The 288,358-nt window shown below is 40.9% G+C and overlaps 1 protein-coding gene and 1 pseudogene across 2 annotated transcripts; one reads left to right on the plus strand and one right to left on the minus strand.

The window, feature by feature from the left end:
- Positions 1-18,565: 18,565 nt before the first annotated feature.
- MRTFB (myocardin related transcription factor B) lies at positions 18,566-228,354 on the minus strand. Of its 2 annotated transcripts, XM_068967980.1 has the most exons (17): positions 228,298-228,354; positions 217,166-217,230; positions 148,680-148,896; positions 67,458-67,523; positions 61,281-61,336; positions 60,059-60,134; positions 56,517-56,678; positions 55,464-55,642; positions 39,898-40,032; positions 37,725-37,972; positions 32,653-32,785; positions 30,995-31,987; positions 29,485-29,622; positions 27,050-27,208; positions 26,653-26,790; positions 21,416-21,476; positions 18,566-19,101 (listed from the first exon to the last, which is right to left on the minus strand). In XM_068967980.1, exons 3-17 carry the CDS (start codon positions 148,831-148,833, stop codon positions 18,566-18,568), a joined length of 3,234 nt encoding a protein of 1,077 aa, XP_068824081.1. In that variant the 5' UTR covers positions 148,834-148,896; positions 217,166-217,230; positions 228,298-228,354. The 2 variants fall into 2 exon arrangements, with proteins under 2 accessions (XP_068824081.1, XP_068824082.1); XM_068967981.1 differs by lacking the exons at positions 148,680-148,896; positions 217,166-217,230; positions 228,298-228,354 and adding an exon at positions 86,454-86,574.
- Positions 228,355-239,213: 10,859 nt separating this feature from the next.
- LOC138077110 (splicing factor 3B subunit 4 pseudogene) lies at positions 239,214-240,476 on the plus strand (annotated as a pseudogene).
- The last annotated feature ends 47,882 nt before the right edge of the window (positions 240,477-288,358 follow it).

The following is a 288,358-nucleotide window of genomic DNA, read 5'->3' on the forward strand; positions in this document are numbered from 1 at the left end:
CATAAACATTTGGGATTCTTTTGACTTCTTCATGAATTTGTCATTATGAAATGATCTCCTTTTTTAAATTTATTTTTTAATTGAAGGATAATTGCTTTACAGAATTTTGTTGTTTTCTGTCAAACATCAACATGAATCAGCCATAGGTGTACATATGTCTCCTCCCTCCTGAACCTCCCACCTAGCTCCCTGTCCATCCCACCCCTCTAGGTTGATACCGAGCCCCTGTTTGAGTTTCCTGAGACATACAGCAAAGTTCCATTGGCTGTCTATTTTACATGTGGTAAGGTAAGTTTCCATGTTATTCTCTGCATACATCTCACCCTCTACCCACTCTTGCCATGCCCATACATCTGTTCTCTATGTCTGTTTCTCCATTGCTGCCTTGCAAATAAATTCATCAGTACCATCTTCCTAGATTCCATATCTATGCGTTAATATACAATATTTATCTTTCTCTTTCTGACTTACTTCACTCTGTATAATAGGCTCTAGGTTCATCCACCTCACTAGAACTGACTCAAATGCATTCCTTTTTATGGGTGAGTAATATTCTGTCGTGTATATGTATATAAGTTCTTTATCCATTCATCTGTTGATGGACATCTAAGTTGCTTCCATGTTCTAGCTATTATAAATAGTGCTGCAATGAACATTGGGGTACATGTATCTTTTTCAATTTTGATTCTTCAGGGTATATGCCTAGGGGTGGGACTGCTGGGTCATATGGAAGTTTTATTCCTAGTTTTTTAAGGAATCTTCATACTGTCTTCTATAGTGGCTGTATCAATTTACATTCCCACCAACAGTGCAAGAGCGTTCCCTTTTCTCCACACCTTCCCTTTTCTCCAAACTCAGCATTTATTGTTTGTGGACTTTTTGATGACGGCTATTCTGACTGGTGTGCGGTGATATCTCACTGTAGTTTTCATTTGCATTTCTTTAATACTGAGCTGTGTTGAGTGTCCTTTCATGTGTTTGTTAGCCATCTGTATATCTTTGGAGAAATGTCTGTTGAGGTCTTTTTTCCAGTTTTTGATTGGGTTGTTTTTCTCGTATTGAGTTATACGAGCTGCTTGAATATTTTGGGAATTAATCATTTGTCAGTTGTTTCATTTGCTATTATTTTCTCTCATTCTGAAGGCTGTCTTTTTACCTTGTTTATTTATAGTTTCCTTTGCTGTGCAAAAGCTTTTAGTTTTAACTAGGTCCCACTTGTTCACTTTTGTTTTTATTTCCATTAATCTAGGAGGTGGGTTGAAATGACCTCCTTTATCTCTGATAATATTCCTTGCTCTGGAATCTCTGAAATTTTGTCTTATATAAATATAGCCATTCCAATAATTGATTAGTATTAGCATGGGATACCTTTCCTATATGCTTCTTTTTAATCTTTATCTGTGTCTTTATATTTGAAGTGTTTCTTATAGGCCGCACAGAGTTTGGTTTTGCTTTTTTAGGCATTCTGAAAATCTGTCTTTTAACTGAAATATTTAGACCATTTAAATTTAATGAGACAGTTGATATGAGTAAGTTTAATTTATCATCTTACTATTTGCTTTCTATTTGTCCCATCTGTTTTTTCCTTCCCTTTTCTCTTTTTATACATTTTTGATTTTGTTAGATTTTATAGTTGCATTAATACCTTTGTTTGACTTATTACTTTTTTTTAAGTTTAGTGTTTGCTATAGGGCTTCCCTAGTGGCTCAGATGGTAAAGAATCTGCCTGCAACTGAGTCCTGGGTTCAATCCCTGGGTTGGAAAGAACCTCTAGAGAAGGGAATGGCTACCCAGTTCAGCATTCTTGCCTGGGGAATTCCATGGACAGAGGAGCCTGGCGAGCTACAGTCCATGGGGTGACAAAGACAGGACTGAGTGACTTTCATAGCATTCATAATATCTTTAACTTATTAGTGTCCACCATTAAGTGATACTATACCACTTAATATATAATGTATTTTACAATAATATGCTCCCATATCTCTTTCTGACCTTTATGTTATTGTTTTCACGTATTTCACTTTTACATATATTGTAAAGCCCATTTTATTGTTAATTTTGTTTAAATAGTTAACCATTAGGAGATTTTAGGAGACACATACACGGTGTATGTATACAGTGGTTTACTCAGTTGTGTCCAACTCCCTGTGACCCCATGGACTGCAGCATGCCAGGCTTCCCTGTCCATCACCAACTCCTGGAGCTTACTCAAACTCATGTCCATCGAGTAGGTGATGCCATCCAACCATCTCATCCTTGTTGTCCCCTTCTGCTCCTGCCTTCAGTCTTTCCTAGCATCAGGATCTTTTCCAATTAGTCAGTTCTTTGCATCAGTCCTTCCAATGAATATTCAGGACTGATTTCCTTTAGGATTGACTGGTTTGATCTCCTTGCAGTCCAAGGGACTCTTAAGAGTCTTCTCTAACACTACAGTTCAAAAGCATCAATTCTTCTGCACTCAGCTTTCTTTATGGTCCAACTCTCATATCCATACATGACTACTGGAAAAATCATAGCTTTGACTAGACGGACCTTTGTTGACAAAGTAATGTCTCTGTTTTTTAATACGATGTCTAGGTTGGTCATAGCTTTCTTCCACGGAGCAAGCATCTTTTAATTTCATGGCTGCATTCACCATCTGCAGTGATTTTGGAGCCCCGCAAAATAAAGTCTTTCACTGGTTCCATTGTTTCCCCATCATTCTGCTATAAAATGATGGGACCAGATGTCATGATCTTAGTTTTTTGAATGTTGAGTTTTAAGCCAACTCTTTTACTCTCCTCTCTCACTTTCATCAGGAGGTTCTTTAGTTCTTCACAGCTATAAAAAAAGAATATGTTGCCATTTGCAACAACATGGATGGATTAAGTTAAATAAGTGAAGCATCCTTTGAGAAGGATAGGTGTTAACTTTTCTCTAAATGGTAGAATTCACCTATGAACCATCTGGTCCTGGACTTTTATTGGGAGTTTTTAAATTACTGATTTGTTTTCATTACTGGTAATTGATCTGTTCACATTTTCTATTTCTTCCTAATTCAGTCTTGAGAGATAGTATATTTCTAGGTTGTCCATTTTATTGGCATATAACTGTTTGTAGTAGTCTCTTATGACTTATTATAGTTCTATGATATTGGTCATAACTTTTTTCACTTCTGATTTTATTGATTTGGGCCCTCTCTCTTTCTTGATGAGTCTGGCTAAAGATTTATCAATTTTGTTTCTTTTCAAAGAACCAGTTCTTAGTGTCATTGAGCTTTTCTATTGTTTTTAGTCTCTATCTCTGCTCATTATGATTTCTTTCCTTTTATTAACTTTGGGTTTTGTTTGCTCTTCTTTTTCTAGTTCCTTTAGGTGTGGGTTCAGTTAACTTCAGTTCAGTCACTCAGTCGTGTCCGACTCTTTGCGACCTCATGAATCGCAGCACGCCAGCCCTCCCTGTCCATCACCAACTGCCGGAGTTCACTCAGACTCGTGTCCATCGAGTCAGTGATGCCATCCAGCCATCTCATCCTCGGTGGTCCCCTTCTCCTCCTGCCCCCAATCCCTCCCAGCATCAGAGTCTTTCCCAATAAGTCAACTCTTCGCATGAGGTGGCCAAAGTACTGGAGTTTCAGCTTCAGCATCATTCCTTCCAAAGAAATCCCAGGGTTGATCTCCTTCAGAATGGACTGGTTGGATCTCCTTGCAGTCCCTTGGACTCTCAAGAGTCTTCTTCAACACCACAGTTCAAAAGCATCAATTCTTTGGCACTCAGCTTTCTTCACAGTCCAACTCTCACATCCATACATGACCACTGGAAAAACCATAGCCTTGACTAGACAGACCTTTGTTGGCAAAGTAATGTCTCTGCTTTTCAATATGCTATCTAGGTTGGTCTTAACTTTCCTTCCAAGGAGTAAGCATCTTTTAATTTCATGGCTGCAGTCACCATCTGCAGTGATTTTGGAGCCCCCCAAAATAAAGTCTGACACTGTTTCCCCATCTATTTCCCATGAAGTGATGGGACCAGATGCCATGATCTTTGTTTTCTGAATGTTGAGCTTTAAGCCAATTTTTTCACTCTCCTCTGTGTATTTGATATTTTTTTGTTTCCTGGAGTAAGCTTGTATCATGAATTTCCCTCTTAGGACTGCTTTTGCTGCATCCCGTGGAGTTTGGATTGTTATGTTTTCATTTCTGTTTGTCCCGAGGTATGTTTAAATTTGTTCTTAGATCTCTGCAGTGACCCATTGATTGTTTACTTGTATATTGTTTAGCCTCCACATGTTAGTGTGGTTGTTGTTGTTTTTTTTTTTTTTTCATTTTTCCCCTTGTAGTTGATTTCTAGTTTCATAGTGTTGTGGTCAGAAAGGATGTTAAACATGATTTCAGTTTTCTTAAAATTACCAAGGCTTGTTTTGTGTCCTAGTATGTGATCTATCCTGGAGAATGTACCATTTGTTGGAATTATATTTGTCTTTTTTGACTGGCTTATTTCACTTAATATAAGATCCTCAATGTTCATCCATGTACAGGGCACTGGAATTTCCTTTTTAAAGGGCTGAATATGAATAATATTCCATGGTATGTGTATGGTTTTGTTTATCTGCTCATTTATCAATGAACACTTGGGTTGCTGCCACCTATTGGCTATTGTGAATAATTCTGCTAAGCACAGGTGTGTATAATTATTTCTTTAGGATGTTGCTTTCAATTCTTTTTGGTATATACCCAGAGTGGAACTGCTGGATCACGTGTAATCTATGTTTAATTTGTTTTGAAAGGACTGCCATATTGTTTTACACAGCAGCTGCACCATTTTTCATTCCCATGAATGACTGCACAAGGATCCCAATTTCTTTTCCAAATCTTCACCAGTACCTGTTATTCTGTTTTTCTGAAAGAGTACCCATCCTAGTGGGTGTAAGGTGATTTCTCATTTGATTTTGCATTTGATTTTGATTTGATTTGTATTCCTAATGACTAATGATGGAAGAGGATGAGATGGTTGGATGGCATCACTGACTCAATGGACATGAGTTTGAGTAAACTCCAGGAGCTGGCCATGGACAGGGAAGCTTGGAGTGCTGCAGTCCATGGGGTGGAGTCAGACATGACAGAGCGACTGAACTGAACCGACTGAATGATTAATGATGTTGAGCATCTTTCCATGTGTTTACTGACCATTAATATACCTTCTTTGGAGAAATGCCTATTTCAGTTGTTTGTCCATCTTTAAATTCGGCTGTTTTTGTCTTTTGTTATTGAATTGCAGAAATTCTTGATATATCCTGTAAATGTTTGCTTTATATATTTATAGTTTGTGATTTTTGCATGTTTGTAATCATTATATTCTTGGTGAATTGATCCTTTCATCAATATATAAAGTCCTTGTTTATCTGTTGCAGTAGTTTTTCTTTAAAAATTTAAAGTCTGTTGCGTTTGATATTAGTGTCGCTACTCCTGTTCTCTTGTGGTTACTATTTGCATGGAATAACTTTTTCCATCCTTTCACTTTAAATCTGTGCATTTCCTTAGCTCGAAAGTCTCTCATAGGCAGCATCAAGTTGGATTCTCTTTTTAAATCCATCCTGGCAATCTGTGTTTTTTAATTGGGGGAATTTACTTACATTTAATTATTGATAGGGAATTGCCATTTTATTTGCCTTCTGCATGTTTTAAACCTTTTTGTCCCTCCCTTCCATATTGCCTTCCTTTGTGTCTACACAATTTTTTTTCAGCAGTGACATGTTTTGACTCCCTTCTCATTTTCCTTTGTGTATATTCTCCATGTATTTTCTTTGTGTTGTACACACTGTGATTACGTTTAACATTCTAAGGTGATAAAAATAGTGATTACATTTAACATCCTAAAAGGTTATGATAATCCATTTAAACTGAGAACTATTAAACTTTTCTCACATACAAAATTCTACTTCTTGACAGCTCCTCTATACCCACCTTTGTTGCTGATATCACAAATTAACATCCTTATTTGTTATGTACCCACTAATACAGGGAGAAGGCAATGGTGACCCACTTCAGTACTCTCGCCTGGAAAATCCCACGGGCGGAGGAGCCTGGAAGGCTGCAGTCCATGGGGTCACTAATAGTCGGACACGACCGAGTGACTTCACTTTCACTTTTCACTTTCACACATTGGAGAAGGAAATGGCAGTCCACTCCAGTGTTCTTGCCTGGAGAATCCCAGGGGCGGGGAAGTCTGGTGGGCTGCCGTCTATGGGGCCACACAGAGTCGGACACGACTGAAGTGACTTGGCAGCGGCGGCGGCAGCAGCAGCAGCACTAATATAGACTTAGAGTCAATATTATGCTTTTCTCTTTTAAATCTTATTATGAATGAATAAAAATTGGAGTTAAGATCTAAATGATAATATTACAGGTTTTTACTTGTCCATATATCAATATTTACCTTTACTAGAGAATCTTATTTTTCATAGGACTTTGAGTTACTGTCCATCATCCTTTCATTTCAACTTGAAGGAGTCCTTTAAGCATTTCTTGTAAGGCTGGGCTAGTGGTGATAGCTCTTTTAGTTTCTGTTTATCTGGGAATGTCTTAATTTCTTCCTCATTTTTGATGGACACTTTGTTGTATACAGAATTTTCAGTTGACTTTTTTTTTCTTTCAGCACTTTTTCATTTTCTCCCCAGCTTTACTGAGGTATAATCAACTGTATATATGTACAGTATATTTGATACATCTACACAGCTTGAAAGGATAATCCTAGTCAAGCTAATTAACATATTCATTATCTCACATACTGACCATTTTTTTTGAAATGTGATGAAAATATTTAAGATCTACTCTTTTAGCAAATTTCAATACAGTAGAGTATTGTTAATGGTTTTCCCCCTGTCCTACATTAGATCCCCAGAACTTCTTCATCTTATACTTGCAAGTCTGTTCTTTTGATCAATGTCTTGCCATTCCTCCCCCACTCCTGTACCTGATGGTCATCACTACTCTCTGTTTCTGTGAGGCTGGCCTTAATATCACATATTAAGGGATACCATCTACAGTGTTTGTCTTTTTCTGTCTGACTTCTTTCACTTAGTGTAATGCTCTCACGTTTTATCCATTTTCTTGCAGGAGACAGGATTTCCATCTTTCATAAGAGTGAATAATATTCCTGTGTGTGTGTATCACATTTTCTTTATCTGTTCCTATGTCGATGGACAGGTAGGTTGTTTCTGTATCTTGGCTACTGTAAATAATACTTCAATGAACATGAAAGTGAAGATATCTCTTTTGAGATACTGATTTCATTTCCTCTGGATATGCACCAAGAAGTGGGATGACCATATCATATGGTAGTTCTGTTTTTAAGCTTTTGAGGAACCTCCCTGCTGTTTTCCATGAAGACTGTACTAATTTACATTTCCACTAACAGTTCACAATAGTTCCCTTTTCTCCACATCCTCATCAACACTTGTTGTCTTTTGTCTTTTTTTTTTTTTTAATTTGTTTTTTTAATCTTTGGCTGCACTTAATGGCATGTTGGATCTTGCTTCCCCAACCAGGGATCCAACCTGCATCCCCTGCATTGGCAGCACAGAGTCTTAACCATTGGACCACCAGGGAATTCTCTCTCTTGTCTTTTTGATGACAGTTATCCTAATAGGTGTGAGTTAATATCCCACCGTAGTTTTAATTTGCGTTTCCCTGATGATTAGTGATGTTGAGCATCTTTTCATATACCTGTTGGCCATTTGTACAGGTATACCTCAGAGATACCGCAGGTTCAGTTGCAAACCACTTCTAAGTAAGTAGAGTACATCACATGGATTTTTTAGTTTCCCAGTGCATATAAAAGTTATGTTTATGCTATACTGTAGTCTGTGTACAATAGCATTATGTTTAAAAACCAATGTACATTAAACTTTAAAAATACTTATTGCCAAAAAATGCTAATCATTGAGCCTTCAGCAAGTCATAGTATAAATTCAAAGATCACAAATAATAATAATGAAAAAGTTTATTATTTTGAGAGTTACCAAAATGTGACATACAGACTCAAAAATAGTAAATGCTGTTGGGAAAATGGCACTCAATAGACTTGCTTGACAAAGGGTTGCCACAAATATTCATTTGTAAAAAAAAAAAAAATGCAGTATCTGTGAAGTGCAATAAAGCAAAGCACAGTAAAACAAAGTCTGCTTATATGTCTTTTTTGGAAAAAATGTCTGTTCATATCCTTTGCCCATTATTAGATGGGTTATTTGTTTTTGATTTTGCTGTTGAGTTGTATGATTTGTATATTAATTTATCAGATATATAGTTTGTGAATATTTCCTGGTCTGTTGTGTTGCCTTTTTATGTTTTTTGTTTCCTTTGCGGTGCAGAAACTCTTTAGTTTGATAGAGTTCCACTTTTTCCTTTTTTGATTTTGTTGTTGTGCTTTTGGTATATGTAAATTGCCAAGACCCATGTTAAGGAGATTTTCCTCTACGTATTCTTGGGGTTGTATTGTTTCAAGACTTACATTTAAGGCTGTAATCCATTTTGAATTAATTTGTGTGTGGTGTCAGATGAGGTGAGGGTCCAGTTTCATTCTTTTGCATGTGGATGTTGAGTTTTCCCAGCACCACTTATTGAAGAGACTCTCTTTTCCCCATTGTATACTTTTGGCTCATTCGTTGACCATATGTGCGTGGGTTTATTTCTGGGCCTTCTATTCTGTTCCATTGATCTATGTGTTTCTGTGGGTTCTTTTTTTCTTGCTGTGTCATGCAGCTGTGGGATCTCAGTCCCTTGACTGGGGATGTAACCCAGGCTGCAGCAGTGAAAGCCCATTATCCTAACCATTAGGCCACCAGGGAACTCCCTTATGTGTCTGTTTTTATGCCAATACCATACTGTTTGGATTATTATAGCTTTAGAGTATAGTTTGAAAATAGGGAATGTGATAACATTTTGGCTTTGTTCTTCTCTCTCAAAATTGTTTTGGCTATTTGGGGGTCTTTTGTAGTTCCATACAAATTTTAGGATTGTTTTATTTCTGTGAAAAAATGTCATTGGAATTTTGATAGGAATTGTATCTGTAGATTGCTTTGGGTAGTATAGACATTTTAACAATGTTAATTCTTCCAGTCCATGAACATGGAATATATTTCCATTTAGTGGTGTCTTCAGTTTCTTTCATCAGTGTCTTACAGCTTTCAGTAAACAAGTCTCTCACTTCCTTGGTTAAGCTTATACTGAAGTATTTTATTGTTTTTGATGCAATTCTAAACATTATTTCCTGAATTTCTCTTTCTCATAGTTCATTACTGTTGTACAAAAATCCAACTTATTTTTGTCTATTAATTTTATATCCTGCAACTTTACTGAATTTAACAGTTTTTTGGTGGAGTCTTGAGGGTTTTTCTATATAACATGTCATCTTCAAATCGTGATAGCTGTACTTCTTCCTTTCTGATTCAGATGACTTTTATTTCTTCTTGCCTAATTGCTCTGGCTAGGATTTCCAATGCTATGTTGAACAAGTGGCAAGAGTGGGCAACTTCTTGCTTTGGTTTTTTTTGACATGTGCATACTGTTATATTTATTAATGGCTGTTCTGGCCTTTGTTGCTGCACACGGGTCTAGCTGCATAGCATGGGGGCTGCTCTCTAGTTGCGTCATAGGGGCTTCTCACGGTGGTGGCTCGTCTTGCTGTGAAGCACAGGTTCTAGGTCCACACGCTTGAGCAGTTGCAGCACATGGGCTCAGTAGTTTCGACTTGGGCTCTAGGGTGCGCGGGCTTCTGTAGCTGTGGCGCAGGCGCTCGTTAGTGGTGGCGTGAGGGTCCGAGAGCCTGCAGGCTTCAGTAGCTGTGGTGCATGGGCTTCGTTGCTCTAACGCATGTGGGATCTTCCTGGGTCAGGGACTGAATCTGTGTTCCTTGCATTGGCACCGAGCCGCTAGGGAAGTCCTTGTTCCTCATTTTAAAGGAAAGGCTTTCAGTTTTTCTTTCTTGTTGAGTCAATTTTTGGTAGTTGGTATCTTTCAAGGAATTTGTCTATTTTATCTAAGTTAACTGGCATGCAGTTTTTCATGGGATTCCTGTGTAATTCTTTTCTTTTTAAGCTTATCTTTTTCCAACTCATAGTAAAGAATAAGGGCAAATAAAGAAATCAAGTATCAGTAAATAAGTGTTAATATTACTTTGCCAACAAAGGTCCATCTAGTCAAGGCTATGGTTTTTCCAGTGGTCATGTATGGATGTGAGAGTTGGACTGTGAAGAAAGCTGAGCACCGAAGAATTGACGCTTTTGAACTGTGGTGTTGGAGAAGCCTCTTGAGTCCTTGGACTGCAAGGAGATCTAACCCGTCCATTCTGAAGGAGATCAGCCTGGGATTTCTTTGGAGGGAATGATGCTGAAGCTGAAACTCCAGTACTTTGGCCACCTCATGCGAAGAGTTGACTCATTGGAAAAGACTCTGATGCTGGGAGGGATTGGGGGCAGGAGGAGAAGGGGATGACAGAGGATGAGGTGGCTGGATGGCATCATTGACTCGATGGACGTGAGTCTGAGTGAACTCCAGGAGTTGGTGATGGACAGGGAGGCCTGGCATGCTGCGATTCATGGGGTCACAAAGAGTTGGACACGACTGAGCAACTGAACTGAACTGATTTTTCTATATGGCTATAGAATTACTAAAGAAATAAAATATAGAAAAAATTAAAACATTCAATATTAATTGAAACCTACTTTACATTATTTGCAGTCTTACTCCTCTCTTCTGGAAGTATCTTGAATCTTGGTATTGACATAAATCCATATTTTTATACTTTATACAAAAAAGTGAACAGCATTGTTGATTTAAAATGTTACTTGAATTATGTAGGCTTCATTTTGCACTCATCTTCAGCACCTTGAGATTCTTTCATGTTGATACATTAGATATAGTTCATTTATGTAAATTGCTATGTTTAAATATTTGCAAAATGAAAGACATACAAGTTGTTTTCAATGTTTGCTTTGTAAAGGATGCTTTCATGTTAATTCTTGCATGTGATTGCCTGTGTGCATGATTCTCAAGGATGAGTATCAAACAGTTGAGCTGCTGAGTCACAGGGTTTGTATCTTCAACTTTACTAGATATCATAAAATCATTCTATAGCTCCTAGGTTTTTGGATATGCTCAAGTGGCTCCACCCAAGTGGCACAGTGGTAAAAAATCCTGCCTGCCAATGCAGGAGACAGACACACCTTTGATCCCTGGGTTGGGAAGATCCCCTGGAGGAGCAAATGGCAACCCACTCCAGTATTCTTGTCTGGAAAATCCATGGACAGAGGAGCCTTGCAGGCTAGTCTATGGGGTTGCAGAGTCTGACATGATTGAGTGACGAGCACACACGCATGTGTGCAGGTGGCTCCAGAAGTCCCTGTCCAGGTGGGCAGTTTTGTGAGTCATTGGGCGTGGCCCCACCGTGGGCTTCACTTAAGATACCTGTCACTTAAGATAACCCATGTTCTGATTGGAGCTTACCTAGTACAAGCTGTTAACCATCCATGTGAGTAGATAGCTACTTTGTAAAATGTGTGAAATTGAGGAGACTTGAGAGACACCCAGTTGGGGTGAAACTGACATTAGCTAAATCTGCTATCATCAACTGATTTTGTCATGTATCTGAACAAAGATGTTGGATTGTGTGTACTGAGTGTACAGAAATGGCCTGGGTTCTGGGATGTTAGAAGCTTGGTCTCAAATCCACATTCTGCTTTCTAACTCCAGGCAAGACATTTCCCTTCTGTCTTGAATTGCTAGGTCTGTTAAATGGGGACAGTAAGAGTTCCTCACTCTTAGGCTTATGGTTAAACGAGGTTATACACAAAGAGTTTGGCACAGGGCCTGGCATCTAGCTGCATTTAATACATTTGCTGCTATTTCTACTAACCTGTCTCTCAATTGCATTCCTGTGCCCTGGCGCTGTGTACCAGGGCGTGGGGAGAAGGGTGAGTACATTTATTGGGGTTAGAGGACATAGGGCCATTGTCAGCAGTGTCCTCCTTGAATGATCTGTCACATAGCCGTAGCCACGAGGGCAGTCAGATAGCTGCCGAGTGGCCTTGCTTTTTGTCTAAGTGTACACTATATGTTTAATTTTAATAAACTGTCATAAAAATCACCAGAAAAGACAGCCAGGATGTCCAGATGAGTTTCTTTCTGAATCCATCAGAAAGGGAAGCTATTTGTGGAAGGAGGAATGAAGGAATGGTCGTTAGGTGACTTGGGATTATGTGACACAGAAAGTTGTTGGTGACATGTAGTTTGCATTTTCCTGAAACTGGTCTTCCCTGGACTCAGTGGAGGAGCTGTCATTCCTCTCCAGCCATCACGTGTGTGGGTGTGTCTGTGTACAAAGGCCTGGGTAGTCGCCTTGATTCGAGAGCAAGTGTGCTGCAGAGGATTGTAGAGATGCTAAATAGTGACTCTGTTCACACTCTGCAAGGCTTCTGGAGGCCTGTACTTCCCAAAGAAAACAGTGTAATCTCCAGAAGAGTCTTTAGCCCTTTGGGGTCTGGGAGCCTTAGATGCCCAGCTGTTGACCCTTCCAGACTTTCTCAGCACTAGGTTTGTCCCCACTCCCTTGATGACCCCCTCAGCATTTCTTGACCAGACTCTGTCCTGCAGCCATACTTTGGTAGCCAGCCCTCCACCTGGCACAGAGCGGGGCCTCAGCCAAAATCCCTTAACTCTGACCTCGCCCGAGTAGTCTTCTCTGCTGGACTGTCCTTTACATGTCCTAACTTATCTCTTCCCTAAAGCTCCCAGCTCTGTCCCTTGCTCACTCCTGGGAATGCCTGGGGCACTTTCTGTCCCCACAGACATCATTTTCTCTCCCTGAGGGCAGGATCCTGGCTGGCAACATGGGATGTTACAAGCGTCTTAGTCCCTTGGAAGCATCATCTATTAACTGGGCCATTGAGGTGGATCTCTTGGTCCCTAAAAGGTCACAGATAGTGAAATTTCATTGTATGCAGGTGACTAGTGATCTTTCTTTTTTCCCTCTCTGAGGGTGGTAAAATACCTGCTTTCATAGTAAGATACTAATATGAAAGTTTTGGCTGTCAATGAAGTTTTCCCATTACCGTTTTATTTCATCAAAGAGGAAAATATAAAACTGTTCTCAAAACTATATTTTAACCATAGGTTTCTGGGTTGAAAAATGACATCTTTCTCGAAGAAATTGAATTCTAAAGACCATTTCTTTTGGCCTATAAAAATACCTCATATAAATGCTTTTGAAACGAGGCTGAACTGAAGGATTACCCGGGTCTTTCAGGAATCCTGTCGGTGGCTCATTTATTAGTGTCAAAGTGAGAGCCAGTTTTCTGCAGGCATGTGTGTGTGCATTCATCCTTGCACACCATGGCCTTTGCCAGAGCCCTCACTTGGGATTTCCTCATGACTGGGAGAATGAACAGTTTTGGTGTAAATCTTGTTATGGTCAAGTTCAGCTGCTGCCTGTCTGTTTGGACCCAGGGCAAGGGTGCACTGCCTGTGTGATTCACCGAGGCTGCCTCAGCATGCCTGCTGGTCGTGTCTGGTGACTTGGCTGTAAAGCTTGTTCTGGACGAGGGGTCTCCTCCTGGCCTCCCTGCCCCCACCCTGCAGCTCCCTTGACCCACAGCACCTGGTCTTTCCTCTGCACAGCAAAAGTCATAGTAAATCAAAAATTTTTTTTTATTTGAGACACAAAAATGCAAAATTGCTGAGATATCAAACATTTCCCGATCAGCTACAATACGGCCACTATGTACAAAAGATCAGATGATCAGTGTGCACACATATAAAAATACAGTATGCATTACCTATGTACAGTACATGTGCAAAATGTATGGCATTCAAACATGATATGGAATTGATTTCAGGGGTGCAAACAGCAAATACAAAGGCATCATGGTTTTTCTTTTAAAAAACAACATAAAGGCAATACATGAATGGACCCCCGATTGCCATCATTTTTTGTTTGTTAAACTAGTGCTTTGATAAGCAGGGCTCTGTAGATTGGTATCTTTCTCCTTTTTTTTCATAGAGTGAGATGCTAAGACATAATGTGACAATGAAAATAAGAAGAGAAACACCTATCTCATTGCATTTCTATTGCAAGCAAGAAAACAAGAAAATGAATTTGTATGTAGAAAGGAAAAAACTGTATTACTGCTAAATATGTATTATTCTTAACCCAACAAAACAAATCTATACTATTTTACATGAAAACAAGAGGAATATCTACATCTTTGTGAAAATTATAACCTTAAATGGACAATACCTTTTTGGGACTGATTTTTGAGAGCTCATTAGTCTCAAATTTTAAATAAAAAGTGCCTTCTTTTGGCAAATACTTGGCAATGCCTTTGGTTCCTTTAAAGCAAGTTTGCATTACTAGTAGTTACTCGAGGTTAAGTACTTTTGGTAGCAACTAAACCCTTTCCTAAATGCTTCCTCCTCCTAAGCCAGCAAGTTTCTTTACAGCATGATGTGGAGAGGTAATCGTTACGAGTCTCGGTGATTCTAGAACTTGGTTAAAGCTTTGTCTTAGTGGTTGGCACAGAGCTCTGTTAAAACCTGACAGCTGCGTTGAGATCGCCAATGACATGATGTGTTTGATACCAGACAGCACCTTGCAGATCTGAGATTGCCACCCTGTTATCACAGGGTCGTGACATTTTCTGATGTGATTCGCAGAGCAGCATATTTGCGTGGAGGGGAAGAGCTCGTTTGTAAACATGTGCAGCTTTCTGAATTACAGGCCTCGAATCTGAGAGTTCAGGTAGAGACCCTTTGTAATGATGCATTTCCTCAAATACTGCAAGAAAGGGCAAATGGGGACAGATGGAGACCTGCTTATTGCCATGCAGTCACTTCACAAATAAAAACGTAGCCCAGAAAGATCACTGAAGGAGCAAGTTATCAAAGGTTTGAACTGAGAAAAAGAATGACTACATCTTCGTTGTCATTTTCCAGTTTTGACGGAAACCACATACAAGATGGGCGGAAATGCAGTGAGGCTGCTCTCCAGACACACACGTCCGCATGTGTGAGCTGTTTCCTGGTGACCCTGACCTTCCAGTTAGCGTTCTCTGAGTGTGGGCTGGTTGTGTGGCCTCCAGGTGGGGGTCACTTTGCCTGGTGTCCTGCTCTGGTGCCAGCGGTCAGGACTGACGCTTGTAGTGACGGGTGGTGACCTGTGGGGCTCTACTTGGGGACCTAGCTGTGTGGCCCCAGTGTCTCTGCTGATGGATGCTGACAGTCAGTCGATGGGAAGTTCTTGAAACAGCCCCTGGTGCCGCTGCACACCCTCCAGCTGACTCATGGCGGGAGCCACTGGACGCGCCCGGACATGCGTGTGAGTGAGGGGTGTGAACCCAGCCAAAGGCTGGTTGTGGACAGTAACGAGATGGTCCGGCCCTGGCGGGGACAGCTCTTTTGCCAGCTGTGGTGGGATCTCAGCCTGAGATCCTGAAAGGGACTCTGGAGAAAGCTTGTATGGCTAGAATGATCTGGGGTGGAGGAAGCCTGAGTCAGCTTTGGTGACCAAATAGGTGACACACTTTTCATCAGCTGTCACTTGGCGTCCACTGACCTCACAGCTCGTGATGGCGCCTCTACGGGCGGCAGCTGGGGGGACCACACCATGTTGCCTTCACCACGATTCTGAGAATGCACATCCACGGGTCACAGAACCGTGAAGTTTGTAAAAAGGAAATTTAAATAAGATCTCTTTAGTGCCATAAAAATATTCATATAAAACACAAACAGTATCTGAGCATGAAGTTGCATGAACTCAGACTGCATCTATGTACAAATACGTGGCAGATACTATACAGTAGATTGCACATTTCAGGAAAAACACTAGGATGTAAAGCCCGCAGTGTCCTGTGAGATTTTCTAGTACATGCTTTGCTGAAATGTACAAGATGACCACATATGCCTGGACTTGCCAAGGCTCTGCAGCATCTTCGATGTAACTTTCTGTTCCTCCCATCCTTAATGACACGACCTGGCACCTATATACACTAGTAAGGTAAGCTCGATACTACTGTGTTTCAGGAATATTTAGGAAATAAGACTGGATGTGAGATAATGTTTCTAGGAGGTGGCTGTCTGCTGGGCAGTATGGTACTTTGCAGAGTGGTACACAACAATACCACCCCCTCCCCCCAACTGCACACACGCCAGGACTGGAGGGCAGGCGGCAGCCGCGAGCATCAGTAACTGGACGCTCCTTGCCGCCTTCAGGGGAGATGCTGCTGCGTGAAGGTGAAGTGGGCACTCAGCGATTCATCATCAGGAGAGAGCAGGCTGTATATAAGATGGCATTCTGTGCACTGCAGTGTGTGTTTTTGGAGAGCAACCTTCCTGTGGCATGTTTCAAACCTATCTTAGCCAAGCAATAAGGGGAGCTGAGGGCTAAAGAACAATCTATATACACAGTGCAGGATGACAGAGATAGAAAGTTAAGTCGACAAGAGCCAATACCACTAGCTGTTCAGTTGCCTCCTACAGTCCCACTGATATCTGCTGCTAATAACATATTTCAATCTGAATGAATACAATGCTCAGAGTCTTAAGTGTGGGCCAGACAAGCCCTGGACAAAAACTCAGGGCCCAGACCTCCCCTAAGAAGAGCACATTCCCCAGTCAGGAGCCCCAGCCCTGGAGACAGGCCCTCTGAGAGGAACCTACTCACGCCCAGGATGCTGACCATCCTGCTGGGCTTGGTCAGAAGGTGGCGCTCTGCTCAATGGTTACGATTTCCCACCTGTTGGATGACCAATCTCTAAGCACTCAAAATACCTACTCCAGACCACGCTGCACCTGACCACCTCTGCCCGAACCATCCAGAAGCACTTTCCAGTTGGGAGGGCTTTCAACTGAGGGCTCCAGGGTGCCGGGCAACTGAACACTGGGAAAATGGACTTTTCTTACAGAGTAAAATTCACAAACTGAGATAAAAATATAAAGTAAGATCAGTTCTTAGGCAAAACACAAAACCTGGAAATGATTCACAGACTCTTTCCAAGTAATGGGTCAGGCTGCCCGTCACTGTGGGAACATTCACCATTTACAGACCCACAGAAAGCCTGACTAGGGTTTACCCAAGGTGAGGTTAGAGCACAATGCTCTTATTTAGTAAAAAGTCTCCACACTTTTAAGTAGATTTCAGGTGGGTTTTTTTTTTTTTTTCAGTTATTTTATATTTTGTCATATACTTAAATGACTAGCAATTGACTGAAATAATTTTGGAAATCCTGTGATAGTTGGCATTTTAGAAAACTCTGAAACTATCCTACTCAACAAATATGACTTTTTCAATATAAAAAACTACTAATAATACCTCCAGTTTCTCAACCTTCAGCCTGATGATACAGTGAGAGCTCAGGTATGACATCCAGTTGCAAGTCTGGAAAACGGTAACCAGGGATCGGTGACCGAGAAGAGGAAGGCCAGGGCTGGGTCCGCCGGCCGACCTGGTGCCACCACGCCACCTGAACCGTTCTGGGAATGTCCTAGGGGGACGACAGACTGCTGCCTTGCCTTCTCTTGGCAGCTCATCAGCTCAGAAAGATATTTCACGCCAAAGCCTTTTCTTGGTTCTTTGAGATGGGCCTGGTTACCTGAAAGTCAGCAATTCCTTAAATATGGAAATACACGTGGCTCAAGTACTCTAGAAATATTCGAGTTATTAAAACAAGTAGGACCACTGGGTATCCAATTCCTTACTCCAACATAGGCTGTACAAATCACAATGTCAGAGTATACATACAAGTGTCTAATATACACATTAAAATCAATGTAATCAACCCAGAGGGCTGCTAATAGACTTTTCAGTGTTATCAATACACCTGGCCTTCTTAGAGTGGATTGTTTACGACAGTATTTTGTCGACATTGTCTGGTAATGGTGAAAGATCTCCCATTTCAATTTAAATCTGGAGATCTAAAGTAAGATTCCCCCAAATCACAAAATAAACTAAAACACACAAAAAAATTACATCGGTTTCTGAATGGAACCAAAAGTCTTCAGCGGGAAGCTGTCACTGAACTGGCTGGTGCTGGCCACTGCCCTTGACCCTGGCTGCATCTTGGGCCGGGCTCAGGCCATTTCTAGGAGATACCCTGTGCAGTGATCGCTCACCTCCCTTCTCTTTCAGTGGAGCTGTCTGCCTTTTATGTAAGGTCTTAAAATGACCACAGAGGTTTAACTGTAGCTGATGACCAGAGGCCCTCGTGTTGCCACCCTGCACACCTTACTCTTCAGGTTTTTAATCTAAAGGTACCTTTCGTTCTTTACTGAAGTCTGGAGAAACAGATGAGTCTTCTTGGAGTAGTGTTTTTTTTCAGAAGGCTCTGTGCTATATCAAATCACAGGCATATTCACTGCTGGATGCAATGAAATGTTTTCAAACTTGGTTTCCAGCCTCTGACCATCCGTCCCATCTTTCTGTGACAACATACGGTAAACTGCAATGATGCAACTCTGGATCTGTCTCTAAAATCTGACCTTTTTGAAACATCGTCGTCGTCTTCAAACCTCATAAACTCTGAGACGAGAAATCTGTGCTGTTAGTCCCATGGCAGCGGCAGGTCCTGTGGGTCTAGGAAGTCGGCAGAGAACATGCTGGGAGTGGTGGTGCTGAGCGGTGTGAGTCCCGATGACGTGCCGGGCATGGTAATGTCTAACCACTCCATGTTGTCCAAGTTCGAGTCAGAGAGGTCAAGGGACAGACAGGGCGTACTTGCAGCAAACTGGGCCTCGGCCATTTCCATGGGTGAGTGCGAGGGGTCCAGCACGCCTGAGTGGCTCAGCAGGTCGTTCTGGAGGTCCTCGATCAGGGAGAAGGGCTCTCTGTCCTCGCTGCTGCTTTGCAGGGGAGCGATTTCATTAGCTGAAGGTAGAGTTCCATCCAGGAAGGCTTCGAGTTGGTTCTCTAAGCTGGCAGATAGACTGCTCATAGGTTCTAAGGATATGGGTGGTGCCATTTGGACCTGGGGTGGTGGCCGGGACACCACGGTGCTGACCGGCATTGTGGTGATGCTGGCTGTCACTGGTCTCATTTTGGAAATAGGAGAAGGTTCTTCTTTTATAGGGAGGGAAATCTCTGTGTAAAATAATTCAAGTAATTAGCAGTGATTTCGTACTATTTCAACATTTCTATTCATTAGGGCACTATCTTCTCTGTGCAGTGACTTACACACGGTCCATTTTAGAGTAAGGAAGAGGTTGCTACTGGTCAGGTGCGGCCCTTGATAAATGTTAAGGTGATAATGGTGATAGATAATGTCGTTAAATATATAAACATGTAAGTTGATAGCATTCTGGTGTGCTTTCAATTCTTTACGGTAAGAGTAAGCATTAACTGCAGTCTCTACTGGCAAGTAGGAGTTGATGGTTTTCAATTATTTGATTTCTGGGTCTTTATTCTCAGTCACTGCAGGCTGAAGACAGCCTCCTGTCTCCCCCTATAGCTTGAGTCAGCTATCAGCAGATACCACCCTTATAGTGAATGTCAAAATGGATACCCCAAGTTTGTGCAGGCATGATGTACAGCCTTCCTGTTATGAAAGATCTAATTATATTCTTTTCTCTTTTTTATTATAGTTGTATGCCCAATTTAGCCATTGACATTCTATACAAAGTTGTTAAAAGATACAATGTTCTTTTATGTCATTTCTGAGTTAAAGCAAACACGTCATCTCCAAGAGACTGTGGATTACTTATTTTTTCTTTATTGTTTTCTCAGTTTTACTAAATCCTTAAGATTTTATACAGTGTCTTAGGAAGCACTAGTTACGTGTCATTCCTTGTCAGATCAAGTAGCAAATTAATGGACCTTCTGCTCTGATACCAGTGCTCACTTGGCTATATACACTTAAATGAAGGATCTTTTCTTTTATTTTCTTATGAGTATTTGATTGGTTTCATTTATATGCAGGTACACGAGGAAACATGGATTAATAATCACTCTTACAATTAAATGACTGGGATGGGTAAACGAGAGAAAGAACTTATAGTTTGATTCCTGAGTGAACTGTCAACTGTGTGTATTGTGTATGTTTTTAGGATAGTTTGTTGTCAGCTCTGGAATTGTTTTGAAAGCTGGAAGTGCAACCTAAATAATTAGTTTTACCATCAATGATTTAAATCTCTGTCCTCATTATCACTACTATTAATATATAATAACATAAAATAATATACTCATTGATACTTTGTCATAAAAATTATCTCTTTTAGAAAATAACTGTTAGTATGACTGTCATACTTTAGTTTCCAAGTTTAGACTGCAAACATTATTCTTTTTAATCATTCCAAGAAATCTTTATTTTAACCAGATTTGGCAAAAAGCATTTCATTATTTTTTTAACCTTAAATTCAGTTATGGAGTGTCTTTTTAAAAATTTTTATCATGAATTAATTATTTTGCAAGGCCAAAAAAAAAAAAATGCTATCTGCACATACAGACCTGTATGTAGTCAAATATCAAGAATTTTCTGTTATGTCAAACATTATGACAAAATCATTAACCTCAAAATTAAACAGAACCTCCTATGAATGGAGAAATTTTTATCACAATTTTAAAATCTGAATAAAACTCCTTCATCAAAGTAATTTGAGAATACTTTAGAAATATTCCAAAATAACACTTCAAGTTTTAAAATACTGACTTTATACTTATTTTTAGATATATGTAAGTTTAGGCAGAGAGATCCTTGAATTTTTTTTCTTTTTTTTTGTAGTTAACATTCCCTTATTCCTATTTAAGATGACAAGACTGTAAAAAATCTAAGATGTTCAATCATATGTAGAAAGTGCTTTGCCTTTGAATTTTAATTGGAGGCTGATTACTTTACAATATTGTGGTGGTTTTTGCCATACATTGACGTGAATCAGCCATGGGCATATATGTGTCCCACCATCCTGAACCCCCCTCCCACCTCCCTTCCCACCCCGTCCCTCTGGGTTTTCCCAGAGCACCAGCTCTGAGTGCCCTGCTTCATGCATCGAACTGGCATTAGTCATCTGTTTTACAGGTTAATACACGTTTCAAGGTGACTTGGTTTTTGCGAAATAACACATAAATTGGAATGTTTTTATCCCATCACAACAATACACACTTGGAGCAAGTTTTGAAGTTTTTAGTATGGAATTTAAATATGGTTCTAGTGTGCTGTTTTGAGATGGCCTATCTTTTTCAACAGGCCATCTATTGTTAAATCTATTATATTACTGTGTTATACTGAAAGAATGGATTCTACATCTTAACAGACTAAATTGAACAGATTTAAAAGAATAAGGTGAGGTAGAATTAGGATAATGTTTCTCAGTACTTAAGAGATGTGTGGTGGGCTCTAGAGGAAAACTGCCATAGACTCGTTAATAAGACTCTCTAGGGATCTAATGTGATCTTGACCTACCTCCACTTTTAATGAGGATGTCAAAGAGGTCGTCCATCTGCTGACTGTGTGCACTGGAAATCTACAACAAAGGAGAATATATGTTAGCTTTCTTTTGTACCCTGGGAGCATTAGACAACTGGGAGCACTAGCAACCTTACAGAACATCCCATCTAACCTATCCTTCGATAATTTTGAAATTCTGAGGTCTCCTGAGACGTGAAACCCCACCCTATGTGGCATAGTTGGTTACTTAATAGAGCGAGAATGGGGTGAACACCCAGTTCAGATGACTACTTACAGTCTATCACTGTTTGCATTTTGAGAGGCTTCTAACACTTTCTTCTAAAAATGTCTTCATTCATTTGTATTTACGTAAAAATATGTTGAAAGGTTTCCAGCCTTATTGAGAGTTACCTGACATACAATAAACTACACTCACATAAAGTTGACAATTAGATAAGTTCTGACATATGTATACATCCACAAAACTATCAACTCAATCAAGGTAATGAACATACCCATTTCGCCTGAAGTTTCCTCATGCCCTTTTGCAATACTCCTTTCAGCCCCAGGCAACCCAATGATCTGCTTTCCTTGAATACAGAAGAGTTTACATTTTCTAGAGTTTTATATAAATGGAGTCATACAGTTTGTACTTTTTGGCAGAGGGGTAGAGGAGGTTTCTTTCACTTGGCACAATGAATTTGAGATTTATCCATGTTGTAGAGTACAGCAGGAAAAGTTCATTCCTTTTTATTGCTGAGAGTATCCCACTGTATGGAAATATCAGTTTGTTTGGATTGTCGGCACTCTTTGGGTATTACAAATAAAGTTGCTGTGAACATCTGTGTACAAATCTTTGTATAGACATGTTTTCCTTTTTCTCTTGGGTAAATACTGAGGAGTAGAATGGCAGAATCATAGAGTAGGTGTATGTTCAACTTTCTAAGAGATGGCTGTTTTCCAAAATTATGTTGTTTTTACATTTCCACAGCAATGGATGTTTCTAGCTGTTCTCCATTCTCGGCAACACTTGGTATGGGCAGTCATTTTAGACATTTGGCAGTTAGTAGTGGCACTGCGTTGTTGTTTTAATGTGCATTTCCCTAATGACTAAGGATGTTGAGCATCTTTTCATGTGCTTATCTGCCACCTGTGTATTTTCTATGGTGAAATGTCTGTCCCAGTCTCTGGCCAGAACTTCTTATGCATACTGTTTGCATGGTACCTTTTTCCAATCATTTCTTTCAACCTTTGTCTTCGTATTTGAAGTATGCCCCTTGTATGCGCATTTAGTAGTTATCTACTGCAGTATTACAAATCGGTGCAAAAAACTTGGTGGCTTAAAACACTAAGTTTCTAAGAGTCAGGAATTTAGGAATGGTTTAGGTGGGTAGTTCTAGTGTGGGTTCTTACATGATGCTGTAGCCAATATTCTGGCCAGGGTACAGCCATCTCACAGCTGACGAATGTCCCTGTAAAGGTAACTGACTTCATGAGGACAAGGTGGTTGATGGAAGGCCTCGGTTTCTCTTTATGTGGGCCTCTGCAGGGTGCTGCTGGACTGTCCATGCGGCGTAAGAGCTGGCTCTCTCCAAAGCCAGAGGTCTAAGACAGTGCAAGCTGGGTGGCTTTATGACCTAGTTTCAGAAGCCACAGACCATCTTTCCTGCCAGTTCTATTTGTTAGAAGCAAGTCACTAAGTCCAAGTACACAACATACATTTGGGTCTAGTTTTCCATCTATTCTGATAATTTCTGCATTTTAACTATTATTTATTCTACTAGTATGTTTTATGCAGTCATTGATATGGTTAAGTTTGGGTTTATCATTTTCATATTTGTTTCTATAATATTTGTCCTGTTTCTTGTTCCTCTTTGCTTGGCCTTTAAAAATAGTGATCTTTTGGAATTCTAGCTTAATTTTTCTATTTTTAAAAAGCAATAATTAAGTTGTTACTGTAGATATACAATATATACCCTTAATTTTCCATAGGCTACTTAATGTACCATTTCATATAAAATATAAAACCCCAGTAAACATAAAGATCATTGATTTCCTCCATCCTTTATTAGTTATTTTTAAGTATCATAGCTATATATTTTATAAACCTCTCAAGATAGTGTAATATCTTATAATACAGGTTTTGTAGTGATGAATTCTTAATTTTTCCTTGTCTGCACTCTAAGAAGGAAAGTGAACTAAAGGATATTTTTACTTGACAGGGAATACTGTGTCGACAGTGTTCTCCTCCTGCTCCCCCACCCCTCCGCCCAAGAACTTTAAAGATGCTGTTCCATTCTTTTCATGCTTCCATAGTTTCTGATGGAAAGTCAACTGTAAATCAAATACAGCTGACCCCTGAACACCACAGCGGTCAGGGGAACTGCGCTCCTCCCTCGAGCAGTCGAAAATCCACGTATTATAGAACTGGCTCTCCATATCCATGACTCTGCATCCACGGTTCCAACCAACCAGACTGTACAGTACTGTACTATGTATTTACTGAAATCTATATATAATGGATCTGTGCGGTTCTAACTTGTGGTGCTCAAGGGCCAATAGCAGCTGTTACCTGTGTATATTGTATTGCTGTGCTCTTGATGCTTTCAAGATCTGCTCTTTAAATCTGGCTTTCAGTAATTTAACCATGATATGACTAGGCCATCTATTTATCCTGCTGGTGTTCACTGAGCATCCTAAAGCTATAAACTTGTTTTTTATCATATTCATAAAAACTCTGATCAGTATTTCTTAAAATATTTACCTGCCTCATTCTTTCTGTCCTCTCCTGGGACTACCATCCATAGCCATTTAGACTGTTTGATATGAAATAATAGGTCTCTGAGACTCTGCTCACCTTTTCCTTAATCTTTTTTTCTGTTATCCAGACTGGATAAGTTCTACTGATTTTTCTTCAAGTTCACTTTTTTTTTTTAACCTCTGCCACCTCCATTCTGCTAAGACGATCTATAATTTTTTTCATTTTAGACTCTGTAATTTTGTTTTAGAATTTCCATTTCATTAAAAAAATCTTTTCTATATCTACTTAACAGTCTTTCTCTTTTTTCCTACAAGTAGATTTTCTTTTATATTATTGAGGATAGTTATAATAGTTGTGCAGATTCTGTGACTCAAATCAGCTGGGTGTTAGTCTTAGCTGATTGCCTTTTTCCCTTGAGAAAAGGTCACATTTTCCTGATTCTTTGTATACTGCCGTGTTGTGAATGGCTGTCATGGATACCAAGTTGTGGAGACTGCATTCTGTTATTTTTCTCAGATGAGTGGTTTCTTTTATTTTAGTAGGCAGTTAACTCGGGTTGGACCTGAACCGTAAAACGTCTCTTGGGCAGAAGTTCCAATCTCAGGTCAGGCCTTCTGTCTTTGGCTGATCTGCTGTGACTCCAGTCCATGCCTATGTGGTTTAGGGGTCACCCAGAGATGTGGGCAGACAGAATTTGGGGATCTCCTCTCTCAGCTGAGAGCAACCCAGAAGGGGAAGAACCAGTCTTCTGGATTCCCAAGGCATAAAGGCTCTGGTTTTTCTACCAGTAACCTCACCACTTAGCTTGACCCCAGAGTGAAAACAGAGCACTCATGCTATGGAACTCCCCTAAGTGCAGACTTCTCCCAAGAATGTGACTCTGTCTGTTCACTCTTCAGTGACTTGACTATGACCAGGCTTTACAGCTCTTATTTGTGGGAAGCTGAACTGGTAGGAATTGGAAGTCTAAGTAAATGTATTTTAAAAACCTCATAATCCCTGGCTTAATGCTCAGTGGTGTATAGAGAATTACAGATAGCTACTCATCCAAACAGAACCTGACTCCCTTAGTCTATATGCATGAGCCAGAGACAGACAGAGGGCAGGGGTTAAAATCAGCTCTTAGGTTAAGGTGTGAGGGTGAGTCTGTGTTGTTACACTGATAACTAAATGGTATGTAGCAACCTGTATGTGAGAACCAGGTTTGGAAGGATTTTCTTGAAAATATGTTCCTTCCAGATGGACCAAGGGGATCACAGTCTAGTCCAGCATCATTTGTTTCAATTCTTTTTGTGATATCTAAACCAAGTTCTGAAATTCAGCTTTCCCCTCACAAATAAACGCCCCTGCTGAGTCTGGAACTAGAGGAACATCTTACAACTAGAAAAGTTATCTTCCTTTGGTACTAAGTGAATATGAAGAAGCCCTGGAAACTGTTTGCTTCCTTGAGTAGGCAGTCTGCCCTGGGTACCCTGCTCGCCATCTGTGAGTGTGCCAAAGTGGGCCCTGTTGCTGGTACTGAGCAGTGTCTGCAGCTACTTGCTGGGGCAACCAAGTAGGTCAAGATGGCCATGGTGTGGGTGCTGCTCGCTGGAGAATGCTGAACCCTTGGCCCCACACACCCCCAACTGTACGTGAAGGCCCCACGGAGTCACACATGGACTGTGGGGGTGAGGAGAGCGGCATGACCCTGCAGGCGTGTCTGCTGTGTCTGTGCGAGCAGACGGTCTAGCTCTGATCAGCACACCTCCTCGTTCACTGTCAGCATCCATGCAGTGGGATCAAGTCCATTCCCTGCAGCCTCTTATGAGGCCGGGGTTCTTCCTTGACAGTGAGTTGAGTTTTAAGCTGAGACAGGCAGTAAGCCCAGGCGTGTTCAGGGTAAGGTCTGACGTGGCTTTTGTCATCAGGTGCCCACCTGAGGCCAGATGCTTTTTACAGACAGGAACTCTGCCTTTTCCCATCTCTGGGATAGATACAGTAGGCCAGGAGGGCCTCGGTCTGTCCTTCTAAAGTGTGTCTGCTCAATACACGAGCAGAGCTGCTCATGAGGGCTGGCCTGCTGGGGGTGAGGCACTGGTGATGAGGGACAGAGTGGATGCAGGTGCTGGGTGGTCTAGAAGCCCATCCAGCGGGGAACAGGTCAGTTTGATGCTGGCCTGACAGATGGTGGCTTTAGAAAACGGATCTGTATAACACACGTGCCCTGGTCACACATATACACATCTATCCTTCACACAACCTGCCTCTGGCTCTGGGGGGAAGTTAAAGACAAATACTGAAACTGAGTAAGTGGGAACTGCAGGTTATGTGGCCGCTGAAAATCACCCTTGGGAGTCTTCGATGTGAATGATATTTTGATTTCAAATAGCCATTTGAAAGGCAAGCAAGGCTCCCAGTCATGAAACTTATGTCTCTTGGGAGGCAAGTCCATCTAGACCAGGGCTTCAAGCTCAGGAGGACCTACCACGTTGGAGCGTGGCCTTCTCACCTCTGGAAGGGAAGACTGGGCGCTGCGTGTCTGCTTGATGGCTTCCTCATAGCGGGGAGGGTCTTTTGTCTTGGGGACTGGACTCCCAAACAGAGAGTGCTGGACCACAAACTGCTGGGGCGGAGGGGGCGAGCCGGGCTGCGGCAGACAGAGGAGGAACCAGTTAGCTGGGCTCGGGCAGTAGGTCTGTCCCCAACTGGGGGTGTCGGCAGGCGGGGCCACCTTCACTGTGCTGACCGCTAAGCTGCCCTGGAGTAAGTACACCCCGGCACTTTGGTCTCCCCCGCCACCCTGCCACCCCGTTAATGCCGACACTCAGCCGTACAGGCCCGAAGGCCTGGGCTCTGGATGAACCTGTGCCCTGTGTGCACTGTCGCTGCCCAGGGGGCTGGGTTACCTTGTTGGGAGGGCTGGGGCCGTTCTGCAGGGAGGGCAGCGGGGTGCTTCGGGGCTGAAGGACACTGTTGTTCGCCTTGTTGATAAAGGGCTGCTGCACCGCTGGAGCAGGTGCTCTCTGATAGGGCAGAACTGTACTGGATGCCGAGCTGGTGAAAACCTGTCATGAATAAATATTTGTTCATCAGTTTGTCCTTTTGCTTTACCTAATAAAACCATGTTTTAGAACAAGACTTAGCAAATCTTTTCTGTGTAAGCCACAAATGGTACAGTTTAGGGTTTGGGGGGCTGTGTGGCCCACATCATAACTGCTTTGCCCTGGCCTGCGGCCCAAATGCAGCCTGGATGAGACATGAAACGGGGAGGGGGCTCAGGACAGCTCGCCCACAGACAGAGGTGGGCTGGACGCGGCCCACCGGCCCCGGTTCCTCGGCATCTGTGGTCCGTCTTGGACGGCAGCGTGCTGCGGATATGATTTTCCTCATCTCCTCTCGTGGCTCTTTCGCTCGTAACCACCAGGCCCACGTCTCCCAATCATGCTCCCAGGTGCCAAAGCCACACTTGTCACATTTATACACATACATATGGAACATCTTGAATTTAATATGTTCCAAATTAAACTTTCCCCCTCTTCCCACTACCCCCAGCCTCTGAGGGAAAGTAATTCTTGGTCTTGCCTTTAATTTTGACACTTAATGGAGGTAAATGGAGCCGTCAGTCTGCTCTGCTTTCTGCCCTCAGCACTCACACATCTCAGACACGCCTCCTGGGCTGGGCCCTGTGGTCTGCTGTCCTGAACCAGGTCCTCACTGTCCATCACTAGAAAACTGCCTCTGTGGTCCAGCTGTGCCTCCTTGCCTGCCAACCCACCTCGGCGACAACAGTCTCAACACACACGCACACGCGCCCGCGATCGTGTCCCTCCTGCACTCACTGGCCCTCCTGCCCTTGGGTAAAATCTAATCTTCGGCTGGTGGGCTGCCCTTCTTGCTCCCAGGCCCCCTTTCCTTCCTAACGGAAAGGCCATACTCGGTTTTTCACGTTTCTTGAACATTTCTCCAAGTCACTGCAAAGCCCCATTTAAAGTCTGCCCCCTTCTGAGCAGCTCTCTTCTGCTCAGTTAGGCAGAGGTGCAAATTTCTTCCTGTGGAATTACAAAGTTTGTTGTCTGACTCCTCATCAAAAGCCAGAGGTTTTAGGGCCTTTTGCAAATGTATGGCCAAAATGTTATTTTGTAGTTGTATTTCACAGAACAACTGGTTTGCTCATAAATATACTTTATACTGCTGGTGTTCTGAGAGAGAAAAACTTATCCTCTATATTTGTATTTCTTGGGGCTTCCCTAATGGCTCAGACTGTAAAGAATCCACCTGTGTGAGTGTGTATCCTTCTAAGTAGTACAGCTTTTCTGGGTGATAAGGTCAATAGCTATACTTTCTTATCTGTCTGTATACTCTTTTTCTCTCTCTTCCTTAAGAGAAAACTTTAGTCTTACCATCTGAACATTTGCTAAGCTTCTCACTGCACTAGACAGTTATTTGGGCCCACTTCTAACTCCTTGCTCACTGCACTCCTCAGAGGATATTCAAGAGAGCAGGTGTGTTAACATGACAGTCGCTGTCCCAAGAGGTCACTCCTGTCTGTTCCTCCAGTTGACTTAGCCCAGAGAGTCCACAGCACTCTGGGCACATCACAGGTACACCTAATTATCTAGGCTCTTTTATGCTAAAGATTAAAACTCTGAGACTAATTGTTCTCCAGGTTTAAAGTAGTAAGACCGATTTTTGAGGACTTAATATTTTTCTGGCAAGGAGATGTGCACATAGCTCCACCTACTGGATAAGAGGGAGTCTGGGTGACACTTGGGACTGTTCAGCAGAACTCTTGGAGAATTCCTGTACAGGACACTGACACAGGTCAGCAGCGTCACTTTAAAGATGGGGAACCAATAAAGAGTCCTGCATAAGGCACAGCACAGAGGAAGTGGTGAGCTAGAATGGCAGCCAGACATAGGCTGCGGGGGGGCTCTTACTCTCTGAGAAGGCAGACTCTTAAAGATACATAAAGATCTTGCTCAAGATAAACATTTCAAAAACAGTCTTTTTCATCTTCAAATATCTTTTCCCAGGACACTTTTCCCCCTACAAAATGATTATTTTGAGAAAAACCTTGAAAACCTTAGAAAATTCTATATATGAGGATTGAAAAAATAGTTTGGAAACTTGGAAGAGGAGCTTAACTGCTAAGATGAGCGATTTTTCACATAGCAGCCTAATGCCATCTGACCTGAGGCTCACCCGGTGGGAGATGCATCACAGAAAAGAACAAACGGGCTTCTCACGGAGGAGGCGCCTATGAAGATGCTCACTAGATGCTGAGCGGATGGTAATATTCAGTACAAGCCGGCAGCAGCCTGTTGCTGTCGGCATCACCCACCTTTCTGGCCTGCTGAGGCTGACTGAGCGCGCGTGCTGGGAAAGCATCTTGCTTCTGAGGCACAGCCTGGGCCAGGCCCGAGGATAGAGTGGCGGCTGCTATCTGAGGCTGCGTTTGGAGTCCTGTTTGTGGTGGAGTCTAGGAGGAAAGAAAAACCAACTCAATTGTCCAAATCAAGGCTAGAATGAAGAGTTTAGATGTGGAGTAACTGGTCATGTGGGCCTCACATCTGGAAAAATAAAAAGGTAAAATGTTTATACACACTTCAATTCATTGGTATGTAAACTTGAACCCTAACTCGAACACCAGGCCAGTTACTTTCATGCTCTTACTGTTTCATAAGTGCTAAATTTTCATTTTAAAGTTTGTAGAAAGTCAAAAGAACTGACAGCAGTTCCATACATAATAGGTCAGGTGTAGTAATTTTAGCAGCAGCAAGGAAATCTGTGAGGCCAGACTGTCCAAATTCCTACTTCTGAGCTGCAGCGTCTGTGCTCCCCAGGGGGACAGCCAGCCACGTGCTGGGTGCTCAGAGGCCCAGAATAAAACGCAGTTCCTGTTCCTCAAACATCACCTCTCATGGAAGATTTGGACAGGAAAACAAATGCTTAGAAAAGCTGTATTATACAGCGGACTTTCAGTTTCACAGACACTCTTGAACAGGGGAGCCAGAATTTCAGCACAGGCCCAGGGCCTTTGGGTCATGCCTTCTCACCCTGGGATGGGGGACCAGACTGCTCCTCTCTGGGCGGTCAGGGTAGGGGAGCAGGACTCCAGATGGTTTCTGTGGATTGCGGCCCACCTTTTGTTGAAAAAACCTTGCAAAGTCAAGTTGCACACAATGGCTTCAGGTAATGGTTGGCCTCAAAGGAAACTTCATGCTCACCAGTGTTTTATCCTCTGTCCATACCAGCCTCAACCCTGAGTCTGTGCTCATATTCTCCTTAGTTTCAGCATCTTCACCTTAGTGGTGCCTTTCAGGAACTACACTTAGGAGGCAGAGTGGAGGTGAGAGCAGGCACCCTGCAGTCAGAAGGCCTCGACCGCCAGCTCTGACCTGGGACAACTTATTCCATCTTTCAGGGCCTCACTTTCCTTTCTAGAAGGGGGCTTTCTCACTTGGGTCTTCTAGGGAAAGGGAGGATTAAATGAAGCATACCAGCTAAGTGTTACACTTGGTGCTGTGCCTTGAACACAAGAAGTACCCAGTGATAGTCGCTGCCATCATTATGAGAATGGCACTGCTATTTAAACATGTCTCCACATGCAATACTGTGTTCATTAAGGGTGAAAGGCAGCAGGAAGGAAAAGCACCCCTGTTTGATTTTACTCTGAAAACAGTGCCAGCTGTCCACATCTGCGAACAACCCCCGAAACATGCACGCGGTTCCTGCCACCTGGCAGCCTGACTGGGATGCATGTATGAAGCAGCTCGGGTCTGTGCTCACCACGAGCCGTTTCTGGGTCAGGCAGGCTGCAAGGCAAGGAGTTAGAAGACAACGCTTCACACCTGGAGTTGGAGGCTGCCTACAGGGAGCTGCACTGAGGTCACACCGGAGCCCTGGATGGACACAGGGAGCAGCAGCTGTGCAGTTTGCGTGGTCAGTAAAGCCTGCGGCTGAGCGACCCCGGCAGGCGGCTGGCCCTGGGAACTCACATAAAACTGTGGGACGAGGCTCGGTGGCTCAGCCGGGGCCACAGGCACCTCTTGCTTGATCACTACGGCCTTTTTGGCAACAAGGGTCTGGCCAGCCACTGGGCCAGGGCCGTCGGGGAGTGGAGCCTCCTCTTTGGTGGTGGAAGCGGTGGGGCCCCGTGTCTGGTCGGCCTTGGAGACCGAAGGGGCCAGGGCGCTGGCCGGGGGTGGGGGCTCCAGGGGCCGCTGCTGCTGCCCTCGCTTCTCCACCTCCAGCTGCATCTTCAGAACTTCCACGAGCTTCTGCTCCTGCTCCAGTTTCCGTTTCAGCTCCTCGATCTGCTTCTCCTTCTCCTGGAGCTTGCGGTCCTTCTCGGCCGCATCCAGCTCCAGGGTGGACAGCGTGCTGCTGGTGGGGCTGAGGCTGTCCTCGGTGCTGGCTGCCCGCAGGGGCGACGAGCACAGGAACTGCGATGGGGACATCATGGTCATGATCTCCGTGAACGTGTCGGCCATGCTCGTGTCCTCAGCACTGAGGCTGGACTGTTCGGAAGGCGCGGGTGAGATGGGCAGCGGGGAGCTACCGCTGTCCACGTGGGCCGCGCTGCTGCTGCCAGCGGGGGGCAGCTCTGCCTTGAAAGTGGAGCCTGAGCTGGTCACAGGGTTCTGTAGTGTTGTCACTGGCAGGGCCACGGTGACTTCGGGGTTGCTGGGGACGACGGCGGGTGTGGGCACGGCTGTGATGCCACCGGCAGCAGGGCTGCCACTGTTCACTTCCTGGTAGGGTTTCAGGCGTTCAATGAGGTCCAGTTTGGTACCTGACACGGGGAGACCCCTTAACTTCAGCTCTGTCTTCAGCTCCGATACCTGGAAGTACAAATCAATCAGATCGCTTTTTTGGTGTTACGACCTTCTGACAAATCTATAGCACACCTGTGTGCTGGAAAAGGTGCCTACATCTGTCAGACAGCTCTGTATGACTGCATGTAAGTGTGACAGTTTCCTTTTTTTAAACACACAAAAACACAGAATTATAGACATAAAGGACCTGAAAGGCCAGTGATAAAGCAAGGGTTATTAGAGGCTAATTCCTTTGCTACCTCAAAAGATTTACTACCAGAAATGATAACAGTTACATTTACTGTGTAATTGCCATGGGCCAGACACCGCCAGAAGTGCTTTACTCTTTACGTTAACCTTCACATGAGGGGTAGGTATTATTATTCCCGTTTTACAGATGGGGAGAGAGGGTATGTCACTGGTCCAAGCTATCACAGCTAACAGAAGGCTGTGTAGGGGTGGAACCCGGTAAAGAGGGCCCTGGAGATCATGTTCTTAACTGTTACATCTTCCTCTTCTCCCAAATAAAGGAAACTTAATGGATGTAAAAAGAAAGCACTTCTACAATGGCTATCCTATTGCTGGTAGAGTTGAAGGCCTACTAGAAACTGCCTACATCTGCTGGACAGGTCTGGCATAGTTTACAGTTTTGTGGTCCTTACGGGTGAATAAACCCCACTTGCAATGATCACCTTTAAGTCATCCAAGCTCGATGGCAGAGGTCCTGGCTTTCTCACAGGAGCAGGTGTATTCTGTCTTGGTGTGTTAGATGTGGTAGTGTTCAAAGCTGGATTCCCACTGTTGTTGTTCTTGTCATTGAGTGGCCTTCAAAAGAAAAAGAAAATTAGCTTTTCTAATAAAATGATTTCTGGGGTTGACACTGCTCCTGTTAACAATCTGTGAACTTACAAAGAGAAAACTACCTGGTCATGGGTTGGCTGACTCAATATGGTAGAGATGTCAGTCAAATTAGACCCTAATCAAAATCTCTGCAGGTTTTGTCTGTTTGCTTGCTTGGTAAAAATTTAGAAGATGATTCAAAGCTTTATACAGAAATGCAAAGGACCAAAAACGACCACGGCATCTTTAAAGAAGAAAAGCAAAGCTGGAAGCATCATACTACCAGACAGCAACATTTATTACAGAGCCAGTTATGAAGATGATGCTGATGCAAGGACAAGACAACAAACGGGAGATCAGAAAATCCAGAAACAGACGCCGCATACAGGGACAAAGGTGACATGGCGTTGTAGTGGGAAAGGGTGGTCCTTCCATCAGTGGTAATGGGCCAAACGGGACAGTCAGTCACATGAGAAGAACAGGGCTCTTGATCAACCCCTAGCCTCACAGCATCCCCAAACCTAAATGTGAACTGGAAAACAAACTTTGAGAAGAAAACTTAGGATAGTATCTTCATAGCTTTTGATAAACAAAGATTTCTTAGGATACAAAAAGCACCTAGATATCTTTCAAAGGGTTAAAAATCAAGCCCCAGGAGATGTTTATAATAACATACTTCTGACAAATGCCTCATCTAGAACACACACAGAAGTCTTGCAAATTATTGACAGTAAGAAAAAGAAAAACCTAATGGGAAAATCGTGAACAAACATAGCACAAATGGTCAATAAAGATATGAACGAATGCTTAACCTCATCAGGTATGAGGAAAATGAAAACCACAGCAAAACAGCACTGCACACCCAGCAAAGCTGCCGCTGTAATATGTAAGACTGACACCACCAAGTACTTGGAACCACCACAACCCTCATACACAACTGGCAGAAGCAGAGTCAGTGCAACTGCTTTGGACCACGGTTTCACAGTATCTACTAAAGAAACACCATACCCATCCGATCCAACAACTCCATTTCTAGATCAACACCTGACAAAGACACACGTATGTGAACCAAGAGATGCAGGTCAGGAGATTTACTATGGCATTATTCATCAGAGCCCCAGCTGGAAGCAGCCAGCTGTCCCATCGAGAGGATGCTGGGTGGATGAACTATGAAGTAGACAACAGTAAGAATGAACTGCTGCTGTGTGCATGAATAAAGATATGACTCACAAACATGCTGAGCAGAACTAAGCCATGGATTCAATCCGGGAAGTCACTAAGCGGGGATGTGAGCCAATGACAATGGAGCTGACAGTGTTCCTCTTCTTGAGGTAAACACTGCACTTTGGCTTCGGTTTTCACTTATAATTTATGGACTTCTCTAACTTATACTACATTTTTAAAAGCTTATTTAAAAAGTGTTGGTGAATCTGTTGTACTTTTGTACTAATTCCCCTAAACTTTTCATGTTGAAGCCAGGTCCTTCCGATGCCTTCTGGCTGTGATACGCTTGGCAACAATGGCATTTTCTTTTCTGGCTGGTTGATAACTCATTAGAGAAAGGTGCATGTGGTCATTGACACTGTACAACCAATTCCATTGCAGCCTCAGGCTTAACTGTCAGTATAAGCTTTCGTACTGAAGCTTGGTACCAAAGAGACGTTGAATTCCGTGTCCTGAAACAGGAATCTGTGGTGACGGTGCCTCTGGGGTGAGGTCCACGGCTGGATGAACTTTCTCAAGTGGGTTTTAAGAAGCCTGTGTTTGAAGCCAGTGCTGGCCTTGTCAACAGCTAACTCTTGACTTGCATGTGAGGTTTTTTAAACCTGCCTGAATTATGATGAAATTAAGTACCTGAAGTATTTGAAATGAACTATTTTGAAGTTTGGATGAAATGACAAATATTTAAAAATATATCACTATTCTTTCAAAGAGTCAACTTTTAAAAACCATATTTTCGAGTTATGAAATCATTTAAATCACTGTTTCTCAGCCTTATGTTCATTACTGTTCCCAAGAAAAGCTCTTTAGATAACTTTTCTAATCACTCTCTCTGAAATTTTAATACCATAGATGTACTACATTCTCGTTCATGTACATAGGTCTGTGCTTTATTACATAAAAACTGTAAAACTGCCTCCAACTTTTGCTCCTTCGTGAATGATGTCTTCTCCTTGAGAATGCATAATTTAAATTTTTAAAAATTAATTTATCTTTGGCTGTGCTGGGTCTTCACTGATGCACGTGTGCTTCCTTTAGTTGAAAGTGGGGGCTACTTTCTAGTTGCAGAGTGGGGGCTTCTCCCTGAGGTAGCTTTTCTTGTTGCAGAGCACAAGCTCTAAAGCAAGTGGGCTCAGTAGTTGTGGCGCACAGGCTAGTTGCCCCACGGCATGTGACATCGCAATTCCCAGACAGGGATCGAACCTGCGTCCCCTGCACTGGCAGGTGGATTCTTAACCACTGGACCACTGGGGAAGTCCCCATGGTTTAATTATTTTATTCATGCTGAGATTCTATAATACTCATTAATATGATTAACAGTATAGTGTTTAATTCAATTTTTAAAATAACAAAAATAAATTGTGTTTTTTTCCCCAAATCAAGAGGGGGAAAAGAGAGAGGAGAGGGGTGGATACCTGATGAATGTAATGTCTGGATCCTGAGGTCCAGACACCTGCTGGGACCCTTCCCTTCTGTCATTAAGTGGCCACGTGGGAACTAAAGCCCCATGTCTCCAGGCTCCTGCTCCTCCCAAGATACCGAAGGGCTTTGTTATCAGTAAAGTTCCACCACTGTGGGCCCTACACAACTCCCACATTTGGTTTCTTATATTGAATTTTGGTAAAAGGAAACAATGTGTTTGAAAACAACATCTCCATTCTTAGGATCTGGAGATTACACAAAGCTGGTGTTCCATTTCCGCCCGTGAAATAAACACAGAAATGACAGCTCCTTCCTCCTGAGTTCTTGGGTCTTTCTGGATGACGCTTTCTTGGGGCAGGTGGCTTGGTGACTTCAGTGGCAGGAGTGTTTGAGGAGGGGGGAACTAAAGCCTTCATGGAAAGACAAAGAACTTTTGCGTTTGGGTGCCCCCCAACCCCCACCAGACGTTTTCTTCCCATCTGCAAAGCTGGCCCCACACAATTTCTTACATTACAGAAAGGATTATTTCATGGCTAGACACCCCCTTTTGCTGGCTCCTCAGTTACCAGTTTCCTCATCAGGGCTCAGGGGCAGTCCTGTCGGCCCCTGTGAGAGTCGCTGTGAGGAGGGTGCTCCTGAGCACGCGGCCGGGGCACCGAGAGCACCCCTGCTGTCCTCCTCCCTCATGGGGTCCTGCGGCGGCGGGGCGGGGGCCGCCTCCCCGGGCCTGGATGAAGCTGTAAAGCAGCAGTGCTTTTTATCTTTGATGCTCGTCCAGTTCTCTGGCCTTCCCTGGGTCCCTTCCAATGTCAACAGCTCTCTCGGGCCTGCCTCCTCTTAAAATAAAAACATGCTACAAACACTCTTTTCTTCCCTCATCTCTGTTGCCCTGATGTTTCAGATTTAAGCACTTCACAGGAAGGTCTGAATGACTAATAGGTCTAATCTTCCTCAAGATATTTGGGTCTTCAAAGAAAAAAGTGAATTGATAATTCTTAGCATATGAGGAGATTATTTCTTACAGAGAAGCTTTTTAGCAAGCCTTAATCCTTTTCTACTCCTAGAAATTACAGGCTCTCCATGGAGGAAGGCTTAGCCTACGTGTAGAAAACATAGGCTTCTATAGATCACGTGATCATAAATTGAGTGGTTGGATCAAAGTATAATTTTTTCCTTGTCATGAGATTTTGGATCTTCTTTTAGAATTTCTTTTCTCGAGTTGACTGTAAATAATTCCTTTTTTCTGAAAAGTGAATGAAATGAAGGACAGAGACTTTGTATTTTTATCTGTTTTCCAGAACAGTGTTCTGAAGATATGTAACTGTGATTTCCTCTAGTACATAATCAAAATTAGCTGTGGGTGTCCTGCTGTGAGAATTCAGTTTCAGGAATCATCAGAACTCACTCCCTCTGTCCTTCCTGCTTGAGCTCAAACTCTGGACACATGTTCCTTTTTCATAGTTGTTGGTCATTGAGACCTTTTATCATCTTTTGGGACTCCTGCCACCTGTTCCTGCCTTCCCATTCTCAGTGTCCCTTCTGATTCTTGTATCTGGTTTATTGCCAAGCTTCTAACTGGCTTTCCTACTTCCAGACTCCCCTCCAACACTGGCGTCAGACTTTTCCTTCTTGCATTTTGATTTTGTCACCATGGTCCTCTGAAACATCCACCATATCAAGATTAAAGTCTTCCCAACTTCACGTTTCTCTAGACATTGGCTCTACTCAAATCTGTCTTCTGCTTTAAAAATTAGTCATATTCTTTACTCAGGCCATTTTTCTCACCATGCAATATAAACAGGCATTGTTTGCTCTAACTTCCTCTGTATTTGTACTCAGATCATTCCTCTTGGTTTGGAAGGGTCCTTCCCAAGTTTCAGGCCCTTCCCCTCCTGCCTTTTCCATAAAACTTTCCTCGGCCGCTCCAGCATTTATGCTCAACTGTCTCTTTTTTTAAATTTAAAGTGCTTATAGCAGGTTTACACTTCTTTTGCTTTTCTCATAGCATCTAATATTATTCAAGTAAATAAACAGGCAAATCTTCCCTGGATGAGTAACTGTGAAAAGTTGTTTCTAACTTGAAAAGTTCAGAACCTGTTACGGAGGACAAAAAGTGAACTGGAATGCAGACTTTTCTCACTGTGTGGACTTCTGACACTATGAGCTTTGATGACAAGAGAATGAAAACAATCGCTGAGCACAAATAAATCATAGCACTCCACCTTCAGACACTAAGGGTTGCTCATAAAAACCACAGTAAACCCAGTTTACGAAGCCGTACTTGAGTGGCGCAGGCAGGATGGTCTGGTAGTTGTAGTGCTGCTGCTGCTGGCTCAGGATCTGCAGCTGCAGGAAGAGCTGCTGCTGCTGGAGCAGCCGGGCGTAGTTGGAGTCCATCTGCGGCTCATTCCTCTCCCCCTTCTGATCTGGTGGAATGTACTGGTGGTACTTCAGCTTCTTCACCCGGGGCTTGGGGTCTTTGCACTTTTTGCTACGGTGTTTGTCATTTGGATTCTTGGGATGGCTTTGCTAATTTCGAGAAAAAGACAGAACATTTTAAGACAAAGCAGTCTATTCTACTGTGTGCATATCTGATTTGAAAAGAAAAAGTAACGCACCTTGAAAATTGGGATCGCCTCTCTGGAAAGCAATACACTAAACACATTTCAGGAGCTGTGAGAACGTTTGTGTGCTCCCTGTGACCAAAAATCTTGCTCCTAAGAACTTACTACTTCTGCTGCATTATTCCCTTAGACTAAGGGCAAGATGCTCAGTTCAGCATCATCTAAGCAAGTTCAACAAACATTTACTTTGGGTCCTATGTAGACACTGCCGAGTGCTTACATATTACTATCTCCTTGTGAGAAAATAGGCTTCACGCTAAACATACAATAGGGAAATGAGTAAGTGTATTTCACTTAATCACAAATAACTTAAATCTTTTATATTCTGCAAATATTTTACGATCATTAAAATCTATGGTGAACATATAAAAGCAGAAAAATGCTTCTAATTGAGAATAAAGCAGAATATTAAGCTATGAATTTCTATGGAAAATACACACAAAAAATGCTGAGTGATGTGAATATGAATTTAAAACCTTTTTTCTAAAATATTACATTTTTATTTTGAAAAATGGGGTGTGAGACCCTGTCTTATGGTTAAGAATCAGATGTCTCTTCTGGGTTTTCATCTCCTTCATTTATAAGTTATCAGATCAGTTTCTACTTTTTAATGTTCATATTGTAAGATAAATTCATCTTTTAAAAAAATGGTCCACAACAACACAAAACAGCAAGGTACAGGAAACTGTTTCTAAGATGCTTTAGGTATAAAGACACTATGGGAATTGTGGGACAAGGATGGAAGAGCTGATTTTACTGGCACAGTTGCACAGACACTCTCTGGAATTTGTGGCTCCAATACTAAGTGATGGAATAGGGTGAAATCTACTGATCTGTGCCCTGAAGGCACGGACACCTGGCCACACTGATGAACCAGCCTGGAGTAGCAACAGCCTTCTCTCCAGGAAGGTAGTGAAGGACAAACACAGGTGCTGGGGACAGAGGGGAGTGAGGAACACGCCCAGGCTAACTACCTCCAAGGAGGAGCACTGCGGCTAAGTAAGAAGGAAGGACAAAGGCCAGACAGGGATTCAGAGACAGGGTCCTGACTTTGTTATAGCCTCCTTTCTTTGGGCCTTGGTATCCTCACCTGAAAGGTGCTGAGAGGCTTAGCTAGCTCTCTGAGGTCCTTTTTTAGTTCTAAAAGTTTGGGATCTGTGTTCTGCTTGTTTTGGCAAAAGCCACATCTGAAATGATTAAACTATTCCTCAGGTTATAAGTCCTCCTCCTTTATCTAGCAGTTCTAAATCCACATTAAAAAACTATTTTGACCAAGTAAAATGCAAGGAACAGTGCCATAAATCCGCAGCTTCTCTGAAGAACAAACTGAGCTGTATCAGGCCAAATCTACTAAACAAACAAAAAAACCAACGTATTTTCTTCTTGAAAACCTTTAACCTGTCACATACTCTATCTCCAATACTGCTGAATTTGACTTTGTGTATAAAAGTTCGAAATCACATTACCATTATAGACATTTGTGTGTGAGATTCATGAATCCCAAGTGCTAAAGTCTCTCTCTCTCTTTCTTCCCCATGAGTTACTGGCCTGGGTGGAAGCTGAACTGGGAACTGTTGATGAAATGATTTCTAAACTCTTTCTGCGCTGCTGCAGTCGTTTTATACAGACTGAATTTTGTGCTGTTCTTCTGTGACCATCAAACGAGAGGTCATTTGTTGAACGTGGTGGTTTCAGTTATGACGGCTGGGGTAAGCAAGTCCTTCTGAGGTTTTGTTTTCAAGGCTTGACTAAAAGGCAGGCTGTGCTCAGGGCTAGAGACCAAAGTTGAAGGTAAAGTCACTGAGGGTTGCATGCATGTAGGGTACCTACCTTCACCAGTGCTGGCCCGGGCTTTGCTGAAGACGTGGTGCTTGGGGGGAGGACGGGTGCTGTGGACCGTGGTGGGGGCTGATCTGCAGTAGGAGTTTTCAAGAATTCAGGAACTGCTGGGGACACTGGAGTAAACTGGTGGAAAAGGCAGAAAGGAGACAAGTCTGTGAAATCATTAACAGTGAAAACAGAAAATCTAGAAAAGAAACAGAAGAAAAATATGGTATTATGTCTGAGACCTAGACGGTGGAATAACTTGCTTTACACCCACTGAGCCAACGATTTAGTCTTTGCCCTGACGGCAACGAAAAGCTAAAGCTAAATAAGGCTGGATTCACAAAACTCTAGCGTTTTCTCAGAACTATGGTCAGAACCGCCCTTTTTTGGCAGAAAGAAAGTCCAAGACTCATAAAAATGATCAAAACAGGACACAGTACTCAAAAGGCTTTTTTGCCCTATAGATCACACTCATCTGGGCTAATTCAGACTGGCCCATGACTCCCCTCGATCTCACCCCAGGTCCACTGTCAGGCAGCCTCTGGTAAGAAAGCTTCCGCTTCCGGTAGGTCAGATCCATGCACGTGTCCATAAAGGTGCTCCACAGCTTCTGTTCCCATTTCCAAACCTGATTAGTGCTCTTGTTAACCACCGCCCCGCAGTTCTTGCAACAGAAGAAAGTCTGAAGAATATATTCTAATAGGACTGACCTGTGCATTGACAGTCCCCTCACACTTAGAACAAGAAGTGAATTTGTTGACTAGGCCAAATTCAGCAATTACTGAATCTCAATTTGGGGTCATATATTAATAAAGGAAGCATCAACAGCCCCCCAAAACTATTCCCACTAGCAATCTTCTGTAAGTACAGTGTAAGTATTCATTCACTGGAAAGAGAGAGTACTGTTATAATAAATCAGTTAAATGTTGCATATTGATTACTACTTGGACCTTGCCTTATCTTAAGAGAAAAATGTCTTTATCATTTCTATTTCCCCAAACAACTCTCAAATTCATTACAATAATCAAAATCAGTTCTCTTGTTGAAGTATTTGGGTTTAAAAATAGCAAACTGTATTTTCCCTCCTTAAAATAAATGACCTGAAAACTCAGAGGGCTATTAGCTGCAAGAAATATGAAGTTTCACACATACTGTCTCATCTGGTCTGAAGTTGCTCAGTCATGTCTGACTCTTTGCAGTCCCATGGACTGTGTAGCCCGCTAGGCTCTTCTGTCCATGGAATTCTCTAGACAGCAATACTAGAGTGGGTTGCCGTTCCCTTCTTCAGGGGATCTTCCCAACCCAGGGATCACACCCAAGTCTCCTGCGTCTTCTGCACTGCAGGCAGATTCTTTACTGTCTGGTACATACTAGTTACTCAATATTATTTGTTTAATGGGTGAATGGAAATTCCTGGTGGCGTTACCCATGCTGGGTCACTCCAGGCCCGATGAGCCTGGGAGATGTGGGTGGGTGCAGTCAGGTGTCCATGCCCATGTTACTTCTCTCCCTGAACTGTGTTTTCACTCTGTCATTGATTTATGTTTTTAAGTAACTATTAGTTAACAGTAAATGTTGATGATACAAAAGACTTGACTTTTTAAAGGGGGCCACACTCAATTTCATTTTCAAACAGAAATGAAGGGACCCCTCCATGAGTCTTGACACCTATGTTCCAGGGTGACTTCTGTCCCCAAAGAGCCCTGAGACGGCTGGCTCCTCAGTGAACCTCTGACGTGCAGTGAATGATGATGACCTGCTGATCCCTGCTTTAAAGGGTGTGGCTTTATGTCACCTATTTCTCTGTCACGTACTTTTTTGTTATTTTGGAAACATGAATACTTATCTGTGGGTCAGTTTTCACATAGGGGAAGAACATTTTTTGGGTATTAAATAATTGGCATATGAAGCAGAACCAGATATTTGAATTTTGAAATATATATATATTTCCTTGCAGATAAATTGTACTAACCTAGCAAGCTATTTTACCAGTCTAGCCCCTATTGACTGATATGATAGTAATGATTTATTAGAGAGCAGTCTTAATAAATGTGGTATCAACTGTAATATTAATGAAAATGTATGGCCTCTATTTCTAGACCTTGTCTGATTGACTTCCGCCTTAATGCTCCCATCTTTTGGCTTTTTTGGCATTTTAGTTTGATTCTGCTATCTAGAAAACCACAGACTCCCTCCTGCATAACTCAACTGAGATAAACTGATTGTTAATTTTACCTAATGGGAAGATAAATTCTGGTTAAAAATGGAGAAATATCTAAATGCTTCTTTACACATTGCTGGTCTTTTTTATGTGCCTTAGGAAGGAAACCTCCACCCCCCCCTACTCTTCCATCATATATCTAGATGTTGAAATTCCAGTGGCTAGAATTACCCCAAAAGTCTCAATATTATTATTTTTGAAATGAAAGTGTTCCAAAAAGGACTAAAACAATATCCAAGGCATAGAGGATGCCACACTTATTTTGTTCCACAGTAAATTGAGCAATATGTTAAAATCTTAATGCTTCATCGACATCAAGATCTAAATTCACCTTATAGACTATTAAAAATTTAATCTCAAAATGATTGAGAATCTTTTCTCCAAAAAAAAAGTTGCAAACTTTGCTTTGTTTTACTGGATCTGATACATTGTTCTTTTAACAACTTCTGGTCTCATGACAATGCTGGTCATTTTGACATGAAATATCAGGAAAACATTTATTTTTTAATGATGGATTTTTACACTTTACATAAAACTGAAAAGAAAGCACTTCAAATATTAAAGACTAGAGAAAGAAATGGCAACCCACTCCAGTATTCTTGCCTGGAAAATCCCATGGACGGAGAAGCCTGGTGGGCTACAGTCCATGGGGTCGCAAAGAGTTGGACACGACTGAGCGATTTCACTTTCTTTCTCATATTAGAAATCACTATAGAAAAGTTTGCTACAAAAGAAAAAAGTAAGTTCAGAGCAAGTGTTTAAGCTGATTAGAGTCTTATAATGTTTCAGGTATCTGCAGGTATCTGCACTGGCTCATTCTGAAAAGACGATACACTTGCCAAAGACCAATCCTTCATCTCTGTTGAGTTCCTTTTTCATTAGAATTTCCTTATATAATCTCGAGGGATAGAAACTAGATATTTAAAAATAAAAGCATTTTGTACTGTAGACTTTAAATCTACAATAAATGTGTTTTCAACTTAGGATGTAGCAGAGATCTTAAGATGGCAATATGCAAATAAGAGATTCAAGATGCAATTATTCTTTAAATATTTCCATATTCCAAGCCTCAGATAAAATGAGTCGAATACAAATAAAAAATAAATGCTTTGTATATTTACCAGATGGATAGTTTATGTAAAATTCCAGCTTTGTTAAGACAGATCACCTAACAGTGACCCCTTGTTTCTGTATTACATAGCTGTAAGTTTAAGCATGTCATTTATAGAAAAAATAGCTCAACATTAAAGTCCACTGGCATGGTAGCTAGAGGACGTTCGGCTGGTGCTTGAACACCTGATGGTAGTGAGGACTGACATGCGTCACTCCTTTAAAAAAATCTATTATTTTTAAAAATGATGGTAAAATACATGTAAGATAAAATTTACCAATTAAACCATTTTAAAGTATATAACTGTATGTCATTAAATACATCCACATTGTTCTGCAACCATCACTACTATTCATTTTCAGAACTTTTTCATCATCCCTAACTGAAACTCTGTGCTCATTAAACAACAATATTCTATTCTCCCCTCTCCCGAGCAACCACCATCTACTTTCTATATGTATAAATTTAACTACATTTAGAGTGGAATCACACATCTCTTTTCGTGGATGGCTTATTTCACTTAGTATAGTGTCCTCAAGGTTAATCAATTTTGTAGCTTGTGTCAGAATTTCCTTCTTCTTTTTTAAAAATTTATTTATTTAATTGGAGGCTAATTACTTTACAATTTTGTAGTGGTTCTTGCCATACATTGACATGAATCAGCCATGGAGAATTTCCTTCTTTTTAAGGCTAATACTCCACTGTATGTACACCACATTTTGTTTATCCATTCATTTGTTGATGGACACATGGGTTACTTTTAATGCTGCTAGGAGCATGGGTGTACAAACTGATGTTCAAATCACTGCTTTAGTTCTTTTGGCAATATACCCATAAATGAAATTGCTGATAAGCTAATTCTATGTTTAACTTTTTGAGGAACTGCCATACCATTTTCTATACCAGTTTGCACCATTTATTTCACAATTCCACCAACAGTGAACAAGGGTTCTAATTTTTCCACATCCTTGCTGACAACCTGTTAATTTTTGTTCATTTTGATATTTGCTATTCTAATGGTATGAGGTGATATCTCATTGTGGTTTTGATTTGCATCTCTAGTGATCAGTGTTGTTGAATATCATTTCATTTGTTTGTTGGTCTTTATATATCCTCTTGGAAGAAATGTTTATGCCACGTCCTTTGCCCATTTAAAAATCAGTTTTTTTTTTCCTGTTATTTGTGAGAGTTCTTTATATATTCTGAATATTAGCCCCTTACTGGATACCTGATTTGCAGATTTTTTTTTTCTCTCATGCTGTGGGTTGCTTTTCACTTGTTAATAGTGTGCTTTGATGCAGGTTTTAATTTTGATGAAGCCTAATTATCTATTTTTTCTTTTGTTGCCTGGTGTCATATCTAAGAAATCATTGCCAAATTCAGTGTCATGAGGCTTTCCCCTATTTCCGCCCCCTCCTCAGAGATTTTAACAGTTCTAGCTCTTATGTTCAGGTCTTTGATCATTTTGAGTTAATCTTCATATATGGTGTTAGGTAAGGATCCAACTTCATTCTTTTGCATGTGGATATCCAGTTTTCTTAGCACTGTTTGTTGAAAAGACTGTCCTGTTTCCTTGAGACTGGGTGACCTTGACACTTCATCTTAAAATCATTTGACCATATGTGAAGACTTATTTCTGGGTTTTCGATTCTGTTCCATTGCTTGGTCTATGTGTCTCTCTATGCCTAAACCACACTGTTCTGTGATTGAGATTTTGATAGGAATTGTACTGAATCCATAGATTGCTTTTTGGTAGTATTGACATCAGCACAATGTTAAATTTTCTAATCCATGAGCGTGTCTTTACACTTGTGTGTTTGGTTGACTTTTTGCAGTGATTCTTTTCTCATTTCCTATAGATATACATCCTATAGATATTTCTTTTGTTGTTACCATGTGAATTACACATAACATCCTAAAGCTATGACATCTAACTTATATTGATACCAATTTCAGTTATATACAAGAACTACTTTTATAGCCATACCTCCCCACTTTATATTATTACTGTCACAAATTACATCATTATATATTATGCAGTTATTAACAGATTTATAATTTTTTGTGCATCTGTTGCTTAAATTGCTTAAATCCCATAGAAAATAAAAAGTGGAGTTATATACAGAAATTATAATAATACCATTCCTTATATTTGTCCATGTATTTACTTTTTACCAGAGAACTTAGTGTTTCTGAATGGCTTTGAGTTAACTGTCTCGCATCTGTTCATTTCAACTTAAGGACTCTCTAGCATTTCTTATAGGGCAAGTCTAATGATAATGAACTCCTTTGATATTTGTCTTGCTTTGTTGTTTTAATTCCTTACTCAGTTATGAAGGACAGTTTGGCTGATATAGAGTTCTTGGTTGACAAATTTTGTTTCAGCACTTAAATATATCATCCAAATATGTCTTCTGGCCTGCAGTCTTCTTCTGAGAAATCCACTTATATTTTTATTGGGGAATTTCCTCTTCTATGTGATAAGTGATTCTTCTTGCTGCTTTTAAGATTCTGCCTTTGACTTTTGATAGTTTGATTATATAATGTGTCTCAGTATGAATCTCTTTGGGTTTATTCTCTTTGGAGTTCATTGAGCTTCTTGGGTTCATATGTCCATTTCTTGCCTCAAATTTGCAGTTGTGGGCCACCATTCTTAAATTAATTTCTCTGCCCCTTTTCTCTCTTCTCTTCTGGAACTCCCATAATGCCCCAACTGATTAGCTTGATGGTATCTCACATGTCCCTTAGGCTCTGTTTACTTTTTTCATTCTCTTTATCCTTAGACTCCATAATTCCAAGTGATCTGTCTTCAAGTTTGCTGTCTGAGTCTGCTGTTGAACCCCTTTGATGAACTTTTCAGCTCCATGATTTTTTAAAACCAATTTTTGTTGATATTCTCATTTTGTTTATATATTGTTTCCCTGATTTCTTCCAGTTTATTGGTTGTGTTTTCCTTTAGCTTTTTGAGCATGTTTAAGACAGTTATTTAGTCTTTGTTTAGAAAGTCTGACATGTTTCTTCAGGGATAGTTTCTAGAGATTATTTTGTTGCTTTGAATGGGCTGTATTTCCCTGTTGCTTTGTATGCCTGTTTTTTTTTCTTTTGGTTGTATCTTTGGTTTAAAATTGGGCATGTGAGAAAACATCCACCTCTCCCAGTCTTCCCAGACTGTTGTTGAAGACCTTCACTAATTTTATGGGCCTTGCATGTCTTCATTTCCTAGAGTCTCATCATGACTTCTCTGGACATTAAGAGTTCTATTGTATTCCCTCGGTTGGGAAGATCCCCTGGAGAAGGAAATGGCAACTCACTCCAGTATTTTTGCCTGGGAAATTACAAGGACAGAGGAGCCTATTGTGTCCATGGGATCACAAAGAGTCTGGCAAGACTGAGCAGCTAACACTTTCACTGCACTCTCTGATTTGTGACCTGCCGCCTCCGGTGTCTGTGGGCCTGCGGTCCCTCTACGGTCTGATCTGTGACCTGCCGCCTCTGGTGTCTGTGGGCCTGCGGTCCCTCTACAGTTGTCACGTGACAGTGGCTCCTGCCAGCCTGAGATCCAGACTACAAACTCACCCAGTCTGGGTCAAACAAGTCAGAAACTGGTCCCTCAGCTAGCCCACAACAGGCGAGAACACTGCCAGCAAGTTCGGCTCTCCTCCTTCCATCCTGAGGGAGGGAACTGGGTATTGGGCCACTTCCTTTGTGCCATGCTAAGACTGGGAAAGGATGAGTGGAAACGCCATGGCAGGTCCTATGGTTTGAATGTGGCTTTTTCTTAACAGGGTTTTGGTTGATGTAGATCTGACTGGTTTCCAGAGCTCTATAAAATTATTTCAGCCTGAGGTTTACTTACTGCTTCTGTGAGAGAATGAGGGCCTGAACCTTCCTCTGTTGATGTGCATTATCTTTCATAGTGAGACAGTGGTAAGTATGCAAATACGTGTGTAATAATCTCAATGTGCATCTATTCATTTAGTATTTCTGATTTTTTATACTTCAATTATAATTAATACTATTAATGATTATAAAGTAAAACCACAAGGCAGAAGAGTGATTAGTCAGAGGACCAACCATTCTAATCATTAATGAATTTGTTACTTTTGGTGGTAACTTCATAACAATTTCATATACTTTAGGATCAACTTTGGAAAACCTAGAGCCAATGTCCACTTTTTAAAAATACAGTCCTCTTTATAAAGTTGTCACATATTATTTATTATATTCTACAGAATCATGTGGAATGTCTATTACAAGTACTACTTTGAATTTGAAAATGAACACAGATCCTATCAGATCATACTTACAGTTAAACATCTCGGTGTTTATAATAAATGATTATTTAAATGATTTAAGAAATCACTGAGAGAAAAAAAGTCCTCCAATTAAAAGGACCAGGGTCACAGCTCCTGGTACACACGTGTGGCTTGCTGTTCTTAATTTTCTACAGCTTTCCATTGTTCAAGAGTTGCCTCAGCGTAAAATAGAGCTCTGGTATGTGATGTGTCATTTATTAATATTTTGGCAAATTCCTTTCCAGATGTACTTTGATCAGAATTAAAAAGACAAAAGTCGAAGGAAAAGCAGTTTTAGTCTCTTTACAGACCACATAGAAATACATATTTCAAAGAATTTACATTTTGAAGGAAGGATGTAGTAGTATATTGTTCACATTTGTGAGGTCATTAGCTTTTTAGCACTGGGATTGTAAAAGTGCCTGAAAAATGTTTTTTGTCTAGATGTTATGTGTTAAAAAATTTTTTTGGAGGAAATATTTCTTTTATTTGAATACTTTTCCTGTAGGACTTAAACTTCTGGTATCTATCTGTGTGTTCTGAAAAAGAATTAAGGAGACTATATGTCATGAGACATTTTGCAATAAAGCAAGGCATATAGAAATCTTGAGCCTAATTTTCTCTCAACTAATTATCCATAAGTATAACTTTTAAAGAACCTTAAGGAAACTCCCTGAATAAGTCTTGGATTTTATATGAAGCCAAGTAAGAAAACAATTGAACAGGAAAATTAGAAAAATGTGTTTAAGCCACAGAATTAAATGTGTAGCATAAAATGATGGTCAATCACCATATGAAAAAAACCTGGTTCATTGGTAAACAAGTGAAATCTATGTCAGAGCCACTTAAAAGTATGGTCTGAGGACCTCAGTTACCTGCCAGTGACAAGGACAGAAGTCTTAGGAAAGCTGATGTCACTACACTTTTACTTTATATTACAAAAGGATTAGTCCACAATACATTGGAAATTAAACTATATAAAAAAACAAACATATTATCCCTTCACTACAGGCAATTTGAGGACCACTGGTCTATAGTAACTAAATTCACCATCAAACTCCTATACTGAATTTCCTTTTTCTGAATTTCCATTTTAAAGATTAAAACCTCAGAATCTCAAAGAACATCCCAAACAAAATGAGGGCCTATCCCTGCTCTCTGGAAACTTGATAATGAGAAGCAATGTTCTCAGGTATTGGTCTGCATGCATGCAAAACTGCTTCAGTCGTGTCTGACTCTGCGACCCTAAGGACTGTAGCCTGAGAGGCTCCTCTGTGCATGAGATTCTCTAGGTAAAAATACTGGAATGGGTTGCCATTTCCTCCTACAGGGGATCTTCCTGACCCATGGATCAAACCCACACCTCTTATGTTGCAGATGTGGCAGGCGGGTTCTTTACCATTAGTGCCACCTGGGAAGTCCCTCAGGTATTGATACTTTCCCTTAAATTATAAATGTGAAAGTAATTATATTTAGGAAGATTAATACATTTTACTTATATATCAAGTGAGATATTTAGACAAATTTTAAAAACAAACATGAGATAACAGTGAAAATAAAGTACAGAATTTCCCAAAGTAAAACATAATTATCACTTCTAGACACAAAAACCACAGACTTTACAGGCATCATAAAACTGCCCTCTGTAGTTGATTAAAAAGACAAAAACAAATATCTACAACATACTTACAATCCTACTTAAGGATTATCTCTCTCTGACATCAGTATAGTACAGTTAACATGGAGATGCTTATTTAATTACATGAATAAGAATAAAGTGTATAATATTAAGAATCTTTGTCAGATTCCTTACTTATAAATAGTAAAATACTGAAAGGGAATTTTATAAAGGACACACAATTTAAGAAGGTTTCAAGGTATACAGTATAGGAATTATGTAATGGGAAAGGTGCCGTAAGCCAGCCCTGATTCTAGGCTCTTTTACTTGAATGTATAAGTAGGAAACGTACCATTCTCTAAAGTGGGTCTTTTCCCAAAGGCACTAGTGACAAATAAAAAGCAGACAGAAGTGGCATTGGAGCAACACTAAAGAGTGTTATGAAAATTAAGTTCATGAATGGCCTCAGGCTTCATGTGTGCTGCCCTGGCAATAAATAGGCTGTATTTATTCTTCAAGAACCACAGTTGTTCTCCCTTCTGGTTTTCCTTCAAGGAATTCTGGAATGTCAGCCCACTGGTGGGACTGCCTCTGATCGAAGTTTCTCACTTATAAACTTACAGTTTCTTACAGGTGGAACCGTCAGGAAGCTGTTACCAGGCAGACAGCTGAGGTGACAGCAATTCTCTGTTACTAAAAGCTAAGACCATGCTAATAGCTGTCTGATGTCCTGACCTACTCAGACAGAAACAGAGAACAAACCACCCAAATGGGTAAGTAGAACTGTTTTCTAATGGTATTAACTTGCATATTTGACATTCTTTTTAGCCCTATTTTTAAAGCTCAAAACCAGGGTGCAGCCAGTATGTAAGAACAGTAGAGGCTGGTCACTGACCCTCATCTTTCTTCCAGGTCAGGTTCCAGTGAAGCTGAGGGGCCAGTCATACTTGTCCTGTAAACTCTGACAAGAGAGTATAAAGTGTAGCTCCTCCGACTATCTCTGATGGTTCCAAGTGGGAGACAAGCTAGCATCACGGGATGCAGTATGGGAGTCATACTGCTTCTACAAGCTGGCATCAGTCAGTGCTCATGGTGCTGAATTCAACTAAGCACTCTTTCTGTACCAGGCCCTGTGCTAGGTGTTAAAGATACACACCTCTATTTCAGGTAATAGGGATAAATGCAGTAAAGAAGATAATGTTGAAACACACAGTCCCTAACAAATAGATATTCATGAATGAGAAGAAATGCTGTTAAGAAAATAGCCAAACATTTTTAATCCCCAAACTTCCGTACTGCTCTGAACCGAGGCCTCCCCTGGTGAAAGGGTGAGGGCAGATAATTGCTAAATTCCTGTACAATTCAAAAATTCTATGATGCTTGATTTTAGTAAGAACATTTTCTACTGAACTTGACCCATCACATTAAGTAGTTCAACAGTCTTGACTTTAAAAATAACTAAATCCTATTAAAATTTCAGTAAGGGAAAAACATAATAAAGAAGAAAAACAAATTATGTGCATCATCAGAGTTCTTATAAAACCAAAAGAAACACAAACACTCACTGAGGAAATAAGAAATGTGAATTTCCAATGCAATTATTAAAAAATATTAGATTCTTTTGCATGCACTAGATTCAATACTCATATATAACCTGATGCATAGTAGGTGCTTGGTAAGTATTTGTTGAATAAATTCAGTATAACCAAAATCAAGCGGCCAAATAAAACATTCCAATCTCCAATGTGCAGAGTTTTAAGTAATGATATTACCTATTTGTGGTAAAGACATAGTCACCGTGGAACTGTTTCTTGGAAGGCAGTTGAAGAGCCTACCTTTTGCCTAACATAAGGTTTCAAATTCATTTAGTATCTAGTAATTATTCAAAGAGATAATCAGACAAGTGCCCACTATGCATGTATTAAAAAACCAGGGTATAGTGAAAAACAGGAAGCAACTCTAGGACTTCCCAGCTCAGTTGGTAAAGAATGTGCCTGCAGTGCAGGAGACTGGGGTTTGATCCCTGGGTTGGGATGACCCCTGGAGAAGGGGATGCAACCCACTCTAGTATTCTTGCCTGGAAAATCCCATGGACAGAGGAGCCTGATGGGCTATAGTCCATGAGATCCCACCAGTCAGGCATGAATTGGTGACTAAAACACCACTAACCAACAATAAGGAATTGGTTAATAGAGATACAGTGTATCAGTGCAGTTAAATACTAAGGTATACAAGCAAGGTACACATAAGGTTACCATGCTGCTGCTGCTGCTGCTGCTAAGTCGCTTCAGTCATGTCCGACTTTGTGAGACCCCACAGACAGCAGCCCACCAGGCTTCCCTGTCCCTGGGATTCTCCAGGCAAGAACACTGGAGTGGGTTGCCATTTCCTTCTCCAATGTGTGAAAGTGAAGATGCTCAGTCACGTCCGGCTCTTAATGACCCCATGGACTGCAGCCTACCAGGCTCCTCCATCCATGGGATTTTCCAGGCAAGAGTACTATGCCACAGCAGTTCCACTCCAAGGTATATACCCAAGAGAAGTGAAAACATGTCCACATAAAAACTTGTCTACAAGTGTTCACAGCATCATTATTCATAATAGCAAATGTCCACTAACTGATGAATAAACAAAATGTGGTATATCAACACAATGGAATATCACTCAGCCACAACAAGGGATGATATACTGATACATGCTACAACATGGATGAACCTTAAAAACATTACACCTAAGCGAAAGAAGCCAATCACAAAAGATGATATATTGTATGATTCCAGAATTTATTAAAAAAAAATGTCTGGAATAGGTAAATCCAGACAGAAAGTATATTGATGGTGGCTTAGGGCCAAGTGGAGTGACTGCTGATATGTACGAGCTTCTTTTGGGAAAGATGAAAGTGTTCTGGAATCAGATAGATTTGTGCAACTCTCACACTGTGAATATACTAGTAAGCACGGAATTATACACTTTAAAAGGTTTAAAGTGTATAAGTCCCAGTGCCTTTTTTTTTTAACAGAAATAGAAAAATTCATCCTAACATTAACACGGAATATCAAGGGACCCCAAGTAGCCAAAACCATCTTGAAAAAGAAGAATAAAATTTGAAGATCTCACACTTTCTGATTTCAAAATTCACTGCGAAGCTCTAGTAATCAAAATAGTGTGATACTGACATAATGACAGAGATACAGGCCAATGCAAAAGAATAGAAAGCATGTAAATACGTTGTCTTATATATGACCAAATGATCTTTGACGACAGTGCCAAGACCATTTGGTGGGGATGGAACAATCTTTTCAACAAATGGTGTTGGGGAAAACTGGATATCCAGATGCAAAAGAATGAAGTTGGATCTTTATCTTATATACAAAAATGAAAATCGATTAAAGATCTAAATATAAGACCCCCAAACTATGAAAATCTTAGAAGAAAACAGGATCCAATCAATCCAAAACAATCTAATTTATGACACCAAATTCTGGCAATTATTTCTTAGTCTGACACCAAAGACACAGGTCACATAACCAAAAATACACAAAGAGGACTAGATCAAACTTATAAACGTCTGTTCATTAAAGGTTACTGTCAACAGCGTGAAAAGACGGGAGAAAGTATTTGCAAATCATATATCTGATAAGGGGTTAATATTGAGAACATATAAAGAACTCCTACAACTCAACAACAGAAAAGCAACCTGATTTTAAAGAGAACAAAGGATTTGAAAAGGGATTTCTCCAAAGATGATATACAAATGAGCAAAGGCATATGAAAAGATGCTCAACATCACTAATAGCTGCTGCTGCTGCTGCTGCTAAGTCGCTTCAGTCGTGTCCGACTCGGTGCGACCCCAGAGGTGGCAGCCCATCAGGCTCCCCCATCCCTGGGATTCTCTAGCCAAGAACACTGGAGTGGGTTGCCATTTCTTTCTCCAATGCATGAAAGTGAAAAGTGAAAGTGAAGTTGCTCAGTCATGTCCAACCCTCAGTGACCCCATGGACTGCAGCCCACCAGGCTCCTCCGTCCATGGGAGTTTCCAGGCAAGAGTACTGGAGTGGGTTAGAGAAATGCAAATCAAAACCACAGTGAGACATCACAATCAATGGGCAGAAGACCTAAATAGACATTTCTCCAAAGATGACATACAGATGGCCAACAAATACATTAAAAGAGACTCAACATCACTAATGATGGGAGAAAAGCAAATCAAAACTAGAGTGAGGCTATTGCCTCACACGAGTCAGAATGGCCACTGTCAAAAAAATTTACAAATGATAAATGCTGAAGAGGATGTGGAGAAAGAGAACCCTCCTACACTGTTACTGATGCAGCCAATATGGAGAACAGTATGGAGGTTCCTTAAAAAACTAAAAATAGAACTATCATATGACCCAGCAGTACCACTCCTGGGCATATACCCAGAGAAAACCATAATTCAAAAAGCTATATGCACCCCAGTGTTCACTGCAGCAGTATTTACAATAGCCAGGACATGGAAGTCCCTAAATGTCCATCAGCAGAGAAATGGATAAAGATGTGGTACATATATACAACGGACATTAGTCAGCCATAAAAAGTCGCTCAGTCGTGTCCGACTCTTTGCGACCTCATGGACTGTAGCCTATCAGGCTCCTCCGTCCGTGGGATTTTCCAGGCAACAGGGCTGGAGTGGATTGCCATTTCCTTCTCCAGAGGGTCTTCCCAACCCAGGAATCGAACCTGGGTCTCCTGAATTGCAGGCAGATGCTTTACCATCTGAGCCACCAGGGAAGCCTTATTTATTAGTCAGCCATAAAAAGGAACGAAATTGTGCCATTTGCAGAGACATGGATGAATCTAGAGGCTGTCATAAAGAGTGAAGCCAGAAAAACAAGTATCTTATATTAACACATATGCATAGAATCAAGAAAAAATGGTAGAGATGATTTGCAAAGTAGAAACAGAGACGAATGTATAGATACCGAGGGGGGTGGGGGGTTGGGATGAACTTGGAGGTTGGGACTGACATATGTACACTACTGTGCATAAAACAGATAACTAATGAGAACCTACTGCCCAGGGAACTCTGCTTGGTGCTCTGTGGAGAGGGGATCTATGTGTACGTATGGCTGAATCACAGCAGTGTAAACCAACTATACTCCAATTGAAAAAAAGAAAACAGTGAATATACTCAATATCTTGTAATACTATAATGGAAAAGAATCTGAAAAAATATATATATACATATATAACAACCATTTTGCTGTCCACTTGAAACTAACACAAAATTGTAAATTAACTATTCTTCAATAAAAACAAACACAGTGAGATCACTTCATTCCACTGAAATAGCTACTATCAAAAAAACAGAAATTAACAAGTGTTGGTGAGGATGTGGAGAAATACGAACACGTGTGCGCTGGTGGTTGTTTAGCCTCTCAGTTGTGGCCGATTCTGTGCAACACTATGGACTGTAGCCAGGTTCCTCTGTGACACATGGGATTCTCCAGGCAAGAATACTGGAGTGGGTTGCCATTTCCTCTTCCACTGGTGGTGGGAGTGTGAAATGCTGCAGCCAGTATGGGGGTTCCTTAAAAATTAAAAATAGAACTACCACATGATCCAACAATCCCACTTCTGGGTATATGCCCAAAAGAACTAAAAGCAAGGTCTCAAAGAGAGATTTTCACACTCATGTACTCATCATTATTCACAACAGCCAAGAGATGGAAGCAACCCCATGTTCACTAATGAATGGATAAACAAAATGTGGTATATCCATAAAATGGAATATTATGCAGCCTAACAACTGAGAGAGATCTTGTCACATTCTACAACATAAATGAACCCTGAGGACACTGTTAAATAATATAAGCCATATGAGATATTCAAAGTAGTCAAATTCATTGAGATTGAAGTAAAGTACTTACCAGGTCTGGGGGGATGGGGAGTTGATGTTTAATGGATTTAGCTTCAGTTTTGTAAGACAAAAAACTTCTGGAGATCTGCTGCACAACAATGTGAATACAGACTACAGGCCTGTACACTTAAAGACGATTAAGATGGTTAAAAAGAAAAAAGGGTGAATTTTATGATGTGTGAGTTGTAACTCAAAAAAAGTTACATGAAAAAATTGAGTTACAAAACTGTAAAGTAAAAATGTGTACATAGAACAGAAAGAAAATGTAAGAATCTACTGAAAATGTGAATAGCTGGATTACATGGGGAAAATCTATGCTTTTCTGCACTTTCAGACTTTTTTTTCTGATGAAAATACATTACCTAGATACATAAAAAAACAAGGCACTTTCTTGGTTTAGGGGTTAAAAACAAGAAAAGCAATACCTGGGCTGGAGTGTTTGTAGTCACAGGAGATGGCGATTCACTAACTTTTGGCTCACTTGGGGATGCGGCTGACCCCTGCGACTCCTGGCTGGCTGGCTGGTCCGGAGACAAAGCATCACTGCTGTCTTCGTCAAATGAGAAATCACCCTGAGTTTGGGGATAGTCCTCTTTCCCAACGCCTAAAGAAAGAAGTGATTCTTAATTGATCTTGGCCTTGGAATACTAAGGTTAAAATGAAAAAGGAGAAATACTATTCATTATAAGGACTAAAGAAAGCTGTTTAAAAACAAAGTTGGACGTAATGTACTTCTCAATGGAAGAAATACACAACTACCTATGATGAATACCTGGGGGAAAATACCAAACCTGAATCAGATCAAGCCTTTGGGTCGGACTACTAATGACAGGAATACAGGAGACAAGAAATTTTTAAAATGGACCTAGGGATGCAAATGCATTCAGAAAAATCTAGAGTGTGGGAGCGCTAAAGGACAAAATAAGTTCATTCATCAGCAAATAAAAAGGAAAGAAAGGAGGAAGATCTGCGCAGGATACTGACTGAAGAGATATATCAGATAAAGACAATGTGCAGAGCTTGCTTGGATCCAACTGTTGAAAAACATTATGAGGCCAAATAGGGCTCTGACTGGGGTATGTGTTGATAAGTCCCACCTCATGGAGCAGCGCTGCTGTACTGACACCTTACCTTTTGGGGCCCATTTCTTTGGAATTGAATGGAATCATAGAATGACTGAATACAGACTGCCTAAGATTTAAACTCATACTAATGCAAAATACAAAGTTCCTATAAGTCATGGTAACTTAAACCTTTTGTTAGAGGAATATCTTTGTTAACTGGTACTAATCCTATAATACATAGTATTAATAATAACAATAATAATACTATGGAGATAAGTACAAATGTTAATTTCTAAATCACCCAGAAAACAATAATCATGATTGGTGCTGGCTTTAAATAAAATTAGATTTTTCTTATCTAAAACTTCCAAGTTTCTTTGTCTCCCAGAAAACAGTAAAATTTTAGAGTCTTGCCTATAATTGCTTCCTTAACACTGGAGTCTACAGGAAGGATGTTTTTCTCTACCAGCTCCATAGGACCAGGTCTCTGAGCAATCTTTTCATTCAGATCATCAGCTAGTCGAGCTCTTTTCAACTTCATCTGAGTAGCCTGCAGGGACGGCTCTGCAAATGTTTCTAAAAGAGGAAACACAGGTTTAATCATTACTTGAATTACTGTCTCTATTCCATAATGTTATTTCAGGCCAACTAATTTAAACTGATGTAAACTTATTTATGGAGAGACAACGACTGCTTGAGAATGCTCCCATCTGCAATTTACATTTCTAGTCCTGGAAAGCTTTATACTGTCTACACAATGTGGATGTCCTTGGACTCAAATTAATATGAACTCAAGCCAAAACTGAGGTGCTGCTATTGCTTATTTATGACAGGAGGGTCAAATTCACATCTATTAGGTATTGGGATACAGAGGATGAACAGAGGAGAGAGATGCGGTCCATGCTCAGGAAGTTTGCAGTTTTAGATTTGGCTTCACTGGAAAGTCATTTCTTCAAAGGGGTGACGCTGTATCTCAGAATATAAGCTTTTCAGCAGGAGTTGGTGGGAAGAGCTACAAATCATATTCCTGTGCATCTCAGAGTCCTTCATAATAATTAAAATTTGGATTTATTTCTGAATAAATAACCTTGAGACATTCAATTACATAGTAATTAACTGTCATATAGAAGCATCAACTCATGTACCCACAAATGCATAAAGTTGTATAATAGATGTGAAACTAAATATCATAACTCATAAACAGCATAACTTTGCATAATTCCTGTGTTTCTGGTAATGCTCATTAACATTTTATTAAATTGTTCTAAATAATATTTAGTCTGACTGACTACTGGTGCTAACTCAATATTACGTTGAGAGTTGCTTGTTCCTTAAATTATTCAGTAGAAGGTCTTTTAATGAAACCCCCTGTAAGCAACCTCAGGATTGTCTGATGTTTTTCATTCTGTAGGTCAGATGTCCTAGCTGAGGCCCAAAGCACACTGAGACCCCACGGCCAATAAACTACCCTTCAGCACAGCTGAGCACGTCTCTTTTCCCCTTATGTGCTTACCAAAAATTAATCTCAGCTGTCCACAAAACAGCACATCACTATTGTGACTGCCATCGTCACTCATAACTTAACTAAATGCTATGGGGAAATCATAAACTTCAAAAATAAAATGATTATTTCTTGGAAAGCTGAGTTAAATGCTTTGGCATGACATGATAAAAGCAAGTCATTGAAAAAAAATCACTGTCACATCATCAGGACAACTAACAATTATAAAAGATTTGGGGAAAAAATGATAAAATTTAAGATTTTTAAATAGACTGCTTTTCAAGTATCTTTACATTTTGATCCACCATGAATGGAAAATGCAGATGATTCCTCCCATGGGAAGTTTTTAGTCCTAAGTCGGCATATTGGTAAATAAATGCATGTTTCTGTAACTTAAAATAATACCTGTCCTCATCTCATTTTTATAATTTTCCTGTATAAAACAACTCTGGCCCCAGTCTTAGTAGATAAAACCCCTCTAACTGCACAGGAAGACGATAAGTGGGCGAAGTAGATCATGCAAATCATTCTGAAGATGCTTTTGTTAAGATGTAGGCAGGACAGTCTCCTGCCTTTGCCTCCCTTCCACTGACACTATCCAAGTGATATCAGGAATGTTTGGGAAGAAGATATTCCAAAAGTGAGTAAGTAAAGGCTGGCATTTCAGTATGCTTCTATTCTGGTCTAACCGCATCTTCATCTCCATGAGATGGAGCTAAAACTTCAGGAAATAATTTAGACTTCTGCCTGCCAAACATCCAATTCAATCAAAACTGGGATGATGGCAAAATAAGTTGCTGGTGGTTTTAAGGTATTTTTAAAATTATAGATGAGACATTCTTTCTTTCTTCAAAAATCTCAACTTTAGAATAGATGTCCTGAAGACATCACTTATGGCTTATTCCTATATATAATTAGGCTTTTAAATGCTGAAGAGTCTGTTTTTAGAAAAAGCAAATATGATTTTATTAATAGTTAAATGCATTTGCCTTAGTTTTAATTATGTTAATAAAGCCTGTTACGGTCAGATGACAAGTTGAAACAGGCAGTGTCATTTCTACAAAAATGTCTCTTACAGGTCAAGATATTTTCAGGCACAGAAGGAGTCATTTACTAAGTTACTTACCAGCAAACTTGCTTCTCTGAAGATTCACTTATCCCTGACAGCTGGTGGCTGCTCCTACCCTATCACTGGAGTTCTGGAAAAGCTTTTTTAAGTCCAGTTGAAGTAGAGAAAGGCATAGACTTCTTGCCTCCCATCCCAGACACGAAGATAGTTACCTAGTCATAGATTATCTGGATTAGAAGAGACTCTACTTGGGGTTTTAGGGACCAGCCTGATACTTGGAACTGCCTTACAACATTCTTTACACGGTGTCAGTCTGTCTTTATTCCCTGTAGGGCACGTTTCACAATCTGTAATTGACTTGTTTTGCCTGCGTATAATCTCTCTGCCCCTAGAATGTAATAAGCTCCATGAAGGGGGAAATCTGACTGGTGCTTAGCTTGCTGGCCAGCAAACCAACACCTCTAGTAAGGACAACCATGTCACTTCCTGAAGATTTTATTTGGAGACACCTGACTGACCTTTACGCTGAGCTAAAATCGAATACTCTGTAATATCAACCTAATTCTAACTCTATCATTAGGCCAGAGAAAAGAAATCTAATCTTCCTCCTGCCTAATAACTGTCTCTAAATGTTTGAGAAGTTGCTGTATCTTCTCAAGGTTTCACACTCTCAAGGCTATCACAAGGTCAGGCTCCTTGTCTTGCTCAACAAATTAAGTCAGTGAAGCAAAACAATGGAAGAAAATGTATGTCGGGACTTTATGGTAGAAGTACCACCTTCCAAGAATGCTTTATCTTTAGAGAGAAAAAGCCACAACCTGAGCCACATGCCTCACCAAAGATGGAATGGAACTGTCCTTACCAGCTTTGTAAAAGATGAGGCTCAGGCATGCAGAAAATGTGGTGGGCTGAGGGGAGTTTGTTTGTGATAATGGTCAGATCAAGCGGATTGTTGTGGGTAAGCAGCAACAAAGAAAAATGTTAGGTATGGGCTTGCCCCAGGTAGACACAACAGGGTCCAAGTAGTTTAAAATCTAGGGTTAGACTTGTGTCTATCATACCCTTTATGATGAGTGGGCACACATCACCCACTGGTGAAGAAATCTGGACGGAAAATGTTTTTCCAGAACAGTATGGCAGAGACACCTATAAGCACCCTCAGTAGGCAGGGAAGACTCAGTTCATCAACTGGTTATTTGGAGAAGTGGCCCTTCCCTGTGTATCTAACATAACACTTTAGCTTGGGGTCTTCATGCTGCTATCCAATTGACAGGATGTCAGCCTGTGGGGTAAAAAGTTATTAAAATCCGAATAAACAGAAATGGTGGACGTCTCACTTGTTTTCTTGAGAAAATGTTGCAAGATAAGGAGAAACAGAACTTTTACCTTCTAAAATGTGCATCCTGACAAGTTCAGAACGATCTGGTCGACTCCGAATCTTGTGCTTCAAAAAGTTTTCGGTCTTTTAGATAAGAGAAAGAGAAAGTCTTACCATAAATTGTTTATGATTTATTGTGGTTTTATATATATATTTTTTTTCCTCAAGGTAACTCTATTTAAATAAACTGTATATGCTTTTGGTCATGATTTTGAGAGAGAGAAAAGAGTAGAAATTAAGGGCTGTGAAAAACTGTTATCTAATACAGGACTTAAATTGTAGCCTTCAAAATTGTACAGGGATTTGAAGTCTATGTTGATATAAAGTAGGCACTTTATAGACTTTTATTTTAAAACTTGGAAAAGCAGAGGCTCATAATTTTAAAGATGACTTTTGAACAGAGGATTTGAACATGTAAGTATCTTAAAAAAAAAACAAAAACTACACTTCAGGTCAAGTAAAAATTCACCTAGATAACACATTTCCTAAAAATTCCAATGTACTGTCTTTGATGAATTCATGTCTTTAATCATATTTTCTTATTCAGAACTGTACTCAATTCTAAACAATATGGCTTTAAAATGAATTTTGTAGTTTATATGACTCTAAGAGATCCTTATTGCATCCTGGGAAAACTCAAGGAATTTGTACATGTTTGTTCTTATATTGCATGATGGAAGTTTCCTATAAAATGAAAAGAACAAATAGTGGCCCTTTAAAGAAAAATAATAAACATCACTTTAATGTAACTATGATGGAGTCATCTCAAAGAATAAAACAGAGCTGAATACGGCAACATTGCTCCTTCAGTCAAATTCCCCCAGTCTTGGTCAAATGTCCCACTAACACAAACCTGGGAGGGAAACCACCCAAGGAAGGATCTGGGGTAAATCCCTCCCTCAGGTTAATCCATCTGCAGGGCTAACAATTGGCAGAGATGTTCCATCATTATTCTAAAAACTTGTTATGCCCAAAGCAAGAAAGAAGTGTGATTTTTCCTTTACGTACAAAGCTAGGTTACTAGCTTTAAAGAACAAAATTTGAATGTCCTATATTTTCTACAAACCTTCAAGATAAAACGACCCCAGGATACACTGCTCCATATACCATGTATCTTGAAAATACACTCTATTTTCTCTATTGACATATGTAGGAGTACAATTATTACTTGTCCACAGGTATTTTAACACAAAAGAAAGAGGCAGAACATTTTAAATGAAAATTTCTTACTCTGGCTCGTTCCAAGCTTTTTATCTGCTCATGGAATGCCGCGGGGCTCTTCAGAGCTGTGAGAGGAAAAGAAATCATTTCCGTGGTATAAATAGATGAGTTAATACTTCAGTTAAATGCTACAGTATTATCATGGTGATATTTCCTCTTAATCTTATTAGTGTGCCTCTACAGTTCCATTTATTTCCTAGTTCCTTTAGGACAGCTGCAAAACTGAAACCTTAAATATTTCAGAATTAAAATTATATGTTTCACAAATAAAACAAGTGAACATTTAAAACAGAGTTATAAACATAATGACAGCACATCTATCAGGTCAGACTAGTTCCAGCCTGTAGTTGGGGCAGATTGCCATTACCAAGGGAACTGTTTGATGGCTCCTTAACAGGTCTTTGCTATTATGGTCATACAAGCTACTGGAAAAAGTCCACAGGTCCTCAGGGCATTTAACGTTGGAGTGCTCTAGCCTTGAACACAAGAACACTCTGCAGTCCATGTCTAAGAGATTGGAGTTACCCCTTAGCGAGAACCTACAATGCACTTAGTCCCATGCTCTGTGGCCCATCTTACAGTTATATTGCTGCTGATCATCACAACAGCCTTGTGAGGTTCGTATTAGCCCCAGTACAGATGAAAGGCTCAAAGAGGTTCAGTGAATTTTTGAAGTTATACAGCTATATGGTCATCTAAGTGGAATTTAAACCTAGAAATCTGAATTTGGCAGGTTCATGCTCTTCCTACCATACCACAATGCAACTCACTCTAAAGACACAGTGATTCCTTAATCTGTTAACTGCTAGTACATTAAATATTCCAGAGTCCCAGAGACTGAGGCAGTACTTATTAAAAGTATTACCTACTACAGTATTTCTATCAATAATCATAACCTTTGAAAAATCATTAGTGTTTATATCCATCACTGTCTGACCACACCCTGCAGTCATCACTGTGGGTTGTCAGGGGACGGGGATGGGATACAGGACTAGGCTTACCTGGGCTGTCACCTCTTAGAATTGAGCAATCAGTTCTTGGTAACATTCAACTCTGGTACTTAATGCACAGCAAAGGATCACAGAAGTCCAGCCCAGAGAGATTTGGCTAGGGACCAGCTCCTAAAAGCAGACTGTGGCTGGCTTGGCAGTGATGTTTAAAGCACCATACTTTGATCCTGTTTGACTGGCTCATATCAGGTATGTAGTGGTGAGAAAATCTGGCAGATTATCAAACCAGTTTCTTTAAAATATTCTTTTATAACCTCTGGCTTTTTGTTTTTTTGGCTTTTCTAATTCATTTATTTTAATTGGAGGATAATTACTTTACAACATTGTGATGGTTTCTGCCATACATCAACATGAATCCTCTGCCTTAAAAAAAAAAAAATTACTTTGGCTGTGCTGAGTCTTCATTGCTGCATATGGGCTTTCTCTAGTTGCAGTGAGTGGGGGCTACTCTTCGTTGCAGTGCTCAGGTTTCTCATTGCTGTGGCTTCTCTTGTTGCGGCTCAAGGGCTCTAGAGCACAAACTCAGTTGCCACACAGCTTGTGAGATGTTCCTGGACCAAGGATCAAACTCATGTCCCATGCACTGGCAGGCAGATTCTTAACCACTGGACCACCAGGGAAGTCCCTATCAAACCAGTTTCTGATACCTGGTTTTACCAAAACACAAGATTTAAAATATGTAGATAATTAATAGTAGTTCAGAAAAAAAGGAGACCCTGGTTAGATTCTTGGGTCAAGAAGATCCACTGGAGAAGGGACAGGCTACCCACTCCAGTATTCTTGGGATTCTCTGGTGGCTGACACGGTAAAGAGTATGTTGGCAATGCGGGAGACCTGGGCTCAATCCCTGGGTTAGGAAGACCCCTGGAGAAGGGAATGGCTACCCACTTCAGTATTCTGGCCTGGAGAATTCTGTGGACTGTATAGTCCATGGGGTCACAGAGTCAGACATGACTGAACGACTTTCATTTTCACTTTAGAATAAAAAGTTTTCACTGGGAAAGACATCTTATCACACAGAAAAATCTATGTAACCCTTATCACAAACTAGAAAAAGCCAACAGCAATGATTGTGAAGACTGGAGAGCATAAGTGCATTCTGTAATTTCTTTCTAGTTTTTTGAGCCAAATGAATTACTTCTTAGAGAAAATCAATTTTTAGACTAAGGCCCCCAAATAATCCTAACAGCCTACACAAAACAACCGCTCTTCACTAAAATATAAAATCACCTCCAAATTCGGTGATTATGTCAGTTAATTTCAGTCGCTCAGTCATGTCCAACTCTGCAACCCCATGGACTGCAGCATGCCAGGGTTCCCTGTACATCACCAACTCCCAGAGCTTACTCAAACTCATGTCCATAGAGAAGGTGATGCCATCCAGCCATCTCATCCTCTGTCATCCCCTTCTCCTCCTGCCTTCAATCTTTCCCAGCATCAGGGTCTTTTCCAGTGAGTCAACTCTTCTCATCAGGTGGCCAAAGGATTAGAGTTTCAGCTTCAGAATCAGTCCTTGCAATGAATATTCAGGACTGATTTCTTTTAGGATTGACTGGTTGGATATCCTTGCAGTCCAAGGGATTTTCAAGAGTCTTCTTCAACACCACAGTTCAAAAGCATGAATTCTTTGGTGCTCAGCTTTCTTTATAGTCCAACTCTCACATCCATACATGACTACTGGATAAACCATAGCTTTGACTAGACAGACCTTTGTTGGCAAAGTACTGTCTCTGCTTTTGTATATGCTGTCTAGGTTTGGCACAGCTTTTCTTCCAAGGAGCAAGTGACTTGTAATTGCATGGCTACAGTCACCATCTGCAGTATTTTTGGAGCCCAAGAAAATAAAGTCTGTCACTGTTTCCATTGTTTCCCCATCTATTTGCCATCAAGTGATGGGACTGGATACCATGATCTTTGTTTTCTGAATGTTGAGTTTTAAGCCAACTTTTTCACTCTCCTCTTTCACTTTCATCAACAGGCTCTTTAGTTCTTTGCTGTCTGCCATAAGGGTGGTATCATCTGCATATCTGAGGTTATTGATATTTCTCCCAGCAATCTTTGATTCTAGCTTGTGCTTCCTCCAGCCCAGCATTTTGCATGATGTATTCTGCATATAAGTTAAATAAGCAGGGTGACAATATACAGCCGTGACGTACTCCTTTCCTGATTTGGAACCAGTCTGTTGTTCCATATCCAGTTCTAACTGTTGTTTCTTGACCTGTATACAGATTTCTCAGGAGGCAGGTAAGACAGTCTAGTATTCTCATCTCTTTAAGAATTTTCCACAGTTTGTTGTGATCTGCACAGTCAAAGGCTTTGGTGTAATCAATAAAGCAGAAGTAGATGTTTTTCTGGAACTTTCTTCCTTTTTTGATGATCCAACTGATGTTGACAATTTGATCTCTGGTTCCTCTGGCTTTTCTAAATCCAGTCTGAACATCTGGAAGCTCATAGTTCACATACTGTTGAAGCCTGGCTTGGAGAATTTTGAGCATTACTTTGCTAGCATGTGAGATGAGTGCAATTGTGCAGTAATTTGAACATTCTTTGGCATTGCCTTTCTTTGGGACTGGAATGAAAACTGACCTTTTTCCAAATTTTTCCAAAGTTTTCCAAATTTGTTGGCCTATTGAGTGCAACACTTTCACAGCACATCTTTTAGGATTTGAAATAGCTCAACTGGAATTCTATCACCTCCACCAGCTTTGTTTGTAGTGATGCTTCTTAAGGCCAACTTGATTTTGCATTCCAGAATGTCTGGCTCTAGGTGAGTGATCACAACAGCACTGTGATCATGGTTATCTTCTTGCCACCTCTTCTTAATATCATCTGCTTCTGGTAGGTCCATATCATTTCTGTCCTTTGCTGTTCCCATCTTTGCATGAAATGTTCCCTTGGTATCTCTAATTTTCTTGAAAAGACCTCTAATCTTTCCCATTCTGTTATTTTCCTCTATTTCTCTGCATTTATCACTAAGGAAGGCTTTCTTATCTCTCCTTGCTATTCTTTGGAACTCTGCATTCAAATGGGTATAACTTTCCTTTTCTCCTTTGCCTTTCGCTTCTCTTCTTTTCTCAGCTATTTGTAAGGCCTCCTCAGACAACCATTTTGCCTTTTTGCATTTCTTTTTCTTGGGGATGGTCTTGATCACTGCCTCCTGTACAATACCACGAACCTTTGTCCACAGTTCTTCAGGTACTCTATCAGATCTAATCCCTTGACTCTGTTTTGTCACTTCCACTGTATAATCATAAGGGATTTGATTTAGGTCATACCTGAATGGTCTAGTGGTTTCCCTACTTTCTTCAATTTAAGCCTGAATTTGGCAATAAGAAGTTCATGATTTCTGCCGCAGTCAGTTTCCAGTCTTGTTTTTGCTGACTGTATAGAGCTTCTCCATCTTTGGCTACAAAGAATATAATCAATCTGATTTCGGTACTGACCATTTGGCGATATCCATGTGTAGAGTCCTCTCTTGTGTTGTTGGAAGAGGGGTGTTTGCTTTGACCAGTGCGTTCTCTAGGCAAAACTCTGTTAGTCTCTGCCTTGCTTCATTTTGTACTCCAAGGCCAAATTTGCCTGTTACCCCAGGTATCTCCAGACTTCCTACTTTTGCATTCCAATCCCCTATAATGAAAAGGACATCTTTTTTTGGGTGTTAGTTCTAGAAGGTCTTGTAGGTCTTCATAGAACCGTTCAACTTCAGCTTTTTCAGCATTACTGATAGGGGCATAGACTTGGATTACTGTGATACTGAATGGTTTGCCTTGGAAATGAACAGAGATCATTGTGTCATTTTTGAGATTGCATCCAAGTACTGCATTTTGGACTCCTGTTGACTATAAGGGCCACTCCATTTCTTCTAAGGGATTCTTGGCCACAGTAGTAGATATAATGGTCATCTGAGTTAAATTCACCCATTCTAGTCCATTTTAGTTCACTGATTCCTAAAATGTCAGTGTTCAGTCTTACCATCTCCTGTTTGATCACTTCCAATTTACTCTGATTCATGGACCTAACATTCCAGGTTCCTATACAATATTACTCTTTACAGCAACATACTTTACTTCCATCACCAGTCACATCCACAACTGGGTGAAGTTTTTGCTTTGGCTCTGTCTCTTCATTCTTTCTGGAGTTATTTCTCCACTGTTCTCCAGTAACATATTGGGCACCTACCGACCTGGGGAGTTCCTCTTTCAGTATCCTATCTTTTTGCCTTTTCATACTGTTCATGGAGTTCTCAAGGCAAGAATACTGAAGTGGTTTGCCATTCTCTTCTCCAGTGGACCACATTCCATCAGACCTCTCCACCATGACCCACCCATCTTGGGTCGTCCTACACATCATGGCTCATAGTTTCATGGAGTTAGACAAGGCTATGGTCCATGTGATCAGTTTGATTAGTTTTCTGTGATTGTGGTTTTCATTCTGTCTGCCCTCTGATGGATAAGGATAAGAGGCTTATGGAAGCTTCCTGATGGGAGAGACTGACTGAGGGGGCAACTGAGTCTTGTTCTGATGGGCAAGGCCCTGCTCAGTACATCTTGAATCCAATTTTCTGTTGATGGGTGGTGCTGTGTTTCGTGATTAAAGGGAAAGAATCACCTTGGACAAATATTCTAAAATTAATCAACTCAAAAATGAAGGGATGAAGCTTAAAGCTATTTGGGAAAATATCTTTACTGGCGCAAGGAAGATTTTATTAATTATAAATAGAATGTTCATTCATCCTGTAATTGAGATGCATAATTATACAGATCATCATCTAGCAAAGATAATTAATTTGAATTAAATAAATAAGGTTTTGAATTAATTTATTATGCTACTTTTGCAAGTATCTTTGAATTCACTTAGATCTAGAGTAATTATTTCAGTTATTTTAAAACTCTGGCTGGAATTTGAAGAACTGGTATTTGCCTAATTACAGAAATTTAAAGGTGCTTTTTGATAATATAAAATCCAAGTCCATCTTTTAAGTTGCATCTGGTATCCAGAATGTACTTTAAATGATTCCGTCAGCAATGCTGATGCCTGGTTTTTCCTTGTAAATTCATTGAATAATTGTATATGGATTAAATGGATAACACTGAAAGTAGAGTGTGATGCAGCCTCTTCTTATACATGCCCATATTGTTACATCACATTAGAAATGACAAGGATGTGTCAGTCTTACGTGGCATGATGCCCTGGTCCACTAGTTGCTCTCTCGTCCTCCTTTGTTGCAGCCTCAGCTGGAGCACTGTAAAAAGGAAATAATCACCATTGGAGTTTACATGCAACTGTAGGGTCCAGAGGAGGTATAATTAAGCTTAATCTTCTATTTCATAATTGAATAGGGATACTACCTGGCACCATTCAACCTGTCAGAAAAAAAAAAACAACCCCGTTTGTGATTTCTGCCTGTTGGGTGAACTCTGAAGTTCTTTCAGCATATTTTTTGCTTAGTCAGTTAATAATTTTAAGTTAATGATTAAAGCTAGTATTATTTTTAATAAATAAAATCACATTATACTTAGCAAATAAACAAAAATAGTTGGCTTACACATTGTCTTGTTAGTAAGATTCCTTAGTTTTTTTAAAAATAAGTTAATAGCAAAAATGTATTTTAAGGAAAGATTAATGTATCTGGAGGAACTTACTCCATCTGGAATAAATCTTAAATAGCTTTAAAGAAGGCCAACTTCATAATAAAAATTAGACTTATGAGATACTATTAATGACCCAAGGGAAAATTTCTGAATTGAGACCTTAAAGTTTAATAATTTGTGTACAAACATAACAGTGTATCTCATTCTAGAAGTTCTAAGAAAGCCATAAATCAACTGATATGTAATCATTTTAATTAAAAGAGTAAATGAATCACGAAACGTGTAGAAAACAAGGTACATATCACAAAATGGGGAAATCCTGTTGGCCAAATTTAATTTTATATATATATATATATATATATATATATATATATATATATATATATATATATCCCTGAGATTTCTCAGGCAGATTCTTTTCATAGCATCTCTATGTTTCTATCTGGAAAGTGAACTGATTTCAAAAAAGAGTAACAAATGAAGTAACTATGAAAAACATTTTCCTTGGTTTACCCTACATTCAATTTCAAGTTTCCATGTTTAATTTTTATTTCAGACCATGGATGAAAACCAAGGTTAGGATTATTAAGGGCACGCTTTAGGGGTGTAAATATGCAAAAAAAGAAAAAAATTACCTGCGTGTATTTCTTAAATGGTAGGGAAGGAAGACTTTTTTTTTTTTTAAGCAAGTGTGTGATGAGCTTGTTTGGACCAGGCTCAAATGCAATGCCCATAATGGTTCCGACTTCCAGTTAACCCCAAGGCCTGATCTGTGGGACCTGCGGCGCTCACGTCACAGCCTTGCTTTTTGCTTGTGCTGAACTGCAGAGCAGAGCCCCCACTCTTAGATATACTTCAAAAAGAGATCTGACTGTAAAATGGCTTTTAAATATATTTTCATATTCATTGCTAAATATAAATGTCATTCTTTACTCAATACCAAAAAAAATTTTTATCTTTACTTCTTTTGGGGGCCGTAGGACCACAAAACTTCACTGACATCTCATTTAGAACTGAAGTAATTGAGATAAGATTCTATTACACACAGCAAAGAAAAAATTAATGAGTCAAAAATTATATGCACATGGTTCTCATATTAGAATGTTTTGTGATTCTCTGAATCAATTATGCTCTAACATGAAGATCTTTTCCCTGATAACTTACAGTTTATTGAGAATAGTATGTTCCCACTGTACCTCACTAGGAACAAAAATAACCAGAGAGATGACCTGTGGATCTGAAAGCACCCGAATGTTTGCATACTCTGACATTCTTTCGTGAATGCCGAAGTTAATGCTTGTCTGAAATCAAGGTGGTCATATTCAAGAGGCAGAATCCCAAGAAAAGAATACTGAGAAGAGAAAAGGGTCAGAACAATCTCTAGTTCAAAGGCTGACACTTCTGGAACATGGTGGTCCATGTCTGTTGGAGAGTCCCCAGCAGCAGTATTTTTCCTTCCTCCTGAGGGAGTCTTCAAAGAAAGGAGTAAAACAGAAAGGGTAAAGAAAACATCAACAGCCCCCTTGTTTGGTTTAAAACAAACAGACAAACAAAGCATCATACTAGGGAGACAAATGTGTCAAACACGATACAGATTTTTAGGCAAGTGGCATCTTGGAATGAGGGTGGACATGCATACTTTATTAAATATATCCTTATTATTGATCACATAGGTTGTTTCCAATTTTTGCAACTCCTATAACTAATGCTATGGTGGATTTTTTTTGTGTATAAAGTTTATTCCTTATTTCCAGTTATTTCCTTAATTCCTAAAAGGAGGAATATCCTTATGTGGTCCATATAAGGCATGGCCGTAAAGTAAGGAGACTTTTGCAAATCATCATCTCTGAAATTATAGGAGATGTGTGAAAACATGAATATAGACTACTTTACATCTGCTGCATTTAGAGAAAATTCTTCTAATTAATTTTTGAATTTTTCTAAGATGATGTGAGTTATTACCTCTTAGGGTTCACATTCATGGTTTCCTACTACCTTTCAACAAAGAGAAAAATGCATATAATTTTGAAAATTCTTGGTGTTATTCCTTGTTACAACAGACAAAAAACAATACCGTGTCAATATATGTGGTTTTTGTTTGTTTATTTTAGCTGTGCTGGGTCTTTGTTGCGGCTGGTGGGCTTTATTGCCTAATAGCACACGGGATCTTAGTTCTCTGGCCAGGGATTAAACCCGCATTCCCTGCGTTGAAAGGTGGATTCTCAACCACTGGACCACCATGGAAGTCCCAACATAAATGTTGTGAACTTGCTCTTTTTTATATACAAGAAAAGTAAAAACTTTATTTTAACCACCATTCTGAAAAATGAAAGCAAAGAGGAAATGTCATTCTTCTTCACCATCAGAAGTAGCTCAGATAGTAACAAGTATCATCTTTTAGTTCCTTTCTCCTGAATCTTAAATGGATTAAAGCACTTCTAGAACAAGACTTTAAGATTAGTTTCCAATATTTAAAAACAAAAACAGAAAAAACCCTTAGAATAATGTCTTTCATATAATATTTATACCCCCTTCAAATGTTTAGCTGCTTTCTGAGCCAAGATGATTATGTCTATTCTGTTTCTATAAATAGAATGTTTGAAATGTTTCCATAATATGACATAATTAAAGTGCCTTTTCACTCTAAAGAAAAAAACTCTTATTAGCAGCATTTTAAACAACATACAGCAGTTTAGCATGAGTTGAATGAGCCAAAACAAAGCACAGTTTTTGCCCAGGGGACTTGCAAGGGGGCATCTGAGGACTGTATATTACAAAAACAAGGCAGAAATGACACTTTCTGGGAAGCAGTATAGCAGGCAGCCATGGTCTTAGAAATTCTTTACAAACAGCTAGTTTCAGTTATGGGGCATGAAGGAGGGTGGGATGAATGGGTGTAGTGGAAGATGAGTGTTTGTCTACAAGGCAGAGAGAAGATCTGATGTATGTTATTTAATCACAAGACACAGGACAGAATAAACTGCCGAATTATGAGGGGAGAAAAAACACAGGCAAACCCTGAGCCAGTCAAATGAAGGCTGGGTAAATCAATGGCAAAAGCAAAGAAGGGAAACTAAAGAATACTCTAGTATTGACTCTGAAGATAATATTAGGTAAAAAAACAGACCCTGGTTCCAGTTTTTTTTTAACTATTTTTTAAGATGTTTGAGCAGTTAAGAGAATGAAGTAGTTGGACTTTGGCAAAAATGTATTATGCATTGTTAAATGTATTTAGGTGCCTGGTCCTAGAATAACAAAACAATTTAGAAAAACTACATCTTCATATTATCTTTTGAACTTAGATACAGGAGGGGTTAACTGGCCTCTAAATAAGACCCTGGAGGAGGAAATGGCAACCCACCTCAATTCTTGCCTGGGAAATCCCATGGACAGAGGAGGCTGGCGGGCTACAGTCCATGAGGTTAATTCTGTAAAGATTCCCATATTTTTAGTGCTTTACTGTGAATGGGTATTTTGTAGTCACAGAGTAAGCAGTCACATCTTGAATGCTTTCCTTCTAAGCCTGGGATTCAGAAATGTATCAATATATATACCAATAATTTCTCTATTTAAAAACTCATGTTTGTAAGAATATTTCTATTAAAATAAAAATGAAACATGCACATAAAAAAGGGCATTAAAAAAAGTAAAAGATATCTTCTCAGATCAGTCTCTGTAGGCAAAAGAAGCAAAAGCTTTTTCACAGCAAAGGAAATCATAAACAAAATGAAAACCCAATCTACTGCACTGGCAGAAAGTATTTGCAAATGACACTACTGACAATACCCAAAATTTACAAACAGATCATACTGTAGCTGAATATAAAAAGAAAAAAAAAACCAAACACCCCAATCAGAAAATGGGCAGGAGACCGAAATAGACATTTCTTCAGAGAAGATATACAGATGGCCAAGAGGTACATGAAAAAGAGGTTCAATACTGCTAGTTATTAGAAAAATGAAAATCAAAACCACAATGGCCTCACACTGATCAGAATGGCCATCACCAAAAAGTTTACAAATAATAAATGTTGGAGAAGGTATAGAGAGAAGGCAACACTTGTACACTGTTTGTTAGAATGTAAATTGGTGCAGTTGCTATGGAAAACAGTATTCCAGAGGTTTCTTAAAAAGCCAAAAACAGAGTTACCATATAATCCAGCAATCCCAGTCCTGCGTATGTATCCAGAAAAAATGAAAACACTATTTCAAAAAGATCCATGGACTCCAGTGCTTACTATTTACAACAGCCAAGACATGGAAACAACCCAAGTGACAATCAAGATGACTGATTTAAGAAAATGTGGTGTATATATAAGATTAACAGATACAAACTACTATAAGAAACACATAAGCAATAAAGATTTACTGTATAGCACAGGCAACTACATTCAATGTCTTGTAATAACTTTTAATGGAAAATAATCTAAAGATATGACTTATTTTGCCATATACCTGAAACTAACACAATATTGTAAGTCAACCATACTTCAATTAAAAAAAAAAAGTGAAAGCCAGTCCATCCTACCAGAGACCTCCAGTCCTCCTCCACAAAGGTAACCACTGTTAAATTTCTATGGTTCTAGAGACTGTTTTGTGAATATTCTGGCAATGTTAAATATAGACTATGCAAAGGAAATACATGGGATGGGATCATGCCATTCACATAGTTTGATTCAGTTCAGTTCAGTTCAGTCGCTCAGTCGTGTCCAACTCTTTGCGACCCCATGAATTGCAGCACGCCAGGCCTCCCTGTCCATCACCATCTCCTGGAGTTCACTCAGACTCCAGTCCATTGAGTCCGTGATGCCATCCAGCCATCTCATACTGGGTTGTCCCTTTCTCCTCCTGCCCCCAATCTCTTCTAGCATCAGAGTCTTTTCCAATGAGTCAACTCTTCGCATGAGGGGGCCAAAGTACTGGAGCTTCAGCTTTAGCATCATTCCTTCCAAAGAAATCCCAGGGTTGATCTCCTGCAGAATGGACTGGTTGGATCTCCTTGCAGTCCAAGGGACTCTCAAGAGTCTTCTCCAACACCACAGTTCAAACACATCAATTCTTCGGTGCTCAGCCTTCTTCACAGTCCAACTCTCACATCCATACATGACCACTGGAAAAACCATAGCCTTGACTAGACGGACCTTAGTCGGCAAAGTAATCTCTCTGCTTTGAATATGCTATCTAGGTTGGTCATAACTTTTCTTCCAAGGAGTAAGCGTCTTTTAATTTCATGGCTGCAATCACCATCTGCTGTGATTTTGGAGCCCCAAAAAATAAAGTCTGACACTGTTTCTACTGTTTCCCCATCTATTTCCCATGAAGTGATAGGACCAGATGCCATGATCTTCATTTTCTGAATGTTGAGTTTTAAGCCAACTTTTTCACTCTCCTCTTTCACTTTCATCAGGAGGCTTTTTGGCTCCTCTTCACCTTCTGCCATAAGAGTGGTGTCATCTGCATATCTGAGGTTATTGATATTTCTCCCGGCAATCTTGATTCCAGCCTGTGTTTCTTCCAGTCCAGCGTTTCTCATGATGTGCTCTGCATAGAAGTTAAATAAGCAGGGTGACAATATACAGCCTCGATGTACTCCTTTTCCTATTTGGAACCAGTCTGTTGTTCCATGTCCAGTTCTAACTGTTGTTTCCTGACCTGCATACAGATTTCTCAAGAGGCAGGTCAGGTGGTCTGGTATTCCCATCTCTTTCAGAATTTTCCACAGTTTATTGTGATCCACACAGTCAAAGGCTTTGGCATAGTCAATAAAGCAGAAATAGATGTTTTTCTGGAACTCTCTTGCTTTTTCCATGATCCAGCGGATGTTGGCAATTTGATCTCTGGTTCCTCTGCCTTTTCTAAAACCAGCTTGAACATAGTTTGATTATTTACTTAAAAAAAAAACAAACATGGACTCTAGGTCATTCTTCTTACTGGCTATAGCTAACATATAGATGTATCAATCGTACACTCTTAAGTTCCCAGATTTCCTGCTGTTATTAACAGTGCTGCAATGATTTTCTTCATTTTGTGGCATACGTTTGTGCTTGTGTATAAACATTTAAATACAAATACACACATCTGAAATTTTGATAGAGTCTCTTTGCAATCCAAATGGTTGCACCAATCTATTTCTCCATTTACAAGATAAAAGAGGACCTTTCTGTTCATCCCTTCCCCACAATATACATCAGGCCGTAAAGGAATTTTTAAATTCAGAAACAAAGATCACTTACTCTTAGCCACAACTACCAACAATATCATGCCAAAGTAACAGTAAAATTTGATATAACTAATGAACAGTAAGGGAACAAGAGCAATCAAAAGAATCAGTGAGGGGGATGGGGCTGGTTTTTGACTGAATGCAGAGATATTTATAGTGGGTGTCAGAAGAACTGGTTAAGTTCTCTCTTGTCAACCAGATATTGATTTATAAATTTGGTAGAATTTTTCTCATATTCCAGGATAGAAACCTAGTAAGCATAAGGCTTCTCATTCTTTTTTCTTTAACTCCAACACAGCTGAGAGACGTAATGGAGAGATTTGATACATATACAGAACAAAATCAACACTATGTGGTAAAGGACTGGATGTTGTGTTTGAAGGAGAAAAGATAAAGATGGTGCCTGGGATTCTGGCTTAAGAACCTGGATAGATCATTAACTGAGATAAAAAACACATGACGGCCATTTAGGGAGCTCAGTCTTGGATATGCCTGAATTAGAAGTGGAGATGGCAAAGTGACAATTGGTTCCACGGTTCCAGATTTCGAAGGTAGGTCTTGGCAGGAGACTAAAATTTGGAAGTTGTCACTTATGTAGTAGTTGAAGCCATGGGAGTTTGCCAAGGTAGAGAATATAGAAACAGGAAGCAAGAAGCAAGCTGCTAGGAAATGCAACTTGAAGCCCACTTTTATAGGTCAGATGGGGGTGAAAGTCCAAAAAAGGAAACAAGCAGAAGATGCCCAAGGAAGAGGAGGAGCCTGGAGAGTGTGTGTAAAAGTGTTTCCAGAAGGGACTCATGACCAACTGGGCCCAATGCTGCTGTTGCAGAACATGGAGGAGCTGGTCTGTGGAGTGATGAATGGAAATGGGACTCAAAGAGGTCAGGGAGGAAGGAGGGGTGACTGTGAGAATGACAGTAATGGAAGAAATGCTTTCAAGATTTGCGCAGCAAGGTAGGAGAGAAGTGAAGGCTTGAGGGGTGTGGAACTTAAGGTTGGAACATACCTGAACAGGTTTATAAGTGATAAAGAGCAAGAGGGGAAGGGGGTGGGGTTGGGGAGGGAGAGAGCGGAAATGAATGAATATGAATGAGAATAAAAGAGAGAGTAAGAGGCAGTAGGGTTCCTGAAGTGGGGTGGGATTCAGAGGAAACAAGAAAGGCACAGAGAACTGCGTGTGGCTGCAGGTGGGCTTACAGATTTGGGCTGGCATGTCCAGCAAAGTTTCGAATGATGGCTTTTAATTTCTCAGAGGAGGAGGAGGAAAGATCATCTGTTCAAAGTGAGATGCATATGAAGGAAAAGTCAGTTTGAGGCCAGTGAAGAAGGTCTGAAATACTCATTGCAGACTGTGAAGAACAAGTTGGAAAAGAAAAACATGTTTATTTTTCCCAAAAATGCTCCAACTCATAATGTAACAGCTTAGGGGAGAAAAGTCAGTCCAAAAACAAGCAAGTCACTCAATGGTTCTGAACTATATCATTTTTTATCAGAGAAAAAGACCACAAGATACAAAATTAGAACATTTGGCAGTTCTTTCTCAAGCTCATCACATAAAATTTTTAAGTTAAGAACAGCTGCAGTCCAGCAATTCCACTTCTAGGTGAACTGAAAACAGGTTCTCAAACACACACATTCATGTTCATAGCAGGACTAGTCACAACAGCCAAAAGGTGGGTACAGTCCTGATGTCATCAACACATGAACGGACGAGCAAATTCTAGTCTATCCATACAGTGGAATATTATTCAGCTATAAAAGAAGTGAAGCACTGTATGTGTGACAACATGGATGAATTTGAAAAATATTACACTAAGTAAAAGAAGCCAGATGGCAATAGGTTGAATATTGTATGATTTCATGCTGCTGCTGCTGCTGCTAAGTCACTTCAGTCGTGTCTGACTCTGTGTGACCCCATAGACAACAGCCCACCAGGCTCCCCTGTCCCTGGGATTCTCCAGGCAAGAACACTGGAGTGGGTTGCCATTTCCTTCTCCAATGCATGAAAGTGAAAACTGAAGTCGCTCAGTCATGTCCAACTCTTAGCAACCCCATGGACTGCAGCCTACTAGGCTCCTCCGTCCATGGGATTTTCCAGGCAAGAGTACTGGAGTGGGTTGCAATTGCCTTCTCCATAGATGTGAAATATCCAGAACTGGTAAATACAAAGAGACAGCTACTCTGGTGGCTGCCTGAAACTGGCGGGGAGTAACTGCTTCATGACCACAAGGTGTTCCCTTGGACTAATGAAAACATTTTGGAACTAGATAGAGGTGTACTCGCACAAACCTGTGAATACGTTAAATGCCCCTGAAATCATTCACTTTAAAATAGTTATGTTTATGTTAAGTAAATTTTATCTCAACAGAAAAAATGGAACAGTTGGCAGAACAGTAGACCTTAAGAAACCAATTTCTCAATAATCAAATTTCCTAATTCCCACCCATGGCTGGCTAGCCCCGCTCACCGTCATAATTCCATTAACCACCAATGGGGACTTTGTCTTCTAATGATTTGATGACTACAATAACAACTATATATTACACTGCATTCCCTGCCATACCAAATGCTAGGTTTTGTTGTTCTGGGTGGGGCCTCTAATCCTCCTTCTAGACTTTGTCCTTATATCTATAGCACCTTTTACAATGCTCGCCATATAGAAACTTCAATAAATAAATGTGTTTTACTTAATGTTGCACGGTATACTTACAGCATATAACTGAGTTACTATTTTCTAAGCAAAGAGAATTCTAGCCAAATTTAAGAATAAAAACCAAGAGGATTTTGTATGTGGCAAGTGATTATCATGGGACAGAACTAATACTTGTCTTGCTTAGTTGTATGAATTTGAGGCTTCAGACATTTTGGGATTGATGTTTGTGACATCTAATTATATTTAAATCTAATTATATTGTTTTGAAGGTAAAAGAAGACTGAAAAGGAGAAGGCTAAGGGCAAAGGAGTAAAGAAGAGCATGGAAAACTGATAGACAGTAAATTCAGCTTGTATTAGAGAAGTGTAAAAGTCAATCCTAAAGGAAAGCAGCTTTGAATATTCACTGGACGTCCTGGTACTGAAGCTGAAGCTCCAATACTTTGGCCACCTGAAGCTCCAATACTTTGGCCACTTGAAGAGACCCTGATGCTGGGAAAGACTGAGGGCAAGAGGAGAAGGGGGTGACAGAGGATAAGATGGTTGCATGGCATCACTGACTCAAACTCAAGAGAGATAGTGAAGGACAGGGAAGCCTGGCATGCTGCAGTTGTAAGAGTCAGACACGACTTAGCAGCTGAACAGTAACAACAAAAAGCACTTAAGTACTCTCATAGATGGTAAAAAGAAGCAACCAAAGATTACAGACCTTTTGTTGTATTTTCATGGGTCTAATTTGCCAATTATAAAATAAAGTTCTTCAAGTTGTTTAAAATAAAGGAATACAAAGAGGCTAGAAATAAAATGGTGGTTTGTCTTGTAAGAGTCATGCTATCTGCACTGATTAAGCAAACTCCAACCACCACCTCCTGTCTGAAGCAAAATTAGAGTGACAGTATACACATAAATCTAAACCTCTGATACTACCAAGTACAAACAGCATTTTGAGCAGGAATTTTTATATTATGTTATTTTCTATTTAGAAAAAGGAGAGACAACATTGTTAATTAAAAACAAAAAAAACAAAAACGTGCAAGTAAGTGTTTGAAAGTTAACCTTAGGATTTCTCTGGTGGTCCAGTGTTAAGAATCTGCCTGCCAATGAAGAGGACATGGGTTTGATCCCTGGACCAGGAAGATCCCACATGCCTCAGAGCAACTAAGCCCTGTGCCACAACTACTGAGCCTGTGCTCCAGAGAACGAGCCCTGAATACTGAACCAGTGTGCTGCAGCTACTGAAGCCTGTGCTCCCTGGAGCCCATGCTCTGCAAGAAGAGAAGCCCCTGCAATGAGAAGCCTGCACATCGCAACTACAGAGCAGCCTGTGCTCGAATGCAACTAAAGAAAGCCCACGCACAGCAATGAAGACCTAGTACGGCCAAAACAAACAAACAAATAAAAAAGAAAGTTAGCCTTAGACTGCCTCGGATAGAAATACAGCCTTTCATCCAGAAAGTCTACTGCACCCTTACAAAGTCCACTGAGGGTGAGGGGTGTGGGAGAAGAGGCAGGTGGTACAAACTGTGGAATTCTAAACTACTACCCCTTGCTGGTAGGGAGGTCACAGTCAAGAATGCAGCCTTTACTCTCTATTAGAAATGAAAGAGCAAAGATGGAAGTAAAAACTAAACATGCAAGCAGTCCAGGCTGACGCATTGTAGGTTTCCCGCATTAATCTGCAGCATGAGGTCAGGAAGACAATGTTTTCAACACTCAGCCTTGGAAATTTACAGGCACTTTGATAACTCTGTGGCTGGCTGCTGCTTCTGTTTCCATGGAAACAGGCTGCTAAAAATGGGGCATGTTTCTTTAAACTGATCATACCTTCACACAAATTCCCCTCTCCTTTTTGTCAAAAGTTGGAATAAATTTAAAGTATGCTTCTCCTGCTATGACAACGGGATGTCAAGGCAGGGAACCTGGTACAGAATGGCAGGGACAACATTAGCCTGTGGCAGACATACAGAAAGATATTATATGTACCTATGTGCATTTAAAGAAATCTCACTTGGTTAAAAAGTGGAAATAAAGGACACAGTGGGAAAGTGGAAATATACCACAAATAAAAGGCACTTCCAAAGTAAAATCATCTGCTTAATTGGTTATCATCAGCACTGTAAAGAGGCTTAAAAAAACTTGATTTTCCAGACAATTTTTAACCTGTGGGACCATGCTCGTTCTGCACCCATTATATGCCTAGATAAGATTCTTAACCTTCCATGGTTCCAAAAGAAAATGATGTTTATTTTTCTTATTTTGGGGATAATCAAAGATTCTATGTTTCCCTGCTACATTAGACTCTCAGTGTGCAGCTCTAGGCAGAGGTGCTGACAGCTGAGAGCTCTTTCCTAATCCCTCTAAAATGGGAAAATGTATGCTGTACAAAAGATTCTGAAATGTCTCAGTGTAAACTCCTTAGGCAGCCTCTCTGAATAAAAAGACAATTAACAACAAAACAGGAGAACAGTAGGATATTATTTACCTCCAGTTTTTCCCAGAATAGTAAGCACACGCTACTCTCTTGATCCTGGCTCAATATCTTGGTTTTTATTCCCATTTTGTGGATTCAGGAATGGGACACAAACAGAAATCACACACAGCTGAACAACGCTTGGACAACATGGGTTTGAACTGTACAGGTCCATTTATGTGTGTTTTTTTTCAATAAATATAGTACTTGTATTTTCATTTTACAGATGTTTAGTTAACTAAGTGGTGGAGGGGGGTGTCTGTGTTCAATCAGAGATCACGATATGTGGAATCAAAAGAATCAGGGACTGAGCCCTGCCTCTGCCTAAACTGTTTCAGTTCCTGCTCTTGGTTGACTCATTTATCAACTCCATTGTTTCTGAGGCAGAGATAGCAGAACTCTCATTTTCGACTGGGTGCAGTGGGGGGCCTCGCCATTCCTAACTCCCATGCTGTTCAAGGGTATACCTACCTGCCTACGCACACACGCAGGCCAATCTGCCCACAACAGCAGGAGGGGAGCAGAGAATGACACGAGGTGAGTGTGACCCTGATGCCACAGCAACTGCACGTGCTGATGCAGGCCAAAGGACGAGCTGCAGGTGTTCAGGCCAACGGGGTGGGCTGGGGTGGGCGAGGCCTTCTGGGAGAGAACAGCTGTGGAGGAGGGAGGAGTAAGACAGAGGCTGGGCTCCACTTGCTGAAGGGACCGGCATATGGGTGGAGATAGCGGGGCGGCTCTCTCTCTACTTGAGCAAAGATTCCTGTTAAGATTCTGTTTGAGGAAAGGGACTTGGACAAGGGTGGGGGCTGCGGTGAAACACAGCTGTTGACAAACGAAGTATTTTTGAGGCAGGACTGACAGGTTCAGCAAGCAGATCTGGTGACAGGCTGTGAGGAGGAGGTCAAGGAACGTGTCAGAGATCCCTCCTATCCGTAAGCTGATGTGGGGACAGGGGCGCTGTCTGAGACAGGAGACCCTGGAGGAAATGAGCCTCGGGAATGTTGATGAGTGAAGGCCCAAAGCACAAAGAGATGGAGTCTTCGATCCTCGCTCGTTCAGACCTAAACACACAGAGGTTTCTTCTGCTCGTGTGTGTGTGTGTGTGTGTGTGTGTGTGTGTTTTAACTTCTATGTTATCACTCAGTTTCCTGTGTGTGTGTGTGTCTGTGTGTGCGTGTGTATTTTAACTTCTATGTTATCACTCAGTTTCCTGTGTGTGTGTGTCTGTGTGTGCGTGTGTATTTTAACTTCTATGTTATCACTCAGTTTCCTGTGTGTGTGTGTCTGTGTGTGCGTGTGTATTTTAACTTCTATGTTATCACTCAGCATCCTGCCTTCCAGGCTCTGAGCTCCTCGAACACCATAGCTTATAGAGCTTTATAACCTCTGGCATGATGCTGTGAAGAAGCAGTCAAATTTCTGCTAAATGATTTCCAATAAAAAGTTAAATTATATAATTTAATTTCACAGGTAGCATATACCCATTTTAAAAAGACGGTGAATTACATCTGGGAAGAGGAATCTCACTTTTTCCCTCCATACCTGTATATTATTTGAATTTAAGAACCTACCTTACAGTTCAAATTTAGTAAAAAAAAAAACAATTAATTTAGTGATATCTCACTTGTACAACACTTTTAATTATGTAGAACACCGGCAGAAAATGAAGAAAGAAGAAATTCCCCAAGAAGCAAAAATAGATGTTACGAAGTTCATATGCTTTATTTCTAGAAGGCGGCTAGCTAGCATGCTCTATTTCACTTCCTATTTGTCCGCTTCTCCTACTATGACAATAAATTGTAGTTGCATTAACAACAGAATCAGGATTCCACTATTACCTCTTATATTTGTTGCTTACTTTTCAAGATTGGGCTTCCCTGGTGGCTCAGAGGTTAAAGCGTTTGCCTGCAATGAAGACCTGGGTTCGATTCCTGGGTCGGGAAGATCCCCTGGAGAGGGAAGTGGCAACCCACTCCAGTATTCTTGCCTGGAGAATCCCATGGGCGGAGGAGCCTGGTGGGCTACAGTCCACGGGGTAGCAAAGAGTTGGACACGACTGAACGACTTCACTTCACTTTCAAGATTACAAGCAGCAAATCAAAAAGGCAGAATGTGGCAGATGACAAAGATCAAATAATATATAATGATTCGATGAATCTAGCAATGATCCAGAGATCATTCTCTGTGTAGGCAAATGGTTTATACACCTCACCAATGACTTAAGGCCCCAATGCCTTACGTTCTGGGGTAGCCGTTAATTTATAACTGAATTTTAAATTATATCTGAAGGTAATAATTCAAACGATTATATTGTTTAAGAAGGCAGGGAGGGATATAATATTCTCCAAATACTTAATGCATAATAGTAATATATCTATGAGAGGCAGGAGACTGGAGGTGAGGTATAAAAATTATTCAAACAATGACACTATCTCAAAGAAACAGTATGGTCTAACAGTGAAGACAGTGCAGACACCTGTCACAGTAGCAAAAGGTGACATGCCATAAACAGATGCAGAACCAGTCACTGGGAGGATATGACAGAGAAGAAATTAATTTTAGGTGACGGGTTCAGGTGACTTTCTTTAGGCAATGGCACAGGGATTGGGTTTTAAGACACTGTGAACCTGCAAAGCTGGGATGAGCAGTTTCCCAACAGAATCTCCAGCAGTGATGGAAATGGTTTATAAGCTGCACGGTTGTTAACCACAAGCGGCAACTGAGTAGTTGAAATGTGGATAATGATTTCACTTCATTTTTAATGATTTTAAATTTAAATGAGGCTAATATAGAGTGCAGGTACAGTATGTATAACTCCTGTCACTCAGAAGAGTTCTGGTGCTTTGGTAAAGGTGTTTATTTAATCTGTTTTTCCTAGGCTGAACTACTCAGAACATCTCACATATGCTTCTTTCTTCACACACAGATCTCCTATGGCCATGTCCCAGCACACCATGTTAACCCATTTCCCTGTCTACGATGCAGTTTTCCACAAACTCCACACACTTTATCCCAACTGCTATTGGATCCCTAAACCTATAACTCCTCCCCTCAACATCCACAGCTGAGCCACACAATGAAAGCAGTCCAGATCCCTGAGTTACTTCTTAGAGGACCACTGACTAGGAGAGCTGCCTAACCCACCTAGGACTAGGTTTCAAGCAAAAAATGCACTTTCGTTAGTTAAAACACTGAGTTTGGGGGCTGTTTGTCAGAGCATGTAGTTTAGTCAAAGTAAGTAATATACAAGTCAGTTTTCTTTTTTGGTTATTTTATTTTCACCATTAGAAAGCTCTGCATGTTGAACATCAATTTTTCCTCTTTCAATTAATTTAATATCATTTTGTCTTTGATAAATATGGGATATTACTAGCTGGTAGCACTGGCATAATGATTCACTATCTCGATAATGCTTCATATTAAGCCACTTATCTGAATTAAATCATCTCAATTTATTTGAATTTCCCTCAAGTTTTGTGATTATTAATTTGTAAGTTGTCAAGTCAGTGATTTGTAACATCCTTTAGTTGTTAGAACCAGAAATTAAATTAAATCTCATCTACGTTGAGCACTATTAGAAAATGTTCTGAACCTTTCACAGATAAATCAAAAGATGATATTCCTTACTGCTGCTTTGAGAAAAGAAACTAGTCTAAGGAAAATGTCCTATTTTGAATCTGATAAGAATTTATGACATTTATTGCTATTTCTCACCTAAAGCAGAAAATAATTAGATTCTCCAACTACACCCATGTGTGAGTCACTCAGTCATGTCTGACTCTTTGTGACCCCATGGACTATAGCCCACCAGGCTCCTCCATCCATGGGATTCTCCAGGCAAGAATACTGGAGTGGGTTGCCATTTCCTTCTCTAGGGGATCTTCCCAACCCAGGGATCAAACCCGGGTCTCCTGCACGGCAGGCCAACCCTTTACCATCTGAGCCACCAGGGAAGCCCCATAGGTAGGTATATATCAAAAAAGTTTATGTAAGCATTAACAAAACTGTGAGGAGATGTGCTTTATAATCCAAACAATTCCCTGATATGTGGTGACAACTATTCACAGACAGTTGACACTTGGAACATTTTTCTCATAAAGTTTCAACAGGTATTACTAAATTTTCTTGTTAATGTGTCACATAAACTTTGAAACCCATGATTACCGGCTTTCCCCCTTAAAATAATTTCAGCTAATTAGCACTGTCAACAACAACAGGAATTCTAATATGTCCCCAAATAAGTAAGAGCTAGAGCAACTGCTTGAGCAGCAGAGCCGATTGCCCACCCCTTGCAGCAGACACTGTCAACCCAGCTGTGGCTAGATGATTAGAGCTGAATGGATCAAAGTCTATCCTTCCTTCATTACCTGAAAACTTTTGATTCAGACATTTTAAAAAATGTATGGCAAAACCAATACAGTATTGTAAAGTAAAATAAAGTAAAAATAAAAATTAAAAAAAAAATCCCAGAGGTTGTTCTTTCAAATACAAAACCAAACTTTGCCAAAAATGAACATGAACACCAAATACGGTTCATGTGAAAGATAATAAATATTTCAAATTAGTATCCCTCAACATGAGGCATAAAGCATAGACATGACTGATGGTCCAAAATTTGTCTTTTGACAAGAGGGCATTGGACCTGGTTAGCCTCCAGGGCATTTTAGTGTTTGAACATTGCTGCCACATCAGTCAACTTTCATGGATTCATAAAACTGACACGTGGCCCAGGACCTAGAACTAGATGAAACTCAGCAGTGGCCTGTCACCCTAGTCTGACAAGCTGACTGGTGATGCTCATCTGCAGACAGTGACTGTGACAAACAATTCCAGGGGTTCAAACCTGCATAGGAATCTAGCCATTTTCATACAAAGCCAGGTAAACAGAAGCTTTCTGCGTAATTCCTCCTAGTTTTTTCTGTTCTACTTAAATTCAGGTCTAATCCTCTTTTGGTATCACTACCTTTGAGGTAACAGATCACCTTTGATATCTAATTTTTTTTGTTTGGTTATTTTTGCCCTCCGCCCTATCTCTAGCAAAAAATCAGCAGAAGTACAGTCTGTTAAGATAGAAAGCAAAGCATAGTCAGTGCAGCTATGGTGAGACAGATTCATTTTATCATGCAATCGTTTCTGTGGAGTGTTTAAAAGCATGAAAGTTCTCTTCCCCTATACCTCTTTAAACCGATGAATTTGCATGAAAGTAATAGACTGGTGCGCTGCAGTCCATGGGGTCGCAAAGAGTTGGATGTGACTGCGCAACTGAACAACAACAGATATAAACACTTCTCTACTTTGTCAATATATACAGGATTTTAAAAATTAAATTTTAAGTAGAAGAGAAAGGCAACAAAGGGTGAAAAAATAAGAAGAGGGATGGTTACACTGGCATTAAACTGGGCATCTCATAAAAACACTACCAAGTAGGTACTGTTTATCCTCATTGTACAAAGGTGGAAACTAAGGCTCAGAGCAGTGAACTTGTCCAGGGTCACAGAGCTAGAAAATGGGATTTGCTCCCAAGTATATCTCACTTTAGGGTCTGTGCTCTCGCTCTGTGACATTATACTGTGGTACATGTATAAATTTGTATAAACTCAAAGCATGGTCACAGTGGTTAGGGAAAGAATTAATACATCTCAAGGCAATTTTGTTGTTCCTGTTGATAATTCTCCTACCCTGTTTTTATATTTTTAATTCTTTCTCTCTATGCTCCTTATCATACTGCTATTGTGACATCTTTTTATTTCTCCAATTCCATTTTCCTCTACTTCCCCAGTTTTTCAAGTAGCATAAAAACAGTTAAAAATGAATGGTGCTAACAGGAGCTTAACACTAGAACTTGACTTATACGATACATAAATAATTCCTTTTTTAAGTTAATGATTTTAAAAATGTAGGTTCCCCTCAGTGAGACACTAGAACGTGTCCTATAAACTCCACTGGTATCGATTTTATGAGAAATCTACAAGACGATTTCCAGCCAGGAGCAGAGGCAACCCCATTGTCTGGCTCCTGGCAACAGCTATTTATACTTCATTGTGTGTCGTCTGTTTCTATCTAGATGTTTTTTTTTTCCTACCAGTACCCAAAAGAAGTTCAACTCCAATAAGAAACGACCACTGTTTCTTATTATCTTTTAAATATGCAACAATCTATCATCATATTCTCATAGTTCTAAATGTATGAGAAAAAGAAAGGAGGAATATCATTTTGAAAGCAGCTCAAACTGCAGCTGGGGAAGATAACTACATTTACTGTTTGGGTCTCCAGAAGATGAGGAAGAGCCAGTGGAGAGGTGAGAGGGTGGCTGATGGCAGAAGCTGAAGGCAGATAAAATGAAGAGAGGTTATTGTGGGTTTTTTTTCCTCCTGAAGAATACTAGAAACAAATTTCAAATTAAGCAAGCACTGAGGGTGGTGATTTTCAAATCTCAAACTCAGGACAAACTTATTCTCAGAATATTCTGATCTCTTACTCCATGGCCCTCGGTCTCCAGCTGCCGAGAGTAAAGCACACTGGGCACTGGCCTGGCCACGCTGGGGCCAGGACACAGGACAGCAGTGCCCAGGCCTTTGGACATTTTCTTAATCAGGGAGGTACCTGTCAGCAGCCACTGACAATAACTGACAGCATTCATAAGCGTATTCTATGCTTTGTTAAAAAAAACCACAAGATTACGCACTGTGCTTAAAAAAAAAAAAAAGATGCAATGTGCATTATAACCAAATAAACTAATCATTTAAAGATATAACTAAGAAAGAGTTAGCTACTTTCCTGGTTTTAAACAATAAAAGTCATACCATGTTAATTGGGGAAAAAAACCAAAACCATTTTCCTGGAATTATGTGTTTTGTCAACCTAAAAGGAGCAGGGTTCTGAGTAAGACTGAAAAGGAAATGGCCTCTCCTAAAGTGGGGGTGAGGGGCACAGAAAAATGGGAGAACATGAGAAAACAGACAAAATGAACCTGGAAGCATCTTACTGAAATGAGGACTGGCTTCTTAAGTCCCCTTACTTTATTACTGCCAAATCCCTAGAGTTCCATCAGTTAACGAATCTTCAGAAAGAGCTACCGAGAACAGCATTACGCTTTCATTTCAAAGAACTTAGAGCATATAAGGTACATGAGTGGACGGAGGGCAGACACACGGCGTGGGAAGGAGACACACACGCTCAGCCTGGTTCACAGGAGGGTAAATGTGGCCGTTTTGCCCCTGTCCACAGACAGACTGACCTTCCTTGAGACTTTTCTGGTGGCTCCCTTCAAGGCATTCCTTTTCTTTGAGTGGCTCGAAATTGCCAGCAGTTAAAATCTCCGGGAAGCCCTGTTGCTGCTTCTTGGAGCTATCGATCATGGTGAGAGGCTCCTGGAGACAGGCAGCATCCAGCAGAGGAAAAGCTCAATCTGTCGACCAGCAGAGGCCGGCAGTGGGAATCCTCTGGTCCCCGCTGGGTGCCGGCCGCAGGCCACCTCCTCACAATACCCCGATCCCTGGGCAGTTATATCTTTAAGCAGCTGAAGGCAGCCGTTACCCTTTCGTTCCCAGCTTGACCTGCAAATCCACTCCTGCTGCTGGAAGCCCGAAACTCTCTCCCACGTTGGGAGGCAGAGCTACGGAGGCACGATGCTGAAATCCCACCCCTTTTCCCAGCCAGCCCCCTTTCCCTTGCCATTCCAGCCTCCCCCGCACCCAGGACTTCAATCTGCAGTTTGATGGTCCGCATCATCTGACAAACACTGACTCAAGCAGTTAAAAATAAATCCCCTAGTTGTTAAAAGAGAAGACTTTGCTGATACCTAAGAAGACAAATTGCTGCCTGTGGTCTCTCTCCGGCTCTCTATAAACACAGCCATAGGCTGTGGAAATACTTTCTATCAGCCAGCCAAGCACATCCATTACTCATTAAGTTCTCCAGCTAAACAAACGGTGGTCTAGGGCATCCGAAGGAAGAGGGTCTTATCGCAGCAGAGGCACCACAGTGAATAAACATGCTTCTAGCATATCTGGATAAAAACAGAGGCATGTCACCACCAACTGCTCTCGTGGGGCGCTTTTTCCGTGTCCGGCTCTCCCGGCACAGCCACTGCCGGTGCTCCCTGTCACAGGAAAATGCCCGTAACTGCAGCTTTCTGCCTTCGCCAATGCAGACCTAGGCGGCAGTTTTCCTTTGTGCCACTAGTCGGCTGAGAGAGTTAACATCGCCATGATTGTGGGAAGGAAAAATCTCCTCCCCTGTATTGAAGGCAGACATGGAGACCTTCTAGTTCAAAACGTATTCCACCAGCAACCAGCCAAGTTTAATTTCACACGAGCTATCAACAATGAGTACCTCTCCCCCGGGTCACTGGCTTCCACTAGGCACAGGGATGCTGCCTGAAGGAAATTTGCAGGTAAGGCAACTCTAGGCAAAGTCAAAATGCCTGCTTTTACACACACCAAACACCTATCTATCCAGAGCTGGAGCCAAAAGAAGCTCATTTTCACAGTCAGCTCTTAGGAAAAGAGCTCCCATAAAACCCATCAGAAATTTTAAGAGCAGGAGACTGAGTCCTCTTCCATGAGCAATCTGTTTTTGTTTTGTTCACTTTTTAAGTAATCAACATCTAACAGTGCCTGGAATAGCAGGAGGGAGTTCTCAACAAATACTTGTTGCATGACTGAGTGAATGAATGAAAGCAGAAAATCATATTCAGAGCTCTTCTGGTGAAACTCAGAGTTCTGAAGAAGTCCTAGATCAGTGACTAAGAATCACTAATTTCTAGATGAACAACTACATGCTCTTTAAAGGAAGCACATCTTCTCTTGAAAAGAAACCACATACATGCACTTTGTGCATATGACAGGACCCCTTTCTGGCAAAAAGAAAGGCTTACATTTTTACAGCCTGGAAAAATCAATATTCTCTTCCTCATTTAACAGAGATGGCGACTGGATCAAGATTCTTTCCTTTGTCCCTGGTTCCAAGGCTCGCGTGCCCTAAATCCGTGCTGTTCTAGAAAGATAGCTATCTATCCTTCTTCAGCGTCTCTCGAGAATGGGATTACACAACACATGGCATGCTTCTTGTCAACTGAAATTCCTTCTGAGGCAATTTAAGCCCATCGCTGGTAGTCTAAACCCCTGCAGGAACAAACAGGGATGAACTTAACACACTTCTCAAAAATGCCCTCAAATGCACTGCCACTATTTCTGATGCTAAGGCCTCCATTTTTCTAAATTAACTGTTCCTACACCTTTAAAGGAGTCAGGAAAAAAAACCACATTTTTTGCAAACATTCTTTGGGCCAGTTCAGAGAAGGTTTTGCAAAGATTATCTCATTTAATCCCCAATAGTCCTTTGCAATCACTATGATTATTTGTACATTCTAGACATTTTATAGACCAAGACCAAAGTCTTGTAAGCTTGTAAGCAGCCAATCTGAAATTTAGCCAACACTGGCACTACAGTATCTGCTGTCTTCTAAAACATGCTCCGTTTCTAGGCTTTAGTTGGATCTTGGGACAAGTTTAACAGCAGAGACCATTACTGGTTATTGCCTTCGAGTAACTCTACTCCTGGTGAGGGAGAAGGAAGGCAACATAATCATACTAGAGTGCTTTGATGAATCAATTTAACTTCTGAAATAATAAAAGCAGCCAACTTGGTTGAGTGCTTACAATGAGCCACAGTCTCAGTGCTTGTCATATATTATCGTCTTCATTCTGTTGATTTCAATGTTGGTATCCTAATTTATAGGCTTTCCAGGTGGCTCAGTGGTAAAGAACCTGTCTGCCAGTGCAGGGGACAGAGATATGAGCCCTGGGTCAGGAAGATCCCCTGAGAAGAAAATGGCAACTCACTCCAGTATTCTTGCCTGGAGAATCCCATGGACAGAGGAGCCTGGTGGGCTACAGTCCATGGGGTTGCAAAGAGTCAGACACAACTGAATGTGCATGCATATATATTGATCCTAATTTACAGGTGTGAAAACTGAGGCCTAGAAAAATCAAATATTTTGTCAGAGTCACGTATCTTGTAAGTGATGGCCACGGTTCCAAATAGGCAGCTTTGCAGGGTTCACATTCTTAACTGCACTGCCAAAGGAACAATGAAAACAATAAACCCCAACACTCTCTTTTTTCAGAGACGCTACTTTTAAAATTGTACTCAACTGTTTTTTTGGCTCCAGGTTTAGAAGCCTGAGTATATTCAAAGCTCCATCAGCCATTTAAAAATTCTTTATTGGCCATGTTTTTGTACGTATTAAGTATGTTAAAACGGAAAACAGTCTTAAGGATCCTCTGCAAGCTTTTTTTTTAATCTGATAAATATAAAAGATCTCAGAATAAGGAAATACTTTCTGGCTGTAGATTTGTATTAAAAGTCTGCCTCTGTAGTTTTGAAAGGTAATAATAATTTCTCTAGTGGTGAATAGGCCTGAAAGGACATTTATTTTGCTATTTTAAAAACTCTGAAATAATTTCAAGTTCAAAGAGCTCTACTTCCATGAACCATCTGCGAAGAGGCTCTGACATAACACCTCTTTACCCTACGTGCTCTGGTTTGTTAATTCCTACAAAGCTAATTCTCCAACGGAACCACAATATGACCATCAATATCAGGAAATTAACGCCGACGTATCACTGCCACCTACAGACTCCATTCACATTCTGCTGACTATCAGGACATCCTTTATAGTAGAAGGACCCAAACACCCAAACCAGGATTACGTATGGCACAGAGTCTGAGTCTCTTTAGTTTTCTTCCATCTTGAACAGTTCTTCAATCTTTCTCAATGTTTCTTTGCTTGACTTTTGAAGATTACAGGGTGGTTACTTGGTAGAGTTACTCTCAGTTCTTTCGATGTATCTTCAAGATTAGATACAAGTTAAAACAGGAGTATTTTTGGCAGGAATACCATAGAAGCAGTGTGTTCTTTCCATCCCATTAGGTGGTAGGGGACAAATTCAGTTTCTCTCATAGCTGATGGTGTTTATCTTGACTGAGTTGTTAAAGTGGCAATGGCCAGCTTTCTTCACTGCAAAATAAAATTTTCTCTTGGTAATTAATTATTTCATGGGGCTGAGTTATTTATTACTAGCATGACTGCCAAATGATGGTTTTGAAAATTCTATCATTCCTTCTACATTTATTAGTGGTACATCCTATTGTATGAAAAAATTCTCTTTATTCAGTTTATGTTATCTATTTATAACAGTAAGGACTCAGCTATTCAAATTTCATTCAATGGGTTATAAAATGTTCCAATCATTCCTTATTTTGATGCTCAAATAATTTCAGATTTGGCCCATGGGAATCCCCTTGAGCTGGCTTCAGTTTCTTACTCTTCTGATCTCATCGTTCTTTGAGCACTTTCTTACTTTTTGGCATTAAGACGTTCCAAGCGCACCTTTTACTCTTCCTGCTCCATTGAGAAACCAAGGTGTGAATTCTGGGTGTGCTCCATGCTATCTGGGTGTCACTATTCCCAGGCCTTTTCTGAGTCAGACGTAGGATATATGTCTGAGTTTATGTCTATCTGTGTGTGTAAGTACATATGTATTTATGTGTCTCACTATTAACAGATGTAAATATAGACCTATATTTAAGTAAACACATCTATATTTATTTATATATATTGAAAACCATGAGTTCACCCCCAATGCCTCCACTTCCAATCCAACCCCACCGGGTCAGGCTCAGTTTCCTTTTCTCTATCTGTAGGGTCCTCCTCCTATAGTGAGAATCTTGTCCCATGGGTCTCTGCCACCCCACTCATGGATACCCCATTCACCCCATTACTCTCATGGCTGTGGCCAAACCTTAGGGAGGTATGTCTCCCCGCCCACAGGCTCTGAAGCCCTGCACTGGACCTCTGCCCCCACTCCCACAGGGCAGCTGCCTTGCTCAGCCCCACTTAATGTCTTTCCGATTGAGTCAGGGCTGGTGAGGGGAAGGAGACTGGCTTTCCCGCCCGGTAAGAAGAGCCCACAGTTGTCACGTGGACTGCTTTCCAATACATCTGCCCTGTTCTTTACTAAATGTGCTGTATCATCAGCATGTGGCACTTGGCTCTGTTGTCACAAGTGGCATTTAACTTCAAATGATAAGTGACTTAATTCACTTTGGTTATGATAAATCTGCTTCCACAGTGTTTGTGTCTATACTCGAAAGAGTTGTTTTAGTATGAAAGAGAATACCATAAATCAAGTCAATTTTCCCACTACCCCAAGCATAGATATTTAATAAGCGTGAGAAAAGCTGTATGGCTTGAGACTAGGAACAATCCAAGAAAGGCTTCCGGGAATCAGAACAGAAACAAACGTGGCTCAAGGGACCTACACAAAAACTTGGCAGAGTCAACATACGCTTATAAAACTGCTGACGAAAAAGACCATCAGTGTGATGATGCTATGCTTCAACAAGGAAAAACCTGAGGATGTTAATGTTCCACCAACGTAAAACACATTCAAAAGTAATGAGTAAAGTAATTAGCAGCAGACTGCAAGGAGACCGCTATAGACTGCGTGTACTTCTGCAGCATTCTGGGCCCCGGGATTGAGGAGGATGCTCTTGTCTTCCGTCTTCCACCTCTTGGTGCTTCGGAACAGGTACGCAGGGAGCCATTCACTGGACCAAATGCGGGCACTCTGGGGCTTCTTTCGCACAGTCTGAGTACAGTATCATGACATTTGTAGAGGCATAATCAGTCAGGTTGGAACCATTTTGGAAGGAAAAGTTTCAGTCCAGATGACACCTAAGTTTTTTTCCCTCAAGATGCCATATTTTCAGTGAGATGCATATATGATCCCTAATTTTCTTTTTTAACATTATAAATACCACAATAAAATATCACATTTTAGATGATTATTAAATGGTAAATCCCAATGATTTCATAATTATTAAGCCCAAGTAGATAATCCTGATAACTTAAAGTATTTTTCGTAAACAAGGATAGTTAGAGTGCTGTCTGTGAAATCAGGCAACATATCTTAAAAGTCATTCATTTTTACCACTGTTCAAATCCATGGACATTGTATCCACTGCATATACAAAGAGATTATAGAAATGACTGTTCACAAGGATACGTTTTTCTGACATTTCCAAGATAATAAGATTTTGAAAGAATATCAGTGATTTGAAGAACTAAGTATTGTAGCATAACTGAACACTGCAAAAGGGCCAAAAAGTGAAGTCACTCAGTTGTGTCCGACTCTTTGCGACCCCTTAGACTGTAGCCTACCAGGCTCTTCTGTCCATAGGGATTTTCCAGGCAACAGTACTGGAGTGGTTTGCCATTTCCTTCTCCAAGGGATCTTCCCAACCCAGGGCTCAAACCCGAGTCTCCCGCATTGTAGACAGATGCTTTCCTGTCTGAGCCACCAGGGGCCAAACAGCCTAATAATCACTGGGTTTGTAATCTGTGCCTATCATACTCTTCGATCCTAGAATGCAGCCTGGACTGGCACGAATGGCACTTCCCTCCTATGCTTGCTTTATCCTCTCTGAAGATGTGGCCAGGTTTGTTAGGACTGGAACTGTATCAGTAACACTTTGCTGACTAACATCTGCTTAAGCTGAGGGGAGAGAACTTCCTGTGGGGCAAGGCAACCGGCAGGGAGAAGGGGCTTCCTCGCTCTTTTCAGGCAAGTCCTCACGAGACAGTGGCACCACCCTATGGCAGTATTCTGACTGCATCTCAGAGACTGGGGCCCTTTGCCTCCTCCTGCCCAAATCCTTCAGAGGGATAATCAAGAGAGGACAGGATATACTTTATCAGATTTAAGAAAGTCATCCAAATCCTTTCTCTACTTCTAAGCCTGAGAATTACTTTATAGACATACAATCAGACAACTGGCTGAAGATTTGCAACCAAGAGCATTCCTTAGGTTGTATTTCTTCAAAGCAGACTTCCTTAAATTCTGAGTTATGGAATATAAGGGAGAATGAAATGAAGACAGCTTTGAAGGTTTAGCAGAGATGGAAGGGAGGAGTGAGAACTTAAGAGGATCAAGTCCCAGTGAAGACTGGATGGCATGTCACCCAGTTATGACCTGTGTGAAGCCGACGTCAGCGCCTGTAACAAAGAAACTGATTATCATAGTGTTTCTTGATCTTTTCTACATTTTAGCTCCTGACCCTTTTAATTTTTCCTAATCACTTTTCCTTGAAATTTCAATACCACAGATTCACTGTATATATTTATGTGCTCTATGTGTATCTGTACATTAGTGAAAATTGCTTAGTCATGTCCAATTCTTTGTGATGCCATGGCCTACCCACTTTATGGAATACTCTAGGCCAGAATACTGGAGTGGGTAGCTTTTCCCTTCTCTAGGGGATCTTCCCAACCCAGGGGTTTAACCCAAGTCTCCCACATTGCCAGCAGATTCTTTAGCAGCTGAGCCACAAGAATATTGGAGTGGGTAACCTATCCCTTTTCTAACGGATCTTCCCAACCCAGGAATCAAACTGGGGTCTCCTGCACTGCAGGTAGGTTCTTTACCAACTGAGCTATCAGGGAAGCCCCTGTACATTATACATTATCTGTACATTATATATTAAAAAATGCTTTTTTTTGCCCATCTTCCAAGAACCATTTTTCACTTCTGTTGAGAATGCTTAATGTACAAGAAGGAAAGCCAGTATTTCCTTTTTGTTGAGGGGAAAAAAACAAGTAATAAGAATAACAATAAGAATGAACTGTGTGCAGGAAACCCTCAATGAGAAAATAACAAATGTTCACCATCTGTGATAATGGTTTTTAGATCACAAGTAAATTTAGCAGGACTTTGAGGGTCTTTATGACCCTCAGCAGCTCTGATGGAGACACATACTGATATTTGGTTTATCAAAAAAAAGTGCAGTTCAGCTATGAAATGATGTGTTTTCAAGTTATATCCTTAATGCTGGTTTCCTCACTCCAACATTCTTTTTTACCAAAAGTGAAAGCTTGTGGGTTTTTTCTTTTTACTAAATTTACGTGTGATTTTTCAGAGCCATGTATTAAGAAAACCTGGTAATTTGATCTCAGGAAGAGGATAAGATCAAAGATGGATTTTATGAAGGTTAGAGGCAGGATGGTTTTGGGGAAGGAACATGACTTCAGGGTTAAACAAAATTCGGCTGTTGAAATCTGCGAGATCTTGGAAAAGTGGTGACATCATTGTGCTGGGGCTGCCTCATCTATAGAAGTGCATTAACGATGATAACAGCAGCAGCTGTTTTCTGTGATTATAAAAATCAGGGGGAAAATGCATATAAAATTCCTAGGACAGGCACGATAGGCACTTGCCAAACGGTGGAGTCTTTTGGGGCTCACTTTTGGAATGATCTCCTTTGTCTGCTTCCCCCATGGCTCCCTGTCTGCTAAGTGTGGGGTTTCTCCAGCAAAAACTCACACTCACACACACACACCCCAGCAAACCACCCCGCCCCCGCCCCCCACACACCCCAGCAACCACCACACCACATTCTGTTTTCCAATTCCACCCTCTGAGGCTGCAGCAGGGTGCAGATAAAAGTTCATCATTTTTTGGTTTGGCACTTAATACCTTCTGGTGTCCTTCCACTACTTGAGATTTCATGTATTAGATTAAATTTGAAAGGTTTTTATACACACAGCGAACACTGATGATACTTTTCCACTTAACTGGAATAATGAAATAAAAAACCCACTCCAGGTGATTGCTCACCAAGTCGTGAGCCATGGGCTCTGAGAAGTGGGTAGAACAAACCCAAGGACATACTTTTAGGAATCCACGTTGTCTTCTTGGATGAGTCCTTTGTGGAAAATGTAAAACTTTCGTGTTTTCATTTTGTTAACCCTGAGAAAAGAATCAAGTGTTGCCATGTAAGAATGAAAAGTAGAGAGAGCTGGACCTTGTGGTGATGACATGGTCAGGCCTAGAAACGGCAAAACGGTGGCAGCCTGCAGTGGTCTAAACAGAGGAGCGGGCGGAGAAGCGGGTTGCTGTGGGAGCAGGCAGTGCAGGCTCCCAGCTCCTGCCAGGGTGCTGGCGCGGTCACATGTCCAGCAGCGGTCACATTTATGCAAAAATGCATGCGTCACAGTAAATTAACACCGCATTTGAATTTCATTAGCTTTGCAGATTTCTGTAAATAACATACAGAAGTGTTCTTGTTTTGTAGCTGTGCAAGTGCTACTAAGCACAAGGAGTTTTATACTTCTTTTACAGTTGTACCTAATTCTGCAACACTACACTAGTAAAAATTAAGTCATCTACTAACTGTTCTTAAAGGGCCAGTACATTTCTTAAGTTTGTGAACCGCTGCTTCACCATGTAACTCAAATGGGGAGAAGGGGCCCGCGTTCTCTGTGGCTTGGCTTCCATAGCATTATCCTGAGGTGAGAATGAAGCATTTGTCTTTGTTTACCTAACCTGAATGGGGATCCTATTTTGCCATCTTGGGAATCATGATAAAAGGCGGTGATGACACCAAGAAGGGCTTGAGAAATTAAGGAAGCAGGAGGACTCTCCAAATTCAATATAAAACCATGCCATGCTCTCACACCTGCTCCAAGATGTTATCTCTTATTGACTGAATTGTCTGCACCACTGTTCTAGAGCATCTCCACTTTCCTTAAGGCCACGCTACCTAACTACCCTTACAGCTTTGTCAGCAAGTAACTTGGGCTACAAGATTTATGAATATTATGGGCTTCAGATATATGCTGCACTCCACCTTACCACTCCCATCCCACCTCCTGTCTTTGAGGAAAAAGCAATCTTTTTTTCTAGCAGAGGAGAAACCAGACAATTTAGGATTTCATTTCTCTCCCACCTACTTGCAAAACTGTGATCAGTGAATGGAACTTCTCCTTGACGATCTGTTGTGCCCACGGAGACTGCACTGGCATCACCCATCAATGCTAAACACCCACCACTGCATGAGGAATACACATACCCTATCTCGGATTTAGGCAATTCTTGCTTTCTAAACGGCAGATCCTAAATGAGTTTTCCTTCGGCAGCTAAAACACCCTTGATGTTAAGATTATATGCTATACTCAGGATGAAATCATCTCTAATTTTATAAGATAGGCTTTTCTGGAAAAACAAAGTTTTTTTTTTTTTAAGACAAGCAATGGGCTTAGCCTAGACCTCACGTAAGTCTAGCTCCAAACAATGCACTTAAAAACTTAAAAACCCACATCCATCCAGGCCTCTCCCTACCAACCTAATTCAGCCTCCACGTCTTAGCTTGGCATTCAAAGCCATCACTGCTTTGTTTCTCACTTTCCTAAGTAGCATCATTAACCCTGAACACGCTCCTATGCTTCAGCTAAATCAAACTGCTTATACCCCGACAGGCTCTGGGTTTTCCTTGTCTTTGCTCAAGCTTTTCCGTCTGAGATTCTCTTTCTGACATCTGCCCATGGACACTGTACCCGAGCAGGAACTAACTCCAGTGTTAATCTCTTTCAGAAGCTTTTCAGGATGTCTCTCAACACCACCAGAGTCGTATCTGAAGACTCATGATACCTGTCATGGGAGGACTCAGCCTTCGTGAATAAAAAAGATGATGATGTAGGTCACTCTTGAATGTGTGTCATTTACTGTGCACCGAAGCACTGCATTTCCACACGGTGCTAAGCACTTCATATACCCCCACTCAGTGTACTCTTTCCAGTAACTCTGGCTACTACTGTCTCTTTTTTATACTGGAGCATGGAGAGGTGAAGTAACTTGTCCAGCTACAAAGCTTGTAAGGAGTAGAGGAGAGATCTGTAACCTAGGCAGTACATATGCAGACTACTAGTTTTCTCAGTGAGGTCTGCAAGAGAATTAAGCCCTAATGCACAAAGGCATCCACTGTATGAAACTAACTTCTCTCCTACTGTCTAAAATGGTATGAGCTATGTCATCCTTGGGATAACTGAGGAAAGATTCACTCTAATCACATCTGTAGGGATTAATTTTCTCACATAAACTTGGCTGAAAACAAATTTTTTTAAGCCAAAAAATTTTTTAATTAGAAAAGTAAAAACTGTTCCACAGGTCTTAATCCTTGACAGTCAAGTGTATTCATGAACAGCAAGTATCTCCACGTAAACAGTTCTGGTTGGAAGAGCCAGAGGGAACTCCTCTGGGGGAGTGGGTGCTCCTCCGTGCTTTCTCTCAGCATGTCTGGATGCTCTTCCCATTCTTGATACCCCTTGCCCCATTTAAGTAAACTTTACCGTCTTTAAAAGCTGCAACTGGATCTCATTCATCTTTTTGTTTCCTATGAGATCTATCCCAGTGTTTAAACCATGTTCACATGGTCACATTTCTCTTTAATCTTACACTTAGTAGTCCAGGCTAGTTGACAAGCATCTTCCTTACAGGACACTAACAACTGAAACTACCTATTATATGTTTTTGGTTGTGTCCGACAGAAATTTAAAAATCAAGATTACTGAGGTATAAAGACAGTAAGATACATCCAATGAAAGTGTTTAATTTGGTGAGTTTTTATAGAGATGAAACCATGCTCCCATTTGAGGTACAGAACATTGTCATCATTTCCAAACATTTCTTCTTGCACCTCTGCAGTACATCCTTCTGCTTCAGGTAATCACTGATCTGCTTTCTATCACTATGGGATAGTTCGTATTTCTAGAATTGCAAGAAAATGAAATCTTATACCATGTGATCTCCTGTGTTTGAGTTCTTACACTAAGCATAACAATTCTGAGCGTCTTCATGGTGCTGCATATATCAGCAGTTGGTTCCTTTCCATTACAGAGCACTAATTTACTGTATGGATAGACTACATTTTGTTTATCCATTCATCTGTCAGTGGACATCTGGGTAGTTTTCAGCTTTGAGATACTATGAATAATTCTGTCATGAACATTTTTTAATAAACCTTTGTGTAGGTAACTATTCTCCTTTCATTGAATAAAGGCTTGGCCATATAGTAGGTGTATGCTTAGCTTTCAAAACTATGGTTTCTGCAACAGAACTTTATTCATAGCTTTATCTGTAATAGTTAGAAATTGCAAATAACCATCAATACATAGGTAAATGAATAAGTAAATTTTGGTGTATCCATACAATGGAATACTAACCATCAATAAAAAAGAGTAACAACAATATGGATAAATCTCAAAATTACTAGGCTGAAGGAAAGAAGACAGACAAAAAAAAGAACACATGTATACATGATTCCATTAAAAAAAAAATTCTAGAAAATGCAAACTAATCTACAGAGGCAAAAAAGCAGATCAGTGGTTGCCTGAAGACTGTGGTGGAAAGAAGAAAGATTACAAAGTGGCAGGAGGAAGTTTTTAAGGGTGATGAAAATGCTGTCCTGATTACAGTGAAATGAAAATTTTTCAAGTTGAATACTTTAAATCTGTGCAATTTATTGTATTTAGTTAGACTTCAATAAGTTTGTTGTTGTTATTTTATAAAGGCAATGGCACTTGTGAAAACAGATGAATTCCTTTATGTAACATAATAATTCTGAAACAGTCTCTCTACTATTTACAAAATTTTAATGCAATAGAAGATTATTTACCTGGGTGTCTGAACTCTGAAAACAACTGAACAGCAGAATTACCCTAGAGAATCTTAAAACAAAAACAAAAAAACCAACAAACCAATGAAATAAATAAGTCTCATGTATAATAGCTGCATGATACCTCACACATGTGGTGCTGGTGTGACCTGGTGCACTGTGATGGGCCCACACGATTTTGGTGGACTGAGGTGTGTTACAGATGAAGATGGTGAAGTGGGAATGATCCTGAACATAGAAAATAAAAAACTCAAGTAAAAAATGTTTTATTTGACAAAGGACATCTTTTAATGCTAAAAGCCATGATCAACAATGAGACGATAATCACTGTGACTATGTATAATACAAAACAAACATTTACTGTTATAAAACAAAAAGGACAGGAGATGCAACGTGACACAGACTTAGTAAAAGACAGATTAGGCAGACAAAAAATAAGTAAGGATATGTAAGGCCAAACAGCATAATCAGTAAGATCTCACTGCTATGTAGTGAACCTCACACCCCGATGACAAGCGAAGACACCTTCACAGAACACATGGACTGTTCAAAAACAATCACATATCAGGTCACAAAAAAACTTCTGTGACTTCCCTAACATGAAAACACTATAAACAACATTCTGATGTCAATGTAATAATGCTAAAAATTATTCATAAAGTAGAAAACTAAAAAGGCTTATCTACCTGGAAATTAATAACATCTAATTAGTTCACAGAAAAGAGGAAAACCACAAAATGAAAGTTCTTTTAAAAAGGATAGTTCTTTGGGTATAGTCAGAAACTATGGCAAATATTTAAAGCAGTGAGCAGAAAAAATTTCAAATCCATAAATCATACTATTAATACAAATTAAAGAATGAAAATAAATTATGTGCCTTAGAGAAAAAAAAAAAAGACTAAAGGAAACAAAGAACAGGAACCCTAGTGACCCATGAGATGATATCATAAGGTTATGTGCAGCTGGAGTTTCAGTAGGGCAGAGATAGAATAATGAGGCATAAAATAAATAAATTTAAATTAAAAAAACATAACTGCAAATATAATGCTTGAAAATTTCCCAAATCTGATGAAATACATAAATTTACAGATTTAAGAAACTTGGCAAACTCCAAGTAGGGTGAATTCAAACACGTACAGAAATCAATAGCCTTCAGATATATAAACAAGTGGTTAGACACCATAATAGTAGAGAAAACTTCATTAATAATAGCAAAAAGACAAAAACTCTGAAGTTAGCTTAATAAGCAATTTGCAAAAATTAGAAAAAACCTATAAGTAGGCTTGAACACATAGACAGTCCTTGTTCATGGATAAGATAATACCACATTGTAAAAATGTTTGCTTTCACTAAGTAAATTTACACATAAATTTCAATGAAAATATCAAAAGGCTCTTTAATGGAGCTAGACAAGTTGATACTTAAGTACATCTGGAAAAAAGTAAAAACATCCAAGGTGAACTGGGAAAACACACACACAAAAATGCCACATAGAGGAGCGAGAAAGAATCTGATTAGATAAAAATAAACTCCAAGAAGATCAGGAATGAAAATGCTAAAAAAAAAAAAAAAAAACAACCCCTGAGCACTTTAAATATTGATGACCCTTGGACATAATGAAAAGTTTTCTATGATCTTGTATCCAAACGCAATAAAAAGAAAAGTGACAAATTTTGGCCATGTGCAAAACAAAACAAAAAAATACTGAAGACGAAGGGCTCATTGCTTCAATACATAGCTCTTTAAAAATTAAAAAGTTTAAAAACCTGACAGAGAAATGAACAGAAAATTCACATTCTTCTAAAAAAAAAAAAAAGATTGTGAAATGGCTGTTACACATATGAAAAGATGTTCAGACTTACTTATAGAGAAATGCAATTAAAATTACATCAAAATACCAGATGGCAAAAAAGTATGACAACACATTCTGTAGGTGTGGCTGCGGGGAAATAAACATTCTCACACATTGTTAACTGGAATGGAAACTGGTACAGCCCTTTGAAAGAGGAATTTAGCAATATCTAACAAAACTACAAAACCATTTACCTTTGACTCAGCAATTCCATATCTAGGAATTTACCTTAATTATATACCTCCAACATTATAAAATGGTAGCTGAGGGTCCATGTTATTTATTTGAAATATAGTTGAGCGCATTTATTGTGTTTGTATTCAAATTTGGGTGTTCCTCATCCTTGTAGATTTCATTCTTTTGAGTATATGATATAATAACAAGGTTCTGAAAGTCAAAACTATACCAAAAGCAATGTTCTCAGAAATGTGCTGCTGCCTGCTTCTCTCTTGCACCCCACTGTCATCCCCTAAATCTTAGCCATGAAAGGTGATTAATCTCTTTAGGTTCTAGTTTACCCTTCCTTTCATTTTTTTCTCTCCTGAATCAGCTATAAGTATGCTGCTGCTGCTGCTAAGTCGCTTTAGTCGTGTCCGACTCTGTGTGACCCCATAGACTGCAGCCCACCAGGCTCCTCCGTCCCTGGGATTCTCCAGGCAAGAATACTGGAGTGGGTTGCCATTTCCTTCTCCAAAGCATGCGTGCATGCTAAGTCGCTTCAGGTATGCTAAGTCGCTTCAGTCGTGTCCGACTCTGTGCGACCCCATAGACGGCAGCCAACCAGGCTCCTCTGTGCACTGGATTTTCCAGGCAAGAATACTGGAGTGGGTTGCCATTTCCTTCTCCAGAGCTATAAGTATACATTTTATTATTTTCCCTTCTCTTTTAAATAAGAAGTAACACTGATACTGTTTCACTGTTTGCTTTCTCCCACCACTTAACAAACTCTGAAGATCTCCTGGTATCAGTTCATGGAGTTCTTCCTTGGTCCTTTTTACAGCTGTGTTGTATTCATGGTGTGGATGTACCACAGTTTATTCAGCCATTCTCCTGTGTGTGGACATTTGTTTCCAGTCTTAAGCAGTTACAAACAAATTAGTAAATAACTTCTGGCATACGGGCTTCCCTGATGGCTCAGTTGGTAGAGAATCCACCTGAAATGTGGGAGACCTGGGTTCAATCCCTGGGTTTGAAGGAAAATCCCCTGGAGAAGGAAATGGCTATCCACTCCAGTATTCTGGCCTGGAGAATTCCATGGACTGTATAGTCCATGGGGTCACATAGTTTTGACTTTACTTCAGTTGCTCAGTCGTGTCTGACTCTTTGTGACCACATGGACTCCACAGCATGCCAGGCCTCCCTGTCCATCACCAACTCCTGGAGTTTACTCAAACTCATGTCCATTGAGTCAGTGATGCCATCCAACCATCCCATCCTCTATCGTCCCCTTCTCCTCCCACCTTCAATCTTTCCCAGCATCAGGGTCTTTTCAAATGAGTCAGCTCTTTGCATCAGGTGGCCAAGTGTTAGGAGTTTCAGCTTCAATATTAGTCCTTCCAATGAATATTCAGGACTGATCTCCTTTAGGATGGACTGGTTGGATCTCCTTGCAGTCCAAGGGACTCTCAAGAGTCTTCTCCAACACCACAGTTCAAAAGCATCAGTTCTTTGGTGCTCAGCTTTCTTTATTGTCCAACGCTCACATCCATACATGACTACTGCAAAAACCATAGCCTTGATTAGATGGACCTTTGTTGGCAAAGTAATGTCTCTGCTTTTCAATATGCTATCTAGGTTGGTCATAACTTTTCTTCCAAGGAGTAAGTGTCTTTTAATTTCATGGCTGCCATCACCATGTGCAGTGATTTTGGAGCTCAAAAAAATAAAGTCTGACACTGTTTCCACTGTTTCTCCATCTATTTGCCATCAAGTGATGGGACCAGATGCCATGATGTTCGTTTTCTGAATGTTGAGCTTTAAGCCAACTTTTTCACTCTCCTCTTTCACTTTCATCAACAGGCTCTTTAGTTCTTCTTCACTTTCTGCCGTAAAGGTGGTGTCATCTGCGTATCTGAGGTTATTGATATTTCTCCTGGCAATCTTGATTCCAGCTTGTGCTTCCTCCAGCCCAGCGTTTCTCATGATGCACTCTGCATAGAAGTTAAATAAGCAGGGTGACAATATACAGCCTTGACATCCTCCTTTTCCTATTTGGAACCAGTCTGTTGTTCCATGTCCAGTTCTAACTGTTGTTTCCTGACCTGCATACAGGTTTCTCAAGAAGCATGTCGGGTGGTCTGGTATTCCCATCTCTTTCAGAATTTTCCACAGTTTATTGTGATCCACACAGTCAAAGGCTTTGGCATAGTCAATGAAGCAGAAATAGATGTTTTTCTGTTTGTTAATATATCACATACTCAAAAAATAAATTAATGAAATCTACAAGGATGAAGGAACACCCAAATTTGAATACAAATACAATAAATGCGCTTCACTAGATTTTGAATAAATAACATGGGCCCTTAGCTCACCTCCTCCCATGGGCACAACAAAATTACAAACAAAATTACTATTTACAAATTACAACTGTTTAGAGTTATCTATCCATGACAATGACCTAAAGAAGCAAAAAGATCTTCAACAACTAAAGATACAAAGAAGGAAACACAACATAAGTAGGAGAGGTGGCGATGAGGTATAGTCAAGACTCATACCCCTGGGGAGGTGACCCACAAACAAGAGGATAATCACAAGGCAGAGGTTCTCTGCAAGGAGTAATGGGTCTGTGCTGTTTCCCAGCCTGGGGTCCTGCATTGCGAAGAAGAGACCCCAGAACATTTGGCTTTGAAGGAAACAGTGACTTTACTCTCAAAGAGTGCACACAAAATCTCACACACTCCAAGATCCAGGGCAGAAACAGGAACTTGAAAAGAGCTTGAGTCAGACCTACTTGCTGATCCTAGAAAGCCCCCCAGACAGGCACGAGGCAACGGGGCTCATCCTAGGGGTACAGACACAACAACAGATGTTTTGGGGAATTCATTCTTCCCTGAGGACACGGGTGCTGGTAAGCACCATTCTGGAGTCTTCCCTGTAGATTATTACACTGGGACCTGGCTGTGGCCACCAGGAGGACCAATTCCAGGACCTCCAGGCTCCATAACCAGAGACCCCAGGATCTTGGCCTACCAGTGAGCCAGTACTAGCTCTAGGACCTGGCCTTGCCTATCAGTGGGTTGGCACAAGCTTCTGGGCCCAGCCTCACCCATGAGTGGGGTGGGCACCAGCCCTAGGAACCTCCTGGGCACTGGTTCTGCCCACCAGCCTATGCCAGCAGCTATGGGACACCTTGGGCCTTTCAACTAGCTGCCTTGGGATTCAGCCCCATCTCCAGCACTAGCCCTGGGCCCAGGCTGCCCACTAGCAGATGACACCACATCCAGGAAGCCTAGACTCTGCAGCCAGCCACCTTGTGACCCAGGCCTGCCCACCAGCACCAGGGCTCCTTGGTGTGTGCATCCAGCCATGTCAGGACGCAGTCCCATTTATCAGTGCCTGGTAGCCTCCATACCCGGCAAGGCCAGACAACCGACCAGGTCAGGGGCCAATCACCTCTACCATCATGCCTGTACTGTTTGACTAGCACCACAGAAGGGCCCATGAAGCCCACACAGAGGGTCTTAAGGCATGCAGCTGTAAAGGATATCTCTTACTTAAGGTCACTTCTCCAAGATCAGAAAATGTAACCAACCTACCAAACACAGAAATAAATAACAAAATTAGACCAAAAGAGGCAACAGAGGAATGTGCTACAAATAAAGGAACAATACAAAACTCCAGAAGAACTAAGCAAGATTGAGACAAACAATCTATCTGATAGGCAGTAAAGGGTAATGCTCATAAAGATGCTCAAGAAACTTGAGAGAAAAATGGATGAACACAATGAGAAGTTTAACAGAGAGTTGGAAATTATAAAGAACAAAGTAGAGATGAAGAATATAATAACTGAAATAAAAAAATACTCTAGAAGGAATCCACAGATTAGAAGGAATCCACACTCAAGAAGGAATGCCACAGAGGAATGGATCAACAAGCTAGAAGACTGAATAGTAGAAATCATGCAAGCTGAAGAAAGTGGGGAAAAATGAGTTCAGTCTGAGAGACCTCTGAGACATATCAAATGTTCTGACATTCACATTATAGGGGTACCAGAAAGAGAAGACAGAAAAAAAGGGGCAGAGAACACACTTGAAGACATAACAGCTGAAAACTTCTGTAATCTGATAAAAGAAATAGATGTCTACATCCAAAATGCACAAACAATCCCAAATAAGATCAGTCAATTCAAAGACACACTGTAATTAAAATGGCAAAAATTAAATAAGAGAGAATATTAAACATAGAACATGTTACTTGCCACTTGTTATCTACAAGAGAACTCCCAAAATGCTAACAGCTGACTTCTCAGCAGAAACTCTATAGGCAAGAAGGGAGTGGCATGATATGTTTAAAGTGGTGAAAGGGAAATACCCACAACCAAGAATACTCCACCTGGCATAGCTATCAAAAGCCAAGTTCAGCACCATGAAACTGGCTCTGCAAGAAAGGGACTTATCTAAGCAGAAAAGGCCACAACTGGAAATATGAAAATTACAAAAGAAAAAAATTTCACTGGTAAAGGCATATATACAGTAAAGGCAGAAGATCAGTCACTTTATAAAGTTAGCTGGAAGGTTAAGACAAAAGTTGTGAAATCATCTATATCCACAATACGCAGTTAAGAGACATATGAGGCAAAAAGATGTAAAATACGAGGTAAAAACACTAAGTGTTGGGGGTTGGTGGTGGGGAATAAAAATGAAGGGTTGTTAAAATGAGTTTGAACTTAAAAGATAAGCAACAACAACAACAACAACAAAAGAGATAAGCAGCTTAAAATAATTATGTGTGTGTATATACATATACAACTTCACGGTAAGCACAAATTAAAAACACAAAACAGAGAAGAACCTGAACATAATGCTGAGCAGTCATCACACCACAAAAGAACAAAGGAACCAAAAAGGAACTACAAAAAAGACCACAACCCCCAAAACAGTTAACACAATGGCACAAAGTATATACATCAATAATTACTTTAAATGTAAATGGGCTAAATGCTCCAATCAAAAGACACAGAACACTGAATGGCTAAAAAAACAAGACACACATACACACATAAACTGCCTACAAGAGACTTCAGATCTAAAGACAATCACAGAGAGAAGTGAGGGAATGGGGAAAGGTATTCCATGGAAGTAAAAACAAAAAGATAGCAGGGATAGTGATATTTGTATCAGAAAAAAAACAGACTTTAAAACAAAGACTGTAAGAAGAGACAAAAAAGGATGTTACATTTGATCAAGAGATCAATCCAAGAAGAGCTTATAAAAATTGTAAAAATATCGCACCCAAAATAGGAGAACCTATTCATGAGGCAAATATTAACAGACATAAAGGGAGAAAATGACAGTAAAACAATAGTAGGGGACTTTAGCACTCCCATTTACCTCAATAGACAGATCATAATAACAGAATATCAATAAGGAAACACTTGCCTAAAACACACATTAATAACCAAATGTACTTAGCATTTGGTCATTAATAGAACACTGGGTGGTATAGGACATTCCGCCCAAAAGCAGCAGAATATACATTCATTTCATGTGCACATGGGCCACTCTTCAGGTTGTATCATATGCTGAGCCACAAAACAAGCATTGGCAAATTTAAGAAAACTGAAATCATAGTAAGCATCTTTTCTGACCACAAATACTATGAGACTAGAAATCAATTACGAGAAAAAACTGCAAAAACACAACAAACACACACACATACTAACACGTGGAGGCTAAACAATAAGCCACTAAACCACCAAAATGGATCACTGAAGAAATCAAAGAGGAATTTAAAAATATCTCGGAGACAAAGGGAAACAGAAACGTAACAGTCCAAAATCTACAGGATGAGAAAAGCAGTTCTAAGAAGGACATTTATAGCAATACCAGCCTACCTCAGAAGAACAAGAAAAATCTCAAACATACCATCTTAACCTCACACCTAACTAGAAAAACACAAACAAAACCCAAAGTTAGCAGAAGACAAGAAATAAATGAAAGACAAAACAGCCCAAACGAAAAATAGAAAAGATCAATGCAACTAAAAGCCAGTTCTTTAAGATAAACAAAATTTTCATCCAGTCTCATAAAGAAAAAAAAAAAAAGAGAGGAGACCTAAATCAATAAAATCAAACAAAAAAGGAGAAATTATGATCAACATCACAAATATAAAAAGGGTCATATGAAATGACTATGAAGAATTACATGCCAATAAAATGAACAACCTAGAAAAAATATATGTACAAACTCCTAGAAATACACCATCTCCCAAGAAGGAATATAGAAGAAAAAGAAAGTATGCAGATTGATTACCAGGAGAGAAAATAAATCAGTAATAATAAAACTCCTAACAAATAAAAGTTCAGGACCAGACAGTTTCACAGGTGAATTCTACCAAACATTTAAAGAAGAGTTAATACCTACTCTCCTGAAATTATTCTAAAAATACTGCAAAGGAAGGATTGCTTCTGAACTCATTTTACCAGGCCAGAATCACCTCAATACCAAAAGTAGATGAATGTAACACACATATTATAGGCCAACATCACTCATGATCACAGATGTAAAACTCAACAAAATATTACCAAACTGAATTTAACAATACATTAAAAAGGACCATACCATGATTAAGTGGAATTTATTCCAGGGATGTAAGGCTGGTTTAGTATCACAAATCAATCAATGAGATACACCACATTAACAAACTGAAGAATAAAAATCGTGATCTTCTCAACAGATGCAGAAAAACCTACTGACAAAATTCAACATCCATTCATGGTAAAAACTCAACAGAGTGGGTACAAAGGGAACATAACTAAACATCATAAAAGCTATATTTGATAAGCCCACAGCTAACCTTATACTCAATGGTGAAAAGCTGAAAGCCTTTCTTGTAAGATCAAGAATAAGACAAGGATGCCCACTCTCACTACTTTTATTCAACACAGTATTGAAAAAGTTCAACCCACAGCAATCAGATAAGGGGAAAAAAATAAAAGAAATCCAAATTGGAAAGGAAAAAGTAAAACCATCACTGTTTGCAGATGACATGATACTATACACAGGAAATCCTAGAAATGTCATCAGAAAACCACTAGAGCTCCATCAATGAATTTAGTAAAGTTGCAAGATATAAAATTAATACAAATAAGTTTGATGAATTTCTATACACTAACAACAAGCTATCAGAAAGAAATAAAGAAAACAATCCCATACCTAGGAATAAACCGAAGGAGGTAAAAGACCTGTACTCAGAAAATGATAAAGAAACTGAAAGAAATTGAAGACAACACAAATCAATGGCAAGATATACTGTGCTCATGAATTAGAGAAATCAGTATTGTTAAAATGACCATACTACCCAAGGCAATCTACAGATTTGATGAAATTCCTATCATTTTTCACAGAACTAGGACAACTACTTCTAAAAATCTGTATGGAAACACAAAAAAACCCTGAATAGCCAAAACAATCTAAAGAAAGAACAAAACTGGAGGTATATTCCCTATTCAAACTATACTACAGAGATGCAGTAATCAAAAGATTACAGTATTGGCACAAAAACAAACACACAGATCAATGGAACAGAACAGACAGCCCAGAAATGAACTCACATTTATATGGTCAATTAAACTACCACAAGGAGGCTAGAATATAGAAAGGGGAAAAGACAGTCTCTTCAATGAATGGTGTTGGGGAAACTGGACAGCTGCATGCAGAAGAATCAACCTGGACTGCTTTCTTACACTATATACAAAAATAAATTCAAAACAGACTAAAGATTTAAATGTTAGACCTGAAACTATAAAATTAGAAGAAAATATATCCAGTCTGCTCTTTGACACGGGTCTTGGTAATATTATTGGACATGTCTCCTTAGCAAGGGCAACAGGAGCAAAAGTAAATAAGAGGGGTTAACATCAAGCGAAAAGGCTTTCACACAACAAAGGGAACTTTCAACAAAATAAAAATTCTGCCTATGGCATGGGAGAAGATACTTGCAAATGATGTATCTGATTAGGGGTTAATATCCAAAATATGCAAAGAATTCATACAATTCAACATTAAAAAATAACCCAGGGACTGCCCTGACAGTCCAGTGGTTCCAATGCAGAGGGCACAGGTTTGACTCCTGGTTGAGAAGATACTACATGTCACACAGCATGGCAAAAAGATAAAACAACAACAACAACAACAACAAAATAACCCAAGAAAAACATGGACAGAGGACCTGAATATACATTTTTTTCCAAAGAACATATGCAGTGGCCAATAGACACATGAAAAGATACTCAACACTCCTTATCAGGAGGGAAATGGAAATCAAAGCCACAATGAGATAGCACCACCCATTTGTCCAGAATGGCTATTATCAAAAAAACAACAAACAATAAGTGTTGGTGAGGATGTGGAAAAAAAGCAACTCAAGTACTCTACACTGATAGTGGGAATGTAAGCTGGTGTTGCCACTGCAGAAAACAGCATGGAGTTCTTCAAAAAATTAAAAACAGAACTACCATATGATCCAACAATTCCATTCCTGTGTATTTACCCAAAGAAAATGAAAACACTAATTCAAAAAGTGATATGAACTCCTATGGTCATTGCAGCATTATTTACGTAACTGAGATATAGAAGCAACTTAAGTGCCCATTAAAAAAATGACTGTATAAAGAAGATATAGTACACGCACACACAGGAATATTATTGTCACAAAAAAATAAAACACTGCCGTTTGTGGCAATATGGATGAACTTACAGGGTATTATGCACAGTGAAATGAATCAGAGAAACACAAATACTCTGAGATTTCATTACATGTGGAATCTAAAAAACAAAACAAATGAACGAAACACAACAAAAGGGAAACACAGTCACACAGAGAACACTCAGGTGGTTGTCAGAGGGTAAATGGTGGGGGACGAGAGAAACAGTAGGTAAGGGAGACCAAGAGGCACTAACTCCCCATTACAAAATGAATGAGCCACAGGTGTGGAACGTAAAGGGTAGGGAATGGAGTCAATAATTATGTAACATTTTGTATGGTGGCAAATGGTTAGTACACCTTGTACGGTGATCACTCTGAAACATACGGAAATACTGAATTACTATATTGTGCACCAGGAACTAACCTAGTGGTGTAGGTCAATTATACTTCAAAAAAACTCATAGAAAAAGAGACCAGATTTGTGATTAACAGAGGTCAGGGTAGGGGAAGAGGCACTGGATGAAGGCAGTCTAAAGGTACAAACTTCGACTTGTGAGATAAATAAGAACTAGCGATGTAATGTGCAACATGATAAATATAATTAGCACTGCTCTATGTTATACATGGAACTTAAGAGAGTAATTCCTAAGAGTTCTCATCAAGAGGAAAAAATTTTTTTCTATTTCTCTCATTTTGTATCTATATGGGATGATGGATGTTTACTAAACTTATTGTGGTTATACATTTCATGAAGTATGTAATTCAAATCATCATGCTGAACAGCTTAAACTTACACTGTGAATTTATTTTTTACAGTGGTATCAGTTAGTGATTTTGAAACGATGTGAATTTAAGAATTAAGTATATAAGAAAACATACTGTAGATGACGGGAGGAGGGTCTCACTGTTGGAGAATGGTGTAACAATATGGAAAGGGGGGATCTCTGGTGGTGCAGTGGATAGGAATCTGTCTGCCAACGCAGGGGGCACAGGTTTGACCCTAGTCTGGGAAGATCCTACACGCTGTGGGGCAGCTGGGCCCACGCACCACAACTACTGAGCCCGCATGCTCTGGAGCCCACGCACATCAACTACTGAGCCCGCATGCTCTGGAGCCCACACACCGCAACTACTGAGCCCGCATGCTCTGGAGCCCACGCACATCAACTACTGAGCCCGCATGCTCTGGAGCCCACGCACCGCAACTACTGAGCCCGCATGCTCTGGAGCCCACGCACCGCAACTACTGAGCCCGCATGCTCTGGAGCCCACGCACCGCAACTACTGAGCCCGCATGCTCTGGAGCCCACACACCGCAACTACTGAGCCCGCATGCTCTGGAGCCCACGCACATCAACTACTGAGCCCGCATGCTCTGGAGCCCACGCACCGCAACTACTGAGCCCGCATGCTCTGGAGCCCACGCACCGCAACTACTGAGCCCGCATGCTCTGAAGCCCACGCACCGCAACTACTGAGTCCGCATGCTCTGGAGCCCACGCACCGCAACTACTGAGCCCGCATGCTCTGGAGCCCACGCACCGCAACTACTGAGCCCGCATGCTCTGGAGCCCACGCACCGCAACTAGTAAAGCCCGTGCACCTACAGCCTGTGCTCTGCAACAGAGAGGCCACCTCGGTGGGAAGCCTGCGCACTGCCGCTAGGGAGTAGCCCCCATTTGCCACAACCAAAGAGAAAGCCCGCACCGAAGCAAAGACCCAGCACAGCCAAAAATAAACGAAATTTTTAATAAAAGTTCTTAAAAAAAGGAAAGGGGGAAGACTAAACTGAACCTGTGATGCTGGTGGGAATGCAGACAGCCGTGGGGATGCCTAATTTTTAATATATACAGTGACAGACAAGGTGGGACTTAGGTTGGCGCAAATGTAACTGTGGCTTTGGACCGTGAATTTTAAATCATTATAACTAGGCTTAAACACATCTTTATTAATCAAAACAGGAACCATTACAATCAACACATTTTTGCCAATGAGAAATAAGTTTGCTTATTCTTGTAGTGTAAAAATTCATGTTTTAGGATTTGACAAACTCTTAAAAAGCATTTTCTGCCTTCTGTTGTTTGTGGAACAATTTCCCTGCGAAAAGTTGTTGAGATGCTTGAAGAAGTGGTAGTTGGTTGGTGAGAGATCAGGTGAATCTGGCGGATGAGGCAAAACTTCGTAGTCCAATTTGTTTGACTTTTGCATTGTGTGGTGGTGAAATGTGTGATCTGGCATTGTGGAGAACTGGGTCCTTTCTGTTGACCAATGGTGGTTGCAGGCATTGCAGTTCCTGGCACATCTCATGGATTTGCTGAGCATACTTCTCAAAGGTAATGGATTCCCCAGGATTCAGAAAGCTGTAGTGGATACGACAGGCAGCAGACCTCCAAGCAGTGACCGTGACCTTTTTTGGTTCAAGTTTGGCTGTAGGAAGTGCTTTGGAGCATCATCTTAGTCCAACCACTGAGCTGGTCGTCACGATTGTCATGTAAAATCCACATTTTGTTGCATATCACAATCTGATCAAGAAATGGCTTGCTGTTGTTGCACAGAATAACAGAAGACCACACTTCAAAATGATTCTTCTAAACTGCAGTCATCTCATGAGGCACTCACTTATCCAGCTTTCTCACCTTTCCAATTTGCTTCAAGTGCCAAATGACCATAGAATGGTCAACACTGAGTTCTTTGGCAACTTCTCATGTAGTTGTAAGAGGATCACCTTCAATGATCCTCTCAATTGGTCACTATCAACTTCTGATGGCAGGCCACTGTGCTCCTCCATCTTCAGGGTTCTGGTCTCCTTTACAAAACTTCTAGAACACCGCTGAACTGTATATTCGTTAACAGTTTCTGGGGCAAATGCATTACTGACGTTTCAAGTTGTCTCCGCCGCTTTATGACCCATTTTGAATTCAAATAAGAAAATTTCTTGAAACTGCTTTTTGCCTAACATCATTTCCCTAGTCTAAAATAAATATAAAATAAGCAGTAAGTAATAAGTCATTAACAAAAAAACATAAAGCGAGAAATGTGTATTAAAATGATGCATAACATAACCACATATTTAAAAATGTACTCAGGTATTAAATGGCAATCTCAATAATGCAAAAGCCACAATTACTTTTGCACCAGCTTAATATTAATTACAAAATTACAAAGAGAAAGCTGAGAAGACAGAGCATCATTTCTGCGATCTTCCTGACAAAGGGGAACAACCTGGTCTAATCATGAGGAGACAAGAGATGAACCCAGATGGAGTGTCATTCCACAAAATAATTGACCTGTATTCTTCAAAAATTTTATAAAAGACAAAAAAAGAAAAAGTACAGGGCTACAGAAAAGATTCCATTTTAAAGGAGACTAAGAGACCAGACAACTAAATGCAACATGTGATCCTGGACTGTATTGTGAAACAGGGAAAATTCACCGTATTTCTTTTGCTACAAAGGATACCATTGGAATGACTGGCTTGATTTGAATAAGGTCTGGGATTGGTCAATAGCGCTGTATCAATGTTAATTTCTGATTTAAATAATTGTACTTCATTTAAATGAGAATATCTTTACTTTTAGGAAACACATACCTAAGTGTTTACAGGTAAAAGAGCAACACATCTGCAACCTACTCTCACATGTTCAGGGAAACACATTACGCATAGATATGGAAAGAGAATGAAAAAGCAAGTTTAATTAAGACATTAACAGTTGAGGAATCTGGATGGAGGGTATAAAGGGTATTATTTTTTGTAACTTTAAGTCAGAAATTATTTCAAAATAAAGTTTAAAACCAGCCCACTTTACATATTAAGGCTGTGCATTTCAGTGTATGCAACACAAAACATGACTCAACTTTAAAAAATTTTAATGACAAAAATTTTTCAAATAGATAAAATGCTGTGAATACTGTCAAACACTGCCAATAAAAGTATAAATTGGTATCATGTTTCTAGAGAGTCCCTGGAAACATGTTAAGAAGCCAGAAAGAGATCTAAATTCTTTGGCCCTGTAATTCAATATTTATGACTCTATTCTAAAGAAATATTCTGGAATAAATATAGAAGTAAAATGACTTATGTGCAGTGCTATTCATCTTACCATTAACTATAGCAGCAAAGCCCAGGACATGATCTTAAAAGTTAATCAATAAGGAGTGATTAAATTATGGCAAGTATATAATGATATATTGTAGAGCCACTGAAATAATGGCTTCAAAATAAAAAAAAATAGTTACTGGATGTTTACAGTGAGCCAACACTGAGTCGGACACAACACAGAATTGGACACGACTGAGCGATAAACACTAACACACACTACAGTGAGCCAAAGAAGTAAAAATGTTGATTTCATTTCAGTGGAATATTTAATATCATGGAAGAATGTATACTATGAAGATGAGGGGAGAAAAGGGGGCCATAAAAATGGATACTCAGTATGGTCTCCATTTTGTTTTTTCTAAAAATTCTATGAGTGAAAAAAAAAGTTTAGGAGAAAATACTGAGCGATAGGACTTACTAATTTTATTAATACATGCTATGTTTTTTATCCTCCCAAATTTTAAAAGTGGTCTAAAATGATTATGCATTATATTTATGATGGAAAAAAATAAGCCTTATTAATAAAATATCTTTTATATTAAAATATGTTGAATTGGTTATCCAAGCTGCTTCCTCATAATAGCAGTTTCTATGTAATTCACTTAAATTTTAAGGTACTGTAATTCTAGATAATAGAGACTTCTATAAAAAGGAGCAAGACAACCACTGAAAAAATACTTATTACAGTTATAAAGAATTTCTACAGATTCTAAATGGGAAAGAAATGAGTATTTTATTTCATCAGACCTGTCAGCAAATCATTGTATTCTGACTCTTTGCAAAATAGGTATTTCCTTACCTCATATAATTCTGATATTGTTTTAGGAAATGACTCATATATTAAACACTATCGTCATTCTCTATGAGTTTGGCAAATAAATTATGCCTGATATTTCTTTAAAAACATTAAAAATGAATCCACTTGAAAAGAATTAACAAGATTTAAAAAAAATGCTTCCATTATACATTATGGAGGATTGTACCCAGCTTGAGTGTCTGAGGGGCAGATGACACACCTACCACCAACCCCATAGCCACAATTCAGTAAAGCAGTCTAGTAATGCTAATTAGAGCAAATATCTTAATGAGAAGGCTGGAATATAAGAACAAGCATCCCAGAATTTTGAGCTACAAAATTAACTTACGATAAGAGAACTTTTACCATTTCACAAATTGAAACTCTCTTGTTTACAGTGTAAACATATTTTGACCAACTACTCAGAGAGAAGATGACATTTTAGGCATACTATATTTGTTGTTGTTCTTCAGTCTTTAAGTCATGTCTGACTCTGTGACCCCACAGACTATAGCATGTCAAGCTCCCCTGTCCTTCACTATCTCCCAGGGTTTGCTCGAATTCATGTCTATTGAGTAGGTGATGCTATCTAACCATCTCATCCTCTGCTGCCGCCTTCTCCTTTTGCCTTCAATCTTTCCCAACATCAAAGTCTTTTCCAATGAGTTGGCTCTTTCCATCAGGTGGTCAAAGTATTGGAGCTTCACCTTCAGCATCAGTCCTTCCAATGAATATTCAGGGTTGATTTCCTTTAGGATGGACTGGTTTGATTTCCCTGCAGCCCAATGGACTCTACAGAGTCTTCTCCAGCACCACAATTCGAAAGCATCAATTCTTCAGTGTTCAGCCTTTTTTATGGTCCAACTCTCACATCTGTACATGACTACTGGAAAAACCATAGCTTTAACTGTACAGACCTTTGCTGGCAAAGTGATATCTCTGCTTTTCAATACACTGTCTTGGTTGGTCATGGCTTTTCTTCCAAGGACCAAGAGTCTTTTAGTTTTGTGGCTGCAGTCACCATCCACAGTGGTTTTGGAGCCCAAGAAAATAAAATCTGTCACTGTTTCCACTTTTTCCCATCTGTTTGCCATGAAGCAATGGGACTAGATGCATGATCTTCGTTTTTGAATGTTGGATTATAAGCCAGTTTTTTCACTCTGCTCTTTGACCTTCAACAAGAGGCTTTTTATTTTATCTTCACTTTCTGCCATTAGGATGGTATTATCTGCATATACGAAGCTGTTGATATTTTTCCTAGAAATCTTGATCCTAGCTTGGGATTCATCCAGTCTGGCATTTCTCATGATGTACTCTAAATATAGGTGCCCAATATGCTACTGGCAAGAGTGGAGAGCAATTACTAATAGCTCCAGAAAGAATGAACAGGCTGGGCCAAAGCAGAAATGACGCTCAGCTGTGGATGTGTCTGATGGTGAAAGTAGTCTTATGCTGTAAAGAACAATAAATACTGCATAGAAACATGGCAAGTTAGGTCCATGAATCAAGTTAAATTAGAGGTGGTCAAGCAGGAGATGGCAAGAGTGAACACCAACATCTTAGGAATCAGTGAACTAAAATGGATGGGAATGGGTGAATTTAATTCAGATGACCAGTATATCTACTACTGCAGGCAAGAATTCCTTAGGAGAAATGGAGTGGCCCTTATATTCAACAAAAAGAGTCCGAAATGCAACACCTGGGTGCCATCTCAAAAACAAGAGAATGATCTCAGTTCATTTCCAAGGCAAACCACTCAACATCACAGTAATTCAAGTCTATACCCCAACCACTAATGCCGAAGCAGCTGAAGTTGACCAGTTCTATGAAGACGCACAAGACCTTCTACAACTAATACCAAAAGATGTCCTTTTCATCATACAGGGCATAATATATAAATGAGACTAAATCTCACTCTAATGCCTTTATTCCTGTAAACAGAAACAATTCAATAATAATAATTATTACAGACATTTATTGAAGACTGACTGTATGTTAAGACACTATGGGGCTTCCTCCTTCCTTGGTGGCTCAGTGGTAAAGAATCCTCTTGCCAATGTAGGAAACCTTCATCCAGGAAGATCCTACATGCCACAGAGTAACAAAGCCCATGTGCAACAACTACTGAATCTGCGCTCTAAAGCCCTGGAACTGCAACTGCTGAGCTCATGTGCTGTAACTACTGAAGCCTGCACACCCTAAAGCCTGTGCTCCACAACTACAGAAGTCACTGCAATGAGAAGCCGATGCACAGCAACTAGACAGTAGCCCCTGCTCTCCACAAGTAGAGAAAAGAACGAAGCAACGAAGACCCAGCACAACCAAAAATAAATAAATAAATAAATAATTTCAGAAAGACATAAAGCTAAGAACTCCATTTCATTTCATTCCCTCAAACCACCACAACAGATAATGATATTTATGTTACTTCTATCCCAACTTATAGATGAAGAAACCAAAACAGTGATAAGGTAATTGGCTGGGATTCTTAAACTCAGAGCTGTCTGCACCCAAATTCCCTGGTCTCAGCCAGGATACATCTGAAAACTTTAAATGCTGCTGCTGCTAAGTCGCTTCAGTCATGTCCGACTCTGTGCGAACCCATAGACGGAAGCCCACCAGGCTCCCCAGTCTCTGGGATTCTCCAGGTAAAAACACTGGAGTGGGTTGCCATTTCCTTCTCCAATGCATCAAAGTGAAAAGTCAAAGTGAAATCGCTCAGTCGTGTCCAACTCTTTGCGATCCCATGGACTGCAGCCTACCAGGCTCCTCCATCCATGGGATTTTCCAGGCAAAAGTACTAGAGTGGGGTGCCACTGCCTTCTCCGAAGACTTTACATGATCTAACTAATTAAGGAATACATTAACAAATGGAGTTAAAATGTATTTTAACCATTTTAAATGTCTAAGAGTGAGGATCTGGTTAACTTAACTATATCTGATACAATTATTTGACAGGATATGCAATGATTAAACTGATGTTTATAAAATAAAATATTAACAAAAAAGTATGAAAACAAACAAACCGAGGAAACAAATTTATATAAATGACACCAGATTTTAAGACCAAACTAGCCGACACAGAAAAGATTAAGGAGATAATAAAAAATTTAACTGTGCTACCTGAGTACCTTTGAGTATTTAACAAGTGGTATCTGAGTGGGAATACATATTAACTTGTTTCTCCTCTTCTTTCTCATCAATTTGCCATAGTATATACCACTGCCATTTTTTATAATGAATCAGTTCAGTTCAGTCGCTCAGTCGTGTCTGACTCTTTGTGACCCCATGAATTGCAGCACACCAGGCCTCCCTGTCCATCAACAACTCCCGGAGTTCACTCAAACTCATGTCCATCGAGTTGGTGATGCCATCCAACCATCTCAACCTCTGTCGTCCCCTTCTCCTCCTGTCCCCAATCACTCCCAGCATCAGAGTCTTTTCCAATGAGTCAACTCTTCGCATGAGGTGGCCAAAGTATTGCAGTTTCAGCTTTAGCATCAGTCATTCCAAAGAACACTCAGGACTGATCTTCTTTAGAATGGACTGGTTGGATCTCCTTGCAGTCCAAGGGACTCTCAAGAGTCTTCTCCAACACCACAGTTCAAAAGCATCAATTCTTCAGTGCTCAGCTTTCTTCACAGTCCGACTCTCACATCCATACATGACCACTGGAAAAAACACAGCCTTGACTAGATGGGCCTTAGTCGGCAAAGTAATCTCTCTGCTTTTCAATATGCTATCTAGGTTGGTTATAACTTCTCTTCCAAGGAGTAAGCGTCTTTTGATTTCATGCACTCACCATCTGCAGTGATTCTGGAGCCCCCCAAAATAAAGTCTGACACTGTTTCCACCATTGCCCCATCTATTTGCCATGAAGTGATGGGACTGGATGCCATGATCTTCGTTTTCTGAATGTTGAGCTTTAAGCCAACTTTGTCACTCTCCTCTTTTACTTTCATCAAGAGGCTTTTTAGTTCCTCTTCACTTTCTGCCATAAGGGTGGTGTCATCTGCATATCTGAGGTTATTGATATTTCTCCCAGCAATCTTGATTCCAGCTTGTGCTTCTTCCAGCCCAGCGTTTCTCATGATGTACTCTGCATAGAAGTTAAATAACCAGGGTGACAATATACAGCCTTGACGGACTCCTTTTCCTATTTGGAACCAGTCTGTTGTTCCATGTCCAGTTCTAACTGTTGCCCCCTGACCTGAATACAGGTTTCTCAAGAGGCAGGTCAGGTGGTCTGCCATTCCCATCTCTTTCAGAATTTTCCACAGTTTATTGTGATCCACAAAGTCAAAAGCTTTGGCATAATCAATAAAGCAGAAATAGATGTTTTTCTGGAACTCTCTTGCTTTTTCCATGATCCAGCGGATGTCGGCAATTTGATCTCTGGTTCCTCTGCCTTTTCTAAAACCAGCTTGAACTTCTGGAAGTTCACAGTTCACATATTGCTGAAGCCTGGCTTGGAGAATTTTGAGCATCACTTTACTAGCATGTGAGATGAGTGCAATTGTGCGGTAGTTTGAGCATTCTTTGGCATTGCCTTTCTTTGGAATTGGAATGGAAACTGACCTTTTGCAGTCCTGTGGCCACTGCTGAGTTTTCCAAATTTGCTGGCATATTGAGTGCAGCACTTTCACAGCATCATCTTTCAGTATTTGAAACAGCTCAACTGGAACTCCATCACCTCCACTAGCTTTGTTCGTAGTGATGCTTTCCAAGGCCCACTTGACTTCACATTCCAGGATGTCTGGCTCTAGATGAGTGATCACACCATCATGATTATCTGGGTCGTGAAGATCTTTTTTGTACAGTTCTTCTGTGCATTCTTGCCACCTCTTCTTAATATCTTCTGCTTCTGTTAGGTGCATACCATTTCTGTCCTTTATCGAGCCCATCTTTGCATGAAATGTTCCCTTGGTATTTCTAATTTTCTTGAAGAGATCTCTAGTCTTTCCCATTCTGTTCTTTTCCTCTATTTCTTTGCATTGATCACTGAAGAAGGCTTTCTTATCTCTTCTTGCTATTCTCTAGAACTCTGCATTCAGATGCTTTCCTTTTCTCCTTTGCTTTTCACTTCTCTTCTTTTCACAGGTATTTGTAAGGCCTCCCCAGACAGCCCTTTTGCTTTTTTGCATTTCTTTTCCATGGGGATGGTCTTGATCCCTGTCTCCTGTACAATGTCACGAACCTCCGTCCATAGTTTATCAGGCACTCTATCAGATCTAGGCCCTTAAATCTATTTCTCACTACCACTGTATAATCATAAGGGATTTGACTTAGGTCATACCTGAATGGTCTAGTGGTTTTCCCTACTTTCTTCAATTTAAGTCTGAATTTGGCAATAAGGAGTTCATGATCTGAGCCACAGTCAGCTCCTGGTCTTGTTTTTGCTGACTGTATAGAGCCTCTCCATCTTTGGCTGCAAAGAATATAATCAGTCTGATTTTGGTGTTGACCATCTGGTGATATCCATGTGTAGAGTCTTCTCTTGTGTTGTTGGAAGAGGGTGTTTGCTATGACCAGTGCATTTTCTTGGCAAAACTCTATTAGTCTTTCCCCTGCTTCATTCCGCATTCCAAGGCCAAATTTGCCTGTTACTCCAGGTTTTTCTTGACTTCCTACTTTTGCATTCCAGTCCCCTATAACGAAAAGGACATTTTTTTGCGTGTTAGCTCCAAAAGGTCTTGTAGGTCTTCATAGAACCATTCAACTTCAGCTTCTTCAGCATTACTGGCTGGGGCATAGACTTGGATTACTGTGATACTGAATGGTTTGCCTTGGAAACGAACAGAGATCATTCTGTCGTTTTTGAGATTGCATCCAAGTACTGCATTTCGGACTCTTTTGTTGACCATGATGGCTACTCCATTTCTTCTAAGGGATTCCTGCCCACGGTAGTAAATATAATGGTCATCTGAGTTAAATTCACCCATTCCAGTCCATTTCAGTTCGCTGATTCCTAGAATGTTGACGTTCACTCTTGCCATCTCCTGTTTGACCACTTCCAATTTGCCTTGATTCATGGACCTAACATCCAAGTTCCTATGCAATATTGCTCTTTACAGCTTCGGACCTTGCTTCTATCATCAGTCACATCCACAACTGGGTATTGTTTTTGCTTTGGCTCCATCCCTTCATTCTTTCTGGAGTTTTTCTCCACTGACCTCCAGTAGCATTTGGGCACCTACCGACCTGGGGAGTTCCTCTTTCAGTATCCTATCATTTTGATTTTTCATACTGTTCATGGGGTTCTCAAGGCAAGAATACTGAAGTGATATTATAATGAATAGTCAAATTATTTTGAAAAGTGCTAATAAGTAGCCAAGCAGTGTGCATGTGCACATGCACACACACACGCACACACGCACACACACACACACACACAAACCAAAGAAAATGCAAAACCAAGAATGAGAAGTGCAAACAATGACTGACAATAAAAACACTTCTCTTAAAAACTGATACCGGCTTTTTAGTTATGGATGGTCACAATGGTTTCTTTTCCAGTGTTGTGTTTGTTGTGCTTTGAATTTTCCCCCTAGATACTATTTTTAGAAACATGAAGTAGTTCTTTTAAAAAAAAACAAAAAACCTTAGAGAACACTACTTACATGTGAACTTAAGAAGAGTTAGGAAATTTCAAAGAGAAGGGTGAGAACTTCTGACAAAGAAAAGACAAACGGGAAAGAAAATAGGAAATAGGGCAAATTTACCAAAGGCACTGTCAAGCAGAAACATTTTCTTAAGTCACAATGTTAGAGACTATACACAGAATACAAATATAAACAAAAAAATTAGGAGGAAAATAAGAAGTGGGAGTACTAGATGTACTATGAACATTTTACACATACACATAAGCATAAATTTAATAAGGAAGGATAAGAAACCTTGGGAAACACCATGACAAAGTACATCTCTGTTTTTATTAGACTATGCACGATTTTCAAATGAACCAATATAAAAAGACTGGGAAAAAGGAATATTCTAGAAAAAAATCTTAAAATAACAGGGCAAATTCTTGAACACAAAGATCTGTAAAGCATTAAATTGTATATAATTAAATACATACAGCTCAGAATGATATTAATGTTCCCAGTAATGAACAATTTTTCAAAATGAGGCTCTTAACCACTTCACCACATTCATAATAGCATAGAACTTCATGAGCATCCCACAATCTGAATAGATGAATATACTCTAGGGCTCAAGTGGGAACTTTTCATTCCCAGAGTTTGGAGCTAGTGCTGTGAGCCAGAGTGGGGAAAAAAGTAGGTTTCTTAAAGTATGTGCTAGCTCAGTGACAGAAATTTTCAGTCACAAATGGCAATATATATATACACTTAAGCACTTAAACAAATTAAAGATAACATTATACTGCTTAGCAATAACACAGAAGCCCTCTTTTTAGCATTTTGAAAATAATATTTTCAAAAATATATGATGAAAATTAAGCCAACTTTCTTCGGTGTTTTCATATTTGGTTGATCTGTTTCCATAGCAAACACAACCCCAATGACACTTACCAATGGCTGTGGAATGAACTACACTCAAGCATCACTTCTCTCCCCCTTGGTAACCCTGGCATTTAGCACATCATCCCACACTTAATAAATCTGCCTCATCAATAAACAACAATCATGAAACCAATCAGGTCAGAATGCATCCACTGACAAGATGGTAATGTAACAGCAATCTATTCTTTTTTCTTTAAGATATCCATATACACTTAAGTGGCTATAACATACAGGCACAAATAAACTCATTCTTAGAGGCTTCTAGCAGTTTCAACAAAATACATCTTAATCTGAATTGATGCACAATGAATTGTCTTTCAAAGGGGTTTTCAACTTATGCTTGACATAAACATAAATTAAAACATAACTTTCCACCTCAGTGACAACTAATTAAGAAAGGGTTATCAGAAGTCTACAAAATCATAGCAAAGCAGAATAGAAAGCAGCATTTAGGTCATAAGTCGGAGTACAAACAAAATGAAATTTGAGGACTATTTCACTGGGAACATTGTTAGAAATAAATTTATGCATAAGATCTTTACAATAAAAACTAGAAAACTTTTCTGAGAGAAATGAAGGAACAACTATGTAAGTGGAGAGCTACTATACTGATGGACTAGAATTAAGCCCAAATTAATCTATAGATTCAACACAATCTCAATCATATTCCTGCTAGATACATTTTTTTCTTTTAAAACACGCTGATTCTAAAACAGAAATGGAATGTAAAGGAACTAGGACATCCAGAGCAATATTATAAGAGGAGAACAAAGTAGGAGCAGTTATCCTACCTGATTTCATGACTGACTGTAAAGCTACAGTCATCAGGAAAGGACTGGCAAAAGGGTTAAGAAATAGATCAATGGCACTGAATGAAGCACTCACAGATCCACATTTAAATGATCACTGGATTCTAAACAAAGATGCCAAAGCATCCCCATTAGGAATGGAAGACTTCTCAACAGGCATTGCTGAAACAACCTGAAATCTACTGGGAAAAGATAAGTCTCGACCCCGGCCTCATACTGGACATCAAAGTCCATGTGAAGTGCACCGTGGACATAAACATAAAATCAAAAATGATAAAACTTGTAGAAGAGCATAAAGGAAAATACTTCCATGGCTTGGGGGTAGGCAAAGGTTTCTGAGGACAGAGAAAACAATCATCATAAAAAACTGAAAAATTAGACTTCATCAAAAATAAAGCCTTTTGCTCATCAAAACACATTTTAAGAAAATGAAAAAGTAAGCCACAGACTGGGAGAACATACTTGCAAAACACATATTTCAAACATATTAAGCATATATAAAGAATTCCAACAATCTCATAATAAAAAGGCAAACAACCAGGTTAAAAATGGACAGATGTGCTTCAGGCAATACTATGGTGTTTTAAGTCATATTTAGAATCAGGCCTAAGCAGGGCTGACTCATCTCAGAGCACACCTGGGCTAAGAGACAGGCAGTGCAATGCGGTGAAAGTGGGAAGGAGAGGCATGAACAATTTGTTCTCAAAACAAGGACATTTTAAACAGATTCTGAGCTCCAAGTTTATATGCACAGATGCCTCCAACTTATTTTGAAACATGTGAAAAAAAAGACTGATGGCTGGAAGAAGACAGATGAGTACACAAGAGATAAAACAGGCACAGAGAAATACTAATGGTAGCACTTGGGTGGTGTACATATGAGTACACTATAAAATTCTTAGAAAAATGCACAAAAGGTGTGGAGAAAACCTTTCACACAAACAGCCAATAAGTACATTGAAAACTGCTCAATATCATTGGCTATCATAAAACTGCAAATTAACACCACCATGAGATACCACTGCATTCTCACTGGAATGGTTAAAAAGACTAACTCTGCCATATGTTGGTGAGGATGTGGCCCAACTAGAACTCTCATACATTTTTGGGGGTGCAAAATGTACAGCCACTTTTGAAAAAGGTATACTTTTTTATAAGATGTAATAAATATCCAGCAATTTTCTCCCATATATATAAAGAAATAAATATTTATACAAGAATATTCATAGCAGCTTTATTCATTAACAGCCCCAAACTGGAAACAGCTCAGGTGTCCATTAAAAGGAAAACGGACAAACGAATTTTGTGGCACAGACTGGAACATTACTAAGCAATAAAAAAGAACGAAGTACTGATACATACTGTGAATCCCAAGTGCAAAAAGTCTGGAAAAGAGTACCTATTTTATGATTTCATTTATATAAAATGCCCCAAAAGACAAACTTCATCTGTGGTGAACAAAACCAGAACAGTGATTGTCTCTGAGGGGCTGGGATGAAGACTGACTGGGAAGAGGCATGAAGAAACTTTCTGGGGTGATGGCAACACTCTGTATCCTGACTAGGAAGGGTCTAAGATACTACGTGTATGAAAAAACTCACCTAATCATGTACTTTGCTGCTGTTGTTTGGTCACTAAGCTGTGTCTAACTCTCTTTGACCCCATGGACTGCAGCCTGCCAGGTTCATGGAATTTCCCAGGCAAGAATACTGGAGTGGGTTGTCTTATCCTTCTCTAGGAGATCTTTCTGACCCAGGGATCAAACCCATGTCTCCTGCTTGACAGGCAGATTCTTTATCACTGAGCCATAATGGTGTACTTTAGAATTGTGCATTTCATCACACCCATGTATAAATATGCATTTTGTATTAGAAAATGTAAATCACTACTGAACTTTTCATAATGATGCTCATTCTGAAGTGTTTAGAGTTGAAGTGTATTAACATCCACAATTATTTTTGAAGTACATGAAAAATGTGATAGGATTGGTAAATGAACAGAGAATATACAGAAAAATGTTAATATAGAATTCAGGTATTTGTTATATTTCGTATATAATTCTTTCAGCTTTTCAGGATTATTGAATTTTTTCAAAATAAAGTGTTGGCAAACAACCAAATAAAAACCTTAGGGTATCTTTTAATTTACAGAATCAGAGAATAATATGCCATCCTATGCTTGTTAATTTTTGACATGCACAATTGGAAACAGCTGCTCTGTTTTGCACAGAAAGCAAATATCACAATTTCTTCCTTCAAAGTTATTATGTTCTACTTCTTACCTTCAACTACGGGGAAGGAGAATTAGAAACAAATGGCTCTAACTGTAGAAAAACTAAGCCTCTTGTCAATTAAAAGCAAAACATTCAAAGAAGGTTAAATTACAAAATAGTACCTAAAGACACAGTTAACACTGAGTATTTTATATAACAAAGTATACCAGAACTGAGAATACTCACAAACTTAGGTTTAATACTCAAGGCAGAGACTGCTAACCATTTCATGGTTTAGAATGACCAACAGCAGTTGACTCTGAGTCATCTAGTTGGATGAAAGTTGTTTTATGGTGCAGGACAAGAAGTAGGAGTGTTAGAACATGGTGCCACACAAACAAGGCTGTGCAGTCGAGAGGGGAGAACATGTACAAGAAGGCAGACAAAACAACCTGCACAACAACAAAGAGTCCCAAGAGTGACACACAAGGTACAGGAGGGAGCCAGAGGCTCAGCAGAGCCTAGAGGGCAGCGTATAGGGGGCACAAGAGAAGGTGGGGTGGCTGGGCAAGGTTTGGGCCATAAAAGGACTTGAGAGTCCATAAGCTGTCTGGGATTTATCCTAAAGACAATGTGGAGTCACTTCACAGTGGGCAAGGGTGTCACACCTGTGTGTGGAAAGATGGTCTGGCAGCTATGAGGCAGGGAGGAGGAACAGACACCTAGCAGCTAACTGCAAGCTCTCCAAGGCAGCAAAGATGGAAGAGGAGGATCAGATCACAAGTCATTTTCCTGTGGTTTTCCTCTACTGACCACGTGATCTATCCTCAAATGGTGGTGGCGATTAGACTTTAGGGTACTACCTCAAGCAATTAGATTACCTAAACTGACAACTTACTCATACTAGATACATCCTTAACTTAAAGGAGACTCAGTTTGGGACAAAAGATCAGCAGTTACCATAAAAACTGTATTTTCAGCCAAGGGAGCAATAGTCTGATCTTTCTTAGACTGGAAAAAAGTGCTAAAATCTCAAACCTGAAACTTGAAAAGAAAAGAAGACTTCAAAATCTTATTTTTGTCTTCAGTTTTCTTCTTTTCCATACAGAAATCAATCCTAAACTTCAATGGACATGAATTTGAGCAAACTCTGGGAAATAGTGAAGGAAAAAAGCTTGGCGTGCTACATGGGGTCACAAAGAGTCAGACACAACTTAGCAACAGAGCAACAACTCTAAAAATAGGAAAGATGCCCATAACTAAGTCCCATAACTAATTCATTGAAGTCATCAAGATCTGGGTTGAGACAAATCTCAACCTGCCACTTCCAAGCATTTAACTTTGGGTAATTTCCAAATATTAATAAGGTAATAGTAAGGTAGAAAGTGGAACAACATGGAACAACAGACTGGTTCCAAATAGGAAAAGGAGTCCGTCAAGGCTGTATATTGTCACCCTGCTTATTTAACTTACATGCAGAGTACATCATGAGAAATGCTGGACTGGAGGAAACACAAGCTGAAATCAAGATTGCCAGGAGAAATATCAATAACCTCAGATATGCAGATGACACCACCCTTATGGCAGAAAGTGAAGAGGAACTAAAAAGCCTCTTGATGAAAGTGAAAGAGGAGAGTGACAAAGTTGGCTTAAAGCTCAACATTCAGAAAACGAAGATCATGGCATCCAGTCCCATCACTTCATGGCAAATAGATGGGGAAACAGTGGAAACAGTGTCAGACTTTACTTTTTGGGCTCCAAAATCACTGCAGATGGTGACTGCAGCCATGAAATTAAAAGATGCTTACTCCTTGGAAAAAAAGTTATGACCAACCTAGATAGCATGTTGAAAAGCAGAGATATTGCTTTGCCGACTAAGGCCCGTCTAGTCAAGGCTATGGTTTTTCCAGTAGTCATGTATGGATATGAGAGTTGGACTGTGAAGAAAGCTGAGCACTGAAGAATTGATGCTTTTGAACTGTGGTGTTGGAGAAGACTCTTGAGAGTCTCTTGGACTGCAAGGGGATCCAACCAGTCCATTCTAAAGGAGATCAGTCCTGGGTGTTCATTGGAAGGGCTGATGCTAAAGCTGAAACTCCAATACGTTGGCCACCTCATGCGAAGAGCTGACTCACTGGAAAAACTCTGATGCTGGGAGGGATTGGGGGCAGGAGAAGGGGACGACAGAGGATGAGATGGCTGGATGGCATCACTGACTCGATGGATGTGAGTCTGAGTGAACTCCGGGAGTTGGTGATGGACAAGGAGGCCTGGCGTGCTGCACTTCATGGAGTTGCAAAGAGTCGGACACGACTGAGCGACTGAACTGAACTGAACTGAAGGCAGAAAGTGAAGAGGAACTAAAGAGACTTTTGATGAAGGTGAAGGAGAGAGTGAAAGAGCTGGCTTAAGACTAAGTATTAAAAAGAACTAAGATCATGGCATCTGGCTCCATTACTGCATGGCAAACAGAAGGGGAAAACGAAGTAGTGACAGATTTCCTTTTCCTTCTTCCAAAATCACTGCGGACGGTGACTGCAGCCATGAACTCAGAAGGCGACTGCTTCTTGGCAGGAAAGCGATGACAAACCTAGACAGTGTGTTGAAAAGCAGAGACACGACTCTGCCAACAAAGGTCTGTATAGTCAAGGCTACAGTCTTCCCAGTGGTCACATATGGTTGTTGAGAGCTGGACCATAGAGAAGGCAGAATGCCGAAGAATTGATGCCTTCGAACCGTGGTGCTGGAGAAAGCTCCTGAAAGTCCCTTGGACAACAAGGAGATCAAACCAGTCAATCTTAAGGGAGATCAACCCCGAATATTCACTAGAAGGACTGATGCTGAACCTGAAGCTCCAGTATTTTGGTCATTTGATGCACCCAGACGACTCACTGGAAAAGTCCTTGATGCTGGCAAAGATTGAGGGAAGAAGAAGAAGAAGGTGTTAGAGGATGAGATGGCATCACCAATGGAAAGAACATGAATTTGGGCAAACTCCCGGAGATGGTGAGGGACAGGGAAGCCTGGCGTGATGCAGTCCATGGGGTCACAGGCCACAAAGAGTCAGACATGACTGGGCAACTGAACAACAACAACAGTAAGGTAAGTTCCTTATCTGTAAAATAGGAGAGCTAACTCTTACCTCTCTAGCACAACTGCAGGGAGGATTTAATGAAGTAATGCAAGTATAACACCCAGTACAGTGCCCCCATTATAAGAAGCCGTCAATAAACACGGGTGCCTATTCCATTCTTCTTACCTACGATTTCCAGTGAAAATAACTAAGAGAAAAGAAGACAAAAGTTTGCTTTTACAAGTACAACATAAATATGTGTGAACTACTTGGAAAATGTTTTTTAAATGGGCTTTCTCTCTCAATAAACAACATTAATGAAAAGTAAATGCCCTCATTAAATTAAAATGTAGCTTGGGCTTAGATAAATTGATAGATAATGCTAAATATTGGGAAATGTGTTAACAGAAATCAAGGCTGTAAAGACTATTGATTTCCCTGCAAATTGAAGTATTTCTTTTCCTTGGGAAGTTGAACCACCTCTTCAAACAGTTTCTTCAAAATGGTCATGCTTGATTTGTTCCCAACTGAGTTCCACGAAAATCTATCCAAATGATATGAAAGTATAAAAAACGGTACACTATGAAATCTGTTACCTATTTCAATAACAATATACAATAATGTGCAAAGAATAATGAAAAAAGCAAAAGGATAAGTGTGAGCAGGAGAGAAGAACAGAAGGAACAGTCTTATCTGAGTATCCTTTTTATACAGTTCTGCGGACCATCGTCATTTTTTGCATATTTAAAAAAATGAAATTAAATCAATAAGGGTTGGCAACAAATTAAAATTTTATAAAAGCAAAAAGAAACGAACCTAATTATCAAACTGATAAAATCACAAAAGAAGGAAAAGAATCTAAGAAACTTTTAAACACAGTCATAATAATCCACCTTCAATGGAATATGTAACAACAAAATGAACTACAAAGAAATTTAGGATTTCATGTTTGTTGTTAGCAGAGGTACTGGGGTGTAATCCTGAAATCAGTTCATACATTTAGGACTGAGGTAGTGAGTAAATAGATATTTCAGGAATCAAGGAGAAAGAATATATAAGTAAGAATAGGAGGAAAGAGAGGAAGAAGCCAATGACATTAAGATTGAAGTTAGGTTTAGGATTTTTATTTTTTAACTTTTAATTTTAATGTAATATACATACAAAAAACGTGCATATAAGTGTACAATCTGCTGAGTGTCGACAAACTGAACACACCCATGCAAGAAGCACTAGGAAACCAAACATTTCTCATACCCTCAGACTCCAGCTTTCTGTTTCCCTTCTGTTTCCTTGTCCCACAGCAAGGATAACTGCTGCCCTGATTTCTAACATCACAGACTAGTTTTGCCTGTTTTTGTACTTTATATAACTGGAATTATATAGTATGTACTCTTCTGGGGCTGGCTGCCTTCGTACAATGTTATTTTTGTGAGGTCGTGCATGTTCTTACATGCAGCTGTAGCCTGTTCATTCTCGCGGCTGTTTTCCACTGCGTGACACATCACAATTAGAACATTCGACTGTAAATGGGCATTGGGAGAGTTTCCAGTCTTTCCCTATAACCAGTAGTGCTACTATGAACATTCCAGCAGACTGAAATTGCTGATAGTACCTACAAAAAATGGCAATTTCGTATCATTTAAATTAATACATCATCTTCCAAAGAACATATGTATATATTCCTGTTGAGTAAACACTAGAAGTGGAATTGCTGACACTTAGGGTTAAGCAAACAGTTTTCTAAAATGGTTTTATATTACATGTAATATATATGCACACATGTAATATACATGTAATATACATGTATACACGTAATATACATGTAATATACAGTTTACATGTCCACCAATTGCTCTATATCCTTGATGTAACTGATGTTTTCTTTCTCCATGCGTCCATTCTAGCTGCCATAATACTTTACTGTGGTTTTCATTTGCATAGCTTTCAGTTCAGTTCAGTCGCTCAGTCGTGTCTGACTCTGCGACCCCAATGAATTGCAGCACTCCAGGCCTCCCAGTCTATCACCAACTCCCGGAGTTCACTCAGACTCACGTCCATCAAGTCGGTGATGCCATCCAGCCATCTCATCCTCTGTCGTCCCCTTCTCCTCCTGCCCCCAATCCCTCCCAGCATCACAGTCTTTTCCAATGAGTTAACTTTTTGCATGAGGTGGCCAAAGTACTGGAGTTTCAGCTTTAGCATCATTCCTTCCTAATAAATCCATATCCATATCTATGTATACCATTTGTATTTCTCTTTTGTGACGTCTGTGTTGAGGCTTTTGTCCATTTAATCATATTGGCTTTATATGAGACCTTTATATATCCTGGAGAAGAATCTTGTTAAATATATGTATTATGAATTATCTCTTCCCACTCCGCAGGTTGCCCCTTCTCTTTCAATGATGTCTTTAGAAGAGTAATTCATAGAATTACAGCACAGTCTATCAGGTTTTTCATTTATGAATAGTGCTATTTGTGTCCTATTTAAGATATTTTGTTCACTCTAAGGTTATGGAGAAATTTTTCCCCCAAAAGGTTTATTGCTTTACCTTTCAGAGCTGAGCTTTCCTGTGTACAATATAAATTCCAGATTAATTTCTTTCCACTGGATATTTAACTAACCTGCAACCATGTGTTTAAAAAGATGATTTTTTCCTCACTGCATGTATTATACATGGCACTTTTGTAACAAATCAGGTAACAGAATATTGTATGATTTCTCTATTCTGCTCCACTGGTCAGGTTGTTTATCTGTCTAAACTACTATAATGTTATAGGAGGTCTTAATATCTGGTAATGTAAATTCTCTGGCTTTATTCACCTTTTTCAAAGAAAGAGTATAAAGTGAAATATGACATGAGAAGGGAATACTGAACATGACTGTGAGTTTTTCGTTATTTGTACAAATGTCCACATGAGTGAACTTCCCAGAGCACCCATTACATATGCTGGGTAAGCCGACATGGGAGGCAGTCTGGACAGACTCAAAGAGGTTGATGGTGACTATAGAATGTTTTAATCTTCAACAAGTTTTTAGGTAAATCTGCTCAAGTAAAATCTTAATACTTAAAATTTTAGCTTAAAATTAATTTAGCTTTATACACGGTTACATGTATACTTTTTGTGGGAGATCAAACCAGTCAGTCCTAGGGGAAATCAGTCCTGAATAACTGGAAGGGCTGATGCTAAAGCTGAAACTCCAATATTTTGGCCAACTGACTCAATGGAAAAGACTCTGATGCTGGGAAAGACTGAAGGCAGGAGAAGGGGAAGACAGACGATGAGATGGTTGGATGGCATCACTAACTCCATGGAGATGAGTTTGAGCAAGCTCCGGGAGTTGGTGATGTAGGGAAGCCTGGTGTGCTGCAGTCCATGGTGTCGCAAAGAGTCTGACACGACTGAGTGACTGAACTGAACTGGTGGCTCAGTCTGTAAAGAAATCTCCCTGCAATGCAGGAGACCTGGGTTTGATGCCTGGGTTGGGAAGATCCCCTGCATAAGGGGAGAATTCCATGGACAGAGGAATGTGGTGGTCTACAGATCAAGGGGTTGCAAAGAGTTGGACATGACTCAGCAAGTATACCCTCTGTAACTACTTTCTTTATATACAAAGTTAAGAACAATAGTTTATCTTAAAAATACCTTTATTTTTAATTGTCTTTCTTCTAAATAAAACCTGTGCTGTGCTTAGTCGCTCAGTCATGTCCAACTTTTTGTGACCTCATGAAGTGTGGCCCACCAGGCTCCTATGTTCATGGGGATTCTCCAGGTAAGAACATTGGAGTGGGTTGCCATACACTCTATCTTTCCTATTGTAACGGTGCTCTTTATAACCTGGTTCAGTTCAGTTCAGTCGCTCAGTTGTGTCTGACTCTTTGCGACCCCATGAACTGCAGCACGCCAGGCCTCCCTGTCCATCACCAACTCCTGGAGTCTACCCAAACCCATGTCCATTGAGTCAGCGATGCCATCCAAACATCTCATCCTTTGTCATCCCCTTCTCCCCCTGCCATCAATCTTTCCCAGCATTAGGGTATTTTCAAATGAGTCAGCTCTTCGCATCAGGTGGCCAAAGTACTGGAGTTTCAGCTTCAACATCAGTCCTTCCAATGAACACCCAGGACTGATCTCCTTTAGGATGGACTGGCTGGATCTCCTTGCAATCCAAGAGACTCTGAAGAGTCTTCCGCAACACCACAGTTCAAAAGCATCGATTCTTCAGCACTCAGCTTTCTTTATAGTCCAACTCTCACATCCATACATGACCTGAGATCCCATTTTTACAACTTTCTTTTTAGCTGCTTACCTGTGCATTATTTAAGCCCTCTGACTCTCAGTTTACTGGTCTTATAAATTGGGAACAATTAAAATGTACCAAATAAGGTAAAATGTCTACCTATTCTGGGAGGAAAACCTCTCTTTACTATCAGAATTCAGCACTTTATCTTGACTATTTACCATTTTGGGTTCCAGGCCCACTGTGTGTGCAAGGAGGAAGAATGCAGTGATATGTAGAAGAAACATGTGGAAGAACACACACAGTGCCTTAGGTGTAGGTGGATTAAAAAAGTATAAACTGATTGGTTATAGCATAGAAGGGAGTGAGGCCAAAAAAGTGTTCTATTTTTCTGACACAGGGTACAAGAAGGTCAGATTGTAATCATTTAATTTACATGATTATATTCCTTTAAAAAGCAAAGGTAAGGAATAACACTTGATAAAGAGTATACAGCAAAAAAAATAAAAAAGAGTATGCAGCTTAAAAATTAAAATTCCATCATAAAAAGATTCTGCATTAGCATATTTAAATCTCTTAAAACATTATTTCAAATTACGTTTTCAAACATCTGGGACAACAAAATGTAGTTGCATACATGAAACTTACTTGACAAATGGAAAAGACATCTGGAGAGGAAAGCTCACTGTTAGTACTCTGAAGTGATTCTGATGATAGAGGGAGAGTTTGGGTGAAAGGCTTTCCCCAGGGTCATTAACATTTTGTCTCATTCTCTTTAAAATGATCATATAAGAAGTAGAAAAAATAGCATTTGTTGCCAATGGTACTGTGAAATGGCAAACTTCAGCTGGTGACAGATGGATCAGGAACAACAAAGGCACGACTTCTATCAATCTTTGAGTTTCTGGGCTCAGGGATTCTCTGAAGTTAATTATTTACAAAGCAATTCTTAAGGCACCACTCTTAACTTTATTTTGGATAGCTCTACCCAAACTGTCTTTCAAGATATAGAAAAACAAAACAAAACTCAAGCAAAAATTAAAAGAAAAAAACTTACTTGATAAAAAAGTATTATATATTCTCAAGTACATATTACATATGAGTATATATACATATATACATATGAGTATATATTGATGATTCTAATTTTCAAAAATGTAATAGTCTTTTTACTTTCCTGGTATTAAGTACTATCTTATTTATTTGGTTTCTACCTGTTGGAATCAACAGGTCACCTGGACAAAGTAAGAGTGACAACCAACCCCAGCAGCTCTTCAGGGCAGCTGAACAAGGGCAGCACCCTGCCTTGTTTGTCTGGGTCTCTGGGGCCAGCTTTGACACGTAAGCCTCACGCCCTCCACCCACTACCAACTCCTCCCATCTGTTCTCTGTCTCCTAACCCCTCAGGCTTCCCAGTGACTGTGAGACAGCCACACGGGCCACAGATAGGCAGCAAGGGTGGCCCTGTGAACAGAGGTGGGAGCCTTCCGCCACTGAGCCCCAGGGAAATGCAGGAAGGATGACTACGGGGCGCCAGACTACAGAGATTTTGATTAAACTGTGTTTCTGTGATTCCTAGACGATAGTCTGCTTTATTTCTATTTATACCATTCACCACCACGATGAAGTTCTTTATCAATATAAATTCTCCTTTAAAGTTCTGATTGTCAACAAAGGATGAGGATCGATGATATGTTGTGAAGATTCAGCGTGAAGTTTGGCTAGCTCTAAGCAGAATCTCACTCATGTTTACATAACCATGAGCTATCAAATCACTCTGATATTACCCATTAAACAGCCTATTGCCAAGCTGAATCAAATTAGAATACTGAGGCAAAGAGAATTCTTCTTAATTTCAATATTTTAAGGAGAAAATAATAAGTAATCAGTTCTTTATTAACAAAGAATGAATTCTGCCATCAATGAAAACATTTTTCCTTGAGGCTCCCAAATTTTAATGATTCTTTATTTTTTTTAATTGAGGTATAGTTCATTTACACTATTATAGTAGCTTTCATTTACACTATATAGTATAGTGATCCAAAATGTTTCCAGATGATACTCCATTTATAGTTTTCATAAAATATTGGCTATATTCCCTGTGCTATACAATATATCCTTGTAGCTTATTTAGTTTACATGGTAGTACGTATTTCTTTCTCTCCTACCCTGATCTTGCCCCTTCTCACTGGTAACCACTAGTTTATTCTCTGTATCTATGAGCCTGTTTCTTTTCTGTTATATTTACTAGTTTATTTTTTAGATTCCACATATAAGTGATAACATAAAAGTCTTTGTCTTTCTCGGTCTTATTTCGTTAAGCACAATACCCTCCAGATCCATCCATGTTTGTGAAAATGCAAATTTTCATTCTCTTTGTGGCTAAGTAGTATTTCACTACATATAATCACATCTTCTATATCCATTCATCTGTTGATGGACACTTACATAGGTTCTATATCTTTGCTACTGTAAATAATGCTGCTATGAACACTGGTGTTCAGGTAAAAAGATGATTCTTGAACCAAATGAATAGCTGTGTCACTGGCTCCTTGTTATCTAAGAAGCTCTAACATGTATCTTTACGACAACCTTGCTAACCGACCGTTCATGCCAAGGGCGGAAGCTGGGAAGCTTCTTGTCATGAGAACCAACCAAAACTCAGTCTTAGTTTTTAACCAAAAATCTGGTTTCATTCATTCAGTGATCAAACAGCCAGGAGCACCCTGGTGTATCCAATAAGGCTGGAATGTTTGGGGGAATCCGAAAATAAAATGACACTGCAGCTGCAGTCTAATCAGAAAGCCAGGTTACCTGTATCCAAAGAGGAAACATGCTTCACAGGAAAAGCACCAGCCTTGAGTTAAAATCCCAATTCCCAACTTCTGTCTTCAGCTACCATGGAATAACAGAACTACTCTTAACCTCTCACTATAAGAAACTAGGTAGCCCGACTGGACAAAATACACGAAACAATTGCTCTCCTACACGGAGAAGCAGGCAACACAGGACTGTAACCCCTAAGAGTAGGGAAACAAACGAGATGAGCCTTACAACTACCCTAGCTTTCTGTCTGGAGGCAATCTCTAGACTGAAACTCAAACAGACTTGCTGAACTGAGACAGAGATGAGAGCTTTGGGAGGCTAAGGCGGCCATAAGCTGCAGTGCAGAAAAGGAGGGGCCTATGCTGAGGTGGCGGCAAGAATACACAGAACTGTACAAAAACTATCTTCACAACCAAGATAATCATGATGGTGTGATCACTCACCTAGAGCCAAAGATCCTGGAATGTGAAGTAAGTGGGCCTTAGAAAGCATCACTACGAACAAAACTAGTGGAGGTGATGGAATTCCAGTGGAGCTATTTCAAATCCTGAAAGATGATGCTGTGAAAGTGCTGCACTCAATATGCCAGCAAATTTGGAAAACTCAGCAGTGGCCACAGGACTGCAAAAGGTCAGTTTTCATTCCAATCCCAAAGAATGCTCAAACTACCGCACAATTGCACTCATCTCACATGCTAGTAAAGTAATGCTCAAAATTCTCCAAGCCAGGCTTCAGCAATACGTGAACCGTGAACTTCCAGATGTTCAAGTTGGTTTTAGAAAAGGCAGAGGAACCAGAGATCAAATTGCCAACATACGCTGGATCATGGAAAAAGCAAGAGAGTTCCAGAAAAACATCTATTTCTGCTTTATTGACTATGCCAAAGCATTTGACTTGTATGGATCACAATAAACTGTGGAAAATTCTGAAAGAGATGAGAATACCAGACCACCTGACCTGCCTCTCGAGAAACCTATATACAGGTCAGGAAGCAACGGTCAGAACTGGACATGGAACAACAGACTCGTTCCAAATAGGAAAAGGAGTCCGTCAAAGCTGTATATTGTCACCTTGCTTATTTAACTTCTATGCAGAGTACATCATGAGAAACGCTGGACTGGAAGAAGCACAAGCTGGAATCAAGATTGTCAGGAGAAATATCAACAACCTCAGATATGCAGATGGCACCACCCTTATGGCAGAAAGTGAAGAGGAACTAAAAAGCCTCTTGATGAAAGTAAAAGAGGAGAGTGACAAAGTTGGCTTAAAGCTCAACATTCAGAAAACGAAGATCATGGCATCCAGTCCCATCACTCCATGGGAAACAGATGGGGCAACGGTGGAAACAGTGTCAGAGTTTATTTTGGGGGGCTCCAAAATCACTGCAGATGGTGACTGCAGCCATGAGATCAAAAGACGCTTACTCCTTGGAAGAAAAGTTATGAGTAACCTAGATAGCATATTCAAAAGTAGAGACATTACTTTGCCAACAAAGGTCCGTCTAGTCAAGGCTATGGTTTTTCCAGTGGTCATGTATGGTTGTGAGAGTTGGACTGTGAAGAAAGCTGAGTGCTGAAGAATTGATGCTTTTGAACTGTGGTGTTAGAGAAGACTCTTGAGAGTCCCTTGGACTGCAAGGAGATCCAACCAGTGTATTCACTGGAAGGACTGATGCTGAAGCTGAAACTCCAATACTTTGACCACCTGATGCGAAGAGCTGACTCATCTGAAAAGACCCTAATCCTGGGAAAGATTGAGGGAGGAGGAGAAGGGGATGGCAGAGGATGAGACGGTTGGATGGCATCACCGACTCAATGGACATGAGTTTGGGTAAACTCTGGGAGCTGGTAATACACAGGGAGGCCTGGCATGCTGCAGTCCATGGGGTCGCAAAGAGTTGGACACAACTGAGTGACTGAACTGATCTCCAATAAAAAATTACAAGGCTACCTGCAAAGAGGCAAGAAAACACTTCTTGAACATGAGAAAAATTTATCAATATAAACAAACCCAGAAATGACAGAAAAAAGGAACTATTACCACTGACAACTATGTGCAAATATTTAAAGCAAAAAGGGAATATAACGAAAACAGAAATGGACAATGCAAAAAGGAACCTCTAGAGATAAAAATATAATAGCTAAGATAAACATCTTACTGGATTCAAACTCAATTGGGGTAGGTAGCCTCTACGACAATCCTCAATGATCCCAGCCTTTTGATATTTACGGTCTTAAATAATCCTCTCCCCTTGAGCAATCTGCTTCTAATCAATATAACAGAATACTGGAGTGGGTAGCCTTTCCCTTCTCCAGGGGATCTTCCCAACCCAGGGATCGAACCTAGGTCTCCCTCACTGCAGGCAGATTCTTTACCAGCTGAGCCACAAGGGAAGCCCAAGAATACTGTAGTGGGTAGCCTATCCCTTTTCCAGCGGATCTTCCAGATCTGGGAATCGAACCGGGTTCTCCTGCATTGCAGGCGGATTCTTTACCAACTGAGCTATCAGGGAAGCCCATCAATATACCAGGACAATGTTAAGGAAATGTTGCAAAAAATTATCATTTTTGTCTTGCTAGCATTATTCATACCGACTTTGTTAAAATAAGCTGCCATGTTGGAGAGGCAAGGAACTGAAGGTGGCCTCCAGCCAACAAGGAACTGAGGCACTTAGTCCAACAGCCCTCAAGGTACTGAATCTTGCCAAGAACAACTTAACTAAGGTTAGAAGTGGATCATTCCCCAGTTGAACCTTCAGATGAAACAGAGCCTTGCCTGAAACCTGACTACAGGCTTGTGAAGCAGAGGTACCAAGTTAAGCTGTGCCTGAATTCCTGATTCACAGAAACTGTTCAGACCATAAATGTGTCCTGTGTGAAGCTGTTAAGGTATGAAGCAGTTTGTCACACAGCTATAGGTAACTAATACATCAGACATACCAATAATTACATTAAATGTAAATAATCTAAACATCACAAAGGAAAGACAGAGATTGTCAGACTACATTTAAAAAAAATAAAGTCCAGCTCTATGCTGTCTATAGGGCTTCCCCAGTAGCTCAGAGGGCAAAGCGGCTGCCTGCAATGAGGGAGACCCGGGATCGATTCCTGGGTCAGGAAGATCCCCTGGAGAAGGAAATGGCAACCCCCTCCAGTTCTCTTGCCTGGAGAATCCCATGGAGGGAGGAGCCTGGTAGGCTACAGTCCACGGGGTCACAGAGTCAGACACGACTGAGCGACAAACTACTACTACTATGCTGTCTATTAGAAATGTACTTTAAACACAAAGGTACCGCTGGGTTAAAGGTAAAAGCTCAGAAAGCATATATCATGAAATAATAAACGTAAGAACTACTTTAAATAGTTTCAGAGTAACGGGTGAAGAAAACAAAAACCAAAGTTACTCTCTAAAGCCACTAGACTCTGAAATTCAGAGTTTAGGACTAAGTTCTTGGATTTCTTTAAATTTCAAATTTTTCAGTGCTAATTTTATTTGATTTGAGTACATTTAAATCCATTTATTTAGAAAACCCTCCATATTAAAATATTTTGGTGTCCAAATAAAACCTTCAAATTTTTGAAAGTGTAAGCATTTGTTTGTGTTGACGGTGGAGAAAACATTCAGCAGTCAAGCAAGCAGCTTTATAGAGAAGCTGTGTCTCTATGCACAAACAAACTTACAACTAGAGATTTCACTACTTTATCAGCAAGTTATTTAATCAAATTCCCTTTCTTTGAGAAAGAGACTATTTCACAGAAATAAAAAGTGAGAGTGGAAAAATCTACCTTTTAAAAGCATATTAGAAAAGCAATACTTTCTCCTAAGAACACTGGGTTATCTAGTTAAAATATCAATTTTAATTCTAAGCTTGAGAAAAAAGATAACATGACCATAAATATCTTTTTCACTATATATATTTTATACCTCAATCAAGAGCCAAGAAATTCTTAAGTACATTCAATAATTATTGATGATCAATTACTAAGCATCTTTCTATTTCATTCCATTTTACTAAGGAGATCTCTTAAACATCCTGGGTTTCTTTTTTACTAATTTTAAGAGGCTTGATTAAGGTCATATTATCAATTTACTTCCTGTGTTTCATTTTTTTTTTCCATTTTAAAGTTGTTTAAAACATTTTACAATCCTACAACAGACTCAGATATCATTTCATAAGCAATTTTTGATTGTGCATTAAAGGATTAACTCACTGAAAAGAAACATGCACAGGAGGAAACCAACCACACAAAGTCCCCCAATAAACCCGATCCTTCATATGTGAAATGCTGTTCACCCCTGGAATTTCATACATGCCACTTAGACTTCAGACCGGGACAACCGTGAGGCTATAGCATTTAAGGTCAACTATAAACCAAATAAACCTAATTACCCATTTCCTTAAGTTGTCCAGCCTTCAAATCTCTTGGGTTCTGCCCTTCTCATTTATGTTTACCACTATTTTTTTTTTAAAGAAATGCCTCATAATACACAATATATTAACAGAATTCGGATTAATTAAAAAACAATTTACAGATCTATCCCCCCACCCTATGACCTTGAAGCATCATTTAAACAACTGCCATCACACCAAGAACATTCTACATCACTAGATCTGTTTCTGTTTTCATATATTTCAAAAGTCATTGTGAGACAAGTCATTATGTACATATTTTTAATACATACATTTGTTTTTTAAAAGATCATTTCTGAAATTAATTAATTTTGCTGTTAAATAATTGGGCTCATAAATGAAAGAATTTTAATTTAGAGACGTGATTATGACATAGATTTCCTGGAATCAAAACAAAAAAGAGAAAAATTTAAGAGACAACTCAGAGCAAGAACTCTCTTTAAACATAACAAATAACTTTTATTACTTCAAAATACCAAAAGTCTTCTGTACAGTACTTATCATATACAATCAGACGGCTTGAAAGAGTCTCAGCAATCATATCTACTATCTTAATCTCTTCAGAACAACTATGTAAGAAGAAAAAAAATCTATAAATCAGTCCTTGATGACAGAGGGATTGTTTAGGAGTTTACCAAATGGAATGACCCTACTGGAATTCCTTCAAGCGGCCTGTGAAAATGTCAGAACGGAGTCTGTTTTGGAGGTCATAGTCCCTAGAGAGCTCTGAGTTTTGGCCTGTTTGTCTTTTCACATGCTTTAATATTTGAAAGTCATTCCTTGCAGACACTGACTGATGCCCAGGGAATGCTAGGATTGTGGGAACTGGCAGTACCAACAAGGGAGACAAACTTCATGGGAAATGCGTGCCTACTACATTCGCCTGCTTAGCTCCCACAACATAAGTGCTCTTCAATTGTTATGTAGGTACACAGCGAAACATTCAAAAACTGCATGTCATTTTGACATTTTTAAAAAGAAATATGTATGCAAATGGGGGCCAAAATTACTGGGACTATTGCAAGAAACAGTAAGGTATCAAACACCATGGTGGAACCCTGAAAAACTATATTTCCCAAGTATGAATTTAAATACTATATCCTTAAAATAAACACAATAATAATGAATAGTTATAAAGTGCTAATTATATGACCATGTTGTTCTAAATACTTGACTTATATGAACTGATTCAACCCTCAGAGCAACCCCCGTAAGGTGGGTACTATATGGTCCTTATTTTACAGAGGAGGAAACTGAGGCAAAAAGTAGACAATTAATTCATCTCAGTTCACACGGCTAGTCACGGTGAACCAGACGGGATGGCTCCAGAGTTGGTGTCCTTACCCACTGTGCATGCTTCACCACTGCTTATTTCATGGTATTTTACTTTAAGATCAAGCATGCAAGGCTGGGTGCCTATGGCATGTTCTCAGTACTTACCCTGTGTCATGTACATGGAGTGACCATCAGTGCTTTACTTCATTCAAGCCTCCAGTAGCTTGGGCTGTACACCTAACCTGACTCCTATTTACAGATGACAGACACACACTTGTGTGCCCTCAGACCACATGTCTAGTGCCACAGAGCAGGCTTATCTCTGCACTCGCTCTTTAAAATTAGGTTCTTCTTCCTCCCAGTTATCTGAGAGAATCATCTCTAAATTAATTTCTTTAGCTGAGGGAACTACTTTGAAAGATCTATGAGTCTAACAATTTTATGAGAATTTCCTACTGAACTGCCAACACTGTACTAGAAGCCTAAGATCTAAGAATTATTTACAGTGGGAGACACAATGATCAGTCAATAAATATTTTCTAATAATAAAAAGTAAACCCATTTCTACTCTTGAAATACTAATTTCTTTTAACATTTTGGGAAAGCTGAGCATTCTGATATGGCAAACTTTTCTCTTATATAGTATATGATGGCTGCTCTAATCGATACATTTCTAAACTGCTGTGTCAGGAACAAGGATTGTCAAAGAATGTCTCCTATTTTGTAGCGATAAATCTCAATTCTTCAGAGTACTGAAAAATTCTAACATTTGTCAGTTTTTAAACTTAACTTATAAGAACCAAAGGCAAAAACGCTGTGATCAGACTTTACTAAACACAGAGGTCATCGATCAAAAATTTAAGTTAGTGAAACAGATACCCAACGATTAGCATTTTCTTAATAAAAACAACAACATAAGCAACCAGAAAAGGACATGAATGATTTGGGTTTAATATAAAGTTAAAATATTGTCTTTTAATTGAGTCTGATCCTGTTATAAAAAATGTTCACACATACCTGCCAACCCTTGAAAACCATGAATAGAATGACACTGCATATTCCACATTAGATGTAATCTTTTTAGGATAACACAAATTGAGCCAATTTCTCTTTCCTTTTAAACATGGGGGAAGGGGAGCCTGACTAACTGAATGAGCTGGCATGTATGTTTAATAATACATCTGAGGAACGTATTAAAGACAGTGACATTACTAATTCGTATCTATGGAAAATTCCATTGGTTAACTGAGATGGAAGTTATCTTCCATTCTTTCTGTTTCTGCTGCCCAATGAACAGCACAAGGCAAAAGTGATAGATGAGATATAAGAACACACGATGTAACGAGGAAGGGCAGCCAGAGAAGACACATGGGCTGAAAGCTGCCATATGAATATTACAATTACAACGGGCATAACCGCAACACAAAGAGCTCGAGACTTACCCATGCTCACAGACTGAGTCAGCAGAGGAGACTGGAGTCCTGACTCCCAAAAGACTATACTTCCTGTTAATAACAGTGAGGGCAGCAGGTGAGGGTAGCCAGCAGTATGGATTAATGTAAAGGAGTTAGATAAACACTGGGTAGGATACTTGCTAATAAGTCTGGGTGATTATTAACTATAAACCAAAGAGAAAATTACAGTTCATTTGTTACTCCAACATATTTGCCCTTTTGCTTTCTTTCATGATAATACTTCATTACTGATGCCTTAAAATAAAATATAATAACAAAGAAAAAAATCATAGGTCACTTTTTCTAGTATACTCTGTGTATTTATCAGGTTATGGTAGAGAGCAGGCATCCCTTATCTACCCTTTCTCTACGTTTGTAGCTAGAGGAGGTCCCTACGGTTGGGTTAGGGTCAGACCTACGTGAGAAGAACCCTGACTTAATGTCAACAAAGTCTCTCAGCCCAGCAAAATGTCTGATTATAAACTATTCAATTCCAAGTAGCCTTGAAAGGCCTAAGTAGATAGGGAATTATAACTGAGTAACATTTATTAACTAATCATTCATATTACATATGTTCTTTTTAAAAATTGCATTCTGAGGGACAGGAGAGAGACTGTTTCTCAATAAATTGATTCAGTTTATTCACTGCTCCAGTGACTAATATACATCATATGGTGGACTCTAGTTTTACAAAAATTATCAAACCTATATAAGAAAAAAATGTACTTACATGACTCTAGAAAAGTCTTGTAAAAATCTTACATAAATGTGGTTTAAGACAATGACGTCTCATACTGGATTAAACTGCTAACTACTATTATGTTCTAAAGCTTACTTATAATAAATGGTTTTTTTTTTTATAATAAATGTTAATTGTTGACATTTCAAAGGAATTTTTCCAAGAGGACACAATTTTTAAGACTGGAAGAATAACTCAAAATGAGGCTTCAAGGGCACTGTAACTGGGGCCTGTGGTCTTGTTGATGTGTTTCTGAAACTGTAGTAAGCCTCACCCATCCCCTCGGTGATAATGATAACTAAAGCACTCCTAAGTTAGTGTTCTGACACTGCCGCTACAAACGGAGGCTGTGAGCTCATGTCCAGCCTCCACCCTCCCTCGATGTATGCTTTGTCTGGGTGTGTCCAGCAATGCACTGAAGCAAACGAAACTCTCAGTAACAGCAAAACTATCCAAATAAGAAATCCACAGTAGAAAAAGGAAGGTGGACAGGGTTACAGGTGCTTATTTACACTGTGAAACAAAACATGCTATTTAATAGGAGACTTTATAAAGACCATTGTGAAAGAGAGGACCTCACCCTTAAGCTACTTACACGGCTTCCTTTTCATTTTGAAGGCTCCAAGAAATCGTCATAAACAAAAAGAATGAGAGCTGCCACAATTAATCAAGAATTTCATTTGCAGCTGCCCAGAAGTTTGTAGCTAACTTTAAAACCTTTAATTGTGTTTAGTTTACATCCTAAAGACTAATTTTAAAAATATAATAAAAACTAAGGAAAATTACAGTTAGAGAGTACATATTTCTCTTAGTCCAAGTACTCCTCAGTAACTCTTGAGAGTCAGAAGAGAAATCTATCTAAATGTATCAGAATGTTTATCAATATCCTTGAGAATTATTTCAAATATTGAAGAACCTAAATATGTTAAAGTCAATGACAAAACAATTCTACATAAAATTATTCATTTCTATTACCTCTAGTTACAAAAAGAGAAAGCAAGAATCCTACAGTTTCACGTCTTGGCTACTCAGCATCCAATTGTTTCATTCCCAGTTGTGACACTATGAGAATTTCATGTCTCACTGTTTGCTCCAGAGAAAAATAGAACTATCTTCTCTTTCACCAACCTTTACTAGTCCATATCAGCTGGTTCATATTCTACAAAACAGGGTTTTACACAAGACAAATCCTGAGCACTTTTGTGCTCTTCCAAACACCTAGACTGACAGTAAAGTCTAAAGGTTAATGAGCTGTGGGGAATTGTTTTCAAAGTAAAACCCATAGAAAAGATCAGCTATGAACATATACAACTTATTTTCTATGGTATAAGGCGCGCAATTTCCTTTGACTGGGCTCCATGCAAAGTTCAGACTGTTTGCCTCTGCATTAATACCTGTATTGAATCCAATGTAAAGAGCCACCTTGAATTCCTTGCATGTAAGAAACTTTGGAATAAATTATTTTCTCTCTAATAAGTGGCCATCTGGAACAGAACAAGCAAAGTCTAAAACTGTTCAGTGTGACCCATTTAACAGATGGAAAATCTTTTTAAAAAGTTTTCAAGATGGGCCCACAAGCTCAAAGACCTAATAAGTGCAGTAACCAATGATACCAAAGTTTAAAGTAAGAATAACAAATAAGTCACTCTTCTCTATGAAGGCCTAAAACACAGGACTATTTAGTAGTACATACAGTTTCAAAAAGCCTGCTAATACAGAAAGGGAAAGGTGGCAGATACTCATTTTCCCAGTACATGATACTGACAGGTGGCCTGTGGGATGTCTGTAGTCATGTTAACATGATGAGATCTTCAGAGACGTGCAAAGAAGTCCTAAAATCAGGAACTCTTTATGAGGGGGGAATCTATGTCAACTTATTGGTTTACTCTGTGATAATGCTGGTAGTGAGCTAAAAGCTTAAGTTCACCAACCAGCACACTTATCAGTCTTAAATGACCTCATGAATGAAAAGCTTCTTCCTCATGGTCTCAGCTAAGTGTGGGCACAGACAAAGAGCTGTAGCTCTTTCAGGTATGTTGTTTCCATCTATTCTGCCTTTCCCTGCTTTTCTAAGTGAAATTCACCTTAGAGTACCTAAGGCTTTCTTTTATAAACAATAAAAGAAGTAACTTTCCCTCTGACTGAAAACCCTCTTTTTCTCAGTGTTAACCATCTAAAGGAATGTTAACATGGAAACGTGAAAATGGATCTATTATGTATATATTATGTCAAAACAGAGCTCAATTTTCCTGTGTATGCAGACTCTGAGAGACAGGGGAGTCTGGCATGCTGCAGTTCATGGGGTCGCAAAAAGTTAGACATGACTTAGCAACTGAACAACATGCATTGTTTTAGTAAAGGTACGTTATTTAGTAAAAGTATATCTACTTTCCTTTATGGAAGACTGTCCTGTTGGGAAGAGTTAATTGCCTAAACAGTACACTTACTGCTGAAATGCCATTAACTTGAGATATTTTGCCCACATTCAAGGGTAAAGGAAAGCCCTAGCTTACCTTTACTAAACATCTTTCATATTTACCCCAGCAGTGGGAATATTCTGTCACTCCACTACTACTGCCAATGTCAGTTTTAATCAAAAATAAGGGACGATCCTAGACTCATTACTGTACTTTGGTATCAACTTCATTTTCCTTATAAAGTTTATTTACAAACTATTTAGTGATACAATCTGTCTACATACCAACCCCAAATTGAAATATCTTCATTTCCTCTCCAAAAGAAAGTAATTCTAACATGCAAAATTCAAAAGCTTAGCAAACAACAATAAAACATAATCACACACACAAAAAATCTATATTTGATTATTTCAAAATATCTAAACATTCTGTGCTATGTATGCTAAAGTCGCTTGAGTTGTCCCCAGCTCTTTGCAACCCTATGGACTGTAGCCTGCCACGCTCCTCTGTCCGTGGGATTCTCCAGACAAAAATACTGGAGGGGTTGCCATGCCCTCCTCCAGGGATATTCCCAACCCAGGGATAGAAGCCGCATCTCCTATGTCTCCTGCATTGGCAGGGCTCTACCACCAGCGCCACCTGGGAAGCCCAATATAGTACTTCCTATTAATTAATTTTGAGGCTAACATCTACATTTTGTACATGGTATGATTTAAAGATGGCATTAAGAAGACCTAAAAAGATGAAGAATAAACACTAAAAAATCACCAAAGTAAGAAAGGTATGGTTTTTCCATCTAGATTGTTTAATGTGGATCTACTCTTCACATTCCCGTATCCAAAAACCTGTACTTTTGACAGCTGTACAACAATTCATTTACGTCTTGGAAGGTATATGCAAATTAAGCTAACATTTCATAAACTTGAAATTAGAGTATAATATGCCTGAATATAAGGTAAGATTTTTAACTTTCTGAAGTCACATATTAAGAAAGAGGAGACTGTCTATATTTGAGTCCTTACACAGTGTATAATGAGATGCTCTTTAATTTACTTAATCTTGAACAAAAAAGCACTTGAGGAGAATGCATTAGCTTAAAAATCAACTTCCCTAGAAGCTAGTTTTAGTCTGTTTATAGAAATGTTTTCATAGAATCAGGGGAAAAAAGGAAGAACAGAACCAACACATTATTTCCAGATAAGCTTAAAATGAAGTGTTGGTTGTTGTTACAAAGAAAGAAGATTTTCAGACGCTGCTTTTAAAAAGGCAGTCAAATACCATTCTCTCAGAAAGGACACAAGTAAGAGCAATTAATTCTGGAGAAGTAACTGGGTAGCTGCGGGACAAGACCGGGAGAGTAACTGACTTTTCACTGTGTAGTCATTGGTATCCCCTACATTTTAAACCCGTTACATGTATTACCTACACAGAAAAAAAAAAAAAAAAAAAAGATGATTAAATTCTATAACAGAAATTACAGGCTCATAAAATGTTATGACCAATTGCAAATCAAACATGAGTGATTATAAATACAACACTGCAGGACACATGAAAAACAGCCCCACTGTTCTGTGAATGGTACTTGCGGTTTAGACATAAAACCTTCAGTGTCAGATTGTGCATGAATCTAAAAACCAGTATAACTCAAACGAGAGAGACACAAACGAAGATGCACCCTGGATTTCAGTGCTGCACGAATGATGCAGGGGGGGTTCCTACTGATGATAAAAACACCGCACAAACACACAGAGTTTAGGCAAGATGATTTTATGAAATATGAGTGTGGATAAAGCAAATCCTCTATATTATTGCACTGCTTCATAATATGTGGTGTTAATTATATACATGTAACTAAATTAATGAATTCAAATTTCTACCATTTCATCTCCCTCACTCTAAAACTTTATAAGGGGAAAACCAGCTCATATCTGGGGTTTACCTTATGTTCAGGCATAAATATTCAAGAGAACACTCTTGCAAGGGAATGCAGCAAGCTGCATCAAGTAAAATTCCCACAAAGCAAAACCTTTCCCCTTACACCTCCCTCCTCTGCTACATATGACTATTTTCTTGAGCGACTGTATATTATTGAAATTTTATACAAGTTCAATTCATTTTGGGTTTTTTTGAGGGAAATAATTTGAATATGATACTGGTCTAAGTATACTGTGTAAATGTGGTCAATTTAGTCATGTTTCAGTAAATGTGGTTATATTCTACCCTACTGTCTAAGACAAAGCTAGGCTCCTAAATGACTGAAGGTTCTAAAGCAATTACCACCTAACCATAGCCTCCAGACAGCTTTGACAGGCCTGAGCAAGATGCTGCTTTATACCAACTGCACAGACAAGGGTTGTGCCCAATACACATCACATATCTTGTTGGAAGGGAGAATAAGGACACTCCACCCAAAATCAGGTACTGAAGAGCTGAGAATAGCAGTGTCTTAAACCCATTTTCCTGAATAAGAAAAGGCCATTATTTGAAAAGGATCAGGAAACACTTAGAACCCAGAAAGATATAACAAGATACATACAGAAGTGCTCCACAGGGCAAGTTTTATTTCTTCTGGCTTTTAATTAAAATACACATTTAAGAATGGAAGATTCATGAGAACTATGGAAGTGTGGCAAATCCAGTTGAAATTCTTAATTCTGCCCTTTGATATATACGCTGTTTGTAAATTTTAACACTTTGTTAGTTTTTATGTTTTAAGTATTATAAAGCAGATGTATCTCATCTATCTCTCTTCATTTTTGTTAAAAACTGACAGTACTGTGCCTTCTGGAGACTCCAGAAAGTCTTTGATTAATCAAGAGAATTTTCGGAACAGGTAACAAAGAACAGAAACTATTCATTTTGTATACAAGTATGAGCCAGCTGAAGACTGAGAATACAGCCATATCCTATCCTCGTTAATATAAAAAATACTCAAGAAATTCTTGTTTTCTTAGTGATCACTGAGAGCGCAAATGCTGGCAATTCTACAGTTAAGGTGCAGCACACTGGAGACAGGGAACATGGCAGGAGAATCTAGTCAAGTCCAGTCTATCTTCCCGGAGTCAGCACAGAAAGCTGCTTTCCAATGCTACGCTAGCCTGAGACCTTCTGCTTGTGCTAAAGTGGCTGAACCTAAAACTTATTTCCAAAGATAATGTTACTACTAGAGATGCTGGGGAAATGATGAAAGAACTGAATGGCATGTGAAACCCTGGCTGTTACTCAAAACCAGCCAGCACCCCTCTGAGGTTCTCTCCTCAGGAACAGGCTGCTCAGTGGAACTGACCAACAAATTACTACCAGAGGGTACACTGGCTCACAAAAAGGCAAGCTCCCATGCACACACTGAACTCACCATTCTTCCTTTCGTTAAGAGGAGGCAGGTGCTGACTGGACTGTAAGGAGAGTTCCTGGAATTCGTGGGCAACGGCTTCACTTTGAGGACTTGGAGCGAGATGGGCTAAAGGTCCCAGCTCATCCTCGGTGTCCAGTGCCCCTGTGTGATCCATTGTGTCCCTGCCACCGGCAGCAGCTGGTATGAGACGCCTCTTAAATGTGGTCTGCTGGAGAGACTGACAAAATAAAGAAAGTGTGAATAGATGGTACTTTTCTTTTTCTGATTTGCACAAAAGTATTAAAATGGGAACCCTGAGTTCTCGTTGTTTCACTGCTGTGTGGCAACTGCCATTCCTTTTCCTCTCTTTGGATTCAGGTTCCTTGTCCAACATACAGGAATAATATACCTCCCATTTTAAAACATGTTTACCTACGTAAATAAATACAGAAAGGTATTTTGCATACTTTTTATCTATGCATCAAAGGAAGTTACAGCTATTGGTGTTAATACTTAAGTCCACATTCCCAGCAACCAGCAATGTTTCAGATAAAGACTCCTCCATCAGCCTAGGTCTCAGAGTGAGAACAGAGAACACAACTCTCAGCCAACCCACAATAGACATACAGTTCACAGCAAAGAGACAAAACTTTAAGTCAGTGAAATTTGGGATTATTTACTATCATAGCATAACCTGGCTCATTCTGACTAATACAGAAACTCGGGAACAGAAGTACCAAAGCCACAATTAAAACCCTAAATATGTTATACTGGCTTAGGGGCTGGGCAGCAGGCAAAAAGAAAACTGTAGAGAAAGCTGAAAGCTAAAAGGATGATGGTCCGTATCAAGTGATGGCAAAGCATCTGATAGGCTGCCTGCTTAGTAGCATCCTGAATCAGTGTGTTCATCCACTCTCCTATTGATGGACATCTGAGTTAATTCCAGTGTTTGACTCTTACAAATTAAGATGCAATCAATGTTCTTATATGTATAGATGCTTTCACTTCTCTTCGATAAATAGCAGTGAAAGGCTAGATTGTATGGCAGCTGCATATATAAATTTTAAAGAAACTAACAAACTATTTTTCAAAATAGCTGTGCCACTGTGCATTCCTACCAGCAGTGACGAAAATTCTAGTTGGTCTACATCCTTGCCAACACTTGATTATGGCCAGTTTTAAAATTTTTAGTTTTTTTAATTGGTGTGTAGTGGTATCTTGTTTTAATTTGCATTTCCCTAATTATGTTGAGCATATTTCAATGTGCTTATTTGTCATCTGTATATCTTCTTCAGGTAAGTATCTGAACAAATCTTCAGCTAATTTTTAAATAGATGCTTTTATTTTCTTATTATTGTTTCAAGAACTCTTTACATATTCTGGACAAAAGTTCTTTATCAGACATGTGACTTGTAAACATAGGCATACTTTGTTTTATTGTGCTTTACTTGATTCCACTTTGCAGATACTACATTTAAAAACAAAACAAATCTTGAAAGTTTATGACAACTCTGCATCAGGCAAGTCTATTGACGCCATTTTTCCAACAGCATTTGCTCACTCTGTGGTGCTGGTAATTCTTGAAACATTTCAAACTTCTTTATCATTAAATTTGTTATGGTGGTCTATGGTCAGTGATCTTCAATATCACTGCTGAAACTATTCGGGGTGCCACATAAGATGGCCACCTTCACTGATAAATGTTATACATTCTGATGGCTTTAGCAATGGCCACTGCCTCTCTCTCTCTCTCTCTCTCTCTGGGCCTCCCTATTCCCCAGTATACAGCAATACTGAAATGAGGCCCATTAGGCTAATTTCAATACGCTGCTAGGTTTATCACAGATTTCCTTTCAAGGAGCAAGTGTTTCATGGCTGCAGTCACCATCCTCAGTGATTCTGGAACCCAAGAAATTAAAATCTGTCACTGTTTCCACTTTTCACCATCTATTTGCCATGAAGCGATGGGACTAGATGCCAAGATCTTAGTTTTTTGAATGCTGAATTTTAAGCCAGTTTTTCCACTCTCCTTTCACCTTCATCAAGAGGCTCTTTAGTTCCTCTTCACTTTCTGCCATTAGAGTGGTGTCATCTGCATATCTGAGGTTATTGATATTTCTCCCAGCAATCTTGATTACTGCTTGTGATTCATCCAGCCTGGTATTTTGCATTGATGTACTCTGTACTGAAGTTCAATAAGCAGGATGACAATATTCAGCCTTGACATACTCCTTTTCCAATTTTGAGCCAGTCTGTTGCTCCATGTAGGGTTCTAACTGTTCCCTCTTGACCTGCATACAGGTTTCTCAGGAGCAGATCTTTTTTTTGGAATTCCTTTTCTATGGGAAAATCCAATGAATGTTGGCAATTTGATCTCTGATTCCTCTGCCTTTTCTAACTTCAGTTTGTACACCTGGAAGTTTTGGGTTCACACACTGCTAAAGCCTAGCTTGAAGGATTTTAAGCATTACCTTGCTAGCAAGTGAAATGAGCACAACTCTACAGCAGTTTCAACAGTCTTTGGCATTGCTCTTCTTTTAGACTGGAATGAAAACTGACCTTTTCCAGTCCTATGGAAAATACTTATTACTAAAATCTCCTACTAGCAATTGCCATCTGTTCTTCCCCAGAAGTATACTGGACACCTTCCGACGTGTGGGGACCATCTTCTGATATTATCTTTTTGTCTTTTCGTGCTGTTCATGGGGTTCTCCAAGCAAGAATACTGGAGTGGGTTGCCATTTCCTCCTACAGTGGACCATACTTTGCCAGAACTCTTCATCGTGACTCATCCATCTTGGGTGGCTCTGCATGGCATGGCTCAAAGCTTCATTGAGTTATGCAAGCCCCTTCGCCACAACAAGGCTGTGATCCATGAAGGTGTTCTTGAAAGAAAACCTATGACAAAGCCTAGACAGTGTATTAAAAAGCAGAGATATTGCTTTGCTGACAAAGATCCGTACAGTCAAAGTTATGGTTTTTCCAGTAGTCATATACGGGTGTGACAGCTGGATTATAAAGAATGCTGAACACTGAAGATTGATCCTTTCGAACTGTGTTGCTGGAGAAGACTCTTGAGAGTCCCTTAGACAGCAAGGGGATCAAACCAGTCTATCCTAAAGGAAATCAATCCTGAATATTCACTGGAAGGACTGATGCTGAAGCTCCAATACTTTGGCCACCTGAGGTGAAGAGGTGACTCACTGGAAAAGACCCTGATGCTGGGAAAGATTGAGGGCAGGAAGAGAAGGGGACGACAGAGGATGAAATGTATGGCATCACTGACTTGATGGACATGAGTCTGAGCAAACTCCAGGAAATAGTAAAAGACAAGGAAGGCTGGTGTACTGAAGTCCGTGGGGTGGCAGAGTCAGACATGACTTAAGAGACTGAACAACAACAAAAAAAATTTTTATTACGATATATCAACGGTCTTTTCACTCATAATGCTATTACACATGTAATGAACTACGGTATGGTGTAAACTTATATATACACTGGGAAACCCAAATTTGTGTGACTTGCTTTACTGTGGTATTTGCTTTACCACAGTGGTCTGGAACTAAACCTGCAATATTGTTGAGGTATGCCTGTATTCTTCCCTGGTCTATGGCTTATCTTTTTGTGTTCTTAACAGTGCTCTGTAGAGAACAGATGTTTTTAACTTTATGAAGCCAAATTTAGCAATTTTTTCTTTTATGTATCACATAAAAACCTTTGATTAACCCAAGATCACAAAGATGATCTCCTATGTTTTCTTCTAGATGTTTTATAGTTTAAGATTTTACATTTAAGTCCATGATCCACTTTGAGTTAACTTTTATATCTGCTACGATATATGAATTACAACTTTTTGTTTCTGGGATAAGGTATTTTTTTTGTTCCAGCACCATTTGTTGAAAAGGTTATCTTTTCTCCACTGAACTGTCTCTGCACCTTTGTTGCAAGCCAATTGACCATGGACATGCAGATCCACCTCTTGACACACTGTATATTAAAAGAGTTCCCAAAAAGGAGAGACCCATAGAGGAGGAGGTTCTAAATTCTGTGTATAAACTGCCCACTTCTCTGGCTGACGCCTAAATTATGCACATGCAGGACAAACTCCTAACTCCTTTTATTAAAGCAAAAAGGAAAGAGCTGAGATTTTACCTGCTGCTCACCATTGGAAAGATAAGAGTTTGCAAAAGTGAGTTTAGCCAAGTTAACGGCCTACTAAAATAAAATAATACTGTAAGAGGGAACCTTATTCTAGAGAATCCAGAGTCTCCACAACTGTCCATCCAGAAGTCCACACCCAACAAAAATACCCTTTAATAATGAAGGCAAAATCGTCACCAGGAGACACACACTACAAGAAATGTTAAAAGAATTTCTTCAGGCTGAAGGGAAGTAATACCAAATAGAAACTTGGGTCTTAGCAATGAAAAGCATCAGAGGTGGTAAACAAGTAGATAAATATACTAGTTTTTTCCTCTTGATTTCCTTAATATTACCTTTCTAAGTAAAAATTATAACACTGTGTTATTGGGTTTATAAAGTATGTAGATGTAACATATATGACAATTATAGTATAAAAGATGGGGGAAGGATAATCATATTACTGCAGTTTTATATTTCTATATATATTATAAGGAAGTTGTATGATTTTAATTTGAAACAGACTGAGAAGGTTGTATATTATAATTTCTGGAAAAACCATTTAAAAATTTAAAAACCCAGTTTTAGCCAATAGGAATATAAAAAGCCAAGAGGAATATTAAAAAAGGAATTTACATAATACTCATTTAATTCAAGAAAGAACAGAGAAACAAGAAAGACATGGGACAAACAAAAGCAAATAGTAAAACAGCAGACCTAAATTCAGCTTTCTCGATAATGATGTTAAATGTAAATGAACTAATAAACAATGACTAAGAGCAAGATTGACAGAATGGATTTTTCAAAGTCTAAAAATGTAGAAATGTCACTTTTAAATATGAAAACATATATAGGGTGTAAGTATATAGACAGAAAAAGACAGGTCATTCGACAAAATGCCCAGAAAGGCTGGAAGACATTCACATCAATTAAAGCAGATCTCAAAAGGATGTGTTAGAGGGGTTCAGGATGGAGAACACATGTACACCCATGGCTGATTCATGTAAATGTATGGCAAAACCCAGTACAATATTGTAAAGTAATTAGCCTCCAATTAAAATAAATAAATTAAAATATATTAAAAAAGTTTTTAAAAAAGGATGTGCTGCAGCAGCAGCAGGTAGGTGAATTTGCATATACAATGACTTATTTTGCTATGAAATAATAAAATGACTCAGAATTTTTCCAAATTATGAATTTTCATTCCAAATTATTTATATAAAATAAGATCTGTTAATAGCAAATTAATTCTAAGACACAAGTACCATAATGCCCTTTTAATGGCAAGATGTACAAACTCTGAACTTTAGCACTAATGATTTGGAAAATTCTTTAAACATAAAGTTTTAAAATATTTCCATGCACTATTATCTGCTCCTTAAACTTTTTTTTTCAAACTTATTATATCTTGACATTATGCTCACCTTAAACTCCCACGCATTCCTCCAAATTAAGAAAATTATAAGTTAAAATCTTAACAAAATGTAGCAAAAGAAAAAGTGTTCAAAAATTTTAACTTAATATTCCCAAACATTTTTGATGGAGTACATACTCTTTCTATTCTGAAATTCTATTACCAAATTTGCAGGACGTCATCTAATGTCTACTTAAACGGTTGATAATTTTCATTTGAAAGTGAAATCCGATATCATAAATAAATAAATATTCTCTGTCCAACACTATCTAATTGAGATGTGAAAGAAACGGCATTAGAATGAATTCTTTCATTGGGTTATAATCTATTAATTGTTATGAAAGTAAAGCAATCATTCCACTTTAATAAGACAAACTGTGATAAAATAATAATTTGTCTAGAACTGACAGAATGAATGAGCATGGAGTTTATATCTGACATATCCTCACACATAACTTTATTCCAAAATGAAACTAATTCAACATTTATCCAATACCAGGTCAAAGCACACACAATACTAGGAAGATCAAGCTGGGATATGGCTTCTGCTCTCAAAAGCCAAACCTCTTCATACTACACCAGAGACAGAGAAAATAATATAGGAAAAAAAAAAGAGGCATCACTCTTATATGTTCATCTATCGATTCACTCAAAGCTTTTTTTCTCAATGGAGTCAAAATAACACCAATAATGATCTTATTCAGTTCAGTCGCTCAGTCGTGCCCGACTCTTTGCGACTCCATGAATTGCAGCACGCCAGGCCTCCCTGTCCATCACCAACTCCCGGAGTTCACTCAGACTCGCGTCCATTGAGTCGGTGATGCCATCCAGCCATCTCATCCTCTGTCGTCCCCTTCTCCTGTCCCCAATCCCTCCCAGTATCAGAGTCTTTTCCAATGAGTCAACTCTTCGTGTGAGGTGGCCAAAGTACTGGAGTTTCAGCTTTAGTATCATTCCTTCCAAAGAAATCCCAGGGCTGATCTCCTTCAGAATGGACTGGTTGGATCTCCTTGCAGTCCAAGGGACTCTCAAGAGTCTTCTCCAACACCACAGTTCAAAAGCATCAATTCTTCAGCGCTCAGCCTTCCTCACAGTCCTACTCTCACATCCATATATGACCACTGGAAAAACCACAGCCTTGACTAGACGGACCTTTGTTGGCAAAGTAACGTCTCTGCTTTTGACTATGCTATCTAGGTTGGTCATAACTTTTCTTCCAAGAAGTAAGCGTCTTTAAATTTCATGGCTGCAGTCACCATCTGCAGTGATTTTGGAGCCCAGAAAAATAAAGTCTGACACTGTTTCCACTGTTTCCCCATCTATTTCCCATGAAGTGATGGGACCGGATGCCATAAAGATGCTGGGCTAAGGTAGTTCCCAAATCAGTGCTAACATATGTTTTGAATCAAGCGAAGTCCAAAGTCAAATATCTCTTCATTGTACCTTATTGCTCATAATGACTAATTCAAATGAAAGATTATAAGTAGTATATAATCACTGCTATATAAAAGAAATGTGAAATAATAAAGGGTTCAAAGAACATCAAACTTCAGAAGCTTAATATATAATCAGCCAAATGCAGACAGGTAGAATATCCAAATACATTCAACAAAAAAAAAATGTTTTATCAACAGCAAACTGTTGTCTCTGCCCTTTAAGTTCAGTCGCTCAGTTGTGTCCGACTCTTTGCGACCCCATGAATCGCAGCACGCCAGGCCTCCCTGTCCATCACCGTCTCCTGGAGTTCACTCAGACTCATGTCCATCGAGTCCGTGATGCCATCCAGCCATCTCATCCTCTGTCGTCCCCTTCTCCTCCTGCCCCCAATCCCTCCCAGCATCAGAGTCTTTTTAATGAGTCAAAGCAGCCCCAAGTTACAAACATTAGGGAAACATCTGGCTAATAGACAGCAAAAATAAATTTCTAAACTCAAATAAGATAAAACTTGGATCAAGAAGTTCAAAGACAAAGTTGACCAAAAAGTAATCTCTGCATTAGAAGAGTATTTACTATGGGGTCTTATGATCAAACAAATTGAAATTTTCACATCAAATGACTTCTGAAAAACACAATTTTGAGTCATTGTACTGGTTAACTTAGCGGTAGTAACCCTGGGTTATTTTATGCTATCAATTTTTCCTTGAAAGCTCCTGGTGGCAATCTGCTAAACATGCAATGTTAAGAGCTCAAGATTTATCTACAAATGTAAGAACATATATATATACAATTGCCGTCAACTGTATCTGTGAAGATGTTTTCTAAATATTATGCTGCTGTTTCTATACTGTTAAATTCCTTAACGTTAAACGTTAAATTCCTTAATGTTATCAAGAATTTAGGATCAAGTCTGTTTACATTTTTGTATAAGTAACATTCACCTTTCAGTTTTATAACCGAGGAAAAAAAGAACCACAAAAAAGAACATTTTATCCCATCTGTCCATAGTCACTTTTAGCAATTAGGATGAAACCAAAAAATCAGAGTTCTAAAAGCACATTTTTCAATACAAATATTACTTCACTACATATTGTTTTCATTAACTCTTACCATGAAAAGTATTTCCCTTATTTTTTCTAATTTAATTCCTGTTTTGATCACTTGAATGCATTTATATTTTCAGACTATACAAGTTTGCAGAATAACAACATTTTAGCTGAAAGGTATCTTAGAATCTGTCTAGTATAAGTGCTTTTCAGTCTTCTTCACAATATGATAATCATTTGAGTAACTTAAAATTCCTAATAGGTAGGATAAAGGAGAGGGTCTCTAGAGATTTTGATACAACTGCTTGAATAGAGTGATTCTAATGTGTAGCCAGTGCTGACAATCACTGATCTAGTGGAACTCCCTAATTTTAAAGACAGGATAAATCATTTGCCCAATGAGTGAGACGAGAGGTCAGAAGCAAATTATTATAGCATGTGTAAAAAACAATAGAATATAAGTAGGTACAAAGTGCTGTGGAAACCAAAAGAATTAAATGTCTAACTGTATTTGGGTAAGTCAGGAAAGTCTCCCAGGGTGAAGAGGACTTTGCAGACACAGAAGTTTTTTTCTCACTAGTAAGAGTGCAATGGTATGAACAGCTATCACCTAATATCAAAACGTCCAACAGGGCCAGTATAGAAAAAGCAAAACATGGAGAAGCAAAGACAGGGCTGGTGCAGCAAATTAAAGCACAACTGTCAAGAAACGTGGATTCTGAGAAACAGTGATATGATCAGATGTGTATTTTAGAAAGATCATTCTGGCAGAAGTATGCTACCGATAAAAATCTCGCTGAATAACCAACGTTGGCAAGGATGTAGAGATCCCTTGTTCACTGTTGGTGAGAGTGTAAACTGGTGCAGCCACTATGGAAGACAGCATGGAGGCTCCTCAGAAAACTAAAATCAGAGCTACCATATGATCCAACAATTCCACTACTGGGTATATACCTGAAGAAAATGAAAACACTTATTTGAAAAGATACATATACACCAGTGTTCACAGCAACACTATTTACAATAGCCAAGGCATGGAAGCAGCCTAAGGATCAATCAACAGACAAGTGGATAAAAATGCAGTATATGTATAGAATGGAATATTACTCAGCCACAAAACAGAATGGAAAATGTCGTTTGCAACAACATGGATGGACCTAGAGAGTGTTACATTTGGTGAAGTAACTCAGAGAGACAAAAATTGTATGTTACCACTTATACATGGAATCTGAAAAATAAAACAAACAAATGAATACAAGAAAACTGAAATAGATTCACAGGTATAGGTTGGAAGTGGGCCAAGGGGCAAGACAAGGGTAAGGGATTAAAACAGACAAACTACTACTACTACATGTAAATAAATAAGCTACAAGGATATATTGTGTAGCACAGGGAGTACTGCCAATATTTGATAATTACCATAAATGAAGTATGGGCTTCATTTGTAGTTTAGATGGCAAAGAATCTGCCGGCAGTGCAGGATCGGCCCGGGTTCAATCCCTGGGTGGGGAAGATCCCCTGGGCAAAGGAATGGCAACCTACTCCAGTATTCTTGCCTAGAGAATTCTATGGACAGACCATGGGGTTGCAAAAAGTCAGACACGACTGAGCAACTAACACATATAAATTAAGTATAATCTATAAATATTTTGAATCACAATGTTTGTTGTACATCTAAAACTAATACTGTAAATCAACTATACCTCAATAAAAAAGCAAATAAATATGATTACTGATTAGTTCAAGATGTTAAGAAAAAAAAAATCTCAAGCTGAAAGACTGATGATGGACTAGGTTAAGACAGTGGAAATAAAGAAAGGGGAATAAATTTAAAAAATACTTCAGAGACAAAATTTCAAGGCTTCATAATGAGCTCATATGAAAGGTGAGGGAGAATAAAGAACTGAGGGCGGCTGATTTGGAGAGCTGGAAAAGCTGGCAGGCAGGAATGAGTGTTCACCGTGAGAAATCGCAGGCCCCCTCCGAGGGCACTTTGGAAAAAGGGTGTGGCTGAAGAAAGGGCTATTTGACTTGAAGTAAATCACTTAACCGGTGATCTACCTACTGACTTCCCTGGTGGCTGAGCCGGTAAAAATGTCTGCCTACAATGCGGGAGACCCGGGTTCGGTCCCCTGGAGAAGGAAGTGGCAACCCACTCCATTACTCTTGCTTGGAAAATCCCAGGGACAGAGGAGCCTCGTAGGCTACAGTCCATGGGGTTGCAAAGAGTTGGACACGACTGAGCGACTTTACTCTCACTTTCTTTACTTAGTGAAGTAAATCACTGGGCTTCCCTGGTAGTTCAGTCCGTAATAATCTGCCTGCAGTGCTGGAGACCTGGGTTCGATCCCTGGGTCAGGACGATCTCCTGAAGAAGGAAACAGCAACCCACTCCAGTATTCTCGCCTGGAAAAGACTATGGATAGAGAAGCCTGGAAGGCATGTCCATGCGGTCACAAGAGTCAGACACAACTTAGCAACTACACCACCACCACCACCACTTAACCTCTCAGGGATCTGGTTTTCTAATTTAAAAAATGAAAATGACAAACCAAGGAAAGGGAAGAATATCTACTACATTTCTACTCAGTCTGAAACTGTTTGCTTTACACTCTCCTTAATTTTGCTCTCATGCCCTCCCTGTGGGTAGGTATTATACTCTCATTTTACAGATGAGGAAATCAAAGCTTGGAAAAATAAAGCAAATGGACAGATTCACATAAAAGCCAGGATTGCAACTTTAAAGCCCATGTACCTTCCACAGTAACACGACATTTATGTGCCAAAGCGCAGTAAGTTGGAGCAAATAATTGGGAGACAGATGTTGCTGGGGGAGAAGGCAGTGGTGCGGAGGAGGGAGAGGCAGCTGTGGAATGCTCCACGTGCACAGTTCTTTACACACACACTGAAGGTCCAGAGCCTCAGGCACTGTACTGGGCACCTGGGTTCCGTGACCTCTGTGCGTAGACCTTGTCGAGCAGGCAGTTATGACACATCAGCGCTGGATAGAAGCCAATGGCCTCATCTGCTTCAGGGCAGATGAAGGAAACTCTCTCCTCTTAACTGTTCCACTTTAGGAAACCCTGAAGGTGTAGCCGGAATTAAACTTTAGAGCTGAAGAAAATGAAATCTAAAGCTGTAGATGTACTGCACATAAACAGGACATGTTTTTGACATCAGGTTATAACTTTTTCAAATAAACATCTTCTAAGCAGGGTTTTCATTTGTAGTGGTTGAATTTTTATGTGCAGCTATTAAATACATAGCAGAAATGTCCTATAAATATACCAAACACTGACAATGCACTGTATAGAAAAAGTTACATAACTGCTCTTCTGTGCTTCAAGTGGCAGTTGTAGCTGTAAAAACGCCAACATAGTGATTTATTTTTTAACTTGTTTACTGCAGACATGTTTCAAATGAACAGAACATGGAGCAAAGTGCATACTTAACACTCTCCAAAGTGATGCATTCTGAAGTACTGTACCTAACATTTATGTAAAGAGTTTTTCTGAAATATTCATTATAATCTATGTATAAATAAAAATTTGAATTAGCAAAAGTTTAAAATACATGTGGCTTTTAAATCACTATATAAAAAGACAGAAAAAGCCAGAAAATTTTATTTGTTTCACAAGTAAAACAGCCAAAACCCAAATCTTTTTAGCTTGAACAATTGCATTTTCCAAGTTGATCCAAAATGAATGATTCTCAGAGAATAAGAACTGATTGGAGGATTAATTTTAAGCTGAGATGATTTCTACATTTATCAAACACTAGGCTAAAAACAAACTCTAGTTTTGATGAACCATAAATTGGCATTTGATTTAAAAGCTAAGAAGTAAATATTTATAAACAGATTAAATAAATGTTTTACTTAACAGATAAAAAATATATACTGTACTCCTATTTCTAAGTTCTATAAGGCAGGGAGGTGAGGTGTGAGGGGAAGGAAGAAGAGAAGAGAAAAAGAGAAAAACAAAGAAAAAGGACGAGTAAGGGCCCCTCCTCCTTTTAGGAGGGTGGTCTTTTTTTTTGCTGTTTTCTAAGCTCTTTACTCTTCTTGATATCAGAAATCAGTAGAATTTGAATTTCAATTTAAGCAAAGATATTAAACAAAGTATTGCAAAATATTAATACATGAAAAAAGATGAGGCTTAATTTACTTGTCCAAGCTATCTTGACTAGTTAAGTAGCATAGCTGGGAACCACGAGTCCTCTGTACAAGTCCTCTAACTTATAATCCAGTTCTCAGAAGAGCAATCCTCTTGTCTGAGGCAACCACACAAGATATTGGGTAAAATGAAAACTCAATTAACAGAGGAAATCATTACAACTGATATACATAAATCGTAAAACATTTTCTTTCAGTTGGAGTGCAGAAAGACCCATGTGTTTGCCAGTCTTCCAATATAGAGTCAAGGCCGTCTCTCTGTAGATGTCAGCTCTCTGGCATAAACTACCACTGTCTATGACTCCTAGTTTCCATTTATTTAAAGTAGAACAAACATTTAAAGGATTTTGAGCACAGTGTCTGTCTATATTTTTACAGTTCTGAAGCCAACTTAGTTTCTTGCCCACATTCAATTTAACAGTTAAGTATTAAGTAACATGGCTTTGTGGTCCCAGACATTTAACATTTTTGCATGCATAGTTCATCAGTTTACATAATATTTGGTTAAACTACATAATTATGGTTACTACTACTACTACTGGAATAAACATATTTAAGAATAAACACAGCTGACTTTGGTTAGCACATAACTTAATAATTAGTGAGGGCAGAAATCCATCACTAGACTTCAGTGTCACCTCCTCAACACGCCCACACAGGAGTGGGAGAAGGCTGCCCATCCCACAAGTTGAGCAAGAGGAAGATGGATAAGGCAGGTTCAACCACGAAACATTTTTAAACTGATGTTGATGCCAAGGGCACCTCATACTGGAAACTTGGTCTTTTCAAGGTTTCTGGAATCTGTTAATACAAATTACTTCTTAGATATCATTTCATTACTGTCTAACTTTATGCAAAATGTGTTAATACTGCACTCTGAGACAACAGTTCAGAGTACAAACCAAATGAAAGTTAATATTCAGAGTTTTGCAACAGCATTCTAGCAGATAGTATAGTTTTACCTAAGTTTCTAATGCCACTGTTAAATACAAAATGATCTATTCTCACTGTAGCACGGTCCTTTCAAAATTGTTGTGATTTCTTCTCTCCATTAAACACTTCAGCATACATCATAAAACTGCAGTTTCAAACAGCTGTGAAACAACAGTTGTAGATAAATATTTTTTGTGGTTGTTGAGATATAATTCACATACTGTAAAATCCATCATTTTAATGTGTACAATTTAATGATCTTTAGCAATCACAAGGTGTGCAACCATCACTATCTAATTTCAGAACATCTCATGATATCTAAAAGAGACCCCACCCCCGTTAGTAGTCACCTCCTAATCCCCCTTCTCCCCACAGCCTTTGGTACCACTAATCCACTTTCTTGTCTCTATATACTTGCCTATATTCTAGACATTTCACTTAAACAGTTTTACATCCTTTCTAATCTAGATGCCTTTTGTTTCTTTTCTTGCATTATTTCCCTGGCTAGACACTGTACAATGCTGAGCACAAGTGGCAAGAGTGGATATCCTTTCTTGTTCCTAACCCAAGTGCAGAAGCGTTCGGTCTCTCACCATTAGTATGCTGCTAGCTGTAGGTGTTTCACAGATGCCCTTTGTCAGGTTGGAAACACCCTCTTGTATTCCTAGTGTTTTGGGTGTTTTTATCACGAAACGATGTTAGATTTTGTCAAATGCTTTTTCTGTATTTATTAAGATAACTGTGGGTCCCTCCCTCTTTATTCTGCTATATAGTGTATAACATTGATTTTTAGATGTTAAATAAATTTTGCATTCTTGTGATATATCCCACTTGTCATGGTATATGATCCCTTTTATAAGCTGCTGGATTTGGGTTGCTACAACCCTTATTTACAAGAGGTATAGTCTGTGATTTTCTTTTCATGTGCTCTCTTTGGTTTTGGTATCAATGTAATATCGGCCTCAAAGAATGAGTTAAATATTCCCTTATCTTCTATATTTCGGAAGAGTTTACAAAAAAATGGAGTTAATTCTTTAAACTGGTGAATACATCTGGTTCTGGGCTTTCCCTTTTGGCAAGTTGTATCATCACTAATTCAATTTATTTGCTACAGGTCTACTCAGATTTTCTAATTCATCGTGAATCAGTTCCGGCAGTTTGCATCTTTCTAAAAATTGGTCCATTTCATCTGAGTTACCTAATTTGTTGACATTTCACTGTTCACAGTATCCTCTTAAAATTCTTTTTATTTCGTAATGTTAGTAGTAATGTTCCCACTTTCATTCCTGATTCTGGTACTTTGAATTTTTCCTCTTTTTTTCTTAGTCTAACTAAAGGTTTGTCCCTTTTTTCAAAAAACTCTAATCAAAACCCAGGTTTTGGTTTCCCTGATTTTTTTCTATTATTTATTTCTATTCTAAATTTTATCACTTCCTTCCTCCTGCCTGCCTTAGGTTTAGTTTGTTCTTCTTCTCTGGTTTTATTAAGGTGGAAAGCTAGGTTGTTGATTTTAGTAATTTTGATAAGATATTCTTATCTAAAAAAGTTATCTAGAAAATTAAGGGGGAAAATTAGAAACTAGAAAAGACAGTTATCTAGAAAAGTTCTAAACTTTTCACAAAGTGATATAATATGCATCTTAATGCACAGTAACCACACTCATAAATTAAAAAAAAAACACTTATGTTCAAACTAGTTAAGGTTAAACATTCCCAGAATCATTTCTACAACAATGGAGTATAATTTCAGACATTACAACCACACTATATGGATACCTTGCCTTCTTCAGAACATACCCAATGAGGAAAACATCTCATTCCTCCACAAACAGTTCTTTTCATCTCAGAATTCTATCACAAGCTCCTTTCTTGTACTGAAAGGAAACCATCACTGTGGCAGGTTGTATTTTCAAAAGGAAGACATGACACTATCTTCATTCCTACGTCTTCTTATTACAACGTGACTCTGGCATTCCTCCTATCAAAAGGTGAGGCCTAAGCTGCTTCTGCTTGCATTTAGGCTAGTCTGTGCTATAGGGTAAGGGGTGTTGCTGCTAAGTCGCATAAGATTAGGTCATAATAGATCTGCCTAGGTCTCTTAGAATATTCATCTTTGGAGCTGCTGAGTTGCCCTGAAGCTGCTATATGGTGAGGAAGCCAAAACTAGCCCATGAAGAACACATACCAGCCCTAAGATGAGGTGAAGAGACAGAAATGCCTGGGTAGCCCCTAGCTATTTCAGTCACCTTCCCTTGCTGTTGTATTTTCAGCCACTGTCTGACTGCAACCAAACCAGAGACCAAACCACAACCGCCCAGCTGAACCCTCCTCAAATCCCTTACCCATAGAAGATAATAAGTAACTACTGTGGGTTTCAGTCAGTAAGTTTCAGGTGATGTGTTACATAACAATTTTAACTGGAATATCTACTCTAGGTAAGTACTCCTTAATCCAGGGTCTATACTTGGCACCAGGAAGAGAAAATTCAATTAATTTTCGAACAGTGGAAATACTAAAAAATTCATAGATCATTCTCAGTGTTCTGTGTGCTTGCTATCAATTCATTTGACAGTTAATTTTTTTAATTAAAAAAATTTTATTGGGACATGTTATTTTAAATCACAGTTTCCCTTTTCACAACTCTGGTCAGCTAGCATGAACTAATTAAAAGATAGCTCATCTGCATTTTCTTAATTATGAGGCCCAGAACTGACTCCAGTCTTCCAAGGAAGGTACACATGAACTACTGAAAAATGAAGACTATTTCACTCACTGGTGAGGCTTTTATTAATTTGGTGTGAATTTATACATATGAACCTTTAATAAAATCCTTTTCTGCAGGGAATGGTACACTACAGGATATCAGTTCAGAGTTAAGGTTCTAGAGTTAGATATGGAGACAAAATTCAGCAATATCACTAAGAAGCTATATAACCTTGAGCAAGGTGTATTAACTCAATAAAGCTTAATTCTTTCATTTATAAACAGGTCACAGGACCCTAGTTTAAATTAATGCGATTATGATAAAGTTTAAATGTCAGCATATAAGTAGCTACTATTATAATGGTTTCTCCAATCATCCTCTTCCTATTTAACTGATTTTTTGCTTGTTTTAATTCAAGGTCAGAGTCTCACAATTATCTCTATTAAAAAAGCTCTTCTTATACTTATTGCTTCATTTATTTATGATCTTTTAAACAAATAAACATTAATAGAAGATGTAATGGAAGAAAACACCCATTCACAATAGCAACAAAAAAGATAAAATATCTAGAAATAAATGTAACTGGGGATGTAAAAAATCTTTATAAGGAAAATGTTAACACATTACTGAAGAACTGCAATGAAGACGTGAAGAACTACAGTATATTATATTCTTGGACAGGAAGACAATATCACATAGATATCTGCCTAATTCAACTTATAAAATTTAAATGATTGAAATAAAAGAACAAAAAGGATCATTTTTCCTTTGAAGTGGAGTAGGGAACCTGAGCAAGCTAATGCTAAAGCCCTATGCAAAAGAAAAGAAAAAAAAAAAGAAGTTGTTGCCTGGAAAATCACTGAAAGAGAGGCAAGAGTGCTGCTACTAGCCTTAAGAAATATGCAAATATATTATGAAACCTCAATGATTAAAACAGTATGACATTAGTATCTGAAGTGAGAGACAGAAAGACATGATACAGAAGAGAAGGTCTAAAACTTGGTACATCTTTTTATGGGCTCCAAAATCAATGCAGATGGTGACTGCAGCCATGAAATTAAAAGACGCTTACTCCTTGGAAGAAAAGTTATGACCAACCTAGATAGCATCTTCAAAAGCAGAGACTAAGGTCCGTCTAGTCAAGGCTATGGTTTTTCCAGTGGTCATGTATGGATGTGAGAGTTGGACTGTGAAGAAGGCTGAGTGCTGAAGAATTGATGCTTTTGAACTGCGGTGTTGGAGAAGACTCTTGAGAGTCCCTTGGACTGCAAGGAGATCCAACCAGTCCATTCTGAAGGAGATCAGCCCTGGGGGTTTCTCTGGAAGGAATGATGCTAAAGCTGAAACTCCAGTACTTTGGCCACCTCATGCGAAGAGTTGAATCACTGGAAAAGACTGATGCTGGGAGGGATTGGGGACAGGAGGAGAAGGGGATGACAGAGGATGAGATGGCTGGATGGCATCACTGACTCGATGGACATGAGTCTGAGTGAACTCTGGGAGTTGGTGATGGACAGGGAGGCCTGCTGTGCCGTGATTCATGGGATCTCAAACAGTCGGATACGACTGAGCGACCGAACAGAACTGAACTGATGCATGGAAATTTAGTATATAATAACACTGGAATTGCAAATTAAGAGCTTAAAAGATGGACTTTTTGAAGAAAGGGAGGGGGGAGAAAAACTTAACCTAGTTCAGCAGGATAAATCGCTCATGAATCAGAGATTTAAAGGTTAAAAAAGAGATCATAAAGGTTATAAAAGAAAATTTATTTCTTTGTCATTGCCATTTCTTTGCCAATGCCATTGCCCCTCCATTGTCTTGGAGTGGGGGAGACCTATCACTCCAACTCCTGAAGCCACAGAAAAAGATGAATAAATTATATAATTATATATGGTGGCTCAGACGGTAAAGAATCTGCCTGCAATGGGGAAGACCTGGGTTCAATCCCTGGGTTGGAAGATCTCCTGGAGGAGGGCATGACAATCCACTCCAGCATTCCTGCCTAGAGAATCCCATGGACAGAGCAGCCTGGCTGTCTTCAGTCCATGGGGTCGCAAAGTGTCAGACACGACTGAACAACTAAATATATGCATATGTATTTATATGTATATTCATATCAACGTCTACATGCCAGGAAAACCATACACAAGATCAAAAGTGATCAAAATGACATACCAGGAAGTCTGTATTTGCAACTTATCACACAAAGGAATAATCTCCTATCAACAGAAAAGATCAATAATGAAAAATTTTTAATGAGCAAAGGATATGAGTAAAGCTCACAGAAAAGGAATGTTCTTTTAAAATATGACAAGATGCTCAACCCTCCTCACAAAGAAAGAAATGTTAAAACTACCACAGGAAACCATTTTCATTTAGACTGGCAAAATTCTGAACGTTTAATAACACAGATTGGCGAGACTGGGCCTTACCTCATAAATTAGAAGAATATAAAGTGATATAACCTTTATGGATAAAATTTGTCAGCACCTATTAAGATTACAAATATACAAACTCTTTGATCCAGCAATTTATCTTCTAGGAATTTACATGTTCAAGATGTAACTGTAGGTGGGACTTTCAGAAAGGCAGAGAAAAGAGCTCAGAAAGTCCTCTCCCCAAAGGCAATGACAAAACAAGACAACATAGCCAAACATAACCTTTTCAAAACTCCAGAAACTAACCAAAGGCATATAACAAGTGCAGAACTATTTATTCAATAAAAAAACCTACTGAATCTTCATTAAAAAAAAAAAAATTCTGTGGCATTTTGCAAATCACATATCAGGTAACGAACTGGTGGATCCAGAATGTAAAGGACTCTTAAAATTCAAAATACAAGACAAAAATTCCAATTTAAAAATGGGCAAAAGATTAGAATAAGCATTTCATTAAAGAGGATATACAAATGTCTGATAAACACATGAAAATATGCTCAGTATCATCAGTCATTTGCACAGGGAAGTACAATTAAAGCCACAATGAGATAGCCCTTGACACCCACTAGAATGGCTATAATAAAAAAGACAATTAAAACTGTTGGAAAGGGAGTGGAGAAACAGGAACCTTCACATAGCGCTGGTGAGAATGTAAAATGATACAGCTACTTTGAAAAACCACTTGGTATTTTCTTAAAGTGTTAAATAAAATTTCATCATGATCAAGCAATTCCACTCCTAGTTATCTATCCAAAAGAAATAAAAACATAAAATCTACACAAAAATTTGTAAACATACATTCATAGCAGCATTGTTCATATAGCTCAAAACCGTAAACAACTTAAATGTCCATTAATTAGTGAATGGATTAATCAAATGTGATATACATTCCAGTGGAATATTATTCAGCCACCAAAAAGAAAGCAACACTGACATAATATGAACTAAACTAAAAAACATTATGCTACTTGAAAGAAGACAGATGCCAAAGACCACATGTTGCATGATTCCATTTACATGAAATTTCCAGAAAAAGCAAATCTGTAGAGGCAGAAAACAGACTAGTGGTTTTCCAGGGTTGGAAGTGGGAAGAGGGATTAAGTGTAAATGGCCAAAGGTTTCTTTCTGGTGTGATGAAATGTAAAATCAGATTGTAGTGATGGCTGCCTGATTCTGTAAATTTACCAAAATCCATTAAATTTTGCTCTTTTAAACGAGTGAATCTTAAGGTATGTAAATGATACCTCAATAAGGCTGCTTTTAAAAAGATACTATAATCTGTGTGTGAATGCTTATAGGAGCTTTATTCATAAGTCTAAAAAACTGGAAACAATCCAAAGCCCTTCAGTTTGGATAGAATAAAACACGGTGGTGCATGCATATCATGCGATACCACTAAGCAGTAACAGGGATGAGCAACACCCTCTGTAGCAAGAAGGCTGAGCCTCAGAGGCATCATGTTAAGTTGAAGAAGCCACCCTCAGAGGCTTCGGTACAGGGACACCGTGGGAAAGTACAGACAGCAGATCCCTGGCTGGCAGAGGTGGGTTGATAACAAAGAGGAAGCCAAAGGAGTTTTGGGGAGATGGAACTGTTGTGTATCTTGATTATGGGTGTGGTTACACAACCCTATATATTTGCCAAAAATCAGAACTGTATGTCAAAAACAGTGACTGTGGGACTTGCCTGGTGGTCCAGTGGCTAAGAATCTGGCTGTCAATACCGGGGACATGGGTTCAATTCCTTGTCCAGGAACTAAGATCTCAAGTGCCTTGGAGCAACTAATAAGCCCATGAGCCGCAATAAGCCTGAGTGCAGCAACTACTGAAATCCAAGCACAGAGACCCTGTGCTATGCAGCATGAAAAGCCTCGCAATGAGAAGCCCACAGACTGCGACGAGAGGGCAGCCCCTGCTTGCTGCAACTAGAAAAAGTCCGAGTGCTGCAACTAGAAAAAGTCCGAGTGCTGCAACGAAGACCCAGGGCAGTCCTAAATAAATAAATACTACTTTAAAAAGTGTTATCATGTGAATATTAAAAATAAATTTTAAACAATGATATTGTATTTGTTGCACATGATTTTTAATAGCGACCAATTAGAAACAACTCCAGTTATGGTCAATAGGAAATGAGTTAAATTATTGTACACCCAAACAAAATATTAATGCTACCCTGTTATAAGAAAGAATGAGGAAGCTCTCACCATACTGACATGGAAAGAGATATGATTTATTGGTAAGTGGAACAGTGAACCAGAAAAAGAGAAAAAGAAGAATATAAATATATTCAGTTTTGCTAAACTGAAACTCTGAATGAAGACACAAGAAAGCAGTAGAACCATTTTCAACTGAGTGAGTGTGAATGGGGTGTGCAATAGGGTAACTGCTGTCAGAGGGAAGAGCAGATGTTAGTACTGTTTTATTATTATCTTTGAACTTTGCTGTTGTTTAGTTGCTAAGTTGTATCTGACTTTTTTGCAACCCCATGGACTGTAGCCTGTCAGACTCCTCTGTCTGTGGGACTTCCCAGGCAAGAATACTGGATGGAGCAGGTTGCCATTTCCTTCTCCAGGGATGTCTGAAGACGTGAATGGTAAAAAGGAAACAAATTAACACAAAAATCAGTTTTTGAATATTGTTCCTTCTTCCCATATATACACACTCAATGTTGTGCCATCTGAAATTTGTTTGCCTATTGTATATTCATCTTGGTCAATGATTAAAATAAAAACTGAAGAGAACTAGGGAAATCCTTGCAATAAATTAATAAAAACCTTTCTTAAACTGATGTTAATCCATTACTACACACTATCCTAACTTCAGGAGTTTTGTGAAGCACAACTGTGGATGAGTTACTTAACTTCCCTAAACCTCTTTGTAAAATGGGTGTAAATGAAATCTCTCTTCAGTTCAGTTCAGTTGCTCGGTCGTGTCTGATGCTCCGCAACCCCATGGACTGCAGGCACGCCAGGCCTCCCTGTTCATCACCAACTCCCAGAGTTGACTCAAACTCATGTCCACTGAGTTGGGGAGCAAATTAAATGTGGCAGTACCCGTCAAGTGCTTGGAATCAAGGCTGGCACTGAGCAGGCATTCAATAATTGCACACTGGCTTTGTTTTTAGTTATGGCTGGTTCCTGGATGATGTACTCACCTAACTGTCACAGTGTTCAGCCCACATTTCATGAGAGACCTGTCACACAAGACCTGTGATGGTGAAAGCTGCCTGGGTTCAAATTTCAGCTCTGAAATTTTCTAGCTGGAGGGCAAACCACTTAAACTTCCAAAGCCTCGGGATCTTTAGTTAAAAATGGGGTGACAAAGGTACTTATTTCACAGGATTAAAAGGAGAATTGGACGGATTTGAGGTGCAGAGCAGAGCTTTGAGCACATATTAAGTAGTCAACAAATATTAGCAACTCCTGGTCCCCTAATGCAATTATTAAGGGAATTTTGTAAAAACTTCATGTTAAACCTCATTTCTAGCTTGTCTTGACCTTCTCGTACTTCAAATTTCCAAGTAAAAAAGAGTTTATTCCTACCAAATGTTGTGACACCCACACAAAAACATTCTGATGAATAAATTATAATACGGTTTTTAAATTTCCCTAACAGGCATACACAAGCTAGCTCTAAAAGTAATGGAGGTTGAAATCAATATTCATATTTTGTACTGTTTTCTCTAATATTTGGGATTTAACAGGTTTTGGACTTCTAGATATTTGGCATTTTAACATGGCTATATATAAGGGTTGTTCTGAAAAAAAAAAAAAAAAAAAAAAACTAGGTACCCGAACTAATTTCAGTGATTATAATAATTTACCAAGTTTTTTTAAAGTACAATTAATAAAATAAAAATGCTCTATATACTTTTTATTTCTTATAACCTTGTTATCTCTTCAGCTTTTTCCTAAAGTAGCCAGAAAAGTTTTCAGGATTTTGAATGTAGTCCTTGAAAGTAACTGTTTAGGGTTACAATTTATGTACTGGAAATGACTAAACCAATGAAGGGGAAGGAGCTCAGGTTTCTGTGTTCCATAAGCTCTTTGTTTTTCAAACAGCATCATTTTAATTATTTCCTATAAATACATCAATGTCCTTAAGACAAATATTTTTCAGATAAAGACTAAAAACCTTTAATCATCACTTGGAACACAATAGAAATGACCTCAGCATATTATAAACCTTCTAAAACAGATTTAGTGCATGAAAACTCATTTGCCAAATGAGAAAAGCAACTAGTTACATGGGATTACTAATCAAATTATTTTCAGAAGAAAAAGACTATCAGATGAGCAACAACAGAGTATTTTTAGAGAATTCTAGGAGATCTTGGCTGACATAACCATTCTCTCTTTGCCAAGCCAGGATTTCCATTTAACTTTGGGTAGGAATTAAGACTTCATTTCAAATGAGAGAGAGCCCTAAGTATTTCAAATACTTGGAGCCCCAAGTATTTATCCCCAATGGAATTCTGACCATGAACCAAAGATGGCCTTTCCAGAAGGGCTGGGCAGAGGGTGATGTAACACGATATGTCAGAGGGCGTGACCATGCAGCCATTCATACACTCGCCCCTCAGGTAGGCTGAGGCAGCTGCCCCCACCAACCTATCCAAGGTGTCACACAGAGGGCCAGACACCCCTATTAGCATAACATCCAGCTCCCTCTCCTTAGAACAAAGCACTGGTAAAGACTGTCAGCCTTAAATGGCCTTTGAGGCTGCAGGCAAGTGACTCCAGACAGGTCTTTATATGATCTCCTAGGCAATTCCACCAGGTGACTCGAACAGGGAATTCCAACAGGACAAAACAAAACGCAGATTTCTCAGTTTTGAACAACTCAGCCCCATGCACATCACTGAAGTACTCAACACACTTGTCTGCAGCCTCAAGTGCAGTACTTGGGTGCAATCTCAAAAACGACAGAATTATCTCAGTTCGTTTCCAAGGCAACCATTCAATATGACAGTAATATTGTGATATTGAAGAAGCTGAAGTTGAATGGTTCTTTGAAGACCTTCTAGAACCAACACCAAAAAAAGATGTCCTTTCATCACAGGGGACTGGAGTGCAAAAGTAGGAAGTCAAGAAATACCTGGAGTAATAGGCAAGTTTGGCCTTGGAGTACAAAATAAAGCAGGGCAAAGGCTAACAGAGTTTTGTCAAGAGAACACACTGATCTTAGCAAACACCCTCTTTGAACAACACAAGCAAAGCCTCTCACGTGGACATCACCAGATGGTCAACACCGAAATCGGACAGATTATATCTTTTGCAGCCAATGACAGAGAAGCTCTATGGAGTCAGCAAAAACAAGACCTGGAGCTGACCATGGCTCAGATCATGAGCTCTTTATTGCAAAAATCAGGCCTAAATTGAAGAAAATAGGGTAAACCACCAAGCCATTCAGGTATGACCTAAATCAAATGCTTTATGATTATACAGTGGAGGTGAAGGATAGATTCAAGTGATTAGATCTGATAGAGTGCCTGAAGAACTATGGATGAGGGTCATAATATTATACAGGAGGTGGTAACCAAAACCATTCCAAAGAAAAAGAAATTCAAGAAAGCAAACTGGTTGTTTGAGCAGGCTTTACAAACAGTTGAGGAAAGAAAAGAAGCGGAAAGCAAGGGAGAAAGGGAAAGATACACCAATCTGAACATGGAGTTCCAGAGAATAGTAAGGAGAGATAAGAAGGCCTTCCTAAATGAACAATGCAAACAAGGAGAGGAAAACAATAGAATGAGAAAGACTAGAAATCTCTTCAAGAAAATTGGAGGTATCAAGGAAACATTTCATGCAAGCATGGACAAGATAAAGGACAGAAACAGTAAGGACCCAACAGAATCAGAAAAGATAACAAGAGGTGGCAAGAAAACACGAAGAACTATACAAAAAAAGTCTTAATAACCAGGAATAATCACAATGGTGTGTCCCTCACCTAGAGCCAGATATCCTGCAGTATGAAGTCAAGTGGGCCTTAGGAAGCATTACCACAAACAAAGCTAGTGAAGGAGATGAAATTTAAAAACTTAAAAGATGAGCTATTTAAAAATCTAGAAGATGATGTTGTAAAAGTGCTGCACTCAGTATATCAGCAAGTTTGGAAAACTTAGCAGTGGCCACAGGACTGGAAAAGGTCAGTTTTCATTCCAGTCCCAAAGAAGGGCAAACTACTGTGTAATTGTGCTCATTCTGGATGCTAGTAAGGTTATGCTCAAAATCCTTCAAATTAGGCTTCAGCAGTACATGAATGGAGAACTTCCAGATATAAGCTAGATTTAGAAAAGGCAGAGAAACAACCCAGAAATCAAATTGCCAACATTCAAGCAAGGGAATTCCAGAAAAACATCTACTTCTGCTTCACTGACTATGCTAAAGCCTTTGACTGTGTGCATCACAACAAACTATGGAAAATTCTTAAAGAAATGGGAATACCAGACCAACTTACCTGTCTCCTGAGAAACCTGTAGGTGGGTCAAGAAGCAATGGTTAGAATCTTAAATCCAACAACTGACTGGTTCAAATTAGGAAAGGAGTGTGACCTTGTCACCCTATTTAACTTATATTTGAGAATACATCATGCAAAATGCCACACTGGTGAATCACAAGCTGAAATCAAGATTGCCAGGAGAAATATCAACAACCTTGTATATGCAGACGATACCACTCTAATGGCAGACAATGAAGAGGAACTAAAAGGCTAAAGATGAGGATGAAAGACGAGATTGAAAAAACTGGTTTAAAACTTAATATTCAAAAAACTGAAATCATGGCATCCAGTCCCATCAATTCATGGCAAACAGAAGGGGAAAAAGTGGAAGCAGTGACAGGTTTTACTTTTTTGGGCTCCAAAATCACTGTGAATGGTGACTGCAGTCATGAAATTAAAAGATGCTTGCTCCTTGGAAGAAAAGCTATGTCTAACCTAGACAAACTATTAAAAAGCAAAGATTCCACTTTGCCAACAAATGTCCCTATAGTCAAGGCTATGGTTTTTCCAGGAGTCACGTATAGGTGTAAGAGTTGGACTATAAAGAAAGCTGAGCGCCGAAGAATTGATGCTTTTGAACTGTGGTGTTGAAGACTCTTGAGAGTCCCTTGGACTGCAAGGAGATCCAACCAGTACATCCTAAAGGAAATCAGTCCTGAATATTCATTAAGGACTGACACTGAAGCTGAAACTCCAATTCTTTGGCCACCTAATGCGAATAACTGACTCATCTGAAAAGACCCTGATGCTGTGAAAGACTCAGGGCAGGAGAAGGGAATGACAGAAAATGAGATGGTTGCATGGCATCACCAACTCAATGGACATGAGTTTGAGTAAACTCTGGGAGTTGGTGAGGGACAGGGAGGCCTGGAGTGCTGCAGTCCTTGGGGTCACAGAGTCGGACACAACTGAGCAACTGAACTGAATACTTCAATAAAATTAAACATTCAGTTCTGCAGTCACACCAGTCACATTTCAGGTGCTCAACAGACACACGAGACTCATTACTACTAGCCTAGCCACATGGAACAGAAGATCCCCATCACTGCCCAAGTGCTCTGGCAATGCTACTCTGTATCCTTTGGCATTGTGTAAATTTCTTTATAGTGAGTGTGAAAGAAAAAAAGATTTCTTCGAAGGAAAAAAGATCTTTCCACTTTGGGAAGGGGTGGGGAATGGTTTTGGTGTTTTTTTTTTTTCATTCTGTATCTCTTTTAATAAGTTATTTTTTGAACATTGCAGAAACACCAGAAGCTTTATGTTGTTTAATTGCTAAGCTGTGTCCAACTTTCTGCAACCCCATGAACTGCAGCACGCCAGGTTTCCCTGTCCTTCACTATCTCCCAGAGTTTGCTAAAACTCATGTTCACTGAGTTAGTGATGCCATCCAACCATCTCATCCTCTGTCGTCCCCTTCTCCCGCCTTCAATCTTTCCCAGCATCAGGGTCTTTTCCAATGAGTTGGTTCTTCACATCAAGTAGCCAAAGTAATGGAACTTCAGCTTCAGCATCAATCCTTCCAATGAATATTCAGGACTGATTTCCTTTAGGATGGACTGGCTGGATCTCCTTGCAGTCCAAGGGACTCTCAAGAGTCTTCTTCAACACCACAGTTCAAAAGCATCAATTCTTGGGTGCTCAAGCCTTCTTTATGGTCCAACTCTCATATCCATAATGACCTTTATTCTGCCAATTTTCTCTAAGCTATTTAATTCTTACTAATTCAGTTCTACTTAACAAGAGTTCAGATGCCACCAAAAGAAGGAAGACAATGTCATCATTTGAAGCATCGTGACATTGGTTTCGCTCTGTAACATCTAAAAAAGGTTATGTTACTCATTCTCAGTAGAAGCAAGCACAGTTGAAAAAACTCTGCAGTTTAGACAAACATTTAAATTGAAGGTTTTCTTCAAAAGAATAATAGCATTTAAAAATAGTATTCATTTTTTTCCAATTGAGCACAAAGTAGAGAGAAAAAAGTGCCATTTTAACTGAAAAAGAAAATGGCAATGCTAAGAACAAGTCTTGAAATGAAGGCTGTAACACCAAAGAAATGAATGTTCATAACAACCAGTTCTTCAGGGCTTTCTCAGGTAACAGGAGTTTGAAGCATTTAGTGAGGTTTTAAAGAGAATAACATTTTAAATGAAAAGTTAATGAAAAGGTCTCCAGAAAAAAAAAAATGGCACATATATAAGTTCGTAAGGAATATACAGGTAAAACCACATACAGGAGACTCCAAGTCTCCTTTGAAAAACCATTAACTGCTGCTGGAAAATCGCAACCCCAGTCCCTGCTGGGATCCCCATCAGCATCCAGTGACCTATGAGGTCCCACGGGAGATCTAACCTGTGCCCTAAAAGTCCTCCTCAAAACTCTCCACAGCATCACATCCATCTACTTTCCTAACGCAACCACCAGACCCAAAATTCCAATCACAGCCATCTGTTGAAGGTTCTAACTATAGGGCCATCCACAATATATAAAGACAAAAAGCCACAGTAATTAGGACAGTGTAGAACTGACACAATGATGTACTACAGACTGACGGAGCAGAGCCCATGTACACTGAGCAAACTAGATACAGGATAAAGTGGCATCACAAACCAGTTGGGGGAAAATAAACTCTGCAATCCAAGACACAGACTCATGCAACTGTTTATATTCACATGGAAAACTGTTCCCTATCTCATCAGTTCAGTTCAGGGGCTCAGTCGTGTCTGACTCTTTGCGACTCCATGAATCACATCACGCCAGGCCTCCCTGTCCATCACCAACTCTCAGAGTTTACCCAAACTCATGTCCACCGAGTGCATGATGCCATTCAGCCATCTCATCCTCTGTTGTCCCCTTCTCCTCCTGCCCCCAATCCCTCACAGCATCAGGGTCTTTTCCAATGAGTCAACTCTTCACATGAGGTGGCCAAAGTACTGGAGTTTCAGCTTCAGCATCAGTCCTTCCAATGAACACCCAGGACCGATCTTCTTTAGGATGGGCTCATTGGATCTCCTTGCAGTCCAAAGGACTCTCAAGAGTCTTCTCCAACACCACAGTTCAAAAGCATCAATTCTTCGGTGCTGAGCTTTCTTCACAGTCCGACTCTCACATCCATACATGACCACTGGGAAAACCATAGCCTTGACTAGACAGACCTTTGTTGGCAAAGTAATGTCTGCTTTTGAACATGCTATTTAGGTTGGTCATAACTTTCCTTCCAAGGAGCAAGCGTCTTTTAATTTCATGGCTGCAATCACCATCTGCAGTGATTTTGGAGCCCAGAAAAATAAAGTCTTGACATTGTTTCTACTGTTTCCTCATCTATCTGCCATCAAGTGATGGGACCAGATGCCATGATCTTCGTTTTCTGAATGTTGAGCTTTAAGCCAACTTTTTCACTCTCCTCTTTCACTTTCATGAAAAGGCTTTTTAGTTCCTCTTCACTTTCTGCCATAAGGGTGGTGTCATCTGCATATCTGAGTTTATTGATATTTCTCCTGGCAATCTTGATTCCAGCTTGTGCTTCTTCTAAACCAGTGTTTCTCATGATGTACTCTGCATATAAGTTAAATAAGCAGGTGACAATATACAGCCTTGATGTACTCCTTTTCCTATTTGGAGCCAGTCTGTTGTTCCATGTCCAGTTCTAACTGTTGCTTCCTGACCTGCATATAGGTTTCTCAAGAGGCAGGTTAGGTGGTCTGGTATTCCCATCTCTTGAAGAATTTTCCACAGTTTATTGTGATCCACAAAGTCAAAAGCTTTGAGCATAGTCAATAAAGCAGAAATAGATGTTTTTTTGGAACTCTCTTGCTCGTTCCATGATCCAGCGGATATTGGCAATTTGATCTCTGGTTCCTCTGCCTTTTCTAAAACCAGCTTGAACATCTGGAAGTTAATGGTTCACATATTGCTGAAGCCTGGCTTGGAGAGTTTTGAGCATTACTTTACTAGCGTGTGAGATGAGTGCAACTGTGTCGTAGTTTGAGCATTCTCTGGCATTGCCTTTCTTTGGAATTGGAATGAAAACTGACCTTTTCCAGTCCTGTGGCCACTGCTGAGTTTTTGAAATTTGCTGGCATATGGAGTGCAGCACTTTCACAGCATCATCTTTCAGGATTTGAAATATCTCAACTGGAATTCCGTCACCTCCACTAGCTTTGTTCATAGCGATGCTTTCCAAGGCCCACTTGACTTCACATTCCAAGATGTCTGGCTCTACGTGAGTGATCACACCATCATGATTATCTGGGTTGTGAAGATCTTTTTTGTACAGTTCTTCTGTGTATTCTTGCCACCTCTTCTTAATATCTTCTGTTTCTATTAGGTCCAGACCATTTCTGTCCTTTATCAAGCCCATCTTTGCATGAAATGTTCCCTTGCTGCTGCTGCTGCTGCTGCTAAGTAGCTTCAGTCGTGTCCGACTCTGTGCGACCCCATAGACGGCAGCTCATCAGGCTCCCCCGTCCCTGGGATTCTCCAGGCAAGAGTACTGGAGTGGGGTGCCATTGGTATCTCTAATTTTCTTGAAGAGATCTCTAGTCTTTCCCATTCCGTTTTCCACTGTTTCTTTGCATTGATCGCTGAGGAAGGCTTTCTTATCTCTCCTTGCTATTCTTTGGAATTCTGCATTCAGATGCTTATACCTTTCCTTTTCTCTTTTGCTTTTCACTTCTCTTCTCTCCACAGCTATTTGTAAGGCCTCCTCAGACAGCCATTTTGCTTTTTTGCATTTCTTTTCTATGGGATGGTCTTGATCCCTATCTCCTAACCCTATCTCATACCCACACACAAATAAATTCCATGTGTATTAGACTTACACTGAAGAGCAGAACTTTTGGAAGAAAATATGGTAGGATCTCTTTATGATCCCAAGGTACTCAGAGTACAGAGAGATTTATTAAATATGGTATTAAAGGGCACCAACCATAAATGAACAGACTAATAAGTATGACTTGACTAAAATGTAAAACTTAAACACAACCAAGCACACTGTAAATGAAGTGGAAAGATAAGCTACTGGCAGAACACATTTGAAATGCAAAATACCACCTAAGATAAATAGAATACATTAATAACTAAAGATATAAGGGGGGAAGAAAGCAACCCAATAGAAAGTCATACCAGTCACAAAAGATGTAACTGAAACAGCCAAATAAACATAAGAAATGATGCTCACACACACCAGAAATCAAGGAAATGCACCCTTTTAAATTAGGAAAACTTCAAAAATCTGGCAATATCAGGGGTTTGCAAGGATACAAAACAACAGGAACTCTCAGAGGGTGCTGTTGAGGGCTGAAATCTGTACAACGCTGGAGAATGATCTGGCAATAGCTAGTGAAGTCAAGGAGGCACATGCCCTGTGCACCAGCAATTCTACCTCTAGGTACAAACTTTAGAGAAGCTCTTAAATACGTACAAGGTAGCATGTTCACAGCAACATCACTTAGTAGCAAAGCATGAAAATAACCAAATTTCCACTAACAGAAAAGGAACAAACTATAGTATAATCCTAGAATACATATAGCAAAAAGGAAGAATTACTGGTACACACTCTACACAGATACATCTCAAAGGTAAATGAAAAAGCAAGTTGCAGAAATACATACACAGTATGATGATGCCATACTGTACAAAGTTCAAGATCCACAAACATTGTTGATTAACACACATGTACGCAATTAAGAAGAAAGCTAAGCATGAGAATGATACACACCCACTGTAGGATGATGGTTCTCTGCAGAAGGAAGGTCGGGAAATAGCAGCTGGGAGGTTACACAGGGGACATCAAATATATGTGCATCACTTTATTTTATACAATTTTAAGCTTGTAATGTAAAGCAATGGTAGTAAAATGATATGATTTGACTAAAACTGTTCAAAGATCATATTATTCTCTATATTTTTCTGTATTCATGAAATATTTCAAAGCATCAAGTAACTGTATTTTAAAGAAATATTAAAAGAAGCAGACACTGAGATTTATCAAAATGGTTGTCTCCTGGTATTGAGCCTCTTGCCATGCCCTCCTCCAGGAGATCTTCCCAACCCAGGGACTGAACCCAGATCTCCACATTGCGGGTAGATTCTTTATCATCTGAGCCACCAGGGATGCCAAGAATACTGAAGTGGGTAGCCTATCACTTCTCCAGGGGATCTTCCTGACCCAGGAATCAAGCCAGAGTCTCCTGCATTCCCCAGCCAGATTCAGCTGAGCTACCAGGGAAGCCCATGCTGGGAAAGACCCTGATGCTGGGAAAGACTGAGGGCAGAAGGAGAAGGGGATGACAGAGGACAAGATAGTTGGATGACACCACCGACTCAAGGCACATGAGTTTGAGCAAACTCTGGGAGACAGTGAAGGACATGGAGGCCTGGCGTGCTGCAGTCCATGGGGTTGCAAAGAGTCAGACACGACTGAGCAACTGAATAACATTAGCCTCTGGCCATGAATAACTTTTCTTCTTTCTTTCCAGGTCTTCTGTATTTTCTAAGTTTCTTCCCTCAAAACCCAGATACTTCTAGTCCAGTTTACTCTCCTATCTTACTCCGAAAACCAACACTGTACTTTGTTGCTCCTTTGGCACAGAACTTGACATTGTAGTATGCACTGTCTCCTCCACTGGAATATGGGTTCTTGGAGGGCCCACCACACACATTCTCATTTTCACATAAATTATGTACTGAATGCCTACTATGCACCAGATACTATACCAGGAGCTACAGAAAGATAAATGAACAAAACATACACTGTTCCTTCCTCCACAGAGTTTAGTCTCGAAGAATAGAAACATTACATAAAGAAAAAAATAATTAAAATTGTGAGGAATACTATGAAGGAAAAGAAGAGGTGCCGTGGGACGACATAACAGAAAGGCTTAACAATCTACACTGGACGGGAGAAATAGGGACATGCCAGGAAGGGAGGGGTGGCAGGGCCTCTGGACAGTGTCTTTCCCACCAGCCTAAAGCAATGAGGGCAGGGTCGCTTCTGACCCATATCTGGGCCCATGATTTTCATGGTGCTTTAACAAATGCTTCCTGGTTGATTCTAAGACACCTCCTAGCAATCAACTCTAAGGCAGGAAAGAAGTCCTTAGGGGATGGCCCAAAAGGCAAAAGAAGTGGTCATCTGAAGAGGCCAAACAGAGCATGAGACCACAGTGCAGTAACTCAACTCCTCACAAAGCACTTCCTATATATTCTCTCATCTTCCTCATGTGAAAGGCTAACCTTTCTTTTCATTCTCTCATCCATCCCCTTCCTTGCCCAGTTCCTTCATCCTCATTTACCCAATTCAATACATTTAAGTGGACTATGTGTGACAAGCTAAGTTTATGAAGATCCACATAAGCATAACCTCTGCCTAAAAGAGCTTTCCTTCTAGACAAGTGGATCCACTTAGGGTGACTGTGTCCCCCAGGAGACGTTTAACAATGTCTGAAGGCATTATTGATTGTCACAATGGGGCAGAGGGCAGTGGGGCATTACTGGTCTCTACAGGGATGACGCTGAACATCCTATATGATGATTACAATGACAGCCCCCTCCCCCAAACAAAGAATTATCTGGCCCAAATGTCAATAACGCCAAGGTAGAGAAACCTGGTAGAGGCTACTGGGAACCATGTCTAGAAGTTGACTGCTCAAGCAGAACAAATGTCAGCAGATGATGGCCAGAGGCCAAGTGGATCAAGTGTCAGAGGCCTCAGAGAGTATTAAACACCAGGCCTTGGGTATATTAAAAAAAAAAAAAAAAAAGAGTCAATCATGCAGCAGTTGAGAAACCTGCTCCAGAGAATCAGCAATGTAATCACATCACAATGCAACAGGAATACAAGGCGTTCCACACCAAGGCGAGGAGGCTCCTAGTTTAAAACCAGGGGTAGAAAGGTTTCCTGGGAAGAGACATCTAGTTCAAAACATGAAAAATAATGAGTTAGGATGGAATGGAAGGATGGAAGCAGGATCAAGCAGCTTCCAGATGGAAGGTACAGCCAGTATGCAGGGCACGATAGAGGGGAAAAAAAGGGTTGGCCTGATGGAAACATGGGGAGTTGCTGTGGAAGGGCTAGAGAGTCAATGGGCCCAGATCTCATTGACCTTGTGTGATGTGTTTAGAAATGCAGACTTTAGGGCAATAAAAAGCCACGGCAAGGACTGACACAGAGGAGGGATATGAACAAAACTTGTTTTAGGACAATCGTCTAAGAGAATGAACTGCCAGGGAACTGAGCAGAAGGGAGCTCCCGTGACAGAGCCGTGGCTTGACCTCATGGTGGTTCTGAGGACGGAGGGAGGCACTTAAGAGATGCTCGGACACAGGCTGTGAGGTGTACGAATCAGAGTTCTCCAACCAGTTATTGCGAGGCCCTCAAATTCCAAAAGCCAAGTTTTCTGCAATTCATCTGTGGCCCAACCTAACTATAGTTATGTGGCAGCAAAACCAGAACCTGAACTGACTTGCAGCTATTTATAGTACATTTATCCCGTTTATATGAATGCTTCGAGTCAGAGGATTAATGTTTGATTTCAAGACTGCCCCAGACCTCACTGGGTGGCATATTCACTTTCTAAAATTCAAAGAAGTCTATTCCAAAATGCAGCTGGGCCCCAGGTTGAAGATAAGGGACTGTGGACCTATATAAGGTGCTGAATAAATTTTCGTCAAACTACATGAAATTAGGCAAAGCAAGCTACTATTATCTGTTTGGAGTATTTTTCTAACAATAATATGAAACTTCCAGATACCACATATACACATACACAATTCATTTTATGGAATGTTGCCATAAAACAACCTAGAAATCTGGCAAGTGACCCTAGCAGACTCACAGTAGTGGGATTTGGGGAAAGAACTTTAAAAAATTATTTCACAGAAATGTATTTACTTCATAATTCCCCCCTGTGGGACTGCCACACAGAAGAAAAAACAGGTATAATCAGTAGCAAGAAACAGATCTTCATGTTTAGTAGAATAATTCCAAGTAAAGTCAGTCAGGAGTTGGAAGAGAATTGAGGTCACCTTCCTAATCACTGTTCGCACAGCCACAAACACATTAGCAACTTGACTGATGTTTTCTTGGTGAAGGAGACCAGGCTGTTTTGCAATTGCGTTGAGTACTGCACAGTTGTGTCAAGTGGGCACAGGCTACAGCTGGTGGCAAGGGGGAAGTCACTCTCATCCATTCATTCCTTCATTCAACACACGTCTGTGAAGAGGTTTCTGTGCGCCCGGCACTGTTGGTTCTAGATGCTGAGGATGCAGCAAGCCTAAGGCAGACAGACGCGACCTCAGAAGTTACGGAGTTTACAGGGGCACACGGACAGGAGGCACATAGTTACAGTCAGGTGTAAGCAGCTGGGACGGAGATGCATGATGACAACATACAGCAGTGGGGCCAAACGCAGAAGCAAGAAAAGAATATAAAAAGACCTCTCCGAGCAAGCGATACTGAAGACTAAAAGATAACTTTAAATTATTGATCTAAAGGGACTAGAAGGAGAATAAGAAACTGAAGCAAACCAGAAAATTGTAGGAAACCAGAGACCAGGAGAAACTTCTGGTTTAACTCAGTGAAGTTCAGAGCCAGCAGAAACAGGGAAAATTGAAGCCTGAGTGTAGACTCGAAAGAAGCTGTTACCCTGAAGAAATCCTACTATAAACTGGACTATGCTTTCTGATGTTCTGGAAAGTACTTTGCATCTAAAAATAGAACAAATGTGGGAAACAGGGTTTAAAACACTTAAACATTTATTTTATGCTTGTTTAGAGGAAAACAACCCTTCTATGTAATAAAATACACCAAAAATGCACTTCAAACAGATAAATTGAATAGTTGTATATTGAAACATTTAGAACACTTACAGTGAGTTTAAATAATAAATTAGGTCATCAGCAACATGCTGCCAACTTTGTAAAGCAGTATGGTCTGGCAGGGTATTTTTAAATAATAAATTTACCAGAAACATAATTGAGATATTCAGATATCAATTGAGAAGACTTTGGCAACATTAAAGTTTCCAACCACAAATACATCAGTATAAATCATATGCTATATTTTGAACCTACGACAGCTTGAAAAGCAGATGCTAATATTCTACCCCAAAAGACCCAAAGGAACTATCCATCCATAGTAGCTATTTTTACTGACAGACTCATTATGCCATGCCAGAGTAACGTGTTAGCATATTTTAGTTCTGTATAATATTTTTTATCCTAAAAAAATTAAGAGATTTACTAAAGGAGCTTACATTTGACTAAATGCACCTGGGAAAATCTGGGCAGGGGGAACCAAGCTTGATATGAGAGAAAGCAGTAATATTTCACAACTGTTACTCAGCTTCTTTGCATATACCCTTTTGTTTCTACACCCTCTCCTCCCCAATTTTTGATGGTCATCTATTGACCACCTGGACACTCCTAAATTTTTCCCTGACTGGGCCTGATTTGCAGTTTATCTTTCTTAGTAATCTCTGCCATCATGCCCAGTAATTCAATTTCCTCTGTAACAGGAACCTTCCCATTCTCTCCAACCTCCCACAAGAACAATCACATCCTAGACCCACCTCAGAACCTGGAATTCTGGAAGAGCCTCCTGTGAATATATCATTTCCTTCCTCCTCAAGCCTCCGGTACCTGTCCCATCTCTCCTCCTTCCTTCCATCCATCCTACATTCAACTACTATTCATTATCTGCCTTTTGCCAAGTTCTGTTCTAGGTACAGGGTGGAAAGAAGCATTAAAAATTAAAATATAATAGCACATATGAACTCTCTGCCATCATGTGTTATTACAAGACATAAAAAGTTTAGAGTCTTGTTGTTCATTTTTCAGTCACTTAAGGTGGGTCTGCCTCTGCCCCTTTGCCCATGAACTGCAGCACACCAGGCTTCCCTGTTCTTCACTATCTCCTGGAGTTTACTCAAACTCATGTCCACTGAGTCAGTGCTATTCCAGATGCCATCATGGAGCAAAGAAGAAAGTAAGTAAAATACCTCCTGTCAAATAGTAATAAATGCTGTAGTGAAAAACAGAAAGGCAGGGAAGGGTGGGTGAGGGTCTGGCAAGAGGACACCATTTCAAAGAGGGTGTCAGCAATGCTAAGACAAGGAGACACCTGAATGACCTAGCCCTGGAGAAGAAGGTCAAGCTAAAAAAAAAAGTGCCCTGAGTAAGATGGGGATGAGAACACCGGCTTCTGCTGGGAAACAGCTCCGGCCTCTGGGCTGAGAGCAGAAGCAGGAGACGGGGCTCTTCCCTGGCCCTCCTGCAGCTTTCTCACGTAGTGCCGGGCTTGCCTCGCACAGCCCTGCTGCTCCTGGGCTGGAACTGAGGTGCAGCATCCTGCTTATCACTGTGGTTCCCAAACCTTTCTCTCCCTCCTCCCTAGGTCCTTGGGCTTTGAATGCTATATCCTGAGACTCTGTCATGACTGCTGAGGCTCTGATCAACATGTCCTCACTCTTCCTCAGCCACCTGCCCCCACGATCACTCACCAGACCAGGACGTAGCCTTCAGCATTGTAATTCCCTGCACCCACCCTCTGGCCACTGCCTCCTAGACTCCCAGCTCACTTTTTCTAATTCTGGATCCAACAATCCGTTCACTTCCTGGGGTCTCCACAGCACTGACCCACCACCTTCTTACTGCCCTTCCTGACAGTCTCTCCCCTCCTCTACTCCACAGTCGGTCTCTCAGCTCCAATGAGGAGGAGATCCTCAATGCTGTTTCAACTCATGCTACCCCCACTCTACCCCTGAACACGGAAAAATGACGGGGGTGGGGAGCCGAAAGCTAGCAGAGCAATGCCTTTGAAGTGAGCGGAGAACTGTGCGCAGGGTTTGGGCAGGTGGGTGGGAAGGGGAGGAAAGGCCGGTGCGGGTTGCACAGGAAAGGCTTGAGGACAGTCTCTTCCGGCTGCTTCTCAGTGAATGGGAGCGAGGCCATCGAGTGAGTGTGAGGCAAGGAAAGAGGTGTTCAAGGACTGAGAGAAACGAGAAACTAGCAGAGTGAGAGGGTGAACGGACGCGGCCTGTCTCTGAGGCCACAGCCCTTCCTGCGCTAAGCTCACCAGCCCATCTGCCCTCACTTGGCTCTGCACCCAGCTTAGAACGGGGCAGAGGGGAGCGGTGGGATACCCCCGATTCAACAACTGCAAGATACAAGTCAGGGTTTCCCCACTGAACGGATTCAGAAAACTGAAATGAGTCCACCACAAACTGATTGAATTGATTCATTTCAACTGGATTCTTAATGTTTTTCAGTAAATCCTTTATTTTCCTCTGATAAGGCCCATCCAAAGTCCATGGCAAGTGGTGGTTTTCTACTTTCTTCAAGTCTCCAGCATCGCCCTCCCCCATCACTCTGAACAGATGAACGTGGCTTCTGTTTTATTGAGGGCAAAGGCCACTTGATGTGAGTGAGCTTCTTTAAAACTTCCTGTCTCCATGATTCAAAATCTGTGTGTGTTTAACATCTACTGTCCTTCCCGGCCTGGCCCCTAAATGTTCTTTCCTTCATGCTACGGCTAACCCACCTCTCTCCCCACCACTCCCACCCCTAAGCTACGCCAACTTATTCAGATATCTCCCTTTCGAGCATCTTGAATTTGCTAAAAGTATAGGTTATGAAAAGAAAAAAGTATTGAGGATGAAAGAAACAAAATGAACAAGTTAAATAAGCAGGAAAGAGTATGGAATACTTATGAAAACCAGTCTTTTACACAGCATGGTGTGCTGGAAAGTGGTAGAAGTCACAAAGTTAGATGGATAGGGTGGGACAAGATTACAGAGAATCTTACCACAGAGTGTCAGGCTGATGACTTCTGAACAAGAAAATGCTTGTGACGAAAGTAGGATTTAAGGAAGATAAGACTCACAGCGTGGGATGAGGGGGGATGGGAAAGGACGGATTTACACTTGGGGATGGAGGGATGGGGGATGAAAGGCAAGAGAGGAAGGCAAACATTCCTGACATGCATGGTGAGAGCCTGGTCAAAGGTGGAGGCAGTGAGAAGGAAGAAAGGAAAGGAAAAATGACATTTCCCAGAAAGAAATGAACTGAACCTGGTGAATGGACCACATACTGTGAAACAATTTCAACCCGAACTCCAGGAGAGGGGCTGGGTGTAACTGTCACAAGATGGAAGACAGGACGCTGCACTGTCAAGTTCTTAGAAGCAGAGCACTTGGAGGCCGGGAGGGGCTGGGACTTCTGAGAGCATAGGATTTAGCTCCCTCACTTTACAAATGAGGAAGCAGAGGCCCAGGGAAGTGAAGTGATTGGTCTTAAGTCCAGTTGCTGCAAGGGTTGGGACAGGACCCCTGTCTCCTGTCCACCTCTGCAGCGCCTTCCACTACAGCCCTATTTGCCCACGGAGACCCCTGGGGCCACAATTCAGTGACAAAAACTGCACTATGCAACTAGCCGTCTGAGCCTGGCCTCCACACGTATCCAGTCCAGGAGAGCTAGCTCTTAACCATCAGAGCTTCAAAGCTGCTGGACTGCCTCCATCCAGGACCTTCCTGAAGATAAGCCTGCCTTGTCCTTTCATGGGGAGCCCAGCTCAGGCGCAGTTTTGAAGTTTCTAGTAAGTCTCAGGGCGACAGAGTAACCAAGACACAGCCCTGCCCTAAGGGTCATTAAACTGATCTGGAAATTAAAGGGTAAACCATACTGACCCTTACTGTTTCCTTCTTCCCCTCCTATTCTGACTCAGTAACAGAATTTCAGATGCTGTTTGCCTCATCTGTGATGGAAATCTTGTATGATTCCTTGGCAAAGACCGGAATTTGTGTTTGTTATTCCTCATACTGTCAGCTCACAGAACTCTGCTGATAACAAAATGCAGCCATTAGTATTTCTAGCAAGGCTTCTACATAGTTTCCCAATTAGAAAATAGTGGAGTTTCTAGGTAATTTGCTAGTGAACTTTGAGCCTTGACAGAATTTAACATGAATAGAGCTTCCAGTGTTTTATGAAAACCAAGCACAATTATTTACACTAAAAAAATATGGACAAGTTGGCTATCTCATTTCTTCTGTGTCAAGAAAAATTTTAACAAGCTACCATGGACTTCAGCAAGCTGTCCACATTAAAAGAGATATTTAGAGTAGTCTGTCCTGAACTAACTGAAGTCAATAGATAACTCTGAATAATTTTATAGCAAAAGTATTTAGTATTGTTTATTTTTTCTCATCTTGCTATTCCACAGAATTGCAACAACAAATTTTTTAAAAAGAAATTAAAAAACGCTATAAAACATGCCAAATCCTTCTTTGGGAAAACAGTGACAATTTCATGTTTTCAAGGACAGATTTTCCAAGTATCAGTCCCTGCAGTGATGACAGTACTGTGATTAACATGTACACAATTCAGGCATCAAACCTGACCCCTTGGTTTATATTTTCTTCTGATTTAATTTCCTATGGTGGTGGTTTAGCCACTAAGTCATGTTGGACTCTTGCGATCTTGTGGACTGTAGCCTACCAGGCTCCTTTGTCCATGGGATTTTCCAGGCAAGAACTCTGGGGTGATTTGCCATTTCCTCCTCCAGGGGATCTTCTCAACCCAGGGATCAAACCTGGGTCTCCTGCATTGCAGGCAGATTCTTTACCTACTGAGCTACCAGGGAAGCCCAAGGCAAGCTGCCGAAACCCTGGAATGTCCTATACTATTCGTTATTGAATTTATTTTTTTACCACATGCTCTGGAATCTCAAAAGCTGAAACTGAGTACATATGCTTGCTTCACAGCTTCAAGACATCCCCTTTGTGACTAAGAGGCAGGTGCTGCTCAGTTTATTTTCATGCACGTAAACTAAGCCCTTGAACTTGGAGTGAGGAAAAGCATTCAGCTTAAAGTTTAGAAAGGAAGGAACTACACAACAGCTTCCTTTAGAACAGCCTGCTTTTTCAGCTTCCTGTATGAAAATAATTTTGTATTTTTATAGAAATTGCAAAGGAACAATGAAGAAATTATATTTAAGCCTTTAGACAGTTAAGCTTCAAATCCTTTAAAGAAAAACAATTTCTTCCAATAATTTTTATATTTAAAACAAGCCAGGAACAGAAGAGACTAATAAAATAGTAATGTGGTACAAAGTTTAAAATGGATTACGCGTATTTCAGATTAGGATAAGGAGTTCATGTCTTCTTACAGTAAATAACATTTAGACATTAAGACTTTTGGCTTTAAAAGTCCCAAAGAACTTGATGCTACTGTAGTACTTGATAGGTACGATGGTACAAAGCTTTTCTTTGTTGGTGTAGCTGCTGCTATTGCTATGAAGCTGTTTTGATTGAAACACATAAACACACACACACACCAAGTTTATTATTAAACACGGCTTTTCAGACTCTGAGCTAGAGATCACTGAGTAGTCTCTTTAAAAATAAAATGCATTTAAAATCTTGAATCTCAGGGAGAGAGAAGTAAGCTCCTTGGGGTTCAGGCCTTGAACACTGACTCCCAGATTTCTATGAAGTGGCCCAGTCACCCATGGTGCCCTGCTTCCATAGCCATCTCTCTCACACGGATTTCATCAGCTCACACGTGCTGTTGCTCAGTCACCCAGTCATGTCCAACTCTCCAAGACCCCATGGACTACAGCAAACCAGGTCTCCCTGTCCCTCACCATCTCCCAGAGTTTGCCCAAGTTCATGTCCATTGCATCAGTGATGTCCTCCAGCCATCTCATCTTCTGTCGCCCTCTTCTTCTGCCCTCAAGTACATAGCCAGAAAGGTGTGCCAAAGGACCATCGGCTCTAAGATAAGTCTAATAGGTTAGAGTCGGACACGACTGAGAGATTGAACTGAAGTGAACTGATACATTTAGGAATTTTTATCAAGGGCGGTTAAGTGAATGAAAGTCATTCAGTTGTGTCCAACTCTTTGTGACCCTATGGACTACACAGTCCATGGAATTCTCCAGGCCAGAATACTGAAGAGCGTTCCCTTCTCTAGGGGATCTTGCCAATCCAGGGATCGAAGCCAGGTCTCCCGCATTACAGTGGATTCTTTACCAGCTGAGCCACCAGGGAAGCTGTTAAGTGAATTGAAGCTTATAATGAAATTCAACCTCCCATTCTCCCAGTATTCTTTCCTGAACAGTACCCTTACATCTTATACAAATATTCAAGACTCAAGTATATTAGAGAATTCCAAACACTTGGACTGTGTTGGAGACAGCAATACAGCCACTTGACACTGTAGATACTATGGTTCCCTGGATACTCTTTAAGCTGCCCCGGTGTACCCCTTCACTGCACCCAACATCGGCCCTGGCAACTGTTGCAAATCCAGGGCTCAGAGAAGCACGCGGCCCTGGTGGAGGAGACCAAGCCCAATGGACGGCAGCTTGACTCACTGTAAGTTCCCATGCAGAAGCGCTGCAGTCCACTGCTGTGCCCTGGCCCCCATGAAGTAAAGGGGGGCCCGGGAGAGAGGCAGTGGAGACAGATGCCTCGAGTGAGAGATCAGGGCATCCCGTCCCTGCCTGGAATCAGACACTTGAGAGGACCACAAAGGAAAGTATGTTTTGGGAGTCTGCCCAATGTCCCCTGCTGTGCCCTCTTCCTGGTGCACTTTGCCACTAACCTTTCTGCACCTTCCTCTCCGGTAACTGCATTCTGCTAATTTATCTGTTTACCTTTGTCTTTTCACCAGTCTGTAAGACTTTAAGGTCACTGAGGTAAGGAACTGCTCATCTTTTCGTCTCTGTGTTTATCCCTCGTTTCTAGCACAGCAGATGGTGCAAGCAGTTTGTTCTGGAACTTTTTGTTGGAGAGTTGTTAGAGACCAAAATGAAATCTCTCTTCTGGTGTGTTCACCTCCCTCAACTGCACCCACCTCCTATTCTATAGTTAGCGCTCATTCTTACACCTGATCAAAAACTACACTCAGCAAAGGATATAATAAATCCCTTCACTCTAAAAGAAACATGACAGATACGTGGTTGACCTCTTAAGCGGTCCTGCAAAATGAGGTTTCAATTACCCAGATGTGAACAGGAAAGAGAATCCAGGTGGCAGCTTTGGATCACACACGGGGGCAACAGCTTCCCTCTTACATCCAGCGCGTCCACCACGCAGAGAAGATTTTCTGTTTGGCTTTTTTTTTCCCCCGAGTCATCAGTCACTTTGATTCTGTCTAATACCTATTTCTACCCCTTGGGCTCTCTCTGGTAATTATGCCTGAAAGTGTTAGTCGCTCAGTCATGTCTGACTCTTTTCAACCCCATGACCAGGCTCCTCTGTTCATGGGATTTCCCAGGCAAGAATACCGGGGTAGGTTGCTATTCCTTCTCGTGGACCCTCTGGAAAAGTAACTGGGCTACACACGCACTAAAGGCTCTGATCCAGACCATCACAATAAAGCAAGCATCATCATAGAGTGAGTCTCAGGAATCTTCTGGCCCCCGGTATAGATAAAATTTATGTTTACTCTATACCGTAGTCTATTAAGTGCATAGTAGCATTATGGTGAAAACAACAACAGGACACACTGTGTGCTCAGCACACAGTGAGACACTCAAAAGACAAGCAAGCATAAAATGTTTTACAAATACAGATCCCTCGCTGTTACAAAAAACATTCAAGATTACCAGGCAGCTAGAATGAACAATTATAATATTAATGCTGTTAATACTAAATGTCAAACTTTGAACTAGGCCCTTCACCAACAGTCTCTCATTTCATCCTCATGAGGACTGGAGAGGTTAAATACCTCAGAGTGGCATAGTCAAATGGGCAGCTGGCAAGGTGACTCCACAGTCTACATTCAACTGGCTCATGAATTTAAAAATTTAAGATTCCCCAAATATTTCCCAATAGTATGGCTAAGGAGATATACAGTGACTAAAAACAACAACCAAAAACTCCTCACCTCTAGCCCCTATCCAGGCAGTTCCGCTGTGGAAACAGTGTTCATCTCAACTCCCTGTATACAAGGAAATTTCACACATCCTTAAAGTCACCTCACATATTCCCTCCCAATGCACTCTGCACACACCGGCATTCTATCACTGGTCCAGCGCTGGTCCACATGGCTGATCACTGTTTCCCTACAAGAATCTGAGCTCCTCGAGGCTAAGAACCTTGTCTTCCCAACTGTGTACCCAGGTCTCTCGTACAGGACCTTCCATACAGCAAGTGCGTGGTCAATGTTTGTTCTTGACCCAGGTGTAGGAGTAGCATTAAGAGTCTTAGTTTGCAACATCTATCTTTCACAGCAGATTTGTATAGAGGATCTACATCACAAATTTCAACTCAATAATTAAATGTGTTTCCATAGCAACTAGCAAAGTGCTTCTTAAGATACCGGAAAAGGCAAGTTCTGACTTAAGGTTCAACTCACTGAAATAGTTCACAATTATTTGCTTTTGTTCTTAGTATGAAGAGACAGAATGACAGCATTTAACTTTCTATAACTTCCTCTCTAAAAACACTCTAGCTTTACCACTAATGGTAAATCGAAATTTAATTTTTCAAACATAACTAGACTATAATTTCCATTAAAAAAGGACAGAATCTTATTACTTAACAAATCTAAAATGTCTACTCAAGAACAATATACCTAATCAGGTCATAGCTGTATGTCAGACTTCCACAGCCCAAAACATACAAATTGTGACATTTTATTTTTAAAGTAATAAATGCCACTCCTTCCTGACAACTGCCTTTTCATAAAATATGTCATGGACAATTCTGCATGTAAGAAAAAGATCAGAGGAGAGATCCCTCTGGGCTAGTTTGAAACATGGCCGCCATGAGGCAATGGGGCCGGGTGCTGGTGGTCGAAGAAGACAGCCTTCTCAAGGCCTCTACGAGCTCAGCATCTAACTCAAGGGAGAGGAAAAATGGGTTCAGCTCTTCATTCCTAATGAGGCTGCGTACTTTCCGAAAGTTTGCTGATTTCCATAATATTAAATTTTAATGTCTGAGCATTCATTCACATCTCATTTTTTTTTATTATTTTTTTTTTTTTTTAAATACAAGGTTTCCTTCCTCCTGGCCACTACCTTTACCCCTTATTATCTGACCAACAAAAGCACTGGTGCTACTTTGACAGTCCAAAGTCCTTAAAAGGATAACAAAGTAGAAATGTAAATACACCTCTGCTCAAGGGTGGGCTAACTACACTCAACTATAATTTCTACATCATGGAAGCCACAAAATATAGTGATCATCTATCCTAACTGGGAAAGCTGCCCAGTGAATGGGACAGCTATGCAAAAAAACGGATTGTGGAGTCTAAGTTCATGAGTTAATTAAATCTTAAAGGAAAAGCTCATCTAAGCGTCTTTAAGATTATGGGATTCCCTGGTAGCTCAGCTGGTCAAGAATCCACCTGCAATACAGGAGACCTGGGTTTGATCCCTGGGTTGGGAAGATCCCCTGGAGAAGGGAAAGGCTACCTACTGTAGTATTCCGGCCTGGAGAATTCCAGGGACTGTATAGTCCATGGGGTCACAAAGAGTCAGACATGACTGAGTGATTTTCACTTTCACTTAAAGATTACATTTAAAAATCTTTTTCAGACTTCACCACTGGAAATAATTCTGTGTTAACAAAAACAATTTTGTTTGTTTTGTTTTTATTCTTTTTGACAAATTGGATGCTCTTCGGTTTATAATTGTTGGTGAAAATCCAACAATTTAGTTAACAAAGACTTCAAATAGCTGATACATTTAAAAGCTAAGATTCAGTTAACTGAACAGACTAACAGAACTTCACTATGTTGTCCTGCTGAAAAATAAAGACATCCACCTATCTGACAAACGTGAATTTCAGGAGTAAGTTAGGACACTGTGTCATATAGCTCTCTGAAGTATCCATCAGAATCTCTATGAAATGGTGAAAAGCAAAGAATGAGAAAATATGCTCAGCCCAGATAATTTGCACAAACTAGGCCTTTATAGGTTCCTCTTGATCTGAATAAACAGACAATGCCCAGTATCCATTAACAGATGAATGGATAAAGATGGGGTTGCAATCAGGCGCTTTGCTGAGTGCTGGGGTAGGGACATGATCAATTCCCTGACTTTAAATTTTTTTAGGAAGACAGACAATGCATGGACATTCAGTTATGTTTGTCCAATTAAAAAAGACTTGTAATTCTAAAAGTGGATAAAAAGAGGATGAGATAATGCCATTCGCAGCAACATGAATGCAACTAGAGATTATCATACTAAGTCAAGTCAGAAACAGAAAGATAAGTACCATATGATATCACTTATATCTAAAATATGGCACGAATGAACCTATCTACGGAACAGTAACAACTCACTGACACAGAGAACAGGCTTGTGATTGCCAAGGGGGAAGGAGACAGGGGAAGGGAAGGACTGGGAGTATGGGGTTAGTAGATGAAAACTATTACATATAGGGTGGATAAACAACAAGGTCCTACTGTATACCACGGGGAACTATATTCAACATCCTGGATAAACCATAGTGGAAAAGAATATAAAGAAGAATGTATGTATGTATATAACTGAGTCACTCTGCTGATAGCAGAAACTAACACATTTTAAATCAACTATATGTCAATTAAAAAAATAAAGTAGATGCAGTGGATGAGATGGAGCCACTTTCAGACACAAGAACTCTAAGTAGCTTCTTATCTGCATGACCCTTAATTATTTCCTCTATCCTTGAGAAGAGGAAAATGGGTTCCCTACCAAAAATAGTGTTAAACATCTGAGTGATAACTCATTCAGTTTTTCATTTAAACCACAACCAGAAGAAAAGTACCATTAAGCTAAACTCATGGCTACACAGAGTACAAAAGAGGGAAGCTGTTGTTAGAATCCAGGTGTCTGACTCAGGAGTCTTGGTTCCGGTCCTGACACTATCAAAACTAGCTGCTTAATCCTACTGCTATTTTCTCCTTTACAAACCTATGGAATGGAAAATTTTTTAATTTTGAGAAGCAACCAGTTAAAGGAGTAGCTTGTGCTTCCAACCATAACTAAAAAAAAAAAAAAGCTCAGGTTCACACTGCTTTTTTTTTTTAAGAGAAAATAAAATAATACACATGATTCTTGGCCCTCGTGGCCACTTGAAAATAACTCCACTTTCTTCCCTTTTGTTTCTTCCCTACATTTGACCACAAGTGCTATTAGTGCCTCCCAGCAAACAGCTGTTATGTATTTTTTCAAAATCCCTAAATATAGTACCTTGATTCAGATTGAAGAACTCAACCTTGTAATATGGACTCTGAGATGTCACTACATTATGCTGGTTTCACTCCATTTATAAAATAACTATAGAATTATGGCTTTTTAATGATAAAATTACTTTTTTAAAAAGTTATAATCTGTTAAACAAGAAATAGTTTGAGAAATACTGGTTACTAAGTTCGCAGTAAGATACTGACGTAAATCTGTTTAACAATCCCCTCACATTCCGCCCCCAGGTTTTCCTCCTATTCAACACACTCCTGTCAGCAACTCCTGACACCACTGTTACAGCTAGCGTTACCATGACCACTGCAAACAGTCTTAACAGAAATAAAAAGCAGATCTGTCGATTAACCCCAAGGGAGTATTAGGTATATGCAGAGTTACTCTTGGAATAGTCTAACTCATTTTTCGGAATACAGCAACCAAGAGGGAGATCGGCAACCAATGCAGAATCAACTGTAGGAACTAATACTTTGCATTTGGTCTTACAGATTTATCCTAGACCGCAACAGAACAAAACTCCTGGGACGTCAACGTCGCCAGACAGGTCCTCCTACTCTTCACAGGTTCACCTCTTCTTGTATGTTCCCACTGCATTTTTACTTGCCTCTATCACAGCATTTATGACATTAAGAAAACGGACGTGCATTTTAACTGTTGTCTCAACTTCTCTGAGCCTAAATATTCTCCATTATCTTGGGAAGGAAACAACCTCAATCAAGACCCTAAAGAACCAGATTGTATAAAATTAGAAAAATTTAGCAAAAAAAAAAAAAAAACTAAAATTACACATACACACAGTATGGAGAAGGAAGGAAAAAAATGAGGATTACAGCAGAAAATCAATGAAATTTCTAAAAAGAGAAATAAAGGAAACAGAAGCTGATTCTTTGACTGGGTAAACAAATTTGATAAGCCTCCAAATGGACTGATCAGGAAAAAAGAAATAAGACACAAATTACGTATCAATATAAGGAATGACAGAGGTGATATCACCATACACTCTAGATATAAAAAAGATTATATGAGACTACAATAAAAACTTTTATGGCAATAAATCTGACAGAGGAAATGGACAAACTCTTTGAAAAATACAAAATACCAAAACCCACTCAAAAAGAAACAGATAACCTGAATAGAACCAGATCTAATTTTTTTGCCCTGAATCTATTTCTAAAATTGAATTTATAGTTTAAAATCCTCCCTCAAAGAAAACTCTGGATCCAGATGGCCTTATTTGTGAACTCTTAACAAACACTAAAGGAAAAGAAAATTACCAATTCTTTCAGATATTGAACAGGAGAAAATAATTTCCAATTTTTTCTATCAAGCCAGCATTAACCTGATACTGAAGATAAGCAGACATTACAAGAAGCTGTTATGGCCCTCATGAAGACAGATGCAAAAATTGCAAACAAAATTTTAGCAAATCAAACCCAGCAATATATAAAAAGGATAATATATCATGACCTCATGGGGTTTATCCAAGGAATGCAAGGCTGGTTTACAATCTGAAATATATTCAATGTAATTTACCATATTAACAAACTAATAAAAATTATACAATTATCCCAATAAATGCAGAAACATACCTAACAGAATCCATTCCTGAGAAAACTCTTAACAAACTAAAAATAGAAGAGAATTTCCTCAATCTGATAAAGAGAATCCACAAAAAAACTACAGCTAACATCACACTTAATGATGAAAAGCTGAATAATTTCCCTCTAAGATGAGGAATAACAATTATTTATATAGAGAATGCAACAGACCCTAGAAAATAAGTGAGTTTACCACAGTTGCAGGATAGAAGATCTACTGGGTTGGCCAAAAAGTTCCTTCAGTTTCAGTAAAAATAAAACACATTTTTCATTTTCACCAAGAACTTTATTGAACAACATATTCATCATTTTGTTCCATTACCTTCTGCCATTTTTCAGGCAACTTCATAATTTCATCTTCCCAAAACATTTTATATTTTTGAGTAAAGAATTGTTTCAGGTGCCTTTTAGAGTCTTCCAAGGAATTAAAATTTTTCCATTAAGAGAATTTTGTAAAGACCAAAATAAATGGACATCCAAAGGCGCAATGTCTGGTGAATACAGCGGATGAATCAGAACTTACCAAGCTGTAGTAACAGTTTTTGCCTGGTCATCAAAGAAACAGGTGGGTCTTGGATTATCCTGGTGGAGGATCATGCATTTTCTGTTAACTAATTCTGGATGTTTCTCTTCGAGTGCTGCTTTCAGTTGGTCTAACTGGGAGCAGTACTTGTTGGATTTGCTTGGTTTTCAAGAAGGAGCTCATAATAAAGAACTCCTTTCCAATCCCACCATATACACAAGATCACCTTCTCTGGATGAAGACCGGTCTTCGGTGTGGTTGGTGCTGGTTCATTTTGCTTGTCCCCTGTTACCTTCCATTCCACATTATTGTACAGTATGCACTTTTCATTGCCCATCACAATTTGTTTTAAAAATGGAACATTTTCATTATATTTTAGTAAAGACTCACATGTGGAAATTCAGTCAAGGAGGTTTTTTCTTTTTTTTTTTTAACTTATGTGGAATCCAATCAAAATGATTAACACAACCAAGCTAATGCAAATGATTTTCAATACTTGATACAGTTATTTCGAGTATGTCAGCTGTCTCCAGAAGGGTGTAACACAGACTGTCCTCAATTAATGTCTTGATTTGATCATTATTAACTTCTACTGGGCTACTTGAATGCAGAGCATCATTCAGTGAGAAATCTTCAGTGTGAAACCACAAACCGCTTTTGACACTTTCAACCACAGCACCTTCTCCATATGCTATAATCTTTTCTTTTGCATTTCAGTGATTTTTACTTTTCTTGAAATAAAGCATAACACACCAAAAACGTTGCTTTTTTTCCTTCCATCTTCAATATTAAAATGACTACACAAAAATTCACCAATTTAAGTTTTTTTAATGCACACTGACAATAGCTATCAAAATACAATCTAAGAAAATTGTTTTGTATGAAGTTAAAGACAATTAAGCATTACCAGAGTCATCTTATGGAAAAAACGGAATCAATCTTTTGGCTATTCCAATATATACATATCAAATTGTATTTTCATAAATTGTACTATATTTCTGAATTGTAATGAACAATTTTATACTGACATTTTAAAAAATACCACTTATAATAAGGCCAAAATACATGAAATAGGCCTAAATCTGGCAAAAGATATGCAAAATCTGTACTTTAAAACACTGCTGAGAGAAATTAATGACATAAATAAAGGAGAGAAATAAAATATTTTCATGGGCTGGAAGACTTAATACTGTTCTAAGAAGTCAATTCTCTCCAAATTGACATACGCATGCATACGTGCTAGGTTGCTTCAGTAGTGTCCAACTCTTCGAGACCCTAAGGACTGTAGCCTGCGAGGGCTCCTCTGTCCATGGAATTCTCTAGACTAGAATACCAGAGTGTGTTGCTGTGTCCTCCCCCAGGGGATCTTCCCGACCCAGTGACTGAACCCGCGTCTCTTAAGTCTCCTACATTGGCAGCTGGGTTCTTTACCACTAGTGCCATCTTTGCTTTTTGTTGTTCACTCAGTCTTGTTCAACGCTTTGCAATCCAATGAACAGCAGCACACCAGGCTCCCTGCCCTTCACTATCTTCTGGAGTTGGCTCAAACTCACGTTCACTGAGTCGGTGATGCCATCCAACCATCTCATCCTCTGTCATCCCCTTCTTCTCCTGCCCTCAATCTTTCTCAGCATCAGGGTCTTTTCCAATGAGTTGGCTCTTCACATCAGGTGGCCAAAGTACTGGGGATTCAGCTTCAGCGTCAGTCCGTTGAATGAATATTCAGGGTTGATTTCCTTTATGATTGACTGGTTTGATCTTGCTATCCAAGTGACTCTCAAGAGTCTTCTCCAGCACCACAGTTCAATACTTCAGCATTTAGCCTTCTTTATGGTCCAACTCTCACATCTCACACGACTACTGGAAAAACCATAGTTTTGACTATACAGACCATTGTCAGTAAAGTGATGTTTCTGCTTTTTAACATGCTGTCTACGTTTGTCATAGCTTTTCTTCCAAGGAGCAATTATCTTTTAACTTCATGGCTGCAATCACCATCTTCAGTGATTTTGGAGCCCAAGAAAATAAAGTCTGTCACTGTTTCCATTTTTTATTTTGGGAAGCCCAAATTGACGTATAGATTCAGTATAATCCCGAACAAATTCTCAAAGGCTGTTTTGTATATGTTGATAAGCTGATGCTAAAATTTTATATGGATGGCCAAAACAACTTTGAAAAAAATGTACAAAATTGGAGGACTAATACTACCAATTTCAACCCTGAGTATAAGGCTACAATAATTAAGACAGCATGCTGCTGCTGCTGCTAAGTCACTTCAGTCATGTCCGACTCTGTGCAACCCCACAGACGGCAGCCCACCAGGCTCTGCCGTCCCCTGGGATTCTCCAGGCAAGAACACTGGAGTGGGTTGCCATTTCCTTCTCCAATGCAGGAAAGTGAAAAGTGAAAGTGAAGTCACTCAGTCGTGTCTGGCTCTTCACGACCCCATGGACTGCAGCCTACCAGGCTCCTCCATCCATGGGATTTTCCAGGCAAGAGTACTGGAGTGGGGTGCCATTGCCTTCTCCATAAGACAGCATAGTAGAAGCATGATGGCAGACAAAAGACAAATGGAACAAAACAGACTCCAAAACAGACCACAAGTGACTTCTGACTAAGGCACAAAGGCAATTCAGTGAAGAGAGAACGGTCACTTCAACAGATGGTGCTGGAACAACCAGATATCCATATGCAAAATATACGAACCCTGATCACACCTTGTATTACACGCAAAAATCAAGTCAAAATGGATCATATCCCTAAATGTAAAAGCCTAAAATTATGAAACTTCTACAAGACAACAGGAGATAATCTCTATGATCAAGGATTAGGTAAAGATTTCTTAAATATGATATCAAAAGCATAATCCATAAATTAGAAAAACTGATAAACTGAACGTCAAACTTAAGAACTTTTGCTCTTTGAAAAACACCATTAAGAAAATTAAAAGACAAATCAGACCTGGAGAAAATATCTGCAGATCATTTATCTAATAAAGAATCTACATATAGAATATATAAAGAACTCTCGAAACTCAGCAATAAGAAAACAAAAAATATAATCAATGAATAAGATCTGACCTTTCACAGAGAAATGGCAAACTAGCACATAAAAAAGTACTCAACACATTAGTCATTAGGAAAATGCAAATTAAAAGCACAATGAGATGATACCACGACACATTTATTAGAATGCCTAGAATTAAAAAGACTGACCATATTAACTGCTGACAGAGACGTGGAGCAACCGGAACTCTCATGCACTGCTGGTGATAACTGTAAAAGGACATGACAACTCGAAAAACAATTTGATGGTTTTAAAATACTTAAACATAACCTACCACAGGATAGAGCCACCCCACTCCTAGGTATCTGCCTAAGAAAAAAGAAAGCATATGTCCATACAAAGACTTGTATACAAACTTTCAGATCAGTTTTATTTATAATAGTCTGTACTGGGAACACACAAATGGCCATCAACAGGGAATATATACACAAACTCTGGAGTATCTGTATTTCTCAGGAATAAAGGAAAAAACTACTGATACACTCAACAACATGAATGAACCTTGAAATAGTTACACTGAGTGAAAGAAGCCAGGCAAAAATGAGTACAGAGTACATGAATCCACTTACATAAAACCCCAGAAGAGGCAAACTAATCTACAGCAACAGATCAGTGGCTGCATGGAGATACAAGCAGAAAGGTGTGAGGGTGGCTTTACCAAGAGCACAAAGAAGCTTTTGCCACCATGGGTACTGTCAATGTTCTCACTGTGGTGATGGCTTCAAGGGTGTATGTGTTTGTCAGAACAGATTAAATCGTACACTTTAAACGCATGCCATTTACTGCAGGTCAATTATGCCTCAATAAAACTGGGGAAAAAATAACTGCTTATATTTTACAATATCCATTCTAAATTGCCCCTTTTTCATTAGCATATTGAAAATCTTTCATTGTAATGAAGCAATTGATATAACTGCCTCAAATACATCTTTTCTTTTGACCTTTACTCTATATAAACACAACTGTAAAAGTAAATTACTATTGGACGGAAAAGTGAACAGACTGGTCTCCCTGGATTACTCGGCGGTCTGTTTATTGGCTTCAAACAAAGCCCAAATGTTTAGCTAAACTACCAGTACTGAATGCTTGGTCACTTAATTTTGAAAATATTATAACCACAAGCTAGCCTAGAGCAATTCATTAATTCAAATAAACATTTACTGCACATGTACTCTGTCTGTCATTGTTGTCCGTTCTGGGCTTCAGGCAGCATGGTCAGTAGCAAATTACAAAGCCATTCTGCATCCAGTCTGTAAGGTTTTAGTCACTGCATTTAAATAATACAACTAAAGAATATCAATGGAAATAGGATGATTATTCTTCTAATATAAAGTTAAAATAATAAATGCCAGTGACAAGATGAATAAAGAATCAGACACTGACAGCTTAAAATTCCAGAACAAAGCTATCTTTTGAAACCTAAGTGAATTCAGGACAAATGTTAAAAAAAAAAAAAAAAAAGTACTTCCAAACACAGAGTGGAACTTGTTATCTCTAAGAGATTCTGCCAGTTTAGAAGTATAAAAAGATGTGAAAAACATGTGGCAAGACCCATAATTAATTAATTAACTATCTATAACAACTAGGCAACTTTAAGTCGTATCAGATGAGATACTATGCCAAGGCACATTCTCCTTTGCTGATTTTAGAGAATTCCATGTCAATTGGACCAAAGATGGTAATTACATCTGACAGAAGATATAAGTTTATTTATTCATCAAAAACAAAAATCAATAGGTCCACACCTCTTGCCATTAATATATACGACAGTTTACAGCTTATCAAGGGCATCCATTTGAAAATCTATGCTATATTTTCTCTTGTGCAGTGGTACTCCTCTTTCAGGATTTTTTAAATAAAAGAATCCAATGAACTCATGCAATGGACAAAAAAAAATCAATAAATATCCCTTGTTAGAGAAAACCGTTGATGTACTGTGCTTCAGATTCCTTTAGAAACTGTTATTCCTTTCCTAAAAATTTTAAGCTGTCTTTGAACTATCATGTTTTCTGTTCTCAAAGGAACAATTTTATCAGGTGATAAGCTTTTAGTAAATTCTGACTGACAAAATGATTCTCTCACATGTTCTAAACACATCATATCCAAACTCACATCCACATTAAACACTGCTAATCTCCTAAATAGACCTCCCTGGTGGCTCCTAAATATTCAGTAACCACGGCATTCCAGACCACAAGTTCTGCAAGCACAGTCTGTGAATATTTTCATTCCTGTAGAGAAGCAATAACCATTAAAATGAAAGACGAAAAACTAACCAGCATATTCTGTAATTTTAACTTTTCATTTCTGTTTTTCAGATTTGTAAAAATGAAAATAAAAAATTTTTAAGTAAAAGGGTAGGAAGCATGTCCAAAAAGGAGAGACATTCAACAGCTGAGAGTAAACAAAGTTTTCATTATGAAGCTTTTCCAACTCGCCTCCAATATTTACTTTAATTAAAAAGGTGAAACGACACCTGTCGCAGTGGAGTTCCACTAAAGCCGAGAGCCGAATCTATGCTTCTTCACACCACCTCCTCCGTCCATTACTGCCCTCTTGTTAACGTCCGTCACCTAACTTCTACTGACGATTTAAAACATGCCAGGCACTGTGCTAACCACTTCAGATGCAGCACTTCCACTTGCCCTCATGGCAATTCTGTGATGAAGCATTCCACAGACTGGTAGAGCATCAAGGACTTTAAGAACCTGCCCAAGATGACTGAGCTATTCCCCATGATGAACAGAACAGAAGAAATCTTAAACTCCTTAGCAGTGAGTCTCCCAGCCAGGCTCCCACAGGGACCACAGCTGTCTGAGAACGTGGACTGTTAAAATCATGAGCACTTGGTGTTTATTCTCAGTGTGGTTATTATTCTCTAATTCACTTTAATTGGACTACGTCGTACCATGGAAGAGAGAGCAACACTGTTGACAGGACTAGGTATATAGGATAATTACTCTTCCTCGCTTTGGCTTTTGGGTACCCTTCATTATCATAATCTTGGCAAGTCAGGCAAGGTCTTTCCTCTAAGATGAAAAGACTGCCTTAGAGTTATGGGGTAGAGTAGCTGCCAGTGTGATTATTACTTCTGACCATGTGTATGGTGGTGTCAAACATTTTAAATTGCACCCATGTTTTTCACATAAGTAAATAATACAGTATAAAGTATTAACAAATAGGATATACAGACAAGTAATTTATATCCTTCATTCCTCCCCAGACTCGACCTTTCATTCACGACAGCCTGAACAACGGTTTCAAATGGAGCTCCTCGAGCGTGTGTGAGGGCCAGTCCAGACCTCTACTGCCATCTGAAGATGAGCTGTTCTATATACGTTTCATGGCAACACATCTGTAAAAGAAGCCTACAAACTACACACTTCCACCCTTAAGAGCATTTCTGCACACTATTTCACTACTTCTGAGATGCAGAATAAAACTTATTAAATTCGGGCGTGACTAACACAGGAGCAAGCACTGGTTGAAAAGTGTCTGCATTCTCTGTCTCGTGAGAAAGACTGTTTACTGAGAGCATAATCAAGATTCATCAGCTACTTAAACTACAGAAACCACAGCTAAAGTCCATTAGAAATGTCAGTTTACATACAGAGTATGCATATATTATTTAGAATCACCAGTCTTTATAACTGCTAGGCAACACATTAGCCTAAATTCTACACACACTTAATCAGAGATGCATTTCAATTGTTTTAAACTTTCCATAACTCAGACAAATCCTTCCTTAATTAGACTAAATCTGGGTAGAGGTAAACTATTTGGATGTTCCTCCTCCCCCATTATTTAATGCTCCTTTTATAATTATTTTTCAGTTCAGTCGCTCAGTTGTGTCTGACTCTTTGCAACCCCATGGACTGCAATATGCCAGGCTTCCCTGTCCATCACCAACTCCCGGAGCTTGCTCAAACTTAGGCCCATCGAGTAGGTGATGCCATCCAACCATCTCATCCTCTGTTGCCCCTTCTCCTCCTGCCTTCAATCTTTCCCAGCATCAGGGTCTTTTCCAATGAGTCAGTTCTTCGCATCAGGTGGCCAAAGTATTGGAATTTCAGCTTTAGCATCAGTCCTTCCAATGAATATTCAGAACTGATTTCCTTTAGGATGGACTGCTTGGATCTCCTTGCAGTCCAAGGGACTCTCAAGAGTCTTCTCCAACACCACAGTTCAAAAGCATCAATTCTTTGGCACTCAGCTTTCTTTATAATCCAACTCTCACATCCGGTATGACTACCGGAAAAACCATAGCCTTGATTAGGTGGATCTTTGTTGGCAAAGTAATGTCTCTGCTTTTTAATATGCTGTCGAGGTTGGTCATAGTTTTTCTTCCAAGGAGTAAGCGTCTTTTAATTTCATGGCTGCAGTCGCCATCTGCAGTGATTTTGGAGCCCCCCAAAACAAAGTCTCTCACTGTTTCCCCATTTCCCATGAAGTGATGGGACCAGATGCCATGATCTTCATTTTTTGAATGTTGGGTTTTAAGCCAACTTTTTCACTCTCCTCTTTCACTTTCATCATGAATGATATGGTAATAAAATTATATGACAAAGTTATATTATCATATATGATAAATTATATTTATTAGTCATCAAAAAAATCCAAGAACTAAGGAGTGGAGATACGGCATACATGAAAGCGACGCAGCAGAGGAGCGGCCCTGATGGGTCCTGGGCCCGGCGGCATGAGAGGGCCAGGCCTCTTCCCTCAAGGGCCACTGTGCACCACCATCTGTAAGGACTGCTGACGAACCCCTCTCTGACATCTAGGCTGTAAACTTTTCTAGTTTCAATGATGCTACCTCTGAAAAATTAACTACAAAAGAATAAAGGTAAGAACCTCAGAATAAGCTAAACTATATTAGAGGTATTTAAAGTTTTTCTTTTCTCCAGGAGCTGATAAGGGGTATCTCCAGAAACCAACCTTCTTTCATTTCAGCTCTGTAACTGATTTCAAAAAGGATACAGTTTGCTGGGGTCTGGGGTCTCAGCATGGAGATTTTCCCATTTATAACTTAACTAGCTTATGCAGGAGTCAAACTCATAATTTTGACTTTATCATTAAGATCTGAAATGTATTCTCTTTCCCAGTCTTGAAGGAGCCTTGGTAAAATTCAGAAGGCACACAGTCTTATAGTCTATCAGATATGTGTTGAACCTATTTGAAAGAATAAGCATTAATCTATAAACCAAAATAAAATCATGTGTCATATTTTAAACATGTATCTTAACAGTAATTTAAAAAGCTGGAATGCTATAATCTATGCAATTTGAGTTTTTAGAAATGCTCCTTTAAATTAACTTGCTAAAGGACATTTGTCTGCACTGGGAGTCAGGCAAATTTAGTTAAAAGTTCTTTGGCGAAAAATTAAATAAACGAATATGGCTCACATTTCTACTAGGAGGGTAAGAAAGGAATCTAGGCAATAAACAAAGACACTTAAAATACATGCAATTTACTATAATATCTTGTCATATGCAAGGTGGTAGGATGAGAGCGTTTAGCCCATAAAAGTAATACAATTCTATTTATGCATTAAAATGAAAAAAAGCACAAAACCCAAAAAAACACCTTTCCCAAGTATCAACGTAACATTACTACTTTAGATAAATAAGACCCTATTTTTCTAATATTTAAATAATAAAAATTATACCATATCCAAGCTACCTGTGATTTGGTTTTCTTGAATATAGAGGAAAGACAGAGCTGGCAGCACATTCACCTCAAAATTAAAGGGTAAAAAACCAAAGTCAAATTCCACTTCTAGACTAGTGTTCCAAAAGCTATTAAGAGATAGGAATCAGGAGTCAGATTTCAAGATGCCAAAATCTGAAACCTGCAATTTTTTTTTTAACATAAAAGATGAAAATAAGTTAACATCTGCTATTCAGAATACAAAATTTAGGTCTTGCTATGAACTCAGTTCTTACTTTTAAGGTGAACTTCCAGTCCTTTCCATTCAGAAATAGGACTTGATTTATTAAGTTCCCTGCTTTGTATCTCCAGAGTTGATCAAAGCACATTTTCTTAGTACAATCTGTATTGTTCCAAGTGTTTCATAAACATCTTTTGTGAGAGCTTACAGGAGTGATCTGAAATCATATCCAAGGTTTCATCCTGTGAGTCAGTTATTCTTAAAAGGAAACAGAATCTGTCTTTATCACCTTTATTTCCCTACCTATGACAAATCAATTTTAGTCACGAAATTTAAAAAACTAATTAGCAGGACTGTCAGTAGATAATTACTGATAATACTTGGCATGGCAAAGGAAAAAGGCATAATTTCATTACCTGGACATGAAAATTTCAGGTCTACACAGTATCTGAACTTTTATAACAGTCCCTTAGCCACTATGTTCACTACATGGCCCTACATTGATAACTCCCAAAACTATATTTCCTGTCCTCAACTGAGATCCAAACTGTATATTCAGCTGCGTGCTGAACGTGTTCACCTGAATCATTCACATAGATATTCACTGAATATCTGTTATGTGTCAAGTATACTATGCTGGGCTCTGGAAGCTCAGAATGAAGAAAACAAGATAGTCCCTGTCCTCATGAGACTTTTAATTGTGAAGAAAGCCAAACCAGTCAAATAATCGTAAAAATATGTAACATACAAGTTGTGATTAGTTCCGCGTCCCAGTCTAAGCTGGTCTGAAACTGAACTCACGGCACTGCAGTCTGCCTGCTCCCTGAACCTGCATTCTTGATGGCAATGGTGCCATCACAGGCTACCAGAGACACACAAGAGGGAGGCATTCTTCCTCCTCAGATCTCCTCCGGCTCAGGACTCCCTGAGCATGTGTGCACGGTCAGCTCTGCCCAACAACCTTCCTCTTTTTGGGAACTCCCAACGTGATGGTGGTAGACAGCTTTCAAAGATGCCCATGCCTGGTGAAGGCAAAAAACTCAAAGCCAAAAGAGCCCTTGGGATTTTAAAAATGAGCTGGGAGAGAGGAGCTTTTTCTTCCTCTTGGCAAGAGGGTATGAAGACAGCCCCTGCCCTATGCAGAAGCCCAAGGGCCCAGAGTTGGGAGAAAGAGTCCCTGTGATGATGAGACCTCTTCCAATCCCCAAGGTCCCTGGGTTGTTCTGGTTTCTGCAGCATTTCATATCTTTTACATCCTTCTCCAAGAACCTTCCGATTAATTTCTCTTTTAACTTAAGATAGTTTAAACTTAAGGAGGATTTCTGTTACTTGTAGCCAGGATTCCTGACTGATAGCTCCTAAACATTTCCAGCCTGAGTCTTATCCAACTCTGTCACAAATACCCTAGTTCAGGTCCTCACTTACTGGACTAACACAACAGCCTAATGGGACTCTGGTCTCCAGTCCTGCCCCCGCAGGCAGCATCCATAACACAGGGGCCAGAGTGACTACATCACACTCCCCCTGCTGGAGAGTGGCTCCAGCATCAACAGGGACAAGATCTAAACTCCTTAACAGGACACACCAGCTCTCTACAATCAATCTTCCTCTGCAGCCACACACCTGTTACTCCTTGCCTCACATTTTATGCTCTGACTGTATGGAATTACGTGGGCTTTAGCTTAGAGAGAGACACACACCCTTCCCCGCCCAATGCTGAACTGACTGGTAAGCAGGAGATTTTCCTTTCTGAAAACTTGGAAAACCTGAAGAAAATAAAGTGGTTTTCTTTAGGTTCACTTCTAGGCATCAAAGTCATCACATCCATTTCTACATGTTATTACACTAAGAATTCTAAATACCGTGGCTACAAGATACCTGGTCTAGACACAGTGTACACAGTAGCAAGAAACTGGAGGAGAAAATCAAAGACCCTAACAAAAAGTTCTGATTGCCACCCATCTTTTCGGATTGAGCACAACTCTCGTGAATGTACTGAAATCTACTGAGTTGTATGCTTTAAATGGGTGAACTTCGTGGTACATGAATTATATCTCAATAGAGCTGCTTCAAGTGTCCACTCTTCAGTGAGGCATTCTCACCCAGATACAGGAGAGTACTCCTTCCTCCCTTCCATGGGTCTCCACTGTCTGTGGATGCTTCAGGCTTGGCATGTGAGCTTTAGTTCTTTGAGGATAGGGCCATGGCCCACTCACCTCCGGATCCCTAAGCCTAGTCAAGGGCTTAGTACATACAAAACACTGAAAATGTTCACAGAATGTCCCATGCATTCTGAGCTAGGCAGAACACTGAAAGACATTATTTCTAACTTAAAAAATGCACATTGGGTTTTAGGTTAGGAAACTTGGTCTTCTCACCTTGTATTAGATGAGAATATTTGAAAATATGAAAGATGTTTAAATACCTCTACCCATTATATAGTTAACAGCTGACCATTTAATTTTGCAGCAACTTTTAAAATCAGATGTATAGAAATAAGGTGCAATTTTTTTTTAACTTGCAGAAAATTTCAAACAGAGGCAAGACAACATAAGCAACCAAAGAAAAACAGAAGTTGGTCTTCTCAAAAATTAAAAAATTTCTTCAAAGAACATTCTTTAAAAAAGTGAAAAGACAATCCACAGGAAGGGAGGAAAATTTTACAGTTCATATCTCTGATAAAGCCCTATGTGGAGGGCAGAGGGGTGCATCTAAAATATACAAAGAAATCTAGAATACACAAAAATAACTCAACAATAAAAAGACAATCTCATTTTTTAAATGGGAAAAGAATGTGAATAGGCATTTCTCTAAAAAATATACAAGTGACCAAGAAGCTCATGAAAAGATATTGAACGCCATTAGGGTGGAGAAGGTGATGGCACCCCAATCCAGTACTCTTGCCTGGAAAATCCCATGGACGAACGAGCCTGGTAGGCTGCAGTCCATGGGGTCGCTAAGAGTCGGGCATGACTAAGCAACTTCCCTTTCACTTTTCACTTTCCTGCATTGGAGAACGAAATGGCAACCCACTCCAGCATTCTTGCCTGGAGAATCCCAGGGACAGGGGAGCCTGGTGGGCTGCCATCTAAGGGGTCGCACAGAGTCAGACACAACTGAAGCGACTTGGCGGCAGCAGCAGTAGCCATTAAGGAAAATGCAAATCAAAATTACCACGAGAGACCACTTCACACCCACTGGGATGGTTACTATGAAAAACAAAACAAAAAATAACAAGTGTTGGCCAGGATGGAATCCTCTAACACTGCTGATGGGAACGTAAAATAGTACAGCCACTTTGGAAAACAGTTTGGCAATCCCTCAAAAAGTTAAATATAGAGTTACCATGAGAGGCAGCAATTCTACTCTTAGATATATATCCATGAGAAATGACAGCAGATGTCCACCCAAAAAACTTAGACATGAATGTTCTCAGCAGCATTCACAACAGCCAAAACCTGGAAACCACCTAAGTGGCCATCAACGGATGAATAAACAAAATGTTATCTATCTATGCCGTAGAATATTATTTAACAACAAAAAAGAATGAATTCTTATATATGCTATGACACAGACGAACCTCAAAAGCATGCTAAGTGAAAGAAGTCAGACACAAAAGGTCACACGTATTGTATAATTCCATTTATATGACATACTCCGAATTCAGAGACACACAAAGTAGAAACGGTGGCTGCCAGAGACTAAAGACAGGGAAGAATGGAAAGTGACTGCTACTAGGTCTGGGGTTTCTTTTTGGGGTGATTAAAGTGTCTGGAATGAGACTGGGGATCCGTGCATAACTCTGTGAATACAGAAAGATCTACTGAATTTTATGTTTTAAATGGATGAACTTTATGGTATGTGAATTACATGTCAATAGAGATGTTATGAAAAAAAATTACTACACAAAATCATATAGTGACACCTCCGTGCAGGGGCCTGACTGAATCACTTTGCCTACCACAGGATAACCTGTCGTAAACACACACACACACAAACGCACAATCTGTTCAAATGAGGAAATGATTTATTTTCCTACCACCAAATCCCCACAGCGACCAATCATAAAATCAAATTCAAAGTAAAAGAAGAAAAGAACAAAAGAGCATGCAAACTGCAATTTGCTGGCAGGTATAAAATGGAACTAACCAAAAAGTGCACAAAGAAAAATGTTTACCAGAACCACTCGCTTCCCTTTGATTACACAGATTTAAACAAGTCAAAGTCCTTTTTAACTGATGAGAAAATGTGCCAGCTTCTTTATTAACACAGAGCAAGGAAAAACAAGCATTCTCTCCTATAACAAAATTAACATCCCACAGAAGGTCTGTTTGTACTTGGCCGTCACAAACCTTTCATCTCAGAGCACTGCTAAATTAAACAAGCCCATGTTGTATTGAACACAATGAGCCAGACACCTTGGCAGGCTCCTAAAATTCGCCAGTTAATGCTGAAGAACATTGGAAACAGAGAGGAGGGTAAGAATGAGGGCAATGGCGCTGATAAAGCGGCTGTATCTTCATTCCGCCCAACATTTCACTCATCTACGATAATGGAAACACTCTAAGAACTGTGACAAGAAAAGCCAGAGAGATCTGGATTCAAGTTACTGTTTTGTTTTTAATGTACTAGCTGAGTGCCCAAGGACAAACCTCATAACCAAGCCTTCTATTCTCTAAAACTGGAGTGACTGAATCTAGCCTCTGAGAGTCATTAGAGAACAAAATGAAACAATACACACCGAAGGTACAGCCAATGCTCAATATGTACATCCCCACCATAAAAATCCTCACTGCTCTCAACTCTTCAATGCAAATATTGATTCTGGAGCTTGTATCACAACACAAGTAACTGACATCAGTCATTCTTTACTACCCCAAGGACATCTAAGCAACCAAAAGATCCTATGAAAGGTCTCTATTAAATTATTCCCCCTTCCATATAACTGAAAGTAAGAAAGCCATCAATAAAGTCTGCTTTAAATGTATTAAATCAGGGCATGACACAAAGCATTCATTCACCTAAGAGGTATTTAAAAGCAATGAACTGAGAGAGACATACCAAGAGAAACACTTACTATTAGAGACAAATGCCTATTTTTCAGTGCAATAATTGGTAACCTTTCCATAAAGATTGATGAAATCTGATTATAATTCCCAAGTGTCAGTAATCAGTTCTTAAGGAAAAAGAAAAAGGAAGTGGGATGGCTTCAAGCACTGCAAAAAAGATGTAGGCGGATACCCTTCCTACTGACAGCTATTACCGTTAACATTTGAGAGATGGCTGCCAGAAGATTCAGACAAAAAAACTCTGTTACATTAAAACAGACTGAAATCTACTTACAACAAAACTTACTGGGTTTAGCAGACGCAAACATAACCCGCACCATGAATTAGGTGTCCTCTCTGAACAAACAGGCACAGGGGTAAAACTCCTGTGAAATCCCCGCGTTTGTCATTACACCACTACCTCACACGTGGCGTGGCGGAAGTCTACTCAGAGACTCTGCAGGGAGACCATGGGGTCACAAAGAGTCGGACAGGACCGAGTGACTGAACTGAAGTGAACTGAGACTCTGCAGTGGTAGATGGTAGACTCCCTCCGCCCAGCTCCAGACCAAGTTCTAATCACAGCACAAACAGTCCAGGGTCTCAAGGGGGATGGGACACTCCAAGGCTGGAGAGGCCTACCCCTGGGGAGCTCCACCAAGCACCACGTTCTTTATGGAACTTGAAGCCCAAAGCTTCTGTTCTCTACCCCTCTTCCCCAAACTCTCCCCCTAAGACTCTAAATTTAATGAAACCTCTGTGAGGGACTAACTCACTGTACATGCTACAGAAGGAAGGCCGAGTGTTGCCTTTGCTAGGGAGATGTTCTCTATGCCACACATCAGCACTTATTTTGCCCTCCTATTGCAGTTCAGTACTCTCACCCTGACCATGAAACAGTTTCATGTGAATATTCTACCACCACAAATCCTGTATATGAAGACAGAACTTCTCTTCTTTCCAACTTTCCAATCAAATAACCACTTACACTGCCAGTCTAAACTTTAAGCTTTATGCCTAAAATAGGAAGAAACTGTTGCAAATGCATAAAATCCAACCCATTAAGTGCATAAGAATGTCTTAAAATCTGTTTAAATACAGTATAAAAATTTTTACAAACGCAGCTCAGAGGAGAAATAAATGACAGTCTTAAGTTTAATTAAGACTCCAGTTTAACTGCTACTAGTAATGCCTCACTTTTCAGGAGTATTTTTAGAATTAGGGTTTTAAAGCATGCAATTAAAGAAAGTAAGTCATCAGTGAAACGAAAGCTATAATATAAGGAACTTCCTATACGACTGGAGAAAAGAGATATAAGAACATAGAACTTCACTTATTTTAGAAAACAAATACAAGATCATACCATTAGCCACAATAAGATAGAGGGTAAAGGCCAGAAAATATAATTTAGACCTACAAAATGATGACTCAATAATTTCCTTTCAAGCCTGCCTAGATTTATTAATAACTTTAGATTTATTAAGGAAGGAGTTGCTAAGAAAGTTAAAGTACAAATAAAAATTGCTAGGGGATTATTTAATAAATTAAAAAAATTTTACATGCAAATAGCTGCTGCTAAAATACTAATTAAAACTAGCACATGCATTCTTTAGAATCCCATACTCCAGTGGAAACAAAGTGTATGAAACAAGAATCCTCAACATTGCCTAAATCTATTAGATAATTGTTCCATTCTCTCTGTTTATTTTGGCTGTGAAAAACTGGTTGTGAGTCAGAAACGCTAATAGGCAGGATACTGGACAAAGATTTACACATTCTTCTTAACGGCCGGCAATCCATTTCTCTACTTTTACTTTTAACAAATGCTTGACTACACAATTAAAATATACCTCAATTTCTCTCCATTATAATTTACTTTATCCTTGTCTTCAAATAACTGAAAGATATTCCCATCTGTATAATATGAAACATATTGTAAATAGCAGATCAAGTACTTTACCTATTTCAGACAGCTACTTTCCCCTTAACAGCAACAAAAAACAAAAAATGAGATTTAAAACACAGTTGTATGTGTGATTCTGCGAAGAAATTGGACAGAATCCAAATCAACAGTCCAAACAAAACATCACAAGAGGTTACAGTAGCAAATGTCACTACAATTATATACATCTAGATTTAGAAGCATTTAAACATCACACAACGGACTGGTTCCAAATAGGAAAAGGAGTATGTCAAGGCTGTATATTGTCACCCTGCTTATTTAACTTATATGCAGAGTACATCATGAGAAACGCTGGGCTGGAAGAAGCACAAGCTGGAATCAAGATTGTCAGGAGAAATATCAATAACCTCAGATATGCAGATGACACCACCCTTATGGCAGAAAGTGAAGAGGAACTCAAAAGCCTCTTGATGAAAGTGAAAGAGGAGAGTGACAAAGTTGGCTTAAAGCTCAACATTCAGAAAACGAAGATCATGGCATCCGGTCCCATCACTTCATGGCAAATAGATGGGGAAACAGTGGAAACAGTGTCAGACTTTATTTTTTTGGGCTCCAAAATCACTGCAGATCGTGACTGCAGCCATGAAATTAAAAGACGCTTACTCCTTGGAAGAAAAGTTAAGAGCAACCTAGATAGCATATTGAAAAGCAGAGATACTACTTTGCCAACAAAGGTCCATCTAGTTAAGGCTATGTTTTTTCCAGTGGTCATGTATGGATGTGAGAGTTGGACTGTGAAGAAGGCTGAGCGCTGAAGAATTGATGCTTTTGAACTGTGGTGTCGAGAGTCCCTTGGACTGCAAGGAGATCCAACCAGTCCATTCTGAAGGAGATCAGCCCTGGGATTTCTTTGGAAGGAATGATGCTAAAGCTGAAACTCCAGTACTTTGGCCACCTCATGCGAAGAGTTGACTCACTGGAAAAGACTCTGATGCTGGGAGGGACTGGGGGCAGAAGGACAAGGGGACGACCGAGGATGAGATGGCTGGATGGCATCACTGACTCGATGGACGTGAGTTTGAGTGAACTCCGGGAGCTGGTGATGGACAGGGAGGCCTGGTGTGCTGTGATTCATGGGGTCACAAAGAGTCGGACACGACTGAGTGACTGAACTGAAATATCACAGGTGTTAGTTTTCTTCTCCAAGAAATTAAATTTCTTAATTAAAATTGAAGGCACATCTCACTTGCATCTTAATTCTAACTTAACAATGATTATATTGACCAATCATTAATTCCTACAAAAATGATTTGAGTGTCTGCCATGTACATGCCAGGTATCACAGTAGTTGCTGGATGTAAGCTGGTGCATAAAACACACTAGGTCCAAGCCTCAACCATGTTAACTTGGAGTGGAAAGAAAAGCATCACATGAAAGGCAATCTATAAGAAGATGCATTCTATATCAAGGAAAAAGATGAATTTTAACTGGCTTTCAATTAAGTCAAAAAACAAACAGTAAGCCGATGACAAAGTACATGTTTGTTTCATGTGAGACCTTCCTTAGGCAACTTTTATTTGAAATAAAATCTAAAACAAACATAAAATTAGAGCTCATATTCATATCAGAAACTAGCAAAATCCTCTGGACAGATGAAACTCAACATCGGCATTCATACGTATAGATGTGAATGCATAGTCACCTAACTCAGTAATATTAGTTAGTTGCCAACAGTGGAAAATTCTTAAAGAGATGGGAACATAAGACCACCTGACCTGCCTCTTGAGAAACCTGTATGCAGGTCAAGAAGCAACAGTCAGAACCAGACATGAACAACAGACTGGTTCAAAATCGGAAAAGGAGAACATCAAGGCTGTATATTGTCATACTGCTTATTTAACTTATATTTGAAGTACATCATGTGGAATGCTGGGTTGGATGAATCACAAGCTAGAATCAAGACTGCTGGGAGAAATATCAACAACTTCAGATATGCAGATGACACTCACTAATGGCAGAAAGCAAAGAGGAACTAAATACTCCTGATGAGGGTGAAAGAGGAGAGTGAAAAAGCTGGCTTAAAACTAAACATTCAAAAAACTAAAATCATGGCATCACTTCATGGCAAACAGATGGAGAAAAAGTGGAAACAGTGGCAGGTTTTATTTTCTTGGGTTCCAAATCACTGTGGATGGTGACTGCAGCCACAAAATTAAAAGATGCTTACTCCTTGGGAAAAAAAAGCCATGACAAACCTAGATAGCATATTAAGAAGCAGAAACATCACTTTGCTGACAAAGGTCCATATAGTCAGAAATACAGTTTATCCAATAGTCATGTACAGATGTGAGAGTTGGATCATAAAGGCTGAGCGCCAAAGAACTGATGCTTTTGAACTGTCGTGCTGGAGAAGACTCTTGAGAGTCCCTTGGACAGCAAGAAGATCAAACCAGTCAATCCTACAGGAAATCAACCCTGAATATTCATTGGAAAGACTGACGCTGTAGCTGAAGCTCCAATACTTTAGTCACCTGATATGAAGAGCCAACTCACTGAAAAAGATCCTGATGCTAGGAAATACTAAAGGCAGAAGGAAAGACAGAGAATGAGATGGTTGGATGGCATCACCAACTCAATGGACATGAGCTTGAGCAAACTCCGGGAGATAGTGAAGGACAGGGAAGATTGGTGTGCTGCAGTCCATGGGGTCACAAAGAGTCGGACACAACTTAGTGACTGAACAACAATTTAAAAATATTTATACTGAATTAATCAGGGTAATGGGGCTTCCCTGATAGCTCAGTTGGTAAAGAATCCACCTGCAATGCAGGAGACCCCGGTTCAGTTCCTGAGTCAGAAAGATCCCCTGTAGAAGGGATAGGCTACCTACTCCAGTATTCTTGGGCTTCCCTTGTGGCTCAGCTGGTAAAGAATCTGCCTGCAATGCAGGAGACCTCGGTTCGATCCCTGGGTTGGGAAGACCCCCTGGAGAAGGGAAAGGCTACCCACTCCAGTATTCTGGCCTGGGTCGCAGAGTTGGACATGACTGAGCGACTTTCACTTTCAATCAGGGTAACAGAGCTAAAAACAAAGAACTCAGTATATTTTAACATTTTCATCACATTTACAGTCCAAGAGCATCTCACGTACACACAAGAACCACATGTATGTTTTTAATAAGGAAATTCTTTATGTAAGTAAGGCTATCAGATGAAAGAGGTCTTTAAACATGAAAGGTTTACTCCAGTCAGAAACCCTGCTATCTTGCTTCCCTGGTGGCTCAATGGCAAAGAATCCGCCTGCTAGTGCAGGAGACACAGGTTCAATCCCTGATCTGGGAAGACAACACAACTACTGAAGTCCAGGCCCCTAGAGCCAGTGCTCCACAACAAGACAAGCCACTGCACCGGGAAGCCCGCACACTGCAGGGAAGAGTAGCCCCTGCTAGAAAAGCCCAAGCGCAGCAACAGAGATCCAGCACAGCCCCAAATAAACAAATGCAAGTAAAAACAGGAGAGCCCTGCTATCTCAAGAGACACCATTTTTCCTTATTGGACGGGTAAGCATTAAACACACAAACAAAACTCAGTGTGGTAAGGGCGTGGAAAACAGGACTCTGGTGAATTTCATTTGGGGAGGGGTCTTTATTTACAGAGGGCAGTTTAGCCACAAGCACCTATATTTAAAATGCGTATCATCTTTGACCCAGTAGTTATACTTCAAAGAAGATAAATGAACAAGCATATAATGATGTACGTATGGGGTTGTTTGATACACTATTATCCACTAGAAACCATCTAAACAGTCATCAAATGAATGACTCAAAGTATGGTGCCTCTAAACAATCAAATATTGTCAGTAAAATGACTGTATACGATTATACATGTCTTTTACAATTCATGTGTAAAGATACATAAAGTAATACTGTTGTAGTAAATAAAAGACCAATTTACTTAAACATTTATATGTAAATAGTTACACATTCATAAATTTCTAAATGGAGTTTCATCAAAATAATAATGGCAGTCATTTCTGGGTGGCAGGAGTTAGGTGTCATTGATGAAGTTTTTTCCCACTACTGCAAGAAAAAAAACAACACATTTTCATTCAGGAAAATGAAGTGTTGCAATCTCATCAAGTGGCTTCAAATCCCTTCAACTCCCTACTTTAAAATCAAAAGTTTTCACTGAATGTTGCAAGTATGTATAATCACCAAACAGCTTACGGACTTCCACCTGTGGGATCTCCTTCTCAGCACCAGGCTTTAAAACAAGGAGATAACGGAAATTTATTAAAGATTCAAGTCAAATAAGTAAGGAAGCCAAATGACCTTAATCAGAAGCCCACATTTCTGGAAACCACCTTAAGAACCCCAGGTTCTATCAACTGACACACTCCTAAAACAACAATCTCCCTCTTGTATCTTCAGAAAGCAGGTATGGAGAGAAACTTTTTTTAAATAAGAGACATTTTCTTTAAAAAAATTAAATCATAAAAAACTTACCTCAGTAAAAATGTTTAATTATTTTCCTGTCTCACATTCTCTTTCTTAGCACCTTTACTGGGAACCTAGAGAGAAAAAAAAGTTAAAATTACTTTTTATTCAACATCTACGGCACGCCAGGCAGGGTGGTCAGAGAAAGTATCCCGGAGAACATCAAGTCTGAGAGGAATCAGAATGAATAAAATAGAAGTTACTAATATGGGAAGATTGGGCAGAAAAGTGAGTAGGTTCAAGTGGAATTGAATAACTCCCTAAATGGTTCAAGAACCTATACCTAACTATAGTCAACCTCACAGCAGGTGAAAAGCTGGGTTGCCTGATTAAGAACACCTGCCTGAGTCTCAGCACTACCACTTCCTTGCTTGTCTGCTCCTGAGCAAGTCCATAAGCCCGTGTGCCTTGGTTTCCCCAAGTGCCTAACAATAGGACTCAACTCCTAAGCCGGCTGAGGGTTATGTTAGATTATCCACATCAGAGACTTTAAAACAGTTTCTGGGACATAATAAAATGTTCGATGAACGTTAGTTTTCACTTTTATTATTACTTGTATATAATCCATTTGCCTTTCACCACCTCTATCACCACATTATTACTATAATTATTGAGAAATGGCATAATCCTTATCTTCAACATGCTTACAATGTACTGGGTGACAGAATTACCCAGGCATATGACACAAGGCAGGTTCAATTCAGTCACTCAGTCGTGTCTGACTCTTTGCAACCCCATGGACTGCAGCACACCAGGCTTCTCTGTCCTTCACCAACTACCGGAGCCTGCTCAAACTCATGTCCATCGAGTCAAAGAAAGATCTAAATCAATTATTCTTTATTTATTTAAAAACATCTGAGTGTCTGCTCCTTTCCAGGTACTCTGTGTTCTTTGGTGGGCGTGACGGTTTCTCTCCTCACAGCTTCCAGATTATCACGGCTAAGCTACAGGACAGATGAGCGACACAAGGAGACAGATCCTGCTTTTTTATTGGGTGCAGGGCAGCACGTATTTGAACTGGCAGAATTAGGTAGCAAAACATCCTAAGTGGAAGGGATGGCATTACAGGAAACGTGGGGCCTTTGGGGAAGGCTACGCAGCCTCTGGTCAGGGAGCATCCGAGAGGGCAACCAGCAGCAAGGTCAGAGAGAGAGGCAGGAGGGGCCTCAAATGCTGGGTTGAGTTTGTTCTTTTCTCAAGGACACTGATTATCCTGCTCGGAGTGAATCACAGCTTACTTTTAATTTCAAGTCTGGTATTGTTTTATTACTTTTCTTCACAATGTCTTTCTCTTTTCCAGGTGAGAGGGGAAAAAGGATGAAACAAAACAGAACAGCAACCTCAATCCACGCTGCTGTTGGCAGTGACGTTGGTAGAAGAGGCACTAAGTGATGAATTTCACATTCTTCTTAATTCTCCGAACATTCTTACCAAGCCAGAATTGTTCGTTTTACTAATTAGGAAACCGAGGCTCAGAGGGGTCAAACAGACCCCCAGATGTCCACTGAGCTCATAAATGCAGCTATAGAATTTAACTGCAAGCCTGACTTCCAAGGCTTTCTTTCTCTTCAGGCAAAAAAAAAAGTATAAGTGATTCCGCAGAATTTAATGCCCGTTAAAAACTAATTAGAATTTCAAGGTATATCATCTCAAAACCACTTAGAAAAGATAAAGACTTCATTATCTTCAAAAGATAAAGACTTTATATGTATGTATAAAAACATACATATACGTATATATAGGCATACATATAAATATGAAATGAAAATTAGTCACTTAGTCGTGTCTGACTCTTCATGATCCTATGGACTGTAGCCCACTGGGCTCTTCTGTCCATGGAATTCTCCAGGCAAGAATACTGGAGTGGGTTGCCATTTCCTTCTCCAATTCACATAAATATACACACATATAAAAAATTTAATAAGAAATGGGAAAAACCTGTATGAGAAAAATTTGTGCTCTAGGAGTCAGGAGTAAAACCAAACAAATGAAAAAAATACATCATGGTCTTGGAATGGAAAATTCAATATCAGAAAGATATCAATTCTCCCTATGTTAGTTTATAAATTTAACATGATCTCAACTTTTTTAAAGTGTGTTTTTCTTTTCTGGAACCGACAAATGATTCTAAAGTTCACATGGAAAAATAAACAAGCAAGAATGGCCAGGAAAATGAAGGGCAACAAGACAAACTAGTTTCACAAGGCATTAAGACGTTTTATAAATCCAATAATGTGTACTTGTGCAGGAATAGAAAGACTTAATGGAACTGACCAGAAAGCCCAGAGAGGTCTTCCAATATATCTGGAAATCTGGACTATAATGAAGGTGTTCTCTATTCTGAAACAAATGGCTAAAAATTAGTGGTAGCGATATGGATAAAGCTGAATCTATATATCACCCCTGAATACCAGAATAAATTCTAAATGGATCAAAGATTTAAGTGTAAAAATGAAACCATAAAGGGAAAAAATCCTTAAAGAAAAGAAACATGGGCGAAATCCAAATTCTTGGAGGCCTTTTCATGACTCAAAATCCATAAAATATTAACTGCTTAAAATTCAAAGAAAAAACTTAAAAGCCTTCTCTATACCAAAATACATTAAAGTAAACTTTTGAAAAATGACAAGCTTGAGGAAACTGCAATTCGCATCACAAAGGCCTAGTTTATAAATTCCTAGAAACTGTTAAGAAAAAAAGTAATTCAAAAGAAAATGTGCAAAGGGCATGAACAAATAGTTCATAGAAAAGAAATAGCCTTAAAAAGAATATATTTGAATCAGTTCTAATGAGGTGGATGAAACTGGAGCCAATTATACAGAGTGAAGTAAGCCAGAAAGAAAAACACCAATACAGTATACTAACACATATATATGGAATTTAGAAAGATGGTAACGATAACCCTGTATGCAAGACAGCAAAAGAGACACAGATGTATAGAACAGTCTTTTGGACTCTGTGGGAGAGGGCGAGGGTGGGATGATTTGGGAGAATGGCATTGAAACATGTATAATATCATATGTGAAACGAATCACCAGTCCAAGTTCGATGCATGATACAGGGTGCTCAGGGCTGGTGCACTGGAATGACCCAGGGGGATAGTATGGGGAGGGAGGTGGCAGGGGGGTTCAGGATGGGGAACACGTGTATACCTGTGGTGGATTCATGTTGATGTATGGCAAAACCAATACAATACTGTAAAGTAAAAAAAACAAGAAAGAAACAGCCTTTAAGCATGTGAAAAGATGCTCAGCCTCCTTCATAATCAAAGTAATGCACATTAAAACCACAATGAGTTACTTTCCACCTTATCGGACTGATACAAATCCAAAAGCTGGTAATCAGCCTATTACAAGAGGCTGCGGAGACAGATACCTGCAAGGGTTCAAAATGGTACAACCCTGAAGGTGGGCAGCATTTATCAAAATGTATAAACGCAATGCTCACGGACCCAGCAATCCCACTTCTGGAAAGTTATCCCACAGATACTGCACATATATTAACTGACATGTGCACAACGTTATTCACCACAGGCTGTGACTGCAAGACTGGAAAACATTCAACTATCCATTAACGGGCGTTAACTTCAATAAACTATGGCACAGGCCACACAACAGTATATCCTGCATCTGGTAATAAATCTTTTCTATATACAAATGTGGAAAGACGCTAAAGGTACACTACTGAAAAAAAAAAAAAAAAAACAGGGTCAGAATAATTTATGTAGCTGAGGTTGAATGGTTTTATGAAGACCTACAAGAACTTTTAGAGCTAACACCCAAAAAAAGATGTCCTTTTCATTATAGGGGACTGGAATGCAAAAGTAGGAAGTCAAGAAACACCTGGAGTAACAGGCAAATTTGGCCTTGGAATACGGAATGAAGCAGGGCAAAGACTAATAGCGTTTTGCCAAGAAAATGCACTGGTCATAGCAAACACCCTCTTCCAACAACACAAGAGAAGACTCTACACATGGACATCACCAGATGGTCAACACCGATATCAGATTGATTATTTTCTTTGCAGCAAAAGATGGAGAAGCTCTATACAGTCAGCAAGAACAAGACCAGGAGCTGACTGTGGCTGAGATCATGAACTCCTTATTACCAAATTCAGACTTAAATTGAAGAATGTAGGGAAAACCGCTAGACCATTCAATCCCTTATGATTATACAGTAGAAGCGAGAAATAGATTTAAGGGCCTAGATCTGATAGATAGAGTGCCTGATGAACTATGGAATGAGGTTCATGACATTGTACAGGGGACAGGGATCAAGAGCATCCCCATGGAAAAGAAATGCAAAAAGCAAAATGGCTGTCTGGGGAGGCCTTACAAATAGCTGTGAAAAGAAGAGAGGCGAAAAGCAAAGGAGAAAAGGAAAGATATAAGCATCTGAATGCAGAGTTCCAGAGAATAGCAAGAAGAGATAAGAAAGCCTTCTTCAGCGATCAATGCAAAGAAATAGAGGAAAACAACAGAATGGGAAAGACTAGAGATCTCTTCAAGAAAATTAGAGATACCAAGGGAACATTTCATGCAAAGATGGGCTCGATAAAGGACAGAAATGGTATGCACCTAACAGAAGCAGAAGATATTAAGAAGAGCTGGGAAGAATACACCTGTACAAAAGAAAAACTGTACAAAAAAGATCTTCATGACCCAGGTAATCATGATGGTGTGATCACTAATCTAGAGCCAGACACCCTGGAATGTGAAGTCAAGTGGGCCTTGGAAAGCATCACTATGAACAAAGCTAGTGGAGGTGATGGAATTCCAGTGGAGCTATTTCAAATCCTGAAAGATGATGCTGTGAAAGTGCTGCACTCCATATGCCAGCAAATTTCAAAAACTCAGCAGTGGCCACAGGACTGGAAAAGGTCAGTTTTCATTCCAATTCCAAAGAAAGGCAATGCCAAAGAATGCTCAAACTACCACACAATTGCACTCATCTCACATGCTAGTAAAGTAATGCTCAAAATTCTCCAAGCTAGGCTTTAGCAATACATGAACCGTGAACTCCCTGATGTTCAAGCTGGTTTTAGAAAAGGCAGAGGAACTAAAGATCAAATTGCCAACATCCGCTGGATCATGGAAAAAGCAAGAGAGTTCCAGAAAAACATCTATTTCTATTTTGACTGTGTGGATCACAATAAACTGTGGCAAATTCTGAAAGAGATGAGAATACCAGACCACCTGACCTGCCTCTTGAGAAATCTGTATTCAGGTCAGGAAGCAACAGTTAGAACTGGACACGGAACAACAGACTGGTTCCAAATAGAAAAAGGAGTATGTCAAGGCTGTATATAGTCACCCTGCTATTTAACTTTTATGCAGAGTACATCATGAGAAATGCTGGACTGGAAGAAGCACAAGCTGGAATCAAGATTGCCGGGAGAAATATCAATAACCTCAGATATGCAGATGACACCACCCTTATGGCAGAAAGTGAAGAGGAACTGAAAAGCCTCTTGATGAAAGTGAAGAGGAGAGTGACAAAGTTGGCTTAAAGCTCAACATTCAGAAAACGAAGATCATGGCATCCGGTCCCATCACTTCATGGGAAGTAGATGGGGAAACAGTGGAAACAGTGTCAGACTTTATTTTTTTGGGCTCCAAAATCACTGCAGATGGTGACTGCAGCCATGGAATTAAAAGACGCTTACTCCTTGGAAGAAAAGTTATGACCAATCCAGACAGTATATTCAAAAGCAGAGACATTACTTTGCCAACTAAGGTCCGTCTAGTCAAGGCTATGGTTTTTCCAGTAGTCATGTACGGATGTGAGAGTTGGATTGTGAAGAAGGCTGAGTGCCGAAGAATTGATGCTTTTGAACTGTGGTGTTGGAGAAGACTCTTGAGAGTTCCTTGGACTGCAAGGACATCCAACCAGTCCATTCTGAAGGAGATCAGCCCTGGGATTTCTTTGGAAGGAATTTTGCTAAAGCTGAAACTCCAATACTTTGGCCCCCTCATGCGAAGAGTTGACTCATTGGAAAAGACTCTGATGCTGGGAGGGATTGGGGGCAGGAGAAGGGGACGACAGAGGATGAGATGGCTGGATGGCATCACCAACTCGATGGACATGAGTCTGAGTGAACTCCGGGAGTTGGTGATGGACAGGGAGGCCTGGCGTGCTGCGATTCATGGGGTCGCAAAGAGTCGGACACGACTGAGCAACTGAACTGAACTGAACATATAAAAGGAGTGGGTATATACAGTGTACTGGTATTTGCTTGTATATACACAAAGAAACAACAGACATCTATAGGAAACAAATAGAAAACATTTTCTATGGCTGGAGACAGCATGTTAAACCAAAACAAAACTGGAAATTAGACTCCTCAAAATAGATTTTTTTAGTTTTTGAATCACATGAACATTTTATACATACAAAAAGAATTTTCAAGTGTTAAGAATATACTTCATAGGAGAAAGAGAAAGAGAACTACTTATCACCTAGAGTCAAAATCCAACATACATTAAAAGGGAATGTTTTCCCAAATTAGGAGTTTGAGATTAACAGACACATACTTTTATACATAAGATAAACAACAAGGACCTACTGTGTAGCACAGGGAACCATATTCAATATCTTATAATAACCTAAAATGGAAAAGAATCCGAAAAAGAATACATATGTGGGTGTGTGTGTGTATATATATACATATATATATATATATATATATATATATATATATATATATATGTAAGTATGTATAACTGAATCACTCTGCTGGACACCTGAAACTAACACAACATTGTAAAGCACTATATTTCAATTTAAAAATAAAAATAAAAGACTTTTTCTATCAAATAGATGTTAACAAGCAAATTTAGTGTGACCATCACTAAATTTCACACAATGTTTAAGTTTTTCTTTAATCAAGCTAAAGCACATTATAGTAATCTCTAAAAGTACTATTTGGAGGACAAGAAATCAGAAGAAAGAATAGAAAAAGTACGAGGATGCTTTCGCCTAGTGGTTCTCAAAGTATGGTCCTTGGGCCAGCAGCATCAGCATTATCTGAGAATCTGTTAAAAGTGCAAATTCTGAAACCCTAGTCCAGACCCACTGAATTAGAAACCTGGGAGTGGCAGGGAGCAGTTCTGGTGATAAGCACTCCAGTCTGAGAGTCAGTGATCTGGCCAAGTGTTCCTTATACATCTTCATGCCTCACTTGAGAATCTTATTAAAAAGCAGATTCTGGTTCAGTAGTCTGGGGTGAGCCCCAGAGCTGGCATTTCAAACAAGCTCCAGCAGGCTGCGAGTGTGCAGCAGGTTGAGGGAGAACCCTTACAAAAAAAAGCTCAAATCCATCTGGAAGAAGGTACGCAGTCTTCAGTGGTTGAGTTTCCTATGAAACTTGCCCTCAGTAGAGTCCTTACACAGATTTCTAGGCTGGGGGACACCATGTAGTCTCCCATATAAATTCTGTCTTTAACACAGAATAAATACATTTAGTGAAAAAAGTCAAAGTTGCTCAGTCATGTCCGACTCTTTGCAAGCCCACAGATTGTAGCCCGTCATCCTCCTCCATTCATGGAATTCTCCAGGCATGAATACTGGAGTGGGTTGCCATTCCCTGTTCCAGGGGATCTTCCTGACCCAGGCATTGAACCCAGGTCTCCTGCATTGCAGACAGATTCTTTACCATCTGAGCCACTATACCTTATTAAAATAACAGTGAATTGTTGAAATTCAACTTAAGGATGTCTCATTTGAGACAACTTTCATTTATAAGTGGACCTAGGAATCTTTCAGAATGGGGTAAAAAAAAGAAGGCATATTCATACATCCACCTGGTTATACTATCTGATTACCTTTACTTCAAACATTAGCCACACCATCTTCTCTCTATGAAAAATGATCAAGCAGTTTGTTTCCTTCTAAACATATTTTAAAATGGTTCTTATACTTACAAATACGGATTCTCCATTTGCTTTACATGAGGGAGAAACGTTTATAGGAAAAGTAAAGAATTCTAATTTAGATGGAAGAACCTGGAACTGGTATGTATCTACATTTTGCAAGTCATTCTTTGGACAAAGTTTTTGGTGTTAAACATTAATCAATGTGCTGTAATTTCTACATATCCCTATCTCACTGCATCTAAGATGCCATCATTTCCATACACACTATTATTCTGTGTAACACTAAGGAAGAACAAAAGCTGCCAATGAAACCATGACATGTCAATTTTAAGACAGTAGTCTATCTCAGACATGCATCTTAAAATCAATGAAATGGCTTAATTATAAATCTCAGAGATATGTACATAATAATTTATGCATTTTCATTTATAGAGGCATGGATTTTTGTTCACTCAACAATTTGTCCCCATACCTAAAACAGTGGAAAAGTTCCAACATCCACATAATATGACTTGGTTCATTTTTGTACAGGAGTATTTTTTTAAAAAGTAGTGATTAAAAAAACAAAAAAGGAGTGACCTCTTTTTACCGTGAAACATAATACTGCTTGTGCAAAGTAATACAAATTAATTATTCTTAATTTGGATAATTTTCCCATCTAGAAGGATTCAATGTATCTATCTCTAGGCAATTTAAAATACATCCTTCTATTCTGACAACAACCTTACTTACATGTTTGTTTCCATAGCACCTTTCAAAAGTAACAAGCAAATGAACAACAAACATCTTATAGCAAAGAAGTCACTTTATCCAAGAGAAAGGAAAGATAAACTTCCTGTGTGGATTTAACAAAAGTTGAAGAAATTCATCTTGTTACACTATAGCTGTATAATAGCTGGAGCTGAACTATCTTGACTCAATTTGCATTTTCCCCATGGCACTAAGACTAACTCAATTTCAAATGAAATCAGAATTTCTTACGAATCCTATCAGGAGCACAGAAGACAACATAACTATAGTTCATTTTGATTTTCACTCTTGTTCAATATGTATTGACCAAATTCTCTAACATGGATATTAGTACACAGAAAGAAAGAATGGCTTCCCCGATGGCTCAACAGTATAGAATCCGCTTGCAATGCAGGAGCCGCAAGAGACAAGGGTTGGATCCCTGGGTCGGGAAGATCCCCTGGAAGAGGGCACGGCTACCCACTCCAGTGTTCTTGCCTGGAGAATCCCATGGACAGAGGAGCATGGCGGGCTACAGTCCATATTGTCGCAAAGAGTCGCATATGACTGAAGCGACTTAGCACACATACAGAAAGAACAGGGGAAAAATGTTCCCAACAAAAACTGTCAGTTAAATTCTGCCCCCTTCCCTGCTCTAACTGAGTCTACAATTTAGAGTCACTCTCAACGGAGCTAGACCTTGAGACATGTGAGGTCCTCTGACATGCTTAGTTATCAAAGTGACTGGGGTACACCACTAGCATTTACAGCTTGGGAGCCAGATGCTCGAACTTCTCACAATGCATGGGCTAGATCCACATAATGAAGACTTATCCTGGTCCTGAGACTTTTCAATGACCAGCCAGATTAATCGCCTTAACCGGCCTTACTTCAGAACATAATACTAAATATTTTACAAGAAATTATGGGAAAACCCTAGTAATTTGAGAAGGTATCTAAGGCAAGATAAGTTGAGACTGAATGACTAGGGTCTGAAAATTGGTGACTATTTCCACACACCAAGCATTAACTCAGCATATAATAGCAGTGTCACAACACTGAGCTTATCTACACTATGTGAGATACTGCCACCGAATCAAACAAAAACCCTTCAATCTAGCTAATATTTTATTCATTATCAGAGAGAAGCAGTAGGAATCCAGCATGTTGCCTCAAAGCAGCAGTACTTCGAAGCTTGCGGCACAAAACATGCCCTACAATGTTGTTTGAAAGTCTGGCATTCACGGAAGGGCTATATTAGTATTATTTATATGTTGACTGAGATAGTCTGTACTTTCTCTTGTCCTGTTACTCCTAACTCAATCTAGGCGTGTATTTTCATAATCATAAATAAGTTATTCCAACACTTAAGGTGTCCTCCACCCCCGTGTCTAACTAGACCTCTAATCTTTCCTTTCCGTGTATGAAATAGCTCCTGACATTTTTACCTCTCTTCAAACCAAGCTTATTCACTAGAAGCAGGTAGGAGCAGTCCAGTCCGCAGCACAGCAGTAACGTGCTAGCCGTGATGTGGCAATGCAGGTCATGTATTGTTCTTTTATTTCTAACATTTAAATCGGAGCATCACAGTGGTTTTCAACTACGTACGTAGGTAGCTTTTATTTCTGATGTATTTCATTGGAGCTGTAAAGGGGGCTTTACAAACCATTGCTGCAAAGGGGAGGGGCCTTGGTTCTGACAAAGTTGAGCACCACTGCTCCAAAGAGTGGAATCACGTGCTGAACAAAAAAAAAAAGTTTCCTTTGCTTAAAGCAAGCCCTGGGCTCCAATATTCCACTTCCATTCGATTGGACATCCCACCCTAGACACACACCGCTGCTTTTAAGCCCACTTCTGCTCTCATAGAGGGCCAAAGAAAAGTTTTTGTCCATTTCGGAAACAGGGACCCTTTGGGTAAGCTGACAAAGGCCGAGGACTCTCCCCCAAGAAACTCCTGTGCCATGCTGCATTCAATTAGGAGGAGAGCGGGGGCCCCCCCAGACACACCCTCTGCAGCTCAATCGGAACCTGAGGAGAATTCGAGCCCTAAAACCCCGCGAGTGGGGGCGGGGAGAAGGATGGGAGGCAAGGACGGGGCGGGGCGCTGGAGTCGCCGTGCCCGGGTGTGAACCCCGACTCCACCGCGTCCCAGCGGCGTGACCCTGGGCAGGGCGCTTCACCTCTGCGTGCAGCCCGAGCGGAACCGCCTAATTGCCGGCAGACGATTAAGGCTCACTGAACGGTGTTGCCGCGCCCGACAGCGCCGCGTCCTCCCGCGCCAACGCGCCGCCGGGGAAAACTGAGGAGCGCCCCGCGGTCGCACACGCGAGCGGACGCGGGCTGCTAGGGGACTGGCCCGGCCGCCCCGCGGCCCCGGCCCGGCCGCCCCGCCCCGCCGCGCCCGCTCGGGTCCCGGGACAGCGCGGACCGGGCGACTCCGCTGCAGCCGCGGGGCCGACTGAGGTGGCCGCCCAGAACGCGGGCCGCCCGCCGCCCGGCCGGCCCCCCCCGCCTGGCCCTCGGTCTCCGCTGTTCTCACCCGCTCCTCAGTCCCAACGGCAGCCGCCGCCGCCCGCAGCTCACCTCCCGGGCCGCCGCCGCCGCCGCCGCCGCCGCCGCCGCCGCCGCGCGCGATCTCGCGAGACTTCGCTCCCCTCGCCGCTCCCCCGCCCTCCCCGCGCGTCGCGCGGACCCCGGCCTGGAAACGGCCGGATGCCTTCCTCGGGAGCGACCCTCACGCCTCCGGGTTAAGTCTAGGTGGGCTCGCGACCCCGCGTCCTGGTCCCTGCGTCCGTCCCGCCCACCTCCGTGAAGGTGAAGGGTTAAATGCCAGGTGCGGGTCGGCCGCCTCCTCACCTGGCCGGCCGGGTGCGCGTGCGCATGCGCGCGCCCGGGGCCCTGGACTTTCGAGCCTTTGCAAAAGCTCTAACCACGGTGACAGCAGTGATCCCTGCAGCCAGTTTTGGAATGCTTCCTGGGTGCCGAGTACTTCTAAAACTTCCTGGGTCCTCACAAGTTCCACCAAGAAGTGGGTATTACCATCCTCTCCTCTCCAGAGGCGATAAAACGGAGGCTTGGCCAGGTTAAGAACTACCTCTGGGTCACGCAGCTAGGAGTGGGCATCCGGGGTTGTCTGTTGCTCAAACCGAAGCCCTGATTTCCCGCCTCCATGACGATCCCCAGGCCCTGTCCCTGTTCCTTCTTCCGCTGAGGGCGCCAAATCTCAGCCCTTCTTTACTTCCCTCCCACGGTTCAAGCGCTCCTAGGAGGGCAGTTGCTACAGTCCCTCTGGTTTTATAAAGCTGCAATCAGCAAAACGCTTCTCCCTCATTACCCGAACTTCCTAAGGCCTCCCTGTGCCAGACCGTGTCTCCTCTTTAGACTGGTGGTGTTTTGATGATAACACGGTAGGATGGGACACAAGACATAGAACCAGAATGTATTTACATGGATGTTAGGGGGCTCCAAGGAAGGTGTGACTTCTTCCTGGGATAAAATCTTAACCTTATATAATTGTTTCTAAAAAAAGACGGGCTAGCAATTATTAAGGGCATTTCAAGGTCACTACCAATATTCTTCCGAGTCAAATCATAGGAAAATGGAGATGAAGACATTGGCTCAAGTCTCCACTGTAAGATGAGGTTTGAACCTGAGTCTGAGTCCAGAACCCAGTACTGCCTCACACTAAAGTCCCATGAACTAGCAAGTCTGGGCCAACAAGCTGCTGTAAAATCGAAAGCCTTGGAGGTTCTAGCTATTCCTTTACCTTGCATGAGGGTCTGCAGGGGCTTGCCCAGCCCACCTGACAGTCAAATCCATCTCAGCAAACGCTGGCCTGCCCACCCTGCAAGCCTGCCCAGTTCCTCTAGAAATAACACTGCTTCCTGCTTATATGCAGAGTACATCATGAGAAACGCTGGGCTGGAGGAAGCACAAGCTGGAATCAAGATTGCTGGGAGAAATATCAATAACCTCAGAGATGCAGATGACACCACCCTTACAGCAAAAAGTGAAGAGGAACTAAAAAGCCTCTTGATGAATGTGAAAGAGGAAAATGAAAAAGTTGGCTTAAAGCTCAACATTCAGAAAACTAAGATCATGGCATGGGAAATAGACGTGGAAACAGTGTCAGACTTTATTTTGGGGGGCTCCAAAATCACTGCAGATGGTGACTGCAGCCATGAAATTAAAAGACACTTACTCCTTGGAGGGAAAGTTATGACCAACCTAGACAGCATATTAAAAAGCAGAGATATTACTTTGCCCACAAAAGTCCATCTAGTCAAGGCTATGGTTTTTCCAGTGGTCATGTATGGATGCAAGAGTTGGACTGTGAAGAAAGCTGAGAGCTGAAGAATTGATGCTTTTGAACTGTGGTGTTGGAGATGACTCTTTAGAGTCCCTTGGACTGCAAGGAGATCCAACAAGTCCATCCTAAAGGAGATCAGTCCTGGGTGTTCTTTGGAAGGGCTGACGCTGAAGCTGAAACTCCAATACTTTGGCCACCTCATGCGAAGAGTTGACTCATTGGAAAAGACTCTGATACTGGGAGGGATTGGGGGCAGGAGCAGAAGGGGACGACAGAGAATGAGATGGCTGGATGGCATCACTGACTCGATGGACGTGAGTCTGAGTGAACTCCGGGAGTTGGTGATGGACAGGGAGGCCTGGGGTGCTGTGATTCATGGGGTTGCAAAGAGTCGGACACGACTGAGCGACTGAACTGAACTGAACTGCAGGCCAGAGGTTATAGATACCCTCCAGGTTCAAACATCACCAAATCCACCTGATGAATGAAATGAATGAAAGAGAGGAAGGGAAATCACAGACGATGGGCAGTGACAAGTTACCAAGCACTGTACCAGGTGCTGTCCATTCATTAGGTAATTTCCATTGGGAGGGAGATATGTGTTCCCATTTTGCAGATAAGGAAACAAGGGCCTAAGGGTACAGACAGATACTAAGTGGGAGGGCTGGGGTTCCACCAAGTCAGTCTGTCCCAGGCCAACAAACATTGGCCTCAGTGACCAACAAGTTTCTCCCCAGACTCAAAAGCCTGTATCTTCATACAGCTGAAAAGTTAGATATCTCCTGAGATCAAGATTCCAATCTAAGATACCATTTATATAAAATAAAGATGTAAATAGGCTATTGGGAATATGCACCCAGTTAATGTGAAGCATGTCCAAAAAGTGCCTTAAGCACTCAGTAAATTATAGCTATTATTACATTGGTAGGCTGTTTATTTTATTCCTTCCCCATCTCCCAATATAAATTCCAAATCAATTTGGAGGATGTGGCCTTATCTGCTCAGACATGGGAATAAAATTAGTTTCTAGCACACCTGAAACAATCCGCTGCTCTTTAGTGGATGAAATTACCCCCACCCTTCCTCCTGACAGTGGAAAGAGACCCAAAGACTCTCCTGGAGCTTTGATGTGCTCTCCCTTCCCAGTTTCCTGGGTGACTGGCAACCTGTTTTATAAAAGCCTCCCCTTATACAGGAAAAGCCACCCAAATATTTTCAAGTTGTTAGCAAAAAGAGAAAAGAAACGTTTAAGCTGAAACCTGGTAAGAGAATTTTGGTGAGGTTGGGGGTTAATATAACCACTATGATATCATGAGGAAAGTTTTTATAGGAATTGAAGCTGCCACCACCCTCAGGCCACAGCACTCTAGGTTAGGTTTCTACCCTGATACAAGGCACGTCACAGGTTCCCATCAATGACAACAGCTCAGCTCACCCTGAACTGATCCTCACAGGGCAGGGATGGATGTAACAGGATCCATGGAGGGCATTACAGATGGACCAAAAAATTCTGGGTGATTCTAAAATATTTACACCTCTAAGGGTTTAACCTGTGGGTTCCAGGAAGCACTATTAAAACATCTTTGATCCAAGAGTAACTTTACAAATGCCCATAATGGGATTTGTTTCATGCTCATTCACTCAATAAAAACTTAAGCACTTAAGTGCCAATTACTGTGTTAGTAGCTGTGAGCAAGACACAGTCTAGGCTCTCATCACATTGATGGCCTAGAGGGAAGAGGGATGCTAATTTAATAACTGAACAAAAAAATGTTGAAATAGTATGTGATAAATAGAATGAAAAAGAAGAGCAAATGACCGGGAAAAAAAGAAAAAGAAAAAAGCCTGAATGGAAGGGTAGGAAAGAACTTGGCTTGAATTTGAGTTCTGGAGGGTGCATTAGCATGAACTAGGCAAGGAGGAAAGAAGAGAGCAAGGAATAGGAGACGGATGGCTCAGCAAGGAATAGATGAGGGTGGGAAACGGAGATTAGGGTGGACTGGGGCCGTATGAAGTATCTCAGAGACTTCACTGATGGTCCAGTCGCTAAGACTTCATGCTCCCAATGCAGGGGCCCTGGGTTCGATCTCTGGTCAGAGAACTAGATCCTTCGTGGCACAACTAAGAGTTCACATGCTGCAACTAGAGATCCCGCGTGCCCCAACAAAGGCCCAGCACAGCCAAATAAATGAATATATATAAATATATATATATATATATATATATATATATTTTTTTTTTAAGGCATCTCAGGCAGGTACATACTCTGAGCACATGGGGACAGTGGAGAGAAGAGAACCCAACTGGAAATGAGAGAGTGTCACGGACAATGCCATTGGTTTCCACATACCCATCCTTCCCCATTGGGCAATCCAAGCTCATTACCTCCAGCCAATCTGTATTTGAGGAAATCTCACATCATATGAATATATCCCACCATCCGAGTGTAGAAATCAGGATGCAAATATCCTGCTTCCCTCACAACCAGGACAAGGGGTGTGACACAGGCTCTGCTGGCCAGAGGTACGATGTGAAGCTGAGCCTCATTTCTGTTGATATGACCGGTGGCCAACGCGACTGGCTTTGGGGTGGCGGTTGCAGGGCCGAGCTCCCAATGGAGAAGCCACATGAGAGCTGACGGCAGTGGTGGTCGTGGTGACGGCAAACTCAGGCAGGCTCATGGCTTGCTGATTGGGCCAGGCGTGCAGTGTGGTTTGGGGCATTTTTTCTAGAAGCTTAGCCTCAATTTCTTTCCTCCAGCCCTCCCAATGATTCTGTGGGAGACCTAACATCCTTTATTACATTCCCCTTTCTGCTTAAATCAGCCAGCATTTCCACCAAGAACGCTGACCTCTCACAGGCCGAAGCTGGCTGGAGCCAATGAAACTTGGAGAGAGACTCGCTGGGGCTGTGGTGAGAGGAACCTTCTCTGTCGGAAGAAAGAGCCCCAGGAAACCAGCTCAATCTTGATAGCATTCCTTAGGCAGGTTGGCAGGGAGTCCATTGGACCCAGTCACGTAGTCACCTATGTCTTAGAATGTATGGCCATTTGGAATCTATGGCTGGTTACGCACAACAGAAGCGAAAGCTGGGAAAGTAGTTAATTGATAATAAAGGAGCCATAGGAACACTCTCCTTGATGTCAGGAGGTTGACCTTCATTACCTTCATTGGTAATGAAGAACTTCATTAGACCTCCTAAGATCTAAGGGAAACAAAATGACCTAATGTTAACTGTCCAGTCCTCTACAAAAGCTCTTTTTAGTAACAGGTCAAAAGGTATATAATAAGATGTCTTGGGTATGTGGGTCTCTTCTGGTTGTCTGTGCCAGAAGCTGTCTCTGTTACTTTCTGACTTCAAATAAAACAGTTAAACTGCTGCAAAGATCCAAGCTACTGTGTTCCTTTGATCTCAGAGTGAATTCTTCCCTTTGAAGATCACGAACCCGTAGCCGACACTGAACATCACGGAACACACTCCCTGCCTGGCTTGGAATCTCAGTTGCCATCAACAGTTTCCACAGCTGAGGGATATGATAAGGTCTGCTTGGCACAGCAGAGAAACCAAAAGATCTGGGTCCTTGACTATATCACCAAGCTGCTAGACTGATATCAGACCTGTAAGGCCCTGGACCTCTCCTTCTCTGTGCTAATGGTGCCCAGTCACTCAGTTGGGTCCAACTCTTTGCAACCCCATGGACTGTAGCCCACCAGGTTCCTCTGTCCATGGAATTTCCCAGGCAAGAATACTGGAACTGGTTGCCATTTCCAACTCCAGGGGATCTTCCCAACCCTGGTATCGAAACTGCAGCTCCTGCATTGGTGGGCAGATTCTTTACCACTGAGCCACCTGGGTAAGCCCCTCCCTGAGCTCAAATCAACCTGAGTTGGCTTCTCTGTTCTTTGCAGCCCAAACATTCACAATGATGCAGGATGAAAGAAGCAACTTACGGAGAATAGACACACATCTTTTCTGGGTCTGTCAGGAACCACCCAAATCCAGGGAAGCTTTGTCTACCAGCCTCCTTCACCCCCACCCAATATCAGTCCCACTCAGGCGAGCCCTGAGTGAGCATGAGTAAAAGTCACTCAGAAGCGTCAGACTCTTTGCGACCCATTGGACTATAGAGTCCATGGAATTCTCCACGCCAGAATACTGGAGCGGGTAGCTGTTCCCTTCTCCAGGGGATCTTCCCAACACAGGGATCGAACCCAGGTCTCCCACATTGCAGGCAGATTCTTTACCAGCTGAGCCACCAACCTGGCCCCAAACACTTCATTCCAGAAAACACATTCTTTCATTGCCCTTCCCAGTCTTGGACTGTCTCTTTGAAGGGCACCAAGTGGTTCTGTCACTTGCCCAGCTCACACATCTGGTAAGTGGCAGAGCTGAAGGTCTGGAGGCAAGCCAGATCCCAGACTTTTAACCACTATGTTTAATGCCATGCCCCATCCAGTCTCATTCCATTAAAAAAAAAAAAAAAAAGAGTGTGGCCTTGAGCCAGGAAAAAAAAAATACAGACGAAGAGCTCAAGTTCAGCTCCATATTTGCTATATGGCCTTGAGCAAGCTTCTTAAGACTTACTTTCAGATGTAAATGAAATTAATGATGCCAGCCTCATAGAACCTGGCAGCCATCTGTATGGTTCACCCATGACCTCTGGCTCCCCACCTTCTGGGCACACAGTGAAACCCAGTTCCTGCACCCCTGGGTTGGAGTCACAGGAGTAGTCCCAGCCAAAGAATGTGAATGGCGGGAATATGTGTCACTTCTGGGTTGCTGCTCTCTGGAGCAGAGTCCTCAGCCGATCCATCATGGACACATGATGTGAGCAAAAACCAAACAATTATTGTTGGCAGTTGAAAAGACCCTGATGCTGGGAATTATTGAGGGCAGGAGGAGAAGGGGACGACAGAGGATGAGATGGTTGGATGGCATCACCAACACAATGGACGTGGATTTGGGTGGACTCCGGGAGTTGGTGATGGACAGGGAGGCCTGGTGTCCTGTGGTTCATGGGGTCGCAAAGAGTCGGACACAACTGAGCGACTGAACTGAACTGAACTGATGTTTGTCAAAGCACATACTAGCCTATACTGATTGATACATACAATACGGTCATTTTCTCATTTACTCAAGAACCACTTCTCTGTTGTGGTTCAAACCCCAAATGGACAAGAAAGAAAGCGTAGGCAGCAGTCCTGAAGGTTCTAGTGCAATACATCTGAGAGGGGGCCCAGTCTCCTGCTTTTATTCTCCCGGTGATTCTGATGCCCTGGCGAGTCTGAGACCCTTGTGTTACTATTGCCCCACCATATGATGGTAGAGTAGGGCAGGGTCCTCACCCTTGAGGGCCACATAGACTAGAGATGACAGCTACAGAGAGAAAAGTTACAATGCAAATATGGTTTTGTGATCTGAAATCTGTAGCATTAAATGAGTATATATATAGGAACTCTCTGAACTAGGGGGTTCCTTGGTGGCTCAGTAGGTAAAGAATCCAGCTGCAGAGCAGGAGATGCAGGAGACCTGGGTTCAATCCCTGGGTCAGGAAGATCCCCTGGAGAAGGAAACGGCAATCTACTCCAGTATTCTTGCCTGGAGAATCCCATGGACAGAGAAGCCTGGAGGGCTACAGTCCATGGGGTCGTAAAGAGTCAGACACAACTCAGTGAGTAAACCACTGTGAACTATACAGTTGTCTGTGTAATAGAAAGTAAGCATGCATCCTGGCAAATTCATCCATCAATGGTGTGACCCAAAATGGGGTACTTGGACTCCCTATTTCCTCATCCAAATATATACGGTATTATTTGTCTCCGTTTTCCAAATATGAACATCGAAACTCAGATGTTCTAAAACATTGCCCATGGTCACACAGCTAGTAACAAGGCTTAACTGGAATCAACACCTAGGTTCTTCGGTATCTAGACCCCACCTTCTTAAACACTGGGTGTAGCTGGTTCATGCAAGGCCTCTGCCTGTCTCTCCAGCTATAGCTCTTCACCTAGAACTCTCTTCCCCTTCCCCTAGAACCCTAGCTTCTAGCCACACCAAACTACTTGCCGTGCTCACCCAACTCTGTATTCCACACCTTGGTGCTCTGGCTCCTGCTGGCCCCTCTGCCTGGCTTGCCTTTCCTCTCTTCCAACCACCCTGTCTCCCAATACTGGCCAAATTTTTGCATCCTCAGTTTGAAGGACCCAGCCTCCATGCTTGACCACCCCGCACAGCGTGGTACTACATATGGCCTTCCAAGTGCCTCCTCCATTAGACTGCAGCCTGTGGAAAGAGGGCCCTTCGCTTCCTTTCCCGAGGCTGTCTGATTAGCATTGTGGGCCCTTGTGCTAAAGCTTCAGCCACAACCACCTGAATACCTACCTCAGGGAAATCAAAGCCCTGCAGCTTACAAGCCAGACCAAAGAAGGCCACACAGCGAAGTAGTTCAGAAAGCAGGTTTGGGGTTCTAATCTAGTCACTTTGTAGCTTTGTGACTGCAATCCCCACCTGTAATATCTTGTGAGCCTCAGTTTCTCAGGTGAAAAATGGCACTAATGACAGTTTACCTGCCTCATATAGGTGTTGTGAGAATTCAATGAGATACAATGTATACAGTAAATTTATGCACAACTGGGCTTCCCTGGTGGTCCAGTGGTTAAAAACCTGCCTGCCAACGCAGCGGACTCAGGTTCGATGCCTGGTCTGGGAAGATCCCACGTGCCACAGGGCAACTAAGGCCCTGCACCACAACTTCTGAGCCCATGCTTTAGAGCCTGTGAGCCAAAACTACTGAGCTGGAGCGCTTTAGAGCCCTTGCTCCACAACAAGAGAAGCCACCACAATGAGAAGCCTGAGCACTGTAACTAGAGAAAGCTCCCATGCAGCAATGAAGACTCAGCACAGCCAAAAATTTAAAAAATAATAGTAGTAAATAAATCTTTAAAATGTATGCATACCGCCTGGCTCATAAGGAAGAGCTGGATTAATTTCCAGTCAGTTTCGTCATTGTTATCATTGTTGTCATCGTCTCCTTGTTATTACTATTACTACAACTCAGCATGCCCGCATGGCTATCATTGTTAATATTATTGCTCACCGCATCCTCCTCCATTCCCACCAGCCCTAAGTGACTTTGCTGAGCATTCCGTCCAAGAACAGACAGTAACCTTAGAATTCTTGAAAGCGATTCTTCATTGTCCCATTGATGGTTCAGCATCCGCAATGACTTAACATCCTGGGCACCCTCTGCTTAGTCGACTCTTGAGGAAGGCTATGGCTGCCAGTACCCTTCCACCCAGGCTTCCTGGATATAGGTAAGAAAATATGGGCTATCCTGAGGCTCTCTCTCACTGACTTGACATCATCCCCCTCCGGGTTCATCCTGGGTTCATTTTGGAATAGACCAGACCACTGCGAAGGTGTTCCCTCCTCTGGCCTGAGATTGGCAGAATCCCGGTCAAATAGGCCTATGGGCTTCTGGAATTGTTGATAACACCAAAAGGAATAATACTTCCAACAGGCTTTTGTTTTTCCCCAGAGGGAGCTAAAAGAGTCAGGCTCTTGAGTTTTAAATTAAAAAGTGCAAAAAATAAATAAATAAATAAATAAATAAGTGCTTCATATGCCATCAGAGTGAGCCACCCTTGCTCTTTCTTACATGTTCGGAGGGTGGAGAGCAAAACACGAGTTTTCCGCAAAGAATTCCTTGAGGTTTCATGCTGAACAACTCCAAGCTGTTATGAAAGGACGGAAAAACAGAACATTCCCCCACACCCGACGTGTTACAGGAACAGAGAACGGAAGAGGAAAACCAAACCTCAGACTACAAAATTTTTAAAAATGTAAAGTTGGCTTTTCTGATTGAGAAGGCTCTGAAGACCCAGCCATGAATGGTTTCTGCTGAGATTTGCATGTAAGTGAAAATTCACAAAGTCTGTGAAAGTGGAAATACAGATTAAGAAGTCAGAGGGAAAGGGGACAGCATTGCGTGTTGGGAGGGGCAGGGGGCAGAAATCAGTGAGGAGGTAAGAGGGCTGCCCGCAAGAGGCAAAGGGTTTCCAGGAGCAAGGACGGTGGTCAGGGTAGGAGGACCACGTGGTGAGCGTTTTCTGCAGAAAGGGAAAAAAAATAGGCAAACTTTTTTTTTTCTCTCCCCAGAACCAAGTTGATATACAGCTGCTTGAATAAAATTTGCATTCCCATCTGACTCATTTCACTGGAACAATGAGGTCACATTCCAGAGCTTTGGCTGACCCTCCTGCACCCCACTGCTGATAAAGTGTTTAATTAGTGCTTTTTGCATTAAAAAGGACCATGAATTCTACTGGGCTCTCTTGGTCTAGCTTCTGATGGCAACATCTAGCATTCAGTATTGTATTCTCACATCAGTCATTTCCAGGGGAGAAAAGAAGAGCGCTGGGACGAGAAGGGAACATTTTTCACAATCATCAAGCTCTTCGATTAAAAAAAACAAATGAAGTTACAACTCAGGAAAGTTACAAATAAGGAGGGAGACATGAAGGGCCCTATGGTGATGAATTGAAATCAGTAGTATCAGAATGAACTAAAGTTTAAAAAATAGATACAAATGTAAATACAGAAGTGTGTGTGCGTGGGTTAGTATACATAATATATCTCCAAACTCTGAACCCTGAAAAGACCTAGAAGCAAAGAATCCCCAGTAGCAATGAGCACACTTACCACCCAGATCTTGGTTTCTAAACACCATTCTTCAATGAAAGGAATCAGGGCTCCTTGGAGAAGTAGTTGATTCCAAAGCTGGAGCAAGGAAAATACAAGATCAGCCTGGAACACCATGTATTGCCAGAAAATAGAGAATTTCTCAAAAAAAAGAAAAAAAGGTTGGGGGCTTATTAAGGATATAGGAGCCAGCTTGAAATAGCTCTCAGTGGTCAAAGCTGGAATGATCGGAGCAACAAAATAATGATAGTATTGGATTATAAGCCATAGAATAAAATAAATACCCATGAGTCCATACTGGTGAAAGGAAGGGAGTCTTACCTTAAATAAGAATTACAATTAATAAATGTAGAAGGGATGAGGGAGATGAAAAACCACCACTAGAATATCACAGTAATAGTCAGGGTGTGGGATCACTGCCTGGAGATGATGGGAGCGCTTTTGGCATGGAGGTCGGGCCGATCTCTGAGTGGAACCAGGATGCCACTGTGTACGTGGGGGGCCTCAATGAGAAGGTTAGCGAACCATTGCTGTGGGAACTATTTCTCCAGGCAGGGCCAGTAGTGAACACAAATATGCGAAAGGATAGTGTCACTGGTCAGCGCCAAGGCTACGGCTTTGTGGAATTCTTGAGTGAGAAAAATGCTGACTCTGCCATTAAGATCACGGACATGACCAAACTCTACGGGAAGCCAACAGGGGTGAACAAGGCATCAGCTCACAACAAAAATCTGGATGTGGGAGCCAACATTTTCATTGGGAACCTGGACCCAAAGATTGGTAAGTTGCTTTATGATACCTTTAGCGCCTTTGGGGTCATCTTACAAACCCCCAAGATTATGTAGGACCCTGACACAGGCAACTCCAAAGGTTATGCCTTTATTAATTCTGTCTCATTTGATGCTTTGGATGCAGCGATTAAGGCCATGAATAGGCAGTACCTCTGTAACCACCTAATCATTGTATCCTGTGCATTCAAAAAGGACTCCAAGGGCGAGTGTCAGGGTTCAGGCACTGAACAATTTCTGGCAGCACAGAACCCACTCTCCCAGGCTGACCACCCTTGTCAGCTGTTTGCAGATGCAACCCCTCCTCTGTCTGCTCCCAATCCTGTGGTATTGTCATCAGGGTCTCGGTTTCCTCCATCAGGCATGCTTCCTCCTGGCTCCTTCTGAGTACTGCCTCCAGGAGCCCTTCCACCTGAGATACCCCCAGCCATGCCACCACCACCTATGCCTTCTGGGGCTGGAGGACATGGCCCCCAGTCAGCAGGAACCCCAGGAGCTGGACATCCCGGCCACAGACACTCACATCCTCACCCATTCCTACCGGGTGGGATGCCCCATCCAGAGATGGCTTAGAGGGAGCTGGCCCATCATGGCCCTCATGGCTTAGGGCGCCCCCACGCTGGGCTCCCTGGCTCTGGGGGGCAGCCACCACCTGACCACCACCTGGAATGCCTCATCCTGGACCTGGCCCAGTGGGCATGCCCCCCCCACCCCCCAAGGGCCTCTGTTTGGTTCTCCCATGGGTCACTCAGTTCCTACGCCTCTGCATGGTATGCATGGACCTCCTCCACTGATGGATACATTGGCCCTCCACAACCTCCACCCTATAGCTGCCAGCGGGGACCCCTCCCTCCACCCAGACCCACTCCCCAGCCTCCAGGTCCCCCTTGAGGCCCACTTCGAGGCCCTCTCCCTCAGTGATTTCTCATTGTCTTTCCTCCTGTTGTAGCCTCCCAATATCTGTTCACTTCCTTGGATCAACCAGAGTGGCTCCAGCTTCGAGGGGCTAAGGCACTAATCCCTCTCAGGCCTTTCTTTTGTAAGTGTAATTTTTTTCACAGGAGATTTTTTTTCCCCCTATATTTGCCCTAAGTGTTTTGCAAATACCCAGAGAAAATTAAACTAAACTCCTTGTTAAAAAAAAAAAAAAATCACAGTAATAATTGCCTCAGGTAAAGTCTACAGGCGGATACTAAAATTTAACCAGGCAAAAGTGTGAGGAGAAACAGGATGGTCTCAAAGTATTTCCCTCCAAATATTTACTAATTACAAAGGATGAGAAGGAGATAAACACGCTAAAAATGGAGAAGAACCCCAAGCAGAGGGGACACCATGTACAAAACCCTGAGCTGGCAGAGAGCTTGGGTGTTTGAGGAGATGGCGCACCGACCACCAGGACTTGGAAGAGAATCCTAAGTTGATTTCGAAGAGAACCCTAAATCCACGGCATCCTCCGTCACTGCATCTACCACTGCATTTCACATTGGTCCTCCCAACACCCCTACTCAATGGTGGTGAATAAAACCATCAGCACCTCTACCACCAGGCCAACCCCCCCCAAATGTAACAACAGAGTACAATCATGTGCTGCGCATGTCTCCTCCGCTTCCCAAATTCCTACATTGAAACATAACCCTCAATGGGATGCTGTTAGGGAGTGGGCCTTTGGGAGGTGATTAGGTCATGAGGGTGGAGCCCCCATGGAGATTAGTGCCCTGATAACAGAGACCCTGTTATGCTCCTCCACCCCTTTCACCACGTGAGGACACGGTGAGAAGTCAGTGTCTGTGAATCTGGAAGTGGGCTGTCACCATTCACTGAATCAGCCAGCACCTTGATCTTGGACTTCCAGACTTCTGAACTGTGAGCAGTAAATGTTTGGGAGCCTCCCAGTTTATGGCATTTTTGTTATAGTAGCCAGAACAGACGAAGACAGTATAGTCAGATTGTGTGAGGGCATGGGGCATAATTCACATCAGTGGTGAAATCAATCTCTCTGCTGCTCTTTTCCTTCATAAAATCTGATCTGAGAGGAAGAGGCCAGATTGGAAGATCTGTTCCTTAGCAGAGCATGTCTGTGAGAGAAGAGACACGTGCGGCAACATCCAGAGCAGAGCTTGAGATTAGGAAGCTTAGAAGAACCTGTTCTTTTAAGGAAAAAAAAAAAATAGTGCAGGGACTTCCCTGTTGGTCTAGTGGTTAAGATTCTGAGCTTCCAATGCAGGGGGCATGGGTTATATCCCTGGTCAGGGAACTAAGATCCCACATGCCACACAGCACAGCCGGGAAAAAAAAAAGAATATTGCGGGTGGGATGGGAGGAAAAAGAGGAAAAGAAGGATGTTCAGGGGATTTGGATGGAAGACACCAGATACACATTTATCAGTTGTTTGTATTGAAAACGGCTTCCAGATCCCAAGACCCTTGTAAAGTCTACCATACATTCAGATCCATGTCTGGATCTGTGTGTCCGTTGTGTGTGTAACCGTATGTGTGTCTAGATGAATCTATGTGCGTGTGTGTGTCTGTGAATGCTCTGTGTATCTCTGTGTGTCTGTGAACGTTACTATCTGAGTCTATGTGTATCTCTATAACTGTGCTTAGGTGTGTCTGTGTGCCTCGGTTTGTGTTTGTGTGTGCCTTTGTGTATACGTGAATGCTGGAAATCACAGCAAGTGGCTGAGTGCCTGCAGAGTGAAGACAGAGGATTTTCCACAAGACGCAGAGGGAGAACGGAAAGTCTACTGTGACAGGAAGCAGTTGAGGCCCAGGTGACAATGTCAGGCCCCGAGAATCTGTTGACATCTTTGCGAGGACACTGGAATTGCTCTGGGATTTGGAATAGGATTAGGGTGGCAAGTCAGGTCAGTACTGTGTAGAGACTTCAGACAGCAGGACTGCTGCTGCTGCTGCTGCTAAGTAGCTTCAGTAGTGTCCGACTCTGTGCGGCCCCACAGACGGCAGCCCACCAGGCTCCCCCGTCCCTGGGATTCTCCAGGCAAGAACACTGGAGTGGGTTGCCATTTCCTTCTCCAATGCTGGAAAGTGAAAAGTGAAAGTGAAGTCACTCAGTCGTGTCCGACTCTTAGCGACCCTATGGACTGCAGCCCACCAGGCTCCTCCGTCTGTGGGATTTTCTAGTCAAGAGTACTGGAGTGGGGTGCCATTGCCAACTACCTACCTCCAAATCGGCACCTGGCTTGTCGTGCGTTATTTCCATTTTGCAGCTGAGAAAACCAAGTCTCACTGCTATAACTTTCATGGCACCGAAGAGCCTCCAGAGGCCTCTGGGTGATTCGCCCAGGCCTGGAAACCCTGGAATTACCAAGGGAGGAAAGCACTCCACTGTCAGTCCTTCTGCTGAAGAAGTCTCTAGCTGGTAGTCCTTTAACACCTGGGCAACACCTACTAATATTTTGTAAAGAACATTTTTTCCTTTACTAATCAATCAACGGGTAACCAAAACATCACAGCTTCATCAGGCACACTGACTGAGAAAACACTCTCAAAGCTCTACATAACTAACTTCTCCAGAAACGTGATGTCACAACATTAGAACACCACCCTTATCCTAGCACCATTCTTGAATTAATTTGGCTATCTTATCAACATAAATATGATGGCAGGGAAAGTGTCAATTTCCCGTTTGGTAGACATCTTAATCTTTGTTACCTATTTTTGGAAGTGAAATAGGAAGTGTCCAACTTATTAGAAATTAACACTGAAGCCCTTTAGAGGTTTTAAAAAATTCAAGAACATTGTGATGTTGGAGGTACATCCAGGAGAGATGCTTCTTTTGTCTCCTTGCTTTTAAGTTTAAAAAAAATATTTATTTATTTGGCTGTGCCAGGTCTTAGTTGTGGCATGTGGGATCTTTAGTTGCTTGTGGCATGCACACTCTTAGTTGGGGCATGTGGGATCTAGCTCCTGATTAGGGAATGAACCCAGGTCCCCTGTATTGGGAATGTAGAGTCTTAGCCACTGGACCATCAGAGAAGTCCCCGCTTTTAGTTTTTATTTTGCAAAAATGCAAACCTATAGCACAGTTACAAGAACAGTAAAACAGACTCTCTTAGACTCTTCACCTATATTTATCAACCATTTACATTTGTGTCATTTATGCTTTCTCTCTCTGTGTATGTGTGTGTTAGTCGCTCAGTCGTGTCCAACTCTTTGTGACCCCATGGACCGTGGCCCACCAGGTTCTGCTGTCCATGGAATTCTCCAGGCAAGTATACTGGAGTGGGTAGCCATTCCCCTCTCCAGGGGAACTTCCTGACCCAGGGATTGAACCTGGATCTCCTACATGGCAGGCAGATTCTTTACCATCTGAGCCACCAGGGGACCCCAGAGGTATGTGTATATACACAAACGTGCACATACACACACCTTTTAAAAACCATTTGAGAATAAACTGCCAATATTGTGGCCTTTTGTGTGTGTGTGTGATCTTTTATTCATAAATATTTTGTATATCTCCTAAGAATAAGAACATTCCCTTACCTAGCAAGTATCTAAAATATAGTCCATAGTCAAAGTTAGTGAATTGTCCTAGTAAAGTTATTTCTACAATTTTTAATTTTCAGGTCCTGGATCCATTCCAGAATTATACACCTTTATCTGTTATTTCTCTTAACTCCCATTTAATCTGAAACAGTTCCTTAATCTTTCATGACTTTGACCAAACTCTGCCGCTACTTATTTTTTATTACATCTCTGTGTGTGGGACCTTAGTTTCCCAACCAAGGATCTAACCCACATACCCTGCAGTGAAGCGCGGAGTCCTAACCACTAGACCGACAGGGAATTCCCCAAACTCCTGTTTCAACAAAAGAGAAAACACAGAGCCTTGACTAGCAATAATGTCCAACTACGATGTAATCAATATTTGTTTTCTGAGTATTTTTCTTTCTGGCTATCTTCTATTTACGGCAAGTGACACTGGTTTCTTACTTGTATAGTAATACGTGATTTCTCTAAATTTTTTTCTTTTTAATTTAAGTGAACTAATGTAAAAGGAAAGATTAAAGAAATAATAGAATAGGTATGTAGATCAAGTCCGGGCTTCCTCAACCTCAGCACTGTTGGCATTTGGGGCTGGAAAACTCTATATCGTGGAATGGTGAGCAGTACCCCTGGTCTCTACCCACTGGCTGCCAGAAACAAATCCCACCCTCCCTCTGGCTGTGACAACCACACATGCCTCCAGACATTGCCAAAGGCCCCCTGGAAGGCAAACTCACCAGTGAAGAGCCACTCCTCCAGCCCAAATCACAAGAGCAGAGTGTGAGAGGCAGAAGTTTGGGAACCCTGGAGTACAGTGCTTGCCTCTATCCCATCAGCTCAGATGATGTTTACCAAGTGCTGCCTTGACCTAGGTGCTGGGGGCACAGAGATGACACAGTCCAGCTCTCCAGCAGCTGCTGTGAAGTCAGAAGTGGGCAGAAGAGGTCCAAGAGGCAGAAAAAGTAAACCCAAGAAGAGGGAGCTGGGAAAAACTATACCATCACTAGAATTAAGTCTCCTTAGGCCTCGTGACTCTCACAGCAGTTCTTCTGCCCCAGTAATTCTTTTCAAGACAATCAGATCATTTCAGCCCCCTGATTAAAAGGTTCCAGTAACTTCCCATCACATATAGAGTAAGATCCAAACTCCTTAAAGGACCCAAGAGACTCTGTGTGATCTAACTCCTGGCTTCCTATTCACCCTTCATTTGCATTGCTTCCCAGGATTCTCCTGCTCCAGCCTCTCCAGACTTTTTTCTCTCCCAAGATCGCACCATGCTCATTTCCAAATAAGACTCTTTGCTTTGCTCTGTCCTCAGATCTTTGCTGTGTTGGCCTGTAGTCATCAGCTTTCTGCTCATATGTCCCTTGCCCCAACCAGGAGCTCCCCCTCTCACTGTTCTGTTTGATTTCTTTTGTAGCACGTCCTGCGTCATACATTATTCGCTGGCTGACCAGACTTGCACTGGCAGCATCCTTCTCCTTAGTGACCATCCAGGTGGAGCTGGCCATCTCACCCAGATCTGGGCAATGAGAGATGCAGGCACTGCCCCTCTCCCATCTTCCTGATGAATCACGGGGGTGATGACTGGAGCTGTTCAGCCATTCTGTGACCATGAGGGAAAGACCAGGCAAATATTGAATTCTTGAGCCAAATAACCAGTACCAACAATCTCTTACTATCTTTTCCAGGGAGAAAAATAAATCCCTAGGGTTTACACCACTGTATTGGGTTATCTGGTGCAAGTGTTAGCCACTCAGTCGTGTACAACTCTTTGTGACTCCATGGATTGTAGCCCACCAGGCTCCTCTGTCCATGGAATTCTCCAGGCAAGAATGCTGGAGTGGGTAACACGCTCCCTTCTCTAGGGGATAGTCCTGATCCAGGGATAGAACCTGATCTCCCGCATTGCAGGCAGATTCTTCACTGTCTGAACCACCAGGGAACCCATTTGGTTATCTGGTACTTGCAGTCAACAGCATCCTAGCTGGAACAATTATCTGAAACAATTGTGTAGACTTTGCTGTTTTCTTTTTGTTCGCATTTTCCCCCTAGACTCTAAGTACCATGAGACAGAAGTTCATGTCTCTTCCTATTCACTACTACATCTTCAGCCCCTAGGCACCGTGCCTGACTTATGATATATTTTAAAAACTATTAAGCTACTTGTTCCTTCGCATATAAAATAGGGACAGTCATAATACCTTGAAAGACTATAAGGATTAACTGGGTCCGAACGTGTATAATGTTCAGAGCAGGGCCTGGCACGTAATCATCACTCAAAGGATTCCAATTATTTGTTGACTTAATGAACTAATTAATGTACAGAAGAAAGGATTCCTTCTCAATATGCTTGTGCAGCACTGTCCTTTGGCTTCCTCCTCTTCAAATGAAAGCTGTGTTTAGTTGGTGCTGACAAGTCAGGTTATTGATTAAGAAACATGACCGTGGCGGTTGGAAGAAATTCACACCATTTACTGTGAGCAACTGGATTAGCACCTTTAGGGGGTGGTGAGGGAGAGAGACATTGGCACACAAAACGGTAGAGTGCATAAAGCCTGGCATATTCCAAAGTTCAGGCCAGGAAATGCTGGAAATGAAATCTAAGATGAGAGTTTGCTGTTGTACACCGTGGGAAGAACAGTGCTGGGCTTTGCCACCAGTGCTCAACCAAAGCCATTCAGAGGTCAGTTGGAGGTTCTGTGCACAGAGATTCAACATAACCAAAGGGGTTCATTCATTCATTCACTCGTGCAACAAAATGCTTCTTAAGCACCTACTCTGTGCCCTGTAGTGAGGGATCTGGCAAGGAAACAGTGAGACCTGCCTTGCCTGCAGTGACGACAACAGGGTGATTCCAAAAGACCCCACAATGTTTCTTCCCCAATTGCCTTGTAACCATGTAGTGGCCAGTCCAAATTTCAGGGCCCCTGAATGCAGTGCACAACCAGTATAACCACTACCTAGCATTTTTCAGTGCTAAGCACTATGCTGAAACCACTTTACTAAGCACAGCAAAACTCATTTGGTACTGAACCTACTGAACACCCACGTTCTTCTTCTCTAGTAATTAAAAAACCCCTCATTTTTATTCAGAGTAACGCCAAAGAGCACATATCCTCAAATAAAATTGGCACCCAACTTTTGCTATTAGCACCCAAACACACATCCTAATGAATATGAGGCATTCTTTTATTTACTTATCACAAGTCAGTGAGGTAGGAGTTAATATTATCCCTTTTATACAGTGGAGCAAACTGAGGTTCAGAGAGTTTAAGTGATTTGCCAAAGGTTATATAGACATCTTGGAATGTGAAGTCAAGTGGGCCTTAAAAGCATCACTATGAACAAAGCTAGTGGAGGTGATGGAATTCCAGTTGAGCTATTTCAAATCCTGAAAGATGATGCTGTGAAAGTGCTGCACTCCATATGCCAGCAAATTTCAAAAACTCAGCAGGGGCCACAGGACTGGAAAAGGTCAGTTTCATTCCAATCCCAAAGAAAGGCAATGCCAAAGAATGCTCAAACTACCGCACAATTGCACTCATCTCACATGCTAGTGAAGTAATGCTCAAAATTCTCCAAGCTAGGCTTCAGCAATACATGACTGTGAACTTCCTGATGTTCAAGCTGGTTTTAGAAAAGGCAGAGGAACCAGATATCAAATTGCCAACATCCGCTGGATCATGGAAAAAGCAAGAGAGTTCCAGAAAAACATCTATTTCTGCTTTATTGACTATGCCAAAGCCTTTGACTGTGTGGATCACAATAAACTGTGGAAAATTCTGAGAGAGATGAGAATACCAGACCACCTGACCTGCCTCTTGAGAAATCTGTATGCAGGTCAGGAAGCAACAGTTAGAACTGGACATGGAACAACAGACTGGTTCCAAATAGGAAAAGGAGTACGTCAAGGCTGTATATTGTCACCCTGCTTATTTAACTTATATGCAGAGTATATCAAGAAAAATGCTGGACTGGGAGAAACACAAGCTGGAATCAAGATTGCCAGGAGAAATATCAATAACCTCAGATATGCAGATGACACCACCCTTATGGCAGAAAGTGAAGAGGAACTAAAAACCCTCTTGATGAAAGTAAAAGAGGAGAGTGACAAAGTTGGCTTAAAGCTCAACATTCAGAAAACGAAGATCATGGCATCAGGTCCCATCACTCCATGGGAAATAGATGGGGAAACAATGGAAACAGGGTCAGACTTTATTTTTCTGGGCTCCAAAATCACTGCAGATAGTGACTGCAGCCATGAAATTAAAAGACGCTTACTCCTTGGAAGAAAAGTTATGACCAACCTAGATAGCATGTTCAAAAGCAGAGACATTACTTTGCTGACTAAGGTCCGTCTAGTCAAGGCTATGGTTTTTCCAGTAGTCATGTATGGATGTGAGAGTTGGACTGTGAAGAAGGCTGAGCGCCGAAGAATCGATGCTTTTGAACTGTGGTGTTGGAGAAGACTCTGGAGAGTCCCTTGGACTGCAAGGAGATCCAACCAGTCCATTCTGAAGGAGATCAATGTTGGGATTTCTTTGGAAAGAATGATGCTAAAGCTGAAACTCCAGTAGTTTGGTCACCTCATACAAAGAGTTGACTCATTGGAAAAGACTTTGATGCTGGGAGGGATTGGGGGCAGGAGGAGAAGGGGACAACCGAGGATGAGATGGCTGGATGGCATCACTGACTCGATGGACGCGAGTCTGAGTGAACTCCGGGATTTGGTGATAGACAGGGAGGCCTGGCGTGCTGCAATTCATGGGGTTGCGAAGAGTCGGACACGACTGAGCAACTGAACTGATACAGTTTTCAGCTGATGGGGGTAGGATGTCAACCTGGTCAGTTTGATTCTAGAACCTATGCACTCTGTACTTTTAAAATCTATTTCCATGTGTACAGATAGCATGTATATACGTCTCCCATTTAACCCTCCTAAGACCCTTGGTAGGTAGAGTAACAGGTTAAAGTCGCTTAGTCATGTCTGACTCTTTGCGACCCCATGGACTTATACAGTCCATGGAATTATCCAGGCCAGAATACTGGAGTATACTGGAGGTAGCCTTTCCCTTCTCCAGGGGATCTTCCCAACCCAGGGATCAAACCCAGGTCTCCGGCATTGCAGGCAGATTCTTTACCAGCTGAGCCACAAGGGAAGCCCAGAGTAACAGGTAAGATTTTCAAATATCTGCTGACTTACATCTCCTATTAGTCAACTGGCTTCCTTCCTTGAGCCACTTGCCTCTCTACTCCTAAGGGTCACCCTCTTCCAATCCAGTGGAGTGCAGAGTGTAGAAGAGGGACAGAGGCCTGAAGCCATCAGCTGTGTTGGAATGTCCATCTAGGCAGGACCCATATAAGAGGATTGTTAGATAGGGTGCAGAAAAAGTCCAGAGCAGAAGAGCTTTGCTTCATTTCTCATATGAGAGAGAGAAGAAGCAACCTTTCCCATATGACTTTGAGAAGAGATGACATTAAAACAGAATCAGTACACCCTATTGGTTAGGTAGAGCGAAGGTTTGAATTTTGCATCTGGAAAGTTCCATGTGTCCAGTGGTGGGATTCAGAAAATAGCTGCCAGTTCTCTTGGGTGAGATTAATAGGAGTTGCCATGGGAGAGGTGAAGTGGCTCTAAGACTGAGAGTTACGGGTGACCGGAGAAGACCAGGGGCACACGGGGGTGGCAGCCAGACCCCAGATGGAAATTCAGCACCAGAAAGGGCTGAGATAGGGCTGGACACGCACCTTGAGTGCACTGAGCTGACTGCCAAACGTCCCAATCCCGGTCTGCTGGGACAGCAACCAGCAAAATGGGAATAAAAGATGCTACCTCCCAGGGCTATGAGCATAAATTGGGGATCAGAGCCAGGAAGGAGCATAACCAAGGTCACACACGAAGCATGGGCCCTCAAAACTCAGCCGCCTTTCCCCCTGCCGTCTTGTCACAGATGCTGCCATGAAGGGTGCCTGGAGCCACTGGGACCTCGATGGCATCTCAGTGACAGGAAAGGAACAGACAGACTCCATTTGAATGAACTTGGACCTGACTTCCTGCTGGTGTCACCAATCAGTATGGGTTGAGAATTAGTAGACTGAATAACACAATAAGTGAATGAATAGTGAAAGTATTTGCTGGAAACTATGGGAATACCAGACCACCTTACCTGCCTCTTGAGAAACCTGTATGCAGGTCAAGACGCAACGGTTAGAACTGGACATGGAACAACAGACTGGCTCCAAATAGGAAAAAGAGTACGTCAAGTCTGTATATTGTCACCCTGCTTATTTAACTTATATGCAGAGTACATCATGAGAGACACTGGGCTGGAGGAAGCACAAGCTGGAATCAAGATTGCCGGGAAAAATATCAATAACCTCAGATATGCAGATGACACCACCCTTATGGCAGAAAGTGAAGAAGAACTAAAGACCCTCTTGATGAAAGTGAAAGTGGAGAGTGAAAAAGTTGGCTTTAAGCTCCACATTCAGAAAACTAAGATCATGGCATCCTGTCCCATCACTTCATGGCAAATAGATGGGGAAACAGTGGAAACAGTGGCTGACTTTATTTTTCTGGGCTCCAAAATCACTGCAGATGGTGACTGCAGCCATGAAATTAAAACACGTTTACTCCTTGGAAGGAAAGTTATGACCAACCTAGACAGCATATTCAAAAGCAGAGACATTACTTTGTCAACAAAGGTCTGTCTAATCAAGGCTATGGTTTTTCCAGTGGTCATGTATGGATGTGAGAGTTGGACTGTGAAGAAAGCTGAGCACTGAAGAATTGATGCTTTTGAACTGTGGTGTTGGAGAAGACTCTTGAGAGTCCCTTGGACTGCAAGGAGATCCAACCAGTCCATCCTAAAAGAGATCAGTCCTGGGTGTTCATTGGAAGGACTGATGCTGAAGCTGAAACTCCAATACTTTGGCCACCTGATGCAAAGAGCTGACTCATTTGAAAAGACCCTGATGCTGGGAAAGAAGACAGAGGATGAAATGGTTGGATGGCATCACCGACTCAATGGACATGGGTTTGGGTGGACTCTGGGAGTTGGTGATGGACAGGGAGGCCTGGTGTGCTGCAGTTTATGGGGTCGCAAAGAATCGGACACAACTGAGCGACTGAACTGAACTGATGGGAGTCATGGAAACCTTTAAGATGTTATCTTTAGGGATATCCCTGATGGTCCAGTGATTAAGCATCGACCTGCCAATGCAGGAGACATGAGTTCAAAACCCAGTTCAATCCCTAGTCGGGGAGCAAAGATCCCACATGCTGCAGGGCAACTAAGCCCCTGCGGTGCAACTACTGAAGTCTGCGCACTCTAGAGCCCATGCTCCGCAACTAGAGGAAGCCCCCGTGCCATAACGAAGAAACAGTACAGCCAAAAAAAAAAGAGTGTCTTTAGAGACAGTCATATGCATTGAAAACATACTATAGGAGAGAAGAAACAGTTAAGTGTAGGTTTCTTTTTCCAGCACGGTGCTGCGGGGGCTTAAAGAAAGGAGGTCAGCCATTGCTGGAGCAGATAGGAAAGCCCTTCCATGGACTTTGCCACCAACTGATGTTATATGAGGCTCCGGCATCCTTTTGGCAGGATCACCTAAATAGCAGAGGGAGTCACTTTTCGGGCTCAGTTCAGATGTTACCTCCTCCAGGAAGACCTCCCTGATACCCGCAGCTTGTTAGGCACCTCCTCTGTGCTCTTGTCTACCAGTGCACTATTACACTAAGCTGTAGTTCTCTCACTTGAAGGTGAATTCTTAGAGACAAGGTTCTGTCTCTCTTCATCTCCCTGTGTCCTTAAAACCTAGAGTCTGGCCCCAGGCGGGTACTCAGGAAATGACAAGAACCACTTAATGAGTGCTTTCCAAGTACAAAGCACTAACGTGCTTTAGAAGACAATGTCCTTGACTCGAAATAACCCCCGGAGCCAGGGTGGCCTTCTCTTGCCTTTGACAGGTAAGAAAGCGGAGGCTCAGAGGATCTAAGAAGCTTTCTGTCTCTTCCTCATTCTGCACCGTTCTCTGCCAGAGTGCCTGGCCTAAATTCTTGAGGTCTGGGGAACAGAAAGTGACGGGGCAGTCTGGCTGGGTGGGTGGCTGGCTGGGTGGGTAGGAAGATGGAACAATGAATGGAAGATGGAACAATGAAGAGGGAGCACATGTTAGCAATTGGCATCTGTGCCGGCCAGACACCAGGCGTCCTCCCAGACCACCCGGGAGAGCTGCCTGGCGGCCTCCACGAGGAGTGTGAGCCACGTGCCCCACAGCCGCCATCTGCTCACTGATTTGGAACAAATGGGTGCAAGGGAGCATGTGCTGTTAGATACGTGATGCTTCTGGCAGAAAGAATTCAGGGGAGAAAACAACTTCAAAATCCCAAATATATGGAAGTGTGTGGAGGTGAGCTGATGTGGAAGGTAGAGACAGTGACGCAGAAATATCAGCACTGAGAGCCAAGAGGGAAGAGAAGTCCAGCCCCCTGTTTCACAGCCAATTCTTAAAATAAAGTAAAAACAAAATAAAAATAAAGTAAGGTAAATTAAAATAAAGTAACATAAAATGAAATAAAAGTAAAATACAAATAAGGTTAGGTAAGATAAAAGTAAGGCATCCTAGGTGGTACAGTGGTAAAGAATTGGCCTGTCATTGTAGGAGATGCAAGATACTTGGGTTAGATCCCTGGGTTTGGAAGGTCCCCTGGAGCAGGAAATGGAAACCCACTCCAGTATTCTTGCCTGGGCAATTGTATGGATCAGGAGCCTTGTGGGCTACAGTCCACGGAGTCGCAGAGTCAGACTCAACTGAGCACGTGAGCACACACACAAAATAAAGTAAAATTAAATTAAAACAAATTAAAAGGTAAAGAAAAAATAAAGGAAGGTAAAATAAAATAAAACGGAGCCGCAGTTTTGCTTTTCGAGGGAGCCCCAGGCAGACTCCAGAAGTCCCCAGGGGACCTGTGCCTTTGTGGGCCTTTCCTGGCCACACTCTGGGCTACCCGTAAATCTGACCTTCTTCATGGCCAGGAGGCCTCAAGAGCCCGGAGACTCACCGGAGCAAACAACTTCACAAAAACAATCTGTCCCATAAACAAAGTCGGTGGAAAGCGGCCAGCCTCACACAATGGAGCTAATCTTCTGGGCACACATTTCCCGTCCAGGGTATTAGCTGAGACACCGCTTCCTCCTAGGTGGAGGTAATACCACTTGGCCTGGGGATCCAAGAACAATACTGCTCTGTAGATTCCCCCCTTGTCAGAGGCAGAACAGGCAGGAACTCAGAAACAAGGAGCTGCTCGTCCCTCTTCCTTTCTTTTCTTAAAGAAGCACTGCAGGTTTAAAGGCAGGTCACAGACAAGAGCATGGAGCTGTGGACCACACAACGCTGGGCTCTGGCTCAGCTTCACTCCTGACTAGCTCTGGGCTTTAGGGCAAGTGCCTTAATCTCCCAGAACTATACTTTCTCCATTGCTCAAGTGCGATTATGTAAAATGTCCAGCTTCTCTCAGCTCAGGAAGGTATAAAATTAAAATGTCGAATGGTCACTATCAAAAAAACCAGAAAATAATATGTACTGGTGAAGATGTAGAGAATTCGGAACACTTGGGCACTGTTGAGGGCAATGTAACATAGAGAACAGAATGGACGTTCCTCAAAATATTACTATTAAAAATAAAATTATTGTGAGACCCAGCAGTCCCACTTCTGGGTATATATCCAAAAGAATTAAAATAAGAGATATGTATATGTCTATGTTCACAGCAGCATTATTAACAATAGCCCATAGGGGGAAGCAATCCACATATCCATCTTTGGATGAAAGCACATAGAAAACTTAGTATATCCACACAATGGAATCTTATTCAGCCTCAAAAAATAAGGAAAACCTGTCATATGCTACAACATGGATGAAACTTGAGGACTTCTGCTAGGGAAATAAACCAGTTATGAAAAGACAAATATTGTCTGCTTGCACCTAAATGAGTTATCTAAAGTAGTCAAACTAAAAAAACAGAGTAGAATGCCAGGTACCAGGGGCTGGGAGGAGGGAGAAAAGGAAGCTATTGGCCAACTGAGTATAGAGTTTCAGTTTTGCAAGGTGAAATTCAAGTTCTAGACAGCTGTTGCACAATTATGTGAATAGAACTAATATGACCAAACTGTGTGCAAAATAATTAAGGTGGTGAATTTTATGTTATGTGTTTCTTGTGTCTGTGTGTGTGTGTGTGTGTGTGTGTTACTCACTCAGTCGTGTCTGACTCTTTGTGACCCCTGGACTATAGCCCGCCAGGTTCCTCTGTCCATGGGATTCTCCAGGCAAGAATACTGGAGTGGGTTGCCATTTCCTTTTCCAGGGGATCTTCCTGACCCAGGGACTGAACCTGGGTCTCCTGCATTGCAAGCAGATTCTTTACCACTGAGTCACCAGGGAAGACTCATGTGTTTCTTATCACAATTAAAACATTGAGATACCATTTCTCTATCCATTAGATTGGCAAAAATTAAATTTAAAAGTCTGGGGGACTTCCCCGGTGGTCCAGTGGTTAAGAATCTGCATTCCAATACAGGGGACATGAGTTTGATCCCTAACAGGGGAACTAAGATCCCACATGCTGCAGAGTAACTAAACCCACTGAGCTCGCGTGTTCTAGAGCCTGTTTGCCACAACAAAGACTCAGTGCAGCCCAAATTTTTAAAAAAATGAAAATGTCTGGCAACACCAAGAGTTAGTAATATCGTGAGGCAATGGAAATACTTTTGTGAGGGAGTGTCAGTCAGTAAAATCAGTTTAACTGTTATAAAGGGCAATTGGCCACATTTAGCCAAATATAAAACACACATATTCTGTACTTCACCAATTTATCTTCTCACTATCTATCCTAAGACATGTATAAAGATGTTTTAGCCATTGTTATAAAAGCAAAACATTGGAAGCAATCTAAATGGCTGTTAATAGGGGATGGATAAACGGAAACACACCTGAAAATATAAGGGAATGAACAAGATCTATTTAGGGCAATACAGATTGACCTCAAAAACTTATCAACTGGGAAAAAAGTAGATTATATATTTATATATGTTAATAATATGTGTGTGTTAGTTGCTTGGTCATGTCTGATTCTGTGTGACCTCATGGACTATAGCTTGCCAGGCTCCTCTGTCCATGGACTTCTCCAGGGAAGAATTCTCCAAGGTTGCCCTTCTCTTCTCCAGGGGATCTTTCTGATCCAGGGATCAAACTCGGGTTGCCTGCATTACAGGTGGACTGTTCACTATTTGAGCCACCAGGGAACCCTCCGTATTAATAGCATATCACTTATAATTTAAATGAGCACAAAACATCAATATCTATTTTCTCTGTATACAGATAAAGATAAGGTAACCAGGACTGTGTCAGTCTCTGAGCTAGCCCTCAATGATCCCTGTCTGCTGGGACTCATGCCCTTGTGTGGTTCCTTCCCACAAGAAATAGGGCAGGCTTGTGCCCCGTTCATCCCACAGTCTCCTAACAGGACACTGTGGAAATGACAGTGGATGACTTCTGAGGCTAGGACACCAAAGACATGGCGGCTTCCTCCTTGCTCTCTTGTTTTCTCTATTGCTCATTCTGGAGGAAGCCAGCCGCCATGTGGTGAGGATGCTCAAGCAGCCACATGACAAGCAACTGAGGGCTCCCTGCAATAGCCAGTGCCAAGTTGATTCACCTTCAAGATGTATATCCACCAGTGACAGTCAAGTCTTTAGGTAATGACTTATGAGAAACCTTGAACTTGAGCTTCTCAGCTAGCTTGTTTCTTAAACTCCTGACTTATGCTATGCTATGCTATGCTAAGTCACTTCAGTCGTGTCCGACTCTGTGCGACCCCATGGACAGCAGCCCACCAGGCTCCCCCGTCCCTGGGATTCTCTAGGCAAGAACACTGGAGAGGGTTGCCATTTCCTTCTCCAATGCATGAAAGTGAAAAGTGAAAGTGAAGTCGCTCAGTCGTGTCCAACTCTTAGCGACCCCATGGACTGCAGCCTACCAGGCTCCTCCGTCCATGGGATTTTCCAGGCAAGAGCGGGGTGCCATGGCCTTCTCCCTTGACTTATAGAAACTATAATATAAGAAATGTGAGCTGTGTTAACCCACTAAGTTTGAGGGTAGCTTGTTGAACAGTGACAGGTAGCTAATACGGATATGGTCTCATGCCTGTGGCTTGGTGCCTAAGGCCTGCTTTCCGTTTGTTCTGGCAAGGGTCAGAAAGGCATTAGAGGCACAGTGGTACTGAGCCAAATACTTCCTTCCTTTAGTAATCAGAATGATGGATTGTTCTTTAAGGCTTATTTCTGCATTTGATACAAAGTTAATTCAACCAGTAGCAGGAGTTCATATTTTGGGAAACACTGATCTGGTCTATGATGGGCTGAATTGGGCCCCCTACCCAAATTCATATGTTAAAATCCTAACCCCCCATATCTCAGCATGTACTATGTGCGGAGATGGGGTCTTTAAAGAGGCGATTGAGTTAAAATGAGGTTCTTAGGGTGGGCTCTAATCCAGTGTGACTGGTGCCCTTACAGAAAGATTAGGACACAGACACACAGAGAGGGACAACCGTGGGAAGGCACAGGGACAAGACGGCCATCTGCAAGCCAAGGAGAGAACTCTCACCAGAACCTGGCCGTGATGCCGCCCTGATCTTGGACTTCCAGACTCCAGAGTGGTGAGAAAATAAAATTCTGGGGGCTTCTCTGGTGGCTCAGTGGTAAAGAATCTATCTGCCAATGCAGGAGACACTGGTTCGATCCCTGGTCTGGGAGGATCCCACACGCCACAGAGCAACTAAGCTGGGGCACAGCTATTGAGCTGGAGCTCTAGAACTCAGGAGCTGTGGCTGCTGAAACCCATGAGCCTTAGAGCTGGTACCCCACAAGAGAAGCTGCCCCAGGGAGGGGCCTACGGCCACAGCTAGCAACCACCCCGGCCCTCCACAGCCAGAGGAAAGCTTGAGCAGCAATGAAGACCAAGCATAGCCAAAAATAAATAAATAATTAAAATGATTAAAAAAAATTTTTATGTTTAAGCTTTCTATTGATGGTACCTTGTTTGGTAGTCCTAGCACACTCAAACACAGTCTAACATATTTGCTTTACAAATAATGACCCTCGACCTAAAGAGTGGAAGTGACTTGACCAACGTCACAGAGAGAATACAAAGCAGAACAGCAATGAGAGCCCTTATCTCCTCACTGGAGTCCATGGGTTCTTTCAAAAAGGGAGAATTCTCAGAAATGCTTGTTGGCATCATTTGAGCTCCATGTTCCTGATGAACCCACTGCCCGCAGTCTCCGTCACCTCTGCCTCATGGGCTGCAATTTCCAATAACCAGTTCTAGCTTGACTTTCTCATTCCAGGTTTACCTCCCATCAGAAGAGCAGCCAGTAGGAGAATTGTACTGTTTTCCAGGAAGTGATGATGACAAGCTTTAGAGCATCCAACATGAAGATGGTGGCCAGAAGGCTATGAACTTTCAGAATTCAGAAAAGTATATTAAGAGGTAATAAAAAAAAAGGTCTCACCTCTATGGAAAGAGAAACTCTCTCAATAGAAGACAACCCTCCCCCATATAAAAATCTCCTCTCTGAACACACATTTCCAATTACCTTTGGACAACACCATCTGGGGTCTCCCCAACAGCTAAAACTTGACAAGTTCACCATGGAATCAGCTTCCCTTGAAATCTCTGTCTACCACACCCCTGACTTTCATTTCATGTCATTACCATAACAATAACTGTCATCTGCCACCTCCTGAGTGCCAGCAACATGTCAGGTAATTTACACGAATCATCCATCACTCAAACTCAATCACAGGAAGCGGGGTCATCACTGCCCTTCTACAGACGAGGTCATCCAGGCTTCCAACGATGACGTGGTCGCTCGTCTCCTGAGGGACAGAGCCATGCCCGCCTGACTCCAAGGCAAAGCGGTGGCCCACCAGCCACATCTGGCCTGCAGATGGGTTTTGTTTGGTCTCAGCAGTGGGCTTTTGTTGCCTTTTTGTTTTTAATCTTAATTAGTTGCTGGCATGAAAACGTCAGGACATTTCACATAAAAAGCCAGATTTCTGGAATCTCCAGAAAAAAGTAATAGAGAGAAAGAGAAAGATGATTTGGCAGCCTAAGCTTGAGACAATGATTAACTTCTCTGGACTCAGTAGGCGCAATAGAAAGGAGGCAGCTGCTACTCAGCACTAGAGAGTGTTTGGAGGTGGGGCAGGGGCTGGCCCGGCGTGTCAGGATACTAGGAATGGCCATTGTCTTCTGTCCACTTCTGATGGACCAGGAGCATGCTCAGTGGAGCTGGGATTCTGTCCCTGCCCAGACTCTGAAACAGTCAGCCTGTGAAACCCCAGGCTATGAGATGTAGGTAATCCAGGGACCAGTTACCTAGGAATTGGTCTCTGTCCCCTGCTAGACTGTGAGGATAGCATTCAGGACTCATCCTTTCTCTGTCTCCCCAGGAGTGGTCCCATACATATTTGTTATATCACACCAAATAAGAGTTGGTGACCAAGGCTAAGTTAGTTTATAGCCTGCTTGCTTCTCTGTTCACTACTAGAAGTGGCAAAGAATTAGGGTAAAATAAAATAATACATGCATAAACCCTCTGATCTACAAATTCCTCTCTGAGGCATTTATCTAAAAAACACATTCACCTGCATGCAGAAATCACACATGTCTGAAGAAACTCATACCAGTATAAAGAGCAAAAGAGTGGATGCTGATCAAATACCTTTGGGCATGTCTACCAACCAGGTGCTTACCTGGGGGACAGTGACATGGTGAGTAGAGCACAGACTCTGAGTCAAGATTCTGTGTGTGTGGCCTCAGGAAGGTCACCACAGAGCCTCAGTTTCCTCATCAGGAAAGTGGGTTGGGATAGTACCTACATCATGGAGTCACATTTAGAAAAGTGTCTGGCACACACATTAGTAACATGATTGAAGCGTATTGGGGCTTCCCAGGGGGCACTAGCGGTAAAGACTCTGCCTGCCAACGCAGGAGACACAAGAGACGCAGGTTCGATCCCTGGGTTGCGAAGATCCCCTGGAGGAGGAAATGGCAACGTGCTCCAGTCTTCTTGCCAGGATAATACCATGGACAGAGGAACCTGGAGGGTTACAGTCAATGGGGCGTAAAGAGTCAGACACAACTGAGTGACTGAGAATACTAGAATAGAATAATAACGAAGCATGTTAGGAGACGTGATAGAAGTTATAACAGCACTACTGTTGCTCCATAGCCATCAAAAGGCAAAACGCAGACCCTCATTTTGCACTAAGTCTATATAAACTGCCTATTTAACAAATAACTACATTTTCAAGAAAGAAGGGCAGGAAGGATGCTGTGGAGCAGATCAGTTGGAATAAAAGTAGATTTGGGGGTCAGAAGATTCATTCCGGGGATCCGCCACTTCCCTCCCTTCCACTCACTGAAACAGGCTGGTTATGGGTTGAATTGTGTCCCCCCAAAGACTATGGTTTTTCCAGTGGTCATGTATGGATGTGAGCACCGAAGAATTGCTGCTTTTGAACTGTGGTGTTGGAGAAGACTCTTGAGAGTCCCTTGGACTGCAAGGAGATCCAACCAGTCCATTCTGAAGGAGATCAGCCCTGGGATTTCTTTGGAGGGAATGATGCTGAAGCTGAAACTCCAGTACTTTGGCCACCTCATGCGAAGAGTTGACTCATTGGAAAAGACTCTGATGCTGGGAGGGATTGGGGACGACAGAGGATGAGAGGGCTAGATGGTATCACTGACTCGATGGATGTGAGTCTGAGTGAACTGCAGGAGATGGTGATGGACAGGGAGGCCTGGCGTGCTGCGATTCATGGGGTTGCAAAGAGTTGGACACGACTGAGCGACGGAACTGAACTGAAAGAGGCTGAGGTCCTAATCCCCAGTTCCTGTGACTATGACCTTATTTGGGAATAGTCTGCAGATCTTCCCTGGTGGCTCAGATGGTAAACAGTCTGCCAGCAATGCAGGAGACCCAAGTTCAATCCCTGGGTTGGGAAGATCCCCTGGAAAAGGAAATAGCAACGCACTCCAGTATTCTTGCTTGGGAAATCCCATGGACAGAGAAGTCTGGCGGGTTACAGTCCATGAGGTTGGAAAGAGTCAGATAAGACTTAGTGATTAAACAGCAACAAAGACAGGTAAGGTGCAGTGGGACGTGATGACAGTGGGCCCCAATTCCCTGAGCCCGGTGTCTTTGTCGAAAGGGGGGTTTAGACACAGAGACCAAAACACACAGAGGGAAGACCACAGGAGGACACAGGAAGGGCACCGTCTGTAAAGCAAAGGCCGCCTGCAGCTACCAGAGCAGAAGAGGGCCTGGGACAGGTTTCCTTCCCAGCCTTGGAAGAAACCAACCCTACCAACACCTTGACCTTGGACCTGCAGCCTCCAGAAGGTAAGACAACACATTTCTGCTGTTTGAGTCCCGGTTGGTGGTACTGGGCCACAGTAGCACTCAGCGACTAAGATAAGGCCTGAATGGCAAGGCCCTGGTCTGGACCGTCTCTGCTCTAGTGGTTTCCGGTGAGAAGAGGGGAAGGGCAGGACCAGCTGTTAGTGCCCAAAGAGCCACACACCAGGGAAGAGGAATACGGGGCATCTTCCCCTTCATCCCCTTGTCTGTCCCCTGAGTCCCTGCAGATTTCCCTTTTAACCACTTTGTGCTCCATCATGACTTTTTTTTTTTAATTTTATTTATTTATCTGGCTGCTCTCGGTCTTAGTTGTAGCATGTGGGATCTAGCTCCCTGACCAGGGATCAAACCTGGGCCCCCTGCACTGGGAGCTCAGAGTCTTAGCCACTGGACCACCAGGGAAGTCCCTCCATCATGATTTTTGATGCCTATTTTAAGAACATGAGGGCCTGAGGGGACACCCGGTCCAGAGCTTTCCAACTGTCATTCTCCAACAATAACTTTCCTGACAAGCCCACTAACATTGGCCCCATTACTGCACATTTCTACCTGCTTCAGAAACAAATTTAAATACTTCCTTTACACTCATCTTAAATATAATATTCATTTAATCGTGGATCTGATGTGCTAGTTATTTTTCTAATGCACATTAAAGTAGGTAATTACTGAAATGATAAATGTTGCTTCATGTACCAAAGATTGCGAAGCATTGACCTTATATAACCCTGGCCTTTATCCCTTTAATTTTTTTCCTAGGTGACCCAAAAGAGAGGCCCAGGACCCCAAGTGCCTTGCTCCGTCCTGCAGGCACCCTGATGCCCCGCCCCAAACATTTCACCTCATCAGAGGCTTGTCTTTGCATCTTGTCCTCACAAGACAGCCCTCTGTTCCTTGGATGTTTCTTTTTAAATTTATTTTATTGAAGTATAGTTGATTTACAATGTTGTGTTTCGTCTCAGGTATGCAGCAGAGTGATTCATATACGTCCAAAGTGAAGTGTTAGTCGCTCAGTCATGTCTGACTTTTTGATCCCATGGACTGTAGCCCACCAGGCTCCTCTGTCCATAGACTTATATATATATATGTACGTATATGTATATACACACTTTTTCATATTCTTTTCCCTTATGGTTGAGTATAGTTCCCTCTGCTCCTACAGTGGGACACTGCTGTTTATCCTTTCTATGTATAATAGTTTGCATCTGCTAACCCCAAACTTCCAGCCCATCATCACTCCCCTTGGCAACTACAGATCTGTCCTCTGTCTGTGAGTCTGTTTCTGTTTTGTGGAAGTTCATTTGTGACAGCTTTTAGATCCCACGTATAAGTGATATCATATGGTATTTGTCTTTGTCTAACTTATTCACTTAGTATGATCATCTCTAGGACCATCCGTGTTGTTGCAGGTGGAATGATTTCATTCTTTTTTATGACCGAGTAGTATTCCACTGTGGAGAAGGCAATGGCACCCCACTCCAGTACTCTTGCCTGGAAAATCCCATGGATGGAGGAGCCTGGTGGACTGCAGTCCATGGGGTCGCTAAGAGTCGGACACGACTGAACGACTTCACTTTCACCTTTCACTTTCATGCATTGGAGAAGGAAATGGCAACCCACTTCAGTGCTCTTGCCTGGAGAATCCCAGGGATGGGGGAGCCTCGTGGGGTGCCATCTATGGGGTCGCATATGTGTGTATATGTATATACACACACATACTCACATACATACCACATCTCTTTATCCGTTCATCTCTTGATGGACACTTAGGTTGCTCCCATGTCTTGGCTAACGTAAATAGGGCTTCTATGAATATATGCATGTATCTTTTCCGAATTACAGTCTTGTCAGGATATATGGCCAGAGTGGGATTGCAGGCTCATATGGCCCCTGGATGTTTCTTAATGTACAGGTTTCTCAACTGGGGGCTACTAGCATTTGGAGCAGGGCAATTCTTTGTGTCTTTCCTATGGGACACATCCCTCCGGGCCCCTTCCATTTCATGCCAGCCATGGTTCTATCGTCATGACAGCCAGAGCCCCCCACCCACCCACATATCCAAGGCCCTCAGCTGAGAACCACTCTAGGGGAGTCTCGTGGTCAAAACTATCCAGTTCCTGGTCCCTCCCTCACGATTCCCAGCCTCAGAGCCTCACCATTACTGAGAAGCCGATGTGCACTGCCCAGCATGACATAACCTTAGACAGTCAGCTCTAACCTCCATGGCAGGGGAGCTACTTAATGTGCGGGCGCCTCCATTTCATTTCCCCTTCTGTAGAGAGACACTGAGCCTGCCTGTCGGGAGGATGGAGTGAGTTAATACGCGCAGAGCCTCTAAACAGTGTCTGACATTGAGCCTCTAAACAGGAAGCATCAGAGGTCAGCTTAATCCCCACGCACTTTCATTGTCTGCCAGGTTCCAGCTGGGTACCTAGTGCGTTTTATATCGTTCTCGAAGCAGTTCTCTGAGGTTCATATTATGATCCCATTTCACAGGCGATAAAATGAAGGCAGAGGGTGATATACTCGGCAGCTTTCCCTTCCCAGGAAACAAGCGCTGGAATTGGGAACTGCACCCTGTTTTATCGACTGTAGCAACGGGTGAGAGGAGAAGGGGAGAGCACCAGTGGGAGCTAGGAAACCAGGTTTTGGGAGCTATTTGGCTCCTGTCTGTGCAGGAGGGACTTTTCCAACTCTTTGTGGACCTCAGTTTCCTCATCAGAAAATAAGAGCTCTAGATTGGATGCTTTCAGAGGTTCCTGCTGTCTCCTACAACCCATGGAAACCCAGGCAGTGGGGTTAGGGTGAAGTCAGTGGGGCTGTGAAGGCAGCAGAAACCTGCCTTCCAGAACACCAAGTTCCCTCCTCCCTGTGCCTGCAGAGAGCTGATCACAGGCGGGCTTCCCCTGCTCACCCTCCCCTCCCCAGGCTCAGGCATCTGAGGACACTGAGGGTGTTATCTGGCCCAGAATGCTGGGGCCCAGTTTCCGGGGAGTGACGCGGGTGAGGCTGCAGGTAACCCAGATAGCCACTCTCTGTGTGGTCCCCAGAGGAGGCTGCCCAGGGGACAGCCTGCAGGGACAGTGGCCTCGGCTCCCCTGATATGGTTGGCCATTGATTCCCCATGACAGCCCCCGGGGTGGAAGAGGAGGCGGCGCCTACAGCTCCAAACACCTGCAAATTCTGTAATGTCATCCCCTACCCCTGAGTGTGTGCAAAACCATGCAGGCAATGGGGACGATGGAGAATCATCATCCCTGTCAGTAACTGGGAGCCCCCAGGTGCAGGGCATGGCGCCAAGTGCTGTGCATGCCGTAATGTTTCTTTTTAAAAATTTAATGCTCACACAGACCTCTGAGTTGAGGGCCTCAGTCCCTACTTTCAAATAGGGAAACTAATTCTGAGACCTTAAATACGGTGCCTGAGGGACTTCCCTGTTGGTCTGGTGGCTAAGACTCTGTGCTCCCAATGCTGGGGGCATGGGTTTGATCCCTGGTTGGAGAACTAGATCTCACATCCTGAATGTGGCAACTAAAACCCGGTACAGCCAAATAAAGAAATAAATAAAATAAATATTAAAAAATATAAGGTGCCTGAGGGTTGATAAAGAGCAGAGGCAGGAAAGGAATCTTGAAAGCTTGACACACCACCAGGACACAGCATTCTGACACCCTCTCCAAAGGCCTACCTGTAAAGGCTCCCATGTCCCTTTAAGACTGTTTTAACTTATCTGCAGCTGGATACAGAGAGAAGTCAGTGCAGTGGATCAGTGGGAAGAATAAACCTCCACAGAAGGCCAGGCCCACTGTCTCCACTGGCACCTGCTGCATATTCCAAACAGGAAGGTGAAAGACATCATCTTTCCTGGACACGAAGAACCCCTGCTCAGCTCTCAGTCCTTGACTGGAATAATCTCAATGTCCACTTAAGAGTCTGGCAAGTGAAGGAGATGTTATTCCCAATTTTACAGATGGAAACACTGAGGCTCAATGAGATGGTGACCTGTTTTGAGGGCATCCAACTAGGAAGTTGCAATGGGGATGGAAACCCAGGCCTAAGAGGCTTCAAGCAGGGCAGGGCAGTACAATTTGAAGAGCTGCAGGCAGGCAGTTCAAAGCAGCCTAAAGCCCAAGCTTGTGCCAGGAAAAGAGGCTCTATCTCTGCAGGGCCATCCACCCAACCAAATGGCCAGAAAGGAGCCCTGGGAAGACAGCGTCCCCCTGCCAGGCCTAGGCCTGCTCTCTGCCCACCTGCTCGTTGCTCTTCCAGGAATCCTTGACTCTGTCACTCAGCATCACAGACATCCATCTCTGGCTCCAGGAAACCCAAGCCTCACTGTGCCTGCCCAGCCAGGATCCCAGGACACAGGGTCTGGGGGAGGGGAAGCAAGGAGCTCCTTTTTCCTACCCTCAGAGTCAATCGAGGACACATATTGCACTAAGCGTCTTCATTTATTCCCCGGTCACTAGTTAAAGTCCTGCGACTTGCTATGCATTGTGGTCAAAAGTGAAAGTGAAGTTGCTCAGTTGTGACTGACTCTTTGTGACCTTATGGACTGGAGCCTGCCAGGCTTTTCCATCCATGGGATTTTCCAGGCGAGAATACTGGAGTGGGTTGCCATTTCCTTCTCCAGGGGCTCTTCCTGACCCAGGGATCAAACTCAGGTCTCCCACATCGCAGGAAGACTCTTACCATCTGAACCACTGGGAATCCCCCATGCACTGTGGTTAAGAAGTGGGAGGAAGCATAGTACGTAAGACAGGACTGCTTCATAAAGACACTCCATCCCTTTTTATGGCTGCGTACTGCTCTATCACTGTCCCCAAACTTTTACGAGTAAGCCCATTTAAAGGTTTTTAAAATTTTTAATTTGGAAATAATTTTAGACTGATAGGAAGTTGCAAAATGAACAGAATTCTCATATACCTCCACCCAGATTTCTCCAGTGGTGGCAGCTTACGTAATCAAGGTATATTTTCAAAACCTGGAAATTGACAGTGGTCCAATAGTAAATTAAACTACAGAAACTTTTTAAACTACAATAGTAAATTAAACTCAGAACTTGCTCAGATTTCAGCAGCTTTTACAAGCAATCCTTTTGACTTTTTAGCATAAATTTCACCCCATATATAGATTCATGTAACCACCAACACGATCAAAATAAAGAATTGAAAAAAGAAAAAAAAAGAATTGTTTGATCGCTGCAAAGAAACTCCCTTATTCTGTCCTTTTGTAATTAGACTCTCCCTGAGTCTAACCTCTGGCAACCACTGATCTGTTCTCCATCTCTATAATGTTGTCATTTTAAGATATTATTGTTGCTGTTCAGTTGCTAAGTCGTGTCCAACTCTTCAGCCCCATGGACTGCAGCACGCCAGGCTTCCCTGTCCTCCACTATCTCTCAGTTTGCTCAAACTCATGTCCATTAAGAAGGCTGAGTGCAAAGAATCGTTACTTTTGAATTGTGGTGCTGGAGGGACTCTTGAGAGTCCCTTGGACAGCAAGGAGATCGAACAAGTCAATCCTAAAGGAAATCAATGTTTATTCATTGGAAGGACGGACGCAGAAGCTGAAGCTCCAGTACTTTGGTCACCTGATGTGAAGAGCTGACTCACTGGAAAACCCCGATGCTGGGAAAGATTGAGGGCAGACAAGGGGGCGACAGAGGATGAGTTGATTGGATAGTGTCACTGATTCAACGGACATGAGTTTGAACACACTCCAGGAGATAGTGACGGACGGGAAAGCCTGGTGTGCTGCAGTCCATGGGGTCGCAAAGAGTTGGACACAACTTAGTGACTGAACAACAATATAAAATATAGCATATAACCTTTGGAGATTGATCTGTTTCCCTCTGCTCCCCACCCACCTCAAGTGTATCATACACTTGAGATCCATTCAAACTGTTGGATGCCTCAGTGATGAATTCCTGGGGACTTCCCTGGTGGTCCAGTGGTTAAGAATCTGCCTTGCAATGCAGGGATATGGGTTCAGTCCCTGGTCAGGGAACTAAGATCCCACATGCCATGGAGTAACTAGCCCACATGCCATAATGAAAGATCCTGTAGGACACAAGGAAGATCCTGCATGCTGCAACTAAGACCTGATGCAGCTGAGGACATAAACTAATTAAAAATAATTAATTCCTTTTCAAGGTTGAGTAGTAGTTGGTTGATTCATTTGCCTGTTGAAGGATATTGGGTTGTTTCTGTTTGGGGCGACTACAAATAAAGCTGCTATGAACAAAGGAAGCGCTCTACATTTTTATCAGCACTGGATACGTTGGTATTTTTTTATTTGAGCCTTTCTGATACGTGTGCAGTCATATTTCACTGTAGCTTTATTTGCATTTCCCTAATGGCCATATCTTTTTATGTGATTACTTGCCATCTGTATTTCCTCTTTAGAGCTTCCCTGGTGGCTCAGATATAAAGAATTTGCCTGCAATGCAGAAGACCCAGCTTTGAACCCCAGGTCAGGAAGATCCTCTGGAGAAGGGCATGGCAACCCACTCCACTATTCTTGCCCGGAGAATTCCATGGACTGAGGAGTCTGGCGGGCTACAGTCCATCGGGTCGAAAAGTGTCAGACATGACTAAGCAACTAACACTTCACACTTTTATTTCTTCCTTAGTGAAGAGTCTCTTTGCATCTTTTGCCCATTTTCTAAGTGGATTAGGGTTTTTTTTTTTTTTTTTTTTTTTGCTGTTGAGTCTTCAAAGGTTCTTTTTTTTTATTTTTAATTTTTACTTTATTTTACTTTACAATACTGTATTGGTTTTGCCATACATTGACATGAATCCGCCACGGGTGTACATGAGTTCCCAAACATGAACCCCCCTCCCACCCTAAAGGTTTTTTTTTTTTTTTTCAGTCTATTCTGGACCCAAGTACTTTATATATTCTGGATCCAAAATTTTGTAAATATTTTCTCACAGTCTGTGGCTGTCTTTTCATTCTCATAACTAGTTCTTTCATAAAACTGAAATTTTAAATTTTGATAAAATCCAACTTGACAATATTTGTGCTTTTGGTCATATATCTAGAACTCTTAGCCTAACATTAGATCACAAAAGTTGTCTCCTGTACTTTCTTGCAAGTTTTAAATTTTCATGCTTTATGTTTAGAAATATGATCCATTTTAATTTTTGTACAAAATGTGAGTCTTGGATCAAAGATCATACTTTTGCCTGTGGATGGCCAGTTCTTTTTGCATCTTTGTCAAAACACAGCTGGGCATAGTTGTGTGGTCTGCTTCTGAGATCTCTCTTCTGATTCATTCATCTATCTATTCTGCTAATACAACACAATTTCAATTACTTTATATAAGCCTTAGTGTCAGCGTAAGCCTATAACCTCCTACATTCTCCTTCTTTTTCTATATTGTTTTAGCTATTCTAGTTCCTTCGCCTTTTCACATAAACTTTAGCTTCATCACTGTCTATATCTACAAAAAACACTGCTGGGATTCTGAGAGAAAATGTGTTTAACTTATAAATCATCTATACTTTGTTGAGTATTTTAATCTATAAACATGTTATGTCTCTCTATTTATTTAGGTCTTTTTACATTTCATCAATATTTAAAAATTTTAGCATATAGTTTCTGTACGTGCTTTGTTGGATTTATACCAAAATAGTTTATTAATATTGCTTGGAGCAATTGTAAATGGCAGTGTATTTTAAATTTTGGACCCAGTGGTTCATTGCTATCATTGCTAGTAATAAAAAAAATGATTTTTGTGTGTTGATCTTGCATCATAACCTGTAACCTTGTTATGCATAAGAGTTGTTGTAGGAGTTTTTTTTTTTTTTAAGGTACCTTATTGCTATTCTAGGAATCCCCAACTCTGTCCCCTAGGCTTGAAGAACTTCAGCTCTGACTTCATGAAACCTGAGCCTCCCTGCACCTGCCCAGCTAGGACCCAAAGACACAGGCCTGGAAGAGGGGAAGCAAGGAGTACAAAGACCAGGAAGTGGGCTGCCTTTCCCTACATTCAGAGTCAGATTAGGACAGACACTGCACTAAGCTTATTCATTTATTCAGTTCTTGCTATGGGCAAGCTGCCTTGAAAAGCACCAGAGAAACACAAGTTAACAAGACAAGACTGGCCCATAACGACCTACCTCATCCTTTCTACAGTTGTATACTACTCCAGAGTGATCTCAAAACTTTCGTGATCAAGAACCCTGAAATCCTTTTTTTATATATTAAGATATGAGCTATTATATGAATCGATAATAATCATTACAAAAACAGAAAAGCTGTTCAGCATAATGATTAATCTCACTTATTTGGGAGTCAGATTGCCCAGGTTCAAATTTAGGTCCATTGGATAACTTTGAGGGAGTTAATTCTGTGTGTCTCACTTTCTTCATTTATATGGTAGGAATAATAACGATACCGACCTCACAAAGTTATTGTGAAAATTAAATGAGTAAATAGGGTCTGACTCATTGCAAGTTTGTTCTTATTAATGCATGTAAAGTACAAAGTAAAAACATAGAATTTAGGGAATTCCCTGGTGATCCAGTGTTTAGGACTCTGTGTTTTCACTGCCAAGGGCCTGGATTTGATGCCTGGTTAAGGAACCAAGATCCCACAAGCTGCGGTGTGGCCAAGAAAAACAAATTTTTAAAAATTAAAAAACCCCATGAAATTCAATAATAGAAACAGGAATTCTACGTTTACTTCTTTCACCACCTCTCAGAAGATGCTGTGTCTGACTCATTTATGTTTTCCTCTGTTTATTCCTCTTTTAATCTTAGGTTGCCCCAGCTTTGCTGTTCTGAAGGATGCAGACACGAGCATCTTCTGTGGCTTCTTTGGGGTGTGTGCCAGTGTGGCTCTAAGATGTCTTCTGAGAAGTGAAACTGCTGAGGCATGAGAAGTGCCCATTTTTAATTTTAACACCCACTGCCAGGCTGCCCTCCACAGAGGCCGTATCAGTTTACAATGTCTGGGCATTTCCATTTTTCACACCCACAGCAACACTTGATACTGTCAGGCTTTAGGCTCCTTCTCTCTAGGGAGGAGAGAAAGGACCATGAGGAAACACAGTTTCCAAAGTAGACATTAGCTTTATCCCCAGTGTTTCCACTTGTTTATAAAATGTATTCTTGATGACTTAATATATATTAAAAATTAACCATAAGCAACTCCCCTCAACATAATAGCACTGGAGTTTAAATCCAGTGCCAGTAATAAACAGTGACCAAACATACAGACAGAAAGTATGGCTGCAGATGGTTTAAAAAAAAAAAAGGGCTGAAGGACACCAGCAGGATATGGTGATGTGGTTGCTGATGACAGGGTGAAAAATTGTGATGATAGGAGCTGCCACTACGTGTCAGACCAGTTCCAAGCACTTTTCACACATAAACTCATTTATTCCTTGTATTATAACCCCCACATGGGGTGGATACTGTTCTCTCTCCATTTTACAGATGGTGAAACTGAAGCATGCAGCTTAAAAACTTGCCCAGGGTCACACAGAAAACAGAGGGGCCAGGATTTAAGCACAAGCAATCTGGCTCCAGATCCCAGACTGTTAATCAGCCCTCCTAAAACTGCCCCTTCCTTCTGGAGGATTACTGAAGGTGAAAGAGGGGGCCCCACACAGCAGAAGAATAACTCCATGTGATATAATAGGTTTCCCTGGTGGCTCAGATGGTAAACAAAGTGCCTGCAATGCACGAGACCCGGGTTCGATCCCTGGGTTGGGAAGAGCCCTTGGAGAAGGGAATGGCTACCCATTTAAGTGGTATAATAATAACAACCATGACACACACTACACTGAATGTATTAAATGCTCTTACACATGTAGTTTTATTTAAACTGAAATTGTAAAATGGGATGATGATAGGGTTGTTGTTAAGACTCGGCTCTCATCCCTCTTTTAACCGAGGTAGAAGTTGGAACTTAGGGGCTTAACAGGTTTGCTCATAGTTACAATAAGTGTCAGAGTGTGTGTGCGTGCTCAGTCATGAACAACTCTTTGCGACCCCGTGGACTGTAGCCTTCCAGGCTCCTCTGTCCATGGGATTCTCCAGGCAACAAACTGGAATGGGTTGCCATTTCCTCCTCCAGGGGATCTTCCCCACCCAGGGATCGAACCCCTGTCTGTTGTGTCTCCTTCATTGGCAGGCAGGTTCTTTACCGGGGCACCACCTGGGAAACCCAAAGTGTCAAAGCAAGGGTGCAAATTCCATTACTCTGCCTCCTTGCCGAGTGTGGTGGGCAGAATGCTCCCCCCGCCCCCAAGATATCCACACCATAACTCCTGGAACCTGTGAAGAGTTTATATTACATGGCAAAAGTGACTTTGCAGCTGTGATTAAGGTTACAGAGTTTAAAACAGGGAGATTATCCTAGGTTTTCTGGATGGGCCCAATATATGATTTTTAAAAGTCTCTAGAATCAGAGAACTTTCTCTGATTGGAGGCAGAAAGATGTGGCAGCGGAAGTCAGAGATACAAAGCAAGAGACCCATCCCATTGCTGCTGGAGCGAGGACACCTGGAAAGCATGAGAAGAAATACAGGCAACCTCTAGTCACAAAGACCAGCCCCCTATGGAAACAGGACCCTCAGTCCTACAACCATAGGGAACTGAATTCGGCCAACACCCTAAATGATACAATAAACAGATACTAAGTAACTGCAGTTGTGGTAATGTGTTAGAGTAGCAACAGAAGACTAAATAGCCAGTTAGTGTCACCGCACTTCAGGCAATCTGCAGGCCCTGAGCACTTACCTTGGTCTAAAACTCTCTCTTCTAGGGACTTCCCTGACGGTCCAGTGGTGAAGGATCTGCCTTCCAACGCAGGGGACATGGGTTTGGTCTCTGATCAGGAACTAGGATCAAGCATGCCGCAGGGCAACTGAGTCCATGCTGCCACTGCCAAGCCCGCATGCCACAACCAGCGAGTCCATGTGCCGCAACTAAGACCTGACACAGCCAAATACATAAATAAAAAGTCTCTTCTATGGACCTGCCACACTGACTGCCACTCCTGTTGTTAGAGGCACATCTTGAAATTAAGGCATTTGTTTTCCTTTAAAAGTCGTGTGGAAAAGCACCAACACCATCTGAGACAAAGTAATACATTATCAGTCTATCACTAATTAACATGTGTCTTCTGAGTCGCTTCAGCTGTGTTTGACTCTTTGGGACCCCATGGACTGTGGCCCACCAGGCTCCTGTCCATGGGATTCTCTAGGCAAGAATACCAGAGTGGGTTGCCATGCTCTCCTCCAGAGGATCTTCCTAACCCAGGGATTGGACCTGTGTCTCTTTTATCTCCTGCATTGGCAGGCAGGTTCTTTACCACTAGCGTCACCTGGAAACCCCAATTTCTTTATCTTTTCGTTGCACTGCACAGCATGTGGGATCTAGTTCGCCAACCAGTGATGGAATTCGGGCCTCCTGCATTGACAGTGCAGAGTCTTCATCACTGGACCACCAGGCAGTCCAGGGAGTCCAGACCACCCTTCTAGGTGGCACTTACTGGTAGAGAACCCACCTGCCAGTGCAGGAGACATAAGAGACACAGGTTTGATTCCTGGGAAGATCCTGTGGAGGAGAGCATAGCAACCCACTCCAGTATTCGTGCGTGGAAAATTCCATGGACAGAGGAGCCTGGTGGGCTACGGTCCATAGGGTTTAAAGAGTCAGACGTGACTGAAGCAACTTAGCATGCAGAGGCTTTTCTTGCTCTAGAACGTGAAATCAGGCATATTTTGGTGTATAGACCACAGATTCCAAACAGAAAAGGATTCTGCACTAAAGGGAAGATCTAGGTAGGAGAGAGAAGTGGGAGGGTCCTATAACACACGCAGGGACTAAAGGCTCATTAGAGACAGGAAGGAGAGTCACCTCCAATATAACTTATCGGGAACCACCATGGTCCTGCAGCGTCCTGCCTTATTGCCTTTGCACCTGCTGTTCCCTATGTTAAGAACGCCTTTTCCTCAGCTCTTCTTGGTGCTGGCTTCCTCTCATCATCCAGGGTCAGCTCATCAAAAAAGCCTTCCACACCACTCAGCTAAAGCAGTGTTTTCTTCCCCTAGTCACTCTGATCTTCTCCATGGCCCCTCTGAAATGATCTTCTTTGCATTTTAAGGTGCTTATGGTTCCCACCCCAACTAGGCTATAAGATCCAAAAATGCTAGGACTTGGCCTCTTTTAGGGTGTCCCCAGCACTGAAACAGTAGCTGAAACATGATGGGTGTTCAGCAAATATTAGCTGAATGAATGGAAGACTAAAATGCAAGGTAGTGTCTGCCATATGCAATAAAAGATAAAAAGATGAGATTCTATAAGGGTAGAGAGGCGGATAGAAGAGAATTAATTGCAAAGGGCCAGGATGTTTTCATGGTATTTGACAAAGAAAGGATTTGGTTCACAGGAAGGTGAACTCACAGAACCAAGTCTTAGCAAGGGGGGTCAACCTAGTTTAACCAGAGTGAAGTATGTTAAGCTTAAGCTTCAGGGTTTGTCATTGGCATATGAACTGCCAAGGCCCTGGCAAGGAGCTCACATGAGTGTACATTTCTGTAAAATTTGCAAGAATATGATAGTTTAATCTCAATTAATTAAGACCAATGTCTCCTTCCATTTGACTTCCCTTCCGCCTCACCTATCTCGCCTCCTCTTGTGTTGGGGGGTACTGGGGTTTCCCTGGGTATTGTTTGGCTCTAGTTAAGGGAAGTTGAGTTGGGGATACATTTAGTTTGGGTTGAATGGGCTATATTTATGCAGTTCACAGTCACGTCCTCATATAGTTAAGTAACTGCTAAAACAAGAGGAGTGGATGGTGAGGGCAAAGGTCAGAGGACAGACTCTTAAGGATCATCCCCATTTAATCGGAAGAAAAGAACTAGCATTATTTGCCAGGCATTGCTAAGGGCTGGCTGTTTACTCTCTTGTTTAATTTTCAAACAACCTTATAAGGCAAGAATATTGTACTTTTTTCATGGACACAAAATTGATGCTCAGAGCGTTTAGGATTGAACCTGGGTTTCTTCTGCTCTAAAGCCCATGTCATTCCCATTCAAGAGGAACGAGATGAGGGAGAAGTGCTTTGGGGAAGGACAAGGAAGCTGGTTGGGTAGAGGATGTGAGTAGGAACCAGGCAATGGCCGATGGGTAGACACCCTGCAGAGCCAGAGATGGAAAACTCAAAGGACTGCAGGGCTGGGTAGTTTAGCAAATGAGTGTGTGTGTGTGTGTGTGTGTGTGCTCAGTTGTGTCTGACTGTTTGTGACCCCATGAACTGTAGCCCACCAGGCTCCTCTGTCCATGGGATTTTTCTAGGCAGGTTGCCATTTCCTTCTCCAGAGGGTCTTTTCAACCCAGGGATCGAACCGCGTCTCTGGGGTCTCCTGAAGACATTGGCAGGTGGCTTCTTTGAGTGAGGTTGTTTAAAAAGCATAACTCACAAGCATAGTTTTTACTTACACAGATTAATTTTTGCTTTTTGAAAAAAAAAATATATATGTATAGCCTCCTTGGGATTTCCTTGATGGGCCAGTGGTTAAGAATCCACCTTACAATGAAGAGGACTCGGGTTCGATCTTTGGTCTGGGAACTAAGATCCCACATGCCAAGAAGCAACTAAGCCTGTGCAATTACTGAAGCCTGCACGACACAGCTCGAGAGTCCACACACTGCAACTAGAGATACGGAGTGTGGCAACTAAGACCTGAGGCAGTCAAACAGATACATATTTTCAAAAAATAAAAATATCCTGCTTCTTTGGTCTAGCTTTCATCTTCCCAGGTACAAGAATAATTTCTTGACTATAAGGAACATGTCAGTATATGTGTGATGATCCTGTATTATGGATTCTTGGTTTCAGTGCTGAGGATGAATTGGGATCATGGAAAATTGAACTAGTCAAGCTACTCAGCTCCAGCTCATGATGTCAGGTGAAAATGTGGACCCAGGATCATCATATCTGATTTTCCATGAGAAACTGAAAAATCAGATTTTTGTGTGAACTCTTAATTTCTTAATGTTGTCAATGAGTTTATTTCTTAAAAGAATAAGGTGCAGCCCACAAGACACATATATGAGTCAGACATGGAACCATGTCTGATCTAGAATTAATGAGCTCAGCAAGAATAATACACAATGAAACTAAAATAATGATGATGATCAACATGAGAATAATATATGCCAAGTACTGTTTTAAATACTTGACCTGAATGAACTCCTTTAATCTTTACCATAACCCTGCAAAGTTAAATATTACTATCCCCCCCCACCACCATTTTTTAGTCATTTGGCAAAACTGAGGCTCAGAGAGACTCGAGCACATGTAGCCAGAAGGTATGGGACCATGATTTACAAAAAACTCTGACTCTGGAGAGAGAGAGGAGCCTGGCAGCCTACAGTCCATGGGGTCACAAAGAGTCAGACAGGACTTAGCGACTAAGCAACAACAACATGATCTGACTCTGTCACCCGGGTTCTTCCTCCCAAAAGCTGGTTAAGGAAAGACCTCTGGCTTCCACACTCAAGGGCAGGTTATTATCCTGGGGATCAAGGGTGGGGTTTGGAAGGCACATGGACTCTTGAAATGATTCACAAATTTGTATGTGGATACAAGAGGGTGTTTTCAATGGAGAGGAAGCCCACAGCTTTCATAAAGTTCCCAAACAGACTCAAAAAGGTGAGGAGTGGTTGTGCAACTTTGGGCCAGAGAAGCCAGGTCCATGTACTAAGGTGCGGAAGCTGGAAGGCCAGAGGTTAAAAAGAGAGTCAGCTGCAGATGGTGGGCGTAGGCCCTTTCTAGAATATTGATGGGGAAGGGAGAGAAGGTGAGGAGAGTAACTTTTAGAGAAAGCAGGGGTAAGGGAGGTTCATTTTTTTAAACATCAGCACTGTTTATTGTTTACCTGTGCAGTGTTTCTCAGTACTCCATATCATACCTTTCTTTAGTTGCTTTTTTTTTTTTAACATGAATGTATTTATTTTTTAAATTTCATTGGAGTATGGTTGCTTTATGATGTTGTGTTAATTTCTGCTGAACAGCAAAGTAAATCAGCCATATACACACACATATATCCCTTCTCTTTCAGGTTTTCTTCCCCTTTAGGCTGCCACAGAGCACTGAGTAGAGTTCCCTGTGCTGTGCAGCAGGTTCTCATCATTTGTCCCACTTATAAGTGCTCAGTCGTGTTCAACTCTTTGTGACCCTTGGGACTGTAGCCCGCCAGGCTCCTCTGTCCATGGCATTTTTCAGGAAAGAAATACTGGAGTGGGGCATTTCCTCCTCCAGGGGATCTTCCCGACCCAGGGATCGAACCTGCGTCTCCTGCGTTGCCGGGGGATTCTTTACCGGCTGTGCCACTGGGGATGCCCGTTTATTTTATACATAGTATCAGTAGTGAAAGTGAAAGCGAAAGTCGCTCAGTTGCATCCTGAGCGGTTGCTTTGCAACCCCATGGCCTATACATTCCATTGAATTCTCCAGGCCAGAATATTGGAATGGGTAGCCTTCCCCTCTCCAGGGGATCTTCCCAACCCAGGGATTGAACCCAGATCTCCTGAACAGCAGGCAGATTCTTTACCAGCTGAGCCAGCAGAGAAGACCAGTGTAGATATGTTAATCCCAATCTCCCGGTTCATCTGACACCCCCTTTCCCCACTTGGAGTCCGTACGTTTGTTCTCTACATCTGTATGGACCTGGAGTTTGTCATACAGAGTGAAGTCAGTCCAAAAGAGAAAGACAAATATTGTATATATGTGAGATCTAGAAAAATGGTACAGATGAACCTATTTGCAAAGGAGAAAAAGATTCAAAAGCTAAAGGGGTCCTGGGCATTCTGTCTGCTGAGGAAGGGAGCCAGAGTGGAACGAGAGATTGAGGGGTCACAGCTCTCCCCAGAGCAAGGACATTTTGGAAAAGAGCCATTCTTGGCTCCCAAGCTTGAGCATCCGAGAAGGCTGGTTGAGCTGAACCGAAACAGGGTTTCACAAAGGGGGTGTACCTTCCCTCCTGTTCTCTGGCCTCCTCCCCGGCAGTAACGCTGGAGCGCTTTCCCCACCTGCCCGCCCCACCCTGCTCTCCCACGAGCCTCCTGCCAGCAGCCCCCTCCTGCTGCCAAGCTGGGGTCAGTGCTCCAGAGAATCTCCTAGTATATGTCTCTTCGACAACCACCCAGCTTCTTCTGCTTCTAAGACTGGGAAATGCTAACTGCCTCTCTGAATTCTCTGAGAAAAACAGCCTCTCCCTCTCCCTCGTACATGGTCTGATCTTCTGGCACAATTATCACTCGGATTCACTTGGTCTCAAAAATATCCTAGCACCATGTCTAACAGGACTGTGAGATCATCTTTTGTTGGGACAGAGATCTTCTAAAGTACATCCTGGCAACAGCTTAGGAGGACTGCATCCACTCAATTCGTTCCTCTATCCCAGCTATACACAGAGCCCCTGCCTGCACTGTGCTAGGGGGTGAGGGTGAAAAAAACAAGTAGGTTTCTCTGCCCTTGTGGAACTGAGAGTCCTGTAGTGGAGACAATTTTTACAACATATATTATGATGAGTAGGTAGGTGGATTTAAGAGGATAAGATCCTATGAGTGTACACCATGGACTGAATGTTTGTGTCCCTCTCAAAATTCCTATGTTGAAACTTCACGCCCACTGAGATGGTATTTGGACGTGGAGCTTTGAGGAGGTAATTATGTCATGAGGGTGAAGCCGTTGTGAATGGGATTAGCCTCCTTATAAAAGAGAACCCAGAAAGCTCCCTCACCCACTTCCACTATATGAGGACACATTGAGAAGGCAGCTGTCTACGAGCCAGGAAGTGGGTCCTCACTAGACACCAAATCTGTTGGCGCCTTGACCTTGGACTTCCCAGCCTCCAGAACTGTGAGAAATACATTTCTGTTGTTTAAATTGCACAGTCTCTGGTATTATTGTTATAGTAGCTTGAATGGACTAAGGCGGTGTATCACTCAGGACAGAAGGCAGCATTAGCTTTTCTTTTTTTGGCTGCAGGATCTTAATTCCCCAACCAAGGACTGAATTCGTGCTCCCCGCAGTGGAAGCACGGAGTCTTAACCACTGGACCGCCAGGGAAGTCCTAGCATTTGCTTTTCTGAGGATACTGTTTCTGAGGTGAGACATGAAGAATTCAAAGTTGTGTGTGCTGCGTACTAAGTCGCTTCAGTCATGTCCAGCTCTTTGCGACCCCATGGACTGTAGCCCACCAGGCTCCTCTGTCCATGGGATTCTCCAGGCAAGAATACTGGAGGGGGTTGCTGTGCCCTTCTCCAGGGGATCTTCCCAACCCAGGGATTGAACCCATGTCTCTTACATCTATCTGCACTGGCAGGTGGGTTCTTCACCAGTAGTGCCACCTGGGAAGCCTGGATTCAACCTTAAATTGGTATTAAGGGAGAAGAGTAGGCTTCCTTGATGGCTCAGATAGTAAAGAATCTGCCTACAATACAGGAGACCTGGGTTTGATCCATGGTGAATGGAAAAAACACACCCTCAATTTGAGGGAGGAGTAAGCCCATGAAAAGCATGTGCCATCATAGCTGTGCACATAGCTCCTGAGGGAACACAGAAGTGGCACATAACTGTGAGTAGGAGCAGTGGTAACATCTTAGCAGAATTAGGAAGTTTAAGGTACAATTTCTTATGCTTTTGGCTGCACCTCTTACACACAGTGCCTGGGTCTGGGAAATTTTCCACCTTAAGAGTCTCAACACCTAAATGTGGAAGCCAGAAACTCACCTTCCTAGACTCCTTTGAAGGTAAGATGCAGGTACCCTGCTTGATGAAGGGATTCTAAGAGCTGAGGATGTCAATTTCCCCAAAGTCTGAGAGGGAAGTATCTTCAGCTGGAGGGGAAACAAGCCCTAAAATCACTGAGATGCTCCTGATGCTGGTGTGTACACTCAGTTGTGTCTGACTCTACAGATCCCATGGACTGTAACCCGCCAGGCTCCTCTGGCCATGGGATTTCCCAGGCAAGAATACTGGAGTGGGTTACCATCTCCTTCTCCAGGGGATCTTCCTGACCCAGAGATGGAACCTACTTCTGCACTGGCAGGTGGATACTTTACAACTGTGCCACCGGGAAAGCCCATTCTTGAAACTACCTGGAGCTTATTGAGCATCTGCTACTCCAAACAGAAAATTAGGGTTTGGGAACAGGTAATGAGGACAGGGAGGCCTGGCGTGCTGCAGTCCATGGGGTCGCAAAGAGGTGGACATGACTGAGCGACTGAACTGAACTGAATTGAATGAGACTGTAGGAACAAGAATGTTGGGTATTGTGGAGAGAGTATCTTGTTCTTGTGAGGGTGGTACCCAAATCTCCCCAGACTCTTAAACCATCTCTTGAGAAGAAAGAACATACTCTTGAGAAGCAGAAGCCCTGGGCTAGAGACCACACACCACCTGTTAACTGTGTAGCCTAGAGCACAAAGTCACTTCAGTTTTCTGATCCTTGGTTTTCTCACCTGTAAGGTGGATAATACATGCTTATATGGCATAACATCTGTGAAAATCCTTTGAAAGTGCTGGAAAAATGTGATAGGTGGCTCTCACCATCTTTGGTGCTAAAATAAATGCAAAAAAGTGGAAATTAAGATGAATAATTTCAGTGGGTCATTCCTGGGCATCTATCTGAACAAAGCTATAGCTTGAAAAGATACATGCACCCCAGTGTTCATAGCAGCATTATTTACAATAGCCAAGACATGGAAGCAACCTCAACATCTATCAACAGATGAATGGATAAAGATGTGGTGTAAATATACAATGGAAAACTACTCAGGCATCAAGGAGAATGAAAAACTGCCACGCGCAGCAACACAGATGCAACTAGAGATTATGATACAAAGTGAAGTCCGAAAAAGAAAGACAAACGCTGTATGACATCACCGCTATGTAGAATCTAAACCATGACATGATTGCACTTATCTATGAAACCGACAGAGAGCAGACTTGTGGTTGCCAAGGCAGAGGGGGCAGAGGGCGATGGATTGGGAGCTTGGGTTTAGCAGATGCAAACTATTATATATAGCACGGATAAACAACAGTGCCCTGGTGTATAGCACAGGGAACTATCCCCAGTATCCTGTGGTGAACCATAACAGACAAGGAGATGAAAAAGAACATATATACATACGAATCACTTTGGCATGCTCTAGAAACTATCACAACATTGCAAATCAACTATACTTCAATTAGATACATTTTTAAAAATATCTCCATGGGTCAGTGGGTTCAGATGGGAGTTGAGGCTGGAAACAGTGAACATTAAGAGAGGAACAGGGGATTTCCCTGGTGGTTCACCGGTTAGGAAATCCCATGGACGGAGGAGCCTGGTGGGCTGCAGTCCATGGGGTCACTAAGAGTCAGACACGACTGAGCGACTTCACTTTCACTTTCATGCATTGGAGAAGGACATGGGAACCCACTCCAGTGTTCTTGCCTGGAGAATCCCAGGGACGGGGGAGCCTGGTGAGTTGTCCTCCATGGGGTCGCACAGAGTCAGACACGACTGAAGCAACTTAGCAGCACCCACCTGTTAAGAATCCACCTGCTAATGCAGGGGACGTGGGTTCACCCCTGGTTTGGAAAGATTCCGCATGCCACGGAGCAGCTAAGCCCGTGCACCACAGCTACTGAGCCCACGCGCTGCTGTCACGACTGAAGCCCGTGTGCCCAGAGCCGGTGCCCCACCAGCTCTCATTCTCACAGCAATGAGAGACCCACACAGCACAAGGAGGAGTATCCCCCACTCACTGGCACCAGGCTTTCAGAGCCTGCACACAGCAACAAAGACGCAGTGCAGCCAGAAATAAATTAACATAAATAAATAAAAATTTAAAAAAAGGAACAGCTCTTGACAAGGATGTTATGAACAGTGTGGTCAGTCAGGACTCTGTTTTCATTGCAAGTGACACAAAACTCATACTGAAGTGGCTTCAGAAAAAAAAAATACAACTTACATCTCATATCATCGAAAAGTTCAATGATTCAGGCGCCGTTGGGGGTAAGGACTCAAATATTTTTTTGTGTGTGTGTGTGTGTTTACTATATAATTGCATTTTTATTTTTATTTTTTTCCTTTATTTTAATTTACAATACTGTATTGGTTTTGCCATACACTGACATGAATCCACCATGGGTGTACATGCGATCCCAAACATGAACCCCCCACCCACCTCCCTCCCCATAACGTCTCTCTGGGTCATCACCGTGCACCAGCCCCAAGCATGCTGTATCCTGCATTGGACATAGACTGGCGATTCGATTCTTACATGATAGTATACATGTTACAATGCCATTCTCCCAAATCATTCCACCCTCTCCCTCTCCCTCTGAGTCCAAAAGTCTGTTATACACATCTGTGTCTTTTTTGCTGTCTTGCATACAGGGTCGTCATTGCCATCTTTCTAAATTCCATATATATGTGTTAGTATACTGTATTGGTGTTTTTCTTTCTGGCTTACTTCACTCTGTATAATCGGCTCCAGTTTCATCCATCTCATCAGAACTGATTCAAATGTATTCTTTTTAACAGCTGAGTAATACTCCATTGTGTATATGTACCACAGCTTTCTTATCCATTCGTCTGCTGATGGACATCTAGGTTGTTTCCATGTCCTGGCTATTATAAACAGTGCTGCGATGAACATTGGGGTACATGTGTCTCTTTCAATTCTGGTTTCCTCGGTGTGTACGCCCAGCAGTGGGATTGCTGGGTCATAAGGTAGTTCTATTTGCAATTTGTTAAGGAATCTCCACACTGTTCTCCATAGTGGCTGTACTAGTTTGCATTCCCACCAACAGTGTAGGAGGGTTCCCTTTTCTCCACACCCTCTCCAGCATTTATTGCTTGTAGATTTTTGGATCGCAGACATTCTGACTTGTGTGAAGTGGTACCTCATTGTGGTTTTGATTTGCATTTCTCTAATAATGAGTGATGTTGAACATCTTTTCATGTGTTTGTTAGCCATCCATATGTCTTCTTTGGAGATATGTCTATTTAGTTCTTTGGCCCATTTTTTGATTGGGTCATTTATTTTTCTGGAATTGAGCTGCATAAGTTGCTTGTATATTTTTGAGATTAGTTATTTGTCAGTTGCTTCATTTGTTATTATTTTCTCCCATTCAGAAGGCTGTCTTTTCACTTTGCTTATATTTTCCTTTGTTGTGCAGAAGCTTTTAATTTTAATTAGATCCCATTTGTTTATTTTTGCTTTTATTTCCAGTATTCTGGGAGGTGGATCATAGAGGATCCTGCTGTGATTTATGTCGGAGAGTGTTTTGCCTATATTCTCCTCTAGGAGTTTTATAGTTTCTGGTCTTACATTTAGATCTTTAATCCATTTTGAGTTTATTTTTGTGTATGGTGTTAGAAAGTGATCTAGTTTCATTCTTTTACAAGCGGTTGACCAGTTTTTCCAGCACCACTTGTTAAAGAGATTGTCTTTACTCCGTTGTATATTCTTGCCTCCTTTGTCAAAGATAAGCTGTCCATATGTGTGTGGACACATAATAATAGCCATAATAAAAGCTATATATGACAAACCCACAGCAAACATTATCCTCAATGGTGAAAAATTGAAAGCATTTCCCCTAAAGTCAGGAACAAGACAAGGGTGCCCACTTTCACCGCTACTATTCAACATAGTTTTGGAAGTTTTGGCCACAGCAATCAGAGCAGAAAAAGAAATAAAAGGAATCCAAATTGGAAAAGAAGAAGTAAAACTTTCACTGTTTGCAGATGACATGATCCTCTACATAGAAAACCCTAAAGACTCCACCAGAAAATTACTAGAGTAATGAATATAGTAAAGTTGCAGGATATAAAATCAACACACAGAAATCCCTTGCATTCCTATACACTAATAATGAGAAAGTAGAAAAAGAAATTAAGGAAACAATTCCATTCACCATTGCAACGAAAAGAATAAAATACTTAGGAATATATCTACTTAAAGAAACTAAAGACCTATACATAGAAAACTATAAAACACTGGTGAAAGAAATCAAAGAGGACACTAATAGATGGAGAAATATACCATGTTCATGGATTGGAAGAATCAATATAGTGAAAATGAGTATACTACCCAAAGCAATTTACAAATTCAACACAATCCCTATTAAGCTACCAGCCATATTTTTCACAGAACTAGAACAAATAATTTCAAGATTTGTATGGAAATACAAAAAACCTCGAATAGCCAAAGCAATCTTGAGAAAGAAGAATGGAACTGGAGGAATCAACTTGCCTGACTTCAGGCTCTACTACAAAGCCACAGTCATCAAGACAGTATGGTACTGGCACAAAGACAGATATAGATCAATGGAACAAAATAGAAAGCCCAGAGATAAATCCAAGGACTCAAATATTAAAGTCAGAACTCTGTCTCCATCTCTTGTTCCACTTCAAGCTGTCCATCCGCAGACAAATTCTCTCTTCCTGCTGACACGAGGTCTTCAGCAGCTTCAGCCCCATATGAAGCCAGGGTTTGATTTATGGGAAAGGAGCATGGGGGCATCTCAGAAATTCTTGTGAAACTGTTGCATCTCATTGGCCCATCTGAATGCCATACTCCTACCTGAGCCAATACCCTGGGAGGGGGGTACATGATGATCTAACTGGCCAATTCTGAGTCACATGACCACATCTGGAGCCAGTCAAGACCATTTGACTCACATGGACTGGGAATGGAAGAGGGTGATTTACACATATAAAAAGAGTGGTGAAAACAATCACTCAAAACCATCATGGATAGTTACCAACAGAGAGTATTTACTATGCTTTGAAAAATGTAAATGGGACCCATCTTTAGAAAAGCAAAATCATTAAAAATGCTGCAAACACTGCAAGTTCCCCATCTTTTTTCTACCTGGGAGGAGCCTTAATCCAGGGGCTTCTAACTGCTATTGGTCATGAAGGTGATTTGAAATCTTACTCTCTCAACAGACCTTTTTCATCTTATAAATCTTCTAACTTCACACAGAGCTCTTACATCTGTTCCTTTATTCGATCTAAATTTAACAACACTCCTGTGAGTCAGAGAAGTTAAGTAACATGCTTAAAATCACACAGCCATTCCAGAATTCTTGCTTCCTAACTTATAAACAGAGCACTGGGTCTACCCATTCTGATCCTTGTTGCTAAAAAAAGATAGTGGGAAGATAAGAGAGGGGAGGGGTAGAAATATGGACTAATTTAAATATAAAAGATTCTGAAGGCAGGAGATGAACCCGATAGACTTAGCCCCTGTATGCATAAGCTCCAATTTTGGTGTGGGCACAGACAAAGAAGCAGACCCTACTGTTCTCTGTGCTTATCACATAGGTAAGCACAGAGACGTCTGGGAGATCCAGCCAATTTTGATGGTGATGGCATTCTTCAAGGGAAGACGGGAACAAGAAAGTCTGCATCTTTAAGGATCGCATAACCCTCACTTTAATTATTAACTTGCTGCATTATTAACTGACCAGGTGTGTGCGGAAGAAAACCAAGGGTCAGAACTCCACGGCCACGATTCATTCCTGGTGGAAACTCTAGGACCTCTGAGACCTTCTTAGGGCACATTTAGGACCCTGAATTCTGATGACTGATGGCGACCTTCCTTCCAGAAGAGGGAACAATTTGTTTGCAGTTCGCTGCTGCTGCTAAGTCACTTCAGTCATGTCCGACTCTGTGTGACCCCATAGACGGCAGCCCACCAGGCTCCTCCATCCATGGGATTCTCCAGGCAAGATTACTGGAGTGGGGTGCCATTGCCTTCTCCAATGCGTGAAAGTGAAAAGTGAAAGTGAAGTCGCTCAGTCATGTCTGACCCTCAGCGACCCCATGGACTGCAGCCTTCCAGGCTCCTCCATCCATGGGATTTTCCAGGCAAGAGTACTTTAGGCTTCAGCTAAGATGATAGCTCTGGGATTCCCCAGTGGCTCAGTGGTAAAGAATCCACCGGCAATGCAGCAGCCGCAGGAGACACCAGTTTGATCCCTGGGTTGGGAAGATCCCTTGGAGGAGGGCATGGCAACCTACTCCAGTATTGCCTGGAGAATCCCATGGATGGAGGAGTCTGGCAGGCTACAATCCATAGGATCATGAAGAGTTGGACACAACTGAAGCAACTTAGCATGCGTGCAGGATTATAGCTCTAGGTATTTCCTCCCAGGGTCCTGAGTGGCTAGTGTTGTCCCCCATCAGGCCTAATGTTGTCCTAGGTCCCCCTTCTTTCCTGGTCTCTTTCTGGACAATAAAGGCAGCCTTGGGAAAAGAAGAAGGGGAGGAAGTTAGGAGGTGGGGTTTAAGGGCACAGACCTAAATTATATTAGGGAAGAGAGGAAAATAGAGTGCTTTTTGCTGAATTGCCTTTCACAAGACACTGGCAAAACAGAGCTCGAAGCAGCTATTCCCAGGGATGAATGTGCACCCAGGCTGCTTTCAGACATTCAAGTTTTCATTCATTCCCAAATGTCAATCACACAGGTACCATCTTCAAAATTTTGGCTTCATTCCACCTGCACTTTTACATTTTTTGCCTAAAACAATACACTTGAACTTACATTTTTTTTAAGGAAACTTTCTACCCCCACCATAAATGGAGGGCCATGACTACTATTTGAAAAACATGATGCATTCAGAAAACCAAACAAAGTCATTAAATCCTAGTTGGTCTTGGCAGCTGTCCTTAGTTTTAAGCCCAGAGATATTCTGTTAAAAAAGAAAAGAGGGGGGCTTCCCTGGCAGTTCAGTAGTTAAGACTCCACTTTTCCAATGCCGGGGGCATGGTTTCCATCACTGGTTAAGGAACTAAGATCCCATATGTCCTGTGGTGCAGCAAAAAGATAACAACGAGAGGGGATAGTAAGGAGAAGGGGTGGTTTATGGGTGAGGAGGGGGATAGCAAGTATAAAAGATGCTATTGTTGCTTGTTGTTCAGTCGCTGAGTCATGTCCAACTCTTCATGGACTGCAGCATGCCAACCTTCTATGTCTTTCACTATCTCCTGGAGTTTGCTCAAATTCATGTTCATCGAGTCGATGATACCAACAAAACATCTCATCCTCTGTCACCCCCTTCTCCTCCTGCCCTCAATCCTTCCCAGCACCAGGGTCTTTTCCAGTGAGTCAGCTCTTTGCATCAGGTGGCCAAAGTATTGGAGCTTCAGCTTCAGCATCAGTCCTTCCAATGAATATTCAGGGTTGATTTCCTTTAAGACTGGCTGGTTTGATCTCTTTGTTGCCCACGGTACTCTCAAGAGTCTTCTCCAACACCACAGTTTGAGAGTATCAATTCTTCTGCATTCAGCCTTCTTTGTGGTCCAGCCCACATCCATACATCACTACTGGAAAAACCATAGTTTGACTATACCTCTGTCAGCAAAGCGATATTTCTGCTTTTTAATAAGCTGTCTAGGTTTGTCATAGCTTTCCTTCCAAGGAGCAACTGTCTTTTAATTTCATGGCTGCAGTCACCATCAGCAGTGATTTTGGAGCCCAAGAAAAGAAAATCTGTCACTGCTTCCACTTTTCTCCATTTGCCATGAAGTGATGGGACCAGATGCTATGGTCTGAGCATTTTGAATGTTTAGCTTTAAGCCAGCTTTTTCATTCTCCTCTTTCACTGTCATCAAGAGGCTTTTTAATTCCTCTTTGCTTTCTGCCATTAGATTGGTATCATCTGCATATCTGAGGTTGGTATTTCTCCTGAAATCTTGATTCCAACTTGTGATTCATCCAGCCTGGCATTTCATATGATGTACACCCCATATAAGTTAAATAAACAGGGTGATGATACACAGCCTTGTCATATTCCTTTCCCAATTTTGAACTAGTCAGTTGTTCCATGTAAGGTTCTAACTGTTGCTTCTTGACCTGCATACACGTTTCTTGGGAGATAGGTAAGGTGGCCTGGAATTCCCATCTCTTCAAGAATTTTCCAGTTTGTTGTGATACACACAGTCAAAAGCTTTAGTGTAGTCAATTAAGCAGAAGTAGATGTTTTTCTGGAATTCCCCTTGCTTTCTCAATGATCCAATGTATGTTGGCAATTTGATTCTTGTTCCTCTGCTTTTGCTAAGCCCCATTTTTACATCTGGAAGTTCTTGACTCACATACTGCTGAAGCCTCGCTAGAAGGATTTTGAGCATATCCTTGCTAGTATGTGAAATGAGCACAGCTGTATAGAAGTTTGAACATTCTTTGGCATTGCCCTTCTTTGGGATTGGAATGAAAACTGACCTTTTCCAGTCCTGTGGTCACTGTTGAGTTTTCCAAATTTGTTGACATATTGAGTGCAGGACTTTCATAGAGTCATCTTTTAGGATTTGAAATAGCTCAGCTGGAATTCCATCACCTCCACTAGCTTTGTTTGCAATAATGCTTCCTAAGGCCCACTTGATTTCACACTCTAGGATGTCCGGCTCTAGGTGAGCGACCACACCATTGTGATTGTCTGGGTCATTACGACCTTTTTTGTACAGTTCTGCTGTGTGTTCTTGCCACCTCTTCTTAATCTTTTCTGCTTCTGTTAGGTCCTTACTGTTCTTTTTCTTAATTGTGCCCATCCTTGCATGAAATGTTCCTTTGATATCTCCAATTTTCTTGAAGAGATCTCTAGCCTTTCCCATTCTATTGTTTTCTTCTATCTCCTTGCTTTGTTCACTTAAGAAGGCTTTCTTATCTCTCCTTGCTATTCTCTGGAACTTTGCATTCAATTGGGTATCTTTCCCTTTCTCTCTTGCCTTTCGCTTCTTTTCCTTTCTCAGCTATTTATAAGGCCTCCTCGGACAACCACTTTGCCTTCTTGCATTTCTTTTTCTTTGGATGGTTCTAGTCACTGCCTCCTGTACAATGTTATGAACCTCCGTCCACACTTCTTCAGGCACTCTGTTTATCAGATCTAATCCCCTGAATCTATTCATCACCTAGTTGCACTAATACCAAACTTGGATCCCTGATACTATCAGAGGTATTGTGATGTTGGGAAGGCAATGACTTTCTCACCAAATGCTTCACTCTTACTTCATTCTCCACCTGGATTGGGGAATACCATGCCTTATTGAACAAATATTTATCAAGTTGCCAGCTAAGTGTTCTTGGCCCTAGAGGAAGAGGGATGTGTGAGAAGATATATAGGGCTGGGAAAATCCTCACTGGGGAGAAAAACAAGGCCACGGAAAATAAAACAATTTCAAATTGGGTTGAGAACCACTAAACAAACAAACAAATAAAACAAGGACAAGGGTTATAATAGTGAATTGGAAACACATGGGATGTACCAGGGTGGACTTCACATACCCGAGCCAAGGTCAGAAGGCAGTTTGGTTTTTGACTGATTCAGAGCTGAGCTTCCAGTAGAAAACTCACGTTCCAGATTGGATTCTTAGGAGTGGGAAAGTGGTTGGCGGCTGTAACTGGATTCCCCAGGCATAATCTCAAGGACACTAGAGAGGCCTGCTCTTTGCCCCTGATTCAATTGGAAAGCAAAGCAGATGTTGTCTTAATAGTTTTCCAGCCCAATGGCCAAGAGAAAACAAAATATGTCATACATGTGGTTATGTTTAAAGGCAAGAGTATAACACATGTCCAGCCAACAATGGATGTTGCTGGAGCAAGGGATTCCATCTGTAATCGCAACTGAGTTAATCTAATTAACTGCAAATGAAGACGCCTGTTTTCAAGTTCAGCCAAAGCAGTCACAAGGATACAGGATTTACAATGTTTTCCCTTCTTTTCTCTTTGTAAAGCACCCCTCAACCTGCCATCCTGTTTTTAAATGGCAAAGTGCTGGTGAC

Source organism: Capricornis sumatraensis, chromosome 3 (assembly GCF_032405125.1).
Source record: "Capricornis sumatraensis isolate serow.1 chromosome 3, serow.2, whole genome shotgun sequence".
Taxonomy (NCBI): Eukaryota; Metazoa; Chordata; class Mammalia; order Artiodactyla; family Bovidae; genus Capricornis; species Capricornis sumatraensis.

Coding starts and splice junctions, on each gene's coding strand:
- MRTFB (XM_068967980.1), bottom strand. CDS start 148,833: ATGGATCACACAGGGGCACTGGACACCGAGGATGAGCTGGGACCTTTA. Junction 40,033..55,463: donor CTACAAACACTCCAGCCCAG/GTATTGCTTTTC, acceptor CTTTTCCACCAG/TTTACTCCAGTGTCCCCAGC. Junction 32,786..37,724: donor ATCCTGCCTGCGCCACTCAA/GTACGGCTTCGT, acceptor TTTCTTTTGAAG/GCCACTCAATGACAAGAACA.